Source organism: Epinephelus lanceolatus, chromosome 5 (genome assembly GCF_041903045.1).
Source record: "Epinephelus lanceolatus isolate andai-2023 chromosome 5, ASM4190304v1, whole genome shotgun sequence".
NCBI classification, from domain to species: Eukaryota; Metazoa; Chordata; class Actinopteri; order Perciformes; family Serranidae; genus Epinephelus; species Epinephelus lanceolatus.
Genome location: NC_135738.1, coordinates 30,744,779 through 30,991,219, shown reverse-complemented (window position 1 = coordinate 30,991,219; position 246,441 = coordinate 30,744,779). Strand labels below are relative to the sequence as shown.

At 42.1% G+C, this 246,441-nt stretch overlaps 12 protein-coding genes across 30 annotated transcripts; 8 read left to right on the top strand and 4 right to left on the bottom strand.

Annotated features, from left to right (window-relative positions):
* The first annotated feature begins 3,185 nt into the window (after positions 1–3,185).
* LOC117262494 (tripartite motif-containing protein 16-like) lies at positions 3,186–9,847 on the top strand. Its single transcript, XM_078168048.1, has 5 exons — positions 3,186–4,019; positions 4,106–4,201; positions 8,376–8,529; positions 8,620–8,685; positions 8,779–9,847. Exons 1-5 carry the CDS (start codon positions 3,750–3,752, stop codon positions 9,300–9,302), a joined length of 1,110 nt encoding a protein of 369 aa, XP_078024174.1. The 5' UTR covers positions 3,186–3,749; the 3' UTR covers positions 9,303–9,847.
* A 580-nt stretch (positions 9,848–10,427) lies between these two features.
* LOC117262681 (E3 ubiquitin/ISG15 ligase TRIM25-like) lies at positions 10,428–16,317 on the top strand. Its single transcript, XM_033635752.2, has 7 exons — positions 10,428–10,772; positions 10,984–11,590; positions 11,730–11,825; positions 11,920–12,153; positions 13,710–13,866; positions 13,961–14,005; positions 14,089–16,317. Exons 1-7 carry the CDS (start codon positions 10,726–10,728, stop codon positions 14,607–14,609), a joined length of 1,707 nt encoding a protein of 568 aa, XP_033491643.1. The 5' UTR covers positions 10,428–10,725; the 3' UTR covers positions 14,610–16,317.
* A 134-nt stretch (positions 16,318–16,451) lies between these two features.
* Positions 16,452–25,225, top strand: LOC117262076 (E3 ubiquitin/ISG15 ligase TRIM25-like). The gene is made up of 6 exons (XM_033634743.2): positions 16,452–17,455; positions 17,550–17,645; positions 21,941–22,186; positions 22,279–22,432; positions 22,539–22,604; positions 22,687–25,225. The coding sequence occupies exons 1-6, from the start codon at positions 16,856–16,858 to the stop codon at positions 23,208–23,210; spliced, it is 1,686 nt and encodes a 561-aa protein (XP_033490634.1). The 5' UTR covers positions 16,452–16,855; the 3' UTR covers positions 23,211–25,225.
* On the bottom strand, positions 24,281–30,109 carry slc15a5 (solute carrier family 15 member 5). Its single transcript, XM_033635721.2, has 9 exons — positions 29,733–30,109; positions 29,196–29,418; positions 27,386–27,555; positions 27,016–27,236; positions 26,732–26,918; positions 26,383–26,571; positions 25,958–26,089; positions 25,716–25,824; positions 24,281–25,624 (listed from the first exon to the last, which is right to left on the bottom strand). The coding sequence occupies exons 1-9, from the start codon at positions 30,082–30,084 to the stop codon at positions 25,483–25,485; spliced, it is 1,725 nt and encodes a 574-aa protein (XP_033491612.1). The 5' UTR covers positions 30,085–30,109; the 3' UTR covers positions 24,281–25,482.
* A 2,189-nt stretch (positions 30,110–32,298) lies between these two features.
* Positions 32,299–36,349, top strand: ccdc34 (coiled-coil domain containing 34). The gene is made up of 7 exons (XM_033635311.2): positions 32,299–32,391; positions 32,722–33,000; positions 33,122–33,266; positions 33,470–33,577; positions 33,709–33,867; positions 33,984–34,113; positions 35,779–36,349. The coding sequence occupies exons 2-7, from the start codon at positions 32,735–32,737 to the stop codon at positions 35,979–35,981; spliced, it is 1,011 nt and encodes a 336-aa protein (XP_033491202.2). The 5' UTR covers positions 32,299–32,391; positions 32,722–32,734; the 3' UTR covers positions 35,982–36,349.
* Positions 36,350–36,494: 145 nt separating this feature from the next.
* Positions 36,495–41,900, top strand: rab19 (RAB19, member RAS oncogene family). Of its 3 annotated transcripts, none has more exons than XM_033635314.2 (5): positions 36,495–36,689; positions 37,210–37,304; positions 37,908–38,096; positions 39,158–39,341; positions 41,376–41,900. In XM_033635314.2, the coding sequence occupies exons 2-5, from the start codon at positions 37,254–37,256 to the stop codon at positions 41,648–41,650; spliced, it is 699 nt and encodes a 232-aa protein (XP_033491205.1). In that variant the 5' UTR covers positions 36,495–36,689; positions 37,210–37,253; the 3' UTR covers positions 41,651–41,900. The 3 variants fall into 3 exon arrangements, with proteins under 3 accessions (XP_033491205.1, XP_033491206.1, XP_033491204.1); XM_033635315.2 differs by lacking the exon at positions 36,495–36,689 and adding an exon at positions 36,710–37,084; XM_033635313.2 differs by lacking the exon at positions 36,495–36,689 and having other exon boundaries at positions 37,120–37,304.
* On the bottom strand, positions 40,430–47,578 carry hdhd5 (haloacid dehalogenase like hydrolase domain containing 5). The gene is made up of 8 exons (XM_033635310.2): positions 47,220–47,578; positions 46,568–46,783; positions 46,369–46,481; positions 45,753–45,846; positions 45,634–45,667; positions 45,346–45,520; positions 45,075–45,263; positions 40,430–43,497 (listed from the first exon to the last, which is right to left on the bottom strand). Exons 1-8 carry the CDS (start codon positions 47,328–47,330, stop codon positions 43,077–43,079), a joined length of 1,353 nt encoding a protein of 450 aa, XP_033491201.2. The 5' UTR covers positions 47,331–47,578; the 3' UTR covers positions 40,430–43,076.
* Positions 47,579–48,538: 960 nt separating this feature from the next.
* ccdc77 (coiled-coil domain containing 77) lies at positions 48,539–54,816 on the bottom strand. Of its 4 annotated transcripts, none has more exons than XM_033634777.2 (12): positions 54,725–54,816; positions 52,651–52,699; positions 52,150–52,336; positions 51,889–52,031; positions 51,329–51,425; positions 50,497–50,587; positions 50,295–50,386; positions 49,953–50,101; positions 49,470–49,728; positions 49,249–49,374; positions 48,979–49,131; positions 48,539–48,845 (listed from the first exon to the last, which is right to left on the bottom strand). In XM_033634777.2, exons 2-12 carry the CDS (start codon positions 52,683–52,685, stop codon positions 48,699–48,701), a joined length of 1,479 nt encoding a protein of 492 aa, XP_033490668.1. In that variant the 5' UTR covers positions 52,686–52,699; positions 54,725–54,816; the 3' UTR covers positions 48,539–48,698. The 4 variants fall into 4 exon arrangements, with proteins under 4 accessions (XP_033490668.1, XP_033490667.1, XP_033490670.1 ...); XM_033634776.2 differs by having other exon boundaries at positions 54,702–54,796; XM_033634779.2 differs by having other exon boundaries at positions 50,295–50,383; positions 54,702–54,796.
* A 699-nt stretch (positions 54,817–55,515) lies between these two features.
* On the top strand, positions 55,516–81,974 carry ush1c (Usher syndrome 1C). 3 transcript variants are annotated; one of them, XM_078168046.1, is made up of 26 exons: positions 55,516–55,640; positions 57,653–57,720; positions 60,470–60,613; positions 60,827–60,965; positions 63,414–63,522; positions 63,645–63,669; positions 64,370–64,427; positions 64,525–64,713; positions 64,810–64,869; positions 65,333–65,389; positions 67,179–67,321; positions 69,284–69,349; positions 69,443–69,585; positions 70,263–70,312; positions 70,589–70,753; positions 70,965–71,081; positions 72,464–73,147; positions 73,802–73,855; positions 73,996–74,124; positions 76,618–76,683; positions 77,617–77,658; positions 78,557–78,610; positions 79,297–79,396; positions 79,705–79,814; positions 80,050–80,105; positions 81,592–81,974. In XM_078168046.1, the coding sequence occupies exons 1-26, from the start codon at positions 55,605–55,607 to the stop codon at positions 81,602–81,604; spliced, it is 2,877 nt and encodes a 958-aa protein (XP_078024172.1). In that variant the 5' UTR covers positions 55,516–55,604; the 3' UTR covers positions 81,605–81,974. The 3 variants fall into 3 exon arrangements, 2 of the variants coding, with proteins under 2 accessions (XP_078024172.1, XP_033491663.1); XR_013491630.1 differs by lacking the exons at positions 70,263–70,312; positions 70,589–70,753; positions 70,965–71,081; ... (2 more) ...; positions 73,996–74,124; positions 76,618–76,683 and adding an exon at positions 69,764–69,819 and having other exon boundaries at positions 69,443–69,591; positions 81,592–81,668; positions 81,721–81,974; XM_033635772.2 differs by lacking the exons at positions 70,263–70,312; positions 70,589–70,753; positions 70,965–71,081; ... (2 more) ...; positions 73,996–74,124; positions 76,618–76,683 and adding an exon at positions 69,764–69,819 and having other exon boundaries at positions 69,443–69,591.
* A 2,265-nt stretch (positions 81,975–84,239) lies between these two features.
* Positions 84,240–170,085, top strand: abcc8 (ATP-binding cassette, sub-family C (CFTR/MRP), member 8). Of its 9 annotated transcripts, none has more exons than XM_078168042.1 (40): positions 84,242–84,710; positions 87,936–88,098; positions 94,579–94,720; positions 98,805–98,926; positions 101,121–101,287; positions 103,443–103,685; positions 109,236–109,424; positions 111,658–111,822; positions 111,908–112,063; positions 117,810–117,944; positions 120,254–120,416; positions 122,089–122,129; positions 122,655–122,800; positions 126,817–126,931; positions 127,297–127,467; positions 128,815–128,887; positions 129,027–129,132; positions 135,666–135,698; positions 140,779–140,817; positions 141,587–141,685; positions 146,303–146,387; positions 146,719–146,799; positions 147,842–147,979; positions 148,268–148,393; positions 149,167–149,266; positions 149,815–149,880; positions 151,279–151,526; positions 156,550–156,716; positions 157,233–157,460; positions 160,466–160,558; positions 160,703–160,805; positions 161,239–161,352; positions 163,277–163,397; positions 163,800–163,930; positions 164,044–164,122; positions 164,323–164,431; positions 165,082–165,185; positions 168,484–168,617; positions 169,082–169,144; positions 169,796–170,085. In XM_078168042.1, exons 1-40 carry the CDS (start codon positions 84,690–84,692, stop codon positions 169,931–169,933), a joined length of 4,917 nt encoding a protein of 1,638 aa, XP_078024168.1. In that variant the 5' UTR covers positions 84,242–84,689; the 3' UTR covers positions 169,934–170,085. The 9 variants fall into 9 exon arrangements, 8 of the variants coding, with proteins under 8 accessions (XP_078024168.1, XP_078024167.1, XP_078024169.1 ...); XM_078168041.1 differs by having other exon boundaries at positions 149,164–149,266; XM_078168043.1 differs by having other exon boundaries at positions 84,243–84,710; positions 127,348–127,467; positions 149,164–149,266.
* Positions 170,086–170,424: 339 nt separating this feature from the next.
* kcnj11 (potassium inwardly rectifying channel subfamily J member 11) lies at positions 170,425–172,943 on the top strand. Its single transcript, XM_033634142.2, has one exon. It carries the CDS (start codon positions 171,195–171,197, stop codon positions 172,350–172,352), a length of 1,158 nt encoding a protein of 385 aa, XP_033490033.1. The 5' UTR covers positions 170,425–171,194; the 3' UTR covers positions 172,353–172,943.
* A 1,699-nt stretch (positions 172,944–174,642) lies between these two features.
* Positions 174,643–244,724, bottom strand: mob2a (MOB kinase activator 2a). 4 transcript variants are annotated; one of them, XM_033634918.2, is made up of 5 exons: positions 244,171–244,724; positions 185,065–185,225; positions 182,706–182,799; positions 177,911–178,035; positions 174,643–175,868 (listed from the first exon to the last, which is right to left on the bottom strand). In XM_033634918.2, the coding sequence occupies exons 1-5, from the start codon at positions 244,185–244,187 to the stop codon at positions 175,549–175,551; spliced, it is 717 nt and encodes a 238-aa protein (XP_033490809.1). In that variant the 5' UTR covers positions 244,188–244,724; the 3' UTR covers positions 174,643–175,548. The 4 variants fall into 4 exon arrangements, with proteins under 4 accessions (XP_033490809.1, XP_033490807.1, XP_033490808.1 ...); XM_033634916.2 differs by lacking the exon at positions 244,171–244,724 and adding an exon at positions 215,827–216,116; XM_033634917.2 differs by lacking the exon at positions 244,171–244,724 and adding an exon at positions 212,653–213,144.
* Positions 244,725–246,441: the final 1,717 nt, after the last annotated feature.

The window sequence follows — 246,441 nt, the reverse complement described above, 5'->3', positions numbered from 1 at the left end:
AGTAGACCTCAGAGAGGCAGAAAGCTCTTAAGGCCCAATTCCACCAATGTCTGGCCTCAGCTCCTCCACAAAGAGGAACAGAGAAAAGAACTGTGAGCAACTTACTGCTGAGTCTTATCACCTTTTTAATAATTCAATGATTTTCTTATTCATACTTTAATTGTTCATTTTTATACGAACCACAGAGGTAATGCAACAATAAATTAACAATTTTCTCCTACAGTTATTTTAATTTAATGATTTGATTCTCTGTTGTTTGATGTTGTGCTTTAATTATTTTACTTACTAAGAAGATCACTGTATCTGATAGAGATATAGTAATACTTACACCAATACACCATCAAATGTTTTAACAGGTCTTATGCATGTCTTTTTATCTTTTTAATATCAGTCATTATTTATTCCACTTAATATGATCGTTGAGTTGTTTTTTTTTCCCAAACTACAGATAGTTGAACCAAACAGAGGTAAGGCAATGATTGGTAACAAAAATCTTTTTCATTGTTTATTATTTTAATGGTATTTATCGTACTCATGGTGTTGTTCTTTTTTTTTTTAAATTAAAGTACCGTAAAACTTGGTGTATAAGTCGCACTTTTTTCCCCTTTTTTCATCTAAGAAGTTGGGTGCGGGTTATAGACCGGTGTGACCTAAAGACCAAGGTAAATGCTGACATAGGTAATTTGACCCACAAGATGGCGCTACGTAGTAATTTAAACTCATTCGTTTTTGGGATTTGAGTAAGCATGTATAGTTACAGCCCACACTGTAATAAGGTACTGTAATGCTGTCTTCTTAAAAAAGAAAAAAGAAGTTTAACGTTAATTTAAACTAATTTTTATGGCTCAGATGTTATTTAAATTAATTTTATTTCCTGAAGAGGTTGTTTGGAAAATTGCAATCTGAAAAGTAACCAAAGCTGCTAAGAGGTTATTGTGTTTTGAATGTGTTTCAAATTAAAAATAAAGGGAAACAGTGTAGGAATAACTTGTATAATGTTTTTATTAACAAATAGTAATATAAAACCTTGTTTTCCCTGTTTGAGACCTTAAAAAATAGACTGCGACTTATATGCCAGTGCGACTTATATTCAGAGTTTTATGGTAGATGTCTTTATCTGACAGAGGTAAGGTAATAATTACCATTCACGTAAGCATCCTGCAAGTCTCATCAGTTCTTTGAAAGTTGATTTCTTGAGCTTATTCACTTTGTTGTATTTTTATTTTATTTCATACATTTTTTTCTGCAGTACATCCATCCCTTAGGAGAGATGAAATTTGTCCTTCTGACCAGATGAGTAGGATGACTGACCACAAGACGAGCTGGAGAGAGATGGTCACATGTTCCAGTCATCCAGGTATGTAAGGTTTTACCAAGACTACAAGAGTAGAAAATGTGACATCAGCTGAAGTTAAGACAACTTTACAACCCATAGCTTTTTTTATGTAGGTCTGCACAGTAGTGATTAACGTTGGTTTATTTAGAGATGATCGTGTCTACAGGAAAAATGTGTTAGAACATCATTAAGTCTGTCAACCTAGAGAAGGAAGTGCAGTGTCTGAAAGAGTTGATGAGTTGTTTTTAACTTGACTCTTGACTGTGTTTGGCTTTCCTGCGTCATCTTGAGAGTGGATGTGGACCAGCTGATCAGCCAGGACACCTGAGTACCACAGCAGTCCACACAGGAAACCCTCTCAGCACCTGCCAGACCCCAAACATTACCGGAAGAGCAGGTGTGTCATTAATTATCAGAATATGACAGCCTCCTAGATTGGTCCAGACTGAGCCTTTACACAATACACATAGCCTACTGTTCATGACTTTTTACCACTTGTCTGCGGCAGTCTGCATGACGCCCGCTGCTACTGTTATCATTAGTCATATTTCTATTATCATTATTGCCATCATTGCTACTATTAATATTAGTGTATTATAGCCACAACTATAGTTATTATTAGTCATTTCTCTATTATTATTACTATTACTACAGTTGTTAATGTTGTTGCTGCTGTCCCTCCCTGCAGGGACAGCACAGTCAAACAGTTTTTGACCGTGTTGTGGAAGCATGTTAAAAAGCACAAAGTACTGGCGTGTAAAACTGAATTGCTGAATGGAGTAATGATTACATTTAGACAATGCTGTCACCCTTCTGTGTTTTGGTTAGTATGTAAATATTGTTTTTAGAATAAATGGATCGCCAAATCCAAAGAGATGAAGCGCACTGGACATTGGTTTGTTAGCCCAGTACATGCATCTGGAACAAGTTCCCCCATTCGCACCTCAGCTTACCTTAGCTACTTTATAATTTTGTTGCAATAACATTTCATGGTGTTTGCTTAATAAGAATAAAATACCTGTTCTGTCATTTCAAATAAATGTTAGTGGCTAAATTAGTATCAGCCCTTTTGTGAAGCGCACTAGTTGTGCTACAAGCAAACGAGTACATTCATCAGGAAATTATACAGATTTAAAGCAGATATGTAATTTTTGTATAAAGTATCATTTTTCAAGTTATTAGTATTGCGACCAGGTGATACTCAATACACAAGACCCAGAATAAACTGGAGCCAGAGACTGCTCTGCCAATGATGTAGATTTTATTAACAATGCATGAAATAAGACTTGTCTCAGTTCAACTTGGTGGCAGCAAGTTAGTTTCAGTAGAAATCCGAAATGCAAGCCATAATCAAGGAGGGATTGGATAAATCGTGTGATGATAAAGTGTTCCCTTAATTTGTGAGCAGTGTACAAAAAGAAACTTTCCAATAAATACATTAGAAAACATGTACAATATAAAGTTGTAGCCTGTTTATAAGGAACCATTCTGCTTTGGCAAAACTTGTTTCTTGGCTGATGTGCCTAAGCACAAAACATGAAGAATCTAACAAACCACACGTTTTTAACAATTAGTTCACAAAGTTTTAATTAATTTATCCACAGTTTTACATTTGAAATCATGCTTTTAAATATATTTCTGAAAAGGAGCCTACCAAATCTAACACCAAACAGAGGCTGGCCTAAGCTGCTTTTTTCAGGAAGAAAGGCCCGGGCTTGCTTCCCGCCCATTTTTAGAGACCTGCCCCTTGTTTGGGTCCTAGTGCCACACAGCCTGTTGGCATCCTTCCACATCAGTTTGTAAAAAAACCAGACATACAGAAAACAATCCTAGTGAGATACTGGTGTACTGTATTCTTTGTATTTGCCCATTCATCTCAGTGTCCCAGGAGCCATTGCGTACTGCATTAACACATTTTCATTCTCACCAGCTAACTGCTAACTTTGCCTGTCTCCTGTTTGGTGCTGGTCAGGAAGCACACCGCTTATCAGACCTTTTTTCAATGAAAACAGCAACCTGCTGCAGCTGGAAATAAAGTTCATGAAAGCAGTGAAGGTGAACCAAGGCAGCGAAGGTTTGACCACAACAATCAGCTAAAAAGATGCTCAAATGCTCTGTGGAGATAAAAGGTGACTGCAGAGTAAGATCATTTTCTGTGGGTTCATCACTTCGAGCAACCCCATGCAGTACATAGTCATTTAATTCATATGAAAATAATGATTGACAAAGATTTAAGTATTTCTACTCCAATGTGTAATACAAAATGCTTAACTAATCTTGATTACTTTGACTCAAGTAGAGTTTGAAACCTATCAGAGACAAGTCATTGTCAAATCAGAGTCAACGGGGGTGATGTAGTTTCTCCTAAACTGACACTCACACAGACCGGTCCGCACAGTCAGTATCAGTGCCAATGAGAACAAGCTGCCAACAAGCCACACCTCTCTCAGAGAATATAAAAATAAATGAGCGGGATACCTTTGTCAGTTTGAGCAGGAGAAAAATGGCATACAGTAAGCCAGTACTTGATCGACTGGGATTGTCCATTTGTGGCCATCATGACAAACTTCTGGAGATCTACTGCCACACTGATCAGCAGTTCATATGCCAGCTGTGTGTGATGGATGAACACAGAGGCCATGATACGGTGGCAGTGGCAGCAGAAATGTGTGCAGAAATGAAGGTATGTAAGTTCAGCCCCATGCTGAAGTCATTTGTTGCCCGTCCTTTTAATGTCACCGAGGTTCTGAAAATAATTTTTTTCGACAGAAAAAACTGGAGCGGACTAAACAGGAAATAGCAGACAGAAGGCTGACTTTAAAAAGGAAAATGTTGGAGGTGACAAAGGCTGCAGACGCTATAAGTGTGAGTGTAATCCATTAATGACTGTCCTGTTTCTATTATAGACCAATAAATGTATTTATTCTTAAAAAGCTAACACATGATAATCAAAGTGCCCAGTCTGCTGACACCAAAGATGTGCTGGAAAAGAGGAAAGGGTGTGAACAGTGTGAGGCAACAGTTGTTTCCTACTGGGGAGACTACTGGGGAGACTAAAAAAAGTTTTGAGAGAAAGTATTTTGGCATAGAATGTAAAAAAATAATTTGAGATTTAAAAAATGATTTCCAAGAAAAAAAAAAACCTTTAAAAAAACCTTTTTTTTTTAACTCTCAAATATTATTTTTTGCTATTAGTGTGAAAACATTTTCTCTCAAAAAAAAAAATTGTTTCTCTCAAAACATTTTTCTTCTCTCTCTCAAAACCTAAGTCTTTGCTCTCGTGTCAGGATTTTGCTCTCACTGTGAAAATAATGTCATGGGCGGGGCCACATTCCTATTGGCCAGTCTCAATCGAATTGACAGCTAGGTGAGGATCGTGTTGCGAGTCGAATTCAACTGAATCATTCATCCACCATGGTGGATTCACCAGCATAGATGCGCTGCGTTATTTGGGAGCGGATATGCATATACACTGCTCAAAAAAATAAAGGGAACACTTAAACAACACAATGTAACTCCAAGTCAATCACACTTCTGTGAAATCAAACTGTCCACTTAAGAAGCAACACTGATTGACAATCAATTTCACATGCTGTTGTGCAAATGGAATAGACAACAGGTGGAAATTATAGGCAATTAGCAAGACACCCCCAATAAAGGAGTGGTTCTGCAGGTGGTGACCACAGACCACTTCTCAGTTCCTATGCTTTCTGGCTGATGTTTTGGTCACTTTTGAATGCTGGCGGTGCTTTCACTCTAGCGGTAGCATGAGACGGAGTCTACAACCCACACAAGTGGCTCAGGTAGTGCAGCTCATCCAGGATGGCACATCAATGCGAGCTGTGGCAAGAAGGTTTGCTGTGTCTGTCAGCGTAGTGTCCAGAGCATGGAGGCGCTACCAGGAGACAGGCCAGTACATCAGGAGACGTGGAGGAGGCCGTAGGAGGGCAACAACCCAGCAGCAGGACCGCTACCCCCGCCTTTGTGCAAGGAGGAACAGGAGGAGCACTGCCAGAGCCGTGCAAAATGACCTCCAGCAGGCCACAAATATGCATGTGTCTGCTCAAACGGTCAGAAACAGACTCCATGAGGGTGGTATGAGGGCCCGACGTCCACAGGTGGGGGTTGTGCTTACAGCCCAACACCGTGCAGGACGTTTGGCATTTGCCAGAGAACACCAAGATTGGCAAATTCGCCACTGGCGTCCTGTGCTCTTCACAGATGAAAGCAGGTTCACACTGAGCACATGTGACAGAGTCTGGAGACGCCGCGGAGAACGTTCTGCTGCCTGCAACATCCTCCAGCATGACCGGTTTGGCAGTGGGTCAGTAATGGTGTGGAGTGGCATTTCTTTGGGGGGCCGCACAGCCCTCCATGTGCTCGCCAGAGGTAGCCTGACTGCCATTAGGTACTGAGATGAGATCCTCAGACCCATTGTGAGACCATATGCTGGCGCGGTTGGCCCTGGGTTCCTCCTAATGCAAGACAATGCTAGACCTCATGTGGCTGGAGTGTGTCAGCAGTTCCTGCAAGACGAAGGCATTGATGCTATGGACTGGCCCGCCCGTTCCCCAGACCTGAATCCAATTGAGCACATCTGGGACATCATGTCTTGCTCCATCCACCAACGCCACGTTGCACCACAAACTGTCCAGGAGTTGGCGGATGCTTTAGTCCAGGTCTGGGAGGAGATCCCTCAGGAGACCATCCGCCACCTCATCAGGAGCATGCCCAGGCGTTGTAGGGAGGTCATACAGGCACGTGGAGGCCACACACACTACTGAGCCTCATTTTGACTTGTTTTAAGGACATTACATCAAAGTTGGATCAGCCTGTAGTGTGTTTTTCCACTTTAATTTTGAGTGTGACTCCAAATCCAGACCTCCATGGGTTAATAAATTTGATTTCCATTGATAATTTTTGTGTGATTTTGTTGTCAGCACATTCAACTATGTAAAGAACAAAGTATTTAATAAGAATTTTTCATTCATTCAGATCTGGGATGTGTTATTTTAGTGTTCCCTTTATTTTTTTGAGCAGTGTATAACGTTATGCATGTGTGGCCAAATGGAGAGGAGAGGGAAATGAACCGACAACACCACCTGTGGAATTGCACCCCAGGGAACACACTCAAATCTGTAGACTACTCTTAACAACAGAAGGTCACACAGATTCGTACACTGGTAAATATGGGGACAGGACACGGACTTCCAAATATAACACAGAGGTCCAAAGCCGCATTAATGCGCAGCCGCGTTACAGTGTGCTTTAATCCGTCTGTGGAAAACCGGCAGAACAGCAGTGGAAAGCGGAGCGGCCGCACCGGGGCTGGAGGCCGTGGATAGCCGTCCTTCAGGATGTCCAGCTGACCCAGCTCAAACCCAGTCACCGTCTCGCAGTGAGGAAGAGCAGACACCACGCTTTTCAAAGTCCCCCCCCGAAGCTGCACACAACAGGAATGGCCAATGCTGCTGTAAAGCGAAGAGTCACGGCAGCTGTGACACCACAATACGCTTTAACAGTACACAAACATTGCAGCACCCATGCCTACCTTATGAGTCCCAAGTTTGGGTACAGAAACCGGAGCACGACACACACAAAGCACGCCAACCGGAGCACGCCACACACAGCCCGCGCCAGGTAAACGCCAGGTAGAAGTGAGCGCACCCGTGAGGGGAAGACCAAATAACGCAGGTGCCACCACTGCGCAATTACGCTCCGACAACTGGAAATTAGACCCAGCTGATGCTAATTAAGGGCGGAGGTGTAGCAGCGCTCACCCTGCCACACATGGAATGTTGGAAGAGAAAAGCACCGTAGTAAAGTAACGTTAATGGGATAACCTAGCTAGATGTAAAGTTAACACTAGCTGACTAGTGCAGTTAATAACACAATCTCGGTAAAATAACGTTAGGTGAGAAAAGGGATTCATTATAGGAATGGTTTTGATAACCAACTTGCTCAGCTAGCTACCCATCAATTGTGTGTGTCATCATCTTACCCAAACATTGGAGTCTCCGCTCCCAAATAACGCAGCGCATCTATGCTGGTGAATCCACCATGGTGGATGAATGATTCAGTTGAATTCGACTCCCAAGACGATCCTCACCTAGCTGTCAATTGAGACTGGCCAATAGGAACGTGGCCCTGCCCATGACACTATTTTCACAGTGAGAGCAAAATCCTGACATGAGAGCAAAGACTTAGGTTTTGAGAGAGAGAGAAGAAAAATGTTTTGAGAGAAACAATGTTTTTTTTTTGAGAGAGAGAGAAAATGTTTTCACACTGATAGCAAAAAAATAATATTTGAGAGTAAAAAAAAAGGTTTTTGAGAGTTTTTTTTTTCTTGGAAATCATTTTTTAAATCTCATTTTTTTTATATTCTATGACAAAATACTTTCTCTCAAAACTTTTTTTAGTCTCATATATTATTATTTTTTGCTATCAGTGTGAAAACTTTTTCTCTCAAACATTTTTTTCCCCTCTCATATCATTTATTTTCTCGCATGTAATAAAGACACAAATATATCTCCATAGTTTTATAGGGGTCATGTACTCTTTCTTAAATTGGCTGTAGGGGGCAGCAGCAAAACATATTTAAGTCACCTAAAAAGACCCGCCTAAAGAAATCAATATCAGCAGACACCAGGCTTCAAGCAAATCACACCGTCTCCTGGCTGTATCTTTGTACCGTACAAAAATAAGACTGATATGGATCTTGTCATTTAACTCCAGGTTTGAACCATTCTGTTAAAACTGAGCTATTGTAGATTTGCATCATTCAGTTGTGTGTCCATGGGTTGAGAGTAGTTCAATAACTGTCTTATCAGATTGTTTTACATAATTCAATGTCAATGTTTCAAAAAAAGTGTTGAAAAATGAACAAAATTTCCTCAATCAGACATGTTTATATTTCCCGATTGCCTAGCCTGTTGCAACACCTAAGGTGTATCTTGCGACCCCTTGGAAGTTTATAGAATTTTTATCTCATGTCTCTTAATTTTTTTAGTAACAGAATGTATTTGTTTGCCTTGTGCAGAGTTTCCAGGCCCTGGGTGACCTCCCTGTGTTCACAGACTCATATGATGGACTTGACATGCTGTCAGAGTTTGTCACTGCAAGGAAAGATGAATTGAAAAATATGTGTGACGAAGAAAGGAGAGAATTGTTCGGTCATTGGGAAGAAAATCGGTGTAAGTTTGACCACTTTGGATCTCTTAACCTCTTCATGAGTCCTGTCATTTATTTGTCAGAATGATCAGAGGTTTTTTTCTTTTTATCAGTGTCAAAAATGCCAAGGATGCGTGAGATAATACCATTAAGGAAATACTTTTTGACCAAATACAAGAGTAAGCATGATGGTAATTCACTTTGCATAAATATCAGCACCAACATACATTAAAGCTTCAGAGAGTTAACAAGTGTCTCATCTTTCCCTGCAGACTCCACGGTGGAGGTGGATCCCAACACAGTAGCTGCATGTCTCTGCTTGTCTGACAAAAACAGAGTGATATCATGGGGCAAAAGGGACCAGGCTCATCATGATCACCCCGACAGATTCACCTTCCTTCACCAGGCTCTGTGCAAAAAGGGCCTTAGGGGCATCCACTACTGGGAGGTGGAGTGGGATGGTGGCGATGTCGATTTGGCAGTGTCGTACAAAGGCATTGCAAGAAAGGGCTCATGGAAAGAATGCGGTTTTGGCCACAATAATCTTTCCTGGAAATTAAACTGCACTTCGTCCGGCTGCACGTTTTGGCACAACAATCTCTACAGAGGCCGAATTCCCCCGGTTCTCTCCCGCAGAGTGGGCATACATCTGGATTACAAGGCAGGAACACTGGCCTTCTACAGTGTGTCTGACACGCTGACACAACTGCACCAGGTCAGGACCACCTTCACTGAACGGCTCTATCCTGGGTTCTCTGTTGATTTGGGAGCAACACTGAAAATATGCAAGATGTAAACCAGTCTACACATGTAAACCTGTCTCAATACATGAGTTAGAGATACGTATGCATAGATTAATACAGCAATTAACAGGCAACATATTGAGTCACTTTGTACTGAGAATCTTGATTACGACTCAAAAAGTGGAAAAAGGAAAATTCTGTTGTATTTTCTGATGAATTTAACATAGTTTCATTTGAATGATTGAAGATGATTGGAACATATTTCTTTTTCTGTTCTTTATGCTGTTTGGTGGAATAATCTTCCTTCAAGCCTAAAATGTATCTTCAAAATGGCTTTGAAAAAATGGTTTCTAAGTAACTTGTGGTTTGATTTATGTTGTGAAGAGAGCTTGAAACATGCAACCTGCATTTGTTTAGTCTTGTGCCAGGGTTTCATTTTTTTGTCTCACATCTTGTCGTATGTTCGGATCAGAATGTGTTTTCCTTGATGATTATAACCATTGCTGTGCTTTCTCTATATTTTCAATCATCAAACACATTAATCAAGAGTGTCTTTGCTTCAGCTTTATAACTCAAATAAAGGAGCATGCTTTGCTTATGATGTGTCCATCATTTATTTGATTTATTGGGATATTACTTATTGCATATTCTACATTTGATTTGCAAATTATTCTCAGAATAATTCACTCATATACATCCTATGCTCACAAAAAACAAATTATGGCCTTTTCTGTCTTACAACGCCACCTGATGGTGAACATCAGTACTGCAAGAAGTGCTAAATTATGAACACTGCAGCTTCGAAATTGTCTGAAAAAAAAACGAGTTGTTTTTTGAAATCACAGGACAGGACTCTTTACTGTGTCTTTGGCTTTCCTGCATCTGTGCTTTAGTCAACTAAGTCAGTAAGCCTTTACAAAGACTACAAAATGTGCCATAAACCAAAGTAACTCAGCCTACAGCCTTCAGTTTTTAATTATTGTTTTTAGATGTTTATGGGGCGGGTGAATATCTGCTGGGCTGTTTCATATTACCAAGAGTAAATCACGTTCATTCTGTCTATTTATAAGTATGCTCCATCGATTTTACACTGCATTAGTTCTTCTTGTTTTATGGTGGCATCTTTGCAGACCATTTGCACACGGCACTAAACCTGCCCTGAGTGCAGGGGGGGCGCGCGCCTCTAATTTGTGGTCATTATTCAACACAACTATGAAACATTCTCGTATTTTTTTCTCTTAACAGAAACTATAAGAGATATTCAGGAGAAATGAGGCCCAGTGTGTTTATTTAAACATTTAAACTCGGAAACGAAACTCACCAACAGAGGAAACAAGACAGTCTTCAAGCGAGATTTGAGCAGTTCGCGAGATTTTTAGTTATCAGAGGAGACGACGGCAGTGAGTGTACATCAATACTGTCTGTGCATTGAGGAAGAGTGTCATTCCTCTGCAGGTGGAGGGAGCTTCTTCCACGATGGACCCGTCAGAGACGACCAGAAAACGTTTAGAAGACTTTTCTAGGTATGTGTTTCACCACACTGATGAATAATGAACTTTTTTTTTTCTTAAAGTAGTTAAGACATATTTAAAAGTTCACTCTTCAGTCACATATATTTGTGGAGCATGTTCACATTCACCTTAGATTTTTGGAGAGTTTTCTAGTTCTAAAAGAAAGCATAGTAAGAGATGAAGTCACTCCCATATAGCCTGACAGCCACTTTTGGTTTCACAGAAAACGAAAGGGTGCTGTGAAGAAGATGGCAGAGAGCTGGAAAGAAGCAGAGACTTTATCCTGCTCCATATGCTTGGACATACTGAGAAGCCCTGTGACTCTGCATTGTGGCCACAGCTACTGTAAGGACTGTATAAATGGTTACTGGAACCAGGAGGACCACCGTGGTGTTTACAGCTGTCCCCAGTGTAGACACACTTTCATCCCCAGACCTGTGTTGAACAAGAACACAGTGCTGGCTGATTTGGCAGGGAAAATGTCAGAGGCAGAAGCACCCACCCCTCCTGAGAAGGAAGTAGTGGGCCCGGGGGATGTGGAGTGTGATTTCTGCACTGTGAAGAAGCTGAAAGCTGTCAAGTCTTGCCTGGTGTGTTTGGCTTCTTACTGTGCCACTCACTTGCAGCCACATTACGAGTCTGCTGCTTTCAAAAGGCACAAGTTAGTGGAGGTGTCTGCCTCCATCCGAGAGAAGATCTGCTCCAAGCATGACAAGCTGCTGGAAGTCTACTGTCGCAGTGATGGCCAGTGTATTTGTCTGCTCTGTGTGATGGATGAACACAAAGGTCATGACACTGTTTCAGCCGCAGCAGAGAGGAAAGAGAAACAAGTAAGAATAATTGTTTTAGGCCACACTGGTGCTGCTGCAGTTGTCAGGGTTATATAGCTGGGAAAATGTATGTTAATGTACGTGGCTGTTAAGTGGAACACTGTTGCTTTACACCGCACGATATAATTTTGATTTTCAGAAACAATTTGGAAAGAAAAAACAAAGATACCAGCAGGGAATACAGGAAAAAGAGAAGCAGCTGCGACAGCTGAGACAGAACATGAAAGCACTGCAGGTGGGTTGTCTTGTACTAAATGCATGCAGTGTGTCCTGTATCCTTCTCATTTAAGGTCACTGACATTATTCATATTTTTTGTCTGTACCATCAGTGTTCTGGAGATGCAGCGGTTGATCAAAATGAGAAAGCCTTCGCTGAAATTGTCCAGATGGCGGAAAAAAGACGATGTGCCATGAAAGAGCTGATCGGAGTTCAGGTGAAGGCTGCAATGAGCCGAGCTGAGGCATTTGTGGACCGGCTGGAGAAGGACATCTCTGAACTGAGGAAGGGAGAGGATGAAGTGAAGCAGCTGTCAATCACTGAGGACCACATCCATTTCCTGCAGGTACACAGACAGTCAAACTGCAGTTTTTGGCACTTCTGCACTGGCTTCATTTTTCAGCCCCGGAGTTTGCTGCTTGGACAAACTGTGCAATACATAGTTAGAGTTTCGCGCACATCCTCTTAAACCCTTTATCCATTGTCACACTGAGTAAAGCCATGCCGTGCCGCTTTGCATTTCCATTGTCAGTTTAGACACGCCATGCCACGGCAAGCCACGCTGTAGATGGACCTTCTCTGGAGTAGGTCCAAAAGCTGGCCGGCTGCCCTCAAGCGGGTAGTGGTGACTGCATGCAACCCCTGATGACCGCCCCCCGCCCAAACAAGCGTGTGTTACGAGACTCTCCTCACCTCTGTCTGCAGGAAACCAGAGAGAAAGGCGCTTCTAACTGAATTTCTGTGGTTTGGGATTTAGTTTCTCTCCTGCATCCTGTTTTTACTTTCAATATCTGCTTTATTTAAGTTTATACATACCAAAATAACATGGGCCTTTCATTGTGCAGAATCTATAGGAAATGAAAAGTGTTATTACTGACTTAGCAGAACTTTGTTGGAGGATTTTCTTCAATAAGGACAAGTCTAATAATACAGCAGGGAGGAAAGTGAAAGCAGAAACAGCCACAGTGAAATGTTGATGAAGAGCTGCAGACAACAGGCTCTTACTGCATCTCTGCAAACACCTCCAACAGGTAAATTTCTTTTACCTGCCCTGCTGTGGAAAAACACACATCACATAAACTTCATCACTTAAGACAAGACTTCATTAGTTAAAGACACACCTTCAAAAAGGTAGTTCTGTTGTAATGGAAATGCAAATCCCTGCTGTGCTGGGCTGACGGCCCAAACCAGGCCAGCCCGTGACTGTCGAAAAGGGGCATAAGGCTGCCAAGCAAAACCCCTGTTTCCAGGATAATTGAAATGCTCAGTTGGGCTTCAGCTCATAAACTTTATCTTTACCTGCTCCAATTTTCATGCGAGTGCCCGATCAGTAGAGCATTTATGCATCTTTCAACAAAAATGAGAGGGAAGCAAGATGGCCCACTCCTCCGCTACTTCCATCATCAGCTCCGGCAGTAGCTCAGTCCATAGGGACTTGGGTTGGGAACCGGAGGGTCGCCTGTTCGATATGGAGCGTGGACTGGTGGCTGGAGAGGTGCCAGTTCACCTCCTGGGCACTGCCGAGGTGCCCTTGAGCAAGGCACTGAGTCCCCCAACCGCTCGGGGCGCCTCACCAAGGGCAGCCCCCTCACTCTGACATCTCTCCACTTTGTGCATGTATAGGTCCTGTTTGTGCATGTGTGTGTCTTTCGGACCTGTGTGTAATTGACAAGCAAGAGTGAAAACATTGAATTTCCCCTCAGGGGGATTAATAAAGTAAATAAACTTAAACTTAAACGTAAAAAAGGGTTTCATTCTTTTTTACCACCTGCCTGATGTGGCAAATGAGTAGCTAGATTTACTAGTCCACTGTGGCATTTTACTTGCCCCAGGTAATTGGGCAATCCTTATTTTTTAGCCTTTTTTAAACTTACATTGTGTTTCTCTTTTACGTGTTTCTAGCACTGCCAGTCCATCTTCGACGGTCCAGAACCTGACATGTCCTCTGATTTGAACATCCATCTACACACACCTTTTGACTTTGTGACAAAGGCTATTTCTAATGCGAGAGACGAAATGGAAAACATGTCCAAAGCGATTGCCGAGATATCTGAGACAAGTAAGAAAACACCAAATAATTTATGTTTCCTGACTGGAGTTATGCAACATTGACAACATTGACCAAAATGTTCTCATCATGTTTTCTGTTTTAGTTCAAGCTGATTCTGATCCTAAGACAAGACAGGAGTTCTCCCTTTGTGAGTCATTTATATTTTCCAAGTGCTTTCCTTTCAATGTATGTCACGCCTGCCACTGAATTATTATAACTTCTACATTTCAGATTCCTGCCACCTCAGTTTGGATCCCAACACAGCATTTGAAAACCTTTTGCTCTCTGAGGGAAACAGCAAAGTAACCTGGATAAAGAAAGCCCAGAAGTATCCATACCACCCAGAGAGATTCACCAAATATGACCAAGTGTTGTGCTCCGAAGGTTTATCTGGAGTTTGCTACTGGGAGGTTGAGTGGCGGGGGTCCAGGGTTGAGGTCGCTGTGTGCTACAAAGGGGCAGAGCTGGATGAAAGTGGCTTTGGATACACAGTTCAGTCCTGGTGCATTTCCCTTTCAAATACCGGTTGCACCTTTTGGCACGGTGGAAGCCCAACCAAAATATCCAACCATTGCTCCTCTACCGTAGGAGTGTATCTGAACCATAAGGTAGGGAGCCTGTCCTTCTACAGCGTGTCTGAATCTGGTCAAATGATGCTCCTTCACAGAGTTCACACCACATTTTCCCAGCCTCTGTACCCTGGGTTCATGGTCTCCAAAGGGGCCTCAGTCAGGATAATGTCACCAAAGTAAAAGGCATCCACTGTCAAGGTTGCCCAAGTGACACGTCAGTATTACAGTTTGGTCATTCTTTAAATACCAGTAGTGTTAAAGGGGCGTTCAGTCCAGTCAAGTGTTGCCTTGTGATCGTTGCTTATTGTTTGATTATAATCTGTAAAATGTTTTATTTGCAAGCAAAATGCTGAAGGTAAAAAGGTGAGGTTTCTGTGTGTATCTTACATGTTTCTCATCCTGTAATTACTCAATTTAAACTGTAAATTCAGCATTTTATTACTCGTGATTGTTAGTAAATAGATATACAAATGTTCATAACAGAAGCCTTGCTATGTGTTTATTATGTTAATACAATCTTTAAACATTCAGTGTTACGTAAATAGTTTTACCCAGTTACCAGAAAAAAAGGTTGGCATTGTATGTTTCTGCAAACCATGGATTACATTTGCACATGATTCCAATCCTTGCTGGAAAGGCAATACTGTACCTGTAAAAAAACAACTGGTTTTCATGCCACTATTCTACAAACACCCATATCTGGCGCCTAAAAAGCTGCTGAAAACACAGCCCAGGACTTGCAAAATCACAACTGGTTTTGTTTGTTGGTCTTGAACACTGGTCTGCAGCTTGACAGGCGTCTTGAAGAGGTTAATTGGGACTTATAGTACTTGTGTGTCAGCTCTGTGTAGAGCGTATGGGATTTATACTTCTGCGTTGAATCAAGATTGTATCTACGGCATAGGCTCTGTGTCGACGTAGAGCCTACGCCGTACACTACACCTCCCCAGATATGTAACCACACGTGTAACCACACCATTTCCCTCAGTGGAAACAAAGCTTTTGTTTAATTTAATTTCACAGATAAGAACCAATTAGTTGTGAAGACAGAAAGGCCTCCACAAAATAGCATTTTAAATCTTGTGTGTGATTTATCCTGGCTTCATATGAGTAGAGGAAATCTCCGCTACTTGCTAGGCTAATTTATACAGTGTTAAATGCTACAGGCTTATGCTAATAATATTAGCATGTTGTATTTGTTTGAAAAACATGTTTAACATAAGACAGTTTTGTCGGGGGACCTTGTGAGCTGTAATGGAACCAAATTTTGATACGTTACATTTGTTAAATGTTGCTGTCGTTCCTGACTTCATATGAGTAGAGGTCTGCTAGCCACGAGGCTAATTTATACGATGTAAAATGCCATCAACTGCCATCCGCCATCTCCTCAGCCTCCTGATGACAAAGTCAGCTGATTTAATACACCACTTTAGAAATGTTGATATGATACATATGAAACCTGCAAATGTAACATAATCATGGTTTGCAGAAATGTACAATGTCAACATAATCTTCTGGCAGCTGGCCTGTTCATTCTAAGTAACTGAATAATGCAAATAATGGTATGAACATGGAGGTATTGCACAGTAAATCAGCATGCAAAAATAAGCAGTGATTGCTTGTTTGCTTCATAATTTTATACCCTGGAAATGTCCTGGTGTATAGTTTAATAAGGATAAATTATATGTTTTGTCAATCCAAATACTTATGGCAGCATTAGTATGGGCCCATGTGAGGCACACTAGTTGTGCTTCTAGCAAATAAGTACATTTATTAGGAATCCATATCTGTTGGTTAGTCAGGGTGCATCAGCGTGCTGTGTTGTCTACCACATTTTCTGTGTTACTGCTATGACCTGATGGTACCAAATAAATACATTTTCATATCCTACACACTGGGGGTTAACTAAGTTTTGTAAATGTAATCCTTTAATCAGGTCATGTGCTGACATGACATGAAATGTGCCTAAAGTTGCAGTAACACATTTACACACTCAGTGTGTTAGCTACTGTAACAGTTAGCTCTTTACACATCCAGCAGACAAGGACCAACATTAGCATTTATTTATCATGTTTCCAGCCACCTTATGAGTTTAAGTCCAATATTCACTTTACTTTTAGCACTATCTTGTTTCCACCAACTGCTGAAACTGAACTTTCTTCAGAACTTTATGATAAACTCTCTTTTTTAATGTGTGTTTAAAAATAACTACAGATTACAAGGCTACTTTGACACAAGCAGAATTTGAAACCACATGCAGCTAATGTTTGACTTTCTGATAATGCGGTCATGCACTTTGCTCTGCACTAACACACACACAGACCAGTCAGCACAGGCAACATTTGTGTCACTGAGAGCAAGCTGCCAACAAGCCACTCCTCCGTCAGGGAAAATGAAACTAACTCCGTCAGTCTGAGCAGAGGAAAATGGCCTATAGTCAGGAATTGTTCGACTGCTCCATTTGTTTACAGCTACTGGAGGATCCAGTGACGACGGCCTGTGGACACAGTTACTGTATGAACTGCATCTATGGCTTCTGGGATGTACATAATAACAAAGGAAGGAGTTACAGCTGCCCTCAGTGCAGGCAGACCTTCAAGGCGAGGCCTGTTCTGAAGAGGAACACACTTCTGGCTGAGCTGTTGGAGGCACACAAAGGGACAAAAAATCAAAATGCTGCTGCTGCTGCTGCTGCTGCTGAGGATGATGACACCTTTGCTGCACCTGGTGATGTGCAATGTGATGCTTGCACAGAAAGAAAAAGAAAAGCTTCCATGTTCTGTCTCGTGTGTTTGGCTTCGTACTGTGAGATCCATCTGAAGCCTCACTTTGAGGTGCCACCGCTAAAAAAACACAGTCTGATTAAAGCCTCTGCAAGAGTCAAAGAAAGCATCTGTGTTAGTCATGACAAACTTCTGGAGATCTACTGCCGCACGGATCAGCAGTTCATATGCCTGCTGTGTGTGATGGATGAACACAGAGGCCATGATACGGTGGCAGTGGCAGCAGAAAAGTGTGATATGCAGGTTTGTAAGTTCAGCCCCATGCTGAAGTTATTTGTTGACTGTCCTTTTAATGTCACTGAGGCTCTGTAAAGCAGCTGGATTTGTGTTTTAACAGAAACAACTGGAGCGGACTAAACAGGAAATTGCAGACAGAGTGCTGAATTCAGAGAGGAAAATGGCACAGCTGAGGGGGGCTGCAAACTTTTTAAGAGTGAGTGCACACATAAGTACTTCTTCTATTATTTCTCCATTATTCATCAATACATTTCTATATTTTCAAAATGTTGATAATCATAGTTCCTCGATTGCTGTCAACAGACGGAGAAAAGAGGAAAGGGTGTGGTTTGAACTGTGTTGGGCAACAGTTTTTCCTGCAGGGGAATCGTCTCTCTTTGCATATGTGTTCAACAGAGTGTAAAACAATACCAAAAACGTTGAGCCTCAAACACTGGAAAGAATGCTGAAGATGAAATGCTGAAGAAAACCAGGATTGATGCAGACTGTCGCCTATCTATAGGGACAACAGCAGGAGGAACGTTAATGGGTGGAGTGGCCAGTGATTCCAAACGTTTTTGGCTTGTGACCTCTTAAAGCATGAGTTCTTGCCAAGAGTTGGGTCAGGTGACATAACAACATGTCTTTCTGGTAAATGTGAAGATAGGCCTACAACCAGTGGCTGGATAGCAATAGTGTAAAACTGGGAACAGAGCGAAGCATCTAGCCTGGCTCTCTCCAAAGGTAAACAAATCTGTAAAAGTTAGCCACTAAATGTAACTGTGAGGTTACTAGGCAACCAGTGTAGGCACTAGGCTAATGCTGTGTTCACACTACGAGCAACACATCAACAGACTACCCGTCATTTGTAATGGAAGCTGATGACATGGAGCCACAAACTGACACCTGACACTTGTTGCTGCGACAGGTGTGACACGCTACAAATCAAAATGTAGCTGACCTCAACTTTTTTAAAGTGTCAACCAATAATGTTTTTGTGTCTAGCTGTGGTACTGTGTTATTCACATATAGCCTACCTAGATACTGGCTGCCAAGAGGGCACCTATTCATTCCAGTGGAGCTGCATACGCCAAAAAAAGTTTGTAGCTTCCAGGCTTACTTCTGTGGCATGCGGCCCACTGAATTTGTGCCGTGGTGTTGCTCCTGCTGGACTTGCCCGTGAGTTTCCACTCAGCTCGACTTAAAGGGCCAGTGTGTAATATTTGGCATGGTTTATTGTCAATCTGAATCTGAATCTGAATATTCTACCCATTAATATGTTTATACAAGTGTATAATCGCTATAAAATAAAATTCGTTTGGTTTTCGTAGCCTTATAATTATGCTTTTATATATATATGTATATATATATATATAGCAAGGGCCTTGCTTTAGAGAGGTCGCCATCTTGCGCCGCCATGTATGTAAGGCAGCCCGAGTGGACAATCCAGCCAGCCAGAGAACGCGTTTCGCGTGTATAAATGAACCAAAGAAGACAGCGGAAGGAAGGAAGAAGGAGGAGGAAACAGCAGAGAGTGTTAGTAGTTCGTCGATAGAGAGTAGTGAAAAGTTTTTTTAGTTAGAAAGTTTGCGAATGGACCACACTTTCCACGCAACAGGAGAGAATGAACCCGAACCGTCATCTGCGAGGAAAAGAAGACGCAACTTCACTCCTTGTGATGCACTCTCTGCGGCGCTTTTCCTCCTGATGATATATCTCCCCAACGATGGTAGCAGTAGCACCGAATCCCATTCTGTGCATTCAGCCTCTCTTCTCGCCCACTCAGCATCAAACACATGGAGTTCCTCGTCTGTATGCTCCGGCTCAAACAGGTATGGCTCTGGGTCTGTGTCCGCTACAAGAAACTCTTCAAAATCGCGTTCAAAGTCGTCCATTGCAGCTACTATAGTCCGGAGATATCGCTAGGCTAAATAAACAGCTGAGCTCTGTTTACCGGCTACGCTGTCAGTCAGTGTGCGGGCTGGAGATTGGTGGAGCAGAGAGGGGAGGGGGGTCCCCACTCTGAATGGTAAACAAGTATGTGTGTAAAGTTATGAAGTGTGTGTGTTACGCTAGAAGAGTCAGAGTTTGGGACGGAGTCTTTTACCCCCTGGAGTGTTACCAGAGTTTCTGGAGTGCTCAAATAAACGGGCCTTTTTCCCGAATGCTCCTCTGGTCTCCTGCTCATGAGGGATTCATTACAATATCGTAACATGGCTTAGATTTCTAAATAAACATTCACCTTGTCGCTAGATAGACCTACTCCTGAAAAACTCGTGCGCAAGGCTTTTTGTCCCTACGAGGCCACCGTCATTTACCCGACGGGAGGGGTGAGCGAGTGAGACCTGCAATCTAGAATTTGACCACTGATGTCACTGTTTTCAACCCATTTTACACACTGGCCCTTTAATTGTGATGACAACCCAGATTTTTATAATGATTTTCCCCAACTCGAGGAACGTTTTACAAATATAAAACCTCCAGTGATCAAAAATTGATAATAGAGACATAATTGGCCCTGTTGGCATTTCAGGGTTCCTGTCAACAGTTTACATAGGGTGACCATATTTTGATTTCCAAAAACATTCGGCACATTTGGCCGGCCATGACATAGCCTACTTAAATGATACTCGCAGTTTACTCAAAGATGCCTTATAATTTTAATATATTTAAAATTTATATGTATGGATAGAAAATTAAGTTACATTACAAAATAATATCTCTCAAAGACAGAAATTCAGATAGGCCCCAATAGGGACACATACACACACTAGAGTGTGGCGATCCGAGCCCGACAGTACCCGACAGGTCGGGCCGGGTTTGGTCAAAAACGTAGCTATAAATTGTATTCGGGCTCGGGTCGGATTCTGTCAGTTTTCAGTGAAAATGTAGTGTAAAAATAAATAAAATCCTATTGTCTGTCCTGTTTATTGCTTGGGCACTGTTATTTACGTGACAACACCTGAACATAACACACACAGACACACATTGGCTGTTTGTTTCTACCTCTCCCCTCGCTGGAAGTCTCGGACCTCCAGCCGCCCGCCTCCACCTTGATTAAACGCTGAAAATAAAATAAAAGAGGGAGACAGGTTTTTCCTATTTTATCTTCTTTTGTTTTATTTCTCCCTCTCCCTTCCCTGGAAGCGTCGGACCTCCCGCCTCCCGCTCCCGTCTCAAACACGGAGGTCTCCCTCTCCGCTGAGCACGCCCGGCCTGTTAGATAGCCTGTAACCGTAACAACTGTGTGACACAAACTCAGTGCTTTGGTCATTAAATAATGTCGGGCTCGGTTCGGGTTCGGACAGAAATATGCGGCCCGTGCCGTACTCTAACACACACACACACAAACACACGGAAAACCGGACATTATCATCAGTTTATAAAAACCGCCCGGACGCCCCGGACGGGACATGAAAAGTGGACATGTCCGGGCAAAAGAGGACGTTTGGTCAGCCTAGTTTACAGACGTCTCTTTTACAATGGTGGCCTATGGGAAAAATGCTTTTTGGGCTGCAGGGGATTTTTTCGTTGCAATACTGCAAGTGGCCACTTGGGAAAATCGGCTGCAAGACTGAGTTGCTTTCCTCGAGGCCTGAGTCCGATACTTGTCGCTGCACAAGAAAGTGACACGCTCCAAATAAAAGTTGAGCTGGCCTCAACTTTTTCAGCATCCAATGATGCGTTAACAAATTGTGTTCTTATTTCTACCTGTGTTGTTTAGCAAAGTCAGCTGATGCTTTGCTAGCTTTCTGTGCATTGTGGTGCACATGGGGTGCTATGGGACGGCAAAATGTGATGTTAAACTGGGGCTCAGACCTTGATCAAAACCATAGATATTTCTTTGACCAGATACAACCTTAAGATGACATTTAGTCATGGTGCTTAATGGCTAGTAGGAGACACACATGCCGATGTAACTTTGTTATTGGGTGTTTCAGCATTTGAGTTGAACAGTGTGACCAGCTACACTATTGGTGACACGTCGATGATGTAGCTGGTAACGCTGTAGTGTTGTGTGAACACAGCATGCTAAGCTAAGCTAAGTGTCTCTTGCATCTTCATATTTATTATTCAGACATGGAAGTAGTATCAATCTGCTCACCCAACTCCAGGAAAGAAAACAACTGAGCTATTTGCTTCTTCCAGTTACATGTGTGTTAATTTGTCTTCATGTTTATAGGTCCAAGGAAAATTAGCTCTGTTTAAAAAGTGTTTAAAAATCAATATAGTGAACAATACATTTATTTCCCCTGATTTCCTAGCCTGTTTATCAACTTGCAACACTTAAGATGTATCTTGTGACCCCTTGAAAGGGTCCAGAACCCCAGGTTGAGAACCACTGACCTACACAACTATCACAGACCCCCTAACCCCCCAAAACATCCAGTTACTTTTCATATGTTGCAGGGTAATTGAAGGAAGTGTAAAGTAGCCACAGGACTATGGTTTTATGCTGTAACACAGAGTGTCATCAGTCATAACAGGAAACTGATGCATGTTTCCTACAAGGATGCTGCATGGGAGGCGTGTGATGAAGCTGAGCGACTGTGTGTGGAACGCATCCTTCTTTTCGTCCGCTCTGTGGAGAGGAAGCGTTCTGAGATGAGAGAGAAGGTCGGAGAGGCAGAGAAAGCTGGAGTGGACTGGACCAACAATCATCTCAGGCAGCTGGAGCGTGAAGTGTTAGCGCTGAGGAGGAGAGAGGAGAAGCTCAACCAGCTTGCTCTAACAGAGGACCCCGTTCAGTTTCTGCAGGTGATGACATGTTTAGAGTCTTTGGACGTATATACCGTTTTGTATCTAATTTAAAGAAAATGATCATAAGTCATAAAATGTGTCTTGTGCAGGGTTTCCAGGCCCTGGGTGACCTCCCTGTGTTCACAGACTCACAGGATGGACTTGACATGCTGTCAGACTTTGTCACTGCACAGACAGATAACCTGAAGAAAATGTGTGACAAAGAAAAGAAAGAATTGTTCAGTCATTGTGAAGATAATCTGTGTAAGTGTGACCACTTTGGATCTCTAAAACGTATAATAAGTTTTGTCTGAGTATTTCCTGTTTTTGTATCAACACAGTGATCGGGGTTTTTTTCTTTTCAACACAGTGTCAAAAATGCCACAGTTGCGTGAGGAAATACCATCGAGGAGTTACCTTTTGACCAGATCTAAGAGTAAGCATGATGGTAATTCATTTCAGCACCAACATACATTAAAGCTTCAGAGAGTTAACAAGTGTCTCATCTTTCCCTGCAGACTCCACAGTGGAGGTGGATCCCAACACAGTAGCTGCATGTCTCTGCTTGTCTGACAAAAACAGAGAGATATCGTGGGGTGAGAGGGACCAGGCTCATCCTGATCACCCCGACAGATTCACCTTCCTTCACCAGGCTCTGTGCAAAAATAGCCTCATGGGCATCCACTACTGGGAGGTGGAGTGGGATGGTGGCATTGTCGATTTGGCAGTGTCGTACAAAGGCATTGCAAGAAAGGGCTCAGGGAAAGAATGCTGTTTTGGCCACAATGATCTTTCCTGGAAATTAACCTGCACTTCGTCCGGCTGCACGTTTTGGCACAATAATCTCCACAAAGGCCGAATTCCCCCGGTTCTCTCCCGCAGAGTGGGCATACATCTGGATTACGAAGCAGGAACACTGGCCTTCTACAGTGTGTCTGACAGGCTGACACAGCTGCACCAGATCACGACCACCTTCACTGAATCGCTCTATCCTGGGTTCTCTGTTGATTTGGGAGCAACACTGAAAATATGCAACATGTAAACCAGTCGTAATACATGTTTGTGCAGGGCCACCTGCACATTTATTCAGGGATAGAAAAAAGCACAAGCGTAGAGATGATATTAACACATGCAAAACTTTACATAGTTGTGTGTGTCTGCGTTAGAGTGCGTAGAACTGTAGTTTTGTAGTGCACAGGATGCACCACCAGAGGTCAGTCTCTACTGGTGGAACAAGCAGCTGAGATGAGGAAGATGGCAACTCAAGAGTGGCGGGGATAACGCTACAGGACTGGGAAAAATGAAAAAAGACTCTGCCCCGTTTTGCCGCATGTAACTTTATCTTGACATGACTTCCTCCGACTACAAAAGCAGTTTATTAGCCACATGATTTTACTCAACACATCGACTCTGTTCAGCTCACTGAGCGCGTTTACATGCACACTAATAAACCGATCATTATCTGATTTCTGGAGTTACCTGATTATTCAAGTGGTCATGTAAACAGCATAATCCGATAGGCTTTATCAGATAAAAGCCATTATCTGATTATGAGAAATCAGATAAACACACCTAGCTTTTTCCCCAATAGTCAGATTATTCGGTGCATGTATACCCTTTAATCTGGTTTCTTTCAGGTTTTGCTATTTTATACTCCCACTCCACTACATTTTAGAGGGAAATATTGTACTTTCTACTCCACTACGTTAATCTGACAGCTTTTGTTTCCTTTCCGATAAAGATTTTACATAAAATAATATATTTTTATATTCTCAGTGTTTAAATTGTCACTTTTATTTTATCTTACTTCTATGTTATGCACTTTGTGTGACAAGTTTATATACAATACACTTGTATATTGCACTTTGCAGTACTTTTACTCCAAATCTACCCAAAGTATGTAAAATTGGCTCCACATTGATAAACTACACATTAGAATGCTCTCACATGTATTTGTTAATGATAAAAACAAACAGTACTGTAAGAATATAAGCTGTCAGCATGATGAGTGCTTTATTTTGCAAATATATGACTTGCGTACTTTTCGAGGTTTTTCAAGGATAGGAGTACCTACTGTAACAGGAAGTTTAAGTTTTATGTCATGTACTTGGGGAGAAATCCAACTGAAGGACTGAATCATGTAAACCAGGTTTTTCTGATTATCAGATTATTGAAGTGCATGTAAATGCGTTAAATCGGATTATTACCATTACCTGATTATTCCCAGTTATCTGATTATTGTGCGCATGTAACCGTGCTCACTGATGTGTCTGTATCCACCGTAGCAGCAGGTGTCATCTGGTCCATCTATTCATTATTCTGTGGGCCATAAGCATTTAAACATAGCAAGACTTGGCCAAGAACACCTACTGCATACTAGAAACACAGCATTGTAGGCTAGACGATGACATACACGATACTGATTTTTAACCCAAACACTGTCATATACTGTATACCCCAGTGAAATGTCAGGAAGGTATGAAGTCTTGAAGAAAATAGACACTGCCCAAACCTGGTAAGGTACCATATTTGAGTCATTTTAATCTTGATTATAAAGCAAACTACTGAAAACTGGAAATTTCTTCTGTTATATTTTGTCTTTTTTTTCTTGAATGTTGCCAAAAACTGTATCAAAAGTATGTTTTTCTTCAGTAATAAAAGGCAACTTTTTTTTACATGAGGTAGTTCACTAAACTTTGCATTGTTTCTTTTACAGACCTTTATAGTTAAAATATATTTCTTTATTTGGTTCTATACATTGTACAATGAAATGATTTTCCTTCAAGCCTATAACTGATCTATAAAGTGGCCTTGAATAGATGATTTCTCAGTAACATGTAAGAGCTTGGAAAATGAAGGCTGTATTTTGTCTCCTGTCAGGGTTTGTTATGTTGCTATGTTGGGGGACCACAATGGAAATAAGTGATTTAGGGTTGTGTTGTAATCCTTGATGATTGTAACTAGTGCTGTACTCATTCTGTATTTTAAGTGATCAAACAAAGCAGACTGATCTTGCTTTAGTTTAATGGTTTTAAATAAAAGACCATGCTTTCCAAATGATTTGCAAATGTATCTCACTCATTCATTCACTCATACACAACCCATGCTCACAGGAATCAAATAACACTTCACAGTTACAATAAGGAGCATATATGCACAATTTCTGTCATTACATTGATCGTAGATACAACAAACATTATGTACATTCCATTTAATTTATTTGTACAGTCAAGCCCACAGTTTCCCAGGTTACAGGTTTTAACATTAAAATGCAGCGCCAGCGCCACCAACAGAACATATAATAATGAAAACAGTCATAAAATAGATTCAATGGAGGTGTTTGTGTAGGAGCGATCCACGGTGTCGTAAAACCTCAGACAGGCCTTGTAATGCAGCAGCTTCTCAGTCAGAGGGCTGATGGTCAGCGCTTTGCCCCGCACACTCAGGTCTATGTATCTGAATAACAGCAGTGAGAGTGACAGTGTTCATTATGCAAAAATAATAATGTCATTGTAGCCTATATTTTACCACATAGATAATACTGTACCTGTAAGATACACTCCAAAACACGAGGGTATTTATAGCCATCAGTGTTGCCAGGAGAAAGAAGAATCTCTCCAGATTCCCATCATGCAATATGTTTGGGTAGAAGTTACCTGTAAAAGAGTGTCAGTGTAGTCACATTAGCATCTTATGCTAAAGATCATTTTGTATTTCAATCCAAGTCCACTGTCAGTATTATTTGTTATTGGAAGAAATCATGCAGTACAGTATGTGTACTCATTTTACCTCCAGAGATAAAGTACACCAGCTGAATGATGAAGGCTCCCAGAAAGCAGCCCCCTCCATAGGACAGAGTGAGGAAGTGCAGGGAGATGCCTCTGATGTGGCTCGGGGTCAGCTGGAAAGATATAAGGGAGCCTGCCAGACAGGAAGTGACAGCAGAAATACCTGATCATTTTCAAGTGGCTTCATTGTCTGAGACATTGCTGTTGAGTTTTCCACTGTATGTCTTTGGTGCTTTGAACACCACAAGCCGGGTGCCATGTAGTTTCATTATATTTGAGAAAAGGCAGACATCTCTACGGCCGATATCTCCAACACTCTGCCACTCACACCAAAACAATCTAGACTAATAAACAGCACTACAGGTAAGAGGAATAATATGTGTTTTTGATATCGGGGTGAACTGTCCCTTTAACACTGTCACTCACATGCGGGCGTGACGAGAGCCTCTGCGAGACCAAGTAGGATGTACTGAGGAGCCAGCTGGAAACACGGCATGGACGACACTTGCAGAACTTTTCCAGACAGTGTCTGCTCCACCAGGGGATACGCCTTCCTCTGCAGCTCAGACAAACCTGCGACCAGGACCGACAGAGTGGCACATGCATGGCCCAGAGCTGGAAGGGGAGGATGGACAGGGAGGGGTGATGTGAGAGGGGGCTGCAGAATAATTACGGGAGGAAAGAGGGAGGATAGGAGAGGCAGGGGAGCAAGAGAGACATTAGAGTTATGTGGGCATTAGTGAAGATGTGCATGTGGGCACATAGAGATACTCACTTATGACTTTTGCAGGTGCCAGAGGAGTTTTTTCCATGGAGAGGTAACAGGTGGTCACACACTCGATCAGCGGGGCTAAGAGCAGCAGAGGGAGGATACTGATCACATTCATGGTGCCGATGGGCAACAGGAGGGTGTTCAGGTGGAGGTTTGAGTTCATCGTCTGTATGTAGTAACCTGACGGAATCTGTTGGAAACATATTCTTAGCTGCATGTGATAAAACATGGACATGATCCTTTTTCATACTTCATGATGACGACCCTTTATATTCCCAGTGACCTGCCTGTGTGATGCAGGCTCTGTAAAGCAGCTGGAGGCCATACAGAGGAAAGAGCTTGGCCAGGACTTTGACGTTCTCTACGTGTGTTTCACTGTAACAACCACCGTTGTTCTCCTTGGCCCGGTCCAGCCAAGATCCCACATCTCCGCTCAGGTGACGATAGTGGAGGCAGCACATCTTGATAGAGTTCAAGAAAACTCCCAGTGTGGTCAGTAATGATCCACCTGTGGGATGACAGACACATGAAGGAACAGAAGACTTATTGGTGCGATTCGTTACAAGTCAACATGCTGTGTCTACAGTATATTTACAAGTACTGTATACTGTAATAACTGAATAATTTCATGTCTTTTTTTGATGTACAGTATGTTACCTTTCTTGGGTTTATAGGTGAGTTTGTTCCGCATCATGTGTATGGCGATCAGAGCCAGCAGCACGGAGGTGAAGGGGATAAGGAAGCCCAGATTTTTGGCCACAGACTGCTGGATGTAGGCAATACCCAGAAACACGATAGTGGAATTCAGGTTGACCAACCAGTAGAACCTAAACATAAATAACACACAGATCACACTCAAGTTCATCCTGAGCATAATGATTGCAGATCCCACCAAATTACATATGAGTAGACACGTTAATTTTTAGCTGTGGGATATAAAGGGATATAGGGATAGAAATTTGGTCTGAGGTGGTAGTGGGCTGAGCCTTGAAGCTAGTGTGGGAAACCAGTCTATTGGTAGGCTACCAACTCTGTTGCACTAGCTTGTCGGGAAGGGAGTTAGATAATGCTGAAAAGTTAGGCTAAATTTTGGCGAGGGAAAAACTGCCAAGGGCATTTTCACAGGGGTCCCTTGACCTCTCACCTCCAGATATCTGAATGAAAATGGGCTGTATGGGTACCCACGAGACCCATGCAGTTTTGTGCAAAAAAAAAAAGCCACGTCTCTGAGTACAAATATGTTATTTTTGCCTATTATAAAAATGGTGTATTTACATTCTGCGTACTGGGGTTCCTTAACAGTATTGGAATTGCATAAATTGGGTATGACCGGGATGCTGAGATTCATGTAACTTCAATGAGCCCAGTTTAATTCTTGTATGATAATGCTAGTCACCCTAGCAGCCAATGCATTGTACCTTGGTCATTCAGAGGATGTATGGCTTTCATAAGTATATTGACAATAAATGGGTTTCTCAGCAGTTTCCAGAACAGACATGCCCACCATCAAATCGCCAAAAATGTAGTTCAAACGTTTTTGATACCTAATCACAGCATCATTTTTTATGGTGGTCCTCTAAGTCTAAGTGTCTTAATGTGATATTTTGGAGATGTTTTCCATTTTTATCAACTCTCAAGTGGTCAAAAATGCCTTGATTTAGCATAAAAATCTGTGAAACAAATGGTATTATCGCAAAAATTGCTGCAACAACTTAAAACTTATGAATGAGCATGTGAATGGCCATCACATATTTCTGTCATAATATTCTAAGCCCCTGAATAGTTACCTAAGCAAAACACAATGTGTATTACATATCTGTGACTAGAAGAACTTGACACACAGTGCTCAGACACATCTGAAATGAATCTTTAGGTTTCCAGCTTTCAGATCATGTACACCACGTCTATGTGGCGCATATACTTTTGGCATGCTAATGATCTCCTGTTCCTCATTTAAAAAAAAAAAAAAAACAAGAAAAATCTGTCAGTGGTGGGTCTCAGAGGTTTAAGTCTAGACTAAAATATCTCAACAACTACTGTATGAATTGCCATTACATTTTGTACAGGTGTTCATGGTCCCCAGAAGATAAACCACACCAACATTGGTGATCCTCTGACTTTACCTCTAGTGACACCATGAATGTTTGTTTTTTAGTAAAATATCTTTACAACTATGAACTGGATTCCAGTGAGGTTTGGTACAAACATGTTTCCCTAACGATGAGCTGTAATAAAATGGGTAATTGTTAAGTTTTCATCTCACACCATCATTAGGTAACTTTAATTTCTGACATTACTGACAAATTAACTCCACCATCACCCAAGGCCCACTTGTGAAGCATTAGAGTTCTTGTTTGTTCTTACATGATGATGAAACTGATCATAGTAATAATTTCAATAGGTTGTTTGGAGTCTGATCATTGACTAACCAAGTAAATGACTGTACTGAGATGGCAACACCACCCACCAGTTGAAGAAGGACAGGAGCTGGTGCTGATTGTAGCACTGCAGGCTGTAGGCTCCCATTGGACAGAGGATGGCCCGGATGCCTCCGATGCCCAGCGCAGCAGCCAGGAGGCCGGTGTAGAACAAGATCTGCTGATCCCGAGGCTCCAGCTGGTGCGTCATGTGATGAGTGTCAATGTAGAAATCTTCAAATGGAAATGCCACCACGGGCAGCATGGCTGTGCCTAGAAAGCACGATTACAGGTGATCTCAAACAAGAGTGTGACTTCACAGAAGCAGAACCGTGACTCAGCAATTTACAGTAATAGAGTTACTAATACTCCTAAAATGAGCTCACAGTGAAGGTTAAGATTCAACGTGTTAGATATATTTATGCATCTTTCTTGTTTATTTGACATATTAAGATGAATATTGTCTTTTAAATTGGCAGATTTGACTTTGCTCACATTACATTACATCTTATCTCACATTATAACAGAGATATGCTGTCCATTCCCTCACATCAGACGAGATGTACAACCCTTTAACTGTGTCTTACCAAAGAAGTGAAGGAAAGCACACAGATAGAGCACCTTGGTCCTTCCCAAGCAGGTCTCTGCAAACCACCCAACCAGAACAGGGGTCAGGGTGCTGGCTCCTATAAAGCACAGGTTGACTGTCGCAGCCAGGTAGTTATCATAGCCCAGCTTCACGGTGCAGAACAGAATCATGTTGCAAACAATCCCAAAGAAAGTGAATCTCTCACACAGCTCCACCAGCAGCACACAGATGATAACTTGGAGCTTCTTGCGGGACTTCCTTGGGGTTCCAGTGTCTGGACGAGGGGTATGTGACAGTCGACGCAGTTGGCCTCTGCCCTCTGGCAGTCTCTGCAGGTCTCCTTCCACCATGCCACCTGGCCAGCTAGCTGGCTGCTGGTCTGCTAGGCTGGCTGGATACAGTCAGTACTGAACCACACAGAGCTCTGAATGAGATCTCCTTCCCTTCAAGGACAGGACCAGCAGAGGCCAAAGCTGGAATCCCTCACCCTGCTGTGACTCTGGAGACACGTAGGACTAGACACACCTACCTGCATCAGCCTGTGTCATGATCTTACTCAGAACTGTGGATACCTCACAGGGATCTGACACAGTATGTAAAATAACATCCAGGATTGATGGATGGGAGCGACGTGGAGAGCATCCCAGAAATATATATATAATTACCAACAAGACGTGGCTGTTGTGTTTCTCATCAATGACTAAGAGCAATGGTGGAAAGTCACAAAGTACAATTATTCAAATACTACTTAATTACAGTTTTGAGGTACTTCTCAGCTTTTACTTTCATTTGTAACTAAGTATTTTCACGCTGTTGTGTTGCTACTTTTACTTTTATGTAGAAGATCTGAGTACTTCTTCTATTGTAAACTAATTGTAGGCCGTTGGCACGTAATTAACAAAATCATGTTTATCTGAAATTTAATTGTTTGCAATGAATAGAATAATCAATTAAATAATCATCTTCGACTCAAGGATCACATAACATTGCCTGAGCAAGGGGCTTTAGCTTTAAGAGACGTAAAACAAGTCAACAAATTAATTTAGTGCTGCAGCTGCAGTGTTTGTAATTACAAACACTCACAAAATGCCTCATCTCTCTGTGAAAGCAGCCCCTCAGTGTACGAGCTCATTTTGGAGCGCCTGCTGGTAATTAGACTGCCAATGTTAAGTGGGAGTGAGACAGCGTGCATGGGCAGGTTAACTGCCACTGCTGAACAGTAACTGCCTGTTATCACAGTGGGGAATAAACTCATTGTCTGGAGTGTAATCAAAAAGGACAGCAAACAGATTTATTTTTGGTGTGACCAAAATATGTATCACCACAATAACACCAAACAAATACCTTTAAAGAATCTGCAAATTTAGGCCTATTGTAACACCCACATCTCCTAAATAAGTAATGCTCAACTTCTACATTTTCTCCTTCCTTTCTTTCATGAGGAGACAGGAACTACAGCTTATAGAGCATCTTATAAGGTCAGATGAAAGGAACAGCTGTGGCCTTGCCAATGATTTTATCAAGATTGTTTTCTGTAGGCCTAAATATTGTTTTCAGATATTCAAAAAATGTATATTTGAATAGAAATCTAATAGAGCCATTCTTATTTAAAAGTGAAGTGTTGATCAGGCTGACAATTAAGAGATTCAATATTCAACAGAGCTTTATTGTAAGTCACCTACAACAAAAATGTGGCTGCATCATCATTCAGGTGCTAAGTCTTTCAGAGATATTAAAATACAGCATGAAAAAGCGAAAGTACCAAATATACCACCACAACTATTACTACAACTACTACTAGTGCTACTACTACTACTACTACTGCTACTATATATATTTATATAGCAATGTTCATACAAGAAATGCAGCACCAAGTGCTTTACATGCACTGGGTACTTTGCATGAAAATAGACAGAATGAACATAAAACAAGCCAACAAGCTGATTCAATATACAAGGACATTTTAAAACAGTTTAAAACAAAAAAATAAGATGAAAATAGAAGACACGAGGCATCATAGTTCAATATTAGCAAATATAATTAGCAAAACCATAAATCTTAATTTATAAAAGAATTAAATCATAAAATCGGAAAACCATAATCATAAAATCAAGTAAGATACAATGCGAAATGTTGTGTGAAATGTTAAAAGAAAGAGTTTCAGACCTGTATCAATAAAGTCATGGCTAAAGGCTAAATAGTTTTAGGGTTTAGTTACTCTGCTTTCTTTTGGAAAATGCAATTTGCAAGATATTGCAGGACTATGGTCATTATAGTATAATAGATGTTAAAGTGTGGGATAATATAATATAAAATTGCATATGCCAACTAGGTTTGTTCTACATAACTAATTTCATTTACAAAAAAATGTTATTTTCTGACAACCCAGACTGCCTTGAAAAAATAATTAAAAACTAGTCGATAAAGCAGACAGTAAAACTCTTTTAATGTATTAAAGCTTTCACTTTATAACAGGAAAAAAGAAAAACTGACTGTTGAAGAGACAAACGTGTGGCGTCAAGCTTCACCATGGTTACGGAAACAGCCTCAAGTTGCGCGTGGGGGGCGTGGTGTATCATGGGAAAAAAGTTGGTTGTAAATCAGTTCCAGCGTCGGTGAAAAAGACAACAGACTTTCCTTCAAATAAACACATAAAGGTGGGTAACGAAACGTTTGCAGTTCTTTCAGAATTAGCAAGAGACACTGAATATAAATTATACACTGTGGAGTTAGCTGGTGTACTTGGCGTTAAACGTTCGTAGCACGATAAGCTAAGTTAGCTAGCTAACTAACGCTAGCTGTTAGTTTTGAGTACTAACGTTAGCCTCACTTTACCAACAGTTTTAACGAGCTGTTGACACCAGCACCGGCTAGTTAGATATGTCTGTGTATTATACATCAAAGGTCTGTAGATTAGTCAACAAGCAGATTTCAAACCAAACTTAAGGAAAACATACTCATGTGTCGACCTTTTGTTTTCGAAGCAGATATCGGCTAGCTATGTCTGCAGGGAGGATGCCCAACTGTCCTGCCTCTGCGACCAAGGGCTTTAGCTCGACCCCTGTCAAAAGTACTCAGGGGAAAGAAACCCACACATCAAAGGGGTTGGACGACGACGTCCTATCCGACGACGAAGACACATTCTCTCTGCTGTCTCCCATCTATCATGACAGTTATGATAGTGAGGAGGAGCTGCAGCACAGCCCAGCTCAGCAGACTTCACCCAGGCACAGCAACAGCTCCAGACTCAGCGTTTCACCAGTGAGGTACTGGCATTTCTCAAGCTTTGAGATACATTCTGAACTGAGTCATAGACTGCATAATTCAGACGGACAAGATGTTAGTATGTAGTAGAGTATTTATGATGTACATCTGTTTTTGTTTCAGATGTGAGCTACCAAGAACACCTTCAATGCAGATGATGAATGCAGCTGTGGAGCCTGCAGGCTCACCGACTCTCAGTGCATGGGAAATGTGGCTGGTGAACAAAGCTAAAGCAGACCGTTTCAAATTGGAAAAACAAGCAGAGGAGGCAAGTCACACTTAATTATAATGTATATCAATGTATAACTACGGCACTGGTCACTTTCCTTATGTTCCTTTGCTTTTTGTGTTAACTATAAGCCTAGTCATAGTTTTCACCCTTACTTTAAAAATGTTCTTACCCCCAAACACACTTTATTATTGCATCAAGTCTGAATCTTATAGTAGAACATTTTATATCCCTTGTATTAGGAGCGGTTACGGAAGGAAAAACAAGAACAAGAAGAAAAGGAGCGGGAACAGAAAAAGATTGTCATGGAAGAGAAAATCCAAGAATGGCTAAAGATGAAAAGACAACAGGTACAACTGTTACTTTAAATTCAGTAAAACCACACACAGCAGATTGACTGTAATTTGTCAGAATTTTAATCATGCAATAATGCTACACTACCCAGTGCTCACATGTGAGGTATTTGTTCTTGCAATCTCAGGAGAAGCACGAGCAACTACTAAAACTGAGCAAAAAGGAAGAGGAGACACAGAGGCAGCGGGAGAAACAAAGAGAGATTGAACAGAAAGCTCAACAGAAGTACAAAGACTGGCTGCAGAAGAAGAACCAGGAAAAAATAGAAATGGAAAAGAAGGCAAAAGTAATGTGGATTGTTCTATTAGTTGTCCTGCTTTTAGTGAAAATATTTCAAAGCTCAATGTTTTGTGATTATTGATGAGCAGAAATTACAAGATTGTTATACTTTTGTCTTGACAGGAGGAAGCTGCTCTGAAGGAGGAGCAGGAGAAAGAGCGCCGCAGGAGGGCGGAGGAGAAGTTTAAGGAATGGGTGGCAAAAGCAAATGAAAAAAGCAAAGCAAGTCCAAAATTACCCTCCTACCCCAAAAGTAAGGTCATTTCAGACATCTGGGAATAATGACTAGGCTTTATCAATTTTGGACTAACTGTATCTGAATAAGTGGAAAAATCTTAAACAATAGTAATACTAAGAAGGGCCCCTAAAAGGGTACAAATCTCTGCCATGTGTGTCTGGGTGCATGTGGGTGGGGATCGGGGAGTGCCGTGCAGGGCAGGCTGTCTGTCCAGCTTGTCATGTGTTACAGTAGTAGAACAAAGAAGAGATGTGTCCCTCCTGGCTCCCTTACAGTCAAGTTGGGAGGGATTTATGAATCTCGTACCCTGCCTATCTTTGGTGGATCATAACATATTGGGTATGTAATAAATGTGCAGATTCCTCCGTTCCAAAATGAGACCAAACTTTGCTTTTGATGTCAGTTTTGAGCCATGACAAAGGCCAAAGGGTGGTAGACATTAATACAGATACAAGTGCTGTGTGGGGTGACCCACAAACCGCGGGTGTTCAGGTTGACCTATGGGTCACCTGTTTCAGGTGGGCGTATCATTAAGTGACAAAGCAGCATTCTGAGCAGGTTATTAATAACCTAAAGAAACATTGTGCAGTAGTTTTTGATCAGGAATATCTGTTCAAGTCTGACATATTTAAATCTCTCTGTTAATAATTCCTGCTAAAAATATTTCCCTTTGAGAATATGTAGGCCAAATACTGTGTTCCACCAGCAAGCAAGAGTGTCTCTTTCCACACTGAATCTGTTAAATATGCAATCCTGTAACATCATATAAACAAACCTCATAGGATATCAGCTGTGTGCGCATGATCATACCCTAAGACATAAGCACTTGAAAGATGGGTGTGTACTTGCTGTCTTCTTATGTTTGTATTTTTTTTGTAAGATTATTTTCGTGGGCTTTTTTGCCTTTTAATGACAGGACAGAGAGTGAAATGGGGAGACAGAGAGAGAGTGGGCACTGACATACAGCGCCTCTGTACATGGGGCGCCGGCACTATCCACTACGCTACCGATGCCCCATGTTTGTTCTTTTTTAACAGAAAACATGTTGTATATATTATAGTAAATATTGTGATATTTACTGAAAATGACATACAATATAGTCAACAGCAGGTTGGTTGTTATAAGCAATGCTATTTAGCTTTCAGCTCTGGTTTGCGGGTTGGGTTTGGGTAATTTTTTAACGCATATGTTTGCTGGTTGGGCACAGCGGATTGGCTCTCAGAATGGGCTGGGTTGGTGCAGGTTTTAAAATACCTTGCACTGCTCATCACTTCTTGGTAATGTTTGTTAGCTTCACCAATTCACGGAAGTGGCTTTAGGATTTTTATTTTGTTGATCACCTGCGGCCCATATCAGCTGGGTAAGAGGAGTGAGGAGTCAGTCAATAAAACAGACTTTTCATCACCACAACCATGAGAGATCCATGAACATACAGTCATAAATGTACACAAAAACGTTAGGCTGATGGGTTCTATAGTATGTGAGATTAGCTGCCGATAGACAGACAGATACACACACACACAAGCTCTAACGCATGATCCCCTCCAGGCTTACACCTGGTGGAGATAATTGTTTTATGTTGTTTTTTAGACTGCATCAAATGTGTTTGAATCTTTTTGCTTCATTCTCCTAGCTGATATTTGTTATGTATCAGTTTTGTATTGCTTTAATTTCTTCCAGGTCCCTACGACAAATCCTACCCATCACCCAGCTTCTACAATCCAGTCCCCTGGAAACCGATTCACGTCCCTCCTCCAGAAACATCACAGAACAAGGCATCTGTCAAGAAACCTCAAAAACAAAGAAAAAGCCAACAAAGCCCCGGCACCGTTTTTAGACTGCGAAACTCTGCCAGTGCAGCACAGTTCCTGCAGAGGAGATGACACAGCAGACCAACGTCTTTTACTGATATGGTAGCTTAGCTACGGCTCAGATATGATTTCATCACCGCTCATCCACTCCACCACAGCTTGTGAGCCAAGGCTTGGCTGAATCACAGAAGTATTTCTGTTCTCCAATGTGGATGCAGTAATTAAGCTACCATGTCAAGATTTTGGTTTGTCATATTGTACACTGTGATTTTTTAAGGATGTCTGATTTTTTTGGGAATGATCAAGATTTTTATATGATTATATAAAGATGTTTATGATTTGTTCTGATGCTTAAATGAGCTTTCACACCATAATAATGTCATTGCTAGACATTTAAATCCTGTAGTTTATTTTGTTTTAATACAGGCATTATCTAAGTTCTTTTTCCCTGTTGTTTTTGTCTTATTTGTGCCATCACAACACGTCATACCACACCGCATTTCATTGCATTTAATAAGGCATCAACCACACACAACCACACAACAGAAAGAAGGCGGCTTGTGGTCACAGCCAAAGATAGACCCGGCCTGGTCAAGTGCCCCTCACACTCACACATTGTTCTGTGTCCAGCTGTGCCTTGTTCTTCTGTGGGCTGAGATGACGACAGAACAAGTGAGGGGGTGGACGGAGAGAGGCAGAGAGAGAGACTGATTCAGATTGAGAGCCGTATGCTCATTCTGTGTGAACATCTCACTGTGATCTCAATGTGTGCAGCCTGAGGTAAAATGATTTCAATTACATGTTTTGTTAAGAGCATCCTGTCTTAAACCACATCTTTTCAATGTGTGTTGGTGTTTTGTTCATGCTTACTCTGTGCTTAACACCCCCTTTCTGTTGTTGAGTGCTGTGGAATGTGTTAGTTGACAGTAGTCAGCAAGGGGGCTAATGGTGTGAGGCGTTTTTTACGTGTTCAGAAAACACTGGGGTTCAAAGGACAGCTGTTAAGACAAATGTCAAGTGTTTACATTCTGTCAATTGGAGGTTTAAGCTGTTTGCTCAGGGATATTTGCTCACTGAGTCTTGTAAGCAAAACCTGTATTCATAAAGATAAACAGCTCTGTTCAAAGTCAGCCTCCGGCACGTTGGCTCTCTGTGTACCTCTCGCTTGGTAAAGGGTAAGTCTTACCAGTTAGTTATAAAATCAACTAGAGCTCAAAATGTCTAAATCTATTTATGCATAAGTCAGTACTTTTTGCAATGAACATCTCAGGTCATCAAGTTTTATTTCTGCTTTTCCCAGGTATTGTGATCTGTTACAGAGCCGGAGTAGAAAACTATCCCAAGATGCAGTGGTGCAGGTGGGCTGGCAGTTGGAGATCACACCTACCAGGACAGGTAGGAGGCGTGTCTGTAATTGTATGAGAATGAAAGTGTGGAGGGCACAAGGAGTGACAGTCTAAAGGGCAGCGGTGTGGACTACACTTGTTTAAGACTTAAACAATGCATGCGACAGTGTAGCGTAGACATGGAAACAAGCACAGGATGAAGAAGAAACAAATTTCTGATTCTGATTTTTACTTCCAGGATAGAAAGATGGATTTGAATCCTCTGCTATGGGATCATGTAGTTGATTTTTGAGTTGTTTTCTGAGTATTTGAATGACAGAAGAAGCAAGCTGTTGGAATATAACCTGGATATATCAGAGTATTTCATAATTTGTAGTGTTTTTTTTAAATCTTACTGTGCCAGCTTTACCTGTGGATCACATATATTCAGCTTGAGCCACATGAACTGTCACACTACAGCTGGTATAAATCTGCTTTACCCTTTTTTTTTACTGACAAGGATGTGACTGCTGTTTCTGTAAATAGTCTCAGTTTTTATTGACACAACTTGGAAAGAACCAGTTCTGTTGCATAGAGGCACAGAGGCCTCGGATCTAGTGTTTCAGCCTCAGTGTGTGTTTTCTGTGTATATATTCCTCCCTTCACCATGCAGTCTGCCGGGCCGGAGATTGAGGACTCTTTCGACTTTCTTTTTAAAATCATCCTGGTTGGGGACTCAGATGTGGGGAAGACGTGCGTGGTGCAGAGCTTCAAGTCTGGGATATTCATCGAGAAGCAGCAAAACACCATCGGGGTGGACTTTACTGTTCGCACCCTGGACATCGACGGGAAGAGGGTGAAGGTAAGTGACATGCACCTGCTCTCTTCTCTCTCATTTCAAAGTTCAGTTTTTATCAGACATACACATAAATCACACCTGTTAATGCATAATCATTTCCACATACATTAGGGATCATTTAATTTGATTATTGGTATATTTTATATATCAACAAAAACATTAATGCGTGATCTGTGTTCTTAAAGTTGATCAGTATTTTTTTCCTGATGAGAAAGAGGAGTGGCTAACTGCTTCCTTCAGATGTCATCATCCATGTGTTAGCTTTCTGGGTGTGTTAATTTGTTAACTGCATGCATGTCTTGTTATGCTAATTAGTTTGAGATTCTGTACACACAAGCGTTGCTCAAAGGGACTGAAAACGCTCAGTCACAGCATGTCTGAATGACTTATGAAGTATGTTATGGAGATATTTAACACACATTTTGTAACGTTTTGCAACCATGTAAGTCAGGGATGTCAAACACACCTTAACACACCTGATATTAATGTACTTTTAAAGGCTAAGGGCTGCAAGGTTTCAGGAGTAAGTCAAACAGTGAGCAGCCTACTTCACTGCCTCCGAGGCTTTTCCACACTGAAAAAACAATGAATACTTACTGTGGTCATATTTAAAGATACTGAACATTGTGCAAAAATATTGTCAGTCAGCAGCTTCAGTACAAAAGAATCTGTATCAGACTTCTGTCTTAAAACAAAATTGCCTTCTGCTAAGGCCCTGCCAAAACTCTTGATCTGTAAATGGTTTGTAAGGCAGGGGATAACTATACCTGCTTCCTCAGTATTTTCCACTTAGTTTGTTGTGGTGATGCCAGCATTATTAAGCAGGAGTGGAAATGTATGGCAAAATATGTAATGACAGGGAGTAGTAGACATCTCAGGCTGTTCATAATCTGTTTTGTAAATGGATGAACGTTTTCAGAATGTACCTCTCAACACTAAAAGAAAGTGGAAAATTTGGAGGTATCATTTATAGTCAAGGTTTTACTGGTCTGGCTCTCTTGAAATCAAGTTGACACTCCTGATTTGAGTCACATTGGATTGCTCTGTGTTTTGTGTTTATGCAGATGCAGGTGTGGGACACGGCAGGACAGGAGCGTTTCCGCACAATTACTCAGAGCTACTACCGCAGTGCCCACGGGGCCATGGTGGCCTACGACATCACACGCCGCGCCACGTTTGAATCTGTTCCCCACTGGATCAGGGAGGTGGAGCAGTTTGGAGCTGCCAGCGTGGTGCTGATCCTCATTGGTAAGAGGAGTGAAAATAAGTTGGTCAGTAAACCCTAAATATATATTCCTGGACTCATGGACACAATACACCTGTGATTCTTAACCTTTTTTGTCTGACAGACAATCAGTCTCTCAACCAGTAACTCCAATCATACTCTGGTTTCAGCTTTTATTAGGATCATTCATCAGCTATGGTCCATTTTGGTCTGCAAACTTTTAGAAAATCTAACACAAATTTAGAGAAATGTATTGCTGCAACGTTTTCAGTAAATAACACTGGCATTGTCTTTTCAATTGCCATATGTTTTTTCATCAAAGTAAAATAAACAAAGTGATGGAAATGACTGTTTTGGAAATAATATTTTGTCACATTTTAAAAAAAAAATCCCAAGTTAGCTTGCTAATGTTGTAGCCTTAGCACTAAATATACACAAAATGCACAACATAAAGTGTTGTTTTTCTTAATATTTGCACATTCAAAGGAAATATGAGTTGTTTGGAAATAGCAGTTAATATACATATTATTGATGTAACAGAAATATTACCTTGATTTCCTCTTATTTCAGTTCCCTTTGTGGAGCTAACTGTCCTACTGCCATATGTATATATGTGACATAGCTATTGCTGTGGTTACCAATTATACACACTCTAAAAAAAAAAAACTAAATAAATTTACGTCTTATACAGTGTTGTGGAAATGACCCAGAGGAACAGGTGTTCTTTTTTTTATATATATATAAAATAAAATAATATAAAATAAAATACTAATATATGTTGGTTGGTATTTGTTTTTGTTTTTTTGAACAAAAAATAAAATAAAATAAAATAAACCTAATATATGAACACGATTTTCATATAAGTGAGTATATTTATGTGTCATTTGTATTTTAAGTTAATATGAGATCAATATTAAAATCAAAATTAAGCAGGGTTGAATGTCCAAAATCTGACTCAGGGACAAAGGAAATGTTGCAAAAACCACACACAGAAAGCCACTTTTTATAAAACAAAAATAATGACAGCTCTATAATTTAATTTTTATATTTTCTGACAGGGACTCAATTGTTCAGATAGTTGAAGAGTCAATGTAAACTGAAAATCTTTATCTTTGGGTTTTGGACTGTCGGTCTGTTCAGATGAAACAATCAGTCAATTAAACAATACATCAACTAACAGGAAATTACACGACTATTTTGATAATCAATTTAATGTTTAGGATATTTTTTAAGCAAATCTGCTGAATATTATCTGGTTCCAGCTTCCTAAGTGTAAGGATTTGATGCTTTTGCTTGTCACGTCTATCTGAATGAGTACTAAATATTTTGGGGATTGTACTGTTAGTCAGAGAAAACAAGTGATATAAATACAGTCAGGTCCATAATTATTTGGACAATGATACAGTTGTCATCATTTTGGCTCTGTACACCACCACAATGGGTTTTAAATGAAACAATGAATACCTGCTTAAAGTGCAGACTCTCAGCTTTCATTTAAGGCTTTTTTCAAAAATGTAGTATGAACCGTGTAGGAATGACAACCATTTCTTCACACAGTCCCCCAACTTTAAGGGCTCATAAGTATTTGGACAAACTAACATAATCATCAATTAAACAGTCAGTTTTAATACTTGGTTGCAAATCCTTTACAGTCAATGACTGTCTGAAGTGTTGGACACATAGGCATCATCAGATGCTGGGTTTCTTCCCTGGTGATGCTCTGCCAGCCCTTTACTGCAGCTGTCTGCACTTCCTGCTTGTGTTTTGGGTGTTTTGCCCTCAGTTTTGGCTTCAGCAAGAGAAACGCATGCTCAATTGGATTCAGGTCAGATGATATGACTTGACCATTGCAGAACATTCCACTTCTTTGCCTTAAAAATGTCTTTGGTTGCTTTTGCAATATGCTTCATGTCAATGTCCAACTGCACTGTGAAGCATCGTCCAATGATGATGACCAAAGACATTTTGTCGTCAGAACATTCAGCTCTAAATAACATCATAGTTGCACAGATACCTGCTCCACTTTTGTTTTCAACACTTCCTGTTTGTCGTTGCAGGTAACAAGTCAGACCTTCAGGCTCAGAGGCAGGTGTTGTTCGAGGACGCGTGCACTCTGGCAGAAAACAACAGTGTGCTGGCTGCTCTGGAAACCTCAGCCAAGGAGGCTCAGAACGTCGAGGCGGCCTTCATCCTCATGGCCAGGGAGCTGCTGGCGCGCAACGGCATGACCATGATAGATGAGATTTCCCAAGACTCGTCTCAGTTTATGTTAAGTAACAGCTCCCACCCTGTTCACGGTGCTGCGTCTTCAGATAAAAAGTGTGGATGCTGAACGGACTGAAGTGGGGATGTATTGTTGTAGTTTAGGAGAGACTACTTATGTTGCATTGTGTGAGTGTGTGAAAGTTTTGTACACATTGACTTTTAATATTTATAGTTAGTAGATTCAGTAACGTTTAAATCACAGTTGCGTATTTTGTAATTTTCTCCTGAGGATAACTGCTGCTGAGTGTGACAGTGACTGGTGCAAGTCTGTACTAAGACTGTACTACAGTATACACAATTTTTCAGTGGACAAGCAACTCTGTGTCTTTTTCATCCTTTTTAATCGTTCCTTTGCACAGTATGGCTTTTTCAAGTACATTACCACAGTTTTAACGTACATTTTAAGTCGTTTGCAAATCACACTTAGTGAGACCTGTCAGTTACAAATATAACAAACCAGCAATTTGTGTAATTTTCGATGGTGCTGCAACTGCAAATACAGTCTTTCCTCCCACAAAAGTCCTCTTTTACAGACGCATATAAAACATTCATTATTTAACCATTTAACAGACAAATAGCACCTTTTTTCCATTCCTGTTGAAACTGTGATATCATTCTGTATCGTTCTAACAGTTTTTACAAATTAATACTAAAATAAAATTACCCTACTCTTGATTGAGGTTAAAATCAAAACCAATGAGGTACTAAAATTAAACCTGGAAACTTAATCTCATTGGCATTAGTGGTTACGCATTCACCCTACCTTAAAAACAAATCAAGCTGAAATATGATAGCAGTAAAAACAAACACCAGGACTGGACTAGTTAAGACCTGCTGGGGTGGGGGTGCATTTTAAAAAGGCAAGATGATCCAGTTAGGTAGAAAGTTGTGCGAAGAATAAAATCCATCTTTATCTGGACAATATGTCACAGGTGAACCGGCAGATGTGTTTTTATAGAGCTCTCTCTAAATCGATCTGAACATTATCCAGTTTAAGGTGTAACTCTCTTTTAACTCTCACCCATGAACTTACAGATTCTCCATAAAAGTCAGAGTGTAGTAAAAATACATGTAACTCAACACCCAGACACTTCTTAATCCATGAGCGTTAAAAAAAGAGAAAGCTGATACGGACTGTCGTACAAAGGCAAGAAAAGACACACGAAGCAGTAGATAAACTTGACATATACAGGTAGTACGTAGTGCCATTGGAAACAATGATGTGTGTGTGTGCATGACTGATTTAAAATGGGTGTAACTTTCCTACATCTAGTGTTAAAACTGCATTTTTATTGCTTTTTGTAGCTTATTCTGTGGCACTTTATAAAAATCTCTAAGAACAACAAGCCACTGAAACAGCCACACCTCCCCTGTGATGATCAGGGGCATAAACAAACAAAACACTCTAGTTTTTTTATACTACCAGTTAAGGGTCATTAGAGCTGTTCACTGGACGGCTGTGAGATGAAGCCACAGTTTGAGAGCCACTCATCCTACTCCAGAGGCCAGCCTTCCTGCTGAAACACCAGCTCCACTGCCTCCTTCACATCCTGCACCACAAAGGATGGCTGCAAGAGGACGGGGTCGAAGCGGAAGTCCCTGTGACCGTGGAAGATTTGCTGCTCTGTAACAGTGTGCGTTGTGTCCGAGGGCAGCTCCTGCTGGTCTCTGCTGTATACTCCCGTGCACACCAACATGGAGCTGCACCCCTCGGGGAGGTCCTCCTCTGCCCCGAACACACTTGACGCTCCACCTAGTTCTGATGATGTCATTTTTTGGGCATCTACGGTTTCTGCCAAGGGATCTACACCTCCTCCGCCACTCGTTGCCTGCATTTGGGCCTTGGTGCGCCGAGAAGCCTGAAGGTAGCGGTTGTAGAGGTTGGCGCCGTATATATCAGCCATGGGGTTATCACTATAAAAAGAGATGGAGTGACAACACATTAAAAGGAGCTTTTACTTCAAATCAAAGTTTTTGTGTCAGACAAAAGGACAAACAGCAAAATTCTTAAAGATGAAGTTGGTAACCTTTATAAATAGTTAAAGTGTTTATAACTTTGTCATAACTTTTAAAGCTGTCAGAGACAGATAGTCTCTACCGCAGCTCATGGAAAACAACCAATCAGAGTCGGGGAGTTTGTAACGCAGCTGTCAATCATGTCAACCACAGCTCGTGAACTGCAGTCAAACTAGGCAGCTCTGATCAAATATTAATCCAGATTCTGTTCTGCAGAATCTGCAGTTGCCTATTTCTGTCCTAAAATGTTTTCAGAAACGTACGTTTGTGTACTGTTAAGCTGTAAAATGAGAAGGTTTTGCTCCAGGCTGTGTGTTCGGCTGCACTGTTTCCAAAATGGTGTCTGGGTCAAAAGCTTTCTCATTTTACAGCTAAACAGTACACTAAAATGTTTATATATCTGAGGCCACGAATAGGCAATGTAGTAATAAAATTCATATTTGATCAGCGCTGCCTAGTTTCACAGTTTGACCGCAGTTCCCCAGCTGGCACCGGACATCAGTATGATGTCAGAAAGATGCTGGACTCTTATGTCAGACAGAATTTAAATTTTGGTTGCAATGAAAATGGGGTTGGCAATATTTTAAATGTCTAATGACATCAGAAGTTCATGTGTGGACGTTTACATTATGACGTTTTGCAGACGTTGGGTTTTGTTCTCTATACCTTACGACTAACTGTTGTTATTCTACATTATGATGAAGTTTGCATAAGACGTATGGATGTTGGATTTCGATTCCTTAAGAACGCACAAACTAACAAAATATCAACCTCATATGTGGTCAGTGGGCAGCACGGTGGTGCAATGGTTAGCATTGTCACCCGAGTTTGTCAGTGTGGGTTTACGCCGGCTTCCTCCCACAGTCCAAAGACATGCACGTCAGGTTAACTGGTGATTCTATATTTGCCATAGGAGTCAGTGTGTGTGTGTGAGCATGAATGTATGCCTGTCTCTATGTGTTAGCCCTGTGATAGTCTGGCAACCTGGATAGGCTCCAGACCCTCCGCAACCCCCAACAGGATACGTGGTTATGGAAAATTAAGAAATTAATGTATGTGGTCAGTATTCTACGTCAAATTTATGTCGGCATTAGACACTGTCCTGACGTTAGGTTTTGGTCATCCGATGTCACAACTTAAATTCAACCAGCTATCAACTTCTAATGACATTGGTGTCCAGCTGGGTCACAAGTTGTGACTGATATATGATTATATATGACTGACAGCTGCATTAGAGACTCCTCAGCTCCGATTGGTTGTTTTCATTCATGTGCGGTAATACCATTACAAGCACTACAAGGCAGAAGAATCATAAACAGAGGGACATGATTTTCTTCACGTATTATCTGTCTTGTACCGCTGTGTCAATGTCATGTCAGTAGATCTAACAAAAAGTTATTTTTCTTAAAATGACCAACTACAGCTTTAAGTGTCAAATGTGGGATTAAAAATCCAGAGTTGACTGAGTCGCTCACCCTATAGCATACAGCCTCTTCACAGGTGTGTTCCAGCCAAGTGTCTCAGCTTGCTGTCTAATCAGCAGCTCAGCGTAGTTATAAGTCACCACGCTGGGTTTCCCGATCAGAGCCTTGTACTTCAGCTCATTGCCTGTGATCTTCTTATACAAGCTCTCCAAGCACACCAGGAACATACCGTGACCAAACCTACGAAACAGGGACGTTCAGTATAATAACACTTTTAATAATGTTTAAGGGTGTGTGTTTTTGACACCCACACATACTGTACCTTGGATTCTTCGCCTCGGCCATCCACAGCAGGTCCATGTTACAGGCCAGGACGGGGATGTGAGGGTACTGCTGCGAACTCCAGGTATTTTCTGGGTTTCCATTTGTCAGGAGCACATCAACAATAAGCTGGAGGTTGGTCTCCCATCTGATTGGCTCACCAAATAAGATGACAGCTATAGCAACAAACAGGTGACGGAAATAATAAAAAAGCCAGCCATACTGTACCTGATTTCATAATTATGAAGCGTTACACTTATAGCTACAATGAATGCGTGTGTACACATACCGTCTATTGGCCGTAAGCCTTTGGTGGGGGGAATCTGTAAGACATCATACACGAATTGATAAGATGTTTCACTCATCTGTAACTGAACATAAACTGGCTCCAACATTAATAGTACTTACACTGCCTTTGGGCCTTCTGTCGTGATCGACGACATCTAGAAGAGGATATGCCTCCCTGAGCATATCTATAGTAATAACATCCTGAAAACCCAGGCTGAAGTTTGGTGGATTTAAGTCAAACAAAGGTGATGAAAATGATGAGACACAAAACACACACATGAAGGAAATACTTCTGTCTAACAAAAGAATCACAGATAGCACCTACTTGCAATGGGAACGTTTCATTCTGTAATTTGTTTCCTGAGGTATAAACTAATATATTTCTTTATACATTGGGAAGTTATTGGTGGGTTATTCTGAGATTTGTTCAGAAAAGAAAGCAAGAATGGAAATCCAAGGCTTCAAACATCCACATGTCTTAAATGAATGACAAACCCTACGTGGGAAAAACAGAAAATCCCTCATGACAGATAAAAACAGCGTTAGAAATCTATGAAAGGGCCTCACTGAGACAGTCGGACAGCAAAACGAACAAAGGGCACACAGATTAAAAACTGATAACAAAGTGGAATGTGAACAAAAATAAACTGAATCAACAGAACATGCAACCTTCTAAGGTCAACATCCAAAGAGAGTCCAGAAACCCCTGCTGAGTCCCTGATTTAAGACAGGATACTTGTGAGCGACCTCCTCCACAGGACCCTGTCCCGACACCAGCACGCGCATTTTGTGGAACTGGGTAAACATTCGCAGAGGACTGTGGGACAGCATCACCTGGTCTGGAGACACCTGAGGGGAAAAAAGATCAATATCAGAGATCAAAACACAAAACAAATCAAGCTGAGGTGCAAGTTGATGTTAAATGTCCACTTTACCTCCACATCAAGCATTTCTGACAGATGCTCTGCTTTGGTCTGCCTCATGCAATTCCCAGCATTGGTGACAAACACCACAGGCACCTTGTATTTCCCATTGCGGTCCACCAGGTTCCTGAAGACCTGCTTGGCTCCAAGGATTGGCGTCCTGCCCCGCACCAGCACCCCATCTATGTCAAAGAGGAGCCCGAAGGAGCCGGAGCCCTGAGGAGGGAGCTGGGCCAGAGAGAGGTGGCATGTACAAGATAAAAAACATAGGGTGTTCATTAACTTGCTGTGATACTACAGGCAGAGCACTTGTTATAATCTCTTCACTTCAGACACAGTGAACTGAATTGAGACTTTGTTCCCAGAGTATATAAATTATACACCACAGTTTTATAGGAGAAGATAATTCACTGATAAGTGAACAGTGTGAATAAGATAGTAATAACTGAGGTTGTAAATGTGTGGTGAGCCAAACGCAACAGTGAGGTAATCAACAGTGTGTGCTGTGATTAGCTTCAGCGTGTTTCTTTCCTGCAGTCACATTTCTTCTCATTCAAAGTGGACACACATAAAGTGAAACAGCCAGCTGTGATAAAGACAAACAGTACATGTCTCCATTCATCTCCATCTTAATTTAAACAGTTTGAATAAGGTATCCACTTACATGGCTATAATTTCGTGAGGTCGAAGGCGAGGTGACAACCAGTTTTGCAGCTCCTTCGCAGCTTGTTTTCAGCAGCTGCCAACCGGTTTTTAAGGACCTCACTCTCTGCATTTCTCCACAGTCCAGGCACTTGCGCACAGAAGCCGGGTAAACAACACACAAAACTGAGCTAGCTTTAGCTTTAGCTAAGCTATCGGTAACTGTCTACTTAGCAAATGTGGCGGCTGAAGAAATGGGTCATGGTATGTCAAACAATACGAGCCGGTCAATACTTAACTATGTACTATCTCCTCATGCTGCTGGTGAAGCTGCCTCCATTCAGTACACAGAAACAGCAACCTCTGACTACACAGTATGAGCATGCGCAGTTCCGTTTACATACCGGAAACACTTGGGCTTGTTCATGATTGCAGTTTTTGTAAAATTGAAACTGAATCAATTACTAAATTATTCTTAATTGAAACTTAACTGCAACATTTCAAACATGAACGCTTTTGATTTCAATATTATAAACATAACTTAAACTTAAACGTAAGATGTCATAATACATTATGTTTGAGTGTATTGTAGTAATATTCATAAATGAAAATAAAGTCAGGTGAAACTGATTGTAATTGTGGTTTACTGGGGCTATTTCACACATGCTGGTTTTCCTGTTAACTCTTATAACCTACATAGTTTATATATTAGTAGTTTTTAGTATTTATAAAGCACCTCTTATAAAAGAAATGCTGCACAAAGTGCTTTACAATAAGGGCATTATAAGCAGTGAGACTTAACTTGAAAATAGACATCATAAGTAAAAATAAAAAGTAAAAATCATAAAATCAAGTAAAATACAATATTTTAAAAGAGTTAAAATATTAAAAGAGTAGCGTGAAGTGTAAAAAGAAAGAGTGTTAGACCTATACTTGGAAAGTCAGAGCTAGTTAAAGGCTTAAGTGAAGGAACAGAAACAAGTTCAGACAAAACTTTTTCCCTGATGAAAATTGTGCCATTTTTTTGACAGGTAACAGGTTATTATTTGTAGTTAACACCATGATATAATGTTATAACTGGAGCAGTGATCACTAAGTATTTCCAGACATATGTTAGAAAAAGCACAGATGTAAATAATAAAATGAGTGATGGCTGAATTTAACATGTAGATGCTTCAGTTTGAGGGTCCTCATACTGTACATGCCAACTCACATCACACTGTCACTGCTTAGTTGGACACTTGAATAAAACAGATCCATCATTCATGTCTCCTGTGAAAAAGCCTGTCGCTGTGTGTAGAATTAATTCAAGTAAACAACCGGGTGGTCAGTCATTTAAAATCACTGTAGCAAAACATCTTTATTAGGCCAAAGTACAAATCATACATAACATTAACTATACATTTCAGTGATACACACAGTAGCACAGACATTTGTAACTGGGACAAACCTCACATAGATTGTCCTCTATATGCAGAATGTAAACAGCACAGTCCAGTCCTCAGCTGAATCTCAGCTCATTTTCCAGTCCATAGATCTTAGCCTTCAGCGCCATCAGCTCACCCTGAACCTTCTTCGTCCTGCTGTTGGTCTGACGTACCTCATGCAGAATGGCTAAGTCCTGATTGGGCCCAATATTCAGAGTAACCTGAAACAGTGGATACATATACATCAGGTTAAACGGGTTAAATATTAACCACAATATCAGCAGCAAGCAAGGCTGAATGCCGCAATCGTCAAACTATTTCTCTCTGTATTTTTCTTTAGGAAGGAATAATGACCTTGAGGAGTTGTTTTTCTACGTCCTTGAATTTCTGCCTGAGGTTCTTCAGGTCTGTCTTGAAGCCCTCCACCTCCATGGCTCTCCTCTTCTCCAGCGCCTCATAACGCTGAGTCATCAGCTGAAGACGCTTGGCCATTTTGTCTGAACGCTCCTGCACACATAAAGATATCAGTGACGAGAAACTTGAGGCTCGCCATAAAATATAAACAATCAATCAGAGATATGTATGAAGATTTTACAGACATAAGCACTGGTCCAACTGTGGTACCTTAAATATTTCCCTGCCCACATCACCCTCCTCTCTGATTTGGCACAGTTCTGTTTCCATTGCAGTACACTGCTCCCTGTACATCTCTGCCAGACGGTGGGCTTGCTTCAGATCCTCCTGCATTGCCTGATGACATAGATTAATTTATAAAGTACATAAAAAACATAAATAAAATAAAAAACAGGAAAGATTGTCTTCAGAAAAAAATAAACAAATATTACTTTTAGCTCCTCCTTGTGTGTCTTCTGTATCTCTGGCTGAAGCCGGAGAAGCGGGGCTGTGCTGCTGCTGGGCTGCCACGTTCGGCCCGGCTCTGCACCAGCAGACCCAGTCTTCCTCAGACGGTTGTGGCAGGTGTCCAGCTCCCTCAGCAGCCGGTCCTTCTCCACCATCCAGCTCTTCTCATGAGTCCGTGTGTCAAACTTTAGCTGTAAGAAATCTTTGGTGCTCTCATACAACAGGTTCTGGGTTCGCTGGAGCCTGAGGGGTCACATGTGAGAAGAATGGCGAGTTACACATTGAAGTGAGGCTAATGAATGGATTTCTTATCATTAAAAGTGATGAGTATAACCACAGAGAAATGTAAAATAAGTCATGATCCATCTTTCATAACATGAAAGAGGGTGTTGAAAGAACACCATTCCTAAAATACACTCAGCTGTAGGTAGTACAGTAGTGGTGAACAACAAAAAACACAGACTCACTTGTCAGTCAGAGCTGTGATTCGCTCCTCATCTCTCTGCCGTTGTGCCTGTGCCTCCTCTGTTTTAATCCGTCGATCCTCCAGCAGAGACTCTACCTGCTCTTTAGCCAGACGGGTCTGTTCCTCCATCTGAGCCTGCAGAGCCTCCACCTGAAACATCACCCACAAAAATAATAGCTTGAAGCACTCATCACCAAAACCATGGAGACAGGAGAAACATCCATTTGTTAGACATTTCGGTCATAAAAAGGACTACTGACTTGTGATGTGTAAGTATATTTGTGAGAAATTCCAACGCATAAATCCCATTACCTGCATTCAGGAAGTGGACACCTGGACCTACCTGTAGCAACAACGTCTGGTTATCATTCTTGTATTGTTCCAGGCTCTCTCCATTTACCCTGTCTGCTGATTTTGTTCTCCTGCTACTCTCTGCTGAAACAGACATGAACAGACATCAACACTGAAATATTTCTTTAATCATTAGACAAAATGTAAATAATAATAAATGTAGAAAAGGCATTTGCAAAAAAATGTTTTCAAACCTTTCCTGGTTGAAGCAGGTCTTAACTTTGTTGGCCTAAGATTGAGATGTTCCTCCAAGCTGGACTCAACGTTCCTCTGTGTGACAGTGACCTGAAATACAGTGATGATATACAGTCATCTTCAAAACATTGATTTTATCTTGTCTTGTCTTTTTTTCCTGGCACACACCACTGATTTCACATTTGAATAAACTCATTTTTTGTTAACCCACAAAGAAAGAGAAAACTTTCATATTTGTTCTAGTTTTATTGTAATTGATAAATGTGACGGAGTGGAAGCAATTTATAGGCTCTATACAGCACAGGTAAATGGCAGAAATAAGCAATGAGTATTCCCTCATCAGTTTGCTTATATGTGGAACAAAATACAGTAATGACACTCAATGAAAAATCAGTTTCAAAATGTAGGAAAATGACATTGTTGTGACGTAATGGGTTAGTCAACTTTTTTCCACTGCAGATATTTGGAAAAATACAGGTATAACTAATCACATAAACACGGTCTCTGTTCCATGTAGGTGTACATGCATTTATAGGGTGGTTAATTGCACCTGTGTGTTACAAGTCAGGATGTTATTTCTATAACCAGATATCTGCATATGTATGCACAATCTGAAGGCAACAGGACAAGATCTTGATATCAGAAGCTTTCTGGTTTCTGTTTATACTCTGAGTAGTACTTATAAAACACATGCCGATAAAAGGTCCATGTGGAGAGCAAGAGGGGTTGAATACATTGGTTGAAATACTCGCTGTTGCCCCCCAGAGGCTTATCGTTGTAGGACTGATAGCTGATGGGTTCAGAAATTGATGATGGGGTTAACATCTGTACCTTGTGAGGAGGTTCCCGGTGGAAATATGTGATCTCTCCTGCGTCAGGACCCACAAGGGCAAGAAGGTGCTGGATCTTCTTCCTGTCCTCTAGCTCCCTGTACAACAGTGACTTAGGTTAGATAATTCCATGTACAGAGGTGCTAAGGAAAAAATCTGATAACACAATACTGCAGAGACATATTAAAGGCTCTGCACACCTATACAAGCTGATTAGACCTCTGTCAGTCAAGAACAGTGTGCATGTCTGTACAGCCTTTTGAAGAGGTCTGATCAGCGAGTAAAACACCTGTATGGATACACCATGGGTATGTAAGGACTTAAAATAATCATAAGTAATATAGGTATAACTACAAACATTAATGATGCTTCCAATCCATTAAAGTGTCACAGTGCACCCTGTCAGTGATTAAACATGCATTATAGCAGAGTTATTACAGAGTCATGGATCTGGAACACCTAAATGGAAAGAAGCCCCCATTAATGTTGTTAATTACACCTGCGCTTCACCTCCTAACAAGTTAAAATATCTGCTGGTTTCATCATTAACCATGCACCCACCTGATCTTAAGTCGGTCATTTTCTGCATAAAGCCGAAGAGACTGTTCTCTCTCTTGGAAAAGGTAGACCTGCATGTCACTCAGTGCGTTTTGCAGCTCTGCAATCTCTCCCTCGCGCTGTCGTACCTCCCACTGTAGTTTATGCTGAGAGGATATTAAAGATGGAGACGAGATCAATAAAAACCAGCAAATATACCCTCCCATACCTGAAAAGCAACGTTACATACAAAGCAATCACATACGACTCCTAGCTGCATCTCACCTGGTCCTCTGTGATGCCTTTGTACTTCTCCAGCATCTGCAGCAGCTCCTCGTGTTCTCCGTCAAACTGGGCGATCTTCTGTCTGTAGAACTCCAGTAGCTCCCTGGAAGGACGCAGGTGAGCCAGCCGCTCATTGATGGGGGGAAGTGGGGAGTCAGGCTCTCGACCAGGGGTACGCCTGTTGGCTCTGAAGTATAAAAAAAAAGTCCTGTGCATAAGCAGTATATATTTTCAGCAAATTTTAGAAACAGCGGTACTGAATGATTACCCAGGCAGTTAAACCCACTTACTGAGTGAGACTAAATCCATGCGGGATAATCAGACTTAGGACTGTAACAGTGGGGAACCAGACTATAAGTCTAAGCTTCATTCGGGGAGATTACAGTTAAAAGCATTACGTCCTCTTCACAATGGACACTCTCAGTGCTACAACAAATTTTCTCTTGCAGACAGACCACAAAAAACTGTGTGTCCTCCTGTGTGTTGACTGTATAATCTCACCTGTGTGGTGTTGCATCTTTTGTTGGAGATCCCATCTCAGCACAAAACACTGAAAACAAAAGTGAAAAGATAAGTGGCTGTCACTAATACCAAAAAAAGTTTTGATATTGGAAGTTGAAGAATTCTGTAGCCAACTCAATAACAACAAGCCACACAGACAAAGATGTGCATATCAAGTAAGGTGAGCAGGAGCCAGCTATATATAGAATACACATGTTAACACAGAGATGTCATCTAGGGGGTGCCCCTGTGAGAAACTGTTATTAGCTAAATATATTATATATTAGGGTTTGTTATTTATGAGAGGAAACGGTGTGGTGCAAAGAAGGGGGAGGCATGTCAAATATTTTTTTAGCACCCCCTCCTCTTTAGTTTGGCTTTGGGGAGGGGCCCACTGGCAGGTTTGGAAAGTATGTTTTCTTTAAAAATCACCAAAATTACAGCATTTACAACAGAAAAACAGAAATGATAGTTAGATTTTAAAATTTGTGACATTTTTGGACACATCATGAACAACCAACGCTTCCCTCTGAAAAAAAAAAAAGATAAAAAAAAAAAACATAACCAAATCTCTTTATTGTCCCAAACAGGAAATGTGTTTTGGGCACATAGTGCGACATAGCTGCATGGCAGATACAACGATTATATACAAACAAGACACAGAGTAGACAACGCTGTAGTACAGCAAGACGCAGATTTGAATAACATAATTGTGCAATCAGGACTACTGGATGAAATGAATACATCATCTTCATCATAACAGGTAGGGCTAAAAGAATAAAAGCTCCTCAAGGTTGCACTAGCCCAGGAGATAATCATAAAAAGTGCAATAAAAACTGTAATATAAGTAGTGCAAATAAAATACAGTAGTGCAAATTAAACTGTTGCAAATAAAAACTGAAGTGCGAGTACGAACATATCAAAGTGTGCAACAGGTCAATAGCCACAATAGCAGCACTGCAGGGCCAACAATGAAGAGAGTGGCATAACCAAAAGAACATTACAGGAAGAAGAAAAACAATATATATGAGAGAGGTGTGAGGTACACCTTGTTAAAATTTGGCAAAAAAAAAGAGTTTGCACTGACTAACAGGTATGCACAACAAGAGTGGGAAACTGAGGGTTTTTAAACTCCAGAATTTGTTCTTCAACTTTTAGTTTTAAAAATCTGACAACTAATTTAAGATGGTGGGAGGGTCGTGGATTTTCTGCAAGTCACTCTGGGAACCTCAAGGAAAATATCTGTAGCTTTGAGGAGGAGGAGGGTTAAAAAATAAATAAAAAACAAAACAATATAAAGCCATCCCCCAGCCATCCCTTCTTCTGACAAGTAAAGAACAGTCCCTTACAAGACGGTTGCCATATTTTACACTCATTAAGATTGTTATAGGTTCTTGTTTTATGCATTTTCTTTGTTTCATCTTGCTAAATCAGTGATGTGTAGTCTCAGCTGTAACAAATATCACTTGAGTTCCAAGGAAATCCATAATATTTTTAATTCGAAACTATTTTTGATCAGTGTTTTATGTTATAAAACACTGAATAAACGAATATAATTACTAAACAATTCTTGGTGGGATTTGCCAATAATCCCGAAGAGGTGTCTGGATATAGCTGTTAGGTTATGGTCTGTGCAGGACAAGTAACAGGTAAGTTAGTAAAATGTGTAACACACACAGTACAAAACAACCTGATGTTCACCCTGCATTTCAGTTGCCATTAATTGGGCGCCAGGGGGAGCGGGACGTTTAAAAACTAAGTCTACTAAGCTTTGAAGTTGCACTTTTTAAAGCTTTAAACACATGTTCAGTCAAAAGACAACTCGACTCAGTTGTGTACACAGAAGTTATAGCGTCACTAACGTTATATGAGAAACACAAAATAAACACTTCCATTCCCTTTGCAAATATAACATTTGTCTCTGTCATGATATGCTGATAGTTAAACTACAGATTTAGCGAACATGAAGTCACCAAATAACAGTGTAACAATATAGTTATAATAATTCTATCTCTGGTGTTTTTACTTACATACTAGTACATTTTACATACCCACAGTTTCCCAAAACACACACCTCTTCGGTCAGGGCAGCAGAGTTGTTCGTTGCTATCAAGCTTTTGAAACCCGGAAGTCTACGCCTCTTTTTCTTCTTCGTGGGAAATTGGAGCGAAGTTGGAGTTATGTTGCCCTCCAGTGACGGACTAAGCTACTGTGTGAATTGATGAAACAAGAAAATAACCACATAACTTGTAATGTCACTCATGAGGCAGTCAGGGTAAGCTGAAGTTTTTTGCGATTAAAGTAAGAGTCAACCATGACCAAGGTACCTTTTAACCGTTTGTTTTCTGGGAATAACTGACACAATCAGAAACCAGAAACAAGTAAAAGGTACCTTGGTCGTCAACCATGATAATGATGTTAGGGAGGCCATTAAAGGGTTTTTTCAGAGTAAAACGTTCTTTCAAGTTGGTGCAGCGATTTTTATCGGTTTAAAATGTTTTTATGTAATACAAACATTTTCTAGTTAAACTAATGGCCTAAATAACTAGCGTTAATTATCTTAAGGACGGGCAACAAATTATATGCCGAGACATAGCCTTTAAATAGGAATATGTCTATCACCGGTTCTGTGTTAGTTCGCTGAAAAGCGGAAGGGAAGACGTATATCCCTTCAAAATAAAAGCCCGAGTTAGGAATGTTTGGAGAACAAAAATGAAACAAAAATAACATTGTTACTTGAGAGTACGATAAACTATGCCCTTTTAAAAGTTTACCTTGGCTGTATTCATTACGCCAGCTATTTTATCCGCATTAATGATTACCTTGTCATAAAAATCCAACCGGAAGTTGTTATTTTATTGCCAGTAGCTTGATTTGCTGACCCCGGTCCAGTCCTGCCAAACTTCACCGACACTGGGAACACACGGCGGTCTATTTGCTACTGTCTGTCAGCGATGGAGCGGAAAGTAGCTCGGGAATTTAGGCACAAGGTAAGATACAAACATTGTCCTATTCAGATATTGATCTTAATGTTATTTAAATGGTCCTTATTAAGCTTTTCTTCTAAGTTACCTGGTTGTCGCCTCACTGGCTCAGGTGTCTCTGTCAGTGGGATGTTACGCAGACACAGGCCTGACCGACAGCCTTACGATAAAGAAACTACACTTAAAATCATCCAAAATATGTTTTTAAAGGGATACTTTTCTACAAGCAAATTATAGTGTTCTTTTTAATTAATTGGAATGAATTCAATCGGGAATTGTATGCCAGCAATTTCAGGGTAAAATATAATGAATCACTAGTGTATCACTACCTAATAAACCCACAGGAAGAATAGCGACAAAACTATTAGAATTGTTAATAGATTAATGGGCTTTCATTCAACTGAAATAACATGTTTCTTGGATTGTCTATGATTCAGTCAATTTCATAGGGTTTTGTTCTTACAGTTTCCACAACTGTCCTGTTAGATGTTATTTACAGGCATATCTGTAGTTACTTCAGAGCATAATGTTGGCTACAGTGGATCTATTTTCCTTTAAAGTTCAAAGTAAGTCTATTTTAAACTGCTACATTAGTGGGTATCCTTTCTGTATCTGTCCCATGATTGTTTTGGCTCAGGTAAACATCATACAGAGGTCCAGAATATAATTTGAATCCACAATATGTGGCTACATAAATTAAGCACAAATCATAATATGTGTTGGTGTTGGCACATATAACAGCCTGAAAAGGTAACTATGAGCAGAAAATAACAGAGGAAGGGAACATGATATGTTCAGGGTGTTTTCAAACCCAGACCATGTAGGGATCATCACACAGCCATCTGTTCTGCAGGGCAGGCAGGCAGGCAGGCAGTGTCGCATATTACAGCCTCCTCACAAAGGGCATCTTAGCATTAGATAAAGTCGACCGTGACAGAGACAAGCAGCTGAGCGGAAGAGATGGGACAATTTATGAGTTTAATTAGAGGCTGAGGGGCCAACGCAGCACAATCAGGCTTTGTTTCTATTCGGGACATTGTCATCGTCACTGTGTCTCTGTTTTGGCTGATAGTTTGCATCACTATGCTTTTGCAGAAGAATTGCATTATTGTCTGTTTCGTTAAGTTAGAATGGCAAAGTCAAAGGTGTTTTGTTCTGCAGTGCAGTGCACGTTTAGTATGAGTACCTGACCAGTGATCTCATACCCTACTGGTTAATGGTGCTAAAGTCTGCATGCAGTTCAAACTACAGGTGTGGCTGACTGTGTCTCACTGCCTGGTGCAAGAGAAATTTATAACGGTCATAAAAATCATGTCACACACCCTCACAGCGACCTCACAGCTGGATCCACGTAGTGCAGTCCAACATTTATGATTACAATAGTGAATCTACCATTACTGTAAACCCTATCTAAAATGATACGGAAGTGTCTAAATGTGCATGTGTACATGAGTTTTGCTCTCTGTAAGACTTATCAGTGAGTACGTACTGCCTAAGATGAGGCGTGTGTGTGAATGTTGGGTGTTAATCTTCACCTCTGTTTGTGTCTGAGATGTAAGCCGACACTGCTGACCTTCCTACTGCAGCCTCTCCTCAGCTGTACAGCCATTATTCCCTCCCAGTGGTTTGATCTTTAGGGAAGGGCTGTCCATTACACCTGCTTCAGTCCAAGGAGCCTCACCATCCCCAAAGCCTGCCAGTCAGGTGAAAAAGCAATTTAGATTGGGACTGAAGCGTGCAGCTTGTAGTGTAGGACACATTTAGTCAGACAGAAAGCGAGATGTGTTATATCAGTGATTGGCCGAAGCGTTTCCTCAAAACCATTCTGCTGCAGCTGAGCCGCCATCAGGTTTGTATGACTCTTACACACAGGCACACAGATACACACTGATGGCTCATCCCGCTGTGGTGTTGACAGGACCACAGGAGAGGGGTACAGTGTGTGTCAGTGGGCTGACGTTTCCTCTGATTCAGCAGTGAGAAGAAGGATGGCACTAGATGTTTGTCCTTTCTTGCAGGTGGAGTTGCTGATTGAAAATGAAGCAGAGAAGGATTACCTGTATGATGTCCTCCGCATGTATCACCAGTGAGTACCATCTGTCACTGTGCAGTGTGATTTTACAGTGTGTGTCCACAAGAAAGTTGCATTTGTCTTTTTTGTTTTGTCACACACACTTCTGTATATTCACCTCCCCTATATTCCCATGTGAATAAAATGTTGATGGTTATTGAATAGATTGTGTCCTTAAATGATCACCACTTTAAACCAGAACTGATAAAAGTGTTATTTGTGAAGACCAAATATAAAAAAGATGGTATAATCTAGGATAAAATGGCACAAATGTTGTTTGCTGTAAGTGTTGCTGTAATTCCTTCTTGTTCGATATGGCTACAGGTGAAATTATGTCCAATTGCCCCTTTAACTTCTTTTAACATCTCACCAACCTTTAATACGTTCATGTGTAATTTTCTTTTAATATGGTTGCACTCATTTCTGATGCACACAGACCTCCGGTTTAAACTCCTCCAGGGTTTCTGATAACAGCCTGGTCTCAGAGGGCTGGGGAGGGGGTGCACTGGGGGGACTACAGGTCTAGGTTTCAATTAATCTTTGTACAGAGCCAGAGCTCTGTGGCTCTAACGGTTAAGCCTCTGATCAGTTTCCACTGTACTCCGACAAGCCTGGCCAGTTATCCACAAAAGCCCTTTTTATGTGCATCCTCCAAACAGGGCTGAAATGGCGCTTATTAATAATTTAAAGAGGAGGCCAGGTGGACAGATTTTACACAGTAGCTTACTTTGCAGCTTTAATTGCTGTTCTAGTTGCCCTTTTGTCTCCCTTTGAATTGGAGGAAGACAGATGATTGGATTGTTTTTTTCCATCAGCATCAGTATAGATATTACAGTTATATAATTTTATTGTTGTTTAAAAGCAAAATGGAAGATTAAAGGGGAATTCCAGGTCTCTGGGAGCACTACTGCTGCATATGTGAAAAAAGTTGTATTAAGCCTTTTGTATCTCCAAAGGGAGCAGTGTGAAGTCTGATAAATTGCCTCTAGTGATGTCACTTGAGTCAGCGTTGGTTGGGTCTGAAGACTACAAGTATGAGGAAGAAAATAATCTGGGGGCGTGGAAAAACAAAGAAGTAAGCTGACGTCTGTAGCTCTCTCCGTATCTCATCTCTGCTTGAGGCTAGCGGCTTGACGCTACATTAGCCGCTATTAGCCTAACATACCTGTCCAATGTGTCAGCAGTCAAGTTGCATTGTGGGTAATGTAAGCATCAGGTTTTGACAAGGAAGAGGAAAGTTTGGCATAAGAAGACAATTGGTGTTTCTCAAAGTCAAGGATCCATCCTTGGTAGGACGAGTACATCCAAGGACGGATCCTACAGAGGCAAGGCAAGAGTTGTTCATAGCATTTGGTGAACACACATTGGAACAGGCTAACGCATGTCCCCAGGTGTGCGCCGTTAACTCTCAGCGGACTGAGGGGGTTTCTGGTCACTGTGATAACTTTGGCACTCTCTAATGTTGTTGTACAATTTTAACAAATTTAAGCAGTATTTTCAGAGTCGTGATTTTTGGGGAGAATATATTTCTGGATGATACTTAAAAAAACAAACGGGTAGGCTAAATGAAACTTTGGTGGCACTTAGCGCCCCATCACTGCTATAAATGATTAATTTAGAAACTTTTATGTCTTTAAAAAAACTCATTATTTGGCAGTGGACACATTGAGGAGTGTAAATTATGAGGTTTCTGTCAGTGTTTTTATGCTTGTATGATAAAAACTCTTGGAGATATTAATCCAAATAAATGACATATTTATCTAAATCCTGCCCAGCTCCGCTGGCGCAGGTTTCATTGAAGAGGCCCTGCCTTCACTTCCAGCATATATTGTGGGTCCTTTATACTTGCTGAGGATACACACGTGCATGGTTGGAAATTCTCTGAATGAAGGAATCAGTAGAATTTGAAGGATCCTCGACATTTTAACAGCCCTCAGGTGGGATTTGATGACGTAGCATCCTTGAAATTCAGCCATTTAAGGATCCTTTTTCTGCTGCATCACTTTTGATACTGTCCATCATAACTGACAATGTTATTGGAGTGCAATGCTAAACCTTTTAATGGAGGCCTTATATAATCTTGTAGCTAATAAGTTCCCTTCAAGGCCATTATTATTACTTGTACTTTAGATTAGAGTCAGTATCACATTTATTATCTCTAAATCTGACCATTCATTATAATAAAGCCTTACCATACATGATAAAATCCTCCATAATTATATTCTTATCAGGGTAAAAAAAAAATCCCTGAAACAGCACCTCTGGGAACTTTAAACTCTACAGTGCGGTGCTCTTGGGTGGAGGAATCCTTGGGCTACAGTAATCCCTTCAATATATAATTCATTCACAGAAAATAATTACCAGATAGTATTTAACATATAAATAAAACAAGCAATGACTTTTGCTGAGTCTATGGTAAGGTGCCATTTCCAGTGGTGTTGTATTTGATTTGATTATATATTGTTTTTGTCTGTTAAGCTAATTCCCCACTGTGTTTTAATGTAATTGATGTTACATAGAAATGTTTATCGTGTTCGCAGATACCAAAACATTTTCATTTCCTTGTTCTTGTTTTATTGCAACTTCAGTACGTACTGTATTTCTACTACAACCCCTCTTCTTGTAAGGAGTAACACAGTTGCTCATGTTGTAGAAATTCACTTGGTCTTGACCTGGGGACCTTACATTTTCCCTGCTGAAGGTAGAAGTCATTGTATATGAAATGGTCTATAAAAATCATAGTCATGCCCCTCTCCTCTTGCAGGTCGATGGATTTGACAGTGCTGGTTGGAGACCTTAAGCTGGTCATCAATGAACCAAAGCGCCTGCCCTTGTTTGACGCCATCCGACCTCTCATCCCACTCAAACACCAGGTGGAGTACGACCTGCTCACGCCCAAGAGGTCACGGTGAGTACAGCAAAGGCTCATGTATATGTGGTCTCTATCCCATATGTGCCTGCACAATTAAAAATCCCCACAAAGGTGATGTAACTGTAACATAATATCCCTGAGCATCCCCATGCTCTTCCCCTTGTTTCCATACTGAAACCATCCCTTTTCTCTTTCTCTAAATTTTACCTGACCCGGTTTTATATCTTTCTCTCTTACCTGTTTGTGCAGGAAGCTGAAAGAGGTGCGTTTGGATCGGACACATCGTGATGGACTGGGTCTGAGTGTCAGAGGTGGGCTGGAGTTTGGCTGTGGTCTCTATATATCACAGATTGTCAAAGACGGTCAGGCTGGGAATGTTGGCCTTCAGGTATGTAGCATTGTGTGTGTTAACTGTGGTGTTTTTTTGAATTCCTTTGATGATATCACATACCTTGTTATTCTCCTGAAACACTAAATGCAGATTTTAGTTTAAGTACCATATAAAGAGCTATCTGTGGGTAGAATTATTATTTTGTCATTACAGTAGCAGTGGGTCTGAGCCCCTAAGGTCCTGAAAGGTGGTATGTCTTTAATGTTGTGCACACAAGACCATCTTATATTGAAATCACGTCCGCCGCAATACCGTGTGTGCCAGGGGACGTTGACAAAATCTGTCCACAGACAGACAGAGACACAGACACAGACACAGACACAGACACACACACACACACACACACACACACACACACACACTGAACACAATACCAGCCCTGCTGCTGCAGCTGGTAATCATCTTGTGCATACGAGGTAATTAACCCATTCACACAAGATGATAAGTTGCATGCACAGGTAAGGATAAAAAAAATATCACCTTATGGGTCTTAAGGGGGTCATCCCTATGTTCCCAGGGTCCCATGTCTCTTGATATAAACTAACATTGGTAAGGGTTAGCTTTGTAAAAGATGTTTCAAATGCAGGTTGAATGTTAAAAATCTGTTGAGCCACTGTGGAGAATACAAAGTCTGAAGTCCAGAAAACTGTCTTACCCACAAATTTCAGGGCGTAGGTTTCAAGGAGTGTAACATCAGTAGACTATAAGCTGTAGGTGGGTGGTTCCAACACAGTGACAAAGGGAAACATACATTGAACACTTGACCCTCGGGAAAAATGCTGAGAATACAAAACCCTTTAAAAGGTCTCCTTAATGTATCATATTAAGAGGATACTGAGCTGGAAAACATAGGACTCACTTTAGGCTGCCTTAGAAGATGAAGTTGATTAGCTGCATCTGAATTCATTAAAGATGCTCATGAATTTATATTTAATATGTTGTGTGCACAAGATAATTAACCTGTTTGCACAAGATAAAAAAATTATCACCTTCTGGGACTTTAGGGCTCGTAGTACTAGTTTAAGAATACCATCTAGTATGCTAACACTAGTTTCATATAGTTACATGCATGTGCATACATACAGTATGTTAGAAAATTGTACTTAATTAGTGCATTTTTTTGTACATAACATGCCCCTTAATGAGTATATTCTTTAGTGTGAAGATTAAACAGGTTACCTATAGTTGTGTCTTTGAAATCAGTCAAAGCGTAATGATTTTCATGTGTCCTGCAGCGGTACATCACACTGCATGTCAGTCATAATACCAGAATCCACTAGGTGGGGCAAAGGACCATGTTTTTAAACTGTCAGAGCGCTTGCATATCAGTCAATAATAAATCAGTGTCACCCAGATGGACATTAAATAAAAGAAATAACTGTTGTCATTAAAGAAAAAGGTACTTACCTTGTTAGATGGATGCTTTAATACATAGTTTATTATGACAGACATCCATTACACTTTGAAACTATCCCAGGTGAGGGTCATCTCCTGTCTAACATCTGGATAAAACCCAGAGAGACACAGTCAAAACAAAACACAATAATTCAGTGCTTCCCACGTGATTAGAGTGTAGTCCTTTTTTCCTCAGCAGCAGTTTGTGAAGTTTAAATTGCAAGGTGGATATTTGATTAGTTGATCTGATGAGAGCAAATCAGATTGATGGATGAGAGGAGCAGCTGTTGGTGAGTGAAAGCAAACTTGTAAGGATAAGGTTCAACTTAAACTTGCAATAAATAACTGAACTGTTAATATATATTCCAACAGCACTCCTAATGAACAGCCCAGTTCCAAAAATGTAATATCAAAACATGGCAGAAGATGTTTTGATGGCAGCGGGCCGCCTTGAATACATGAATCTGTGGGAAACCCTGCTATTACTTATAAATAATTACTTCTATAGAAAGAATTCTACATTCAAATGAATATTGTTGTATGCTTAATTACCTTCAAAATGGATGGTTGTGCAGGTTAACTTAAGATATGTTTTATTAGTCATTATGTATTTGTTTATTTAGCAGCGGTCATACAGATAAATATTGTGGCATGAAGATAAGCAGCAGATGGGCTGTATATAGGATGTCTAGCTGAGGCTAATATGCAGTCCCCTTCCCTGATAAGGCTTTAAACTGATTCTGAAACAACAGATAGAACAGATAATAAACGACTGTGTACATGTGTATATGCACGTTGGATACATCTGTATATATTGTACATGACTGTGTAGACATTAACATGCAGATGTGAAAGCTAAACTCAATTATGTAAATGACTAAAGCATCAAAATGTCAATAAATAGACTCAGATCATTAAATCATATTGTGGCTGGTATACTCAGACAGGGATTTAAATTGTTGTTGTAGCAATAACTCCATCTCTGATTTGGTTTGATATATTGAAAGTGAAGATGTCATCCATAATATCCCATCCTGTGTTGATTTATAGGTTGGAGATGAGATTGTGCGCATCAATGGTTACTCCATCTCCTCCTGCATCCACGAGGAGGTCATCAGTCTCATCAAGACAAAGAAGATTGTATCACTCAAAGTCAGGCGTACGTCAAACACAAACTCATCTCCAACAACAGTAAAATCATTCATATGCATCAAAATGAATACTGTTTAACATCTGTGCCAACATTCATTTGATTTTATTTGTTTCATTCTATCTGTGCAGATGTGGGGATGATCCCAGTGAAAAGGTAAAATAATTGATATGGTAATAAACAGCCTGTACATACCTGATATTTAGGTACGTCTCGGTGATCCAAACACAAATGGACAGCCGAGACACATCGCTGTTGACGTCTGTGTCTATTGTGCGTCTCCAGCTGACCACTTGTGTTCAGATTTCAGTAATTGCCTATGCTACTTATGCAAGAAGGGCACCGCACACACACTCAGTAGCATGCTTGCAAGTCACATTAACAGTTATGATGGGACAGCTGGAGATATCAATGTTAACAGAATCACAATGCGTCTCCTTCCAAAGGGCAAAATGTTGGACGGTTACGCAACATTCTTCCAGCTTGTCGTAAAATGGGCACGTTACAGAGTGATAGTGTGCAGTCGCCAAAACAATCACCACTTCCTGCATTGATGAGGTAGCCATTGTTGGGGACGCATCAATATGCGTTAGCGTTTACACCACAAAAGATACCTGGTCAGATTTGTCCCAGATCACCTCGGCAAGTGGTTTGAGTGATTGGTGTCTTGGTGGTCCTTAACACTTGTATTTAGCGCTGTTCACTTGTGATCAGATCACCCAAGACATGTTATTACCAGGTATAAACAGGACCATCATTTCTACTTGCTGATTGAATGGTAAAATGAGGATTTAATGTGCTGAGATGACATCAGAGATCTCTATGTTCTCATTTGCTTTTTTTTCTATCACTCCAGCTCATCAGACGAACCCCTCAAGTGGCAGTTTGTCGACCAGTTTGTGTCTGAGTCAGGGGTAGGAGACAAATTTAGTTTTTGCTGCCTGTCATGTTTCAGTTTTAAAAGTTGTATCGCATCAGCTGACAGCTTATTGTCTTTCTTTACTGCTCCAGGAGAAAAAAAGCAGTGTTGCAGGCCTGGCGTCCATTGGAGGCAAAGAAATCAAGGAGAAGAAGGTTTTCCTCAGCCTGGTGGGCACCAAGGGTATGGGCATCAGCATCTCCAGTGGTCCAACCCAGAAGCCTGGTATCTACATCAGTAACGTCAAGCCAGGCTCCCTCTCTGCAGAAGTTGGACTTGAGGTGAATGCTCAAAATGATCGAAACACTTCTGTGAAACTGTGAGACTCATATACCTGCCTGCCGTTAACTGCATCATTGTCTTCTCCTCAAATGTAGGTTGGAGACCAGATTGTGGAGGTGAACGGCGTGGATTTCACCAATGCGGACCACAAAGAGGTGAATTTTGCTTAACTTAATTATTTGTCCACTCACAATAACGACAGCTGGAGTCTAAAGTCTTTTTTTTTTTAAACATTAATTCACAATTTTGTACATTTTGTCCTTTTCATCCAGAGCACCCACAGCACCATGAAGGCATCTGTTTAAATTATGCCTGCGTTGGCAGCAGTGTTTGTTCTACGCTCAGCTTCCTGAGCCGCCGAACCACAGCCAAATTAATGTTTATCCAGCCAAAATGGTTTGGCAACGGAAAAAAATCCTTCATGGACTATTAGTTATTTGCTGAAGTGGCTGAATGAGAAAACAAAGCCTGCAGTATTTACCAGGAGTTGGTGATAATCTCACACCTTGATAGCACATACTCCTCACAGGCCACAGAGAACTGTCTCTCTAAGAGACCCTTAATTTTATTCAATAAATATGTCCTAAAAATTGAAGTTTTCTGTTATTATGTGCCCAGGCGGTGAGAGTCCTGAAGAGCAGCAGGAGTCTGACTATTACTGTTCTCACAGGAGCTGTAAGTACACTATAACTGCATTACGTTTAATAAAAAATAAGACTGATTTATGAGGCATTTAATATGATCTCTTTTTCTGATTTTTCTCATCTAACTCATGGTTGAATTCACTCAAAGTTAGAACACATAATGCCACTTCATAGGCTAACTTTGTTAATTTTCAACCTAGAGCCTATTTCCCCATGTTTTTGTGTGACTAATGGAGACAACAAATCTGAAATTGGTCCAGTATTGAGTGAAAACACTGCAGGTGGCAGCAGCCAAACAGGCTGTGAAGTAACCACATGGGGCGTTTGTTCACCGCCAGTTTACATCTACTAAAAGCTTTTGCCACTGACATGTTCAGATTATTATTCTAAGTGTCTGACAATGTTGTGGAGAGGACCCCTACTGTGAAAAACCTTTTTTTGTGAAAGAGTAAGATCCATTTTGTTTCACTACAAACAACCCTGAAATTGCCGTTAACAAAGCCACCAGACTCTATTTAAATAAACTGTAACTTTAAAACCATAAAACACACTTCATTCAAAGTTGACAGAGACAAAATAAAACTCACACAAACCATCTTGGTTCATCTTTGTGCTTGTTCAACAATCTCCAACTCTGGTTTGTGTGGAATAAACCTCAATTCACCAGTAAGGTGTCAAAAAATGTAAAATGGCGTGTGGTGGGTTTGGCAATAGTGATTTCAGGGCTGCTTCTGGTTAAACAAAAAGGATCTTACTCTTGAACAAAAAGGTCGACCTCTGGATCCTTTCCATCATCAGACACTTGAAATAACAATCTGAGCCTGTCAGTGGCAAAAACAAGCCTTTTCAGTGACTGTATATTGGCAGCGTGCAAATGCCCTGAGTGGTTACATTTGAGCCTGTTTCTCCGCAGCCTGCAGCCCTCTTGCCTATTACTGGACCAGTTTCAGATAGTGCTGATCCCATTAGTCACCTAGACATGAAAATAAGGGGAAAAAGTTACCCTTTAAGATACATATGATTACATCTGCACACACAGCCCTTTAAAAATAATAATCCTAGATAAAGTGTGTATATGTGTGTTGCTGTATATAAACTGGTTAGAACTGTTGTCTGTATTGTGATTGGGATCCTAGAATAATATGTTGATAAGGGAAAACCTGGAATGCAGGTGAGATCTGACGACACCTTTGAAATTGATTTATCTCGGCAAAACAGGTAATGTCATCTGTTATGGATGTGGGGGCATAAACTCCTGCCATCTCCCCTTTGCATTCCTGCACTGCACACACTATTGTGCCGTTTTGTTCTGGATACATCACATTACCTAGCCTGTGCCTCCGCTCTGCTGTCTGCAGGGGCGACGTTTATCATCAGTCAAGTCCCTCGACAGGTTGTTTGCCTCGGGACTCAGTCACAGTGACTGTGTGACTGAGACAAGCTGTCCCCTCTTATTTACTGTTTTCCTTGGTGCCTGTCTAATGCGTTTATTTAGGGAACCCTGCAATAGTAGATATTTGGGACTGCATACAGTACAGGATTTCTAGTATGTATTCTGTACGTTTTTGTGCCTGCTTATGTATAATGATTATATGCTAATTATAGAAATTGCTCATGCGCCATAGAGCAATGATTCTTAGGTTGTGAGTGAGGCTTCAAAGATGTCAAGTGACAAAAACAGATATCTCCCCTCTGTCTCTTTGGTCGGGGAGACAGTTTTGAGTTTGCCTGCCGGTCTCCAGGGCCAAAAAGTTTGAGGACCCCTGTTGTACACGTTGTCTTTCCCTGATTGCCATGTCTGGCTGTTGTCACCCTCTCAGGGCAGCGAGCTGTTCATGACAGATGAGGAGCGTCTGGCAGTGGAGGCCCGCAGGGAGCTGGAGAGGCAGGAGCTGATGCACCAGAAGAGGGTGGCACTAGAGACCAACAAAATCATTAAAGAGCAGCAGGAGAAGGAGAAGCAGTGAGTGACTCACATAACTCTCCTGTTCTTGAAATGTACCCTGTGTTTGTTGTATGGCAGAAGACTGACAGTTTTTATACCTGTAGACAAGACTGATGTTTCAATTCACTTCAATTAACAAAAACCTTATTTAACCCTGAGGGGCAGTTCCTTGGGCAGGTATAGTAAAAGAAACATAAAACAGGACATGAGGACAAAAAATAACAATACCAGACAAGCACTGAAAGTACACAACCACCATCATACTTTATAGTATAGTATACAATACAAAGATAAACCATGTCTATGTCAATGACAAATACATTTCACTTTTAATTTCACTTTAAATTTAGCAGATCACTTGATGTATTCATACAGGGTTTAACCCAATATGAAGTCACATTAATATGATAATGAAAACAGAATTTCAGTTTTAAACCGAGTGAGACACACACAGAGTACATGCTCTGGGTCTGCAAAGAAGCTCTACAAGTTCACTAGTGTTAATTCCAGCTGCCCAGTAAATTACTAAACTAAAAAGTGGCCCTATAAAAATGCTTTACTGACCAGAAGCAGGTGATTATTTTCAGAAACTGCCTGACATTTTGATACAGCTCAACACAAATAGTGCCCAGTACCTTTTTAACCACTGTCAGCTGGAAGGCTTAGTTTGTCTTACTATTCTGGGGAATCACTCAATAGTAAAGGTATTGACTGACATTACTTTGACATTTTCCAGAAATCCCTCTGTGCATTTTAAAAGGCACCCCCCACCATCTGTAGCCAAATTATTGATTTACAATAGCCTGGTTCTTTCCGACCTTTCCTGTCACCCCAAATTCGAATACCTCAGATGCATTCAGGTTATTGCATTACTTCCTTTCACCACAACACAAACTAAATACTCTACATGTGTGATTGAAAATAAAATCCCTATCAGCCAGGCATATATGGAGGACCACAAGAGTCAATGAAATAATAAAATACTATTAAAGCATTTCATTAATGAATAACTAACTATACAATAAAAAAAGCATAATAAAGTTGGTCACAAAAAAATGTATTTATCTGTATAAGTGCTTGACTGGAATTTGCATTCTTAATTCAGTTTATAACCGAGTTATTTATTTCTCTTTTTGTATAAGCATTTTTAATTCCATGATTTATTTATTAATGTATTTTTAAATGATGTACTAATTGACTTTTATGTGTTGTTTTTGTAGATCTTTTTTAATTTGAAATATTTGTTAATGGATTAATATTTTATTTGTAAATTCTTTTTTTTTTTTTAAAAAAAAAAAAAGTTCATTCCTCTTTTTATTTTCCATTAAAATATCAAATTAATACATACATTTGTTAACACAGTAATTGTTGAAGAGAGAGGAGGAGCACACACCAGGTTTGGAGAGGCGCTGACCATTGACGAAAAAATACAAATTTGAAAAAAGATGTCAGGCGCACACTCTAAGACTCGATGCAAAAATATTTTCTTTTATTCAAGTACCAACGTTTCGACTAGACCGTCTTCATCAGGGTTTTACCTATTTTTGTTGTACAATTAGTCATTAATTAATAAAATGCTTTATTACTGTTTGACACTTGTGGTCTTCCATAGCCATATATTTTACAATCATGTATCTACATATATCAGGTGCAAAGAAAGTAAACAGGACCTACATTGATTTTCCGTTTAACCGAGGACCATATATTGCTCTGTTGTTACATCACTATATAGATTTATGTTCACTTTAATATATCACATTCCTCCCAGGTGTTTGTAAATTCAGGACACACTCGGATTTCTCGGTGCTTTGATGCCTACGATATCTGGGGATGAATAATGGGGCTGCATATCACATTTTGCAGGGCTGACACACTCACCAGCACTAGAATTAAAGTCATATATTCTGTATTTATGGCCTTGTGCTGTAGCATGTTGTGCGTACAGAGTTTTATTTTGTATATTTATCATGTGTTTAACAGGAGGAAGATGGAGATCTCTCAGAAGGCTGCGGAGGAAGAGGAGCGCTATAAAAAAGAGATGGAGAGGTATATAATTTTTTTTTAATGTCCTCGAAATACAATATTGCTGTGGCATGTATAAAATATCACATCTCTTATGTGTGTTGTTGCTCTCCGTAGAATTGAGACGATGGAGAGGAAACACAACAGAGAGTGGGAGGAGGACTGGGGAGCCAAAGACAGGCCCAAGAGCCCTAAGAGCCCCCGCACTCCAAAGAGCCTATCACCCGCCCCACCTGAGACAAAACCCCACAAGGCCAAGAGTTCTCGTAAGGACACCTGAAAGAGTCTTTGTCCTGAAATGCATGAATCCTGAGTTTTAGAAGTAAACTCTTGCCTGGGTTTCACCTTATTTCCCCTCTTTCTCTCCTTTGCACGCTCTCTCTGTCTCTTTCTGTCACTTCTGTGTGCCGTGCTGCTTTTTATGGCCTCTCCTCTAAGCTGATGAAGCCAGCTCCTTTACAGAGGAAGACAAGGAGGAAGAGCATGACAGACAAGTGAGTCTGGAGCCTCAGCTGCCATTGTCACAGCTGTTCGTGCAAAACAGCGTACACACAGACAAGTGCTAAATTTCCTTTGACAACCAAAATGCAGCCATTGGAGATGGTGTTTTCAATATCATTTTAATTAGCTGCTTTTTTCTAGATGCTGCTGAAAATTAATGGAATACAACCACAATCCAGCTGTTGAAAGCTGTGGGGGTTTTATTGCATCACTGAAATGCAGTTTGCATCTTTGGTATTTGTAATTCTGAGAGCCTGAATGGAGCAGGCTTAATCTGTTTCTCTCGTTTTTCTCTTTGACTGCTGTGTTGTGGTTCTGTAGTGTAATGGTTGTTTTAAAATAGATGCACTGCTTGGAGTTCGCTGACACTGTGTTGTAACCTTGGATCTGATTTAACAAACTTGTGAGCGTGACCTGTGTTCATCTCCATCCTTAGCATTTGGCTGGTTTTACCGATATGAGGGGAAACTGCCATCAATTCGCAAGGTACTGTCAGCTGCCTGAGTTCAGTGTGGTGTAAGAGTGGCTTCAAAGCAAAGATAACCGGCACTTATGTCATCAGCCCAAAGTGGCTGTTACATATTCAAAGCCAGAGCTTTTGTCTTTGGAAATATTTATAAAACTGTTGTTGTTGGCTGGGCTTTTATCCATCACACACAGTGTGGTGTCACCAGCTATTTATGCATGTCTTGCTGTGTGGTTTGGAGTGGCAGATCTGTCTGTCCCCTGCGTTTTTATTTTGACTAACTGATGACACTTCAGAAAGGAGAAAAGAAGAAGAAAAAGAAGAAAGTGTCCAACACGGACACACTGCAGGAGCAGAGAAAGAGCAAAAAGGAGATGGAGTTTGAGCTGAAACTCGCCAAAGAGAAGGAAGAGATGTATGAGCGGGAGAAGCAGCTAAAGATCAATCGGCTGGTTCAGGAGGTACGAAAAAAGAAGGGCTTACCAAAGCATGTGGAGTGGACTTCAACCATTTGACATATATGATGTAATTTATGGCAACGTAGTTGTGGTTTTAACCAAATGCAGCCTTGTTGTTTATCTTGTGATGCAAAGTTTAAAGATGAGCGTGAAAACATGCGTGTGTGTGGCTCATTCTTATTGTCTGATACTGCCCGGTTTTGCATCATGCCAGGTCTCAGAGACGGAGAGAGAAGACCTCGAGGAGTCTGAGAAAGTGCAACACTGGGTGGAGCGTCTTTGTCAGACTCGGTTGGAGCAGATATCCTGTGTGGAGAATGAATCCCCAGAGGTACAGAGAGAGACCTCCTCTGTCAGAATCTCTCTGCACTTAGAGCTCTTCAACAATGTTTTGTTTTAGCATAAAATGTTATATAATGGTTACGGTTATATAATGAATTTTTGTGCGAACAACATAACTTCACAAGAAAATGAACTTAACTTTACCTATATCACCTTTAGGGGCTCCATGTTTTACCATGTCATAAGCTAATTTCTTTTTCTGTTGCAAGGAGATAGATATAGAGCTCTAATACAATTACATAGCATTAATGATAACAGCACTGAGGCCCCTTTTTCCACCATGTTAAGTTGGTGACTGAGTATAATGACCTGGAGAAGGTCAGATCAGAAAGCTTTTATGGTACATTTTATTAATAAGCGCCTTTCAAATCACCCAAGGACACTTTACAAAACCAGATAACAGCGAACAATAATGATAATAACAGGAGCAATAACAGCAATAATGACATACATATACAGATAAAAGAATACATTCACAAAAGCACATTATGAAGCACTAAGAAAGGCTAGTCTGAAAAGATGAGTTTTTAGTTGCCACTTGAATGAAGCACTGGCACAGACCCTGAGGGAGAGCATTTCACAGATTAGGGCCAGCCGCACCAAAAGCTCTGTCATCCATAGTGCGTAGCCTGGAGGGAGGAGTGGAGAGTAAATGGGCAAAAGAGGAATGGAGCAAGTGAGGTGTGTAAGCACTGAGGAGATTGGAAAGCTGGTGAACTGCCAAGCCATGGAGGGATTTATGAACAAGGAGAAGTACTTAAGAACAGTGTTTAACTGGGAGCCAGTGAAGTTGCTGAAGGGCAGGTGCAGGTGTGATGTGTTTCCATCTGTTAGAATTCAGAAAAAGAGGAAAGGTGGAGTTTGCAGTACTTTGTGTGCCCTTTTGTCACTTATTTAATTTTGAATGTTGAATTACATGATAAATATGATGCATTAGGTGAGGCAATAAAGTGTGTAGTTGAAAATTTTATTTATTTTCACCTGCTTATACCACTAAAAATAAATGATCTTCCAGCATTTTTATCAGTAGGACAGTACAAGCATGAAATCAGAGTAGCAAAACATGTCACTTTTTGAGTCTGAAATACCACGAAATGAGAAAAAAAGATCATAAATATATATAAAGATAAATATCCACACTCTATTATCTCATTCCTATTTTTTAATTCTTCATGGACATGGTACTATTTTGGCATAAATGGTCTTCCTCAGGTGACCGCAGACCATTTGTCCTAAAACAAGATTCCTGTGTACAATAAAAGAAAACAGGGAATGCAACAGTAGTCTGCAGGAGAGAGTTTATGGATGCACGTTTGCCTCTTTATAATTGCTGAAGATGATTAATAGGTCTCATGTCGTTGTAACTTTAAGCTCTCCCCACCACGCTCTCCTGCCTCGGAGCCCAAGGTGAAGCGTTTCCCTGGCGGCCTCCACCTAGCCACCACTGATCTGGACGACATTAACCTGGATGAGGTGGATCAGAGCCTGAGGGGCCCTCTGAAGAAACTGGCCCCCACCCAGCCCACCACTAGCCAGCCTCCCCCTCCCTTGCCTCTACCTCCACCCTCCCCTAAGCTGAACCCCACAATACCCAACTACTCCCCCCCCACCTCTAGAGCATCCCCACAGCGGCGGCCTCCGTCTCCACCCAGCGCCAGAAAACCTCCCTCTGCCCCGTCTACCTTGACCAACAAGGGGCGCAGGCCTCATCCTCAGCCTCATCCTCAGCCTCCCCAGCCCCCACCTTCCTCCCACTATCCTCCTCCATCTCAGTCGTCATGGCCCCCATCTTCCCCTCAGCCTGTTCCACAGCCTCCTCCGCCGCCACCCCCTCCTCCGCCACCTCCTCCGCCTCCCCCTCCGCCGCCACCCCCACAACACTCGGAAGAAAGAGTAGGAACCCTCAGCGGGTACCGCCAGCATCATCACCATCACCTCCAGCACCCTCCCAGTCCTCCAGAGCGCAGGAGTGAGTGGGAGGCAGGTGGCTATCTCCCAAGAGGAGGAATTTACTCCTCCAACACCAGTGAAATGTCGTATCCCTCCAGTCCAAAGGTTAGAGATTCTCATCTGAGATCGTTGATGTGACGGATTGGTTTTTCCTCTTTGTGTTACTGACTTGCATTGTTCAACTGATGGAAAGGATTTTGTTTTCCATCTATGAGTAAAAGCTGCATCAGCAGTTCAAGAAATATGTAGAACACTCAGAGAGTTGATGCATTTTCAAGGCTGCAAGACTCTCAGGCTTATACATGTTCTATTTTATGTATTGGGATGTTTTATGCATGAAGAGAGAGCGATACATCGTATTAGCATGATTGAATTGTCTAGTCATTGATTTACAATTGACTCCAGCTGAGGCAAAGCCACTCAGAAATGGACTGAGGTGTTATTGATGTTTGCTTGTAGCTGTGTGGATTGTTTTACTGAAGTGTTGCATGGTGTGTGGTGGTGATGGAAGCAGTTTGGTATTGCTCTTGAGAGTAGCAGATTTAAAAAAAAAAATATGCATGTGTGCTCGTGTTGGTTTGCATTTCATCATTTGCATTTCATCCAATGGATTATGCATTGAATGCTTCAGAATCCTCAGCCATGCTGTGATATCTGAGGGAATGGGAGTGAGCCTGGGTGTGTGTTGCATTGATATTCCTACAGTGCTCTGTGTGTGCCTTGGGGCTGGAAGATTGATTTTATTTTACTGCGGCTCAGGTAATGAGAAATACCTCCCATGCCAGTCGAATTTCTACTTCAAGCACCCCCTTGGTAAGTGTCTCTCCATAGAAATTAAACACCCACTCCATTTTTCATAAAAATTAGGAGCTTCATAAATTAGTATCTGACTAAAAAGAAATGCTTTTGTTTTAAAATGTTTTTTAAAATGATTTGTTTAATTTACATAATAGCAACTAGCTCCTAGTCCCCCCAACCAGAGGCGTCAGATGGCCCCTGTCATGTCCAAACCTGTCATGCTGCCGCAGTCCCAGACCCACCGACCAGATCCACTCAGACCTGCGCTCCGTTCTGATGGCCTGGTATGAAACGCACCACACTGCAGTCATCTCCTCCCTTCGTAAATCCTCCCCGATTAAGCGTAATAGGGTCATAAATCATTTCAGACATCTGACACAGCGTGCCATCATCTGGGTGAGGGATTCATCTTTGCCTTTTTGTTCCATTCCCGGTGAGTCCTCCAGACTCTCCAGCTGTTTCACAGAGAGCCAATCTGTGATTATTAGGTCACACACGGAGCCAGTTCTCCTTCCTCTCAACAAGCTCTAATGAAACTGGGCAGATTGTTTATTTTTAAAACTGCATTTACTTTGTAGTAACCATTTCCAGTAAATCGAAGCCTCACAGTAATAGAGTCACACACTCAGAGCTGAGAGCACAGTCGCACATGTCATTAGTTCGGCAGCACCTCTGGAGCTGGAGGTGAAATTGCTCACCTAGTAGCACCTTGACTGTTGGAGCTGAAGGAGGTGACACCATAAATCATTCATTTTCCCAAGACACGTTGTACCCCAGTTGACAGAATAGTCTACAGTGCTGCAGCCCTCAACAATACTATCAATTTTGTTAAAAGACAGTTTTATGTGTTGTATTTTATAAGTTGATTTGTAAATACTGACATCAAGAGAACTGCTGCTGAACGTTTTGTGCAGCTGTGGTGAGCCATATGTGTAGTATTTGCATCGGATCCCATGACGTAGCTGTTTTATAAAATACTGAATTTTATTTTCTGTGCCCCTCAATTTAGATTCGAGTGAGCATCAAAAGATGCTCTGCGCTGAGTTGTAGTGGAGCTTCACATCACCACATTTAATAATTGCTATGGCCTCGAAACATATGATGAGAGACATACTGTTTTTTTAACTGCACTCAAGATTAAATACATGTACTCTGTTCTCTCTGTCTACTTTTCTCTCTTCAGAACATGCCATGTGAAATTCCTTTTCTCTGACTCACTTATTTCTCCAACTGTCGTCTCTCGTCTCTCCTGTGTCCATGTGTGTATCTCACTCACTTGAGTCACAGTGCTTATCGGGATGTGCAGATTTTCTGGATAGGACAGCGTCTGGGTCCAGACCCAGGAGATAGAGAGGGATGGCAGTTTAATAAATGGGACACATTTAGGTCATTTTGCTAAAAAGTGGGATGTCGTCACTCCCTGCCCCCCCTCGGATCGCCTACTGCTTGTCCCCCATTAGACCTCCATTGTTCCAAATCAATTAAATACATCAGTCAGCACACTGTTGCTTTGGCGGACATGTTCCTCCAAGTCAATCACACATACATCATCCTGTTTCTGTTAATACTTACTTCAAGTGTGTATTAAGTCATCGATTCCCAAGTGATGCAGCCCCGGGGTCCAGATTTCTCCTTAGTTATTAGTTCAAGGTCCACACAGTTTAGTACATTGGGCATCATACTTGTGTTCGGCCATATTGTCGAGCTAGTTTGCTGTCTCTGTTAAGTAGCTGTCCATAAGTCACTCACTCTACAGCAGGAAATGGCACTTCAAAATAAAAGCTCTGTGTCAGAATGAACTGTACTTAAAAATAAAGTGTGTTTTTTACAAACCTGACACATTTGCGAGTCACTTGTGGTCGGTCCACATGGACCCGCGACCCACTTTTGAACTGCAATCCACCAGTTGGGAACCGCTGTATTAACTCACGAAGGGAAATAGTGCCCAACGAATGTGCTTGTTTTCCTGTTTGAGATGCATTTGCTGAAAACGACAGTGGCCAGCTTGTTTTAGGATTTCTTTAGTTTAAAAAATGTAAACTATTCTATTATTAGTGACCTGTTTTTTATAAAATAACATCTTGGACAGGAACCAATGGGCTTCTAGTGCAAGAGACAGGGAAGGGAAGTCTCAAAGTATTACAGGCAAATACATTTAATTCACTTAATTCACGTAAAATCAGTTTTATCCACGTAGTCCAATATCACAAATCACAATATGCCTCAAGGGGCTTTATAATCTGTACAACATACGATACGACATTGTTGGTTTTGGTCTTTTAATGGTATTTCTTGACAGTTATAAAAATGAAGACAATTGCCAGTCTCAATTTTTGACCACAATAATGATTGAGAATTGGACCAAAACACTTCACATTTTTATGATATTGGCAGTATTAAACACTCTATTTATTGTTATAAAGAATTCTCTTTGCTTACCCCAAGAGTAGTCAATGGTCACAGAACCCAGCACATCACACTGCACACTCACCCTCAAGTGGTTTAACCTCTCACCTCACTGCAGTGATGTAGGAATGTACACCAAGGTGTTTCACTACACTGTGACATCACCGTTGGGTGTGGTTACACATGCAACAGAGCACACTTCTGACTGCACCTAACCACAGCCATCAGGGCTGAAGGCAGTAAAACACTTCAAGTTACACTTTAAAATGTATTTAATATGTATATGCATTAGTTACAGCACAGAAGTGAGGGTTGTGTTTGTCCTGTTTTTATGTGTTTGCTAAAAGCTGCTACCTGATCTTGTGTTTCAGCCTCCGGAAATGCTGAAACGGATGGTTCCTTTCAACTCATCTTTTAAATCAAACAACAAACGACAAGTAATCCATACCTATCATCACCTTTATTGATTAATTATTGTCTCCTGAGTGCTTTTACTACTGTTCTGTCTGTACTGTTTGTGTCAGGTTACCTCATGGTTGACTGGCTGTCCTGTTTTGGCTGCATCACGGCCTTTAGGTCCAGTTGTGTAGCTTTGCATGAGTGGGCTTTTATTGATTTGGTGCACACAGTAGAGTGTGGGAATGCATGTCACAGTCTTACTGGTGTAATTGGTTTTTATCCTTATTGGCATCAGGTGGTTTGTACGTCAAGGACTGTCTCTCTACATTGGTTGGTCCGGTGTGTATTACTATAATAAAGAAAGGTGGTTGTTAAGCTTATATTGTACCTCCACTTTGCATAGAGACAGAAAACACCAGTCTTATTACATTCACTGTTAGTCCAAAGATCACATCAGTTAGATTGTTTGGGCTTCTTTCAACTGCTGTCTCCAGCCAAAACTAATACATATGTTACAAAATTTGTCCTTTAAGTCCAATGTAGAGTTCTGCACCACAACAGCAAATGAAGAGTTTGACTAATGTGTGTTTATTCTGCGGGGGAGAAAAATGGATCTCTGAGTCATCGTCGCTGGATAAATGTGACGTCCGTTGTTCTGTTTCCTTCCCCTTAAATTAAATAGCTGTCTTCTTTCAAAGGAATGATTAGGAATAATGTTCTCTGTGAGTGCGTGTGTCCCTGTTCCGAATTAAGGTTTGAGGCTTTAAAAGCCACTGTACCTTTTGAATTCATCACCCTTTCAGTCTCCATGGTTTCTTTTTATTCAAAATGTTTTAACGTAGAACTGGTTGTCAAAGGAAATCTGACCAGCACACTTTTTAATGACAGTCACTGAGATTCTTTTGGTTCATTGTGTCCTGTTTGGTACATGTTGAATCATTTTAATAAACTGCTTGTTGATTCTCTTGCAGGGATTTCAGAAATACGAGGAAGATTTTGATCCATACTCCATGGTATTGTATGCCTCAGCAGAAAATGAAACAGACACTTGATGGTCTGGATATACTCAACACCTTTTGATACAGATCACAATACCCCTACTTGTGGCCCTAACTATCGCCAAGAAAACAATTAACTTAAAAAGTACACAATGGTTGGATTTACTCACACGCCAGATATCAATGAAATAACAATCAGCACTGCAAAAAAAACAACAACTTGAACTGTTCAATAAAGTATATTCACCAGTTCTCAAATCAGTCCTGCTGTCGGTGAGCTAATGCCACCTCCCAAGTACAAACATACCGGTACATGTAAGAAAGTAACTGGGGAAACATTTGTGTGTGTGGGAGCAGGAATGTGTGTATACATGAATAGAAAGAATTTATAATACTAAACTAAACCCATCCTTCAGAACTCAGTTAACTGCAGTTATTTACTCCCCTCTGTTTCATTCTTCTTGTGTCTTTTCCTCACACACTGTCCTATGTTGCTCATCTAAGCCCCTTCTAAGCCCCAACATGTGTATGCACTAATTAGTGAATAAAGGGACTGAAAAACCAAACATCCACACAACAACAACAAAAGAAGCCATATGAGCAACTTTCGGTGGCTAGCTAGTGAGCTAAGTATAATAAATTAGGCTAATTCAAATGGCCTCTGTGTGAATAAGAGATATTAATAATTTGCTGAGCTTCTGTAGATCAGTCCTCTCTTTATGGTTATGCTTATGGTTAGTAACTCACGAAGGGTCTATAAGTCTCTTGGTTTTTGCTTAGCATTGCCACACACATACTCAGAGAGTACAAAGCCATTCTTAATGTTGGCACCTCTTTTTATTTACTTCTTCCTTTGCAATTGCAGAGTTGTTTTGTGCTTCTCCCCTCTTCACTCCTTTTTATATGTTGATAGTTCTCCGCGGACCAGATAGGTGGCCGAGATGTGAGACTGCTGAGAATCAAAAAGGTAAAGACTGCGTCTCCTCCCTTCACTTCAGATAACTCACTTTATGGATGGGATGAATCTCACTTACCACTTTTAAAGTTAAAGTTGCTAACTTTTATGAAAACAACTTTTTGCCATATTTGCGCAAACTTTCACTACATCCACTCCGTAGTATATGAGAAAAAATCATGTCCATCCTCCTCCGGGTAGTGCTTCTAATGGCATATGCTAGAATGGCTTTTGTAAAACAACCAGTCAGAGCGGAGGAGTCTCTAACACAGCTGTCAATCATGTCAATCACAGCTCGTGAACCGCGGTCTAACTGATTTTGTTACAGCATTGCCTATTTCTCGTCTCAGATGTTTTCAGAAACATATTTTAGTGTACTGTTTAGCTGTAAAATGAGAAACTTTCCTCCAGCTGGTGGGGGCACTGTTTGTGCTTGTCTGTGATCAACATGGCAACCAGGTCACAAACACTCTCATGTTACAGCTCAACAGTACACTAAACTATGTTTCTGAGGAGGCTCATGATCTGTTTCGGAGGCACAGATTATCCGTCTCATGTACAACTGTGGATGTAGTGACACTTTTAGCAAATATGTGAAAACATTTTATAGTACAGTGGCTTTTAAAGTTACCAACTGCAGATTTAAAGTGCAATATTCTCAAACATGACTAATGGTGTTTTTGTTCATTGTTCTTCAGACTGGACAGCTTGACCTCGCTCTGGAGGGAGGTGCAGATTCTCCATTGGGAAAGCTGGTGATATCCTCTGTGTATGAAGGTGGCGCTGCAGATAAGCACGGTCAGTTCATTTTTTATTTTCAACTAGTAACTTCAAGACAGCTCAAAATTAAATCCACAAACACTTCATTGAATGACATTCTTGCAGCCTTTTGGAGGTATTTCCCCACTACAGCACTTCACTGTGAAGAACAACATGATTATCGTTTACTCGTTGACGTGAGGTGACGTCGAGATTCGAGTGTTTGAGTGCCTCTTCATGGAGACTATATTTATCTCTGCAGCTGGCTCAGCACTTACTCTGTGTGTGTCACCGTTGTGAATGAATATGTTCGGGCAGTGAACCGAATGTGATGTGCCTGTTTGTAGGTGGCATCGTGCCCGGGGATGAACTTATGGCCGTGAATGGGAAGATCCTGATCGATGCCACGTTGACTGAGGGACAAAACTCTCTGGCTCGGGCCTGGCATAGTGGAGGGGTAGGACTCAGAAGAAAATGCAATGTCATATTTCATTTTTCAAAGGAACGATGGTGTTTACCTGAGTAGCCACAGCAGCAGGGCGTTTTATTGATTGTACTTCAACTCTGTCAGCCTTGATTCATTGTTTGTGTTTGTTGTTGTCACACTCTAACTTGCAGATTCAGTCAGACTTAATATTTTCTATTGATTCAGTCAAACGCAGAATGAAAATAAATGTTGTTTTTACCTTTAGGACTGGATCGATGTTGTGATCGCTATTTCCCCTCCGAAAGAATATGAAGATGAAGTGTAAGCATTCCTGATAATTATTTATCTTCTATTACAAACATGTATAATACATTGTTTTGCATCATATCTGAGGCATTTTTATGATCATTTAAGCCATTATCTAATGAAACTGGCACCGTAGTTTCAGTATGTGACAGTGTGGCTTGTGTGTCTGTGTGTGCACGTGTATGCAGCCCTAAGTCAGCATCAGTCAGTCCCACTGTGAACAGAAAGGTGTTTGAAGGCAGTGCAACACTGTACAGACACGGCTACCTACTTCAGCACTAGCCCTCCCTCTCCTCCCACCTCACCCTCGTCCTGGTAATCAACTTAGTCTTCAAACCTCCTCCTCTTCACTGCACGTCTCAGAGGGGATGTTTGGTGTGGCATTTGTTTTTGTTTGGGCCCCGGTCTTTGTTCTTGAGCACATGTGACAGTCTCCCTGTCAGTCAGACGAAACGAACAGACTCGTTTGGTATTTGTTTCCCCTCATCTTTGTCAAACTGTCAGATTTACGTATTCCCGTCACAACTGGGCTATTTCCAAGAAACACTAATGTGACAGTGAATGTATACAGCGTGAACAATGTGCAGTGTGTCTATATGAAGCCTGGAGGCGATGTTTTCTTATCTCTGAAGCATGTGCTCCACAACGATATAGCCATGCTATTCAAGTAAACACATTTCCAACGAATGTGATCATATATCTGCCAAATCCCCACCCAGTGAGCCATATATAGGCACGTATGTACATGTGTGGCCTCTGTGGTATTGTCCTGTGTCGTGAAGTCACAGCCACTCATAAAAGCAGCCTGAGACTCCTGCCAGCCTTCAGCAGTTGTTCTGATGGATGTTGTTCCCCGGGACTGTTACATGTTCTGACATACATAGACACTAAGTGACACCAGCTGGTACTGTAGAGAGGATTCCTCCTCTGCTACAGTAAAAGATTAATATGCTCCTCAGGGTTATTTGTGAGGTTGATGAAGTTTAAAGGTCCAGTGTGTAGGATTTAGTGACATCTGGCAGGGAGGTTGCAGAACTTCTCACATGTGTCAAGCATGTAGGAGAACTTCGGTGGCTGATGTAAAAATGCAAATGGCCCTATCTAGAGCTCTGGGCTATTGCAGAAACAACATGTTGGACACTGTGAGAGAGGTTTTCAGGTGATAATGAAAACATAGTTATGAATAGTATACCACCTCTGCCAGTAGATGCCCCTAAATCCTACACATCGGACCCTTAAAATGCCAAAGAAGTTTTGCAGTTTCAACTCCTCAGTCAAAAAAGGGGAGTACAAGAAGCCTTGGGTTAAATTTCACATCATTTTGTGTTTCTTAACTCACCTGCATGTGTGTTGGTCTGTTGTGTTTTGAAGCAAGCACGATATCAAAACAGCTTTCATAGCAGCCCAGTGAATACAATAAAGCAGGTTTAACAGCTTTTATTTAGTGCAACTGTCTCTTATCTTACATGTTGTTGAATAATTCTTCTCTCTTATCCTGCAGAACGTTCTTCTAGTCTCATCAACAGCCTGCCAAGAAAACCACACTCATTAAAAAGAAGATTTTCATTGCTGATGATGCCTTCAAGATTCACACTGAAGCTGGTCTTTTGTTTTTACTCAAGGCTCTTTGACAATTAAGCCTTGTCTCATGTATCAAGATATTGACGCCATCCATACAGCCAGTGCACATCCTTGTTGTCTTGTCTTGTTAAAGGATGATCCAATCAATGTTGGGTTGTCCTCAGTAATCTTCTTCACCTCTATCAAGCCTGTACATGGTTAAACTCATTTAGCTTCGCACCACTAGATTCACCATGCTAATTGTACCCTTCAGACGTGTCTCATCTGTCAGTGTAACAATAAAGGGTGAGGTGAAACAGGCAAGCTGTAATCACAGCATCTCTCTAATCTGCCTTTTGTCAAAGCCCAATAACGGACTGCTCACACCCACAGAATTGACTTTTTGTTGTGCATACAGATTTCCTACACCCTCGTGCTTTGCTTTTTTCCAGCATTACATTACCAGGCTGGTGTTACGGTGGCAAATATAAAGTCTGGTTAATGATTTTCATTGGGCAAACAGCGAACACTGTCAGCACTAAGTGGTATTTTCAGGAAGAAGAGAGAGAAGAAGTTTTTTTTCTATAGCAGTTTACAAAGCAAAACATGAATTATACATTATGGTAAAGTAATTTCTCCTGCTGTTTAACTTTTTTCCACAATTTATGACCTCTGTAGAACATTTTGGGAGAGATTAACTGTACATATAAGCACCATACTGTATGTCGGGGAGACTTGAGGAGGGATTGAAATAAATAGAATAGCAGTCAATGAGTGTTGCTTGACTAAACATTATAGGGTCTTTTGTACGATACCTCCACAAAATTAGGTCGTAAAAGTATTACATATTCCACCCACTTCGCCCAGAATTTAATGAACACATTTTTCTGAAGATGAAGAGAAAAAGTAATCTTTTCCATAACATAAATATCATATACAATGTCTGTCCACTCCCCTATTGTGGGGGTTCAGGATGCAACCAGCACCTTGTGAGGGCTTCCTTGCAAGCAGATATCAAAATATCAAATATACACCGATCAGCCAAAACTTTAAAACCACTGACAGGTGAAGTGAATCCTCACACCCCGAGGAAAGCTTTTGTGCCGAAACGTGTGAGCTGTAACCCACTTTCATCATGTTTTAACTTCTTCTAAATGAAATAGCCATTCTTTGAATTAAGGCTTTCTATAAATTTAAAGAAGAGTGCCTTGGATTTCCCTTTTTTTGTGAAGTGAATAACTTTGATTATTTTGTTCCAATGCATTGTTCTGCTGGGAAACCTTTGGTTCTGGCATTCATGTGGATACCACCTGACATGTTCCACCTACTCAAACACTGTTGCAGACTAAGTACCCCCCCCCCCCCCCCATGGCAACAGTACTCCCCAGTGGCAGTGGCCCCCCAGCAGAGAAAAGCAGCATGCCACGCTACAAAAACTGTTTAGAAATGGCCTGTGGAGTGTGACAAAAAGCTCAAGGTGTCTACCTGGCTTCTAAATTTCCCAGGTCCCAATCTACTCAAGGATTCTTGTGATGTGCCAGTACCCCAAATGTACTCCTAATCCAAGGTGGGGCCTCCTTGGATCAGACTTGGCTCTGACCTGCTGAGGCATTGACACTGGATCTCTGGGAGTGTCCTGCGGTGTCTGGCACCAGTCTGTTGGCAGCAGATCCATTTAGTCCAGTGGGTTGTGAGGTGGGTTAATGGCATGTGCTACAGATGCTCATTCAGATTGGGATCTGGGGAATTTGGAGGCCAGATTGACACTTTGAGGTCTTTGTCACATTGTTTGGGTCATTCCTGAGTGATGTTTGCAATGTAGCATGGTGCATTATCCTGCTGGGGGGCCACTACCATTGGGGAGTACTGTTGCCAAGAGGGGGGGTACTTAGTCTGCAACAGTGTTTGAGTGGGTGGGACATATCAGGTGGTATCCACATGAATACCAGAACCAAAGAGATCTCAGCAGAACAATGCATTGGAGCAAAAATAATCCAAGTTAGTCACTTCACCTGTCAGTGGTTTTAATGTTTTGGCTGATCTTAAAATCCATACATCCTAAAAAATGTAGAAAATGCCATAAGATTTTAATTACGTTTTTTTTTTTTTTTTTTTACCATGTAGACAAATACATTTAAGACAATTCATGACATTTTCATAAAAGTTATATGGATTTTCCTTTCTTTGTGTTATTGTTTTAAAGGTGGATAACCAATACTCTACTAATTTACAAGGTGCTGTAGGTAAGATACTCTTCCCTGCATCACCTCCTGCATTGCGTTGTTTTCACCAGCTCTGCATCGATTTACTTCGAGTCTGGGGAGCCATACAGTTTTGTAATTAAATGTCCACAGGGGGCAGACGTGCTCCTTCTTGAATACTAAGCCTCTCACAGGAAAATTCTGCTTTTAAGGAACCTGACTGTCATTAAATCTACTTCAATCAAGTTTATATTCACATCTTAGGAGTTAATTGTCATTAATGTGAATTTTAGGCCATAAAAAATTTCAGAAAAACCGAAAAAACCCATCGTACATTGTTACATGTGTGCAGCCTCGCTGTGCAGCATCCCATTTCATTGTTATATAACCCGTGCAGTCATCCGCTCCCACTACATGATGGCATACGTGACTGCTATGAGCGCTGTATCGACCGCTGTGGTTGTGGTATGTCTGGTTGAGCGACCCCCCCACCCTCCTGCTGCTGTAACCCGCCGGTGGTCGGTTCATGACTGAGCCCAAAGGTGGCCTCGGGTGGAAGATCTGACCTCCTCTTCTTCCTCTTCCTCCTCCTCGGTACCCGGGTTCAGGACCGTGGACAGCTCCCTGCCTCCACCCTTAAACCGCCGCCCGCGTGTGTTTCAGATGGTCAAACAAGAAGTGGGACAGCAAGAAGTCGGCTGCACTCCGAGCACATGAGAGACTGCAGTTTGGGAGATTTTACCTCTTTGGTTTTTTTTTACACCCAAGCGACGGATGTGACAGTGTTGAAGAGGGTTGGAGAGTGTTTCTGGAGTCGGGGAAACGCCGCTGAAACACAATGATCTCTCGATATAAACCGGTAAGAGCTGCTGGTTGTCACCTGGTCACACACACTGATCGATACTCTCACTTTGTTAACATTGCATACACACAGCATGGTATTACTTGTGGGGCATTTCTCAATTACACCGACATGTCATAGGCCTATATGAATATCCACTAGGGACATAAATGTTTTCATTTGCATACATAATTGTGCAGACCTGAGTTGGCTGCAGATGAAAGGCCTGTGTAATGATGTTACAAGTCATTTTGGATCACAGTTATTAAGGAACCCTTGTGTGTGTGTGTGTGTGTGTGTGTGTGTGTGTGTGCCAGTGTGCTACATCCCTGGGATTCATTTCTAGGGGCGAGTTATGGGTGAGTGTGAAATACTGGATGTGTTGGATTCACGGCTGTGCTGTTGCATCGTGGTCACACATTCACACAGCCAGATGGAGCACATTTTGTAAATGCTGAGTTGCAGCACTGGTACCTCCTTTCTTTACATAGATCGATGCATGATTTAACATCCACCTCTTGTCCTCACTTGTACTGCCACAGACAAAATTATAACCACACTGACACACTCTCTCACAGAGAGAGAGAGAGAGAGAGAGAGAGAGAGAGTCAGCCCTGTTATATTGGCATCTGTCTGTATCTGTGCTTCTATAACCTATATATGATGTCACCACCTAACAATGGCAGAGCCTCTATTTGTAGCTGACTTTTAATGATTTTAGGAATGCATTTCTCTTGATCGTAGCTGTAAGCCCTCCAGCTCTTCTAACCCTTTTCCTCTCTGAGTGCCTCTGAGAGTGGCTGCAGCTCCTCTACCTCTTCTCTTTCTTTCTCCACACACTGAAGCTTCCACTCCCCCCCTCAGGCAATCCAGTGATGGACAGTGCTCATCTCATATGTAGGGCACCACAGAACCAATGCATCGGCCAGTTTTCCCAGCTGAAAAAAAAGAGATAATAATACAGACACAGGGCATTGCAATCGAGTCTGATAATCTCTAATTGAGGAATTGGTGTTGGCAGTATATTGCAAGCTGAAATCTATTCCCACTGAATTGGTGAAACCCCTGCTGACGTGACATCTGGTTAGTCTGTGCTTTGCTATGCCACATATTTCAATTGTCTGTGGACATACCCCTCTCCTTGGCTTGATTTGTTTAAAACCCCTATGTTTTGCCAAGTTATTTACTGTCAGCTGGTATGAGTACGGTCCTCCGAGTAAGATGATAATTAATGTGGGACAGGAAGTGAGAGGATGTGGCTGCAGTTGGGTGTTAAAATGAAACTACTCAACTAGAATTTCTTCACTTTCAGCTACGCCTGGTGCCTCTTTTCTATACATTTTATTGCTTCAAGCCTTACAACAGCCTCCTGAAAGATAACAAATTGGTGTTTGTTTGTTTTTTAATACTCCTTTAAGCCTACATGAGAAATCTGGACACAGCTATGTGCTTGCAGTGAGAAGCCTGTTGTTGCCGCAGGTTTGCAAACTCCACTGAGGATAGAGTTTGCAAAGACATATGGCAGCATTTACACAAACAATCCAACATTTTAATTTTCCTTGCTTTCCTGACACAGAGATAATTTTAGACTGCCACCGCTGCTGCAAGTCAATTAAAACTTTTAATTCTGCCTGGATTAAATACAAAGCGATCACCACGTGCATTTATGTTTTGATTTATCTCTTTATTGCTACTAGAATAACACTGTAATGTAATTATAAAAGCACCTCCAGACATTTTAAGGAAATAATGCATTACACATACTACATAACATTATAATATAACAATATGCCAATAGCTATGACAGCACTTTGTCTCTCAGGGATGTCGTTTAATGGACAACAATGTCTAATGCAGATTGCAGTCAGTCAGACATTTAAATGGGGATAAAACTGAATGTCATTGGATCTCAGTTTAGTTTATGCTATTTCCAGCACAGCACCACATTTTGACAACAACTTAAGCACGGTTGAGTGCATTATCTGTTACTTGAATGCACCCCGGCTCACATATTTGTGTGTAAGCACCCATGTAAACTGCTCATTACATTTACAGTAAGCTTATCTCCTTGTTGTTGTTATGTGAAGGTCACAGTAGAGTGGATTATATTAACCATACATCATTTTAACCAGGAGGAAAAGGCCATGAGTCTGTCCCTGTTGATACATGGATTATCAGAAATCTGCTCCCATGTGCCTCTTCGCTGATCCCTCTGAGCAAGTCAGCTGCCATTGGCTGCAGCGGGACCTTTCCCATAGGACCTGAACGCACAATGAATCCATCCCAGGAATTCATTAATATTTTACGTCCCTTTTTCTTTCTTATCGGGGCAGCCTACTTATTCAGTCACTGCTGCGCTCTTTCTTGTTTAGAAGTCTTGTAGTTATAATATGAGCTGAAGTGGTAAATGACTGAGGGGAAGAGTTATGTAATTCCTGCATACGTGGTGTTGGGATTAAGATTAGCATGCTTGCTCATGCTTCACACGTACCTTTGTAGCCTCCAACATTTGCACACTTCTCTCAGCAGCTGTACCCCCCCTCTCTCTCTCTCCTCTCTCTCTCCCCTCTCTCTCTCTCTCCATCATTCATTCATTGCTCCCTCCTGTCCTCACCCCTCTACCTTCAGTAGCTCTGTAGCTCCAGCTCGCCTGCACACTCTTCCCTCTCTGCTCTTGCCTTCCAAGGTCAACTTTGAGCTCTTGTTTGCAAAGAGACAGGAATAGCAGTGTGTGCTGCAGAATGCCACCGCTGCTCTAGCTGTATGTGTCTGCTTGTGTGCGTGTGTATGTGTGTCTGAGTGCATTCCAGTGGAGCTGTGCAGCGGCAAGTGAAGCTTCAGTTTTAGAGGATGTCTGAGGACTGCAGGCGGACGGGATGCAGATGTTTCTCACCAGCATGGCAGAGAAAGCAGCTTAGACTGCGGGAGAGGAGAGAGACCTGCTGCTGCTGCTGCTGCTGCTGCTGCACCGGACTGTGACTGCCTCTGACCCCGTTCTGCCTCCTTCCCTCTCTCCCTCTGACTCCTCTCTTTTATTGGATCTAAAATTTTGGAGCTTGATTCGAGAGGGAGCAGGAAGGAGGTCACTGTGGGATTTATCTACTGAAGACGCCATCAGTGTTCCCTTTGAAAAGACGACATGCTTTGAGAGCTTCTATTTAAAATCTCTCTTTCTCTCCTCCTCCTCCTCCTCCTCCTCCTCCTCCTCCTCCTCCTCCTTTTCCTCCGACTGGTTCCCTGCAGAGTCCCGGTTCCACCATGTCCTTGGCATTCTGTGGGAACGAGAATAACTCGGTGGCCTACAACGTGGACGGAGGGGTTCTGAACAACGGCTGTTTCCTGGATGCGCTCAATGTGGTGCCACATGTCTTCCTCCTCTTTATCACCTTCCCCATCCTCTTCATCGGTGAGTGTCGCTGAGAGGTGAGATCCTCAGCGTCTTCGCACCACACATCCCTGCACAGACCACACACCCAGCACATACACTTGTGCTTTGATGATGTGTCAGCACAACTCCCGGGGGATATAAAAAAGATTGATGGGCTTTAACATGTTCTCTGGCTGCCCTTCTCAGTTATCTCTCTATCAGATTACTTTAACATATGATATATAGGCAAGTGTATATTGTATAAAGACGAAATAAAGCATAACTTTAAATACCTTATTTCCATTACAGTGCCCATACACATTAATACACTTTGACTGTGCATGAGTTAAGACGCCCTCTCTGTACTGTAGGTGTTTGCTGTCCCATAGCCAGTGATAGAAATGTGAGTCTCCTGAGTATGGTATGGATGTAAGGACATATTAAATGTGACTCCTCTGATGAATGTGGTGTACAGAGGCATCATGTTGGCATTAGGTTACCTCTCTTTTGCCTCCCTTCCTGGCTGCTGGCCATTCCATTAGTGTCATCATCGTCGTGTAACGGACCAGCTCTGCGTCGCTGCGCACGCTCTGCTGCTACCGTCACACATGCTCTGGCTTCATCATCTGCCCTCACATGTCTGTGTGTGTGCACACCATGTGGAGCTTTTTTTAAAGTAGGAAAACACTTTGTCACTTCATACAACAGTTTGACAGTGTCTCTGTGAGCCTGTTGTCGACAGAATGTGCAGCCTATATGATCATATTTAACACACAGAGATATTGTTTGCCTTTATTGTTTGTTTGTGTGTGTGGATGTTTTGTAGTGAGGCTATTCTTCCATACCTCAACTTTCAGTGTAATTTCTGTCACTCTACTTTGTTATGTACTATTAGATGACAGCTCTTTTTGGCCATGCTAACTGTTAAAGGAGCTAAGTCTTACACTAGCTACTGAGATGCTTGACCCAGAGTAACCTGGTTGACGCACCTCGCTAACTTACTGGTTTTTCACCCTAACGTTACCGTTCTTGATGCTCAGTAAAAGAGTCCGGACGCTGGTCTTCTGGTGCGTTATAATTCGGATTTATTAACAACTCAAACAAAGAAAACGCCGGCAGTTAGCGCCACAGCGGTCAAAAACCTTTTGCCCTTCCGGGTCAAACACCTGATGATCATAGTGAGGTCACATCCTAAAATACCTAAACTCACCAGGTGACAGCACAGCGCCCCCCAATACCCACACAGTGAATTACAGTCAGAAGCAAACCTCCCAATAACATATTTGGCTCCAGTACTAACAGTATGCTGGCTCTGTGGATGGTAATGTCAGTCGGTCTGTCCGCTTCTCTGGTCCACATTGGGATATCTCAAAAACTATTAGATGGATTGCCATGAAATTTGATTCACATGTTCATGTTCTCAGTATGAACTGTAACCGCTTAAGCAATTCATTAACTTTTCATCTAGCGCCAACATCAGGGCAAAATTTCTGTTTGCAGAATACTTCGGTTTATAACCAAACACCTACTAAACTGAGGGCTTTCCCATCAGCCTCAGGCGTACTCAGTGTTTAGTCCTAATTACCAGCTGTGATAAAGCCCCGATGTCTTATATTGTTTTTTAACTTGTGAGTCTGTGTGTGTGTCATCATGGCAAGATATGCTCTTGGTGGCACCTACTGAAGCAGGAGCCACTACAGAAGGCATTTTGAGTTTTTTGCCAGGTGTTTATATGTCTGTCTGTCTGTCTGTTTGTCTGTCTGTGGACATATTTTGTCAATGCATTAGTGTCGCAACAGTGCAAGATGCAGTCACGAAACTTTATGTGTAGGTGAGATCAAAATAAAGGCGGAGTTTAAAGATGGGTGCAGTTTGAGGCACTACAAGTAGGGGGTAAGAGGTAGGGGTGTAAATCACCAGTTTCATCATGATACGATATTATATCAATTCTTCAGACAACGATACGATATTTGCAGATATTGTAAACCCTGCCGCAATATGATGCAGATTTTATGTGATTCAGGGCCTGCGATCAATATGAGACAATATTAAATGCTGATATAACACAATCAGTTACAGAAGAAGCTGCCACCCCTTTCTTTTTTGCTTTTGGCCATAAAAGATAAAATAAGCACATAAACAGTAAGTGCAGTGACGTTTACTTTAAACTGACTCCACTAACACACATAAAACAGTATATGGGTTAAGTTAACCTTCAGGGCTTTCTGCCAGAAAGTCCTTCCTGAAAGAAATCTTTTCATTTTAACCCAAACTATCATCTTTTTTTGGCTTTTCTGGCTTAAAGCTGTGAACGCAACCTTCTCCCAACAGCTATAAAGTATGAATTGACAACACATGAACACAAGGTTCATGGACAAAACAATTGTTTTTTGCTAGTGACCCGAAATTAACTTTAGCATGTTATTCACTGCATAAATTAACCTAACGGCTTGCAGACTTTTCTTTCTCTACTTATAGCTTAACAAATTACATGTAGCGTTATTATTATTTATGCTGCAGCATGGTTGAATATAAGCCTGCATTCACATTTTTTCAGCCCAACATTGTTCAAACAGAGCAGCTAATGTTGCTGTTGTGAGAAGTTAGCGGAGTGAGATGCTCATCCAGGTGGGTAATGTTTGTGTGGTTTATCTCGTAACAGCATTGTTTACGTATGGCATGTGTTTTGTCTGTTGGCCCCTTTTTTCTCCGAAATCCAAATTATTTCCACACTGCTGATTTATTCCAGAGTAAATAATGTTATCTTTTGTAATGGTAAATGGACCTGCATTTGTATTGCGCCTTTCTAGTCATCGGACCACTCAAAGCGCTTTTTACACTATGAGGCACATTCACCCATTCACACACACATTCATACACTGGTGGCCCAGGCATACAAGGTGTCACCGGCCACTCAGTTTTTAACAAACTCACACACCGATGGAAGCATCATCGGGAGCAATTCGGGGTTCAGTATCTTGCTCAAGAATACTTCGACATGCACACTGGAGAAGCGCTGCAGCGATCGAACCGCTGATCTTCTGATTGGTGGATGACCCGCTCTACGTCTGAGCCACAGTCCCTGTGCCTTGCCATCTGCCTGTTGCTGTTTGATGGTGACACAGACTTTCAAAATTAAAAGCGTATCCCAAAGATGACGATATGGATCAATGTTTTCACTTTGCATCGATGATATTGGATCATTGATCATTGAATTGATATATCGATCCGGATCGATGGATCGTTACACCCTTCATAAGAGGTAGGGAAGGGATTATTGCCCCCCACTTTATGCCCCTGGCCCACATTTGCTTGTTGCTGTTGTGTGGCTGGAGTGATCCCAACGCAAGATGGTCTCTACTTAATGTTAGCAAGCTAACACACTGAACTAAGATGGTGAACACAGTAAACATTACAACTGTTAACTGTCAACATGTTAGCATTGTCTTTGTGAGCATGTTCATATATCTCACAAAGCTGCTGCCATGGTTGTAGACTATTAGTCTTAATTTTCTCCCTCACAAGGTGGCATTTTCTAGAAACATTGTTTAAGTTTCCTCCATAAACATTTTGTTTCTCATTTTTAACATTTTCCCTCTTAATCTAGTGATGAGGTTGCAGATTGCAACCTGCTGTAACTTCTCCTGTCTGCCAAGCATATAGAACTATGGTGGGTAATGCTGAAATGCTGAAATGGGAATGGTCCTATCGAGAGCCAGTGTTTGGTTTGTCTGTTCTGTGCTACTGTAGAACAACATGGCGGACTCTGTGGAAGAGGATACACTCCATATGTGAATGTCAACAGCTTATTCTAAGCTAACAAAAACACAACAATTCTTATTTTCAGGTTATAATAAACCAACAAAAACATAGTTATTAATATTTTTATCTATTTCTGCCAATATATCCCTGTAAATGCTACACACTGGAATTTTAGCTGCAGAGAAGAAGTCCAACTAAATAATGCAAATTAGCAGACTGAAAGTAAAAGCTAAAAGCAGGTGAGTAGGGCAGTGTGAGTCTGTTAACATTAGAGGATAACCCAGCTGAACCTGGCTGTAAGCTGCAGTGATTCCTCTCTCTGCCCTGTCACCTTGAGCTGTAGTGCTTTCACTAATAACTTTGCCACTAAAGACAAACCTCTGGGCTGTGAAAGCTTCTCTGTCCACCTTGCAACTGCAACTCTGTAATGTGCTGCTCTTCAGAGTGCTGGCTCACAAGTTCAGCTAGTCGTCAAGGCCACCAATGTAAGAGGATACTGCAGAGGATAATTGCACCACAACACTTTTATGAGACAGTTTGCTTTGCACCAGCGGTCAGAGAGGAGGATTATTGTACCCCTGTTAGGGCTGCAACTATTGATTATTTTTATTACCAATTCAGTTAGTTTTTTATTAATCAATTAAAGGTCCAGTGTGTAAAATGGGTTGAAAACAGTGACATCAGTGGTCAAATTCTAGATTCCAGGGCTCACTCGCTCACCCCTCCCGTCGGGTAAATGATGGTGGCCTCGTAGGGACAAAAAGCCTTGCGCACAAGTTTTTCAGGAGTAGGTCTATCTAGCGACGAGGTGAATGTTTATTTAAACCATGTTACGATATTGTAATGAATCCCTCACGAGCAGGAGACCAGAGTAGCGTTCGGGGAAAAGGCCAGTTTATTTGAGCACTCCAAAAACTCCGGTAACACTCTTCTAGCGTAACACACACACTTCATACACACATACTCGTTTACCATTCAGAGTGAGGACCCCCTCCCCTCTCTGCTCCACCAACCTCCAGCCCGCACACTGGCTGATAGCATAGCCGGTAAACAGAGCTCAGCTGTTTATTTAGCCTAGCAATATCTCCGGACTATAGTAGCTGCAATGGACGACTTTGAACGCGATTTTGAAGATTTTCTTGTAGCGGACACAGACCCAGAGCCATACCTGTTTGAGCCGGAGCATACAGATGAGGAACTCCATGTGTTTGATGCTGAGCGGGCGAGAAGAGAGGCTGAATGCACAGAATGGGATTCGGTGCTACCATCATTGGGGAGATACATCATCAGGAGGAAAAGCGCCACAGAGAGTGCATCACAAGGAGTGAAGTTGCGTCTTCTTTTCCTCGCAGATGACGGTTCAGGTTCATTCTCTCCTGTTGCGTGGTAAGTGTGGTCCATTCGCAAACTTTATAACTAAAAAAACTTTTCACTGCTCTCTGTCGACGAACTACTAACACTCTCTGCTGTTTCCTCCTCCTCCTTCCTTCCTTCCGCTGTCTTCATTGGTTTATTTATACACGCGAAACGCGTTCTCTGGCTGGCTGGATTGTCTGCTCGGTCTGCTGTACATACATGGTGGCGCAAGATGGCGACCTTTCTAAAGCAAGGCCCTTGCTATATATATATATAAAAGCATAATTATAAGGCTACAAAAACCAAATGAATTTTATTTTATAGCGATTATACACTTATATAAACATATTAATGGGTAGAATATTCAGATTCAGATTCAGATTGACAATAAACCATGCCAAATATTACACACTGGCCCTTTAATTATTTAGCCTATAAAATATCCAAAAGTCCGGAACAGTGTCCTTCACAGTTTCCTAGACCTCAAACTGACATATTCAGATGTCTTGTTTTGTCTGACCAGCAGTCCAAAGCCCAAATATGCTTCATTCAGTATTACACAAGACAAATAAAACCATCAAGTCTTTACATTTGAGACAATGGAACCAGCAAATATTTAGCATTTTTGCTAAAAAAAAAAAGAAGAAGAAACAATCTGCTGATTATCAACGCAGTTGTTTACATATGTGAGAAATTTTGCCTGTTTCAAGGCTGTGTGTTTGTGTAAGACTGCCAGCCTGTGCCAACACGGCTCAGAGAAATAAACTGTCCAGCAGCTAAGGTGCCAACAACAGAGGAGTGATTAACATAATTCAATGATCCCAGATTTGTTTTGTGACAGCAGTAGCAGTAATGAGCCATTAATGAATTACATTGCACTTTGATGACTGAATCATTGTGATATTATAGTTGACACAAACATCTAGTGAAGTGAAGGAAGAGAGGATAAAGGACAAAGAAGTCACAAAGTTGTTGCAATTAGAGCTAAATTAATTAACGGTCACAGGCCAGCAGCTGTCTGGCTACTCCTACTGGCTTGCCTGCCAAGCATCGGGTGATGTAACTGATAACAACAGAAGTTTCCTGAACTCTGAAAAGTTAACAGATCCTCTTTCAGCCTTGCTTTAAGTGTGAGAGAGCTTTGATATGCAGCTCATAATGCTGAAGGCTGCATTGGGAGTAGGTAGCACGAAGTCAAAAGTGTTTGCAAGGTTGTTTTTTCAAGTGTTAATTTACAGTAGCTCACAGTGAATTGTGTCAAAAAAACAGAAGCGTTTGCCATTTTTGATCTAATTTTACATTTTCTGACTCTCTGCAGACACTCCTTTATCTTACTGTCTGACTGTATGGATAAAATGATGCTTTTTAAAATAAACTTTTATTTCCTGTCTCCTATTTGAGGCTGGGGCAGCCAGAGTTCAAAGGTTCACATCCACCACAGCACCTGGCTTCACTTCCCTGGTCACAACCTGCGCTGGCTCCTCACCTTTGTCCTGCTCTTCATCCTCGTCTGTGAGATCGCAGAGGGCATCGTCTCTGATGGGTATGTTGACACACTTATCGTATTAAAATGGTTCCAGAAATTTAAAGCTGTGTGTATGGCATTTGACAATGATTATGGCAGTTTTGAGACAGCTGTATATTTATGATTAACAGACAAAACCAACTATGAGTTGATGAGCCATACTGCATTTTATGTGATGTTAGTTGAAGTGTGCTTCATTGTCTAACAATAGTTCCTCGGAGTATTGCTGGGATGGCAGGTGCACGTCACCATTTAAAACTTAATTTCCATACAACAAATGCTCAGTAATGACTCACTGGAGAACAGGTTTTAGTACCATGCAGCCTGCCTCTTTAGATAAACACAATTTTAAGTTAAAAATGCAACTTGAAAAGCTTTTTTTAAAAAATATATATCCCTGTAGTTTATATTTACGGTAAGTTTTTGCTTGACTGAGTATTAGCTAAAAGCTAAAAAAGCAGAAAATAGGCAAAGCTAGCATGCTAAAAAAAATGCTAGCATGCTAAAACTGTTAGCATGCTAAGTCAGCAGACATCAGACAGAAGCTGTTTTTGTGATGTAGGCCTCTGTTATAATTGTTACAGCAGTTTTTCAACCATATTCTCTACTAAATGGATATCTGTACTGGTTTGTTATGATTGAGCACCTTGTGTTTTCTTTTTACTTTACAATTTTAAGCTAGACCAAATGTTGATAGCCCTCCTTAGTTAGCTTTCAACGTTAGCTAGCTACTGCCTAACAGCTAACATGAGCTAGCTGCTAACACTGTGGCTAGGACTTGGTGATTTAGTTGTTAATTGCTCATAAATCTTTCTTTCCTGCTTACAGTGGAAGTGTGGGATTTTTACATATGAGTATGCAACACATTAAAGCTTGAGCCAAATGTGTTCACACAATGGTGAGTCAGCTAATCGCTGCCAGGGGAAGCTTCTGTACTTTACAGAGCAAAGCTGAGGAACTGATGAAGCTTGTGGCTGGATATGTGGTGGATTGATGGTGCGTTCCAGGCAACCCGTAACTCATGTTTTCACAACCTGTAACCCGTGAAAGTGCACTGGAACGGCAGTCAAACCCGTAACTTCCCACCCGTGAACTCGTACCAGATCGATGTACTCCCAGTTACGGTTTCTGACGTCACACAGCCCTCTAAACCAATCACCTTACTCCCCTAAACAACAATGGCAGCCCTATGGATGCAGTGTTGATGCAGGTGATACATGGTGAGAAATAGACATAAAATAACCCTAATGTTAACGCATTATTGGCAGCCGCTCTAACAGCTGGTTTCTAGTGCAAGAATAAATCAATACAAAATATGTTTCCAAACACACAGATAACGTAAAAAATAGCCTATAATAGCATCTGTGACCCTATCCTCCTCTGTTTCACTCAAATAAGCAAGGAGCAGGTACCTTTGGCGATAGCAATAATGGGGAAGCACAAACAAACGGTTCGCCATGTTCGGAACGCTACAAAGTCGTAACTCGTGACTTGAAGTCGTGACTTACGAGTTCAAAAGCCTGCCTGCACCATAAATGTTGCTTATTCCACAACTGACTTTCTGTCTTTAAAGAAGATACTTAGGAAAATGCAGGTCACAGGAAACACAGGACCCCTTCACGGGAGCGTAGCTATGTTCCCAGGGTTCTATGTTTCCCGGGTTCTATGTTCCCCACTTAACCCTGCAAAAAAGGTTCTATGTTCCTGCTTACACAAAAAAGGTTCTATGTTTCCCGGGTTCTATGTTGCCCACTCAACCAAGCGGGAAACATAGAATCCTTTTTGTGTAAGCGGGGAACATAGAAGCTTTTTTGCAGGGTTAAGTGGGGAACATAGAACCCTGGGAACATAGGGATGACCCCCCCCACGTGTGAGAGACGCACGTGTGAAGTCTGAATTTTAGGAGAAAAGACATAATTACCAATTTTGTGGGTTGTAAACGGAAAAGTAATATTAGGAGTAGTGCAATGAATTACGTTATTGTTGTCAGGGAGTAAAAAATAAAGTAATAATAATAATAATACTTTTCAAATAGTGTAGCAAGTAATGGGTTTTAGCTAACGAGCCCAACACTGGTGTCGTAGGTGCTAATTTTAGCCAGTTAGCAGTGCAAATTGTTAAGTGTTTTTCCTGGGCCTTTCCAACAACACAAAATACACAGAGTATCTGCTCATCCAGTGGTTCCCAACTGGTCCAGCCACAGGGTCCATATTTCTCCTTAGTCATTAGTTCAAGGTCCACACAGTGTAATATGTTCAGTGTCATATTTGTGGTTAATGTCATCAAGCTAGTATGCTATCTCTGTCAAGTAAGTAACGTTAGCTGTCCCTCAGTCACCCTACAGCAGGAAATGGCTCTTCAAAATAAATCCTCTGTGCTGGAAAGCCACTGTACTTGAAAATAATGTGTGTTTTTTACAAACTTGACACATTTGCGAGTCACTTGTGGTCAATTCAGAATGGGAGTTAACAAAGTCTTCAAAAGTCTTAAATGTAGGCTAATTTAACAAATATTAGCCTCGCCTAGTCTTACATTTAAATTTGTGAGGACTTAATTGCCACAAACTTTTATCTGACTTCATTAATCCATCTGTTAAAATGTCATGAAAGTCCACATGTCTGAACCTACCAATGAACCTTATACTGCCACTCATACTTACCTGTTGTTGGCAAAATGTACAGTAGATTAACCTGTCTCCCTCTATTAACCATATTCTACATTAAACCTGCCTCTTCACACGAGTACATAATGAGAGCCCCAGGAATGAGACCCGAATGAGTTAGCATTTTAGCATTTTGGTTCCCTCATCTCAAAGTCAGTGTTTTTTAATGGGTTTTTAGTGAGATGCCTAAAATAAGGTCTGTGGTTAAGACAAGCTTAACATACTTTCATGTTTTGTTCTATGACATAAAATATGTCAGGAAATACCCCACTGTGAATTTTAAAGCTTTTTTGTGTCTTTAAAAAAAGGTGTTTGCTAACAAGTGGCTAAATGAGACTACAGGACATCATCATGCCAAACATGGTTTTACAGCCTTTTTTTTGGTAGAAACATTAAGTCATGTGACTGTTAGTTTATGTCCTAACATTAGCTTTGTACTGCATTTGCAGTCAGGCTTCAAAACTTTTATTGTGAAGATTATCTTACGGAACAAAATGTATAAGTATCATAAGTCTTTGTTTGCCAGTGGGCTTTTTTCTGCAATAATCCAAAATTCAAAGGTAAATCCAATAGGCTTTTTGACGGGGGAACCAGGTTGACGCCAGTTTCCATCTCAGCCTACAGAAAAACGTCATCCCTGGAGTACTCTGTGTATTTACTTTTATATCTACCCACTAAGAAAGATGTTTTATCCAGAAGTCAGTCTTAAATTTGGTTAAAAATTATGTTGAAGGGGTGTCTGTAGCTTAATGGGTAGAGCAGGCGTCCCAGGTACAAGGCTGTTGCCGCAGCGGCCCAGGTTCGAGTCCAGCCTGTGGCCCTTTGGTACATGTCATCCCCCCCCACTCTCTCCCCCCTTCAAACTTACCTGTCCTGTCCATTAAAGGCAAAATGCCCTAAAAAATATAAATTAAAAAAAACCTGATACCTGGTATGGCCACTGAACATGTCTTCCAATCAAAAGTTGTGTCTGTGTTTCCAATTTGTTTAATCCTCCTCTACCTTCAAACTCAGCAGCTGTCTCTTAACCTGAGTTTGTCACTTAGGTAATAAGTGACAGTTAGAGTTGATGTGCCAATTACAGGTTTTACGCATGAAGAGACAAAGCTGGACAGAAAATCCATCTCTGCCTTTTCTCTTATTAAATCCTCCTTGTTATCGGTTGCCCTCCCCTTCTCTCTGCCTGACCCTTATACATCATGTTGTGGTCCGATGTAGTGAGTCCATGCGTAACAGGCTCCAGTAAACACTCAGGATTGCTGTTTATCAGCCATTTCTGCAGACTGGAGGTGGGTAACTACATGTGAATGATTATAACTGAAGTGCATTTCACTGTGCTTTTCAGACTTCAGTGCTTAGCTGAAGGGCCGTTCACAGTTGAATCAGTCATTATGGGCTTACTCTAAGCTTGTTCCTCTTCTGTCTGATGATTGTTTGCAGGTTCAGCCAATCCCACCATCTTCACCTGTACATGCCTGCAGCTCTGGCCTTCATGGCTGGCATCACCTCTATTGTCTACTATCATAACATCGAGACCTCCAACTTCCCCAAACTACTACTGGGTACAGTATATTTATATTCAGCTATCCTTTGATTATTCATCATTCATGCTCCTTCTCATTTACCATCATGTATTGAGTTAAGCGTCACGTAACACAATTAAGTCTTTATAGCAATGCTCCCCTTATACTCTTCACTGCTGGTCTCTGGGTGGCTCTGCTGAACACCCAGTCAGGGTTTCAGACAAGAGCCCAGAGCTTTTTGTAGCGTCAAAATTTGATTAAGGTTTGTGAAAACATTACTGAAAAGGGATCAGGGAATCAGGGCTTGTAAAGCAGGGATAAATCAAATTATTTCATATAAAACTGACCCTTGCCACCTCTTCTGCCTCTGAGTGTCAGAACAACAGCACATTCAAATTGCATGAGCTCTTCAGGATGATATAATTATAAACCGAATCAGGTCCACCATTCACAGATGAATGGTTCATTACATACAGATAGGATTGGAAAATGACTGAGGGCAATATCATACAGTGTAATTGCACTGCTCGGGGTAGATATTAATTATCTCTTTTCATTAGGACAATGGGTTTATGATGAAAGAACTGCACAGTTTACTGTGTTTTCAACAGGAATAGATTTCGTTGTTATTATTTTTATCACAACCCCTCATCACCTGTGAGAATTAATACATTAAAATATAATATTTCCATAGCAACCATATATTATACATTTTACTCCCATGCTTGCTCCTGTAATGCAGAGGTGTGTCTCAGTGTGAGCTTTAGCGCCACATAAAGTGCTATCCATTTAGACGAGGAAAAACTTTAATGTTTTGTGATGTAAATGTCTCACCTTTTATTTAATTTTATGTTGGCTTTGCCAACTGACAGCTGGCTAGCCACGTCAACACTGCCCACCCCAGTGCAAATGCCCACTGCCTGCCCTTCAGCAGTAATTGCCAAATGAGCAGTGCCGCTTGCTCGCTCCCACCAGACCCAGTTGTTGCGCAGCTCAGTAAACTGAAAATTAGCAAAGCTATCCGATAAACCGGCACGTATAACCGGTCAAAAATATTCTCAACAGTTAATTGATTAAACTATTAAACAGTTAACTGTTGACATCTCTGCAAAATAGCAGTACAAAACGATTGTCGGGCTCTTGAGCTGCTCCCCTTCTCATGTAATACAACCTGAACTAGGGCACAGGGTGCTGCACAACAGCCTGAAAATTGTGCCTAATGTTTTCAAAGCCATTTTTCAACAGAAAGAGACTGGTTATTGGTCCCACCTCATATAAAGATTCTGGAATTGCCCTGCTGTGATTATAACCCCTCTGTGCTTCTCTTCAACTGTTCCCCTCCTCCTTATGCATCATTAACTCATTTGTGTTCAGCTCTCAGGTTTTTACTCGCAATCACGTCAGCGAGCCGCCTTGAGCCTTTATTAAGTCTTTATATCACAGCCAGTCTCTCGAGGGAAGTCATAGAGCGGCGCTGGGTTCATCATCGCATGAAAAGAAATGAATCTCCTGCCGTGAGACTCTGCCATTGACCCGCACACTGCGACTATTGTCATAGTATAGATTATCTTCATAATGAAAAAGTAAACTTTATATTAGAGTCTGAATGGATGATATTGTTTCTCTATTACCCTTGATTGTTATCTTTCACAGACAGCTTTCTAATCTATTATGAGTGTTTTCACAGTCTCAGTCTCTCAGTGTTTACCTCAGTAAACCTGACAAGATGTGACTATCAAAAGATCTTCATGTACTGAAGACAATTGATTTACCTCCTATTTACTGGATTAAAGGTGTTCACCTTGGAAGCTGTTAGACACACACTGCTGAGGTGTTGCTGTTGACGTCTGAGGGGAGGAGCAAAGGGACAAGAGGATGGTGAATGAAGGAAAGAAAAAAATAACTAAAAGAGGAAGACCTCACACAACAGTTTATAGTTGAAGGACTAAAACAAAAAAAATAAATAACACCTGCACTGAAAACATTACTCATCACAAAACAATAAACCAATTGTAACATCAGCTGAGCCGTGGCTATTCTTGTGTTCACTGAAATGTGACTCAGACTTTGACAAAATGCACCCACATATCTCACAAATCCAGTTTAAGCCTAAGTGACAAACATTAAATTTAAACTCCTGCTTTAATATGATCTGTCTGCAGTGGGGTTATTTATCTTTTTGGCTCATCCCGTGATTTGCTGTCTTTCTCTGATCCCTGCTGAATCTCCTCAGCCCTGCTGATCTACTGGGTGCTGGCCTTTATTATGAAGACCATCAAGTTCGCCAAGTATACCGAGCATGGCATCGGCCCCAGGCAGTTACGCTATTGCATCACTGGACTGCTGGTGCTGCTGTATGGACTCCTGCTAGCTGTGGAAATCAATGTCATACTGGGAAGGGTGAGTGTGTGTTGTCTCCAGTGTGTAGTTGTGTGGAGTCATTTGATTGTTGTCTGTTTTTAGCTTCAGTCACCTCTTCTTTTAGTCTGAAATCCAAGTCACTCCAGTGTTCAGTTATGCTGCCCAGCGGGAGTTAAAAATAGGTTGGATCCAGTGATGCTATGTTGTTTTTTCCTTTGCCACACATGTTGAGCTGAAAGTAAAGTAATGTTTATGTTGGTGGGTGCAGAGGTTTGGACTGGAGTTACATGACTTTTAATCACGGCAGGCTTGAGTCACAAATTCGATGACTTTAGACTCGACTTGACACAATCAAAGAACACTTGTAACTCAACTTGTGATTTTAACACCATTGACTCATGACTTCACTTTGACTTGAGCCTGTTGACTTGAAAATAATTGATACCTTCCTCCAAGCTCAAAGACCAGAAAAGTATGCTATTTTGAAATGTGCCACAAATCAGTTTATTTTCCTCAATTTGCTGATTCAGCTAATACTGACACTACTCATTTCCAGCATGTTCATAACTAATTCTGGGGGCTGGAGCCTATCCCAGCTGACAGTGGGCGACAGGCGGGATACACCCTGGACAGGTCGCCAGACTAACACAGGGCTGACACATAGAGACAGACAATCATTCACACTCACATTCACACCTACAGACAATTTAGCATTGCTAATTAACCTACATGTCTTTGGACTGTGGGAGGAAGCCGGAGTATCCCGAGAAAACCCACACTGACACGGGGAGAACGTGCAAACTCCACACAGGAGGGCTCCCTCCTGGATACGAACCAGGACCCTCTTGCTGTGAGGCGACAGTGCTAACCACTACACCACCGTGCCGCCTAGCTTATTGCATTATGACTTGTTTGGGACTCGAAACTTAAAGTTGGGACTTGACTTTGGACTTGCCTGTTTTGACTTGGGACTTGAGTGCAAGGACTTGAGCCTTACTTGCAAAACAATGACTTTGTCCCACCTCTGGGTGCGTGTCACAGCCTTGATGGTAGTAAAGGAGACATGAATGTCTGTACCAAAATTTCACAGTAATGCATCCAATAATTGTTGGGATATTTCAGTCTGGAGCAAAGCGGTGACCCGACTGTCTGACCAGCATCGCCATTCCTAAAGAAATTCCTATTCATAAAGAAACAAAAAACAAACTTCTCATGAAAAATGTAGCAAGAATAAGGCAATAAAATATAAACACACCTAGAATCATAAAAGGAAGGTTAAAAAAAAGAATTACAGATCATAGCATGAAGGTGAAGGCCAGTTCCTCTCAGCTTTATGACACCGACAATAATACCCTCAGGCTGCCATCTGGCTCATACGTGGGTCAAAGCTGTGCCAGCATGGTGCTCTTGCTGATTTTGAGAGCAGAGGGAGCTTTCTGTGTCTCTTCTATATTCTATATATTCTCTATCGATTGCACAACAAGCCAATCACAGTCGTATTTTTTGATTATTCAGTTCCTGACATTTTCAGTCACCCTTTTTGAACCCAGCTGAAAAAATGTCAGACCAGTGTGCACTTATTTCCTACCTATTTTCAAAATAAAGCCATGAAAACAGAATATTATGAGACCTATTGCATCATGAAAATAATATAATTTGTTAAGTGTTTATAAATAGCACCCAGTGTTTGGATGTATTCGGTGGTGACTCATCTGCCAGTCAATAACCTAGTTTCCATAAAGCTTTAAAAACATGCACAGACTCTGTTTCACTGTCTTCATAAAATATTCTCAAGATAAATTTCACTGTAGTGCATCTATCATTTTCTGTTTCTTTTCAGTGAAATGGTTGTGAAAGAAGAACATACATGGGAAATGTTACGCTTTGCCAAGATTCAGCCATCGTGACATCAGACAGCCTGCAATTAATACACAATAGAGAGAGCTTTTATCTTTCAGCTGCTATAATTTATCCCGCTGACAAGAGTGTGTCACATTTTCTTGTTGTTCTTGGATGCAGTATAAAGAAGATTATAATTGTTATCTCCATTGTTGTGTTGTTTGAATAAATGAATCACTGTTTACACAGCTGTTGCACATTTTTATATTCACCTTCGATTTTCAGGCTGCTGCAGATGACACAGTACCTCGAATAATAGATCAAACCTGTGTTTCTGTCCGTTCTTTTCTCACAGCGCTACATGTGTTTTGCCAACCCGACAGAGGTGAAGCCCCCCGAGGACCTCCAGGACCTGGGTGTTCGTTTTCTGCAGCCCTTTGTCAACCTGTTGTCCAAAGCCACCTACTGGTGGATGAACACCTTCATCACCAACGCTCACAGAAGACCCATCGACCTCAAGGTCATCGGCAAACTGCCCATTGCCATGAGAGCCCTCACCAACTACATAAAGCTACGCAAGGCCTTCGAAGACCAGAAGGTGAGTGCACCGCTGGTTTAGTTTTCTTTAGAGTGGTTATTGTCTTCTTTATGGAAAACATGGGATTACAGCCTAGTGCTGAAATCAAGTCAGCCCACAGACCAGTGTGAAAAGGCATCAAAACACACACAGCTGACATGAGAGTAATTCAACCATACAATGTACAGTAGGAGTATCATATAAGTACGCGAGTATGGTGAGCAATTTTCTACCATTTACCTAGAAACTGGAGGACTCCTTTTCAGTCTGTAGTAACACTTAATGTAACATTTTCTTCAGATCTTTTCAAATGTGGGAACACCATTGGATTTCAGATCTGAGATCTTGTAGTTCATTGCGTCATTGGTGCTGAATAAATAATCATGGATGTGTCAGGCGCTGGTGCAGATGGCAACAGAAAGTAACAGAAGATGATTTGTATGTTGGAAAGAAAATCTGCAGAAAGGGAATAATACTTTTGGGCTGTTTCTCCCACGACTCCTAGTTTTTGTCAGAAGTAAAATGTTGAAGCATTTTGTGCAGAAATAACAAAGAGAATGTCTTCATGTGGAGTGGCCTTAACATACTCAGGCAAACCAGATTTCAAAGTGGGAGAAAAATGCCATCTCATTCTGAATGTGGATTATCATCAGGGGATCAACTTGGAGCTCCCACTCACAGACACAAACAAAGATTTAAGTATTTATGTAAGAGCTTAGCGTGCAGCTTGTTTGGCTTCTTATGACCCCACTTCACTTTATTTAGAGCCCATTTGTTAGTTCAACTGTCATCATAATGTTTGCAATGTTGAATTGCTGTGGGTCTGACATGTGCATGAAGTGATCTGGGAATCTTACAATGTTTGTTTTTTTTTTTTTAAATGCTGCTGTTCTCATAAAATACGATGATCTCTGTCCTGTGATGACTCATCTCTGGCTGAACTGGGACCATTAAAATGTATTCAGACGTCACACAGATCATTAGTCAATAATGTAAACAAACAATGTGTCTTAAACATGGACACATGCTCAAGCTTATTCTTTCTATTTTAGCCCTATCGAAGCCAGAACATGTGAGTGGAGCGGAGCGGGTGAAAATTTCCGCTCCTTGCTCGCAGACCTGTCACTTTGCGCCGCTCGTCCGCTCCGCTTGGTTCTGCGCATTCTTCGCTCCGCTCCATCATAAATTTTATCCCGCTCCACTTGCTCACCACTCCGCTCAAAAAAACTGTGTCGTACTACCCTAACCTGTAATCTTCTATTCACAAATAAAATGGGGTCTTCCATATTTCCGACATCTCATTGGTCCGACCATATTAAACCCATTGTTCCGAAGTCCCGTTGTTCCGAAATGATCATGATGCCCTGTGGTTAAGGTCTGGTTAGGATTAGGCACAAAAACCACTTGGTTAGTGTTAGGAAAAGATCATGGTGTGGGTTAAGATGAAAAAGAAAGTGGCAAACACATAAGCCGTGAGCCTGCTTCGCCTCAAGCCTTTCCCAGCTAACCCAGAGCCGGTCACGGAGCCGCCACCGGGAGCCGTTCAGCACCGCGGAGAGCTCCCCACACAACCCAGACCCCAGAGTTAATAACAGGAGGTTATGGTGTTTCACTCTCTCCTCTCCTCTCTATGACACTTGTATCTCGACCAGTAGCCCACTTTTGTTGCGTTGCTGATCCTCTATGGTACACAAATACAGTAATAATCACGTATCGGAACAACGGGACGTCGGACTAATGAGAGGTCGGAACAATGAGAGGTCGGAACAATGAGAGATCGGAACAATGCTACGGCACCAATAAAACATGAGCTTGGTAGATTCTCCGGGGGAGCCCTCTCCCCGCAGTTAGGGACCGTTCTACACGGTACCGCTGGCAGGGTGGAAATAAGTCAAAGTGTAGAGGAGACAGACCAGGTTAAGCGGCCGACCTCCGAAGCCCTCTTGCCTCTCCCCGCAGTTAGGGACCGTTCTCCGAGGTACTGCTGCTTCTCTTCTCAGTTTCTTTTCTGAAGTACACAGTAAACTCCATAGTTTTTAAAGAAAATAGTGTGGGTGTGCGCAGGTGCAAAGATGCATTCTGGGTGGGGCATGAGCGACCGGAGCGAAATTGGAGTGAGAGATAAGGCTCCGCTCCACCTTTTAAAAAAAATAGCTGCTCCTCACTCAACACAAAATCCTCCCGCTCCCCGCTCTGCTCCGCTCACATACTCTGATTGAAGCTGCAGTTGGCGACTTTTATAACATGACTTTTGTTTTATATATTTGCTGAAACTGTCACTATATCCTTACAGTGGCTGATGGGACAGATAATCTGTGAAACAAATCTTCTTCCTCCTCTTAGTGCTTCTGATGGTAGTTGCAAGAATCCACCACATGAAAACAACCTATTAGAGACGAGGAGTCTTTAATGCAGCTGCTCATTAACTCTGGTAAATTGTCAACTAGGCAGCACTGATTAAACATGAATCAATTTTCTGTTACTTCGGTGTCTTTTTCTCACCTCAAATGTTTTCAGAAACATAATTTTGTGGACTGTTCTGGTGTAAAATGAAAAAGCTTGTGACCCAGCTGCAACTTTTACAACAGCCGAGCAAAAACCAAACACCACCCATTGGCCGGAGCAGTGATTCACATGACTGACAGCTGCATTAGAGAGTCCTCGGTTCTGATGCAGTGGTGGATTCAAGTGATTGCCATCAGAGGCAGTAGAAAGAGGAGGAGGAAGATTATTTTTTCACTGACTATCTGTCTGTACTTCTTTTAGAATATAGTCTATAAAGACAAAAAGTTCTTTTCATAAAAGTTAACAACTGTAGCTTTAAGTTATATTTTGTTCCCTGTCACAAAGTTTAATACAGTCTCTCCACTTTATATCTTTAACACTTCTTTTGTGAAACACTGTTGGTGCTGTCAGAGAGGTGTTAATTAAACCCAGTGCTTCTTTAAGGCTCCTGTTTATGGTGTTGTTTTGATTTGCATTACTGTTTACTGTGAGGTGTTTCTAATAATGTTTCTCCGCCGTGTATGTGATGGAGGTGGACAAAGTGTTAGACACCTTTCATGATAAGGGTCACACAGTGGCTCAGTGGTTAGCACTGCTGTCATTTTAAACCTGATGTCCAGCTCGGGTGTTTCTCTGCGGAGTTTACATGTTGTCCCTCTGTCTTTATGGGTTTCCTCTTATAGTCAGAAGACATGCAGATTTAGTGAACTGGAAACTCTAAATTGTTTAATACTTGCTGTCTTGGGAGTTCTCCTGGCTCCTGTCCAACAAATGCTGAGCCCTCTAAGACTCTAAGTTGGTGAAGAAAGTGGGTGGATGGATGCTGCTCAATACAACAGCAGCCAGGATTCGGTGGTTTGATGAAGTGAAGTGAAATGTAGTTTGGACAAAAGCAATGCAATCAAAATGTAATAGCTGCCATTTGAAAAATCAAACAACGCTACCTCCTAAAAAATGAAATATTGACATATTTTCACATCCTCTTTTGCAATATTGACACATGGGCTAGTTTGCAATACAGCTCCTCTAAATTTGTAGATAATGTAGAATAGGTTTGGTACAAAATTGAGGAGGCAGATGAAACTGCTTTTGTTTGTGCTGTGTCAGAGAGGTGTACATAATATTTTTGGTTCTCTCTTTTTGCACGCTGATCTCCTCCCAAAGCGGTGTTCTTCCAGTCTTATTAATTTAATCCAAACTGGAGATGCTCCTGCGTCACATATTATTTCTCCTCCTCCCTCCTTCTTTTTTTCCCTCTCCCTCCATCTCACTTTCGGAGCACGTGTCAGGGGTCGGAGGTGAAGGGCCTCCTGCACAGGGTCATTGTTTTCCAGTGTTTGGAAGGTTACGGACATTCGTCACTGCTGCATGTGCGTCCGGTGTGAACGCAACCCCACTTCCTTCCGGCAGGAGCGAAGGATGAGAGAGATTGAGAGATCCCAGTGGAGAGGTGGGGGGGTGGGGCATTTAGAGGAGAGCCCGGAGGCAGCGGGTCATTCCCATTCGACTGTGAACGAAGCGACATCCCGACCCCTGCGGGGGTGAAAGCACTGCACTTCATGGGAAGCTAGTTTCACTCTGAGTGTGTGAGAAGAAACGTCCTCCTTCCGTCTCGTTTGAACCCTAGGTAGAAAGAAATAGTGTGTGTGTGTTTGTTTGAGTGAGTGACGTTCACAGTGACTCTATGTTTTATATGAAGGCCGAGGTTCAGCGTGAGCTCAGATGGAAAGATAGGAACATTCACGTCTGTTCTCACAGTTCTGAGTGGTTCAGTCTTGTTCACAGTGATGCACGTGTACACACACTCACTGTGAAAATGTCCTGGGAGTGTTTGCTGCACCATGACGGCCCAGATGTTTTCTCTGATCATTGCTAACTCACTGAACCAAGCTGCTGTGTTGTTTGTGAAGGTAATATATTTCGGATGTCATGCTATAAATTAATATAAGGAAGCTCTTCCAGTCCGCCTCGGAAAAATCTTTTTATCTCTCAAAATTATTTCTTATGACTTGGCATTTTCTTTTGTCATTTGAAGTCATTTGAAAACCCTCAGCTTTTTTTCACTTGCTGTTTAATCCCTGTCCTCTGCACCACCGCCATGGTTTTCCTGCATCATGAGTTACAGAGCAGTTAAACATGACTGACTGAGCTCCACTGTGAAATTCACCATTAATCACCACATCCCATGATGCAGCAGCAGCAGCAGCAGCAGTGGGGAGGATGGAAGTCCTTAACCTGACCTCATTTTGCAGGTTTCTTATGCAGTGATGTAGCGACTTGAGTTAATGATGTGTCAATTCAGCTGTTATGTACAAGCAATTACTTCCTCTTGCCCTGTTAGCAGGCTGTATTGTCTAACCCAGTTTTTGTTCTTTCTCTTGTTGTGCTGCCAGTTGAGCTCCTCAGAGAAATGGCTGTGCATAATGTTTGGTGCAAAGAAGAAACAAACACATTTACTCCTACCTTCAACATGAGTTTGAGCCTCATGTAAAAATGTAAATGTTTCCCAAATAGATAATTTATATTTGGGATTTAAAATTTAAGAATCCAAATCCTTTAACCTCTTCTACTCCACCATTCCCTACCATTTTTGCCTTTTTTAGGGAAGACAGTGGATCTTTAGGGGAAGATAGTGGGTCAGCAGTATTTGCCATCTGAACATCCAAGAACCTGAAGATAAATTTGAGATGCAGCTCAGCACCATGTGTCAAGTTTCTAGTTATAAATCTATAATGAACATTGTGATTTGTTAAGCGTCTATTCAAATTTTAAAGGTTAAGAGTGACTAAGGGCTTAGAACATTATGATGAAACTATATGATGTCTTTTATCTTGCCCATCTGTGTCTCATAAGTACTTGCAGATTCAGAGTCTAATATAATGCCAGTATTTTCACTCTAGCTTTAAAACTTAGCCTGCTCCAGTCTCTGAAAGACAGTAATGTCGGCAGAGGATGGCTGTGTCCACGCAGAGCAGAAGAGGTTAAAGTAGACAAAATTGCTAATGAGTCACTACTGATTAGCTGAATTCAGCCTCTGTACCCTCTTTCTTTTTTACCATCCCTCAGAGGCCTCAGGGCACAGCACCCCAGGGCCCGAAGTTGATCTGGGAAGCCTTGAGGAAAGCGTTCGGCAGACCCCTCATCCTCAGCATCACATTCCGTTTCCTGGCCGACCTGCTTGGCTTCGCCGGCCCACTGTGCATCTCCGGCATCGTCCATCACATCAGCAAGGACAACCGCACCATTCAGCAGCCGGTGAGGGGTCAACCACACTGCCATACACCTACTAGGGTAGCGTAGCCTGACATCATGTAAGGAATTAAACTCTGTCCTTAGAAAGCAAATGTAGCTGCTGAATTTGTTTCTCATTTTCACTGGATAATTCAAAGGATCCAATGTTATCTTCTTTATTGCTAGTGATTTGTGATTCCCTGAAAAACAGCTATGGTATACGGTCATAAGCTCCAGAACTAGTGAGTAAACCTCGAGTCTGCCATGTCACACCATTTTTTAAAGTTCTTACTCTGAGGCTATTTAATGTGATTACAGCCTTCTTAAAATTATTTAGTGAAAAATGGAACAACCCTGTCTAATTTTGGTTTTGTAAATTTTGTAAATTTCTCCAAAATCTAGCTGTCAAATTTTGTATTATTATTAATACAATATTAATTATTATTATTATTCTGTGCAAAACTAACCAGGCTTAACCTGCTTGTCTAGACGTCCTCTCTCCTCAGCTGCAGTTTTCTTACATCTCCTCCTTCAACAGCTTCAGTTTTACTCTCTTTTTGCCTGATTAGTATATCCCTACATTATTTCATAAAGGCCTTGGAAACCTGATTTCACATCTAAGCAGCACTAACAGTAAAGTTTGGAGAAAAAGCAATGCATAGTTATCATATATGAAGAGCTTCATCAGGACTGTGTGTGTGTGTGTGTGTGTGTGTGTGTGCTTTGATCAAATTTGACTGAGAGTGTTGACAGCATAAGCAAACACCCACTTCAAACCAGTGAGAGGAGCACAGACTGAAATCTCTCATGTGAAATAAACAAAAACTGCACAACACTGCAGAAAACTGTGTTCATGTAAGAGCCCAAAGCTTGACATAAAAATGAATTCTGAAAACTAATTGTTTTCAAGGCCTTTGATATTCCTTTGCAAATGGTAATCATAATTTATTCATCTAGCTTTACAAATGAAGGAATAGTGACAGTGACACCTCCTGACAGAATGTATCTTGGCTCTGATGCTGTTGTCTGTTTTCACACGGATATCACATCAGAGAGTCTCACCTATCAGTACAGCTGGCAGAGACACCAGTTACCTGCAGTAACCCATTTTTATCTGCATTTATTTGTGAGCCTTTACACTTGTGTGCTGCAGTGAGAACGTGCAGAGATAACCAGTGAAGACACTGGTTGCCACGGGAGTTCTGAGTAAAAGCGAATTCTTTCCGAGAAAGCACAGAGATGTTGTTGGAAATAAACAGAGAGCTGAGATGATGATTCAGAAACAGACAGGTTCAGCAGACGTGACGGAGACGTCACATGGCTTCTTCCTGCCTCTCAAAGGTCACGGTTACAGTTTGATGGGACATTTATGATGCCCTCTCTCCCCGGTGCACCTGCCTCCAATGGTGTACTAATTTAGTCCTCGTCAAATATTTATGAGACTTATTGCTGGCGGAGCTATCTCGGTTTCTTAGATTCCACACAGGGCAGAATGACACTCAGGCATCCTTCCGCATGAACAACTCTGCAGTTATTTTTTTGAAAGTCACATCCATACAAGCTGGTGGAGCATCCAGATTTAATTGGAAAATGGTTAAAAGATTCGCCAGGCACTCAGTAAATGCTCTCGAAAGCGCATCAGTTTGGAGAGAGAAGTGAAAATAGGTTTGTGAAATCGTGACTGTTTGAGTCAGTGATGTTTCTGGGTCTTATGGAGAGAGTGAGAAATGTGTTTTTGGCAGCATGATGAGAAAGAGAGACCAGATAAATTTTACGGATGAGTGGATTCAGAGTTGAGACACATCAATAAATGTTAATTCTTCCTGAGCGAATGATGCCTGATTGAGTAATTAATTAATCACTGAAGGAGAATCTGTATCTGCTCCTATAGCTGAGTCACATTCATCTTTGGTTTCTGGCTCACACTCCACATATCAGCTGTGTGATACACTATTATCTCTGCTCTCTGATGAGGACTCCACTGCACTTTAGTGTAATTGGGGTTTCATGTGCAAAGCTGCAGCCCTACTGTGAAATGTAAAGGATACATTTGAAATGGATCGGTCACCCTCCACTTTTGAGAAAGTAAACAGGAACCGTTTTAGCTCAAAGTCATCACTGACACTACCTCGAGTTGAATCAAATTCTGCAGAGTTCAGCCTGTGTGATTGACCTTGCTGACGTCCCTGCCTGTCTAACAATGATAAACCGGTCGATAGCTCTATCTCCTCCTCTTATAACCTTTCCATTCTTCCAGATGAGGTTGCTGGGGATCTATTTCATTTCCTCCAAGGAGTTTCTGGAGAATGCATATGTGCTGGCTGTGCTGCTCTTCTTTGCCCTGCTCCTGCAAAGGACCTTCCTCCAGGCCTCCTACTATGTGGCTATTGAAACAGGCATTAACCTGCGTGGCGCCATACAGGTACATGAAATTCTCCATGAAACACGTGACTAAGAGGTTTTACTGTTTGTGGACATGGGTCTGAATGTGACTGTTCTTTCTCCAGACAAAAATCTACAACAAGATCATGCGTCTGTGCACTTCCAACATGTCCATGGGGGAGTTAACTGTCGCTCAGATTTGTAACCTGGTTGCCATAGATACCAACCAGCTCATGTGGTTCTTCTTTCTCTGTCCTAACTTGTGGGCAATGCCAGTACAGGTAAGAAACATGTTTGATCTACTCTATTAGAGGTATAGTTAGGATATTTTAAAGTGGGATTATATGAGGTACTTATCCACAGTCAGTGTATCACATACAGTAGCTGTTGGTCGACATGCCCCCAGTTTGGAGAAGCAGGCAGGAATACTAACATGGAAGCAAAGCAATGTACTTCTGTGGAGGGGAGGCAGCAGCAAAATGTTTTTAGCCATTTAAAAAACAGACATCAATATCAGTTCAAGTGTATGCTATATTTAGAATATTTTCACCGCTTTACCTTGTCTCAGACAGCTCATGTTGACAGGGAAGCCATCCCTCCAGTCCCTCCAGGATTTTGTGAGCTGTTTTTGGGATTGTTGTGGCCTGAATTGTCTTATTTCATGCAGCTTTTCAAAAAAAATTGAAATGCATGTTCCAATGGTCATAGCCTTTTATGTCTCTTCTCTGTGAGCTGCTCTCCTTCAGCTCTTTCTGCCTGGTTAGCACAAGCTAACACAACACAACTTGATCTCATCCCTACTCGTCATATTTTGTTGCTTGGGCAAAAGGGCCTCTCCAGTGGTCAGCATCCGACACAGAAACGGCGTGACTCTGTCCTTAAACCTGTTCGTAACTATTAGGTAATGTTAGCCATGTGAGGCTAACAGTTAGCCCTGCCACTGTGTGTGTGTGTGTGTGTGTGTGTGTGTGTGTGAACCTTGTCTTAGGCACAGAGCTCAAGTCTCATGATAAACAGAGAAGAGAGGGCTGAGCGAATCCATATGCTGCACATAGCTCTACAATGAAATGAGATTTTAACCGTTTTGAATAGTAAAATTCGTGGTAAGGTTGCGGTCATTGGAAAAAATTCCAAGTTTGTGCAGAATTCACGAGGACTGGCTGAATTTGTATTAATTGTTGCAAACTCAACATCGCAACATCCTGGAGGGACTGCTCTTTGCTCCCGTCAAAGCCACCAGACTCCATTGAGAAAATTAGTCATTTTAGTTCACTGAACACGGGGGCTACTGGTCTAGTGCTGCCTTGATCAGTCAGTTTGTCTGTGCTATATTGTGACTTTGGTGAATCCAAGCTGACCCTTTTAAATGTGGAAGTCACACAGTAACACAAACGATCTAACTGATCGAGGCAGCAGACCAGCAGCTCCTGTTTTCAGTGATATTAAATTATTGTTTTCCTCAATGAAGTCTGGCTTTGAAGAGAGCGATATAACAGCTATAGTTACAAACTGTTGTCTGGCCGCAAGATAAAGCAGTGAAAATATTCTAAATGGAGCAGACACTTACACGGATCATGCTTTTTTTTTGGTTGGACTTTTATTAGGTGGCTAAAATAAGTTTTGTTGCTGCCCCTGTCCGTAGCAGTACATTACCTAGTTTCCGTGTCGCTACTCCTGTCTCATTCTCCAAACTGTGAGTGTGCTGACTGACATCTTCTGTATGTGACACACTGATTATGGAAACGTACAACCCCACCTCTAAGGATCTGAACTATCCCTTTAAGTAGTGAGTTCTTGCAGTGCTCATGTGTTATCTTTGTAAGTGCCTTAACCTGGACTTGTAGTAACCTTTTTGAGTAGGTGCATGTCATCTACGTGCAAAGGCTTCGTAGCTAAAGCGTAATCCCTTAGGACAAAACAACTATGACTACCTACCTACTACCTACCTGGACTTGTAGTTATCTTTTTGAGTAGGCGCATGTCATCTACGTGCAAAGGCTTCGTAGCTAAAGCGTAATCCCTTAGGACAAAACAACTATGAATTAAGTTTTACACTGTAATGCAAAGTATTACGTAGTATAATTTTGTTGTTTGTGCTATTTTGTTGCGTTGCTCTACTTTGTTTTGTGTATTGTTGCACTTTTTTCTTTGTGTGAAACTTTTCAAAGGTGTCTGCTACACTGCTCTTTTTTTAGACTGTACTGTTGTGTGCTGAGTTCTGCTATATGTTGTCTTTTTCATTGTATGCGGTGCATTGTCTTTTCTCATCAGGCTTGTGGTCAAAGGCAAAGCTCGCTTTATGATCATGTGGGAAATACTGGATTGTATACAGAGGTGTGAAGGCCGAGAAAGGAAGGTCAGGTGTAGCCCCTGAGGGAGTTAGAAAAGATTCACAGTGAACGTGCGCTGTCGATTGCAAGTGTGCGACCTTCATGCTTTGTAATGCTGTCCTTTGAGAGGATTGTGTAATTCATCACACACAATACAGTACAATCAATGTTGTTAGGCGTATGCTATTAATTCCTCAGGAGAAATTAGAGTTGAAACCAACTATCCTGGCAAATCATAAGAATACTATTTCAACAAACCCTAGAGGTCAATTAGTTTCTCAAGAAAATCCAGTGCCCAAGGAAACCTGCTGGATGTACTTCTGTGTTTTTGAGACTGGAGTTTATTGTGTGTTTTCATTATTTCTCACTATTTCTTTCGCTCTGTTCAAGATATTGTCATATTCACCTGCTTCTTCTTTCTTTCTTCTTCCCTCCAGCCCTTCATCGTTTCATCCATATCAAATGTAAAATCCGTTTTGCCTGGAATAGAAAAGTTACACACATTGCCACATTTACATTTACATGCTGCTGCTGCATATTGTTCATTTATGTACACTCCATGCCAGTGGAGGTGCACGGAAATCAAAGCTTTGGGGAACCAGAAAAAGCTGTTGCAACTCAGAGGAACAACAATAGCTGTGGTGAAAGAGCGACAAAGATGTGTTTGGAATACTGATTAACCAGAAGACTTTACAGAATAGAGTCATCAGAGAGGAAAGTGAGTTGATCTGGACACAAAAACACAATAAGCCACAAGATATTGTCGACTCAGACAGTTGTACAGCGGTTTTCATTTTGTATGAATGTGTTTTTTGCAGCTGGTATTATAATTATCAATTCAATTCAATTTTATTTATAAAGCCCAATATCACAAATCACAGTTTGCCTCACAGTTCTCTAATGCTTTATTGAGGCACTATTACATTGATTCTCTCCTGTGCCTGATATTTCTTCTGGCTTATTATGGCCTTTGTTGGCACCATGTGCTGTGCCTGAAGGAAAGTATCCTCTTATCTTTTTATGGCAGGAGGCACTGTCCATGAAAAATTCTCTCTTGCATGAAAAAGCTTAAGAAGGACTTATTATTCTGAAACACCAAAAAAGATGACAGAGACAAAAATACAAGGATGAATCTAACACAGTTTGCATACGATTTGTTAACAAAGAATCGTACATCCAGGATTCAGCATTCACAGATGTTTTTCAACTGACACCATTACCTATTATATCAGTAATAGTTCTTTAATATGCATTTTAGTTTCCCTTAACCTATTCCTTATTGTATTTTCAGTGATAACATTTTTGAAGACAGCTTAAAGGCATAAACCATAGACTGTATGTAGATAGAAAGATGGTCAACGTGTCACCTTTTCTGCTTCATGTGTCTGCAAAAATATGAAAATGTTATTCTTATGAACAAAAAGACAGTCACAGCAGGTCGTAAACAGGCTGTGTTACGCTATTCAGCAGCAGTATAAACATGCTGATGGTTCCTCTGAGGTCTGAGCTGCATTAGTATTCTCCATCTGTGCCTACCTGTCTGCCCCAGACTGTGAATCAATCCATTGTGCTCGATTTTTACAGCCTCCCGCCCTGATGGGCTTTTGAAGTTTTCCGGTGATCTCAGATATGTCAGCTGATTTTTAATGGCTTTTTAATAGCAGGACCCTGGAACAGACGCAGCTAAATGAAATTCAGCTGTCATTCATTTTTATTATTTACAGCTTTTCCCACTGTAACATGCCCAAATCTTTGCTGTGAAAAAGGATTATCGCATGACCTGCTGATTAATAACATATTGAAGCATATCTTCTTCATCAGTGAAGTAAATAGATCTCTTTTTTTGTTTGTTTGTAAAAGCAGGCATTTTGACTTGTCATAGCAGAGAAAGCACAGGTGAAATGACTTAATTCAAGTTCCCCAGTAAGCCATGCCAGTGAGCCAGCATGCACAACACCAGGATCCTGAAACTAGCTCACTTAAATGTAGAGCAGTTTTTATAATGCTATGTTTCACTTGTTTTTATCCTGCTATGACGTGCCAAAATGTCTCCTGTGGAAAAGTTTTTTCTAACGCTCAGCAGACTGGAACTGACTCATGCACTGTGTAAACAAATACACACAACTCTTTTGCTCAAAGTTTTAAAGTGATATTTAAATGTTCATTTTATTTAAAGCTGCTGCAGTTAAAGGTGTGGTATGTAATTCTGGAGAAATACAGTCCATTGTTGAGTCTCATTTCCAGGTTGTCAGAAACCTACACTTTGGGTAGCCGGTTCAGTCTGACAACAACCCAAGGTCGTCGATATTTGACCCATAAGGCTCAAATATCAACTATCTTTCCCCAAATTGAACCTTTAATCAGGAAATATAGGGTTCACAGTTGCTTATTGATTTGCTTTTATACAAGATAATGACCTATTACATAAACTTGAATAAGGGTATCTAGAGAAGATTGTTGTGCCTGTCCTGTTTTAGCCATGCTAGTGGTGTGACTAATGATGACAATTTTGGCCCTGTCTGTCCACCACTTTGGCCCACATTACAATATCTCACCAGCTATTGGATGGATTACCACAAAATGTTGGCACAGATAATCGTATTCCCCTCAGCATGAACTGAAATGGTTGTGGTGATCCTTAAAGTTTTCATATAGTGCCACCAACAGGTCAAAGTATTGACTTATCCTGTAAAATGTCTCAAAATCTACAAGATAGATTTGTATAAACACTCATGATTCCTAAAGAATGAATCCCAATGAGTTTAGTGATTTGCTTTTACTAGGGCCATTATCAGGACCATTTTAGAAGGGACATTGAGCTAAATATAGCCACTTCCATGGCTTTAGACACTTAGTCCTGGTAGATATTGCATAAAGTGACCATGGAGTATGTTATTGTATGTAGTGTGAAGCTTTTTACAACACACTAACATATGATAAGACTCACGCTAGAGGTTGGCAGCTCCACAGCTATACAATGCCATGGTAAATGCCATGGTTACATGGCTCATACCCGGGAGGCAGCCACTGTAAAAAAAAAAAAGTGTTACTTTTTTTTTTTAGAGTTATCACAAAGGAACTCGAATCATATCCTGCTTTTTCCTCACCCGCCTCGTCCCCAGTGGGACACATTATCCTGCGACAGATAAAGGAGAGAGTAATGTGACACATTTCCATCTGGCTTCGTGTATCCTGGGGATTCTTGAATCCAGCAGAAGCTCAGTGTGACGCCAAAGACGGTGGGTGGCTGGAGGGAGCCAAGGACAGGGAGAAACATGACTCATCTCTATTGTAAACCTAGAGAGAGACAGTTACTGTATGTGGAGGATGGAAATTCATAAATATTAGTGTTTGATCATTCTTAATTCTTCAGTGTGAACATCCAAATAAATAATCATGTCTCTTCAAAGGCCGCTGTCATTCTCCCAGCATTTGCTTTGCAGGTATCAGAAATCACAGTTTTAAGATGCATGTCATGTGCATGATATATTATTGCATCCATAGTGATGTCCTTATTATGCTCAAGGTCAATGTTCCTCACGACATGGTGCACTATGGTACGGTCAGTGGGGAGCACTGTGTCTTTAGAAATCTTTTATTCCTCATTTTTTCTCCACAAGGTTAACGCAGTACTTTCTTTCTTTCTTTCTTTCTTTCTTTCTTTCTTTCTTTCTCTCTCTATACCCTCCACTCTCAGATTATTGTGGGAGTGATCCTGCTCTACTACCTCTTGGGAATCAGTGCCTTGATTGGAGCGACCGTCATTGCTGTGTTAGCTCCTGTACAATACTTTGTGGCCACTAAGCTGTCCCAAACTCAAAAGAGCACCCTGGTGAGTTTTTTTTTGGCTCTTCTACAAAGATGCAGTACTGCTTGTGACTATTTTGATCTATTTATAACCATTCCAGTGGCTATGGAAGGCAAAGTCTAATGGTGAGGCAGGTGGTGGATTGGTCTGTCCACCACTTTGGTCCAGACTGAAATATCTAAACAAGTATTGGATGTCTTGCCATGACATTTTGTACAGACATTCATAGTCCCCCAAGGCCACCATTAGTTCTTGTAAGAAATGTCTTGACAACTGCTGGAAGGATTTGTATGAACCTTTGTGCAGACACTCATGGTGACCAAAGGAAGTATCCCAGTGACTCTGATGATCCCCTGACTTTTCATCTACTACTGACAGGTCAAGGTTTTCACTTTTCCTGTGAAATATCTCAACATTGGTTACAAAGATTGGCACACATTTTTTGGTGAAGACATTCATGAGCCTTTGAGGATAAAATTACCTTGGTGATCCCTTGACTTTTCCTCTAATAACATCATGAGGTTGACATTTGTGGTTCAGGCTGAAATTTCTATTGGATAGACTACCATGCAATTTCTGCAGACATTCAAGGTTTCTGTGACTTTTCATTTAGCACCGTTATCAGGTCAAAACCTCACTTTGTGTAATACTTTTTGATCAGGGTTGGAAATAAGCACCAGCCTCCAGCCAAATGCTGGTAAAACATGTAAGTGCTAGATTTGCTTTATTTACCAGCCAAAAAAACAATGGTAACCTAGAAAGTGGCTGGTGGATTTTGGAATTCACCAGCCACAGTGAGATGTGGACAAAAAGTTAATTTTCAACCCTGCTTTGGATTGCTTTGCAATGAGCATTGCAGCATCACAGAGCTGCTAGCATCGCTTCCAAACTATTGTGTTATAATCATGCTGGAAACAAAGAATTTTAGAAACCTATTATTCCTTTGCATCACAGTCACATAAGCATAGCGTTAGTTCAGGCAGGACACAATGTTAAGCTCAGCTCACATCCCAGGTACATCAGCTGATCTCAAACAGCCCAATCAACTGAAGGAGCAGCTGACTGATGGAAGGGAGTCAGCTGATAGATCACATGATTCATTTCAATACAACCAGTTGGCAAATCTCATTCAGGGCGCCCTATTTAAACTGCTCTGACCTGCCTTCTGTTGCTGTTTCCTCTGCAAGTCGCTTTGCAACCCACCTCCACCCCAGCTCCTCCTTTTCTTGTTGTGTCTTATCATTGTCATTTCTGTTTGTTATTGATGCTGCTCTGCTCTCCCTGACTCAGGCATTTTATGTAGGCACATGAAAGGGCAGGGAGGTTAGCGCGCTCAGACTCAGGCTTTCCTCGTATGCCCATGGAAGGGCAGAGAAGAGTGCTCTCTCTGCCTTAAGGCTTTCCATGTAGGCGTGTGGAAGGGTGGAGAGGTGCACTGTCTTCGCCTTAGGTTTTCTGGGTAGGCGGCTGGAAGGGCAAAGAGGTATGCTCTCTCCGCCTCAGGCTTTCTTTGTAGGCGTGTGGAAGGGCAGAGAGGTGTGCTCTCTCCGCCTTAGGCTTTCTGCATAGGCCTTGGAAAGGCAGAGAGGCCCCAGAACAGAGCCATATCACCAAATATAATACTGAAATGAAAATAAAGTTGTCTTTGACTAAAGTGGTCCTGAGTAAACTAACAGTAGTGCTTAGTTTTGCCAGAGTGTCTGGTTACCAACAATTCTCTTCAAATTTTGAAATTAAATGCAATCAGTGTCTTCAGTGTGTGTGGCCTCTGAGCTCTGAGAGATCATGAAGAACTTTGCAAACAGAGTTGGTCAATATTGGCTTGTCCACATCATACCAGGTAATGAGGTGGATGTAATGATGGTGTTGAATCATGACATCACAGGCTTCTCTTGCTCTCAGATACACACACACACACACACACACACACACACCTAACTGGACACCTCAAAACATAATTATCCCCTCGGTGGAATAAAACATTTGTTTTATGGGATAGAAATAAACAATAAAATGTTTTCAGTCACACAAGCTATTCTCATCTTGCCTTAAGCCTTTGTGCTGCTTCCAACTGCTCTAAGAGCTGCTATAAAATAAGTCTTATTGATTGTAATGATGCTGTTTCCTGCAGTCCCTGATATTGTGGAACATGATTTTTATATAAGAGAAAAACACTATTCTTTTATGGCTCAGATGCTTGTATCGGCAATTGAATCCAGGGAGTCCAGGTGATTACTCCCATGTCGCCCTCTGGCTGCACCTCTTACAGTTGATCTGCCCCTGATGTGTTGGATTACGGTTCTTTAATCAAAGTCTCCCCTTCTTACTTGCAGGAATATTCCAGCAAACGTCTAAAGAAGACCAACGAGCTGCTGCGAGGCATCAAGCTGCTGAAGCTATATGCTTGGGAACATATCTTCTGTGACAGTGTGGAGGAGACCAGAGACAAAGAGCTCACCAGCCTGCAGGCCTTCGCTCTTTACACATCTATATCCAGTAAGGCTTTCTGTTCCCTCTGCACACATTGAACTTTGCTCTCTGAATTTCATGAAATGCTGCAAAAAATTAATGTTTCTTCCTCAGAAAAAAACATTCACAGAAAGGCACAAGGCTTTTATCTACATCACTATTCACATGACTCATGTGTTTCTATTGTAAATCAAACTATGTTGAACCCCACAATACCCAGGCAACATCTATTATTCAGCACACAAGTATAAAAATAACTGGATGTAAAGCTAACTAATGTTCTAGGCACAACCCACTACCTAAGGCCTCACTGAAGTCATGCTTATTTGTTTTCTACGGATTGTCCTCCTTATCTTGTTCCAGGTGACCAGTGACTGCAGTCTGCCTGGCTCCAGTCCTGTAATAGACTGTGTCCGATCCAAAATCAATAACTGCAGATTTAAGAGGAGTGAGCAATCATAATTTCTTTCTTTACAAGAGAGAGTAATGAAACACAACAGTTTTATGACAGTAATAGAAAAGATTTATTCACCCTTAAGGGAGTAATTTCAAATATTTTCTTTTAAATAAATGTCTGTTCAGTTACTATTTCTCATTGAATGAGATATTACAGTGATGATTGAGTCTTGCAGTTATAGAAACTGGGTGCCTGTGGTGACATTCTTAGGAAAATCACAAACAGTGCAGTTGGCGATGCATTTTCCATCACCCAGCAGTGGGTGCCCTGCCAAAGATGGTAGGCGGAGCTAATGAAACAGACATTACACAATACTCTTCAACTCACTTGTGTGTAAAGCAGCATACTGTTTACTGTTGCTCTGTGGCACATGAAGCAAAGAAAGTAAAAAATGATGCAGATTTTCAGCATCACTGGGCCCATAGAGCAAATGCACTAGAGACTTTCACCTGCTGAGCGGCTATCTTCTGGTTTTGCTCAAAAAATGTATCCACTGATCTACAGATGTCTCTTTGACAATGTAAGTCTGTGGGGATAAAGTTTTATTGGGCCCCATGGCATCACACGACGGACTCGTAAACTGTAATTCCATGGTTTGGCATTATGTCAAATTGGCTTCAAGGCCTGGCTCTGCTCCTTGGGGCTTGGTTTTTTCTTGTCTCTACCAGCATTGTGAGTGAACAGTAACTATTGCTGAACAAGGATTTGAGAGCAAACATCTGCATTCATCACTCGTCTTTCGAAGTTGTGTCTTTAGTGCAAAGCTGAGACTACGCTGTCACTGCAGCAACAAACTTGTTCTTGTCTCGGCATCCATTCATTTTCTAGGTAATATTTCATGACATTTTGAATTTACTGCATAGATGAAAATGGCAGGTCACAGAAAATATTGGTCAGGGAAAAGATGACGAAGAGTAACAAATGTCCTCACACAGGATGTTGTGATTCTCTGGTATGCACTTGCAGACAGACATGTATTTTTGAGTCTGTTTTGTTAGTTGTGAAGAGGTTTTTTGAAACCAAAAGGTAAGGGAGCCAAGTTATCATTCAATTCAAATGAAACAGAATATCTGCGTTGAAATAATAAACTTGTGATTTTTTTTGTGAGAATGTACAGCAACAATAGAAAAAAGTCCCATAATAGCTGTCCTGCTTTTACTTTTCTCAACACTGTTTATTTTCACTGGTAAAGTCCTGGAAAATACCTTCACATCCTCCTGTCTGTGTCTTTTCTGCTTTCAGTTTTCATGAATGCAGCTATTCCCATTGCAGCTGTATTGACGGTGAGTTTGAATTCTAGCTCTTTAATTCACCTAAATATAAAGGATCCAATATGCTTCGCTCAAGATGCTTACAGTTGAGTCTAGTTACGACTGAGCAGAGAGCATCCCGTTGACTTTCCCTCTGTATGGAGGACAGAGCGGAGACAGTGTCTAGTGACATTTCACAGTGACACAGTGTAGGGCTCTTTGACAGCACCACCCTAAATCCTGTCTGTATTTATAGAAGTCCTTCATGGTTGTGGACTTGAGCGGTGACAAATTGGAAAATGCAGACAGATACCAAGGAGAGGGACGATTATAAACGACAAAGATAGACAAGTGATTCATCTTTGATTCGATTTTATCGTGCTCCTCAAACTTAAAAGGACAACTCAGGTTCAACTTGATGCTGACAGCCAGAGGATGACTCCTGTTTCCCTTTGAAAAGGCCATGAGTGACTATAAGCCAGTGCAGGGTTAAGGATGTAAATCCACCCCGTTGAGACCTCAAACCTCAGTCGTTCTGTCCTCCCTCTCACCCTGCAGACGTTTGTGGTTCATGTTCACATCTCCGAAGATGCTGATCTGTCCCCAGCTGTGGCCTTTGCCTCTCTGTCCCTCTTTCACATCCTGGTCACGCCCCTCTTCCTGCTCTCCAGTGTGGTGCGCTCCACTGTCAAGGCTCTTGTTAGGTGAGAAACTAAAATGTGTTTTTACAGCAGAGTGCAATGTCAAAATGTATCGTCTTCTGTTTATACTTTCTTTTCATTGTTTTTGACAAGAACAGACAAAACAAGGGACACAAGACAGAGTCGTCGTAGGTGAGGTGAAATGACATTGTGTAAAACAGAAATGAAAAGAAGCTGGGTTACAGTGCAGTATCAGGAACTGTGCTCGGTCCTTAATGTCCATGATTGCCCTTTAAAATCACGAAGGTCCTGATTTTCCATCACTGTAAGTCACAAAAAACCAGGGTATCTTCCATCTTTTTAGAAGCTACAGTCCACTTTGTTGGTACAGAGGGGAATAAAACAAAGTTATGCAAACAAACTAGATATATATGACAAAAATATAACTTCAAATTCAACAGGAATTTTTCACATTTTTATGGCACGTGGATTATTTTTATCCATTCAGAGGTTCAGGTTTCTGGTTATTGCTTTTTTAATACCTGCTAATAGCACTAAGTAATAAATATCTCAGTAATAAATATCTGTCCTGCTGCTTAAGCCCGGGTGGCACATTTCCCAAATACGTAACACTGAAGTTAAAAACAAGCTCTGAGCCAATTATGAATCTGATCTCTGTAACCACATCTACCCAGTATGAAGACATTTTTGGACACTCCTATAAAATATGAACAGAATTATCATCTTTTTATATAAATGACAATATAGTTGCATAATCTAAAGATAAACTATGAAAGACTGGTTTGTTTTTGACTGTTTATAGTTCAGGAAAGAAGAAGAAGATAGCTGCAGCAACAGAAACACTACTGGCAGTGATCAGAGTAGTGAAAGCAACACGATTAGATGAAACGCTCAACCTTTTCCTGCAGTAGATGGATCAGCTCAATTATCAGATCGGCCTTTGTTCATGTAACAAAGTGCCTCAGATCTCTTTTGTTTTAGTGCACTGGGATGTTGTGCTTATTTACCGCAGTAATTAGCTTCACGATTAGTTTGGCAGTCAAGACATCTGTTGTGATTAGTCCGCTGCAGATTGAGAGATCTGTCTTCCCCCACTACTGATGCTGCACAAGTCAGCAACTCCTCATGTGTATGCCGCTTTGCTTATTATGTTGAGTGACAAAGCTGATGGGTACACTTCTTATATTTTTACAGATCTATGTAGGGCAAGTATGATACAAATGATGAAACCTTATTTTTTTTAAGCTTACATGCTGCAGGGAGGGAGTGTTCTACTGCTCAAGATGTCTTAATAAACATGAGTAAATAAACAAGTACAAAAGGTTCACCCCGAGTTCAAAATGCATATTTTTCCTGTCACCTGTAGCACTATTCATCAGTCTAGATTGTTTTGGTGTGAGTTGCAGAGTGTTGGAGATATGGACTATAAAGATGTCTGCCTTCTCTCGATTATAATGGAACTAGGTGGCCATCTGTATCACTGCGCAGAAGGAGGCATGAATTTACTAATGGATGAGAGGCTTGTGGTTGTGACAGCAACATGTAAATATGAATGGCGTTCTCCTCGGCTGAGCTGTAACATTAGCTAGATCAGTGGTGCTAGGCGAGCTAGCAGTTGATAAACGCTTCCCTCTACAAGGTGATATGGTTAGCGGATGTAGTTTGGTAAAAAGAAAGTAGTTCCTACATGAAACTGCTCACAACAAAGTCTGTGGATTATCTTGAATAACCAGGTCATGATTTCTGTTGAGTTTTTGAAATGTATTCTTTTGCTACTTTGGGGTGAACTGCCCAGTTAAGCAAACATCCAAGTAATCACTGGCAGCACTGGCTTGTGCGGCAGCTCTTCTAAGTATAAAAACTGTTAAATTAAAAGAAAGCAAAGATTCTGAGTCATTAAGGATTCATTAGCACTTTGAATGTCCACTCATCACCATCTTAAACTCCTGGTCCTGTCAGTGCATCAGGGTTTTCCACTGCTCAGAGAGTTCTGGATGTCTTCTAGAGCCCCTTCAGTCTGTATTGTACCGTCTTTCATGGTGATGATCTAATAAAAAACACATACACAAACAAGTAGAGATGAGAAGATGAGATGCGGTCTTTAGTATCATTAGGTGCCACTGGAACTCAATCTCTGGGCACTCTGGGATCTTTCTGAGATAAACAGTCTGCATCGCAAATGAACAATGAAATATTTACATCATAAATAATGTAAGAGCATCGCAAATGGACCATCTCATCAATTACTGTGACTATCACAGAGTAGAAGGATCTTTAAATCTGCCAGTTATCCAGCTGTTTAAGATAATTACTGCAAATATTTCTGTTTCAAACACACACACACACACACACACACACACACACACACACACTGGTCCTACCCAGCCTGTGTGGTATATACTGAAGTTTGTGTGTGCTTTAACGTTAGCTAGCTCAGTGGTGCTAGATGAGCTACGCTAGCAGTAGATACATGCTTCCTTCTGTACAGTTGATGGGTGTAGACCAGTAGAGAGAAAATAGTTCCTATGAAACTGCTCACAGCAAGGTCTGTGGACCATCTTGAGTAACTGGGTCATGATTTCTGGAAAGAGACATTGCTGTCGAGTTTTTCAAATATATTTTTTGGGCACTTTGAGCACCACAAGCTGAGTGCCATCTGGTTGCATTATATACCATGAAGGCATATATTTCTACGGCTGATATCTCCAACACAATCTAGACTGACAAATAGCACTGCAGGTAAGAGGAAAAATAAGCATTTCATTTCTCATTGTCTCTTTAAAAGTGTTGACTTGAGCTATAAAAGTAATCATGTGCAAGAGAATTGAAGTGTTTACTTTCCATATATAATTAGATGAGAGTAAAATTAAGCTTCAACATTTGGCTGTTCTGTGAATAGCAAACTCACTGCTTTACCTGAGGTGGTTATTTACACCTTCTTGATGCATAATCTCTTCACGCGGATAATTAACAACATCTATTATGAATAAATTTACTGCTTAAAAGATCAAAACGGTTTTCTCAGGGTGTGTCATTAAGTCAGTGAGGCAGAACTCTTTTCCTTCAGACTGTTCAGGCAATGAGAGCGTGTCACTTTTAATCCCATCATCTCGATCTTTACGTCTTGAAAATGATCACAGGGCAGGACTGTAATGGGAGGAAATGATGAAACCAACATCAAGCATTTTCCATATGGGCCTTTAGGAGACTAGCTATTACAACAGTGCTGGTGTAAGCACCTTATTAGAGTGGCTTTGGTCTCTCTGAATGTGGAGGCTGCCTGTGATCCTTTGAGGTGTCTATTTTAGGACTGTGTGATCTGACACAATTTGTCAGACACCGGATAGAAAAAAAAAACCCTCACAGATTTGGTTTATCTTCCCACATCATGAGAAAATGTCTCTTTGTAGAGGAAAGAAGCTAATTAGGTGATACTGTAAATGCAGAGTCATTGTGCAGCCTTTAATATATTTCATTTAATTTTCAGAGTTGTCCTGTGGTGAATAAGCATCAGTTCTTCTCCCTGTGGACTGACACTTTTCATGTTTCAAGAGTCATTCTCATCGTATCATGCTAATCATAACATACGTTAATGTCATACTGCAGTGTTTGCACAGGGTTCACTGAGGCATGTTACCTGTGCTTCTCTACTGTAGGCTACACATGACACACATGGATGCATAGATGAGTAGATAGAAGAAAATTAGTGTCAGATCTGACATTTAGCACAGGTTTAGTAATTAGATTTAGGTGGCCTGTAGCACGGAAGCATTTGTTCTCGTTTAGGCAGTGAGGTAAAAGATAAGTGATTTAATTCAGAGATGTAGAGATATGTGAGCGCTCATTGTCAGTGAACTGTGCTCCATAGATTTTCCAATTTGTTTCACTGAATGAATGATGTCACAGCAAATAGGAGGGATGCTGTTACTGTATCTTTACATGAATGAAAGTGACCTTATTTAAGGTCTGTGATGCTTGAGTGCATCTGCTGTAGTAGTTAAATATGGCATAGGTATGTTTTGAATGGTATGTTTGTTTCTCCTCTGTTTAATCTGCAGCGTTCAGAAGCTCAGTGAGTTTTTCTCAAGCGATGAGATCGGAGACGAACAGGAGCCCAGAACGATGGTAACCTCTGGCTCCAGCAATCACAACCAAAACAAATACCAAGCTGTGGTAAGTGCACGTTAACACACAGCTTTGGGTTGGATTGATTTAGACAAGGTCGACGTATGTTTACATGCTATCTCTGAGTGGGATGAGGAAGAGTTGTACTGGAAAGTCACATTTGTGGACATTGTAGTCCTGCAATATGAGAGCAATTTATTTACTTTAATATCTGCTTACTGTCGGCTTAGTACCTGTCTCGTTGGTTGGAATATGTGTGCATACTCCAATTTTTTCTCTCACTATCCCCCCTGCTGCAGGCTGTCTCACTTTGCTGTGAATGTTGTTTTCTTCCTCCACCTTATCGCCCTCCTATTAATAACACCTTTCACCCATTTGTCCTTTGTGCCTGATGTTACACAACACTCCTTTAGTCATCCTCTAAACCTTCATCCTCCTCCTCGTCTTTGTTCCGACACCTCAAGCCCCTTAAGGTGGTGAACCGGAAGCGCCCCCCGAGGGACGACTGGAACAACTACAGCTCACAAGGGGACCATGAGGGTGATGGACCCTATAAGGACGTGGACCAAGACATCTGTATAAAGGTGAGGGAGAGAAAAGGACAGGGTGCATCATCCTCCGCCAGATGCCACCCGGTCAGAAACAACATATGATATTCCTTCAGGTTTTATCGAAATGTCTGAGGTGATGTAGCAGTGGCGTTCACAATTCTTAATATTTTAGCTTTTGGTAAAGGTCAGTCATTTCCAAATACACTGACTGAGTAAAACGGGCAAACACATGTAGCAGTTATGAGCTTTGAGAGACTTCTTTCCATGAGGGATAAAAATCTATAAATTATGTTTTGGCAGTGTTCCTGTTATGGTGTCCTCTCTCCTGATTTGAATAAATACTGTAAATAGTCTGAGGTGTATGGCTGTAGAAAGGCTTCAGTTAAACTGGGTAATTAAAATTAATTTCTGAATCATAAAGCAGGCGACACTGTGGTGCAGTAGTTAGCACTGTCACCTTACAGCTAAAGAGATCCAGGTTTAAATCCACCAGCCGGCCGGGCTCTCTGTGTTGAGTTTGCATGTCCCCGTGTCAGCGTGGGTTTTCTCCAGCTTCCTCCCACAATCCAGACATGCAGTTACTCAGTTACTAAACTGCCCATAGGTGTGAATGTGAGTGTAATGGTTGTCTGTCTCTATGCGTCAGCCTTGTGTTAGTATGGCAACCTGTCCAGGTTGTACCCTGCGTCTCATCCAATGACAGCTGGGATAGGTTCCAGCACACCCACAACCCTGTATCAGGATACGTGGTTACAGAAAATTAATGAATCAAAAAGCAAATTAAAACCATTTATCATATCATGGGTATGACACAGACTTTTCAAATTAAATCTACATAAACTATTGTAGTAAATAATCCAACTAATTTAGAGATTGAAGATGGGACTTAGAGCTATTATGATACACAATATCAACATAATGCCACACAATATGAGCATAGTCCAAAAAAGGGCGTCACAATTGGGTGACAAGTTAAAAGAAGAATGATTGGACTTAAAAAGACTGCCCAGACCTTGGTGTACATCTACATAGGCTACGTAGTGCATATAAGGCTATGATAGTCTTATATACAATATATACTCAGCCTATTTTATGTGTCACTTCCTTCCACAGTAGCTTAAATGCTTCTGATTGCAGTGCTGATTCAAATTACCTGGCCTGGTGTTTCATCATCACAACCTGACAAATCCTGGAAAGATGCTCCTAATTTTTGGGCACTGCAGAATTCAGAATAGCACAAATTTGCATAATTGACATTCACTTCTTATTGCCTCACTGCCACTCTGCATCATTGTTGCTAGATGACATGTTTGTTGTTTCCTTGTTAAAGAGTTCATCTCTGTTTGATATCTGGATGAGTCTGTGCTATGTTCTCCTCAGATAACTAATGGTTATTTCACCTGGACCGATGGACCACCAACACTTTGCAATGTGGACATCAAGATTCCTTTTGGTGAGCGTCAGGCAGTGTGATGTACAATCTGCCTCCTCAGTTCCTCTCCTTATTTGTTTCCCTACCCAATTTCCTCCGGTACCTGTACCTGTACCTGTACCTGTTTAATTACCGTGTTATTGCCTCTCTAACCTCTCAGGGAAGCTGACTATGATTGTGGGCCAGGTGGGTTGTGGGAAATCATCTCTTTTGCTCGCAGCGCTGGGAGAGATGCAGAGGGTATCAGGAACAGTCACCTGGAACAGGTCAGTTCAAGTTCCCTGTAAGCAAGGATGTCTGTGAAAATAATTGAGATCATCCTTTAAACATCAAGTTGCTGAGTCAGTGCTGGAGGATGATGCTAGTCAGTGTTCGTCCTAAATGTCTGGTAGTTACTGTGATTAAGCATCTCCTGTGCCTCAATGAAATGACTCCATGGGCTTTGAGGGTTTTCCTCAGTTTCCTCAACAGGGAGGTGCTGGTCTCATTAACATAACAGTATCTATATAACACTCACCCAGTGTATCAACCTCCTCCCCATCCATTCAATTAAAAAGCAGTAAGATAGTTGTGCAGTCAGGGAAATCTATGTACAATATGTTATACAGTTCATCTTGTAATAGAATGCAGTTCAGAGGTGAAAGGTTAATTTACTCCTCATGGAGACTCCACTCCACTACTCTGGTCAATATTATGGCAAATTCTTCTTCTTCATCCTCAGCCTGTGTGACTTGTGCTTTTTAAATCTCTCTAGTAATTGGTCTGTCAGGGAGCGTTCATTAATGTTTTCCTGCAGCAATAAATTCTACGTCCTTGACAGGACAAGGCACTTAGCATCAAAATCAGACCTCTTACTATGACATGGCAGTATAACATGAATGGATTTGTAGGTCAGTGAAATTGTGCTGATATTGCAGCTCCTATTTTTATGGTTGATAGAGTGTAGAGGAATGTCAGGATCATTTCATGCACTACTGACCCAAAATGAGTCAAATGCAGATGGGGAAGCATTCTAACAAACTCGCTGTAGCTGCAGGCTAGAAACACCCCTTCTTTCAGATGACACCCATGCATGCCATGATAGCACTTAGTAATGACTCATTTCCTTTATGAAGAGATCAGAGTTTTGATCAAATGTAGCTCATATTTCTATGGGGATTGATATTGTAAGTCACTTTGACAAAATTGTTTGCTGAATGAGAAATTCCAGACCTTTTTAGGCAGTGACTCATCAAAGCAGGCTACCTCTGTCTGCGACCTTTTGTAAAAAGTGGCACATGTCTCAACTGTATGCAGTTTTCTATTTTATATTCTAATCTTAAAGGTCACCTACTAGCTTTTTTTTATTGAGCTTTTCCCCATATCCAGCAGCTTCTTTAGCTCAGTTGTTTTTGTGATCCAGGTATGCAACTTTAGTCACGTTATAAGACGTGGTTGCTGAAGAAGGCCATGGGACTAGGCCGTAAGATCCAGAAGAACTAAGATATTTGTTCCCAAGGTCAAGAATTTTTTTTTTACAATATTTTACAACTGTCAAAAAGTAGGTGATCATGTGACCCCTCAGGTGTGTGTTATAGCTTTTAACCCACAGGTTGGAAACCACTGTACTAAATGAATGAAATGTCACTCACTGGAATATTATCACCTGCATCTCAGTTCATTTGAGTTTCTGAGATTTAGGTTAATAGTTCTGCTTTATTGGATGCAGATGGTTCAGTGCATTTTGTAACTGTAATGATTAATTAAGTAGACTGGACTCACTGCACTAAATAATTTCTCGACTCTGATGGCTTTGTGTGTAGTTTTAAAAATGGCAAAAAAAAAAGGGAAGCCCAGTCCACTCATGAGTTTAGACAGCACTAATAGAGCAGGAGCACATTGCTTGGACTTGGCATCTGTTTTTATTGCTCTTTGTGACCCCTGGAGTCATTCTAATAACGTCCTGGGGCCACATTTATAACCTTTGCGTGCGCACAAGAGAGGGCTTGAAGTGGACGTACACCCCTGTCTAAGCATATAACAGGATTAATTTTTAAAAAACACATTTTGGAGACAGGGAAAATTGGCGATGTAGATAATGAGGTGGTAAATTGAAGCCAGACTGTAGAAATTAGATGTGAAAGGCATCACTAAACATATAATGATTCTTTCACACATTAAATTTCACTCAATATTACACATTACTTATAAATCCACTTTATTATAAACACTCAAACCAGCAGTGTTATTTTTTGCTTGTGAGCCATAACTATTCCATGAACAACTTTCAATGTAAAAGATAAAACCTAACTCAAATGTCAAATCAAATTCTGCTCAATATTTCATCAGCAGTGTCTCACCACCACATTCCCCACCCCCTAACACAGAGGAGGGGGTCGGACTGTAGGCTGCTGACACTCATGGTCAGCTGTCTAAATGCTGCATGATGCCAGGGTGTGGCAGGTGGCAGGATTCAGGCTGGCTTCCCTCTCCCTGATATTAAGCATGAATAGAGATCCAAAATAACATCAAATCAGCGCTTTTAAAAACTGCAGAAAAGGGCATCAGTAATTTTTCGGTAATATCTTCTAATACTATGCATGTATGATCAAGTACAGTATAGTTTTCATATAGTTTTGGTGTCTTAAATCACTGCAGTGACCACGACTGAGAGGCATCGCAGTGGCTGCCACACTAACTCTGCCTTTTGCAGTCACCTCACAAGGCACCTCTTCACCACCTGCACATATACAGTAGATTGTGTAAATTACTGAAGATAGTGGGGTGCAATTCTCCTTTTATGTTTGTTTATCTTTGCACCCACCTTTAAATGTGACTGTCCTGTTTCTTGGACTCACCCCATTAACCGCAGCAGCAAGATGTTTCCACTGGCTGTACTTTCTTTTATTTATGACCCTGATGCTGTGGCCACCAAACAGTATGTGCTCTCTGTCCTCCACCCACAAGCCCCTTGATTTCTGTGTGGGAAAAATGTTCCCATTCCTTTTGGTTGTTGCCATAGTACAGCATATAAAGAACCTCTGATCAGCAGACTCATTTTTATGCATTAACATTCATGAGGTGCTTTGCATTCACTGTTTATGTTTGAATGTGGGCGTGTAGAGGGTGGAATAAGAGATGGCTCTACGTGGGGACAGTTCTAAGTGGATGTGGGATTTATAAAAGGAAAGTTTGCACTGGCAGGCGTATGCACGGTTTTATGAATCAGAATATTTTTGGTTTTCCTCATTTGTATGCGCAGGCCTGCCGTAGAATGTGGATGGTCAGTTTCAACAAAAGTAAACCCAGTGCCTCTAGAAAAGCAGAACACGTGAAATAGCTCAGCTGAAACTGAATCCTCATCCCCCGCCTGATGCATTCTGGGAGTCATTAGCTTCTATCTCCTCCATCGGAGTATCTCGTCACCTCCCCAGGATAGTGCTGCTATCAGTCTCCATTTGTCAACAAAGTTTAGTTCCCGCTACTTGATCGCCATGGTGTCCCTGGCAGCCACACACACATTCACACGGTGGAGCTGGCACTGCCTCTGATATTAGGTTGGATTGCACACCCCGCCGGGCGCCGAACCCTCTCACTTATCATCAGTGTCCCAGGGAGAGACTAAGGAGCTGTCATTTAGACTCTGCCTTACTGAAGCATTCAGACACATTCAGAGGAGTTTGTCTGTATGTTTCCACTATGTCTGTCGCTGTTATTGTTGTGCTGTGTTTCAGTCGGTCATATTTGGAGCTGCACACGCATGAAACGCTATATCTAAGGGTAAGCTGCGAGGATTTGACAGATTCAGCACATAATAAAACCCAGTAGATACAAATCACTGAGATAAGAAATATAAAAAAAGCAAAGGGGGGATTAATGAGAGCATCATGTGCCTGGCAGGAGTAAACAACATGACTAATGAAAACAGCCCACATTTAAGCTTGTCAGATTTATGAGGAGGGCCTCATGACTTGTGTGAGGATGATTTGTGGCTGACAGTCAGCTGTTACTGATCAGGTGATGGTATTCATGTCCTCAGCACTCCACCTGAGCTCACCATGCTACATGTGTTCATGTATTCAGCTCATAAAAACTAGTTTGCAGGATGTTACAGTGATAGCGCAGTTGTATAACAACAGTCGTGCTTTATGCTGCTAGTGTCTCTATTGTGTTGGTCACTTGCTTTTGATCGTCTGATCAGTTTTTGATGGGTCAAATAACAGGTCATGTAAGACGACATATTTCCTTGAGGGTGTAATATGTTTGCTGATATCGTATTTTACAAACCTGTCAATCCCATCCCTCCCTCCTTCCGCACCCACCTGCTCCCTCTCGCTCCTGTTGCCCCTCTGCTGTCCCACTCCAAATATGGCACAGAGCAGGGAGCGTCTGGGATTTCTCTTTCCTTAAAGTAGGTGACTATTTGTATCTCGACTTCTGTATCCAGTCAAAGCAGTGCAGGTTGGATATCTTGTGTTCAGTAGCATAGCCAGTTGGATAGCGAGGTTTTGACACCAAACCGTACCTGTTGAAGTAATTAACTGCAACACTTCAACTGACTGACACCATGTCCCGAACCAGAGGGTGAAATTAGCACTTTATTGTAAAATATATTGTTTTTAGCTGGGTTTCAGTTATTGAATTAGAAAAGTCAGTGATAATGACCTTTAAGAGATTAAAATGGATGTTTGTTGACAAAAAGGGCAGCATTATCAGTCATTATCAGGCGTGGTCATCCCAATGAGCATGCACCATTACTCCCTGTCATCATCAGTGGACCTCAAGCACATTTAATTTAATTAAAGACCATTAGAAACTGTGGGAAGTTCCTCAGCCTGGCTTTGATGATTAGAAATTCAGGCTTCAGTGTCTTGTAAGTGTCATTATGTGACGAGGTCTGATGAGGCTATTTTCTGAAGTGCTTTCATTATGTGTTTTTAGAAATTGCTCAATTTAGCTCTCAGAATTAAGTACATCCCCATCCCCTTACAAGAAAGCTAATTTGAGATTTGACATAATAATTATTATCTTGTAATCTCACCACATTTTTCACTTCAGAACATCTGCTTTAAAAGAATTTATTTTCCACATTTTCCATATGTGTTTTTTGTTTTACATGCAACTGAAATGGGAAAAATATCATCATAAAGATTTTTGTAGTATGTAGATTATTTGTATTTATACTCTTGCCACTTTCCATCCCACCGTCTTTGTAACTTCTAACTCTTTCAACCTCTTTAATTAATTCCTGTAATACTTGACACCGATTCCGTTCTTTTTGGAGAGCAGCCAGTATAGCTTGAGATATCTTTGTGCACAGATATAGAAAGCCAACCATATTATTAAGAGCTCACTATAATTTAAAAATATTTTCAAAAGTAATATTTGCCTTTGCAGTAATATTTAGTGTTGTTAATGTGTATTTTTTTAATGAGTCTTTTTTCTTTTTCTTCTTTTTTTTTTTGCAATTGATGTGAACATTATGGCATTGCTCCTTTTTATGTTAATTTCTTGTTTTTCCCTTTTTTTTCTGAAAAGGAGTTTTATTTTACAACTCAATGTTGTAAATGTTTTTTTTAAACCTAAATTTAGGAGGTCCACTGCATGAGCTTAAAAGACTTATTTGCATCTTTTGTAGGGCTGAACAATTAAGTGGGCTTTTGTCGAAAATGCAATATGAACTAGCGCAATATCCAAATCGCAGGGGGCTTGATATTTGTTCAAAACAAAGTATGTGTCAAAGTATCATTCTAAATTAAGTACTGTGACACTGCAGAGATGTCACAGCCTTCAAATCGTGTTCTACAGGCTTAAGAAAAAATCTGTGGTACAGATCCTTGCAAATCATACCATGATCACTGTAATAAAAATAATAATACCACAATGATCAATTCATCAAATCGTTCAGCTCTGATCTCCCATCCATCTTTAATTTCTTTTCTTCTTGGTTTGTTTGTTTATTTGTTAGAAGTAGTATTATTGAATCACTACGAAACTAATTTAACTGGAGCCAACAAACTCAACATGTATGTTCTGCGGGAAAAATAAAAAACAAGATGATTTATTAAAGAAATGTCAGCTTTCGAATTTTTAAAATCATGATAATCATGTAATCAACTAAGTGTCATTATTTTAATATATAGCATTTTTAAAATATATATTAAACAATAAATAAAATAAATGTAACACATTATATTCATTTCTGTTTTCTCTCAAGCTCTGTTATTTATAGGTCTTAAGTTCAGTTTAACACCTCCTGCCTAGAGTTACCGACACCTTCATGTCAACGTCTTTCCCTTATATTACAGTCAGCACATACAGGGGTGTTTACATGTATGTTTGTGACACGTCAGAGCTTCTTAAATATCAGTCACCACTTCACTTCCTAACAGCTGTGATCCTACAACTGCTGCAATAAATTGGTGTAAATCAGCCCCTCGCTCTGTGCATGCACTCAGACGTGATCAGAGTAACCTTCTCAGGATGAGAGAGGTGTCAACTTGTCAAAACTAAAAATACACCGCAGCTTCTACTGAGCATGTGCAAAGCTCCGAAGAGCCAATCAGATGTTAATGACTTTAGAAGTCAGAATGTGAATGGTTATGTGCATGCATGCGAATGTACTGCATGTGTGTGTGCACTTTGAGCTGTTTAATTATTCTAAAAATAAGAGTTTATGCAAGTTTTGAGCCTTTTCAAATCACATCACCACACTTCTTAAGTGTCCCCTGGCATCTGGGAATTTTGCTGTATTTTTATAACAGTTGCAGAATTGTTAGATACACTTCCATTTATATGTATTTTCCTCTATTTTCTGCAGCCTGCCAAACTTGGAGTCTGAAGGAGATGAAAGGTAAGTCAGAGTAAACTGGAAAAATGCCCAAGCACCCAAACATAAACAAGAGCCATTATGTAACTTTATCTCTTCTTTATCTCTTACTCCTGAGGACAAAAGTCAGTGTGAGTCAAGTACATTCAAAATATTTACAGCTGGCAGTGCACTATTCCCGATGAGAGGAAAGACATGTGATCTAGCTGTTGTACGTAACTAATAGTGGACGCTATACATATTTAAATGAAGCTCTGCTGACAGGTCAGAATTGTCACAGGTTTAGCTAACACAAATAGTGGAGTTATTTTAGCATACTGTGGATTATTGTTTCTATTTGTAACTTGACAGGCCATGCCACACACACACACACACACACACACGCACACACACACACGCACACAATAAGGCATCCATGTCGCATATCTGGCAACAGCATAACAACCGAGCATTTGACAGCTGGTGTCTTGTCAGTGGGTGTTTCTGTCTAACCAGACACTGACAGAACGTGGAACTTTTAGCTCAGTGTATCTATTGATAGCATTGTGTTGTGTCCACAGAAACAAGAATAACAGTACAGCACAGCACGTACCTTTGTTTTTATAGTTGGTCCACAGTGAATAAAAACAGTGTGCAGTATAAACAAAATACTGTGGTACAAAAAAATAGTAAATCCCTGTGCACAGCGGCGCAGTGCTTCTTCTAGGTGCCAGCTGGTGCAGGATAAATCACAGTCAAGAGTTCAAAAACTTCCAGCGCACACTAGAATATCAGGATTGACACAAAGTTTATTCAAAAATGTTTAACAACAAAAGGAGCGAACAACGCGTTTCGCTTGTTGCGTCATCAGATTCACTCTTGATTGTCATCAGGTGTGTGCTTAAATAGTCGGGGCAAGTAACAACCAGACAATCAATCAATCAATGAGAAACAAATACAAAGTACATAACCTAGCTGTAATATTAAAGGGAGAGTGCATACAATATAAATAGAAATAGATATCAAAACAGTGATACAAGAAAATACTTTACAATTGCACAGTTCATCATCCGACAAGATTCAACTCTAATTTTGAAGTAGAGTGTGAACCATATAAATAGTATAGATCAAAAAAGAGAAAAAAATAAAAAAATAAAAAATTGTTTTTACATACTTGTAATGATGAGATATAAAAATGCAAAATACATAATCTGGCTGTACCAACTCATATAAACAGGGGAGAGTGAGTACAGTATAAATAGTCAAATAGTCAAAATTTTTTTAGAAATACATATCAAAAACAAGTGGGCCAATATAAGAGATATAAACAAAAGAGGAGATACTCCAGAAGTTACAAAGGTTATTCCACAATCTACAATATCTACTCTAGCATTCCTGTCTACACAGGGGAGGAGGGGAGGGGGATGTGGTGTCGCTTTAAGATTCTTTTAATCTCACCCCGTGACCAATATCATGTTACTTGGAATGATCACTTCCATTTTTACACCGAAGTCATTCAGTGTTTCCCACAGAATTAGATTCTATGGGCCTTTTCCAAACTGGACCCAACCTACCACTGCTCCTTTGCAGAGTGTAACTCCATTTGTAGTCACCTTCACATTTGAAGTGCCCTTCATCAAGGTGTAGGATATAAATACAGTGGCCAGCTTGAAGACAAACTGCCTTCTCTGTCTCTCTCTCTCGTTACTTTTTGTAACCATGGTTAAAAATAAAACTTCATTGCGCTTATATTTGATCTGTATGTGCTGCTGTTTCCCTGAATGTCCATGTATTGTCCTTTTGTCATTCAAATTCAAAAGAAACAAATAACTCAAATGAATAAGTAAATTAAGAATTAAAAAAAGGAATGAATAGAAACGTACTTCTTATCTTTGCTTGTGGCTTTTCTTTACTTTTTTCTGTCAACTTTTTTGTGTTTATTTGGGTTTATTTGCTTGTTTTTTGCAATTGTTGTAAATATAGGCTGACAATATACAATCACATGAATGGGACTGTTTATCTAGAGAGTAGAGAAGGGTATATTTTATCCAAAATACAATGTATGATATTAATGTCTGTATGAAAGTATTAAATGTCTATCTTAGATTTAGCAGTTTACGTTTGAAAGGGAAGTTACTTGGAACTTTATCTGTATGCGGTCTTCCATGACAAACACAATATGGTGTTACACATGGTCAGTAAGCATTACTTAAGGCTCGTTTTGGATGGTTTTATAGCCCGCTTCCACCCCTGGCTAGTTGGTCTGGGGCGACAGTGAATGTGGCGAGCCTCATTATGAGTGCAGAAACGCAGTGAAAGTGGGTAGGAAGAGGGTGTAGGGAGTGGTTTAGGAAAGGCCCCAGGGGCGAAAATCCCATTTCATAGTTGGGGGTGACAATAAAAAGTAAAATTTTAGAGAATAATTCCAGGGGGGGGGACAAGGAAAAAAAGTTGTAGCCTGTTTTTTATAGACCATCTTTTACTGCAATTTGACGCTTTAATCTTCTCTCTATCTCTCCAACAGGCAGAGTGAATGTCTATACTAACTAAACTAAACTAAAACTAAAACTAAACATTTCCTGCAATTAAACTGATAAACTGGTTTATAAACAGTGTGCTGTGATATCTGCCACTGCGCACCTCATAACCATGCGTAATAGTCGCGCATAATGACCGCTCCTCGTCTGCACGTCTTTCATGTTTGTCTCACTGAGAGGAGGAGAGCCTACAGACAGGTACCCATTAGCGACGCTCCGTCACAACCGTGCGTAATAGTCGCGTGTAATGACAGCTCCTCGTCTGCACGTCTTTCATATTTATCTCACTGACAGGTGGAGAGCCTACAGACAGGTACCCATACGAGCCGCTCCGCCACAACCGTGCGTAATAGTCGCGCGTAATGACCGCTCCTTGTCAGTTACACTGCACGTCATTCATGTTTGTCTCACTGACAGGTGAAGAGCCTACAGACAGGTACCCATTGCTCCGCCACTGACTGCTCTTGTCCTGTCCTCTCCCTCTTCTTTCTCTCCTGTCCTCTCTATCACTAAACTCTGAGCTTAATCATTAGCTTTTAGCTTAGCAGCACTCGTGATGAGTAGGCTTTTGAACAATGCAGGAGAAATGTTGCAGACAGTTTATATTATCAGCCTGGGCCTGGGGCTTGTTGTAACAGTAAATGGGATGTGTTGTAACATGTGTAAGTTAAACTGTGTCTGTGTGAGTGAACATCTTACCCTGCAATGCGCAATGTGGGCAGCCGGGTCCAGCCACACGCTGCTACTGCTGCCAAGCAGTCCCGCCCGTTGGAAAGAGTGTGGGATATACCACTACTATGAATGGGGGGGGGGACTAAATCTTTTAAGATTTAAATAGCACATTATTGCGCGATTATAATGAGCACCGCTTACATTGTGCTTTCAATAAATACTACTGCATTGTTCAAAAATTATTAATTGTGTCACAAATGATTCTAGGGGGGGACAACTTTACTGAAGGGGGAGTCATGTCCCCCCTGTCCACCCCGGGATTTCTGCCCCTGAAAGGCCCTATTTGCGGCGCTGGAGGAGGTGTTTCTGTATGAATTTATGAATGGTTAAATTAAGCACATTCACTGCACTTGGCGCTCTACTGCTTTGTCTCCTCAGACGGAGCGCCCAGAGTAGGCTACACTCTGCTGCTCTGAAAGTGTGGTGCTCTGAATAACCAAATGTTATACTCCAACAGTGCTGCGAATTTACCAATGGTCAGTTTGTGCAAGAGTGTGCTCTGGTACTCACAGTGACTATTTATGCATAACCCAATGTGCTTGTGAGAAAGAGAGAGAGAGCGAGATTGGGGCGTGCAGCTAAAAAAAAACAGAAAGTCAGTATGTGGTGGGCCACCACAAATAAATAAATGTGTGGGGAAACTCTGGGAGCTCAGATTTTATATACACTAGCACTGTTCATATATTAAAACTGTCAAGGTTGGTTTTATTTTGTCATACATACAAAAGATTCTTCCAAATGTATACCCAGCACACAAAACAGTAAATAGCATAAAACACAATCAAGATGAAGTACATAAAACTGAGGCATTCAAAATAAATCTTCTCCCTGAATAATCTCCAACAACTAACTACTTGACTGTAATCTACAAAACAAATCAGTTCAGTGGAACTGTTTCTGGCGACTTGGGTATTTTTAGCTTACCCTGTCTCTTTGCTTTGCAATTGTTGTCGTTTGTTGAGAAAAGCTGGCGGACAAGATCAGGGATAGACACTGCTGTCTAGTCAGGAAGGAAGAAGGCACATAGTGTGTGTGTGTCACCCCCAGTCCATCTTAGTAAGTCTTTCTCTCCTCTCAGGATGAAGTGCTCAGAAACATGCCACCCAGTAAAACTGGTGAGGAAAGAAATCAAATCATTTCACTGAACGTCCCTGTATTTCCCTGGACCGATCAAATGAAAAACGAGGTGTTAGATTGCCTCAGCAGTTCCTCTAATGGTTATGGCATGGTTCAAGCACCAGCACTTCACTGTAAAACAGAAAGTTAGATCAATCTTTCTGTTTATTTGATGAGTCTTCAAGTTTCCAACACATTCTCTGGCCAGAAATACATTTACACATTTCTGGAAGTTTAGTGTTTGAACACGTACACGAGTCATTCCTTTCTCACTTCAAACACCCTGCCTTTACAGTTATAGCGTAGCTCACACAGAGAGAGACATACATACACCAGATGAACAGGATACCAGCAAACAGCAACAAACATCCCGACAGCCACAGACCCCGTGTTGACGTACTAATCTCAGCCCAAGGAATCAGATCCCCTGAGAACTGAATGCGTCAGAGTCCAAACGGGTTGATGCTGATTTCCATATCAGCAAATTACAGGAAGAAAAATTGGGATGGGGTGGGGGGTGAGGGGTTATTTTTAGGGAGGATAAGATCACAGCTAATGATAGATGTGTTCATGTAGGGCAGTGGTTGGCCTGCTCAGACATGATTGCCATAGTGAGGGAAGACTATATGTGTTAGTGTGTGTTAGTTTGTTTTCTGTTAATCATTACAGCGTGAAAGTGGAGTCAATACTCAGTATTGCTTATCTAATGTATTTATGTGTCTTTGATATTGTCTCCACAGTCCCACAGACAGAGATGTAGCTGGTGATGGAGAAATCAGGTGAGCTCAGACAGCAACATGCTACACCAACATGGGCTCACTCATTAAATACAACAGCTTGGTGGGTGGCCCCTTGCTTCAAACTATGACGCACCTCCAGAGACAGTTTTGGACACTCAGGGATGGCGGGTCAATTTCCGCTTGTTACTCTTAGGACTGACTGAGGCTCATTTCGGCCTTCAAAGTTCTCATTTAAGTATTTGCTACTATCACCAAATCTGCACCTATGGCTGCGCCATCCAGGCCCGCACACTAAGCTTCCATGCCTGTGGCGGCATAGCCCTCGTGGCTCCTTTTTTTATGTCTGAAATAGACACTAAAGGGTGCCTTGTGCGTCAGAATCACACATTGACGACCACTGACCAAGCTGCCATATTTGATGCCCCGGGAATGAGAGTGGGCTACCTACACACCAGGCGGTCTCCATGGAGATGCATCACCATTATCAGCGGAGCGGAACAGCAATTCTCATGCTTATCTAGAAATCCACCCAAGATAATCGAGAACAAGATATTCCCTCTGCTCTCATATTTACCCCCGACCCTCAGCCGCATATTGACTTCACAAATACACCGCAGTCCCTAATGATTTCTGGTCTTTATGGACTGGAGTTATTATTCTGCATCGCCAGTTTCTGAGTCCCTGTGATCCAGAGGTTAATCAGTTTCCTAACCTGTGTGGGAAACCTCATTAAGAAGCAGAAATTGAACATGGAGAGCATATTATTGTTTGGTTGACACTTCTGCTTGTGTTTTAAAACCTCTGGTAGGAAGAGAGGCGCTGTGGCCTACGCTTCCCAGAAGCCCTGGCTGTTGAATGCAACAGTGGTGGAGAACATCACCTTTGAGATGCCCATGATAAAACCGAGGTAAGAAATCATACCTGAACCAAACCAATGGTTTTAAAAAATGATCGTGTGATGGTTGTATTGGTTCAAACCATGCTGAGCTCCTCCACGGGAGCCATGGGAGTTTTATGGGGGCATTTTATTATTATATAACAGTCAAGAGATGACAAAAAGAATAGAGGAAAAAGATGGAAAAGAGCCCTGGCCGACTCAAACAGGAAAGGATGCTGCTGTAAACCCAGAGGACACCAGGGCACAAAAACCATAAATGCATTTAATTTATTATGCACACACAGAAATGAGCAAAGTGCTGAAGAAGGAAAGTGCAGAGAGAGGAGCAGACAGACATTTCAGCTGAGTTCTTTCCTTAATGCTGACAGCTCGCTGCAGTGATGAGAGAGCCAACTGGGGAGAAGTGGCAGACCTAACCCCATGGTGCCGTGGTAACAACCTCTCTCTAAATGTCAGTAAGACTAAAGAAATCATTGTTGTTTAAAGAGCCGGTGAAATCGCACTTCTATTTCCATCAGTTGTTGATAGTTTTCAATATCTTTGTGTGCACATCTTAGACACCGTCAGGTGGTCAGTGAGAACCAACTGTACCCTAAAGAAAGCACAACAGTGTCTCAAGAGTTTTGGCATGAACACCAATCTCTGTACATTTAGAGTGTCCTAACAGTGTTACTGTGTGGTTTGGAAACCTGACTGCTCAGGACTGCAGACGGCGACAAAGGACTGAAAAGTCAGCAAGAAAAGTCAGAGTCACATAACGCTCACACCACCCACTGCAAAAGGAAAGCCCAAAATATCATTAAGGACTCCTGCCATGCCACCTCGTGCTCTGTTCTTGCACTCGCCATCAAAGAAACATCAAAGCACACACCACTCGACTCAGTAATAGCTTCTTTCTTCAGGCAGTTGCTGCAGACAGTGCCACTAAACACAGGCATTTCATTGTAAGTTATACACAGAACTTGAATTTGAGCTTGGGCTGTACAGTATAGCGTTGTTTTTCTTTTCTTTTATCATCACGGTGTCAATATGCATGGTAATCACAGGGATTTTTTCAAGTTTCAAGTCAGTGTTTAGTTTATTTAACTGAAGAATGCTGGAAATAATTTAGCAGGAATTTAGCAGTATACTGAAAGCAGGAGAAAGGCAAAACATAGTACACTTTAATATCTGTTTATTGATCTTCAAGTAATATTGTTATCATGATATCATGTCCCATGTTTTCCTCATATCATGCAGCTCCATTGACAACTCTTTTGAATGTTTCTAGATGAGGGGATAACAAACAGTGAGTCATGCATTCAGTCTCCTCTCTACTTTCACTGGGCCTCATTCACACAGTGCATACACACAAATTTGTTCTTAAACCTTGCACACGAACAAACCTGGGATTCATCAATATTTTATTACCTGACTTTGGTCATACTCTGTGAACAAATTTAGAACTGCCTCAGACCATACATACGTACAAATGATGAAGGACCAGCTGTCTTCAAAAAAAGTAAACACACAGACTAAAACTAAATGCTTAACTAAAGACTTAACTAAATGCATAGCATATTAAAACCATATTTATTTTAAAAAGGCTTCAATAGATAATATTGAAAACCATTAATTTACTAATGCATGCTCATATTTCATTCCCAGCCTTTCATCCACATCAATTACATTATTATTGTCATTATTAAAATATTAAACTATGAAAACAAACTAGTGTCCCAGTCCTAGCTTACAGTCAAGTTTATGAGAATGTCTATATTGAAATATATAAACAGTTTAGGTTTTTATTGTTTTCACTGAATCTGTCTGTCGACTAATGATGGCTTCTCCCACCAATTTTTATTGCCATGAAATCATTGTAGGCCTATTCTTCTACTTCTTCTTCTTCTAAGAGGGTATATAAAAGATTCTGATCTACCTCCAAGCGGGTATTACAATAACATATCTAACCTTGGTGGAGGATCTTGCGGTCTGTGCCTTCAGGAAAGAGCGCACAAGAGGCCGACACGTTTAATCATGCTGTGACAGTAACTATTCCGTCTGTCGTTACAGTAACAGACGCTCAATAACAGTTTAACACCGGCGTGTCAGGGCCTTATTATGTGTGTAAAAACAACTCACTTACAACTTACAACAACTCATTCACGTAGGCAAATGTATTTCCTTATTTAGAGAAATGGGGGTGTGGCAGTATGCTGATTGCAATTAACGACATGCACTTGCCAATTTAGAATGTTTCTGGTTCACTAATACACACAGTGGTGAGAACAAAATCAGCAATGCTAATGTTGTCATGAATCCAACAGTAATTTTGCATGCGCGCTTATGTGCAGAGTAAGAACATTTCTTAGCACGTATTCATGAGTGACGCCCAATGATACAGTGTCACTTGTATCCAGCCCAACAGCACCACAAACTGCAGCCTCCAAAATGGCCATAATGTCAAATCAGCTCTTTTCTAAAACTGTTTCTACAAAACTGAACATTACAACCTTCATGATGGATGGATTTATTGGCCGACTGTTGTGTTAGACTGCATTAGTTTGAGCAAGCTGTACCTGATAAACTGGTAACTGAGTGTATTAGTTAATGGATTTGTCAGTGTTGCATTCCAACATCCTCTTTTCAGTGCAAACGTGATTTGTGTGTTTGTGGATTTGCTCTAGATTGAACAAAGCTGAACAGACTGTACTCTCACATCAGCAACAACGATGTGTAAGCTTTAATGTTGTTGCTTTTGCTTTACTAATAACTTGAACCCATGATCATAAAAACTAGCTGTCTGAGGATGTTCTCCTGTCAAATGGCATTTAGAGTTGTCAACGCAGTAATCAATGTGTTGTCAGGCCAAGCTGTTAAGCCAAATAGAGCCAATAACCTTTCTGCTCCCTGAGGCCACTGTGGTAATTGGATGTGTTGAATCCTAATTAAGTCAACAGTTTTAGTCCAGTAAATAACAAAAAAAACAACAAAAAAAGCCAGTTGGTGGCTTCCAAAATAACCTGTTTTGACAGTGAGATACCTGGGGCCAGGATTTGCCTTGGCCTTCAATGTGCACAGTGTGGACAGTTTCACTCACTCCTGGCTCACCAACATATGCTGTTTCACCTGCATTGGCACACAAAAACACACACACACACACTCTCTCTCTTGTACTGACATACACTGTTGCACACGCTCACAATTTTTATCCTCACAACAAATGGTCTGTCTCAAAGGTCAGTTGCTTGGATTTATGGTTGTGTCCAGCCTCTCTCTGGGTCTAATGGACTGCCTTTATAAAATGCATCTAATGGGCCGCAGCAGTTTGTTGCTGTGGAGATGTTTGTGTACCCTGCGCTGCCTCTCCTTGCTGTCTCCGCTTTATTTCTCTTCATGCATCCACCTACCTTTCTCTCTCTCCCCCCATCCTGTCCTGCTGTCAGGTTATTTTCTGATAAGATCCAGAGCGGCTAACTCACTCTCGGACTGCAGCACCAGGTGTTCCCAAAAAAAGACGCTGTGGGCATGTGTTTTTTTGCTGTGTCACTCGTAAGCATTTGTGCTCTTCATGTGCACAGCAGTCGGCTTAAGCACAAATTTTACAGATTTGATTAGTCATTTCTGGCTTGGTAGTTGCAGCTCTGCCTTTATGTGTGGATTTGTCTACAGCTTGGCTTTTCTACAGGCTTTTAGCTTGTCTTTTGTAGCATGCTAACACGCTAAAATAAGATGCTGAACATGGAAAACATTATTCCTGCTAAACATCAGCATGTTAGCATTGTCATTTTGAGTGGGTTTGCATGCTAATGTTCAGATCAAACCACTGCTGTGGCTAAGTACAACCTCACAGAGCTGTAAGCATGGCTGTAGACTCTTATTTTCATTTTTCATGAACTCATCCTTTTCTGGTGCAGGCGTTTGGCTTAAGGTGCATATCACAGTATCTTGCTTGTGAGTATTTTTAACTAGTCATGCATCTGGGAGAGTGCTTGCTCGGGCACTGTGCTAAGACACACTATGATTTGTTAGATTCAGACTAAGAATATTCAACTGTGATTCGTTAATATTAATCAGTCTGTTTTTGGCCCGTCACCCCATATTTTTAGGTCACAATGTTCTCAATACTCCAGTAATTACAGAAGTGTCAAACTGTTGTGTACAGCTGAATGTGGCTTCACTTCTGTGGTCTCAATGACCATACATTTTAATGACCGACATGCAATTCATTTGAATCAGAACACAAGTGAATGATTGATGCAGCAGTGAACCCCGTCCCCCGTGTGGCTCTGTGCTCTCTGAATCTTCCTCTTATCTCTTTATTCTGTGTCTGTCTGTTGAAGCAAGTCTGACTAAACGCTCAGAGCTAAATCTTTCAAGTTGACCCACAGAGGCTGCTGAGTTATTTATTTCATTGACAGTGTTTGTGGCACTGTTGAGACCTCCATGGATTGTGTTATGCATACATAACAGCACGTTATACATAGATAGACAAATATATTTGTAACATATAAAATGTGTATCATTCAAATTAATTAACTGTCTAGATAATCAGCCAAGAGGTTAATAAGGAGCAGACCTAGTTTCCTTCTGGTTGGTAGCAGCTGCTGTCCGTCCTCATCTGTATTCTGTCTCTTTGCCTGCCAGGTACAAAGCTGTCATCGAGGCATGCTCTCTTCAACCTGACATCGACATCCTTCCACAGGGGGACCAGACAGAGATCGGGGAGCGGGTCAGTATCACCGTAAAATTTCTCATTTTCTTTATATTCCTCTGAGTTCTTTTTATCTTCCAGACCTGGCCGAAGCTCCCACTGTGGCTCACTGTGCTGCAGAATCATTTGATTCATTGCAGCCAGGATGTGATACTGGGAGCTGGACTGACCTTGTTCAGCTAAAGCACTGTCATGTTGCATTTCTTCCCACACCAGCAATGCAGGGAATAAACCGTGATCTCCTTTGTTACTCTGGGGGCGAGTGCCACATACATTTATGGATGTAATCATGTTGTTCATTCCTCTTTGTAGTAAAACCTTCTAGTAACGTTTCTGTCCTCTGGTGCAGGGTATCATCCTGTCAGGTGGACAGAAACAGCGGATCAGTGTAGCCAGAGCCTTGTACCAACAGACCCATGTGGTCTTTCTGGTGAGTCTGCACACACACGCACACACCTTTGATCAAAAGAATGATTACAGTTGCTGAGTTGCACCTGTATGTGGCCATGTCAGCAGGCAGTCTGTAAGTATTTACAGTGAAACATTTGTTCTGAAGCTTCATCTGGAGACTCAGATGTGTTTCTATTTCTGAAGCCTTCCTACGTGACAAAAATAGCAACACGCTCTCTGGCGCTCAGCTGCAGGGCTGAGGAAGTTCACTGCCTCTCAGTTATTGATCACTTTGTGTTACATGTTTGCAACTAGGGCTTCGTTGTCGATCAATCTGCAGATAATTTTCTTGATTGTGTCAAACAAAAGTAAAACAAAATGGCATTCACAATTCCTCAGAGGCTACAGTAATATTGTCAGATATATTGTTGTGTTTGACTAAAGTTGTAAGATATTCAAGTTACTTTCATTTATGACAAAGAAAAACAGCACATCCTCACATTAAAACAGCTGCGACCAGACATTTTTGGGCATTTTTGCTTGAAAAATAACTGAAACAATCAATCACAGTCAGGTGTTTCTGTGCACCAATCACACCAGTCTCAGTCAAATCTAATCAAACCACACTCACGCAGTCCTAATGAAGCAAATAAGCTGAGCTCTTGAGTACCAGACTCTTAAAGTTCCTCTCGAGGCACTGATTAAACCTCTATTAACTCATCTCTGTTCATCAAAATTACACATTATTGCATCAAAATTACTTTCTTTCTCACGAAAAAAATCCCTTCATGCCTTAAAATGGCTTAGCTGTAACTCTACATCTTTGCCTCATTTATTATGCGCGGTCTATGTAATGATCCACGATTATGCAAGTTATCCCCGCCGCTTAGTCACTCGCCTACAGCTGGAGTGTAGCGGCTCACCTTCGACTTTGCTCATCGAACACACAAACTTGTTCTAAAGTGTAACAGCCTACATAACAACTTTGATTGTTTGATTATTAGGTCATGAATAGTTAAAACTGTAGAGAAATACTTCAACCTGCTACATACTTATACTGTGTGTTCATGTATTGTTTTTAGGATGACCCATTCTCTGCTTTAGACATCCATCTGAGTGACCATCTGATGCAGGATGGCATCCTCAAGCTCCTGAGAGAGGAGAAGAGGACGGTGGTGTTGGTCACACACAAACTTCAGTATTTACCACACGCAGATTGGGTAAGGCCAGGCTGTGTGTGTGTGTCTGTGTGTGCGTGTGTGTAAAACAGATATTTGCAGCTATGATCTTAACCAGCCTGATAAATGATCCTTTTACTCTGTCACAATAATTGATGAGACTGACCATCTGTGATGCTCTTATATTATTCATGATTTGTGATGCAGACAGTTTATCTCACAAAGATCCCACTGCATCCTGATTGATTTATTTCCAATGGCAGCTAATGATACTAAATATTGCATTGCTTCTTCTCATTTTACCTTTGTGCGTATGTGTGTTTTTATTAGATCATCGCCATGAAAGACGGCACAATCCAGACTGAGGGGACTCTAAAAGACATCCAGAAATCTGACTCTGAACTCTTTGAGCAGTGGAAAACCCTGATGCACAGACAGGACCATGAGTTTGAGACGGTGATTAAAGAGTGATATTTAAGTGCTAATGAATCCTTGATGACTTTGAATCTTTGCTTTTTATTAATTTAACAGTTTTTAGATTTGACAGAGGTGCAAACAAGCCACTTTTGCTCAGAATGAAAGTTTCATTTCCTGGATGTTTGCTTAACTCACCCCCTAAATGACCAATTGTATATCAATTACTAATCTCATGTTACGGTTGAATGCATGCCTTTCTAGTATCTCTCTGGTGAATGAAAATCCCCCTAAACCCTCACTCAAATTGTGCAGTATAATCCAAGTCTTATTTAGCCAGTCGTATACTCAGTATGTCCAAGAACAGATAGCCCTTTCTGCCTGGGAACTGACCAGAAACAGTTAAATATACTGCCTTTAAAGCCAGACTCCAGCGCCTGTGTTCAACAAAGTAAAATTACTGTTTTTTTGTGTCTGTCTGGCTTTGAGTTTCACCTTTGTTTCAGTTTCCCGTCGGAAAGGGCTGTCTGCTTGGAAAGTACTGAGCATTGCTATAATTTTGCTGTCGTTAAATGTGGAACACTTCTACTTCAGTTTATCAAGAATTTTCTCCATTATTGGATTTTTTTTGTTCGGTGTTCGCGGAGGCATGTTAGAAATGCTTTGCTACACAAATTTCACTATGACATGAAATGACTAATTGATACACAAATGATCATTTGAGGGGGTGAAATGCTCCTTTAATGTCTCAGATTATAGATGTTTGTATTCTGGAGAAAATCACATGTTTACCGTTATGTCTCCTCCTCCAGCAGACGGAGGCAGCCAGTATGACAGATATGGAGAGGAAGAACCTGCGGAGGGCCATGTACTCCAGAGAGGCTGCCCGTACTGAAGAAGAAGACGAGGAAGGTGAGAGGTCACAGTGAACAACAGCTTTACTACAAGTGTGTGACTACAGTCTGTCCTTTAATGCTTTCAGCCTGATTATAATGGATATGTGTGTGTGTGTAATGACAATAACAGAGGCTGTGTCTATTTGCTGAGAACCTCTTACATTACATTACATTAAAGCTTAAGCTCGGCAGCTTGTTTTTATGTTAACACCTGCTTCAATGTTTGCAATGATTTGAATAGCAACAAATTCCCCGTGTATCCTTCTCCTCCTTTGTTCTTTATTTATTCTAACCTGTCTGTGTAGAAGCAAACATTACATGGGTGTTAAATGCTCCGGACCTTCTTCTGGGTCTGGTGTCTCATGCCTTGGCTTCTCTTTAAGCTTTCTCAGCAACCAGATATGATGCAGGCTTCTCTGTTGCAGCCTCTTGCCGTGGCTAAACACTGGATCTGATCCTTTATCTGTGTGTGTCTCTGCTATTGAATGTGCAGCTGTGGTGGGAGGTGCTAAGGTGCAGTGGCTGTACTTTTTATCTGTGTTCTGTGTTGTCTCCCGTGTACTGGTGGCACCCCTGAGTGGACTTGTGAGATGGCTCCAGCACCTGGTGCTGCCTTCGTGTTCGATCGAGCAGGTGTGGCAAGAAAGCATGGACTAAACAAAAGAAAAAACAAAAACACGTCTGTGGCATCGTGACGCTGCAAGCAACTCGCAGCTACTCCCGTCATCTTAGAATCATTCATCATTGTTCTCACTTTTTTCCCAGACATTTGTCACTCCTGCTTCTTAAAAGCTCCTTAATACCAGCATGATTGCACAGTAGATGATGGTAGCAGAAGTCTGTTTAGCCCTGCCAGTCATCCTCCCCCTTTTCTTCCTTCTCTACTCTCCTGCTTCCTCTCTGCCACCGGCTCGTAGACTCCCACATGCAGCCTCATGCTCCAAAGCTTCTTGCATGATGTGATGTGATGTGATACATTTACATCAGAGGCGTGTAGGAGGCGGCAGGTTGTTAACATTAGCTCCTCAATCTCAGTCAGTGTGTCATGGCTGCTCTGTTGCCCCTGAAAAACACGCCACTCATGGGAATGAGCTTCTGCTTGGTGTCTGAAGAACATGAATAAAGATGGTGTGGCCTGTAGCGTAATTTCTCTGTGGTTGCTCCTCTCCTTTGGCCCTCTTTCTCTGTTATTTTTTCTCTTCTCTTCCTGTCCTGTGCTAGTTGTGGTGCTTCAGACAGACACAGGAGGACAAAATCGGAGAAATGTGTCAGAAAAGGTGACAGATAAAGACGGACAGAGAGACAGAATGAAGATAATGGAATTTCTAGGAAGGAGGGTAGAAGGAGGACCATCTGAAATGTCAGAGAGCATATGAGCTGTGAGTCACAGCAGAGGAGATCACAGTTAAATATAGAAATGATCTTTTATGTCCAGTATGAAAATCTGTAAGGGCACAGTCATATAATAATATAATATAATATAATATAATAATTTCCTACTAAAATAAATCTAAAACTCATCCTGATCAAGTCTCACACTTAAAGGGACAGTTCACTCCAAAATCAAAAAGTGGTAGAGATGTCTGCCTTCTCTTCAGAATAATAGAACTAGGTGGCACTCAGCTTGTGGCCAAAAAAAACATTTTGAAAATTCAACAGCAATGTCTATTTTCAGAAATCATGACCTGGTTACTCAAGATAATCCACAGACCGTGTTGTGAGCAATTTCATGTAGGAACTATTTTCTTTCTGCCAAACTACACCCACCAACTGCATCACCGAGCAAAGGGAAGCATGCATCTACTGCTAGCTCACTTAGCACCACTAAGCTAATGTTACAGCTCAGCTGAGGAGGACGCCATTAATGTTTAAATCTCCCACTGCCACGCCTCACCAAATCAATCTGGACTTATAAACAGCGCTACAGGTGGGAAGGAAAATCTGAATTTTGGATTTTGGAGTGAACTGTCCCTTTAAAAACAAACTTAAAGCAAACTGTTTAACATATCGAGTCATCTGTTTTGATCCCAGAGGAATCCGTGGAGAGTGATGATGACGACAACCTGTCGCAGGTAATGCGTCAGCGTGCCACCATCCCCTGGCGCTCCTGCGGCACCTACCTGTCCTCCGCTGGGCTCCTCCTGCTCTCCCTGCTCCTCCTGTCACAGCTCCTCAAACACTCCCTCATGGTTGCCATCGACTACTGGCTGGCACACTGGACGTCACACGTCATCATGGCCAAGATCGAGGCTACAGCTCGTAACTGTACTATCGTTCAGGTGAGCAGCTGAATGGCATGACTTGTTTGACCAAAATGCTCCTTGTTTTTGTGTTGGTCAGCCGTTTTAAGAGTCAAAGTCTTTTCATGTGTGATTGCTATCACCTTTATGGGAGCACAAATCATTCATTTAAGTACATTTTAATGCCTCACATTCTGCAGTTGCATCTTCTTGATGACGATTGAATGCTTTTCCTTTCTGTGCCTCATGTCAGTGATCTCTAACCTGGGGGTCAAGACCCCTTCATTGGGTCAAGGGATACATCTGAGGGTTTCACAAGATGGTATTTGCAATATCATAAAAGAAAAAAATGAAGTTTTACAAGGCAAATTTGCATTCATATCTCTTCTCTGTGCTTTCCATCAATTAGAAAACAATGTGTGGTTTTAGATCTTTGAGCCTTGAAAGTGAATTAAGATAGAGACAAGCTGTTTTTACAACCTGACATCTATACAAGTCAACCTCTTATTTAAGTAAATGTATAAACCTCATCGTCAATCACACAATATGTGGCAAAGTTAAAAACCATGGGGTTGAACTAATCAGTCACGTCAGTCAACTCCTATGCAATAAAATCTAGTTCACTGCCACAGCAAGTAGGCTGACTCATAGTAACAACCTTGCAATAGAGGTGATTCTAGTCCCTGCTGAGTCAGTAAGTCATATAAAAGTCATGTTCACATGTGGGAGGTTGGGTGATGACTCTATACATTGAACAAATACTGACATCCAAACGCATACTTAAATATTCATGCCCATCCCTACTACGCACATTTAGAAAACACAAAAAAGTTAGTGGTTCACTGGACAATCAGAAGAGTAAAGGGGGTAATGGGTCAACAGCTGGTGTGATTTGGTACTGAGTGTAGAAAACCATTTTGCTTTGCAGGCATCAGTACCTTGCCACGTACATAGTGTGTCAGCAATAACAGAGTGGACATAAAAGGGGATTACACCTTGAACTAAATTAAAAGATTAATTATTTTCTCACAACAGCCTCCCTGTGTTTAACACCTACACAGACAGAAAGTACAACACAATTACAGAGTGACACTCTTATTTGGATCTGATGCAGAAATGGCAGCAGCAAACATGATGTTCTTGAATGAAATTATATGTAAATATAGCACTGATGCGTAACATCAGCAATTTTTAAGCAGTTTTAAATTGGCCATAATGACATCTGTGGCACGTTGCGTTCATTTAATACAATCATGTTTACTGTCTTCTAAGCATCATGAAAATAAATACTAGGAGACAATAACAGCTGACTGCTACTAAAACTAAAGGTGTGAAAATTAAACAAAACTTCTTAATGTTACTTTATGCTTTTCCTATGGTTGAACTAATGGTTGCACACAAACCAACAATGCAATAATAATAATCAATCATGTTTACAACGAGAGTGGTAGAGACATAGTCAGATGTCAGACCTGGTCTACATGAAGGCTCTCATATGTAAGATAGAGTCAAACAGGTTAAATGTACATATAAATTTATGTTCTGACTCGGTTTAACAAGATCATCTTTCACCACTGAGCCCCTCTAATTTTCACAGAGTGTCCACAGCTGTTAAAGGGATCAATTTAAAAACCAGGTCTAGAGATGCAACTAATTATTTTCATTACTGGTTAATCTGCCAGTTATTTTCTTGATTGACTGTAATCATTTGGTCTATAAATGTTCATCAGAACTTCCCATAGCTTAAGATGATACCTTCAAATGTCTTGTTGTGCTTGACCATCAGTCCAAAATCTAAGGTAACCAGATTACTGCTAGAGAGCATTGTTACAGGCTGTTAACTATGAACATTGTTGTGGACATCTGTGGCATCTCTCACTTTCACTGACATGAGTGCCAGGAAGTCTGTGAAGAGGGAGTGAATTTGAGAAGTTTGGAGGTCAAAACGTATGACCTATAGACCTTTGACACTTTTATTTTGAAGGGTCACTAACCAAAAAGGTGGTGAAACAGTCTCATGTGACAGTAAACTGCATATATTTAGGTTTCTGACTGCTAGTCGCACAAAACAGGAAACGGTCACGGGCATTTTCATTATTTCCTGACATTTTATAAACCTAGCAATTAATCAATGAATTTAATCGATAATGAAAGTAATGGTTGCAGCCCTTTTTTAAAACAAACTCATGCGTGGAGAAGTAGTTAACAGTGCATCACCTATTTTTTTAAACCATGCTGGAGTGAGATTACGTAACACTTCTCTCACTTATTCTCCTGTGAATCTCAGTTGAGCGGAGCTGACCTAAAACACAGAGGCACTGCCAGCTCCAGATGGAGCGTTCACTAACACACCCCAAAGACAACTGCAGCTTGGACTCATCTGCATGTTAGAGACACAAGGATGCATTGATAGAGAAAGTGCTACTGGCTAATGTAAAGACGCACAGGTTTGATTCATGTAGTTAGGTCAAACCACCTGCAGAAATCATGTGAATAAATGAGGCTTTAGCTCACGAGTGACAAACATCACAGCTCACCTGACCTGAACTAAACCGTTATCCTGATTTAGACACGGCAGATAGAGGTGTTTGTGTGAGGGAGTGACATAAAGTTTAAAGCTCATCTTACATAAGTGACCTCTTCCCCAATATAGTCTCTTGCTCTCACACAGAAAACACACATACACACATTCAGAGAAAGCACAGAGGTGCACACACACATGCTCTGAAACAAAATACCAATACAAGTGAAGGTTAAGCTGCGTCGTTCACACGTCGGGGACACACCGGCTGTTTCAGTTCATCATGTTCCATGACCAGTGAAGCTGGTCGAGCCACTCTAATATTAACAGTTTTATATGTGTGTGTGTGTGTGTGTGTGTGTGTGTGTGTGTGTGTGTGTGTGTGTGTTTTGCTTGTTTGCGTGTGTGTGTCCGTCATGTGAGCAAGTCACATTTCACACAGTCACAGAGAGTCATCCGAGTTTGGAGACAGGTGCACTGTGTCCTCCTCCCTCTCTCTCTCTCTCTCTCTCTCTCACACTCACACACACACACACACACACACACACGTACACACAGAGACACACACTGAATGTTCAGTCAAGTGCAGATTGTTGCCTGAATGCCAAGGACGTGTTTTCTGGCCGAGCGTCGGTGTGTATCTGCCAGCTTTATCTAATCTACACTGTGCTGTAGACTAATGCATGTGGCAACACTCAGAGGTCCTGTTCTACTATCAGACACAAACTCTGGCAAGTTACTGACACTTGATGTAACTGTCAGGCCCGACAGTACAGATGAGAGTTAACAGCCAAGTCCCCAGAAGAAAGTGTTGGCATTGTCCGATTCTGCAAACTACAGATACATTACAGCAGTATGTTTCACACATATCGTATCAACGTTTCTAAAGCCACATAGTTCAGATGACATGTCTATGAGTTGACCGTGTCCTCAGGGGGTGGAGGGGGTGGTGGATAGCATGACACCTTGGTGAGAAGGCTGCCAAGCTGCAGATAACTGTTTAAGATCAACAAACAATAACACTGGTTGTTGTTTAGTGAGACATCACTGTGTTTCCAGCGGAGATTGTGCAGCCAAAACCAGATATTTTAAGCAAAAACATGATCTTTTTCTAACCATAACCAAGTGTTTTTTGTTCCTTGACATAACCACATGTTAATCATAGTGTTGTTGAAATGTAAAGATAAAGAAATGAAAGATTCAATATTTCTGCTATATGATGACTTACAAATGTTATATATCCATGGTAGCAGAAAAGTACAATGTCAGCATTTATCCTGGGGATTGGGTTGGTTTTAAATCAGAATTCTCACATTACAGGTGACAGATAATCTGCCTTGTCTTTTTTGTCTGGAATTAAAGGAACAAAAAGAGGATTACACACAAGTGGAAACTGATGTTTCTAGTGGGGATTAGTTTGCATAAGTTTTTCTTTATTACTGATGGGCCTAATCTGTCATTTCTGACCATATGAGATATATTTACATAATGGAGGCATAAGAGCTGTGAATGGAGAGCAGTAATTGTGTTCATCAGCTGAATACAATACAAGATTATTTTCTAGGCGTTTCTGCTTTATTGTGATAGAGACAGAGAGAGCCAGGAAAGGCAGGGGAAAGAGAGGCAATGACATGCAGCAAAGGGCCCAGGCCAGGCTCGAATCTGGGCCACTGCAGTGAGGACTCAGCCTTATTGGTATGCGCTGTACCCAGTGAGCCACTGGGGCAGCCACAGTAAAAGAAACTAGCCTAAGGCCCCAGGCATTACCGATGTAAACAAACTACTAATACTGTAACTGTCTAGTGTATCATATGTAGTCTGTGTATTTAAAGCCCTGTCAGTCATTTTGTGAACGATATCAGGTTTTAGTGTTGGTTGGGACGTCAAGATGACTGATTGTGTCCTTTTCATATGACAAATTACAATTTTCATGTCAGAAATAGCAATTTTTTTGAGAATTTTAACTGTTCCTCATTTCATTTCTATTTTGAATGAGTTAAAATGCTAATTTATGCTTTGAGAACATTCATTCTTGTGGTTATTGTCAAAAATAATCATTTGATTATATGGATTCCATGGAAGTCTGAAGGGTAAAAGGTACATTGTACTGAGGCTTTGGGGTGAATGATTTTACATAATTTCATAGTGTAAATCAGAAATGCAGTGCTTAATATTAAAAAAATAGTAATTGGTTTTCAAATTTGATTTTGACTGGTTGTGTTTTAATGTCTGATATCTGATAGAGACATGTGAATATGTAGAAAAAAGACGTAGGCGGTAAACTGAGGGGGAAATATAGAAAGCTCAGGAGAGAACAACATCTCTGAGCTTCTTTTTTTTTTTTTTTGTTTAAGTGTTACCAAATCAGCTGTTAAAGCTTCACCAGCTCTTGTCACATTAGACAGATTGTTATTAACCGGCCTCAGAGTTTAATTATGCTTCTAATTACAGTGCAAGCAAACCCCCGCTCTCTCTCACTTTCTCAAACACACACAGGGTTGCTGTCATGTCTTAAATAACCCCTACTCTCTCGCTCTGTAGGAGTGTGGCTTCAGTCACTCGTGGTATCTGTCGGTGTTCAGTGTGCTGTGTTGCCTGGGCATCGTCCTGTGTCTGGCCACCTCTGTGGCTGTGGAGTGGACCGGCCTCAAAGTGGCCAAGGAGCTCCACCACGATCTGCTCAACAAGATCATCCTGGCCCCCATGAGGTGCGGCGCTCAGTGTGTGTGTGTGCTGCAACTCTGCCTCATGATGTGTTAAACAGACAAAGAGATGCGTGTGCTCGCTGATACTGCGTGTTTGCTGAAACAGATCATTTAAATGAGGAAACACGGTTAAAAGCACCTTTGTTCGCCCCATTACTCAGAGCACCATCTGCTTTCCTTACACAAAACCCGGGAGACATCACTTACATAAAGACGCTCACGTTCACATCACAAATCTACATGTACTGTATACACACACTCATATGCATGGCTAAATAAACAGATGTATTTCATATGAAATAATTTAGATTCAACCAGCTGACAGCACTGCACGTCTGAGCAGATTCATCTCTTATTGGCAGCATGTGGAAGTCTGTAAAATATAATTATATATAATTATAGTCTCTAAGGATTTACTATATTTTACGAAAAAAATAATCTTTGAAAATAAAGCACTTTTGAAATTGAATCATAAATTAGATGATTCCTGAGGGTAATGAAACATTCTCGTGCCTGCAGGCTGTTTGAGACGACCCCGCTCGGCAGCATCCTCAACAGGTTCTCCACAGACACAAACACAATCGACCAGCACATCCCCACCACCCTGGAGTGCCTCTCCCGCTCCACACTGCTGTGCGTGTCCGCCCTGGGCGTCATCTCCTACGTGACCCCCGTTTTCCTCATTGCCCTCCTGCCGCTGGCTGTCGCCTGCTATTTCATCCAGAAGTACTTTCGGATGGCCTCCAGGTGAGTCAGACGGGACGAGGGATATCACAGACATCTGGATATTTTCATCGTTAGATGTCTGCAGGACACCAAGGTCATATCATCAGTGTTATATAAGAGTGTAGTTTTAATCTGTCTTTAATGTGATACAAGTTTAAAGAGGAGCTGTTATGCTCTCCCTATTTTCTGTCATATAATGTTAAACTAAAGTAAACAACAGGACAGCAATACTTTGACTTTTTAATTTTGCCTCAAGGACGTTTCGGGCGAGACGGCCTTCTTAAGCTTGTAATGTGTCAATGTCACAAACAATATGCAGGTGGGTTAATTATAGTTGACCTCAACCAGCACAGCATGTACATCCCAACAGGCAGCGCCAAAATGTCTCACAGCACAGATTCTCCGGGTTTAGAGCGCTAAAACACGTCACAACATAAATATATTCACCTCCATCCCAGTGTGGAAAAAGATATCCGGGAAATGTATCCAATATGCCTCCCCTTGGAGATCAATCAATCAATCAATCAAACTTTATTTATATAGCGCCTTTCATACATCAATGCAACCCCAAAGCGCTTTAGATTACTATAACCACCTCTCTATGGCCACAGAGAGGCGGTTGAGGTCTGGTACTGGTTGAGGTTACTTGTCATTAACCCCATCCATTTATTGTTTGTGACATCGCCAGAATACACACTGAGGAAGGGGATCTAGCCCGAAACGTCCGTGTGGCAACATTTAAAAGTCAAATTGGAGTGCTTTCCTGATCTTTACTTGATTATTACTTTCGTAAAGGATCCAACACCCAGTCTTCAAACTTTAAATGTGAGTTGAGCACGTTGTGACTTATATATATGTACAATGTTAAAATGTCAGACGTTCATATTAAATGTGGACAGTTTCAAGCAAAGTATCGCCCTGATCACACTAAAAGCATATAAGCAGCAGGAGGCAAATTTTTGCAATTGTTTTTAATGACAATTAGGCTTTTTGCTTGCTGCTTTTGTGTTGCTGTGTGCCTCGAGTTTCTGCACTCTAGGTGTCCCGCATTTTTGCAAGAGCACTCTGAATTTCTCAAGTTGAAAAAACTTCAACTCAGAGCAGAAAACTGCTCCGCTTCTTCTCCACTTTTCTCCCATCGTCCAGTTGGCTGATCTGAGAAGTGGGCCTTCTGTGGTGGTCACAACAAGAAGTTTACAGTTGATAAACAATGGAGGAGAAACTGGTGGTAGTAGTTGCTGGATACCCAGAGCTATACGGCATTACAAACTGCAGTTACCACGATCAATAGAAAACAGCAGGCATGGAAGCATTTCAGTGCAATACTTGAAATTTGTCAGTATTTTTTATACATTTAAACTTTATTAACAATTTATATTAACTGTAGGTTTGCATACAGTTGATAGCTATGTGCTAAGCTGAGGTGAGGAGGTGATGGGGTGGTTGCCTGGTGCAGCAAGCGTTTTTTTTACTAGTGGCTTCAATTAATTTAAAGGGGGAAAAAACCTGCAAAACCCTTTCTGTGTGATCGCGGCCTAATCCCTGTGAACAACTTTCCAACTTTTTTTTTCTCTACCTCTCTTCCTCGACAAGATGAAGTCAGATTGTGATGGATTTCTGTATATGCCCATGTGCCCCAGGCACATCACTGCAAATTACAACATTACATACACTGCTACATGTAGCCACATGCTAATGTCAGGGAAACACATAATCTTGGTTGCTAATGTTTTCCTCTCAGATTTCAGATCATATTCCAGCTGGAACATGTCTGGTTGTGTTTAAAAGCCTTTAATGGTGATTTTTAACAGTAAAAAGTGCCGATGTTCTCTGTTACAGTCATTCCCCTGACTGTGATGATGGTGCACAAACACTAATGCTGTGTACCCTCCAAACGCGAATTTCGCGCGTCGAGATTACATATAAAAGACGTGATTAGACGCGAATTCGCGCCGGGTGGCGCGATGGACATGTCTAATGCGACGCGATACACACGTAGGTGCGGCGCGATAGATGCGAAATTCGCGTCTATTGCCTCATTGCTTGAGTTGAAAATATTGAACTTTTGAGGCAAATTCGTGTGACGCTGTGCCAATCAGCGTTGAGATTCTCCCAACGTCACGTCTTGACGCCCTGACGTCCAGTTGTTGACACAACAATAAACTTCTACTCACCGGAGACAGATGGACAGGCGCTCCGCAGCTGAAATGGAGCGCCTGTCGTTGGTGTCCTGCCGGGAGATCCTGGCACAAACCCTAGCTAGCAGGTCTTCAAACTGGGCAGCAGTCAGCCTGAAGTACTGCTGGAACCGACCGTCATCCAGGCGGAGCTCCTGTAGGAGACGGTGGAACTCGCCGAGCTCAGTGTGCCTCCACAGGGTATCATGCACCCAGAACCGACGGCGGCGTTTGGCCCTCAGACGAGTCTGGGACCTCCAGAGCAGGTACAGTGCAGTGATCATGGTGATCTCAGCCATGGTCGATGAGAGAAAGAAATGGTGGAAGTAATGTTGTTGTTATCTAGTGAAAATGGGCGGGCTCGTACGCGCGCGTCTGACGCGATAACACGAATTTTATGTAAATGGCCCAGCGTCCAAACTTGAGCGAGTAGCGCGATAAATTTTCATTTACTTGCGCGAGTAAATCGCGTTCATCGCGTTTGGTGGGAGCACAGCTTTAGACACAAAGACTCAGAAATGCTGACCAATCAGAGCAGACTGGGCTTTTTCAGGAGGGGGTCTTAAAGAGACAGGTGCTAAAACAGAGCGTTTCAGACAGAGGGTGATACAGGTGCAGTCAGACAGACAGTATGAGAAAAATTAAGTGTTTTATTATGATTAAAGCATATAAACATGTTCCAGTAGAAACCTAAAATACAAGTATGAACCTGAAAATGAGCCTAATAGGTCCTCTTTAATTAAAGCCCTCATTGTTAGACCCTTATCACGCGGTGTTTTTTGTATGCTGCTGTCCTCTATTCTTTTGTTGATGTTACCTTGTCCATTGTGTTCTCTGTCTTCTGGTCAGGGACCTGCAGCAGTTGGAGGACAGCACCCAGCTCCCTTTGCTCTGCCACTTCTCTGAGACAGTGGAAGGCCTCACCACTATCAGAGCCCTCAGGTAGTTATTACTAATATATTCCGAACCCTGACTTACAGTAGTTTGCTTCAGATGCAGTGTTGGAAAGCTGCATCACTGTTTTTGTCAAACTCTCAGGACATAAGAGAACAAATAGAAACAGGCCGTGTCTTTTACCATCAACAGGTACGAGCCCAGGTTCAGACAGAGGTTACTGCAGTTCACAGATGCCAACAACATTGCCTCTCTCTTCCTCACGGCAGCCAACCGTTGGCTGGAGGTCCGCATGGTAATGATACGTCCTCTGCTCAGCGCTTTCACATTCAGATCAGTCCTGTTTACTGTTTGTCAGACAGCAGCTGGTCCACAGTGTTGTTGATGTTGCTGGCTCCCTCTGTTGGGATTCTGACACACTGAATTTTTCATCATCACATTCAGTGTTCATGTGATGTTTTATGTATCGACTGCATGCGGCTCGCAGCTCATTTGACTTCTCCTGTTTCACAGCAGCAGAGGAGTTAACCTTCTGCTGTTTATCGATTCATGGGCACAGACGCAAAAGAAAACACACAAAGCTTTCTGTCAACATGTCCCTGTCTCACCTGTGTGTTGATTATAAACTGATCCACATTAATGGACCCGCTTTTATTTATTTACCTTTCTGAATGATTCAGCGATGCATCGTCGTCCTGCTGTAAAGTTGACATTGTCTCTCCTTGCAGGAGTACATTGGAGCCTGTGTGGTGTTAGTGGCAGCTGTAGCCTCCATCACTAACTCTCTCTACAACCAGCTGTCCACTGGTCTGGTGGGACTGGGACTGACGTATGCACTCATGGTGAGAGTGTGTCTGTGTGTGCGCACGCACGTGTGTGTCTTTTATTGCTTGTTTTATTGTTTTATTGCTTGTTTAACAGTCTCTTTAAAGGCAATACAGGCAGTTTTACATGTTTAGACGCAACTAGTGCAAAATCTACATGATTACCAAACTGATATTATATAACTTATATTTATTTTCCAGGTTAAAGTGTTCTGTTCTGTCCTAAGTATACTTAACCTGTTTTTACATTGAACATATATATATATCTCTATATCTATATATATCTATATATCTATATATATATATATATATATATATATTTTTTTTTAAATAAATAAAATATGGACAAAATTCATACTTTTTAAAAATGCTACGCTGTAGTTTAAACATTTCTTTTTTTAACATACTTGGGAGGGACATATGGAGAGATCAGCAGCTAATTTGCATTGTTTAATAAAAATAACTTTAAAATATGATGTTGGAAAAAATTCAGCTAAAAATCTGTGTAAACACAGGGTGTCTGCTGGTTCTTTAAAAGTCTTAAAATGTCTTAAATTCAATTTTATGAATATTAATCCTTAACATTCCTAGTAGTTTTAAATTTGAATTTGTGAGCTCTTAATTGCCACAAGCGTTTTATCTAATTCAATTTATCCATCTTTTGTTTTATTTTTGTCAAAATGTGTCCAGCTCGTCTGTGTGACAGTGTGACAGTCCACATTTTTGATGTTACAAATCTTTAAAGCTACCACTGAACCCTATATTGAATTTTTATTTTATACTTGCACTTACCTGTTAGCAAACTGTATAGATTAACCTAACTCACTACACTCCTACATAAACCTATCGCTGCACTGGACCACATATAATGACGGGTGTCAGACTCATTTTAGTTCAGGGGCCACAACAGCTTGATTTGGTCTCAACTGGGCTGGACTAATAAAACCACTGCATAATAACTTATAAATAACAACACCCTCAAATTTTTCCCTTTTTTAGTGTAAAGAGGTTCATTGTGAAAACATTCATCCATTTACAAAGCAAATGATCAACGGCATGCAATATCCTCCGAAATATTATGTCCAAATTTACCAGTATGTCTCAGTTTTTCCACATTCAGTCAGTCTACTACTCACTTTCATGACATGCATTTTTTCATGATTTTCCCCTAATGTGGAAACTATTGAAGAAGCAGGTTAAGTCATCCCTTGCCTTACAAACCATTTATAGTCTGAAGTTTATCAGTGCCTCAGCAGCAGGGTTCCATGAATACTGTTTAAAGATGGAAGTCTGACACAGATTCTTTTGTACTGAAGCTGCTGGTTGACAATATTTTGCACAATGTTCAGTGTCTTTAAATATGATCACAGTAAGTATTCATTGTTATTTCAGAGATCTGTATTTTGGTCAGAGTGGAAAAGCCTCTGTGCATCAACATCAGGTGTGCAAAGTCATCTAGCAGGCTGAATTGGACTGGTTCTGGTCCCCGGGCTGTATGTTTGACACCCCTGACAGATATACTACTTACATTTATAGTTACCAGTAACGCTTGAACAGGAGAGAGATAATTTGTCCACACATCAGTCTTAAATTTGATTTAAAAAGTTTCTTAAAAAGACATTAAAAAGCATTAAATGTAAGTGTCTGATACAAACAAACAAATCTGGTATTAAAACTTGCCTCTTTCTCAACATATATCATTTCTGTCCAGTGAAATGTTTCCAAATTTAGTGATTTTAAAATTTTCATCTAAACTGAACAATCAGAAGTTGAGAAAATCCCTCTTATAGTACAAAAACCATTTAAAAACACATTACACTATCAGACAAATGCTTCACAAAGCTAATGAAGTGTGTGCTTACAGTGACATTTACCCAACTCAACTCTATTCACCCTCTTCCTTCTCCTCCTCCTCCTCCTCCTTCCTTCCTCCATGTATCAGGTATCCAACTACATGAACTGGATGGTGCGTAACCTGGCAGACATGGAAGTACAGCTTGGCTCAGTCAAGAGGATTAACGGCCTGCTCAAAACTGAACCAGAGAATTACGAAGGACTGCTCAGTGAGTGCAGCAACACAGTCACAGTTCCTTCTTTAATTAAACCCTCTTTCACTGAGTCAGCAGCTGCACAAACAATTTATATCTGGTCTCTGGTGATCTGGTGATTTTTTTCCCCATTCAGGATAAAGTTTAAAGTTACACTACGTTTACTCCACATTGATCATTGTCAGCCCAGATGGTATCATAATGCTCGTGAGAAATGTAGCTTTCTCCCACTTTTATAAAGTACTGTTGTACATACATGTTTCCTGTCTGGTGAGGATTTTAATGATTTTAAACATAGTAGAAAAATCGTAATCTGGCTCCAGTCATCGCACATTAGAGTTAACAATAAACCATTATACTAAGTAATTAAATAATGTTGAAATCTAAAATCTACTGATGTTTCTGCGTCTGTCCCAGGTGTGTCTCAGGTCCCTGAGGGCTGGCCCCGAGAGGGAGAGATCAAAATCCAGAATCTGAGTGTCCGATACGACGCCACACTGAAACCTGTGCTGAAAAATGTCAACGCCCACATCAGCCCTGGGCAGAAGGTATCCAACCTGAGGAAACCTGTGTGTTAAAACTGGAAACAAATGCCAGAAAATATGATGAATAAACAATTGAATATTGTTGATAATGATGACACAGACCTGTTTGTTTGCAGGTGGGAATCTGTGGCAGGACAGGCAGCGGCAAATCCTCTTTCTCCTTGGCCTTCTTTCGCATGGTGGACATGTTTGAGGGTACAGTAAAACATCACACTTGTTAATTAAAAGGACTATTTTAAATACTGTTAGAGGGTTAAAAATGCAACACTATATATGAATAGTTTTGTTATTAATGTATTTAATTCCTAAAATGCTGAGATTTTTCTCTTTATTGCTGCTCTCTGTAATGTAACTTACGTGTGATGTGTTTGTGTGTGATTTTTCATCTTTCACAGGGAGGATTGTGATCGATGACATCGACATCGCCAAGCTGCCTCTGCAGACCCTCAGGTCTCGCTTGTCCATCATCCTTCAAGACCCCATCCTGTTCAGCGGCGCCATCCGGTATGATCAACTTCACAACATTATCAGTTTTACCAGCAGGACGACTCGTCACTGAGGTTAAGATTTGGTGATAATCGAGTCTTACTAGAAGGGACAAAACACCAGACATTTCCAGTAATAGAGCCAGTTGGCAGACCTTATCTGAAGCATAAGTGTAGCCGAGGGTGTAAAGATAAGAGGACATTCCTCTGAATACTCCACCAGAGAGGTTTATTTTTAGACTTCAGCAGCAGTGACCATAAAAGTGTTGTCATGTTGGAGAAGAACAGATGATGATATGTTTAGGAAAGCTGTGTGTTGCTGTCAGACTGCAGTTTGGGGTATTTCAGTCAGTCAGATCATGTTAATGTATATTTTAGTGTCAAGTTTATTTACATGTTAGGTGTCCCGGCGGAGCAGAGGAGAGCTTGAAATTGACAGGGACATGCTGGATAGGTGATGAGAGACAGCGAGGCAGAGCAGGTGTGAATGAAGCAGTCCAGCTCGAGCTGACTGACTGAACTGACTCAGAGGCTTTGCTCCATGTACTGAAATACTCATTACATAATCCTAAGTGATATTACTTCAAATAGATAGACACCATAATGAGATTTGATCGTTGAATGAATACGTGTGCATGTGCGTGTGTGTGTGTGTGTGTCTGTGCGCAGGTTCAACCTTGACCCAGAGATGAAGGCGACAGACGAGATGCTCTGGGAAGCTCTGGAGATCGCTCAGCTGAAGCCTGTTGTTAAATCCCTTCCAGGAGGCCTGGGTGAGGAGATATGTGTTTTTGTGTGTATGTGTGAGTGTGCATGTGACAGTTAATCGGTTATTTTCTCCATTAATCGATCAGTTGTTTGGTCCAAAAAGAGTTAAAAAAAAAGGTAAAAAAAAAGGTGAAAAATGTCCATCAGTGTTTCCATAAGCTCAAGTTGACGTCGTTGAGTGTCTTGTTTTATCTACAACCCAAAGGTACTCAGTTTCCTGTCACAGAGGAGGAATGAAACCAGAAAATATTCACATTTAAGAAACTGGAATTGGAGAATTTTGACACCTCTCTCTCTCTTAAAAAAATTACTCCAATCGATTAATTGATTTTCAGATTGGTTGACAATTAATTTAATAGTTGAGAACTAATCGACTCCCACCTTATTTCATATCGACGTTTGGTCATGGACCTTCTACGTCCAGATACGACGTGAAAGGTCTTTTGCCGCCATTACTTTAGTTTTGTCCCGCCGTGTTTCCCCCTGACACCACCGAGCGATGTTAAACTATGACTATGATGTTAACAGACAGCTTTGGTCATCAGTGTCTGACGCCGCAAGTCGCTGCCCAAGCACCAGATTACGATGACTTCAGAGTGTGACTGGATTGTCTAGCCAAGCCAGCGACCTGACTCTGTGGACGACAGTGTCAATCTGTCTGTTGGCTCCTCGGTCAGTCCACCACTTTGTCCAAACTTAAATATATCAAAAACTAGTAGATAGGTCAGGACGAGGTTTTGTAAAGACATTCACGATCCCTCGGGGCCTCAAGTTTAAGACCAAATACCTACAAAGCAAGAGACATTCCCATCAGTCTTAACTGTTCAGGTCTAATTAGCACCTGCTGAACTAAGATGGTAAACATTCCTTCTTAACATTGTTTGCATGTCTGCGTGTAACCAAACCCCATCAGAGGGTAAAGGTTAGAGTTGTAAGGCTGTACAGATTTCAAAGCCCTTTGACGTAAAATTGTGGCTGCGTCCAAAATTCCATACTAACATGCTATTTAATACGCTAAAACGGTATGTGAGATTTTTTAGTATGTGTGAAACTTCCATATGAAACCAGTGGTTCATGAATTGCTACTATTTCTGGTGAAATATTACAGTATGCAAACACTGGACACTATGCTGGCATAAATATCTCACAATGCCGTAGACGACAACGTTCACAACATACAGAGGCAGACAGCGACCAAGACAGGTCTGTGACATCTGTAACGCTTCAATTCAAGTGTAAGTGTAAGGTGTCATTTTGCTAGGAGTAATGTTTTTACAACTCGACACCCCATACGTCCCATTTTTGTTACTGCAATATCTTGAGAACGCCTTGAGGGAATTTCTTCAAACTTGGCACAAGCATCCACTTGGCTCAAGGATTTATTGATTAGATTTTGTTGTACGAAGGTCACTGACCTATCAAAACATGTTTTAAACCATAACTCAAGAATTGATGCGCAAAATTTCACACCAACGTCTAAAAATATAAAATGGAACAGAAGGGGAGACATTTGATCACATGGTCTGACTTGGTGACACTAATCTTGGGTGTCCACCTTGAAACTGTGCTGACTGTATAGATCTTCTGTGCTGCCGAGTTGAAGATGTGTGTGAAGCATCCGTGTTTTAGCATATGTAGCTTCTTTGCAGCAACATCCATATTTGGAGCATTGTCCACTGTCATGGCTACATGTGAGTCTGGACAGACATGGATGTAAACTGTAAGTGTACTTTGACTGGTTTGCGGAGGCATACAACAGCGAGGCAGCAATTCCAGTTTCAAAAGTATTTTTAAATTGCCGGTAGAGCGGAGGTTGGCAGAAGGTAACCATGGTTATGTGTCTCTAACTGACAAGGAGGCTCTCAGGAAGTGACACAAAGTATGCTGAACGATGGTACACATATTAGGAATATAGTGCATAGTGTGTAAGTTCAGATGCAGATCCTGAATTTAAGTTAACTGGCGATGATGTGCACAATGAATAAAATCAGTCCTTCTCTGCGGTCATCACGTCTGTCACGGCTGCTCCAGTGTCTCAATCAGGTATCAAAGCACATGGTCATGAATCTTTTACCTCCCTGTCGGAGCTGTATTCTGTGTGAAGCTGCTCCGTCCTGCAGAGTTTCACACGTACATTATTCTTAGCTCACGTAGGTCATGGTTCTGTTGCAGGAGGAGACCCAACAGTTGCAGACTGCAGCAGTCTCACCATCAGATCAGATATTAGAGAGACGTGCGCCTCCTCACCAGACTTAACCTACATACATGACGAATGCTTGGCATGCTCATGAGAGGGGCGTCTGCTCTGCTCCGTGTCTTACTTTAGCTGCTGCTGGTTTGCAGTTTATCACTCTGTTTTTACGTCTCTGGCATCCTCTACACTTCCTTATAGAGATAAGAAATACTCACTACTCTGCTGGAACTGCTGCTCATCTCATCTGATGTATTTCTGCTACAAAGGCACACAAACCTGCTTTTTTCTGTCCTGTGTGACACTGACAAATGTGTGTGTGTGTGTGTTGGCGTGTGGCATGTTGAAACTGAGCTTCTGGCTGCTGTAGTTTATGTTCACTGGAGCCAAATCTTCAATAAGATATTGATCTGTAGCCCAGGGTTTCAAGGGTAATTAATTTGCTCTTTAATTTAGTTAAAGTAACAGCGCAGTGTTGATGTAGAGTTTTATGTTGTTTATAAAACAGATCACAGTTGACTGCAGTGATGGGGTTTTGATGGGAATTTTTTGCACAGTCAATTTGTAAAATTAGAAATGAATGTTTTACTTCATTATAGGTGCTAAACACCAGAAAATATACATCTTTATTTTCTCATATCTTTATATCGAATTCAGGGAAATAATTTAATTGTGTTTGGAAATATCCACCACCCCATGTATCATATAAAACCCATATTTTCAGTGGTTATACGTGTCTTTCGCCTTGGTTCCTGTCTATCTCCTTATTATTTAGCTGCCCAGTGTAGATGAAAATGCCAAAATAATGAGACAGAAACTACAAACTGCTACATCACATCTAAAGCACTTTAGTTTTTCAAGCATGGCTTCATGACTGGGCCTCATTTGTAACACAGAGCTTTGGACAGAAAATCAGTATCAATCTGGAAGCCAAGGGTTAACGGCCAATTAACTTAGCCATCTCATTTAGTTAAAGTAACAGTGGTGTCAGTGTTATGTCATGCGTTATATGTAGTTTAAAATCTGTGCATCTGTAGATTATACACTGATGTACATAAATATGAAACCAATTAATATTTATGTATTCTTTTTGTATTTTTCTCCCCCTGCAGATGCCATGGTGACGGAGGGAGGAGAAAACTTCAGTCAGGGTCAGAGACAGCTGTTCTGTTTGGCCAGAGCCTTTGTCAGGAAGAGCAGCATCCTCATCATGGACGAAGCCACTGCGTCCATAGACATGGCAACGGTCAGTGTGTTTTGGGTACCAGAGCGCTGTGGGGTGGTAGGAATATGCACAGAGGGAACCAGCAGTAAAAGGAAAGATGAAGGGAGGTGGGGGGTTATAGAGAAACTGAAAGAAAGAAAGAAAGAAAGAAAGAAAGAAGGGAAAAAAATACCCAGCACAGCAAGAGCCTGAGGGGAGTCAGTATTCTTACTTAGGAGCCTCCACTGAATGATCGCTCAACAAAGAGCGACATTTCTAGTTTACAATAACGCAGCTGCTCTGCCCTTGAGGAAGCACAGTTGAGCGTTTTATCAGAGAGGTGAAAATAAGCTTTATCCGGGCTGAAAAGTATGACAGAGCATATTAACTGTTAAAATGTCTCTTTAATTCACTTTGTCTCCCACATGTACTTTTGTTTTTGTCGTTAAACCTCAGTCAGCATTAAAGTGAGTTGACCTCCTGTCCCCTCGCCTCTGTCCTCACAGGAGAGCATCCTGCAGAAAGTGGTGATGACTGCTTTTGCTGACCGAACTGTGGTTACTATAGCAGTGAGTATCTCTCCCCCGACACTGTGCCAGGCATTTACAGTTATGCATCGAGCTCTCATATTTCCCCCCAGAGAGCGCTGACCTCCGTCTCACACTGCTGATGTAGTTGTCGTAAAGTAATGCAATGCAGACAGATGCAGCGTGGGCTATTTCTAACTGTCTCTGCAGGACTGTGGTGAAAATTTAAAAAAAAAGGTGAGACAAGAGTAAGACGGGGGAATCAGGGTCAGGCGTCCAGGTCAAATTTGAATGTGGGATTTTTAAGGTTATTTCATGATAAGGTAATTAAAACGAACATACAACATCCACGAATGTTAAAATGTCGTAACTCTTCACTTAAGATATTTCACATGAACTATTCTAAAAAGCAGAAGGGCGACCTTTGATGAGCTGAAAGGCCACTGTAACCTTTGATATTTTACTGTGGAGGGACATTTTATTGAAACAGGAACCTCTTATTTCATCTCCTGTTTTAACTTAACAGTGACTGAGTGGGACATTAAAGCAATAAAGCATTGATTTATGTTTCAAAAGACTCATTTAGGACGTGTCAGTCTGAATTAGTGACAGCTGTACAATGGAGCAGTTCTCTCTGATGTCTCTCTGCGCTGTCCAACATAACTACTGTTTTCCTTCCCCTCTGCCGCACAGCATCGCGTCCACACCATCCTGAATGCCGACCTGGTGATTGTGATGAAGCGGGGGATCATCCTGGAGTACGACAGGCCCCAGGCCCTGCTGGAGAAGAAGGACAGTGCATTCACCTCCTTCGTGCGAGCAGACAAGTAGCTCAGGAGGAGAGAGGAGAAGCAGGCATTAGAGGAAGACATTCAAAGTGCAATTGTCTCATGGAATATATTCATTTTATTTTTTAATCATGTATAATATTTGTACATAAAAAAGTTAATTCTTTGTTAATAAAACATAAATTATCAGTCATATGTGGGTTTGTGTGTGTCGGGGTTATTTGGGGATAAGTGTGCTTGTGTGAGACTTAATGAGCTGTACACAACAAATAAATCATCAGTGGTGTGCAGGTTTAAAATGAGCGGAGGAATACATGGAGCTGCTGCAAGATGAGGCAAGGAGCCAGAGACAGAGCATAGTGATCATCTTCATAGACTCAGGGGTGTCACAGTGGGATGAGTGGCTGCAGCTAGAACTGACATGTGACATGAGAAAGTTGCGGATGTCACAGCAGCACGCTGTAAATCAAAGTCTCTGTGAGTGGTGTGGAAACCAGGGGAAACCCAGCTGATTCTGAAACCCAGGACTGGATGTATATGAAAAGACTAACTCATATTTTATAGCAAACAGCCTCAGGATGATTTACAGTAGAGTGCCCTATATTTAACCTATTATGTATTCACAGCACGAGCTGCCTTTGGCGTTCAGGCTGCACAGCTGAGATGTTTTTTTATAATGCGTAATGGGTCCACTCCTGCATTCTCATTGAACACCACAGGAAGGACACCACACCACACCACACCACAGAGACGGTGGAGGGAGGGAGTACCTCTCCACCTCACAACGTCTCCACCTCACGTTACCCAGCTATAGTTAAGTGGCGGAGTCAGCGCAGAGCCAACTGCGCCACTGAAGCCTGCTTTGTTATCCAAAGGTAATAAAACTCAGCTCTGAGGCCCATTATGCTGCTGCATCAACATTTTACATCTCACTGAATGTCCGCGGTGAGCGCACGCCACCGGTGTGGTGGCTTCACAATGGGACAGGGCGGTGTGGCACATCTATGCCCTGGTCGGTGGGTGTCGTGAGTGACGGCGGCAGCTGGCAGAGCTGGAAGGAGAACCTTCTCCTGGGACCTCGCGTCTGAGGAGCGCCTGATCTGGAGGCAACGTGAGGAGCGCACATACCTCCAGAAAACGGGCGACAACTAGACTTTCCCTGCTGCGCCCGGCAGCTGCTGAGGGGCTGACTGATCGGTGATAAAAGCACCGGGAAAGAGGAAAATAAAGCTTCTCTCAGCGAGGCAGAGACAAACCAGTGCCTTCAGAGCCAAAAGGCTGCGGGTCCATAGTATGGGAGCGATATGTTGTCCAGGAAAGGAATCATTCCTGAGGATTACTTACTGACACGTTTGGCTGAGAATGTCCTTCAGCCAAAGTTCAAAGCCAAGCCGAGGAAAGCTCGGTTCGTCGCCAAGAACGGCACCTGCAATGTAGCGCACACTAACATCCGAGAGCAGGGTCGCTTCTTGCAGGACGTCTTCACCACTCTGGTTGATTTAAAATGGCTCCACACGCTCGTCATTTTCACCATGTCCTTCCTGTGCAGCTGGCTCCTCTTCGGGATGATCTGGTGGCTCATCGCCTTTGCGCATGGCGACCTGGACGAGAGAGGAGACGATTTTGTCCCGTGCGTAACGGACATTCACTCCTTCTCATCCGCCTTCCTCTTCTCCATAGAGGTCCAGGTGACCATCGGCTTCGGGGGCCGGATGATCACGGAGGAGTGCGTCTCCGCCATCATCATCCTGATCGTGCAGAACATCGTCGGCCTGGTCATCAACGCGATCATGCTCGGCTGCATCTTCATGAAAACTGCGCAGGCCAATCGGCGCGCGGAGACGCTCATTTTCAGCAAGCACGCCGTCATCTCCGTCCGAAACAACAAGCTGTGCTTCATGATCCGCATCGGGGACCTGAGGAAAAGCATGATCATCAGCGCCACCGTGCGGCTGCAGGTGGTCAGGAGAACCACCACGGAGGAGGGCGAGTTCGTGCCTCTGGACCAGATCGACATCCACATGGATAACCCGGTGGGCACCAACGGTGTCTTCCTGGTGTCCCCCCTCATCATCTGTCACGTCATCGACAAGGACAGCCCTCTGTATGAGATGTCAGCTTTTGACTTGCAGCATCAGGACATCGAGGTGATCGCGGTGCTGGAGGGGGTGGTGGAGACCACGGGCATCACCACGCAGGCCAGGACCTCCTACGTGTCGGATGAGATTCTGTGGGGGCAGCGCTTCGTGCCTACGGTCTCAGAGGAGGACGGCATGTACGCGGTGGACTACTCCAAGTTCGGTAACACCATGAAGGTGCCGACACCGTGCTGCAGCGCCAAGACGCTGGATGAGGCGGGAGGCATCGCTCGGTTTAAGCTGAACGAGGGCCTCACCTTGCGGCCGATTGTGAGAAGGCGGCGGGGCTCTACGTTGGTCCACAGGACCAGGATGGAGGACTAGTGAACTGATCTATGTCAACCAGCATTTTATATAATGATTTATTATTTAAGTTTGAAGATAGTGAAATGACAAAATCATATTTATTTTATAATTAATACATGTTACGGAGCAGCTGTAATCAAGGGGGCAGGTTTGGTTTCAACACTGGGGGTCCTCCGCCAGAATATGTGGAGCACCAAACACTTAATTAAGTTTATGCACCAAATTGTACAATTTCTGCATCAATTTATGGTGTAAATGTCTCTAGTTCTGTTTAAACTCCACTGCTATCTTCATGTTTTTATTAAGGGGGACAAATGCACATGTTCTACATATTGAAGGGGGTGTGTTCCCTGCTTTCCCCCTGATATCTATGCCTATGCCTGCAATCAGTAATCCACATTACATCTCTCTACAGCCAGATGTATGCACGCATCATCAAGCTTTTTACTCAGGGTCAGTGAGAAGAATGCACAAAGACAGAATGCACTGAGAACTGTGAGGAGTCCTGGTACCCAGAATGAACAGGAAGTCCACTTTGGATATGCTTGATTTTTTATTATTATTATTATTATTAATAAAGAGTGACTGCATGTATTTAAAAGAAATAAAGGAGAATGCTTTACGGAAACTGTGTTGTGGATGGAGAGGCCACATTATATGCTCCTGAGTCCCTAACTTTTGTTTGGTATGCATTTTTAATTTCTCCTAGCTATTTGGGGTCAGTAGGACCTGAAAAGTATAAAAAAACTAAACATTATCAATGGTAATTAAGTCCTAATGTCCTCAAACGAGTACTTCCTAACAGTCTTAGTCTGTTGCTGTTGCCAAACTTGGTAAAATTTGTTGCCACATCAAACTCCACCTCTGTGTCTGGATCGGCTGCAGACTGAATTGGCAGAGATGGCTGCCATCTTGTTTTTACATGGATTAGTATTTTGTGATCTCACTAGATGGCACAAAAAAAAGTGTCCACGAACGAGAACAACAGGTCTAAGTTAAGAATGAAGTATGAGGTCACGTAAACCCAAAATGTGATGTCCTCATGAGGACACAGGGTCTCAGGAGGATATGTTTCAAGAGGGAAACCCTAATGATTTAGTATCACACGTCTTTACAGTTTGGGGCTCCAAAAGCAGAGCTGGAATGTTCCTGGAGGTTTGAGGTCAAAAATCCAGGAACGATAAGGCAATATTTTTGGCAAGAAACACTTCAATTTGGTATTAAAACAGTAAGACTATTATGTATTGTGCAAGGCATTTAACAGATCACTTGTCATTGCTCTCCAGTGGACAAGTTGCACTAAACTGTTGCTAAATGACACAAATGATACAAACATATCTAATCACTCCACTATCTGTCATAACCAGCTTCAACCAATAGCCTGATATATCATTTATCATTAAGAGACAAATGAGTCAAAATGTAAGAATGATGATTATTTAGTATGATTCAGTCATTACACAGCAGTTTTTCCAGGCTCAGTCCTCGTGATGAGTAAACTGTGTGCACAAATGAATCCAGTTCCCCTTTAAAAATAGCATTGTTTTTATGCAGCCGCGCACCAGACGCTCATGTTTCTGTCCTCCTGCATTATTCACACAAACACATTGACACAAAAGACACTGAGGCCAGGTGGCATTTCTCTCTTTTATTAGATTATAATCCGCAGAGCTTAAAATATTAAATTGCTTTTAACTTAGTTAATAATTAAAATACATAAAAACGAGAGCCAGAACTGAAGAACCCTGCAAAAAAAAAAAAAAAAAAAAAATTAAAATAAATAAAAAAGGAGAATTATAAACCCAATCCTCCTCCATACAGAGGCTATGTCTGACAGAACCCGCTTGCGATTCTTTGTACAGTAAAGTCCAAGCAGACTGTGCATTTTCTATACATGTGTAATGATACCATTATTGTTATTATTTCTGAACTAATTTTCCTCTGATAATCTTTTCTTTTTAAAAAGAAGCAAATTTTAGGGGACAGGTTGAAACAATAAACCAGAAGTGGAGATTTTTTGTTTTTAGTTTTGAACTGGGAGCACTGGTGACCGTTCAACAGCAGAGCAGCTCCACACCCTCGACTCCCACCCCTCTTTCTATCTCCACCTCAGCCTCTCTGGGCCTGCAGACATTACCTCATGTCTTTGTCCTTCTGTGCAGCTGGAGTGGGTGTCGGAGGCGGTGTTGGTGGATGAAGGGGCTGCTGCTGCTGTGCTGAACACCAGCAAACAACTCTGACTCATACGGGCACCAGTCTGTCTCAAACTCTCTGATCAGATTAAATATCCAACATACAATCTTTTACATTTTCTTCTCTGTCTCCCTGTTTCTGTGGCGTTCTCTTCATGTTTGCTGCCCTCTACAGGTCTGCTCAGGGACATGTTTGTTAGGGGTACACCAGGTGAATATGTGACTATACTGTAGTTAAACACGATCCACATCTGTCATATGAAGGACTGGTGAACAAGGGACAGAGAATGAAAAAAAAGAGAGACTTCTCTCTGGCAGCAGTGACGTATTCTCTCAGGTCCTGAGTAGGAAGCGCTTTAATCATCCCCCACATAAACAACCCAAACAGTGATTGGCTAGTATCGCCCCGTCAGGCAGTAACGTGGCTCCCTACTGGCCAGCGTAGTGGCCGTGCCCCTGCCGGGCTGCCTCCCGTCGCTGCAGGCGGAGGGAAGGACGAGCCCGCAGGTGAGCAGAGACGCCTCTTCTCCACACATCAACAACACTGTACAATAGTAGGTTGAAGCAAAGCAGAGCCCCCTTCCTGTACTGTATGTTAGGTAGAGGATAGAGGGAGGTGAAGGGTCGACGGACACGCTGCACCCCCCTCCACAACAAAAAATAAAAACTGAATAAAACTTCAACAAAAATAAAAGTGAAATAAAACCAAAAAATAAAACATACACATACTTTTTTTGTTCCTAGTTTAAATTGCAGAGAAGATGGGAGGGATTTGCCCCTGGGAGGAACGCTCACGCCAATTCCTGCTGGCGTGACAAACCCCTCCCCGCCACCCCAAACCCCCCGAAAACCCTCCCCCCCTTCCTTCCGGCTGGTTGGTTGGTGTCGTAGCGAAATATAAGGGTAGTGGAAGGTCTCTAAGTCCTGCTGGCACCGAGGAAGGGGGCCAGGCTGTCTTTCCTTCTCTCCTCTATCTTATCTTCTATCACCCCCGGGGCTGCTGTCTGACCGCCGCCCCCCGCTCATCTCTCCGTCACGTGGTTTTGTGAAGAGGGGGAGGGCGCTGAGGCGGGGGCAGAAGGGGCCGGAGTGGGCGCGGGTGGTGGGGCGGGGGTGCAGAGGATTTCGGACAGGTCGTCCATGATACAGGTCTCCTTGGGGTCGACCAGGTTGAATTCCCTTACGAAAACGATGAAATGTGCATACAGAGTGTTCAAGTGGCCCTGCAGGTCCAGAGCCACCGTCTCTTTAAAGTGCGCCCAGTAGAGGTGAGCCAGCACGTGGAACAGGTACCGGCAGATCTTCTTTACCAAGGACTCAAAGGAGTTGGGGAACTCTTTGCCTGAAGGGAGAAAAGAAACACACAGGAGAGACGGGATTAGACAGGAGTCACCACGAGGGAGTTTAAATGACAAGGCTGGTGTTGTGTGGATTTTTATATCATCAACAAGTCCTGTGAAACACCAAAATCAACAATGTGTTTGTCTGTCTCCAAATACTCTCTGTTCACTACTACACTCATCCACAAGTCTATTTGTTCATACTAAAGATGCAAACCTTTAAAACCTGGTCATAAATATAAAGTTTCATATAAAAAAGGGCTAAATAATTTCCTTTGTACTGTAGTCAGTTGAAAAATTACTCAAACTTGAAATAGCTCATTCATTGGAGACTATTTTCAGCCACGGATAACAACACCACTGGTGCTCTAACATCTCTATTTACCGCAGCAGGACGGAGTTTATTAAATCAACTCAACATAAACTATAGTAACCATGTTCGTTGTAATAACCAATGTCACCTAGTGGTGCCCATTTATGTGTTTTTAATCGTTTTTGAACGACACTGGAGCTCTGTGACAGAGAGGAATACAAATCAGTAGGAACACTTCATTATTTTGGTCTTTCAATGAGATTTATGGCAAAAAAAAAAAAAGAAAAACAGACTATCACCAATGTTATTTTTTAATGACTATCAGTATAACCTCTGGCCTTTTGAATTATATTTGAGCAGAAATACTAGTTAATTAATTGATGAGTTGCTCAAATAATGAAGTGCTACAGGAATGAGTCCTAACATGCGGCAATGAGTTAGCATTTTTGCACTCCTGGTTCCCTCGCCTCAAAGTCAACGTTTTTATGAATGTGGTTTTGGTGAGATGCCTGAAATAAAGTCTGTGGTTAACACAAGCTTAAGAGACTTTTGTGTTTTGTTGTACGGCATAAAATACTTTAGTTAATACCCCACTCATGAATTTGGAAGCCTTATGTATCTTTAAAAAGATGGTTGCTAACAAGCTGCTCAATGAGACTACGGACAGATTTACACCCTGGTTGAGGTGCTGACTTTTAAGTCATGCGACTTGGTGTAGTTTGTTTACAGCCTAAAGTTAGCTTTTTATTTCTGCCAATTGCGTTTCCACTTAAAGAATCATAAAAGTGGTGTTGATTTGTAAAGATTATTTTGCTTAACAAAATGTGTAATGTTGCATTCACATGGAATCAGGCAGACGGACAGCACGGGAAAAATAAAAAGCGGAATGGCAGGATGGTGTGTTGATGATATGTTGCGATCATCATGCCAGATTGTTTACAAAGAATGGAATAAAACATAAATCAAATTATTCTGTGTTTATTATTCGATGTAATTTTTCCTAGTAAAGTCCAAACATTGTCCAGATTGCCCGTGTTTTCACCATGCATAAAGCTACGTAACACTTGGTTGTAAATTCAATCTGGGAGGACAGCAGAAGTTTAAAATATTTTAACTGTGACAACAAGGGGAAACTGAATTTCTCCTTGAAGGACTGATGAAGAAATGCTTGCTTCTTCCTTCTTCAATGTTGTCTATAGTTACTACTGCTGTCCTCACCTAATTTTACCATCCTACACTCATCCACTAAAATGATATCAGGTCTGCCATCTATCATCTGATGAATTTCATGTGAACACTGCGTAAGTATCATAAACTTTTGTTTGGCACGGAGCTTATTTTCTGCATTAATCCAAAGTCAAATGGGAAAATCCCACTGGCTATTTGACGAGGGAACCAGGGTGACACTAAATTCTGGGTCAGCCAACAAAAAAAGTCATCCCTGCAGGACTCAGTCACAATATCTCAACTTGTACTATTGTTTTTCACTATTTTTTTTTATCTTACAAAGCAAAGGGTTAATCAATTAATCAAGAAATGAACCAGCTAATTATTCTATACTGAATATAACTGTAAAATGCAGCCCCAAGTAACATCACTATAACTTCTTTCAAATACTTGGTGTATGGGACCACCACTCTGTCACTGACTCTATCCATGTGAAGCAGCAGGGGGCAGCACTATAACATGACTTACTCCCAGGAGTCATCAAACCTTCAGAGGGACACTCACCGTATTTCGTTGGAAAGATTTCCTCATCTGTGACCAGTTTCTGACAAAGACTCATTACGAAGTCGACATATTGTGGAGCAGTGCACTTCGTCTTCTTCCCCCTCTCGTCATACCAGTAGTATATTCTATAGAGAAAGACAAAGAAGACATGCCAATTCATGTTGTCATGTACGCCTTGCAAAACAGCAGGAAAGACACATCATCGAAACAGGATACTGTGACACAACTGAGTGTTAATTAATCATAATGAATATTTTCTAAAGAATGCTTGTGGTTGAAGCAAGAGCTGCTCAGACAGTAAAAGAACATTTCCTGGTGCATAAAACGGTCAGTGTCACTCAAGCGGGAAGAGAAACAACACACACGTGAGCTGTGAGACATAATTAGCCTGTGAGACATCACCGTCCTATTTCCTCATTCGGGGAAAACCAACACACCCAGTGACGATTCACTTTCTGGATGACGTGGTTCAGAATTACAATACGGTCATGTGTCATATTACCCCGTTATCATGTTTGCATGTTTTCATACCACTGGACCTTCTGAACTCTGTGCCCCTGAGCTTTAATTTCCTGATTGGGCCAAAGTCCCTGCTGTTCTGGGAGTTAACGGGACACTGACGACCCCCCAGTCCTGCTGCTGATCAAACATTTCCAGAGGGGGGTGACCCACATAGCTTATTTGTAGGCAGGGGATCTGAGTTATGGTTAACAAAAGTCAGACAGCAGGTCAGCAGCACAGAACGAGTCACGCTAGCGGGTCGGTAGACACCTTAGGGATAAATGAATGAGCTAACAAGGGGAGAGGCAGTGAAACAGGACTGGTAACCACCGAGACAAAGGGCCGGCTGACTGATCGGCGAGCTGGAAAGGTCAATTAATAACCTGATGAAAGAGTGAAAAGAAATGTGCATGCAGGTGTGAGTCTGGGAGGCAGTGGGGCAGACATTACAAATCCTGAGGAATGTAAAGCGTCCACATAACTGACCCTGCAGGAGGGGACCTACTGACCGCAGCACCAGCACCAGACTCTTACAATGCACTTACTCACTCAGGATTAGACTGTGTGTTTGTGTGTGGGAGAGACACAGAATAAACTACAAACATGCCTTCTTCACTCAGACACACTGACCCAGACATGATGAAGCTGTGGCCACATTCAGTATGAAGCTCTGCTGCAGAGGAGGGTTTACGTTAGGGAGGGAATCAGCTGAGGCCCCATGACACGATATCACCATGATACTTGAGTCACAAACTACTATTATTGTGATTTTTAATGGTATGCTGTGTATTGTGATATCATCCTGTGGTATATTGTAATCTATTACCCTTCTCCAACTGCAAATTATGTCCTTTAAGGGACACTTAATCAACATCTGTTTTTATCTAAAAAGCTGAAGTCTAAAGTCTAAAGACAAAGTTCAGTCTGTGCGTCTCACTTCAATCATTTTAATTGCAGCAAAATGTACTCGGTGGACTGAAAAGCAATTCATTGTAAAATTCTAGTAGGCTACCAAAATTTAATTTAGTATTTGTAATATTAAGAATTTATAAAATAAAAGAATCGATACTTGTGTGATACGTGTCCTTGTATCAATACAACATTGTCACACAAAGTACTGCACTACTATGCTGTATCGATTCTTCCGCCCACCCCAGTTTACCTTCTGTTTACTAACACATGGGTTGGGGCTTGATAGGATTTCTTTGAATATACATTTTTACAAGTTTCTTACCAAAGGTATGCAACCTTTGTGTACTTTATATTAAAAAATAAATCTTATTTTGTACCTCGAGTTTGTCACTTTCGTTTGTCACAGTTGTCTTGTAGTGGGATGAATTGGATTCATAGCTGCCTTAAGGCACTTTCTTAAATATATAAACAGTGTATTTTATGTTTTTGGTGTATTTATTATCTATTATATAATCTTTGTTTTCCTCTGTAATCTCAAGATATTGTTTTTATATTAGTTAAGTGGTTACAAGGTGGGTTAAATGATCATAATGGAGGGAATGGTGGCACACTGTACAGTGTGGGGACAAACAAAATATATGCTGATATGTGGCTGAGTGATATCTGGCTGCACCTGCACAAAGCCTGCACTATATGTAATTAAAAAAAGTCATATTACCATTATTTGGACAGATATTGCCATCAATCTGATTTTGGTGGTAATGGTACTTTTGCAGTTCATTTTTACTGGGGAAAAAAAACCTAAAAATGATTATGTGATGCTGTACCAAACAAGTATGTCGCTCTGACATCTCTCCATTAATGCATGTATAGGTTCTGTTTGTGCATGAGATTGTATTTTGGGTCTGTGTGTACATATATGACAGCAGAGTGAAAGAAAACTGAATTTCCCCTCGAGGATTAATAAAGTATATCTTCCTCTTCTTCTGTAGAGTATGACTTGTAGGCTGGGGCATCTCTGTAGCACCATGATGCCTCATTAATAACGGCATGCTGTGACACATTGTACCTTTATCAAAAAACTGCAGCTCCTGCGGTTTGGATATTGCACTTGGCCACACTGTGATTTCGATAATATTGTGATTAACTGTTCAGTCCTAGCCTGCACAGTGTGTGCTTGATTAAAGGATGCAATAAAAGTAATGAAACAACAGCTGTAACTTTAAGACTGATAGTCAAAGAGTGAAGTTTATGCGACAGATTAAAAGCTTGTAATTAAGCTAAATGACAACCTGAATGTTCTGTTCGCTCTGTGTAAACAGGATATTAAATATTTGATAAGAGGCGCTTAGTGCGTATGTGTATTTTACCAACTGAATCCAAAATGGAACCGGCTTTAAGAACCACTACTTAACAGTGTGAGCACATTACCACACATCTCTGTCTCTCCCACACACACACACACACACACACACACACACACACACACACACACACACACACACCCATCCATCCATCCACCCACCCATACAAAATGGGTCTAAATAGCTACCAAATGGTTCCGTTCCCTCATAGCTCATGGAAACATTTTCTTCCAAAAATAGTGCTGAGCTCTGCCTTCGGGCAGGGGCACTGACGCTGCTGCGACTGTGGCTCAGTCAGTTTTCACCACAGAGGGGGCACGGGTGCCAGGTCCTGCACCGCCAGGAAAGGGTGGGGTGCTGGGCAATGGGCAGAGGCGAAGGTACAATCATAAATGGTCGGCCTCGTCTTAGAAGCGCAGTTTTAATAGTGAGAACGCGAGTCAAACCAAAATCCATTAAACATTTTAGTTGAATCCCGAGTGGAGCTGTGGGAAAAACATGTTTTTAAGACGTTGCTTCTGTTTTCCACAGGTCAATAGACAGTGCAAACACAAACATGTTAATCTGCACGGCTCTCTCCACTCTTCACATACTGCAGGCGAAGCTCATTGGCTTCTTCCATTTCTCAGGGTGTGTGCTAGTAGCGGCAGCTTAAGGTGACAGCAGTGGAAAAATCCACTGTTGACAAAGAGGTTAACTCGTGACGAGTTTATCTCTCGCAGCAGATCTGTCATATATGTGTCATTTCTCAATGTTTGTGTTGTTTGTCGTATTTTTAATCCAGGGTGAGTGCGTGGGTGAGCGCCATTGCTGCATGTAATACGTCAGGAGCTGTGTAGTGAGTGTTGCGGTTTCTCAAAGTGTCGGTAATCAGGTTTTTCCAGCCTCCAGTATACACAGGGGAAATGACAGCCTCTCTCGAAAAACAAGGGCTCACACATAAAGACGGCACCCCGCCCCGACAGGGCAAACTAGTTAGATAAATGCTTACAGTTCCGTCACCTCCCTTGTGTTAACATGGCTTGAGTAAGCCTCCGTGTTATGAATATCCTTTAACATCAACTACTGCGGAGATATGCCACTTTTACTGCACACAAAAGCCATTAACCACCTTTAATTACTAATCAATTAGCCAGCAATTAAACATAACTAACATTTGGTTACAGTTTGATCTCAGCTCTCCTTCTAGGCACTGTGTAATGTGAATATGATGACGGTAGCAGACTTCAGATAGCAACAAGAAACTCCTGGCTGGTCCGCAGGGGATTAAAGGTGAAGCTACACCAGGTCTGCCTGCTGTATTTGATACACAGCTAACCTGATGCAGCAGCTGCACTGGGTGTGTTTGAGTTGTAGGGATCAAAAAACAGTAAAATAATCCTGATGTGTCCTGTTTCTGACCTCTGGGCTGCTGCCTTTTATCTGACTCAAAATCTGTGCTATTATAATAATGGCGTTATAAATGAGTAGGGACAGTGGCAATTAGCAGTTTCCTGACTGGTAAACAGGATATATTTTCATGGGGTTTTATAGCACAAATGACCTAAAAACACAATAAATAATAAGAAGAATGTGGGTCAATTGTTACTGTCTTGGCTCACACGAGTTTGTAGCTAGCGATGGTGGGAAAAGAGGTCCTAAAGAGACTGCTGAAGCCACATATTGAATCATAGCTTAGAGACGTGAAAAAATGCTAAATATCCTTGAAGCATGCCGTGCTGAAAAACAGACACTGCAAACGTGGAGACACAACGGTGCCATTTTCAACGTGCAACAGCCCTTAGGTAAAAATACAGCTGCTGCAGTGCATTAAAGCTGCATACTGCACATTCCAAGATGGACTGAGTGGGGTAGTTAAAAGACCCAAATTAACCTGAGTGCACCCTCCACGTTGTGAGTCGTCCCTTGTCGACCGGGGGAAGTATCCCCTTGATGAATTAACCAATTTCTGATAAATAAACCAAATGGGCCTCTGCAGGTGAGCGATGAATAAACCAACAGCGGTGGAGGTAACTTACGTGTTGCAGGCCGTCATGGCTTGACAGGTATCCCCAGTGCAGAACTCTGAGATGGTGCTGTACTGCAGGTTGATAAGATTGAAGAATGTTGTTGCTGTGGCAAAGACAAGAGAGAGATTTCAGAGCGTGTTAGTCAGCATGTGCCATCTGCTCCATAAATAAATCATAGTATCTAAATATTTTTCTGTGCCAGACTGATGTGAATGATTAAAATACCAACAGATCATAAAATAGGACCATCAGTGTCATGTCACATTCTCCTATAGATGAGGATGACACACCCACAGTATTGTATGGCGCAGTGCATCTGTCACGGTGATCGATGAAACAGTCACAGTCAAATGCACACACTAATCTGTCACAAACTTCAACAACGCGTGAGCCCCAGAAAAAAGAAATGGAAAACATGGGAGGTGGCCGCAGCTTTCGCAACCATTTAAGTTGTTGCTCCAGTAAGTTAAAACTAAAACAGGTATTTCTGCCACAAGGGAACTCCTATGCAGCCTGTTCAGGCGCAAAACAAAGAAAATCTGGGGTGTATTCTGTGACAAGAGACTATCTCTTGATCAAAATATTTGCTCTGTATGTTAGACTCATGAGAACTTTGTGGTGTGGTGACACTCCAACTAGAAACAATTCATTTAGCTGACATGTCAGGGGAAAAAAACATTCATCATGTACGTAAAGTAAACATTCAGTGTTGAAGAGAGTTTTTAGAGCAGAGCAATGCCACCAAAATCATCCATAACTAGCTTAAAGATTTCAATAAAGAGTCCAGCAGTTAAAGAAGCTAAAATAAGGCGGGAAAAAGTTGAGTAGAAGCAATGGCTGACTTTGTGTGATACTACCTTTATTTTTTTTACTTATTCTAGTTTCTTTTGTTGTTGCTAAATCTGTCCAAAAGTTATTTTATCATGTTGAGTGGCTACAATGCAGTTTCTACCTGCAGAATGTTGAGGTCATTTCTAATATCAGATTCCACAGATGAATTCAGACAGGACAAGGTTTTGTTATCTGAGGCGTTCTGGTTTCTATCTTTAGTCCAAGTAGCACTGACGAATCATGTTTGAGTGGCAGGTAAACAGTACATACGAAGAGGTGGAATGTATTGGAGGAACTGCAATCTCAGGATTCTTTGGCGAGTGTCTGACGCCACGTTAGCTTCGTATTAGCTTTTTTCAGATTTATCTGCATTCCTATGCAGTATCTGCTGACAGAGATTAGCAAAATTGACCAGCACGCACTGCAGAGAGGAGGAAGTCTCCTCGGATATCTGCTGGCTACACCGGATAAGCCCAAAATATTGTCTCTCGCTCCCAGAGGTTGCTGATGGGTTCTCTGGCACTGTACGCAAGTAGTAATAATTTCGGCTTCTGAATAGAACGGAGCAGTTGCTCTACTGAGCCGAGTCCAATTTATGAAAACAGATCCGTTGTATCATCCTGCAGGAACCCAACAGCACAGGACCCATCACTGCTTCTCCTGCTCAACAAAGTAGCCACCAAGTGAGAAAACATCCAAGTGCTGGTTTCTACTTGTGGGCTGAATTAAATGACTCCAATCATCATCATTGATTGCTTAAACAAACTGTTTAATCAAAACATTGCTCGTCCCTTTTGTTTGTGCTGAAGCTAAAGAGCAATTAGTGGGGGGATACAAGCTGATACAAGCCAGCTTACATAACCTCCAATTTCAACACATTAACATGTGAAAACACGTCCCATCTGTCCTACATAACTGAGTGTTTTCAGTCTAAAACAGAAAGGAAAAGAATGCTTGTTTTTTCCTTTACCCTTGCGAGCACCTGGTGAGGATACGTAACCAAAACAAAGACAGAGAGACGGACAAAATAAAGAGTCTCGTAAGATCGATCAAGCAGCCAGGCCGTTTACAAAACTCCAGAAATGATGCTCATAATGACAACTATAAATTTCAGCGCAAGCTAAAACACTGCACTGGAGCTGGCAGTAAAGGATGGTGTTTAAAGAAGCGGTGTGGTGTTACTGGGAACAGACTCAACGCTGTGCCAGGCCTGGATCATGTTAAGGGCTTGGCTTCAGCGCCGCAGGAACATCTCGTCATCTCCAGACAAGTGCATACCAATTTGGAAAAACAATTCCAAACCCTTGAGGAAGACTTTTCTAAATAAATCGGAGCAAACACTGAGCTGGACCAAAGAATTTTTATGTCATAAATAAGATTAATAGGCCCATTTCACATTTTAACAATGACTGTTAAATTGCTCACAGGCTTAGTATTTACAGCACTGGTTTCTGTTGTCTGTTCAGGAACACGTCCAACTGTTTGAGCAACTTCATGCATCCTATGTATATTCTCTCATTGCACCGCAGTCACTCACTGTTGCTGGCTAGCCATTCGTTGAGGTCTATCTCTCTGGGCAGCACCACCAGCTCCTTGAGGTCAAAGTCCACCACGCGTATTTTTGTGTACTCTAGCTCCAAGTACTGCTTCTTCTCTTCTGCCGGAGGCTTCTTTCCATTTGGCTTCGTCTTCGACTTCCTGCAAGGCAGAGGGAAAGAGGACAGGTTAAGCAGCTGCAAAGGACTTTATATGGGCAATAAAAAATTAAGGAAATTACAGAGCGAGATTTTTACTGTTTAATTGGACACTGTAAAAGAATGGGAAGAAATGTAAAGACACTTTTCTGGACTTTTTCTCAGACACTTCTATATGATAAAACTGTAAAACATATGTGTGTCCAACCAGATTTTCAGGTCGCCAACTGCTGAGCCAACCAGGACAATTCAGCACAAGTTGGTTTTGCAATAAAACTCCACTTGATAAACTGGAAAGTCAGCCCAGGTTACTTGTCATGCGCTAAATGCACTGGAAATGAAAAACAGCTACTAGCAGACAAAACGTTATGTAGATACAACAGCCTGAGCTCAGGCAAAGAGATCTATAAAACATGGACGACATAATGACTTTTCCAAAACTGAATTCACGGCAACCTAAACAGACCAAACAAAGAGTCCTCTATTGCCGTACATGACCCCCAAATCTAACCTCTGACCCTATGTTAGGTCTATAGCATCCACACAGACGGCCGTCCTCAGCGCCTTGTACTTCCACTGCTAGTTTTAGCACGGGAATGCCATATCACACCCTTCCTGCACTTCCAGGGCTGTAACCTCTCCTCCCTCAGCTCCCTGTCTGTATCAGTAACCGCAGTGTAATCTGAGGTCAAAGGTTGAAAGACTTGATACATGAGTGAGAGGAATGAACAGAGGCACTGTTGTCTGGGACAATCTGGGACTAATGCAATCGACTGCCCATGCTCTTCAATGTTTTCCTCAGTGTAGTGACCCCCGCTCCCAAATTTTCCCTACATCTTTATTTCGCTCCATCTTGGCTCTGCTACTGTTGTTTGGGATTGTTTAAGGACAGGGGAGCTTCAATTTGCTCCCAGGATTTATTGAGCTTTTGTTGACCGTCATTTCCGCTTGTCTTTCGCTCACCGCCTCAATCTCCAGTTCTCATCCCTCCTCTCTCCACACCCTCTGTCTAAACACAATGATCCAGCCATGTGTTCTTGGCTCGCCCGTTCCCGTTTTCCCAGTCGCACTCCCAGAAGACAGCAGCTCCGGCTCCTGGACCAGCTAGAGCTGTTCTAACAGCACTAATGACGAGGGATCATAAACACTTTTTTCCGGCAGCAGCCAAAACCCTTCTCACTTTCACTCAGGCTCTGCTGCGACTAATGCTGGACTTTACAGGAAAGAAGCCTTGACTAGTGGGGTTTCTGCAGGAAATTCGCCGTCCACATGCAGCCAGAGATATAAGAAATAGATTTAGGATAGCGGATAAAGGATAGAGAACAGAAGCGGGGAGTGGGAGCAGAGGGGGAGAAAGGAATGAGGAGAGGAGGTGGATCGACACAGGACCAGCTGATATCCATGGGAACTAATAAACACTTACAAAACATGACAAGACTGCGGAGCACGAGGCCTCTTGGCCAGAGCACAGTGTTCAAAAGCCCTTTGCAGTTTAATTCCCCTCTCCAGGAAGCGTCGCCCTGCTTTCCAACTCAGCAAACAAGGGCAAGCATGTCAACATGTGGATGCATACAGAACTAGCAGCCGTTGGCTTTGTAAATGTTTAAGTTCCCCCCTTTACATGTCTAATTTAGCTGTCAGGAGACATACTTAGCTCTAAACTGCCTTTAGGCCTTCTGCGAAAAGATCTGAAGGACCAACACTTGCACAATCACACACATGGACACACACAACACCGCTCAGGTTCTCATTTGTTAGGTAATGATTCATCAAGGTATTGGGCTCTTCCTATCAGGCAGCTCCTGAGCGTGTTTTGGCCTCATTTAAAAACCAAAGACACTGCAGAATACACCGCTGGCTAATAATTAATGAGTGGTCACTTTCTGTTTCACCTCTTTTCTCCTGTTGCTCTGCTCTCGTTCTGTCCATCCTCTTTGTTTCTTTACAATATCTTGTCTGTCTTTAGGCTTGTAGGCATTTCTTTTCTACCCGCTCCTCTTCATGGCTGCGAGCTCACCTGTCCAAACAGCCTATTGTTCAGGGTCAAAAGCCTCAGGCCACACAGTTCCATCCTTGCCCTCTCTTCTCATCTCTTTCTGCCCTTTGTCCTTCATCTTTGTGTCCCCGACTATTATCCCTCCAATTTACCTCACTCCACGACCTCTACTCTGACTCACATTTTAATTACTGTTCCTTTTTTAAAACTTGTGCCTCCTCCCACACCTGTTTTTATCATTTGTCATATTTCTCCTTATCTCTGTCTGCTTCCTTCTCCTCCTCACAAGACAAAAAATGCTTATGAGAGCACAGACACATTCATGTGGTCTGTGTGGTTTTGCTCTGTGAGCTACATGTTCCGTCATGTGAAAGAGCTTTACCCGAGGATGGAGCTTCATCCACAGATACCGTCAGCTCGCACAATTTTTCAAAGGCTCTGCTAAGCCCCTCTGAAAAAAAAAAAAAAAGTTAGACTCCTGTAAAAGGTTCAAGTCAGTTCGTTCGCCCCCCTCCCCTTCCTTTCCTTTTGAAAACATTCTGTTTCACTGAGCTATTTCCTGCCTCTTTCCCTCTGTAATTTCATCATTTTCCATACAAACGCCTCCTCCACCTCTTGCGAACATTTGTGTGGTAAGGGGAGGTGAAATTCTGGAGCCATTAGTTTATTTTAGGATAAAGAAAACTTCCTCTCTGCCAGCACTCCTCCCCTCATACGTACATAGTCCGTCTTCGCTGCAACACACACACAGCTTTGTCTGTTCTTGGTGAAGTTCTCCCAGGCAAGTCTTTGCCATAAAAGGCAGCAGATGCCTCTTTCTCCCTCACCAGATCAGCGACAGATCAAGGCAGGCCAGAAGGCAGAAGTGGAGGGGAAGTGAGGCCAGGGCCAGACACATGTCTCCGGGCTGGGGGGACAGCCATAGCCTGCATGGCACCAACAGGAACCATACAGACTCACAATCCAGAAAACCGAGTCAATCTCGCTGGAATAAGTCTACAAAGATCTGTGAGAAAATCACGTGTACAAAACTGATGTCTTTTGAACCTTGCATGTAGAGGTGGAGGGCGTGAAGCAGGAAGACCAACATGTTGGCATTTCTCTGCAATAAAACATAATAAGGAAATAGGGTTGTATAGTCGGGTGACACAGGGGTCAGCGCTGCAGAGCTGAGGAGTGACAGCTGTTCGACTGTGTCTGTTAGCCACTCTCTTATCCCTTTCACTTTTCCCAACAACACCACCTCCCCCACCACTCTGCTGTATTCACTCACTACCTTTGCCCCTGTACCACCACCAGTACCCAACTACCCATCTTTGTATCCTGCTCTGGATGTTGAATGGCGGTCTCCATCTTGTTGTACAGCGAAAAGACTGACAGTACATAGGGAACGACGATGGAATTAAGTCCTGGACTTTGTTGTGTTATCCCTGACAATAACTTGAAACTTATTTTTTAACTATTGCATGTGATTTTTGTCAAATAAAGTAATTCAAACTAAAACTATCACACTATGTTGCATACATACACACCAGTGACTTCACACTGCAACACAAACATGGACATGCGTCTCTGGCTGCAGACCCCTCTCCCTTTTCATGGCCGACCCAGCTGGTCACAACAGCTGCGTCACGGGCCTGATCCCACCAGAGTCCTCGAGAAAATCCAGAAGAAGCGACTCCTGTCTGGTCTGAGAGAGTGCGTTTGTGCGAGCACGTGTGTGTCCGACACGCCCCTATGTGAGCACGCAGTCTTGGTTTAAGTGATTCAAACATACATCTCTTTGGCCTCACACTGGTGCATATATCAGCTGCTGAAAATTGGGCAACTGCTGCTGAATGCTGAATAAACTCGGTTCAAAAATAAACTTTGTGTAAAGAGGAGCAGCCCTCTGGCAGGTACACAAGCATGTCTCATTAACAGAACCTGGTTTCAATTAATCCTGGAATCACTCGAGGCCACATTACAGAGCTATGCTGGAGAATTACTTTAAGTGCTTTCTCTTAAATACTACAATTTGCTACTAAAGAGCTCCACCTTCTCTCGATGCATCCACATGCACCGATGCTTCAAACAGGACAAAAGCTCATACCATGCTGACTGCTTTCTTCATACTTCATTATCTCAACACCAAAACATGCATCCATCAACACTGATGCTGATGCTATGACTTAAAAACCAGAGGCATTGGAGTTTGTGTTTTGATATGGACTCCTTAAGATTAACTGAACTCAACCTGCTCAACAAAGCCCATGTAATGACTTTTCCCTGAAGTCTGCGGCTCACATGCCAAACCCTATATTGCACAACTGTCTTTGAATTGGCCCTCTAAATCGCAGAGGAATCCAACTATTGGCATATGGATGCAGTTAATCCGATGTGCGAGGGTAAACAGCACGTGCAGCCATCCAACGCTGACAACAAAGAAGTCTACCGTCTTTTCTAAGACAGCTAGCAACCTGAGGGATTTGCTTTGATGGCAACTGCGAAAGTTAACCATTTAAATGATCCTACATCTGAAATCTGTTTGTTTTTTTTTAATCTGAGAAGAACTTTATTTCAGCAGAGTTAAGATACTGAAAACATCTCTTAACTATAGGACATTTTTGTTATCTCTCTGGCACAGGACAAGGTGCTCCAAGGTGCAAAGATATTCTTTTTTCCCCTGTCATCACCTGGCCCTATTACAGTACTGTATTACTAGAAACAGCCCCTGTGTCTATGATAAAAGATATGAGAGATAACATACACCACAGAATGATCAGAGGTCTTCTACCCAGGAACATCAGAGAAACACTCCTGACTGACCTTCAAACAAACACCTAATAGGTGAGAGACAGACTCAGGAAGTTACTTCCTCCTATCAACTGATTGTGGAGTTCAGTGTTCAGGTTTTAAGAAACTGCAATACAACATCAATAGCAACAGGACATCTCTCCAATATCAGCCGATAAGGCTTGAACTGAGTGAATGAACTCTGTCATTTTGTAAAAAGAGCAGCTTCAGTGAGGAGGATCGGTTTTCTGCAAGCCTGGCCTCCCGATCTATTTCAGGCTTCAAATTGAATAGACTCAATGGCTCTTTTCCCTGAAAAACCACAGACGGAGGAGCGCAGGCAGTCTGAGCACACCAAAGCTAAACCACAGCAGCCATTATGGGGCTAAAAAGAGACAGCGTTAAGGATGGACTCAACCAGAGGCTCTGCCTTGCTGTGCTCAAGTCTACAGAGTTAACTGCTCCGTCAAAGTTATTACTGAAGTTTTTGTGTAGTTTTTAAAAAGGGTACTGACGCACAAACACTTGTCAGTTTTAGTTCTGGGGTGAAGAGATAAGAGGGCGACAAAAACAAAGAAGGCACAGCTGCCACCACTTAATCAGTAGCATCACCGGGGGCGTCAGTGGCACTGTAAATCAGTAAATGAGAATTGCAGCCTGCCAGGATGCAGGCCTAAACGTGCACACACACTCAGAGCTAATTCAACTCCTGACCGTGGTTCTGGCTACCTCTTCTCCCCCTTGTCATCCTGTGCTTAATCCCATTCAGTGGCTCTCAGGCTTGCAGAGCAAGTGAGGACCCCCTGCCAGCACAATAATGGAGCCTCATCAACATCACAACGCACATGTAGGACAGAAAAGGGGGTTTTAGGGTGGAGATAAGACTGAGCCGCTGTTTAAGCACTTGGCAAATCTAACCTTATTGGAAGGAGGTTAGCTCCGACATTGATTTGGCACGATAGGAAGCAATTGAAGTGGATGATATGACTGAGGAGCTGACTGAGATTTCTCTATACTCTGATCAATCCAATCAGTCCATCTGAATGGTTACTGAATCAACAGTAAAACAAAGACGGGCTGTGTGTGTGTGTGCGTATTTCTTACCCCACACTATTCAAGCAGCCAATATGAGCAAGAAATAAACAATTCTGAAAAAGGGGTCAAGATTAGACAAGGCTACATTCACTCTCCGGGGAACTGGATTGTAAAAAGCAATCTTTTCCAGTCTAGTATTCATACCTGCATCCAAGCCAAGGGCATTCAACTGTTCACAGGAGGGGGAAACTGGTTAAACGTGGAGCTATAAACAGGTCTACGGCGCCCCCAACCCCCTCATAAAACCCCAAACTATGCATCCTTGTTAACTTTGATGAAGTGTTTTTGTTCGGTTTTTCCTCAAGACGTCAAATTCACGAAAACCCCCATTTGTTCCCCCAAGGCATATAACTTGAAGACATACTTCCTTATTAACCAGCTGATTTCTTGAGTAAGGCGGTTCCCAGTAAAAAAGGAGCAGCAGAACATGTCTCTACCTGCCACAGCTCTTACAACAGACAAAACAACACACTATACAATAACACTCTCTGCTGCGTCCATTACATCCTGCTTACAATCTGTTAAGAGATCATAAGATGGTGGATATTCTCCTCGCTATCACTCTCCACATCTTCACAGACGACAATAGGTTTTGAGGCATGTGCCCTTTGGGCTGCTCCTTAAAAACACACCTGTCGCCTGACTTGAAAGGTAAGAGGAAACTTCACCAAAGCATTAGCAGGTCAGTGTGTCCCCTGGAGGAACACACTCATATTTTCTTCACATGACACACACAGGGTAAACACACATATGAACTGGGGTAAATATTTGCCATGATCACACTGTTGTGACATGGGTATTTCTTCTTAAATTGCATTGATTCTCCACAGGGTTTAATCATGACTGCCGTTGTTGTTTCTGTCACTTTGTGTGACACACACACGCACTGTTAACACTCCTATTTGGGTCATGCATTCTTTAAGTCTTATGCGTGGCCATATTGTGGCCTTTAGATGGCGGCTGAAATAATTCATTTACACAGCACTTTTTATGCATTAGAATATAGGTCAAAGTTGTTTCCACGAAGAAGAAACAACATTCAACAAACAGCATGTCCATAGTAAAATCACACAGGGGCTATTACGTTTCAGCTCTAGTCCTAAATGATGTGTTCAGCCTATTTCCTCCAATTTCCAGGTTATAATGTAGCCTATAGTGTAATAGGTTTGCTCTGAGATAGGATTCAATCAGGATTAACACCCAACCCTGACTATAATGGGCTCATTTATCTATTTCTATTACATTTAAAAATAAAAAAAAGCACTGATTTAAAATAATTTCCTCTTTAAGGTTGTGTCTGCTAAAACGTTAACAGCCGTCTTTAATAATTTATCAGACTAGATGAGGAGACAGGGTCACATTTCTCCTGCTCGTGTTGGGTCTTGTTAATGAGAGCTGCAGGAGGAGGAATGATGCGTTCAGGGTACACGTCGCCTTCCACCACCGGCTGGTAAATTGCTGTGACCCCGGAACCAGAGGGTCCCTGTACCTCAGTAATTACTGCTGAGAGGAGACAACTACTTATCTCTCAGGCTGAGTTGTAGAGGCGTAGTAAAACAGACTTTTACATAAGCCATTGACTTCTTCCGTTTGGTTTTAGGCAGACAACTCTGTCGTAACACTATAATAACATTGTACCGTAACTTAGTAATAAACCTGCTGAAGATGAAACACGACGTCGTAAAAAATACAGTCAAACTGGTTTCTGGCAACTGCGGAGATATTTACGACATATTGGCAATGTTAAACGTAGTTAAGTCGGATAAAACGGTTTATCTCGACCTGTCAAAGCTTCATAAAAATATAAAATTATCATATTTACAGAAAAAGCGCGACTGTGAGTTTTACCTTAGTACTTTTCCGACCGCCTGAAGCACCATTTTGCAACTTAGTCCGTTTTTGGAGTTTCTCTGAGAGTGCATGTCCGTCTTATCTCCAGAAAAGGAGCAATAATCTCCGACCATAGTTTAAAACATGAAGATTTATGTCTTAATATCGCCAATTCAGCTTATTCAAGCGTCCCAAACACACCAGGTTTGTTCTAACTGAAGGTCTGAGTCACTACACAGCAGAGGAGAAAAACTTTGTCAAGACTTTACAGAAGACCCGCCCCCTCTGTCTCCTGTCGGCCAATCAGAGACGAGGAGAGGGCTATGTGGGCGGGCTGTTGTGACGTCAAAGTCTGCCCATGTGGACGTGGTTCATGCATTTCCCTTAGGTGTAGTTACAATGCAGCAACAGGTGGTCAGCCAGTAACTGGGAACTACAATGGAATAAAAAGGTGTTGCTACTTTTTATGTGGCTGCTATGGAGCAGGTTTACATAAGCACGACTTTACAATGACAATAAAGAAAAAAAAAAGTTAATATTCTTAACAGCACAGGGAGAATACAGTAATAGGCTACATTATTCCTAATTTATCAGCCCTTACATGAATGCCCCAGAAATAAAGCTCTGAATAACCCATCAAGTTGAACTGCAAATATTTTTTTCACTGTACATGCACAGTATGAAAATGAGTACTGAGGATGGTGACTGTATGTTTAAAAGCTCCAGTGGTAGTTAAGATTATATTTTTATCAGTATTTTTACAGGGGCAATATTGGCTAAAAGCTCATTTTCAACTTTTATTTCCATTTTTTTAAAAAACAGATAAGTCATTAAAAACAACAGACATTTGAAACCATAACAGGAAAAAGCAGTTAAAAAATAATTAAATAAAAGAACTCACAGAAATCTTATGTCAAGCTCGAAAGTTTCAGCAGCAGCAATGCAGCTTACACAACCTGTTGTCAAAAGTGTTTATGAACTGTCACAGTGTGTCACTCACTTCGGTGCCAGAACTGTGCTACACACTGCGTTCACGTAATGACTGTGGGGCGACATTCCTCGTGATGATTTTGAACTTTACCTGGTCCAACTATGACAGGCTGGCAGCAGTCATGTCGTGTTCAAACACGCCAAAGTTGAGGAATGGAATCAAACGTAGCCTGTCTTAGAGCCATGGGCCGGTTCATAGAAATATCTAGAGGTTTGTGTGCGTGTGTGTGTGTGGGGCGAGGGAATTATTAGTAACAGTAATTTTATAAGTTTAAAATTTTATGGACATTATTTGAATAGTACGACATGAATTCTAATTAAACTGTCAGCAGAGAGCAGTGCCAACAACACCTACGTACAAAATAAACACCATGAAAGGAGTCGAGCGACTCATGAGAAGATTACAACTAGTGTTATGGCACCATCATTCCCTCGCCTTTCTTCCCTCTAATTACTGCCTCCCAACAACTGTCCTCTCTTATTCTCTCCTCTGTTGCTCTTTTCACACATTTCTCCTCCCTCTCTTGGTTTGTTTTACTTGCCTCTCCCTCTCATTGTCTCCACTTCTTCTTCAACAAGTCTGTTTTTCCTCTCTGTCTCCTCAGACCAAACTTGTGCGGCCGTGTCGGAGCTGCAGATGTGAGAAATGCTGGACCAGCTGGCTGCTGCAGCATGGACACACACACACACACACACACACACAAAGACGCACTAATCTATGGGATCTGTGGAGCTATGTGCACTCCTTGAACGTGGGTGGCTGCAAGAAGCCGAGGGAGGACGATAAAAGAGATTGTGAGGGTGTTGTATGTGAGGACTGCGCTTAAGCACGTGTACTTATGGGCGTGTGTAATTTGTGTATGCAAAAGTGTGTGTCTGCAGAAATGCTGGTGGAGCATGTTTACTGTGGACTGTTGGACCCTCTGAGGCACCGCTTGTTTATGTTTAAAAGCCCCCCCATGTGATCCAAAGAAATTATCTGGAAGAATCAAAGGGACAGAGGGTCCGACAGACACCTCCGCACACTGGACTGGGGTTTGGTGGGTGGAGCCGCGTGATCCGGGGGCCCAGTGAGTGAGTCCTGCTGTGGTAGCTGTGGTGAGGGAGAGAGACCAGAACAGGGCACTGACTTTTTCCCTGGTGCTAAAAATAGCATCAGCCTGCCTGGCCCATAAAGAATACAGAGAACAGTGTAAAGAGAGGGAGGGAAAGAGGGGGACATGCCATATGTGTGTGTGTGTGTGTGTGTGTGTGTGTTTGAGTGTGTGTAAGCATAAATAAGTGAGCAGCTTTATCAGTGACTGTGTAAGCAGGTGATTGACTGCACTGATGAGGGGATACAAGGGACCTGTGACCAGGTGTGAGTATAAATAGTCAATACTTTATTTTATAGCAACTTAAAGGACCAGTGTGTAGGGTTTAGGGGGATATATTGGCAGACACGGAATATAATGTAATGAGTATGTTTCCTTTAGTGTATAATCACCTGAAAATAACTAGTGTTTTTGTTACTTTAGAATGAGCTGTTTATATCTACATAGGGAGTGGGTCCTCATCCACGGGGGCTGCCATGTTTCTACAGTGGGCCTGAACGGACAAATCAAACACTGACTCATGGCCATTTGTGTTTTCATGTCAGCTACCTTATTAGTTGGCAGCACCTCTGCAATGAACAGTTTTGGAAACACACTGATTTTTTTAAATGTGAAACTGCTTTAGTCAGTGTTTTTACCGATTTAAATCACCAGGTCTGTTTGTTCTGGAGAGGAGGAGACCTCTGCAGAGAATTTAGCTCTGGGTAAAAACCTCCTGAACAATTAACACTGAAGGAAATCTAACCGGAAGGCATTTTAACTTCTCTACAATCCTCACCAAAAGGTACAACTAAATCCCCTAAATTTTACAAACGCAACCTTTAAATGTGTCGGCAATACTGGGTATTGACAACTGCAAATTGTCATTAAATGTCTGGTCAGCTTTGTAATCTTGGAAACTTATATTTAATATCAGCAAGCTTCTGATTTGAATCAAAATTTTGTCAGTTTTCTATTATTTTATTTAACAAAGTTCACATCTGGCTGCTTGTGTTTAGACAGTATTTAATATTTGAGAACTCTGGCCTCTCAAAAAAGGTTTTGTAAAAAAAAAAACAACAACAAACAAACAAAAAAAAAACATGCTCATAATTCTTAAAGTTAGGTTTTTAAGAAACTAATTTTGGTGTCTATATTCGGGTATCATACCACCACCTTGAGCTCCTACGATTAGACGATTAATCAATAAGTTGACTGAAAGAAAATTAGTCACCCACTATTTTGATAATTGATTAACTGTTCCAGTCATTTTTCAAGCAAAATGTCAAACATTCACTGATTTCAGCTTCTTAAATGTACGAATTTGCTGCTTTTCTTTCTTATTTACTAAAGTAAATGAACTTTTCTTTGTCATTTATGACAGTAAATGAGGATTTTTGGGGTTTTCGACTGTTGGTTGAACAAAAGAAACAATATGAAGATGTCACTTTGAGCTCTGTGAAATTGTGATGAGCTTTTTTTTTTTTTTAGTTGCAGCCCTACTGGCACCAGTACCAAACTTAATATATACTTAGATCAACATATTGTGTATGAAGTGTTATGTGTTTAATTACAGGGTAAAACTGTTGTTATAGTTGATATATGAAGTGCTCGTGTGCTACGTGTGACCACCCAAGAGGAAGCAGTGTGTTGCTGTAATGGAAATCCCATGCTCAGGGAACTTTCCATTAATTTGCTCCTAACTATTGGATCCGTGCGGTCACTGAAAATAGAAGACATCCATTCAAGATCACTGGGGCTTGGCCTGAGCTTTAATGTGCTTAACAAATCAGGCATGAAGGCTAAAAAGGCAGGCGGCTTTTAACTTAAAGTGACATTTTTCTGTTGTTAAACAGGTAATATGTACACCTGTAGTTTGTGCTGTTATGTGAGCTGCAGGCTAGCTGTAATGCTGCTGGACCCTCTTACACAACGTCTGACGTGGATGGAAACCACCGGCCACATACCATCGTCTGGGGGACGGAGGTTTACTCTTTATGCTCTGCTAACATCACCGTTTCATTCCCTTCCAGTGAGCAGACAAGACATGGCATCACTCATCTGCCACCTGCCCTCACCAAACCAGATGTTTACTGGCAGTACGTATACCCGAGCCACTCTGATTACATACTCATCCGTTTGTGGGGGAGGCATACCTTGAAGTTACAATAAAAACCTTAAGGGTTACATAAGACCTTCAGGGACATTTAAAGATCTTTTTAACTACAAAGAACAATTTTCAGATTAAACAAATGCTATGTATGCCTAGAGACTGAACCCTTGTAGCCTACACACTTTTATCACTAATAACAAGCTGCTTCAAGTAGGCAAACCTCATCAAAAGACAACCACCCTGGAGATACAGACAGACAGTAAAGGCCCAGATTTAATTAGAAAACACATCCCTCGTTAAAAAGAGGGGATGAGAAGAAATAAAGGCGGTTTATGGAAACACTCTGATGTCACTGATCTTGTGACTGATAGATGTGTTAGCGTTAATCTGATGAGTGACGTCTACAGCAATAACTGATAAGACCCACAGATAACACCAGGAAAACAAAGACCGTGTCGGTGAAAAATTCAAGATATTCAAATTATTACAGTGGTGACGTTATAGCACACTGGTTAGGAGGTGGTGCTGCTGTAACTTGAAAGAAATATATTACACTGGTATATTAAAATCTCAAGAACAAAACTCCTGTATGTTCTAACAATCTACTGATATAGGAGAGAGACACTGGACTGTTATGTCTACCACAAAACCCACTTAAAAACATTAAACACTGCCCAAGTAAGTAGGGCATTTTAGACAAGCGTGTTGGCCCGCAGCGCTCTCTTCACTGCCGAGAGAGATGGATGGCTGGCCCAACAGGTTGGGTCTGAAAGTCGGCGGACATTCCACCTATTTGAGACAAAGAAAACACTGATTCCAGGCCAGCAGCAGATGAGTCACCACCGCAGCAGATGCGCCTTGGGGCCTGGCAACAGCTCAGTCCCTGCTGAAGCAGCCAATCATCGCCCGGGACCAAAATGACAGACGGGTCGGGTGGCCAACCGTGTTAAAACCAAAATGAATAAATAAAAATCAGAGCAGATCCAAGTTGCTCTGTAAGACCTTCGGTTGGCGTTGCGTTCTGGGTGTGTGGGAGTGGTGTAGCATGTTTAGGTAAGGTCTTAGCCAGTGAAAACAGTGCAGAATGAAGGTCTTTAGTGCCTGGGGGTTTTCTATAGGCCCGAATAGAGGTCAGCAGGGCCAGAAGATACTCTGCACACTGAACCCGGCGACCTAACCAGCAAAACCAACCTCCTCAATTAGACAAAAGAGCTGTTTCTGCTGCCACAGCTAAAATACCAAAAATATCTGCTACCTTCTCTTTCAAAAAAAATCAAAGAACTGATCCTAGGAAAGCAAATCAGTCAATCTAGGTCCCACAACCAACCTCGCCTCTTTGTGAGTGCTGCATGAAATGCTGAGTATGTGTGGTCTTGCACTCTACTGTATGTCTGTGCATGTGCGGACAAAACCTGGGCCAAAATATGCAGCACCAAACTTGGCAAGCATGAGCCTAACTCTTTACTTAATGACTTAGTGAACCTTTTGACTTTGTCATCATGCCTCTATAAGGTGCTCTTGTCTCCTCTCTGCAAGGTGCTCCTGTCATTAACACTGTGCATTAAGAAACAGTGCTATTATCACTGCTGTCATATCAGTGCTAATAGACAATATGCAGCATTTTTGACATCATATCAATCTATCACGTGCTTTGAAGGTGAACTGCATATCAACAGTCCTTGCACATCAGTTTTTCTTTGACCTCTTCTCTCATATACACCTTTAAGGCCTTGAAGTCCTCTTTCTCCTGTTGCATGTGCGCCCCTTTTCTCCCTGGCTTCATTGTGCCTTTGCTCTGCATTCCTGCAGGGGAAGGGCTGCATGCAAAGACATGTCATCGCTCTCTGCAAACACAGCCTGGCTAAACAAAGAAGGGAAGAGGAGAGCTGAGGTCGAAGAGTAACATGGATTGTGAACTATAGGAGGTCAAGAGCAGGGGATCTGAGAAGTTTGGTTTGACTTGGCTTTTCTTGTTTGGGAGGTATATGTGTGCACTTCATGAGCAAACATATTAGGGTTTAACTTTGCACTCCATTTAACAGCAGCAATGGCACAAAAGGGAAAATACTCGACTGCCTAATCGCCACTGCACTCATAATCCAATTAGAAGTCTGGTTAGGTTGGTCTTTGAAATGTTAAACTGTTTCTGCATATTTTCTGGCACTGGAGCGATTTCAAAGAGGAAGAGAGAGTAGCCAAGTATGTTTGAAAGACAGGAGGCCATGTTCTGACTGGTTTATGACTGAAGGAAGAGAGGGCTTTAGCAAGATGGAAGACAGGAGATGAGAAATACCAGACTTGTGTCCAGACGTTTATAAATCACCATCTCCATGGATACTGCTTAGATTAACCACTATCGTATCAGCGGGAATGGGCCAGAATGGGATATGAAGAGGAGAGAAAGATGAAATGGGAGAAGGTAACGGACAAGGAACAAGGAAGTAAGAAAAGGGAGCAGTTATCATTAATTAAGTGACGGGGTGAAGAGAGGGCAGCGAAGGAGCGGGAACTGAAAAACAGAACAGAAAAAGGAGAGCGAAAGCGGATAATAACAGAAGTTAGGATGTAGAAGAGAGGAGTGCAAAAGTTTAGCTCAGTGTAGGAGGTTGTCACAGCATGCCCTGGCCGCTCGCTGCACTCCTCCTCCCTACATTCCTAAACAGGGGAGAGTCTCTATCTATCCCATAATTCGCCACCTGGGCATCCAAACACCTGTCTGTCAAGTGTAAGAATGCACACACACACACACACACACTAGGCGCGTACATGTGAGCCCAGAGGCTCAGGTGCAAGGTCAGCTGCGATATAATGGCGAAGGAGCTGACGGGAGCTGCAAGGGTACAGATTGGCGGTCAACGTGGAAGAAAGACAGGTGAGGTTGCTGACCTGTGGAATGACATGTGACATGCTGCTGCATCACAGGTGTTCATAACACAGCTAGAGAGTGACTTTGTCCTCAGGCCGGCAGGTATAAGGGGAATGGTAATTAGGCTCTCTGTCCTGCGCGGGTCACTCCATCAAAGTCATGAGATTAATCACATGACAAAGTGGACTGAGGCACAAAGACAGTGGGGAGGTAGGTGTGCTGTGCACTTATATAATGATTTCTACCTTATAACAGAAGAGTGAAGGAACACATGACTGCCAGGTTGTGAGAGGATTCAAGATAATGTTAGAACCGGTTGTAAACTGTCCTTATAGTCAGAGTTCATTCCTGAGTTTGGAAACAGGATTGAGAAAACACCCTCAGCACACAGTCCATTTAGTAGCTGCTCTGGAGCTTTTGATCATATCACATTATCTTTATCAGCAGACGGGGTTTACCCACTTGTCATGGAATTGATGACGTTTGTATTTCCGTTTTTCAAGGCACTTCACAGACATCTCATCAATGCTGGCTAAAAAAAGCTAACTGATGGTTCTCATGATACGAGTAGGGCTGGGTATCGGTACTCAACACCTTTAAAGTATCAATCAACCACAATAACCCGGTACCAAGTAGTGTTGAAACGTCTCCAGCCAAACAATACCTGCATTTGATCCTTTTTGTGTCAGGGGTCTGATCTGTCCCAGAACATCTCGACTATGTCGTTAAATCTGTTAATAACCGTTACGTAGCAAAACTGTGTGATGTCAACAGTTCGCCTTGTCACTGTGTGTTTGGTCAGGGGACTCTCACAGGGCGAAGAGTCCCACAGCAGCAGCTACAACCCATACAGTCTGATGTGTGGTAAAATCATGCACGGTATTTGAGAAATGTGAGCAGTTCACTATGCTGAGATGCCACCAAAATATGATTTGATACCCATGATTATGGGTATCAAATGAAGTACTCTATTAGTGTCTGTATTAGTAAGGGGTACTGGTATTGGCACTGGTGTCGTCATATTTTTGAAGAATACCCAGCCCTATATATGAGATATTTAACTCATACATACTGTAAGTGGAGGTGTTTGCATGTGCTACGCCTCGTGCTTTGCTGCAGGAAATAGAAAAGGTTATTGAAGGCTGCACGTCTTCCCAGAACTGTAATAAACCTCAAAAAAGGAAAAGAATGTGGCTTTTCCCTGGAAGAATACGATAACCTTGGCACTGAAGTCAGGACACACACACACACACACACACACACACACACACACACACACACACACACACACATAAGCTAAACCTGCTGATCTCTCAAGTGCAGATAAAATTCTGAACATTTCTCAACCAAACCAAAACATTACTAACAGATTACAGTGTAACACAACAGTGCGCAGGATGGTTTGGCTGTAGTGCCGGGGCTGTGAGAAAGGAACATTCCTTGTTTTATGTGCAAACACACACACACACACACACACACACACACACACACACACATCCAGAGACAATGCAGGTGTGAGCAACAACACTGCCACCTGCTGGCACAAGGTGTAGGTGTGCACTCTTTTACATCAGGTAAGGGAAGTCAGACACATTTTGAAACTCAAAGAGCAGCAGCCTGACTTTGGAGAGAAGCTAAAAGGGAAATTGAAATTCTATTTTTGCATTTGAATAAGAAGAAAGCTGAGAGTGGACTACATCACCATGAACAGTACCCACCCTTGGAAAAGGCCTTTCACTGCAGACATTGTCTGAAACTTACACAACCTTACAGCAAGCTGGCCCAGCTAGCGAGTTTTCCACTCCACTTTTCCATTCCAGGTTTTATAATAAGGGTGTGGATGCTGTGTGTGTGTGTGTGTGTGTGTGTCTTGCTGTGACATTTGAAACCGACCTGGCTCTTTGCTGACGCTGTAGACTCCAGCATCCTTTGAAGACTGTAAAACTTAATGAGTTACTTTCCACTACTGGTGTCGCTGAGTAACACAAAGAACATAAGAGAAAGCAAAGTGTGAAACATTAAAATATACAGGTGAAGTTCGGGGGCCAAGAAGTTGAGAGTCTTTGACGTAAAGAAGAGGTGCAAAGGGAGCTGTGGCCAAACATATGCTACTGTTTGCTCAGGAGCACAAGGGGCAGTCTGTGTGTGAATGTATGAGTCTGAGAGCAAGTAGAGAATAAGGTGGAGGGGGCTGGATGAAGGAGAAAGACCGTCATGGAATACAGGGAAAGATGGAGGGAGTGAAGAGTAGGTGGCAGGAAAAGTATTAGGGTAGCGTCCATGTTTGCACAGGATGTGTGGTAGAGTATGGTGGGGTAGGCTATGGGGCTTCAAGGTGAACAGAGCTCTCTTTTCATGGTCCTAAGAAGAAAAAATAAAAAACAACAAAACCAGAGAGCAATGCCAGCGTGGATTTCCAACTCTGTCTGAAGGGAAGAAGCTCTCAGTTAAAGCAGCAGAGAGGAAATCAGAACTGAACAACAGCTCCGACAGGCCAGAAGGTGAAACACAAAACCCAAACTCCCTAAGTCTGCAACAAAATGGTCAAGCTGCAAAGTCTACGAGGGGCTCATGTGGGGATGGGACAGAACTAGAACACACAAAGACAGCATGGTAGAGACTGTTGGGCAATGTTATAGGCAAATGATGCAAAGATAAAGAGGAGGGTGTGGGGTTCATGCCCACAGTTTGGGTGGCTTTCTGCTCCAAGGCTGTGCATGCCCGCCCTGATCCAGCTCATTAACTCCTAAGTGAGGACATTTAGTCACAGCTTTGCTACCAAGGGGAATGTGAATGTAACCTATAGCGCTTCCTAGAACAAACTCATTCCAGCACACACACACACACAGAGGTTTTAATGTACAGAATGTCCCTTTATCATGGACGCTTAAGTTGGTTTGTTGGGCCATCAGCACAAATTACTCAAACTGCACCACTGTGGGGAATGAGTGACTGATTGATGTTGAGCAGATGTAGCTCATCTCTGCTTGAGTGACATATGTCGTGTCGACATATATCACTCTCCGACTCAAACAGAGCGTGACCGATCAAATGGGGCAACTATGTGAGAAATGTTGAAAATCTTTATTACATAAAGGCAGGTACGGCACAGCAGCACCCTGAGGTCAACCTGAATCTAAATCAAAGAAGCCTCAGCGTCAGCAGAAATGGTAATGATTTAAAAAGCAGCTGATAAGATCAACACGCTGCCTAAAGAGCACAAGTCAAATCGCATTAGCCCGCGCCTTAACTCACAGCAATCTGTTTCTAGGTATATTACATAACCTGCGCAGTGAGTCTGCATTCTCTGAGCCTGTGAGATGAAAACAATAACTAACAGAGGTGAGGGATGAAAGGAGAGGTTTAGGGGACCCCTTTCCCAGGAGAGAGGTCTCCATTTCCTGCATCAGCAGTCAGCACAACTCTATCAGACTGTCTGGCATGTGAGCGAACAGCAACATAGGTGTTCTAGTTGTTATTTCGGCCCAGCTGATGGCCTGATTGCTCTTTGACCTGGTCACTGGAACTAAGTGACCAGGTCTAAACTGTGCTGAAGATACTGGCGAATAACTAACAAGTTGTACAGATCTACAAAGTTGAGAAGTTCAGTTCATGCAAAGTGTTACTTGTTTTTTTGTTGTGAGATTTGGAGGAAAATTTTACACTGTTAAAATGAAACTTTTACAAAAAAAAAAAAAAAAGACAGCAATAATAGGCCAGGGTGACTTGCAAAAAAATTTTAATTTGTAGATTTGTAAGTGGTGTTTTGTCTTAATTTTATTTCTGGGTTTAGTCCTGGGTGAAACAAAGAACATGCGGGTAGGATCGCAGTTGTTGGATGGTAAAGATGTTATAATAAAAATTAAAATAACGTTACGCTATCTTCAGAATAAGCAAAAAAAAAAGAAAATCTTGTGTTTCAAATATATTATCTCAGTTTCTTGTGTGTGAAATGGCCAAAAATGATTCCTTGAATAGTCCATGGTTATTATAGGTTATTATTAGGATTGGGTCGGGCCACAGATCTTGTGTCAACAGGTCGGGTCATTGAACTAATTGGTCAAATGTGCGGGTGCCGACTGTTTCGAGACCGGGTCTTGAAAATCGGACCTGTGCAGGACTCTGTGGATGGCTAAACAACAGACACACATCTCTGTCTAAGCAATGCTGTTTAACAAAACCACAGACTACATCCTCCGCAATGACCACACAGTTAAATTAACACCTCTCTGAAACATAACATTCAGTAAGATTGGATTTATTGTACTGTATAACTGTTGTATCAGACTGCATGCAGGGGAAACCTAGCAGAATAACTGTTTTTCTTGAGTAAATAAATTTCTAACAATGTTGTTCCCTAAAGGATGAAACCTAATTTATTCCCCATCTCCTGTGTTGGCCTTCCTCCACTGTCAGATTTCCTTTGATCTCTCATCTCAGCGAATGACGTGGGCTTCTGAGAAAACATTCATGTCCATGTGCTGACTCACTGACACTGTTCCCCACAGATGTGAGCGTGCGAACACGATGTGTCCATCAGATCGAGAGCTTTTTGTACAGTAGTTATCTCGGGAGAGCATCACTGGAGTCGTCACGGCGGCAGAGGCTCTCTGAGAGTCTGGTTGGCTTTCAAAACAGCCAACTCACATCTGCTGCTCTGCTTATCACAACAACCGTGCGGTCACACAGAAAGAACAAGGACAGTTTCACAGAAGAGAACAGCCAGTGCCTCCCTGCCTACACAGAAACACACAGACGAGCGGTGCAGAAATTAATTAGTGCTGCTTACACATTCTCCCCGAGTATCACGGTTCACAAGGTGCTTGATTAAAAACGATAATGAAATACACTCACATATATTATCTTTGGCCCAATTTAAAATCACCGGTCCAGAGTGCATTCTGTTGTCTTCAAACAGTGATGACTCAGGAGTGTGAGTACGACAAGCAAAAACAGAGAAAAACATCTTATAAAGTTAAGAAAATAAAAACTTTTTCAGCATTAAATAGTAATTTGGCCTGAATCCTATGAGGACACACATAAACAGAAGGAAAACAATGATCACTGCCTGATGACTAGACGAGATCTCGCCACCATCTGATAACAGAGGAAACTCTGGTCCATTGTGTGAATTTGATTAACAGAGTGGATGAAGGCGTAGGAAGCGGTCACACCCAGGATTGGGCAAAGAGGTGAAGAGAAGCATGTGACTGAAGGAGGCCGACAGATTAACGAACCAAAACCCAAGCTGGTGGAATATATGAGCGAGTCAGCGTTCCCTATAGAAACGTCCGATTGGTTCCTGTCTGTGTGCATTTTAACCTCTTATCAGCTTAGAGGTGTACAGAGCACCTACGTTAATGTGTGTGTGGCAGGAAACAACAAGTCTGATCTCTCCAAGGAAGATACTTAGAAGGCAGGCGGACATGTGATTTAACCACCAGCGCCGCCTCTCATGGACATCCACCCATAACAACAACAACACTGCCACCAAACAACAGCAGCTCAAAAACAAGAGGTAGCGTTGGTTAACCCACAGCAAGTCCCATCACACAGAGCGCTGACGACACACACGGGCTGCGGGCTGAGATTAACTTTTTTTTTTTTCAAAGAAGATGCCTTCCACTCAAGGACTTGTTTTCCAGTAATTAGCTGTGACAGCAGATCATGTCAGTAAATATCAGTCTCCAGGGTCTAATCAGGGGGGGAAAACACAGTGTGTACGTGTTCGGCGGAGGGCGAAGGCAGAGCGGTGCTGTTAGGTAAGATGCACCAATGGCGTCATGTGTTTCTGTGTCGAGGCCACAACAGAGGAGAGGAAGGGGCGTACTAGGGAGCAGGGGGAAGCTTGGAGACAAAGAGAAGAGGCAGCAAATGTTATGGAAATTCCTGGACAAAGCCACGCATGTTTTGCTCCTTGAGGGCATGGCTGAGATGACAGTGAAACCACAGCGAGGCCCTGCCCTTTGTCACCGCCTGGTGTGGAGGAAACATCACAGCATGTCCTCTCTTAGTCTGCTGAGAGGGGGAAAAAAGCGCACAAACACGTGATCCTATCACACACAAGGGAAAGAATACTATTATGTGTAAACAGCCTTGACTTTTTCCACATCCTCACCAACAATATGCTACCGAACAAAAAGTGTGCCTGTCGCCTACAGATGGTGCATCAATGAGCGAGGGAAGGAAGTGGGCGTAGGCAGCTGCTGACGGTGTCAGAATGGGAAAATAAGAGAGACAGAATGGAGACACAGGAGAGGTCAAATCAATAGATGTCCTTGGAGCAGCCTCTTCCACTGCGGCTGCCGCATGTCAGCTCATCAATGACCGCGGGTGTTCACATTTTCCTCCGCCCTCCACAGATGTATCACATCCTTAACAGATGAGCTGAGGTGGGAACAATATAATCTGACAGTTTTAAGAGCAGATGACATCAGTGGCTAACACTGTGAAGTTGAGCATGTGCGTTAGTGTGTGTCTCCTCGCCAGGGGATTCAGGTGTAAACACGCCTCTGATTGGCTTAGAGGGGTAACTGGCTCCCACCTGGGAAGATGAGCTTATGCAGTGACATCATCCCCCCTAGAGGGAGGATGGGAGAGTTGCTTAGAGCAGTGTGCACATCTGTCTGCAACACAAAAGACTTAAATAACAGTTAAAAATGCTGCAACTGAAGCCCCTAACACACAGGCAGAGATCAGAGGAGCTTCACTGATACAAAAGGGTATTTAAGGTTAGTCATTGTTTGGCCAGCAGCCTTGGAGTTCAGTAAGAGAACATAATAAATGTTTTGGACGTCACCTCAGAACATGCTGGAGGCAGCACTTTCCTGCTCACTCCGGAGCAACCTCTTCGCCACCTCTACTCTCTGATTAAACATAGTCTCACTAGGAGGGAGTTCAATGTGCGTGACTCACGACTCTTCACATGACATAGGTGGGATCCAGCTGTGCTTTAAAAGGTGTGAAATATGGCAATCTGCACATAATAAAGTTTCATTTCTGGAGGCTCCTTAAAACTTTCCTTGCCTGTTTTTGTTCTTGTCTTCCTCTCCGGTCTATCCTTGGAAACAGCGCCATGTCAGATGGTAGATAATTGAAACAAATGAGGGGGCACAGCTGCCAAAGGCACTGCAGCACAGAGGCAATTACATAGCTATGCAGGCAAGTGTGTGTGTGTGTGTGTGTGTGTGTGTATTTTAGTTTGAGATGGAGAGCGAAAAAGGAAGGCGTACCTACTCAACACCACCTTCTCCGTTCAATTAGGCTGCACCAGACCACCCCTCCCTCTCACTCTCGCCTGGGATAAACTCGACAAACAGGAAGTGAGGCGCCCAGTCACTTCCTGTCTCCCTTTAAAATGGGCCTCTTGTTCCCAGAGGCAGTGCAGAGAAGTCGAGGGCTGTTGCTGCCACAACCAATCTTCATGCCACCTTTACAGCACATAAAAAACCCCTCCAGACCCGTTGTTTTGATACTAAATTCTGTCTAACCCTTTTCCTGCCACCTGACCAACCTACAAACCGAGCCAAACACAATGAAGCCATTCTCTACTTGCCAATTGGGCCACCGAGCAGCTGTGAGTTTTTCCATGCGTACAGGGCACCTGCTGCCTCACACAGACAACTTTTACTTTGCTACACACCACCTAACATTTATCCGATCAGTACTGATTATGTGTCCTAAACATGCAGTCTGTTTCCCTTTTCTGAGTGTGTTTATCTGAATTAAGCGGTTTCAGAAACAAAGGAACCGCAGAGACGCACGGTGCTTTTTAATTTAAGCGTGTGCATGACTGCGTGTGCGTGCGTGCTGACTGTGTGGATCTAAATGCGGAGGTGAGGTTAGTGCAAGGCCATCTCTTCCTCCATCTCCTGAGCCAGCAGGACTAGGCTCCTCCTGAAAACACACACACACACACACACACAATCTGTGTTATGTAACTGGCCCCGTGTGTGAGGTCTGCCCTCCGCAGTGACTTTAGGGCAGGTGAAAGTAGAGAAGGACAATCAGTCAAGATTGACAAACCTCCAATACTGTATGTCACTGACCAGCCGGTGTCCCTCCATAGGAGTGTGATGTGACACATGTCCTGACAGGATCGAGTGAATAAGACACCTTTGGGAGGGGTTTATCTGCTCTCCGTTATGATTTGTAAAAAGTAATTTAGGGAATTTTCATATTGGATAAGACTGATTCGTACCATGTCTGAGTATGATCGCCCTGCCCTCCCCACTCCCTCCCTGCTTAGCTATCACATTAGTAATGTTATTCCATACCCGAGTACACCTGCGTCATCATCTACGTGGCATTTTTGTTGTGCTACAGTGTAGAAAAGGGCGCTGCATATGGATACTGATGACCCCGGGGACCATCATCAGCAGGAAGCGGCGGAGCAGTGAGAATGTGCTTTGCTCCTGGCTGGAGGAGGAGCTGCTGCTGTCTGCATGGAGCTCTCTACGTCTTGCTGGAGCTCTGACTGCAGGTTAAAGCGGCAGCTAAGTCAGATTTGTGCTGTCCATGGCGAGCTGTGTTACCATGATATAGAGGCATCCATTTTAAATCAAGACTGTTTCATAACTGGTGAAAAATTCCTTCAGGTTGTGTTAAACAGCAGTCCACTTCCATGTTTTGGTATTCAGGACCACCTTTGTAAGTGGACTTCACTTGGGCACAGTATGCTGACTGATAAGACAAACTGGACTTTGAGGTCAAGTGTACCGTGATCTAGGCCTGCATCCCTGATGTGAAAGCCCCCTTTAAGCTCAGAAAGTTCAGGGAAGTAGGGCAAGAAATCCAAAGACAAGGATCCACACCAGACAGGTTATGTACAAATCCAAGCCATACTGATGCAAGTTCCAGCCTGTGCACATGCCATCAGCTCAATGATGAGTAATAGAGAGTGTCTATTACATGAGTGCAGCAAGCTCCACTGAATCCTGCTGGATGATTTTTGGACTGCACGCCCCATTTGTTCAGGTGTAGTTTGGGTGGAGTAGTGTTTGATTATCATACCAGTAAGGTCTGTTACAAGAGAAACTAACACAGAATCAAAATTTAGCAGATCGATCCTTTTCCTAGAGCTCTTTTCTAGAAATTGATTTTCAACAGACCATCAAACTTTCTTTTAAAAATGAAAGGCTTAATGTTGCTGTGTAGTTAAAACGTCGAGCCAGAATAACAAAGCAGCTTGATTATACAGTGCAACAGCCACAGGAAATAATGGCATCCAATTCCTCCGGGCAAAGCTTTTAACAGATAATGATTTAGCTAGCTAAAGCAGCCCGACTTTCCTCAAAGACTCAAAGTATTTCAGCTTCATTTCACCCCAATCTGAGTGACGGGCAGCCACGCGAGGAGGGAGTCTGCTGGGCTGAGGGGAACGGGTGCGGGGTTTGTCGGTGGAGAATGGCGTCCTTGTTGAGCTGCACGCCTCAGCTCTGTGGAGGCAGCCAGGCCTGCCAAAGATAGCCTAACGAGAGACACATGGAAAACAGTATGGCCTGCTCTGCTAATAAAACACACAGCCTGATGATACACTCACAACTATTGTTCCACAGCACCACACATTATGAAATTTACCAACCGATCCGCTGAGAGCAAACGCACACACAAGCTTTTGTCATATGGTGGAGCCTCCAGGTCTGAATGTGCCTGCTTTCCAACAACACGTCAACAGCAATACATACGGGTACAGAAATATTAAACCTCACGGCAGAGAGGAAAATTGGATTTTCTGTTTCATGCTGCAATTGTGTATGGAGAAATTATGGCCAATGTCTGTGTGTATGTGTGTGTGTGTGTGTGTGTGTGTGTGTGTCCCAGGACCTTGACCCAGGATTCAACTCTAACTGTGGTAGTTGCTTCTGGACTGTTGTGTTGGATGACACCCTGGAAAACTGATTGACTAGGCTGTGTGTGAGAGAGAGAGAATGAGTTCACATGTGACAATGTATGTACATAAGTAGAGATTATAGTGAGGGAGGTCTAAGGCAACTTTCAATTGTGTCAAAAAGCTGCAAGCCCAAACCAAACCTCAAAATACAAACCTTGGCTACCTTGCTTCTGCTGAAAGCTTTAAGGCCACTTCTATGTTTTCGTAATTATGAAATAGTTACTGTTAAACACCTTTTTGGGACTATTGACACTTAAATCCAAATCAGACTAGTTAATCTGTCAACAGACAGCAAACACATGGGGTGCATGAGATTAAAATAGTGTCACAACCCTGAACACATGTTAGACAATACCATCGCCACTTCCACTGCCAAAGAGTCTCTTCAAGTAAACACAGTAAATACATATAATAAGCAAGATATAACATGTCACTTATATGTTAGCCGTTCTTCCTATATCCTCCTTATGCTAGCATAAGCTAAACTAACTGACTGCGGACTCCACCTTCAAAAAGACAGAGTGTAATGGATTAGCAAATGCAACAGTTTATCCACCGGACATCAGTATGAAATTACAACGTTATCATGATGTGTTCAAATGTAATCTTGTAAAATTTAGTGTTTGAAACTTGAATAAATACAGTTGTTTGAAGGAGAAATTTGTTGATGTTTTCACAGCAATATAAAATAGATATTAGAGAATTATGATATACTGGAGTGATATATAGTGAAAAGGCTTTTAAGCATTTATTTTTTCTTTTTTACAAAAGTTTTTCATGTGGTAGAAGGTTTAAAGATTATAATTATTAAAGGTTATTTCTTAATTTTATGTCATTGAATTTGTGCTCATTCAAAGATAGTGTAATGATGAATGGCTGAATGATGAAGATTGTCTTTGTTTCCTTTGCACAAAAGGGGGAATAGCAACAACAACAACAAAAAAAACAACAGCAGCAAAATGGTATTGGCCCAGAATTTCACAGTCAATGAATCCCATCCAAAAATGTCAAACATTTCCTTTTTAATCTTCATTTGTTTATGATAATAAACACAATTCAAAATTAAATAAAACTAACATATCATTGTCTTATGTTTATGCAATTTCAGACTGAATCTGTTGACTGTCTTCAGTACTTCAAAGCATATCCTGCTTAAATTTCCCCTAACATATAACACTTTGCTCCTCACTGTACCAAAACATACATTAACATGCAAGAGCTGAGAAATGAAGGCCACTTCCAAAACATTTTACTTTGCGTCATATGATGACAGACTCTTCAATCGCTCCATTCTACACAGGACGATCAACATCACAGCTGACGCCGCTTGAGTGCTGGCAGCCAGTTTCTACTCCACACAATGCTACTGTTGAAAGCTGAAACACCGGAGCCCAGGGGACAGAGGGCTGGCCCGGCTCGAGGTCAACGAGGACCTGTTTGGATGGGTGTGCCTCCAAAAACACACATCAATCAAGCCATACAGCATCACTGCCAGGCCGCCTGATTGGCTGACGGAGGCGCCAAGGGAGAGGAAATGCTAAAAATAGACGTGACGGCCCATTTTGGCTTAATGAGCCCATGAGACATCAGTGTGCTGTCCAGGTCCCACCCCTGCCTCGATCATGACTGGGAGAGAAAAGAGTATAAGTACTCCTGGCACAAGAGCCGGCCTTCACAAGGCTTCTGTGTGTATTTCACTGAGACCTTACAGTATATAGCACATGTGCAGCCTTCACAGATACATGACAAACATACACACATTAACGACAGGCCGTTATTCATGTTAAGAGTAGCACTGAAGTGTAAACAAAGTTCCGAATCACAGCGAGGCCTAATCTAATCCAGCTGTGTTGTGTGTGTCTGCGTTAAAGCTACAATTTTGCCCTCACCATCAAAATGCTCCTTAGAGAAGTTATATTTAGACTTTATACAGCAGTTGAGGCAGGCTCGGGCTGGCTAAACCCCACAACCACAAGAGAGGGGAACCAGATCCTTTCTGCTCCGACTGCCAGAGAGCCGAACCTAAATCATATAGCCTTTCTCTCAGGCATAATGTCCAGTTATACGAGTGCTAACATGTGAGTTGTCACAGGTACGGTGCAAAATCGAAGGTAAACTCAGATGGCAATGACCGGAAAAAAGAGCAAAGTCTGTTAAGGCTATGCTCTGCAAACAACAAAACAGACAAAAAAGCAAAAAGCACCTCCCTGCCCCCTTGCAAGGGAACACTGTGTCCAAATAAACAGTGCGGCACAGCCAAAGGGGCACACAGGAGGATGAGAGGAAAAGTTGGGCAAGCCTGACTGACTAGACAACTTCTGGCTGCATGCCATTTCACTCCAACTAGCCTTAACCTTGCCTCCTCGTAAACCCTGTATCCAACAACGTCTTACAAGCCTCTCCTTCAGACAGCTATAGGAGGATGGCTGTGTGCCATCACTGTCCCTCTGTCCTCAACTCCCTCCCTCCTCCTCCTCCTCCTCCTCCTCCCCTCCCACAAGTCAAGCTACCCCTTGTGTCTGACTACAGCAGAATCGCTGCCTGCTACAGCAGCACTGTCCTCAAATGTCTCCTACAAAACCGCAGCAGCATAACAGAGAGAGTGAATGTGAAGGAGACAAAAGGGGGAGGAGTGTGTGTGTGGGGGTCAGACAGAGACGTTAATCAAGGTCTGACAATGTAAGCAGAAGAATGCTGAAAAGTCAAGTATGATGTAAACAACAACAATCGACGACAACAACAGTAAAGGGGAAGGAAAGGTCAAGAGAGGAGAAAAGAAGAACAGTGACTTGGTTAACTACCGATAGAAGAAGCAGTCGCAGCACACCAGAACCCCCATCCAGTCGGCGGTGAAGCAGCAGAGCCGGGGTTGACGAGGCTCCGACCCACAGCACCCTTCCTCCCTTTCACCTCCCCCGTCTCCACTCCTCTCTGGGAAACTCGGCTACAGGTGCAGCAGCTCCGGCATAGCACCTTGTGTAATCGCACAGCTACTGGAATGGCCTCTGACTTTAACGCAGGACACGCGAGACGGACGGACGGACGGATGCACGCGGTCAGATCAGGAAGTCAGTCGAGCAGAGGCGCAGATAGACACTTTTCAAAACAAGAACATAATTCGCAAAACCGGACACACTTCTCCGAGCATGTTTCTCTTTCTCTCTCCCTTCCAACTACTGCAACTGCCTGACTCACTTTCACACTCTTGCACTCTCTCTCCCTCTCTCCCTCCCTCTCTCTCTCTCTCTCTTCTCGTTCGCTTGCTGGCTCCCACTTGAAAGGCGGGAAGATTAGCTTGGCAAACAGAGTCCCATAAACAAACTGCTGACTGCTGGGCAGCACAGGGTGGACTGCAGGGAAGAGAGAGAGCGATGGACAGAGAGACAGAGGGGGGTGGGTGACAATCCCTGAGAGGCTGCAATCTCAGCCATCTGTATACATCCTAAATAAGGGCTAAACATCCTATCTCCACCCATCGCTCACGCAAACCAAACACACTCTGTTTGCTAAATCTGAGTTGCAGTCAAATCCTGTCAAACCTCTCTGGGAAGTTAATCAGTGCAGCCAGTTGACAGCCTTTGTGCTTTTCCGCATGAAGTGATACATAACCAAATTCTGAGAGCAAATGGCTAATTGTCAACTCTTGAGTCAACACCGAGGTGCGACTGCACACGTGAACACCCATGCAGCACACCGTGTGCACATATACAATAACCGTGACTCTTCATTCACACAAATGATGCAGAGGTACGGGACGGGAGGGGCTAGCACTGAGACAAGCCCCCAGGAAGCGAGCCAATCGCTGCAGAGCACTTGTGTTATGGTGTGGGCAAATAAGGTGAAGGACACAGGGTGAATCGTGGGCCTCGATACGTCTTTTCTTTCCTGCATCATTCATTAAGAGCAATCGCTTTCTTTTTGCCCTCTGTTGTTCACTTGCTTCTTAACACATCAGACAGAAACACACACACACAAACGCTCACAAAGCACTGTAGCGGTCAGGTGTGTGTGGTGCTGTAATCGAAGGCTGCAGTCAGACGCCAGCACAGGATTAGCCGACCATGACGAAGGCAGACGACACAGCTGAACACTGACGTTCAATGTCAAACAGGCCGACTCTGCTCTGTTCAGAGGAAACAAATCACTGCAGCTTGCCGAGGAGAAGGCTGAGACAACAGATGCAGAGATGGCAGTCACCTTCAGAAGATGGGAGTTATGTAGCAACCACAGGGGGACAGTTCTGCTCTTATTCTATCATCAAAAGACCTCCTAAACAGTGAGATGGATTCAACAGTAGCCAGAGGTAGTGGATATTTCACCTAACACCGCTGCACACAACTTCAGACGACACCACAGGACAACACTGCCCGTCCTCCCTCTGCTTCTCCTGTTCTCTTTGAGATAAAAGATGACAAAGACGGACCGCAGCAGCCCAGCAAAGCACTTTTACATCCCATGACGTCATCCCTCCTCCACCTCCTCCTTCTCTCTGGAGGGCTGTCACCAGGAGCTGCAGCTAACAGGCCTCCTTTTTCACTGTTTAATTACCTCATCCCTCTCACCTGCACACACACATGTGAATGCACACTTGCAACACACCATCGCTCACACAACAATCGCAAGGGGAGTGGGGGGGTGGCAACACACACTTCTCTTGCACACACTTCCTAAGTGAAAACAGAAAGAGGGATAAAGGGAGGAGGGGTATGAAGCGATAACATCGTTCTCGCATTTTGGGCTGTGTGATGAAGTGGGTGTTTGGCACTCATTAGTTCCCTTTGTGTTTCAGTACCTAAAAGTCAGGATGTGGGTTTTTGTGTGTGTCAAGTACAGCGGAAGGCTATATGCCCTGTGACAAGGCAAAGGGGAAAAGGAGTGCCAGAGGAAAAGTGGAAGAAGTGAAACTGCCACTGGATTAACTGTCACTTTCAACAATATGAGCGAGTTCACAAGGGTCGCCTGGCGTGTTTGTGTGTGTGTACTTCCTCTAACTTTTGGCCCTTATCATGAAATCCAGACAAACAACAAAAGCAAGACATCCGCTGGATTCAAGACGGCTGTGTGACTCGGTTCAGCGGACAGACAAAGAAAGAATTTTTCTTATAAAACTTGTGACTTGGAGAGATAACACAATGAAGACAGAGAGAGAGAGAGAGAGAGAGAGAGAGAGTTAGAGAGAGTGGGACCAAATCACTGGGCAGGGGAAAGACCCAACTCGTGACCGGGTTTAGAAACGCCAGGATACGAATAGAGGCCGTCGCAATTATGTCAAGAGAAAGTGGGTTAGGGGGAAAAAGAGGCAGAGACACACACAGTGAACATCGTTCTCACAGCATACACAAACACATGCAAAGTTGCTAGGTGATGGGGCGGCGAGAGGGGGGCATTTCTGTGAGGGCAAGGAGAGGGAAAGAGAGATCACTTTGCTCTTTTCCATAATGGAAGAAGGGAAACAAAAGAGTGAGCCCAACCCCTTAAAGCAAGACGGACAGGTTTCTCCCGATCCAGCCTAACTGACAAAACTACACGTGGGCGCCACATTGAAATCAGGGGACCCTTGAGAGAAATTGACATATTATCAATGCCTGATCAGCCATGATTGTGCCAACAACTGTATATTTGCAAATATAAAGAGCGGAAAGTTCAAGTGTCACAGTGATTTATCATCAGATGCCTCAAAACACCTTAATATATTTCACAATAAAGAAGGTGCCATGCAGCTTGTGTGCGTTGCAATAAAAAAGTCTGCTATAGCATTACTTCAGTCTTATCTTTAATATAAGATATTATAGAAATACTATGAAGTGCAATAAAGACACTATAAAGTCACCACTGTGAGCCTCTATGGAAATATCACAGAGAAACTGATTTATAAGCTAAACACATAACAAACCATGCTGTCCCCCTCCCTCCTCCTCCTCCTCCTCCTCTTCCTCTCCATATGGATAACACATTAAGTTACCCCAGTGTCTTACCTATTTAGCGTATAGGACCCGTTCCGTTTAAACCTCATCCTGGACGACAGGAAGCGGATAAAGAAATCCAGAATTGACGGTGTTTCAGCTTTTAGTCGCGCCCTGAAAGAAACAAACCCCACCGTGTGTGTGTGTGCGCGCGCGCGCGTGTGTCTCTCTCTTCTCTGGACAGACTGCAGAACAAACAAACGCGGAACAACACGGATAGTTGCTCTGTGCAGTCCTCCCTCACTCCTCCAGCACCTTTCTCTCTGTCTTCCCAAACCTCCTCCTCCTTCTCCACCTCCTCCTCCTCTGGTTCCCCCCCTCGGTGTAGTTTCCGTGGGGCAGGGTTGATGACTCTTCACACTGCAGGCTTTTTCGGTTACAACAATAAGAGCTGGTATCTGTGGCGTGCGCGAGGTCCGCAGCTTAAATCTCGTGATATTAACACGGAGTCTGGTTGAGGCTGGGTCGGCTTTGTGCTCGCTGCCGCGCTGACGCAAGCCACCTCGTTTTTACACATGAAAAAAACACCACGCGCAACTTGAATCTTGTCTTTCAGTATCTCCACACTAACATCCACTCCTCCGACTCAATTCGGCTACATAAACCCGAACTAAAGCGACAGCTAAATACACACAAACATTAAAAACACATTTACAAGCCGGCGAGCCCTTTATGGAAAATTGTTATCGGTGCGAGCCAGCTTCCTTCTTCTTCTTTTCCCCATTCACGGTCCTGAGGAGGCTCTCATGTTTCAGCAGCGTTTCCTATCTCAGGAGCTAAATATACACACGTTTATGTTCCTCCATATGCTCAACACAAACCAGACTCCACCACCCCAACGCGGCTCTTATCAACGCCTGAAGGGTGAGACAGACTTATGGCTAAGAATAGGGCTGAGGATCCATTAATGCCATTTAAATCCAAAGTAGCCCTTCCTATTTGTGTCTTTCTAATGGACACACACACACTCTTGAGTCAGTTTGCATTTCATGACACAGGAAGCTGGTAAACATGCTCCAGATGAGCAGAAGTACAGCCTTTTATTTGATATATTATTAGCACATGTCACTGGATCAAATTAGAGGATGAAAGTAATAGTGACTTTCTGGATGTGATACTTTTCATGATCACAGATGTTTATTTGAAGCGAACTCTTGACCTCCTCACACCAGGTGCTTCTGTGAGCACAATGAACCAAGTGACCATTAACAATGAACCCTAATCACTTCTGGCTGGTGAGTAATTTCCGTGCTTTGCAGCATTTTCAGCATCCTCTGAGACAAACACGGCAAGCACTGACAATGATACGAGCTGCAGGAATGTTTCGGTGCGGAGGAAACGACAGGCAGGGTAAAGCTCAAAGTGACTTTGAGCAGACACGGAGGTGACACTGGAGTGATTTTACAATGAGAGAGTGTGATCTTTAACACTGCCCGCCCAAAGTGTGTATGCATGCCCTCGGGGAAGCGAGCTCACTGCCCCCACTGGATGATCTTTACACCACTGGGTGTGTGTGTGTACAGTAGATACAGCTCAGGTGAGTCAAAGCTCTTGTTTTGTCAAGCTTGGATTTGTATGGTGGTGGATTAATAAAAAAAAAAAGCTGGTACAGAAAGGTTGGAGAAGAGAGAAGATGGATGGATGGGGAGAAGGGGGGAGTGGGAATATGTTGAGCAGAGAGCCAGACCACAAAGACTGAAAAATGGAAGGACCAGATGTGCTTTTCTTACAGCCAACTGAGGAAGCGTCGGGGAGGGGAGGAAGACGTGCAACGAGGGTCTCAAACTGGATTAAAATGCAGGATGTTTACCATATCATGCAATATGCTTTAGCACTTGTCAAGCGACTCCAAAAATGACATTGTTGGAACTTTTACGAAGCTATCAGAAGACACAAAAACAAAGACTAAAGGAGCTATTTTCAGCCGAAAGCTTCAAAACTGTAAGACGACAGAGATTAATTAAAAGAAAAGTCAACGAAACAGTTCCAAGAATCCTCAGCAGCATGTCCACAAAAAAATCTGATAATAAAATTAAATGTCTCATTAATTTTTGTGTGCGTGTGTATAGGTCTGGAGGGATTACTGTACAAAAATGATGAATCCAGGCAAGCGGTAAGTTTAAGAGCATGTGGGGTTATTCAGCATTACATCATGGGAGTGCGGTGCAGAGTCTGTGTGTGTGTGTGTGTGTACGTGTGTGTGTGATTCCTCCACTCCCCACAAAAGCACTCAGGGTCGGTTTCAACGGCTCCAAGCTCGTTTATTACAATAAGAGCAGCCTGGCACCAGAACTGCTGATCAATCGCATCACTGCTGCTGCCGCTGCTCAGTCAGTCACTGCAGAGTTACACAACAGCCACTGGAGGGAGGAGAGGAGGAGGAGGATGGGAGGAAGACAGTTAACGGAAGAGGAGAAGACTCTGTAGGGTATGGGACAGAGCAGGCTTGAAAAGGGAGCATGGTGGAAGGAACAGAGGGGTGAACACTGCAGACAGCAGAGGCACAATTAGCCTGAGCTTTATTGATGCAGTTCAAAACAACACCCCCTCCTCTTTCCTCCCTCTATTCAGTCTCAATCCATTCCTCCTTCCTGCACTTATTCATCGCCTGCACCTTAACTTCCCTTGATTTTATTGCTCCCTTGGCAGCCCCTTCATTAGGCTAATTTGAGCTTTCTTGCTTCTTTGGCAATCCTTTTTTCTTTTCAAGTCTCTTCTCCACACATCCCCCCTCTTTCTCTCTCTTCTCCCCTTCTGTCCATCCAGCTCAGGCCCTCCCCACATTCCTCCTCCTGGTGCATGTTGTGTAATAATGATGTGAACTTTAACAGCATGTCCATGCATACAAATGGCGTCAAAGATGCCAGTTGACGCCTTCTCTTTTTCGTCTAAAGAGTGAGCTGCACATTTTCCCTGAAGGTGTTGATATCGAGGAAAAAATAAAACGCTAATAAACTCTTTTCTCTGCCTCGCTCCAAGTGACAGAGAAGCTTCCAGAAAACAGTCCTCACTGGCTACGGTGCGACTGTGGAATAGCCCTGGCCTCCCTACACTCCTACACAGGCTTTCCAGGAATACATTGCACAGTGTCAAACTCTGGACCACAGTGCACAAACACACACAAATGGACACACACACACTCCACTGTGGCTCCAGCAACTTGAGTGCATGTGTGCGCGGAGAGCATTAGAGAGACCATGTCACTGCATTCGCCAAGTTCCCCAGCACAGAGGTGATACTGACAGAAAGCACACACACATACACACACGAACACACACACATTTCCCGCTATCACGCCAAAAAAAGATGAATCTTATGAAACCACTGACATGTGTGCATTACGCAATTTAATGTACACGGCGTCTTGTTGCCAAATACTAAGAACGTACTGTTTCTGTCACCCACACACCCGAAATATATTTCAGCACACACAAACAAACACACACACACACACACACACACACACACACTGAGTTCAGTTAGCGGTATATGTGAGCTGGGACTGTGCCAAGGGGTGCAGTATGAAAGGGCCTATATATACGGCCAGGCTGGCCGACGCCAGCAGTCCGTCAGTCTGTCTGTGTGACCGTCCTTCACATACAGCCTGGTCTATAGTGAGAGGAGTCCACTAATAACTCACCTTAGTCTGTCTGTCCCTTCAGTCACCCCATAGTAGGGGTGTAACGGTAGACAAAAGTCACGGTTCAATTTATGCCCCGGATTAGGAGTCACGGGCCAGCGCAAGTTTGATACAGCAGACAAAAAAACTTACATGCATAAGGATTGGTTTTTCCCCCCATTCAGTTTGAACAGGAATGGGGAATGAGAGCATTTCGCCCACTGGCAGCTTTGCTAAACTTTTTTTCATTACACTGTACCAACACTGACACTTTCCTAAAAAGCAGCAGATCACAACAGGCTATGATATAAATCTAAAAAGCATCTCTTGCACTACAAAGCTTTAAAATACCTAAATGCATATAATAAAATAAAATAAAAACATTTTAGTTCCACCGTGGCTTGAGTTAAACATTCAAAGCATTTATCATCCCTGTGATCAGCCCATCTGGGTGATTCCAATTGGTAGAAGACCCCCTGAGACCGTTCTCCCTCCTGGGCCACAGCAGCTACGAAAGGGCCAATCAAAGTTATGCTAACCCCAGCATATAGTGTATGGCTAAAAGTTTCCAGGTGTAATTTGCTTATGAAATTTGGATCTATATTACATGCAATAATTTCGAATACTATGCGCTGTGGTGTGCATCATACTGTTACAGTTCGATTCAAATGCACAAACCATCACATCCCTTATCTATAGGCTTTTACTGCTTGTTGCCGGCTGACCCTCTATTACCACACAGCTGGGTTAGCTTCCAATAATACAGTGTGACACAAGTCTCTCAGTATATAGAAACTCATGAGAGTTCAGTATGAACTAACAAGCAAAATGACAGTTGTGTTGACATTTTCTCAAATGTCTCCTTGATGCCTCCGAAGGCAAATGTTATGTCTGGGTGTTTCTGGGCTCTGCACCCAATCAGTATTATCTTTCTATATCTAGGCAGCTTTGGTTTCAATTCAAATTCCAGGAAATGAAATGCAACCTTACCCATGCTCCGATCACTGCTCAGGCATGTTGAGAATGTAAAGCTCAGCGCCAGCTTTGGATAACCATCGAGCCCAATTTGTAGAAGAAAATATATATGTATATATATATATATATATTTTCCATAGTTATTTTTGTAGCTACAAGAATATTAAGAGGACGATATACTGGTGGCCATAAGTGGAGAAATAAAGATCATGTCCTTTAGAGATAAAGCACTTAGTCGCTTACTGGATCAGCTGATGAACAGAAAATAAAGCTGCAATAATTCTGATTATAAATGAATCATTTAAGTCATATTTTTAAGCAAAAATGCCTAAATTCATGTTTGTTACTTGTTGGTTTTCTCAGCATCCTAAGACAGTAAACTGAGTATCTGTAGGTTTTAGACTTTTTGTCAGACAGTCCAGGGTGACACTCATGATGAATCGAAAAATAATAATTGCAATAATAATGAAAGTAATCCGTTTTGTTTTTCTCACAATTTGCATTCAAGGAGACTGGAGGAAGTTAACATTCTGCTTTCAGAAACTAAAACAAAGTAGGCATTTTAAAGGCTAATTAGAGTGTTTTTAACCTCAATTCATTTAGACTTGACTACTTGTAAGGCAGCAAAATATTTGAATAAATGGTTCATAATTTAGCTTCTGGCAGCATGGAGAAGACTTTTCAACACTACTTTAGACCTCTAAATTTGTCTTTTTGTGTGTGTGTGTGTGTGTGTGTGTGTAATCTGCATTAAGTATCAAATATAACAATCTAAAAATAGAAAATCATTCACTGTATGAACATTTTATGAGTCTGCACATCCAACCTGTGACTGGAAAGTCATGATGGACACTGCTTACTGAAGCCCTGATATGGAGAACCTCTGAGGATGGTGGGACTATGATGCCACCTACTGTTATCCAGAAATAATGCACTGCTCATGTGGCTAGAACAGCCCAGCACCTCTGCTTTCTCATTCTCTGTCTGAGGCTGCTGTGCTAAGTGAGTCGAGCTGGGCCTCAGGGGCACTGATGAAAGAAAGGCAGCAGGCAGAGGTGTGGGCCGCCACTGATGTCCTGTTGACTGGTATGCAGTCTGGTATTGCTGGCATGTGAATAAAGGCTCTGCACCAGTGATGGAGGGGAGGGAGGAGGTGAGGAGAGAAGATTAAAAAAAAAAAGAAAATGAAAAAGACAAGTGAAGGAAAGCAGAGCTGATGCCTCAGTGACGTCTGGTATTGCTGGTATGTGAAAGACGCTGAGGGCATGTAATGAATGGAGGGAGACAAGGAGAAGCAAGGCCTACCAGGGCAAGCTATTGAGCACCGATACAGGATCCTTTGTGGAGAACTGCATTTAAAAGCTTTTGGAGTTTTTACTTAAAGCATACCTTCAGTGAAGACAAACAGAATCCCGGAGAGAACCTCAAAAGCTCAAAGGAATACTTCGCCTGCAAAAATGACCATTTGTATATCAATTACTCACCACATGTTACCTTTAATTCCTGTTTTTCTTCCATGCCTCCATGGTGAACGGAGAATCCAAAAAGGGGAACATTTTTTCATGAATTCAAGTTAACAGGGTCTGCATTTAACAACTGCAGGAACTGTATCAAAGCATCCGTTTACAAACTTTCACCCAAGTCCTGCAGTATAATCCAACTCTCAAGCCAAACACGGACCCTGATTACTTCAATTCATTATGAGTGTTTGCCTTTTTGGATTTTCTGTTCACCACGGAGGCATGTGAGAAAAACAAAGCTTTCCTCATGAATTCAAGGTAACACAAGGTGAATAACTGATACACAAATGTTCATTTTGTCAGTGAAGTGTCTCTTTAAAATGAGAGGACAGGAATGAGCATCAGTGTTTCTTCGGCACTGAATGACTCCAGCGTGCAACCACCAGTAAATCATTATTTGACTATCCAAATGGCCCTCAAGCTTCACTTGAAAAAACACTCAAAGAAACATAACAATAATAAATAATAACATAATAGTGTGCTTCAGCACTGAGAAGAAAAGGGCTATTGATCCCTGTGTCTGCCTCTGGCTGGTGGCGGACTGGTATCGTTGGTTTGATACTGCAGCCGCGCTTGATACAGTCATGTGATACTGGACTGAACTGGAAAGAGTCGACAGAGACCCGGTGCACACTGGGAAGGCCTGCAAGCCATGATTATGCAACAAGAAGATCTGATTTCATGCTCACTGCATCTCTCTCGTTCTTCCTCTTTCTCTTCTTCCACACTCTCTCCGCTTTTATCTACATTTCTGTTCATGTCACCCCCAACTGTCTGCTACGTCTCTTTTCCTTTTGAACTGCTTCCTGTTGTCTCGTCTCGTCTCACACACACACACACACACACACAGGGCTGAGTATGCACCACTTTATTATGTAAAACAGTGAACTCATATAGCCTGTTAAAGTCAATATCGTTGACCTAACAAAGTTACTTAACTGCTGACAGGTAAGCATTTTTTTTGCCCCGCAGCACGTCACTGCCCACTGGACAGCTGTGAACTGGACATGTGCTGCCCTCTTGTGGTAAAACAGGCATTACATCCAATTTCTGTTGACAGCAACCCAGCAATTCAAGCTACAGTTGCAACACACAGATAACTAAATCAGACAAAGAGGACTGAAAGGTCCTGAGCTGTGGCTTACTTACTGTAAGGTGGTAATATAACCAGCCCAGAGACAGATGAAAGACTAAACAAAAGAGCCTTGAAAGGTGGTCAAACCAGAATAGCTACAGTATGTAGGGCTGATATGACATTAGAGCAGCCACACGTTAAATAACCACAGAGACTGAAGAGATTAGGAACCGAAACACTAGTCCTTGTTATAATGCTTTCCTCTTTCGCTTTCTATCACATGGTTCCAACCTACATCAGGATATAAGGTTCAGTGACATTTCAATAACTTTCAAGGTCATTTTTATTTCGTTTCCTTTATTAGGATCTGCGTTAGTTCCGTCAGAACAGATGGTTTCCTCCTTGTGTAACAATCACACACCATTACTTTCAAGGTCGAGGTTGTTTTATTCATTGTTAAATTGTGGCCAAATCAATGAAGCTCTCTGTCAGAGGTTCACAGAGTTGAGGTGTATTAATAGACCTGGTGTCATTAAAGTGGTTTTATTATTTTTCTAAAGAAGTAGGTTTTTCAGAAGTCTTTTGACAAATACACAGACATTGAAGGATTCTGGGGCCTGTAGGAACTCTGGGATCAGTAGTGATACATGTGCTTTTTAAGAAAAATGACAGTCAACGAATGTCGCGGGAGGTGCCGCAGACAGTTTGCAATTAAGTCACAAGGTAGAGCGGGTCTTCCACTGATTGGAAGGTCAGCGATTCGATCCCTAGCTCTTCCAGTCCGCATGTCGAAGTATCCTTGGGTAAGATACTGAACTGCAAATTGCTCCCGATGGCTGTGCAGTGTGTGATTGTGTTTGAATGTTTAAAAACGGAGTAGCAGGTAGTATCTTGTGTGGTAACCTCGGCTACCAGTGTGGGCGAATGTGACAAGTAGTGTGAAGGTGCTTTGAGTGGTCAAAAGACTAGAAAAAAAAACTATATGCAAGTGCATTTACCATTTCATTGACTCAACTGTAACAATAACTTAACTCAACATACTACTGCCTCTGATGATAATTACACCTTTTAATGCAGGTAAAAAGAAAGAAAACTGAGTCAAGAAACAAAATCAACTGTAACTTGATACCTACAACAATGAACACCAAGGTCACTGTGACTAAAATGGATCTTTCTGCAGTTAAATCCTCAAATGACAGATGCAGAAAAGACACACACCCTAACCTTGATGAGATTCTCAACTATTTGTAGAGCACTGACAATGTGACCCATCCTGATCCGCATTACTAAACACTGAGCTGCGGCCTGACAGCGGCAGGCTGCGACAGACTCCAAATCCAAACGATAGAAAAATGTGAACTGTCATTCCTTATAATTTATTCAAATCTCAAGACTCATTGTTGTCACTGAAAGCTGTACTGAACACACTGAGCATGTCCCAGCAGCTCTGAGCTGATGCTAGGAAAGGCTGCGCCCAGGTGACTGTTAATGCCCACACTGGAAACAGTTCCTCACCTCCACCGATACACACACACAAACACACACCTACTGCTGAAGCACAGCTGACGGCGGTTATGTAACAGCTGGTATGTGCAGTGGGGTGTGTGTGAGAGAGTGTACATTATCCAGTCTCTGCACAGTCTTTGAGGAGACCAGTGACCCCTGACCACCTATGACCACAGCTGCTCACCTTTCAGCTGTTAGAGATCCACTTCAGATAACTCTAATATACCAGCTTCAGTGAAGGTCTCACTGTAATATAAGGCAAGAGGAAGTAATATGGCGTGGTCGGCTGCTCGGAGCAAAACAGAGCAGAGGCACGATGAAGAATTTATGTGCGTTATTAAAGTTTCTGGGATAGATAGGATAAGGAGCTATTGCAATAAAAGTATTAAAAGGAAAAATCCACCGCAAATTTCGATCGCTGTTAACAGCTCTGGAGACGTATTGCACATTTTCAGGCCTCCTTCTTATTTGTTAGAGTATTTTTATCCTTCCTGCTGATATCTGTACAAACTACACAGTGCATGATATGACATCATATCAATTTCCCAGAGACCACTTCACCACACTGTCGAATTAACAAATAAACTATGGCACAAAGGCTAATTACCAGTTTTGAGGCATGCAGTGCAGCTGCACAGAGTGGTTATCACTGAAAGTTAAGGGGACGCGTCGACTGAACGAGACGGAGGAGACCAAAAGACAGAAAAAGACACGTGTGGTTAGAGACCGAGCTCACGTTGCCACTTTCTGATAAACCACGCAGAGTGACAAACGCCCAGCTGGAACCCGCATGAGGAAGGCAGCACTTCCTGTGTTTGTGCATCACACTGTTTGCTTTCCCTTCAGAGCAACGAGTGATGAAGACTTCCTGCGAGCTCCAGCTCCAGACTCCCTGGCCAGGCGGAGAGGCAGAACAATGAGAAAGGAAAGAGAGCGCGTTACAGTACAGGGTGGGGCAGAGAGGGAGATAAAGGAATAACAGACACACACACACGAGCCAAACACGAGGCCATATGCAAACAGAGGCACGGATACAGGTGTATGTGATGACACACACCCAAGCCAAACAGGCAAACACGCAGTCAGAGTGCAAGTACGATATGAAAAAGGGGAAAGACAGAAACCAAAAAAAAAGAGAGAGATCTTATGACTTCAAAAATGTTAGCTTCCTTCATTCAGACTGCACCAAACCTTGCTTTAAAAATAACAGACACAGAGCAGCAACTCTCAGGCTTCCTAAACATGAAAGAGTCACCGCCACCTCACTGAGGTTACATGCAATCCCCAGTGATCATGAGAAGTGTCCCATCTGTGTGCACTGTATTTCTGCCCCCTCCCCTCCTCTCTTGGCCCTGAGCAACACATGAACTCAACAGAGCGGACCAAAACCCCTGACCTACTGTTCCTCCATGAGAGGAAACGGATGTGGGGAATGTCTCGCGCTCGCTCTCATTCTCTCTCTCACTAGCACATGAAACAAACGTGCAAAGTGACACATCAACCAAACGTTGAGGACAGAAACAGCTTACTGAGCGGATATCCAGCACGCCACTTTGTACACATATAGCCGCATCCAGAGCCATACATAGACCTTCACTATTTCTATCTGTCGCTCCTGTCAGATCCTGGCGTTTGAAGTAGGGAAGTCGTCATGAAGGCCAAAGAGACTCCATCTAAATGTGAATGTGTGACTAAAGGGGCATTCCACCTATCTTGGCTTGGCTTTGACCATTCTGTTTCATTAACAAGTTTAAAGATAGCAAGTTGGCAGAGAACACAGTTTCCCTATATTTTTTTGCAGGTTTTCATCTTCTTTTTGAACTTTGGTCCATTTTTTTCATTTACACATCTAACTCTAGGACATGTGAAAAAAAAGCCAACACATCAATAGCTTCATCCATACCTAATGCTGCTGGTGCTAATGAAATATCAGTCAGAGGTAGGGCTGTAGTAGACTCCAAATTGTGTCAGTCAAGTCAGATTTGGCTGGTCAATATGAATATTTGACTATTTGTTCCTTTTGTGCCATATGGAGTTTGAAAGGGATTCAGCCGGATGTAATGTAGTAAACAAGCTAACTATGCTAATGATAGATCAGAACTGTGCAACAACATTTTCTGTCGACACTAGAAAGCAACTAAATATGAAACAGGCTCTGGCTTTTGTTTAATGTGAGCTGTCAATTCACCTCTTCTAAGCAGAAGGTGGGCAGCTGACTCTGTGTCTGCAGCTTCCTTCAGAAGAACAGAGTGAAAGCAAGGAGCGCTCACTCTGCGGCTAAATCTGGGGAGTACAATGCACAAAAAAATGAAATAAAACAAATAAATAAATCCAACTGCAGAACTTGAAAGAATCTCATTTGATTGAGCGCCCACTGACTGATTATTCGAATCACCGACTTTCATGGGGCAGCCCTACTCAGAGGTATGTCTTTGTGCAACAATGTCTGTGCCGATTATTTTTTTGATTAACAAATTAATTTTTTTTTGTCAACAAAATGTCAAACCATAAAAAATGTCCATTATAGTTTCCCACCGCCCAAGGTGACATATTCAAATAGACTGCTCTATTAGATAATTAGTCCAAAACCCAAAGATATTCAGTATGCTATCACATATAGTGTTTTTGTACCTAGATTACAATTTTGACAACCCAGGTTTGATAACATGGATGCGCAGCCATTATGGAGATACCTGAGAATGGATTACCTCAGACAAATTTTTTGCAGTCTACCACCTGTTTTGTAATAACTTTTGGCAATCTGTAGTACTACATCTGCTTTTACCAGTCCCACAGATTAGTACGGCCAAAAACAGAGCAATAATTAACCACTTAGCAACAATAATCAGGAACAGTTGCATGTTCAGTTGCTTTTTCTACATTCAGTATCTCCAAAATGGCCGACTTCCATGTTGATGACTTGCCATGAGGACCCACTACTGCAAAACAGTGCAGCAAATCCTCATATTTGAGAAGCTAAAAGGCGACTAAAACAATTTATCCATTACCAAAATAGTTGCCAGTTATTAGTTCCAGATAGAGGTGCAACTTATTAATACATTTCTGATTCCTTGTTGTGGCTCAACTAAGAATCTGAACTTTTGTTAACACTCAAATATTTCCTCCTAGCATTTAGTCCCTCCTAGACAGACAGGTATATTAGTTATGTGAATGTGTCAAGCTCAGCGCTGCAATGCTGCACACAGAGCAAACACCACTGCCAGTGACAATGACAGGCACTAACTTGTTGCATAATAATTAGACAGCATGGAGAATGTTGTTGGCCGCTTCTCAAAAAGCCTAACATAACCAGCACTGTGCTGCAGAGGCAACATGAGATGCTTGTAGGGAGGAACTGAGGACAAAGAGAAGAGCAGAGTAGAAACAGTATGCAGAAGATGGGAGGTCAGGAGTCATTGTTCGCTTCACAGATCTTCTCCCTCCATCACTCTTCATGTAGGCTAATCTCTTCCATCTCACCTCCCTGAGCTGGCCAGCTCACTTAGCCTCATTTAACCAGCTAACGGCCAGTAATAAATCAGCAGCACACTCCTCTCACCTCTAATCTGTAGTAGACTGCTCTGCTCTGCGCACTCCCCCTGATAAATGACTCAGTCCTCGTTGGCTTCCAGCGCGAGGCAGCTACTGTAGGTAGAAAACCTCTGTAGGGAGTACGGGTCAGACAGCAAGCAGAAAACAAGACTGGGAGGATAAAATTAGAGGTACAGAATGAAACAGGAAACAAAGGGACAGACTTAGATCCCCCGTTTTCTTTGTTTCCTGGCTGGAGTTCATATGACGTTTCATCAACATCTTTGTCCAAATGTCTCGGCCATTGCCACATATATTGGACTTCTTAAATCCAGTAATATAAAAACCAAAAATTAGGGCAGAGTATCATTCATCAAGCTTTAATACAAGTAAAGATACAGCTTCAGAATTTCCATGCCAATACCAACATGTCTTTTCAAACCTTTGTTTGGGAAGCATGAACCCATTTTTTGCCCAATGCATTGGTGTTGAATAAAGAACTCTGGTATGGTCTGATATGGTTTAAGGTTATTAAAAAAACAGTTTCCCTTTTTAGATTAGAAAATATCTAATTAAATAATAAATAAACGAGACAATATGTTGATAGTTTAAGATAACGAATGCTCCTATTACAACACAGTCTGTACTTGAAACTACGGCGGTTCCATACCCAACCTTTCAACAATAAGGACGTCTTCATATTAGGTAAGATTGTTTCTTCTGTACCTGAGTATGATTTTCCAATTCCTCTCCACTCCCCCTCTGCACAGCTTTTACATTAGTAATGTTCTGGGACCTCATTTATAGAGCTTGCTTACGCACAAAACGGGGCTTGAAAGTGGCGTACGCCACTTCCCATGCAAAGGTTGTGATTTATAAAAATAAAAATAAATATAAAATAAACTTGAGAATGTGCGCACCTGTAAGCAAACTCTGAGTCATGCGTGCGCACATTTTGGAGACACTGGGAAGTGGCAACGCAGACGGCGAGGTGGAGAAGTGGAGTCAGATTTTTATTGTCTCACACAAATTTAATGTCACGCTATATCCACCTTAGATCCACGTTATCATTGAAATTAAATCCAGCAGCCTTATTTTGCGCTTGGAGTGAGTGATAGTTTCATAAAAACATTGTAAAATCCAACTCAAATCCTGAATTGAAATTCTTTCTAAATACATATTTAATCTGCACTGCCTCTAACGTCTCATTGTCCACTCTGTGAGCGCAGGAGGGGAAGAGGACGGCGCGACAGCATGGAATATATTTATTTATTTAGCTAAATATTTCCAGTGCATTTATCATGTCTCGAAATACAGCCATTAAGCACAACCGTTACACTCATTTCATCAGCGCTACTTAGACATGTGCTGTTAATGACAAAACCAGCATGAAGAAACGTGTTCGCCTATTACACTTTCATCTTTGAATTGTATTTCAAATTACACGTTGTATTTTGGGACAGGGATACCACTGGTTCATGCTGTAATTCAGGCCGGGAGTCTGATCAGACTAATTGCCATAAACATATAAATACTGCGGTGACCCTCGTGCGTAATTGCGCAAGGTGGCACATACTCCTTTTTGCCTCCACCTTTAATAAATGTGATTCTTTATGTCGCACATCAATGTCAAACATCCTCAAATTTAAAAGTAACACATTAACTACATGTTGGTAAAGGAGTAGAAATATTTGGTCTACCTTTAGATCAGACCACTTTTTTTTTTTCTCTGTCACTGTCCGTGCAGTCCCACAGACACAGCTGACAGCATCAGCAGCGTTGATGTGTTGCCACTTTTCTCGCTTTTTTTTATTAGTGATCCCGCTGCTGTGGCCACCAAATAAAATCTTTCTTCAGTCCTCCACCTCCCGTTAAAGGGTCTCGAGCTCAGTCTCAGAGAAATTCCGTTTTTTGGTTCGTTTCTCACACCTGTCGCCGTGACTCACAACGAGAGAACACTCGCATGCCGGCTTATTTATATGCAGATCGCATTCATGAGGTGATTTGCGTGACCATTTATGGTTGAACTAGGGCGTGTAGAGGGCGGAATATGAGGCGGATCTGGGTGCGCACAACTCCAGGAGGTCTGTGATTTATAAAGAGAACACTGCGTGCAAGTGTGCGTGTACATGGTTTTATAAATCAGATTATTTTTTGGCGCACGTCAACTTTTAGTATGAATCCTAAGCACTCTTTTATAAATGAGGCCCCTGTTCCCTAAAACATCATTATTAACACGACAATTTTTTATGTCAGACAACGTCAAGACCGAACTTATTGCCTGCCTCCCAACTTTATCACCCATAGCCGTGCAGTTCAGGGGACGAGCTTGGTGCATGCTGCACACATATGCACGTCTCAGAGGCCAAGGGTGGCACCGAGAACTGCCTTTGCAACTCTACTTGCCCACTGCTACTCACATTAATAATAGTCCACTTTCGTGTTTTGATGCAGTTAGTTTTCATACCTGATGGGTACCATATCCAAGTACACATGAACAATACTCAACACCACCTTTTCAAGTGGACCCAGGAACGAACCATGCCTGAATAAGGTATGCAGTGTTCAAATTGTACTCTAGTCCCAGATGTGAAAGTTTCCGTAGTTAGCATGCTAACTTTTTTCAGTCCGTTTACCACCAATTACCTAATAACTTTCTATGGTGACACCGTTATCTTCAGATATTGTACGAACAGAAAGACACAGTATGCCTCTCACATTATAACTTGTAGTATGTTTATTTAAGTTCAGTGAAGCTCTCATGTTGACGGACTGAGCTGGATGTGATGGTGAGAAGTCCTTCCTTCCTTCCCCTGACTTCCTGGATTAAACTGTGGCAATGTGAGCTGCTGGCCTTGCTCCCACGCCTGGGCTCCTTGTAATACCCTGTGGTCACAGCCAGTCTTAAGCGTAGCTAGCTTTTAAACTAGCTGCTAATGCTACCAGGCTGTTGGCTCAGCGTTAGCATTTGTCACGAGCCACCCAGCTCAGCGACCACCGGCGATTAAAAAGGCTTTCACAAAGGTCACGTTTAGCAGGTCTACGACTGGGAGCACTCAACAAAGAAGAAAAGGCCAGTGTTGTGATACCATGCCAGACAGCCGCGTATGAAAGACCTTGACTGTGTTATAATGAAGTACAGTGTACTGTGGACTGGACGGAGCATGTTCTCCAGCGTGGCCCTCTGTAAACCCTTCGTCAGTCAGACTTATCCGTGTTTACACATGCACACTTCCTCAAGGGGACATCAGAGGCCTTATAGGGGTCAAATCATCTGTTGTGTGTCCTGTGTTTCTGTGTTGTGTCCAGCCTTGAGCTGTTCTGCCTCACTCCTGGGAGGCCCAGTCAGCAGCTCCCATACAGTGACCCTAACCCAGCAGCGGAAATCAGACGACCCTGAACGCCAGCTCCCTTTCTGTTCTCCCTTTGCCTTCATTCCAAGTCAAAAAACAACACCGCCCTCCTCCTCTGCATCCTTTTTTTTTTAGATGTGAAGCACCTCATGGTGATGGCTTGTGACAGGCTCACAAACTTGCACATTTGTGTTTATGTTTGTGTGTGTTTCACAAGGTAGCTAGTCCTAAACCTGATGTAGAGATGATGTAGCATCCTACAAGCAGAGACAGTAATAGCTACTGCAGTTTTAAGGGGTTATGATAGCAGATTTTGCACATGAATACCAAAGACAAATTTCTGCCTGTACCATGCAAATAGTGTACAAAGTATTTTCTATTCTAGTCTGAACTGCTGCTGCTGTTATTTTCCTTGCCGATAGATGGCGCAGGTTTGAAACCTTCGCATTGAATGATATCTGCTGGGTGTGGATTTGAGTGTGCATCAATTACAGTGTGCGTCCTTCCTTAAAAGATCATCCCACACCAGAGCTACGCCCTCCTCCTCTCCCTCCATCTCTGTCTACATGTTCCCTTTCGCGCCTGGCTGTCATGGTGGCGGGAAGTTGAGTAGATGTACAGGCCATATGGGCAGATCAGAGCCATACGGCAGGGTTGTTAGCGGACACATATGAAACATATGGCTGCTGGTGCAGGCCTGTCAGCCATTAAGCCTTTTTCTACTGCTGTGTTTCTCTAATCTTACAGACTGCTTCGCCGCTGTTTAATTTCTCGCCTCGACCGCATCCACATGTGCTACGCAAGTGTTAACACACATACGCATGTAAAGACACACACAGGAAATCCTTTTGCTTGCTGAATATTGGCTTCCCCCTCTTCCTGCCTTCTCTTCAGCGTTCTCTTGTTTGAACATGTCCAACAAACCTCGAAAACAACACACCTTGCCACACCCTGCTTGTGTATTACAGTCATCAGTAACACCTGACACCTTTTAGTGCGCGGTTTCTCCCTTGGCAGGTCAGGCAGGAAAATAAAGCCCATTTTGTTTTGTGTTGGCACAAGTTGAACTGCACCCTTCTCACTGACAGCAAGGAGCATGATTACTGTAATGATGTAATGTTGCGCATTTACCGGTGGTAACGTTGATCACCTGGGAATTTACCTTTCCCCTACTAATTTATTTGTTCCTGGCCTCTTTAAGATTACTGGAATCCGACAAGGAAACACCTGCATGTCGTTTAAAATCACATGAATGTGCCACAAAGTGAGACGGACAATAAATGGACAGACTAAGAGACACACTGTACGCTAAAAGAAATTAGCTGTCATGAGCTCTACTCCAGTTCCTCCCAGTTGCTCGAGTCAACTCCTCCCAGATTAAGTCTGTGCACACCAGAAGGTTAAGAGGAGTCAATGCAGCACACAGGATGCACACCACCCATAACATCATCTTTTACTTCCTGTCAAAAGCTGCTAAACAGGAAGTCCACAATTGAAAAAAGGTCAAGAGCAGCTCCCTCACTCCTTTCTCCAAGTACAGTAGGATGTCTTCACACTCATATCTATCATGTTCAGTATGAGGGTTCACATCAGTGTCTACACTTCTATTTTTTCCTCCTGCGCTTTATTCTCCAGGCTGTTCTCAGCATGGGTTTCGTCGCAACTCCTGTAATCCCATTTAGAGAGGGTATCTGTGGCACGAGCTGATTCACATACATGCACACAAACACTAACATGCTTATACACAAAAATGCGACATTTCACAATCCTACACATATACGTAACAGCCAGAGGGTAAGGGGGTGTTGTTTAAAGGGGGATAAGGAAAATAGCTGGATGCTGAGGAAAGAAAAGTTTGAGATGAAAAACTAAGGCAGAGGAGGAGTACAGCCTCAAGTACTCAGATGAACTTGGCTCCCTGAGGCGTGTGTGCTTTTAAAGTATGTGTGTGTGTATACTCGGCTTGCCTTGCCTGATGCAACGCAGAGATCTCTAATCCAATTACAGCTCAGACCAGCCTAGCGGCCTAGCCTCAGCCACCAAGGACAAACCAAGCTAGCTTACACCGACGCTAGCAGCCCACCGGCTCTGCACAGATTTAGCAGCTCACCGCTCAGCCGAAGCCTTGCCCGAGGGTGCTGACCACATCCTTGTGAAAAATAAATTTAAAAAATCACCCAGAATTAAAGGCTTCCTCCTCCAAGACAAATTAGGTCTCTTATCTTACAGGCTGAACGAGGACCTACTGTTCTGCTGGGCAAACATTCCAGATTTTAGTTTTAAGGTTTTGGGAATCAAACCAATAAATGTAAGATCCAAAGAGGGTCTCCAGTGAAGCTTTATTTCTCTCTCTGTCTGTTGGCTTCCCCCTCCCTTTCTATCCTGCACACAGCTCCAAACTCCATTTCTTTCTCTGTCACCGGTGGCCTGGGCCCCCGCTGTTAAATCTCCCTCTCTGTCCTCTATTGCAGACCTCTGCTGTTTCTAATCTAGCTCTCTGACCCACGTCGCCTCTTCCCATTTATCTCCATATCTCACCTATCGCCTCTGCGCTGCTATCGTTTCCCTCCTTCCCTCGCTCTTTACCCGCACTTTCTATATTCTCCTCCTTATCAGCTGCCCTCTCTTCCTCCGTCTGCTCTTTCTTCTTCTGGTGTTTTCAATTTGCACTGTACCCCATCTACCCATTTTCCTCTCTACATTTCACATCCCAGCTCTCCATCTTATTGCCTAAGTCAAGGAGGTTACGCTGTCGGTCCTGTTTGTCTGTTAGTTAGCCGGACGACTGAGAAACTTCTAATCAGATTTTAATGACCTTTGGTGGAAAATTACATTTGATGCAATTAGGTTAGAGTATTGTAATGGAAGGAGGTGCCTCACCTCATCTAAAATAAAGAGTACCTCCACTTAAAAGACTCTCAGAAGAAATGATTAAGCTTTTATGAGGTGTATTAAGCTTTGGGAACAACAAGCAGAGAAGCTAATTCCCAAAACTGTGAGGCTGATCGATATGTTAGACACCACGTTGTGGCTCTGTGGGATAATGAGGCTTGTTTACTGACAAGGATTATACGTGTGCCACTTTATTTGGCATTACCACCCCATTTACATCGAAACACATAGAGGCTGCCCCCTTATGATAAAATATAACGACACAGAAATTGCGTACCTGTGTGATTGCTTGAAAAAAAGCAAGCGTAAATCAATAGATTTGCTTCTATTCAAAGTAGAAAGGTATAATTTAAAGCCAGAACTGAATCCGAAAGACTGCAACCAGTCCTGAAATAAATGCATCCAACTGTTCTGCAGAGTGTCCCTTGTGGGTGTATGGCAACAACAACCCTAAATCCTGCTGCAGGGGGTTCAACTTATTTTAGCTGATCTTAAGACAGTTCTGGCTGGCAGCGGTCCATGACTATGATACTCTCTGACAGAACAGCAGCGCTGCACCTAGGCCTGTGGCAGTCAGTCCTGCTACTAGAGGAGCCATCAAAGTCCAGTTTGGACCGATAATGAGAGATAGAAAGGGAGCGGGAGCAGCTGATTAGTCGTGACTGTTCCCGTCCTCTGTCAATCTTTTCTTTTCCCCGTCTCTCCATCTGATGGCCATGCCAGTTGTGTGTGCTGGGCAGGGCTGCCCAGAGCGTTACGAAAGAGTAAACACAGTCGCAGCATGGTGCCACTCTCCTGCCAAGTGAAATAGAGGCAACGCACACATACACGCACACACTCCGGGTCATGCCAGGAGCGACACAACAGTGAGGCTCAAATGAGCAGAACATCCTCAAAGTGATCACAAAATGGATCTGAAGATCAATTTGTCTCCAAATATACTGACACATTAGGAGGTCTAATGTTTGCCTGAGTGGTTACAGTGCCATATGCATCAGAGACTGCTGGTTAAATGTCAGCAAACTGTGCGGTTGACATTGTGAAACGCAGCCCGTTCAAGCTTTTGAACAGGTCAGGACTCATTTGAGTGGGCGGAGAAGCTTCACAAGCACAGCCAGCTCAGGTATTGAACTGGGGTTGCATTCTCAGCCTCTTGATCCATCACAGTATTAAGTTGCACCATACTCACACAGCGTGTACTGTCCTCAGGCTTTTGAAACCTCATCTTTGCTCAAACATTCTGGCAAAAAAAAAAAAAAAGGGGGCAAAAACACCACACCTAGCAAGAGTTTCCATCTCGAGTGCTCGCAAAAGTGCTTAATACAGCCGTGCGTGCATTCGGATTCTCCAATTATCCACTTATGCATATTCAGTGCAAGGCAAACTGCCGAGTCACTCTGGTATCACGTTCATTTCTGGGCCTCTCTCCGTCTCCCTGCCTTCGGGGAAAGGGAAGAGAAGACAGGGAAGTAGAGAGGCGTCTCAAGAGACAAACCAGAGAGCACAGCAGTATTTACTCAGGAGTGTGTGTTTGTATATGTGTGTGCTCTTGTACCCAGGCTATTTGCCTCCTCAAAAGGCATTCAATAGAGCCTTTATATCTCCCTCAATGATGCACACTGATGTCCTAAAAACTCTCCATGATACAGCATTGTGTCTTCCAGCCTGGGGAGGGCTCATTGAAAATTCACTTGGACCTTTTCTAGAGACACCAGCTAGTTGGAAACTGCGCTGCAACACAGTGGCACAATATTTGAACGACTTAAACTTAAATAGGTTGAGTTAGATTTATAGTTTAACGTCATTTAAGGGAAGACAAACAGTACTTCTCCTCGCTGGTGTGCAGGAGCTGCTAGTCGTGGTTGTTACAAGATCAACTACTTTGCTCTAGGTGTCACCTTCCTGTGAAACCCGAAGTCATCGACACCTCTGAACTATGACAGCTGAGCTTTTACGGCGTGGCGATGACCCCGCTGCTCTCTTTTTGCTCTGTTGTGCTGCTGGGGAACAGGAGGAATCTGCTACCATTGCTCCAAAAAAAACAACAAAAAAAAAAAAAACACATGCACCTCTAAAAGTAAAAAAAAAAAAAAAGGAGGCTGATGTCAGCGAGGGGAGCTGAGGACTAGTTTGTTTAGACTCTGCCCCTTCAGCTTTGCTCTGCTTTCCACTGTTTTCCTTCCTTCCCAAAGACACATGAGGCCGGCACACAAAAACAGCACGGTACAGCTTGTACAATATTACCCTGCATATAGGCTATCCTCCTACATGCTCGGCTCCAAACACAGATAACACCCTGCTAGCTTTTGTTGTTAAACATTTCTCCGAGAGGGCTGAGGCTGCCCTGGGCCTGTTCAACGCTGCCTTGCTCTCTGCAGCTGAACAGTCCAGCTCAGGCAGCAGTCAAGCACGCAACCGTCTCTGCACATCAGTGTCCCGAGAGAGAGAGAGAGAGAGAGAGAGAGAGATGGGGGAAGAGAATTAAAGGGAGGACGAGACAGATAGAAACAAACTGATCCGGGGAGTGAAAGACAGAGTGAGTTGGAGGGTTTAAAGTGACTAAGATGCCCTTTCTGAGGAGTAAACAAACCAACTAGCCTTCTTGTTATCCAGCCAATCCCTCAACACAGCAGCACATCATGGTAGAATAGCCCGAAGCATGCGGCGGAGCCCAAGGCCGGGGACGGCTCCATTAAAGCAGGGCACAGTTGAACATAGCTTCAACTGGAAAAGGAGGCACATGAACCAAGGATGAGAGAAATATTCACCACAGCACAATTGATTTCAATTCAATACTGAATGAAAGGTTTCATTTTTGTTGCTGAGCCAATTGTATGGCAACCTTTGAGGTGCAATATTAAGTGATTTTTCTAATATTTTCTTCCACTTGTAAGTAGATGGAGGTCAAACTATTATTTCAGTGTTTGCAATTCTCACCTGATGACCTTCACATTTTCTGAGACAGCATGAGGACATTAGAAGGCTCACAAAGAGTTACAGTATTATTTATTACAAGACTACAGAGTTTCATATCTTTCCGATCCTTGAGAGATACAACCACAGTGAAAAGCACTTTTATAGAAACTTAGGTTCTAATGAAGACAGAAAAGCTCAGGCTTCCACAGAAACTTGGGGACAGTTTGATGAACAGCTCAACTCCAGAACTGAAACTTTAAACCGTTTATGAATAAGTTATGCATCTTACACCGTTGGTCAAAGGAGTCACTTCTGAGAAACAGCTGAGGTGAACCATGGGTGTAATTTTTCTCAGGGTCGGGTGCTGTGGACAGCCGATGTGTGTTGAGATACTGGGCTAACTGCCACACACAACACAAGGTGTATTTGTAAAACTACATTGTCACTAAAAGTCTGGCCGGCCTGTGTGGTCTTAAAAAGTCTTGGCCTGGGCTGCTGGGTGTGTAGCTGTAAAGCAACTTTAGTGCCAGACACAATAAATTGATTCTTAATAGAGAGGGATTCTTACTGCGGGCTCTGACATGCAAAGACCCAACAGAAGCTGCCGTCACTGTAACAGTGACAAGCTAGTTAGGAGCTCTTTCCCAGGCTGACGCTGAGACTGACTACTGCCCTGCCCTCAGGTCAGCACTGGTACCAGAGAAACACTGACTACAGTAAAGGTAGAAATAAAGACAGCAAAGTCAGGTACCATCCCAGTCTAGCACGGTGACAGCGTTGGTTAGTTTCTATTCTCAAGCAGGTGACTGCTTTGAGATGATGTCTGCTCATCTGTCACAACCTATTATCAGCACTGCATCTGCGGAGCGAGCAGCGGAAACAGCCACCTGGGCTGAGACTATGTGTGCAATAGTGTGAACAGGCGTGCACGTGTCTCAGCGCGTGCACGTGGTGGAGATGGAAATAAGGCGGCGGGGTTGCATAAGGACAGGGTTGCAGTGTGCAAAATCCCCATTGGGAACATCTACATACACATGCAGAGCAAGTCAGAAGCATGAAAGGGATATTACTCAAACTCACAGACTCAGAGTGACACTACAACCACCACCACCACCCAAAATGCTATCACAGAGTTTCTCACGCTTAGATTCAGCACCGCATGTGGAGATCAGTTGATATGAAAATAGAGACGTTTATGAGAGTGATATATTGAGATTGTTTAGAGAGAGTTTGAAGGATGTCCATTTGGAATATAGTTGCTAGGAATCTGTGCGGATGGAGGCACTGTACTTCATGTCAGATTAGAGTAGCAAAGTGTTTTCCCCACTGCAAATTCACATTTGAAAGGTTATGACAACCTCAACATGGAAACACAGGAGACTGCTGCATAATTTAAATCATACTATAGGAGTATGCTATGACCATGGTTACTTAAAATGTTTCATTTTTGTACCTGGAGTTTGACATGTTGAGTGTCACTGTATACTACGACATCCTTAAGCCTTATCAGCTGTTGTAACGATGAAGATGCCATCAAAGTTCCTATAGCTTTTCAGAACTTTTTGCTACTGACAGGAACAACATCCTGCACTGCAACTGCTCAATAGAAATAACTAATCTGCACTGATCCAAATGTGCAAAATGATATGCAGTCGTTTGCCTTTGAACCAACCTTTTAATGTTTTGATGATTCAACAGAAACGTTTCATGTTTCTATGTGTAAGAGATGCACCAACGGCCAATCAGCTAAAATGGAAAAATTAATGGGACTGTTATTGCAGGAACCCTGGGTGCCAGATGTGATCCCACCCACTTCGCTGCTCTATAAATATGATCAAACGCTGTAACAGAAAATTATCTCTGACCATTTAGATGTTTTGGTTTGAAACTGAGGAATAGTTTCTAGAATCCATGTGGTGCTCTTTTCATATTTTTAAAATTAAAATACAGAATCACGCTATGCTTATATTTACATGTTTTGTTTAACTACTGGGGTCATGAGAGTTTTGATGCTTTCATGATAAGCCACAAAATAGTGTGAGAACAATCACACCACTCAATTGCTTCTGTGAGACACCAAAACACACTTCTTTTTCTGGTGTGGGCCACAGAAACAGAACAATGCAAATAGACGAACGTCTTGCACTGAGGAGGAAGTTCAGCCTATAAGTGGTTCTTGTAAATTCCCCTTCTCTATCTGCCATCAGACCAATCACCTGACGCTGGTCAAACTCTCGTTAACCCTTGTTGTCAGCTGCAGCGGTGCTTGGTTCAGAGGCATTTTGATGTTATCCAGACCATATAGTTTCCCAAATGCCATCTGATCGAGATTGTATTTGATGCCATTTGAAATGTTTCGATTAGGGTGGCCCCCTGAAAGTTGACAATTCGAATCATCAGTCAGAGACCCCTCATTCGACTGAGATTCCATCAAGTCGAGCAGCGGTTTTGTGGTTTGTTTGGTTGTATGTTTTGGTCACTCATTGGTTTGCAGTGTAATTAAGCTGCAGTGTGGGGGCTCTTCACTTGCTCTCCAGTACAGGTAGCTGCAGACACAGACCCAGAGTGAGTCTGAGGCAGCTGCTCAGATGAAGAGATGCTTTGCCCGGTTAGGCTCTGAGATATCGTTATCTTCTGCCTGCTACTTAGAAGTGTTGAATTTACAGCTCACAGCAACTTAATACCGTATAGTCTCTAGCTTTTGTTTGATATCTGGTATCGGCAAAAAATGATGCACATTTCTGACCTGCTGTTAATGTAGTCAGCACGCAAGGAAGGCTTGTTTAATATAGACCATTTCAACTTTGACAATATAAACGTTCTAAATGGGTTCTTTATGTTTCCTCTTGGACTGTTTGTTTATACAGTATAGTAACAGTACTGTGACAGGAAGTAAACAAAGCTGTTGCCCTAACAACAGAACAGCAACGAAACAGTCTATATTACATCACCTTGAACGTTCAGCCAAACCCTGGTCAAACTGTCAAACTCTATATGGAAAAAAGTAACAAACAGTCAAATATTCATATCGAACAGCCAAATCTGATTCAAATGAGATGATTCAGAGTCAGGTACGGCCCTAGTTATGATACCTATATTTCATCACTAATACAAACAAATGCTATTTCAATCATTTATTCTGGAGGAAAATTAACACTTTTTCCTCTACAAACCAAACCAAACTTCTCTTATAGTGTTTAATGTTGACGAGAACTTTGACAAAATTGCAAAAAATAGTCTTTATAAAATGAACAAAATGGGGTTTTTTTAAATCAGAAAATATCTGATCAAAGAAATATACAAAACTTGACTGACGAAACTAAAAACACAGCCAGAGCCATACTTTTTTTCCTCCTAGAAAAACAACCTGTTGAAAAGATTGTCTTCTCAGATAAAAGCGATAAACATCATGCCTAAAATTTGTTACCCACAAAATGAGAGGATACACCAAGATAGCCCTTTATTACTGGAATCTTTCATACTATTACTTGCATTACCCGGATGATGCAGGATAATGATACGCCGCCTGTGTACCATTAAGTCACAGGTGATGCAGAGCAAGCTAAGTGTACATTAAATCTGACTCTTGCTCAGGTCAGGCAGCCTAAAGCGGTGCTCCACTTAGCTGCTGTAGTTTCAGTTCTCTCGCTCTTCGTTCAGCATTACCAACCCATCACTCAAAAGCGAGGGGATTAAACATCTGTCAAAGCCTGCCCATTTCGCCCAGCAGGAAAAGACACATTTAGGCGTCACGCATCTCTCCAGTGATTTAACGTCCTGTCTGACTCTGAATCCGGACGGATGAGGTCATCAGCTCTGAAATAATGCTCACTGAGTGTAGTTTGCAAACACATTTTTGCTTACATTTTAAGGCAAGTGATGATACTAGGAGGTGTTATTTGTAGCCTCCTGCTGAAACTGCAGAAAAAAATTCTGTTCTTGTGAATTTGTCACCCACTGTAAGCCCTCATATCATCGTCTCTATATCTCCTTTCCTCAATCTATGCACCATTAGTAGGCCGTCATCTGCTACAGACCTCCATTTGATTCCCTGTGGAGCTTCATCCCTCCTATCAACTACTCCACCCCTTCCCCCCCACCTGCTAATTTCCTCTATTTTTCTCCCTAATCAACCATTCCATCGAACGCATTCATATCCCCTTTCCTCCATCGGTCAAAAACCTGCCGTCTCCCATTTCTTCATCCCTCTAGATCACCCTGCCTTTCCCTCATCAGTCTCGCCTCTTTCATTCATCACGCCTTCCTTTCTCTCATTTCATCTGCACATTTCCCCCCAAATCAGCTGCTTTCACCACGCCATCTCTCGCTCTCTCCCTCTCTCTCTCTTCACTTCCTCCCTCCATTGGTCCTGGCTGTGGCGTCCTTCACCCTGGGTCTGAATTCAGAATGATTACACGCTTGGTTAACTCATTCATGGACTCCACTCTGTCAGTGACGCACACTGGACGCATGCCCACTCGCTTCCGATGCATTCAGCTCACATACACACCTTACCCGCATATATAAACAGGAGAAAGCATGCAGCTTTAATATGAAGGTAAACACATATTCGACACACAGAAACGCCACCAGTCGCAGTCAGCGGACAGCCGCGTGATAATACACATTGTAGATACCCTACTTAACTTGTCATGAATAATTTTTGTTCATATATAACCATGACTCATTTTATAGCATACAGAACATGACACAATGACTTATTTAAAGGGTGTCACTCCTCAAAAAACAGATTCAGCATCTTTCCTTAGATGGAGAGGGTGAATTAATACGAACCACATTTAGTAACATCCATGATAATCCTGACAGTTAACACACGCAGGCAGGCAGCGGCCTTCTCTTTCACTCTTCGCTTTCCTCACCTCGTCTTCCACCAAGACGTAACTGGGTGTTGCTTCTGAATTCCTAACAGATCACTAAGCAAACCAGTTTAGGTCTGACACCACCAACCATTTGGGTGAAAAGTACTCATTATTTTATGTGAGTGACTGAGGGGAAAGAGAAGAGGAGGGTTAAGGCCTATAAATCACATTCACAGCTGATGCAACTTGAGACAAGTCAATGCAAGAACCAGTTACCAAAACCAGGAAAACCAGTGTCAGTAGAGGGCGGAAACTTGAGGATTATAAAAACTAGAAGAAAGCTCTCTGAGAGTGTGTTCAGGAATTATGGTGGGTTGTGTGAGGGCACACACAGAAAAACTACTTGAAAAACAAGAAAGACGTGATTACTTTTCTCAGGTCATCTAAATTGACCCTTTACTGAGGCTGGATGAAATTTAGGACTGTTTTGTACAATACTGTGAAAAATCTGTCTGCAAATACAAGCAAGACCAAGATACATAAGTATATGTGTTATTTTGGCTCATATGCCTCACAGTTAAGGAGCCATGACTGAGAATAACAGTTTAATAAGTGGCAATGAGTTGGCGTCTTCTGCACCCAAAACTCATCTTTGCCAATTACCTCACTACCTGACAAATTTCAATGAAGTCTTTTAAGTATTTTTTCTGAAATCCTCCTTAATAACTAACAGACAGGCCACTTGGACCAGAGGTAAGGCCAAATAGTTACTGTAGCAAACACCAGTACTCTGGTTGGGGGTATAGAGGGGCTGTATCGTTATCTCTCAGCAAAACTGTTATGATGTGAAGACACACCCCTGATAACATGCCTCCACCCTTCCTCGGCCTGGACCTGCTCGCAAAGTGCTGCGGCCATGCAGTCGGCCAACCTGATAACCAGTCAGCAAAAATAAAAATCTCTCAGCGACACACCTTGGTTTGCAAATCTTTTGTGCTATGCCAAAGACCTGATGTTGTCCTGTTTGGGAAGATATCTGATCCCACTGTGCTTCAGTATAAAGCATCACAGGGTGAAATTTGAAATGTGGAGTCCCTCCTTTACTTACAGGCAAATCTGGCTTGAGTTCTGACCAGACAATTGTGTGCCTTTGAGTTTGCATAGCAAATACGTAAGTAAATACTAGATAACGCATTTGATTTCTACGATAGAAGACTGGGCAGGCCACTTATACTCATGTCAAAGGTTAATCGTGAATACAGTCAGCATGGCTGTGAAGTGTGGCTGTATAGCAGGTGTCAGATGGGTGCATCACATCAGGTGCTGACCACCAGCTCTCACCAAAGAAAAGAGGCAAATCAGCATCACCATCCTCTGTCAGGTGTTACATGCACCACCAAGGCAGCATCTTAAACTGTGCAGCTGCCTTAATGATAAATATATATTATGTTTCAGCTACATTTCTAACTGCAATCAACCACCATCTGCATATGTTTATTCATCTTTCTCCATGGTGCCTATCTCACAACCCTAAGAGTTATATTCTCCATCAGTGAGCTCTTTGACACCGGACCCTCTGTTGTGTCCCAAAGGTAGCACCTTAAGTTAGCATGAGTGCTAACATTGGGTCCAGCGCACCTTGCACAGGAAATAAACTGAACCCGGGCATAGCCGCGTTAGCAAGACTGACAGGCTGCTAGCGTTAGCCCATTTGCTGTGTTAATCATTCCTATAAATAGGCTCCCCGTACAGCAAACTGGCGTCTACAGAGATACTCTCACGACCTAATCTGGGCGCTGCCACCGTCGGCTAGATAGCTGCAGGCCATAGAGATGCCCCAAAAATACCGCCTGGCCCGGGGTAACAGGAGGCTGGCTCACCGCTGCAGGATGAGACCGCTGCCAGCTTTGCTACCAAGCTAGCATCGCACAGCTAAGCTAAGCTAGGCAACATGCTACCCGCTTGTGGCTGTATTAATGCGTTAAAGTGGAAATGTGAGAGCGTCCAACACGACAGTGCACCTGTCTGCTGCTGACTGTGATGGTGTCAGCTACCGTGCGGTGAATTTGCAGCCAGCATCGGAAAGACTGCGCAGTTGACCTGACAGAGGAGAGTAAGCTGGCTAGGCACGTTAGCTGTCTGTACTCACCCCATTAACCAATCCATGGCGCTGTTTGTAGCTAGCTTAGCTAACGTTAGCTGGCAGGGGATGAATCCACCGGGAGCTGGAGGCGACCCCCCGAGTTTATCCAGCCACCACCCTCGCTGCCCTGGCTGCCTGGCCCCCGAGTCCCGTCGCTCTCCCCGGGGCCCGTGTCTGTCCCAGCTGCTGGATCCCGGCCGGTCAAACGCAAACGCCGCTTAAACTTTGAGCGATTGTCCTTGTTTTGATCCTCAGCTGGCTCGGATCATGAAGTGGCAGTAACACAGTCAGATCAGTCTGTTAGCTGGTAGCGGGAGTGCAGCATTGAGTGACTTTGAGCAACGAAGGCGAGCGGAGGAGGGGAACAGGGCAGCGGTGAGGCTGTGCCTGGAGTCGCGGTGTCCGGTGCGCAGTAGCGCCGAGTAAGGCTCGTCTGTTGGGATGCCGCTGGTCAACTCGGTAACCTCTGTCATGAAGCCTTGTATGGCTACCGTGCTAGCTGACAGCCTGAACCTCCACTGGAGCTGCTGCTTTCTGAGCGAAGTCTAAATCGGAGTCCGGAAGTAAACACAGACCCGACCCACTCTGTCTCTCCTGTGCGTAAAATGCGTGTCACGCAGGGCTGTATGAACATGGATGCAATGGGATATGTAGTGAGAAAGTTAGAGAAAGATAATGCCAGTTTGTTTAGAGTTTAAACACATTTATACACCCACAACTTAAGACTTTAACACTTAAATGGATGGATGATCACATCTGCTGCTGACATACTAATGAGTCCAAGTGTTACAGCACATTAGTTACCATCCTATTTTAGGACAGTGGTGCCCAGCCTTGACGTGAGGGGTCACCAGACGATTGCAGGGGTAAAGAAAAACATATGTTGCAGAAAATTAAATCCCACAACCTATAGCCACATGAAATCCATAACCTGTGATGAGGGGGTCACAAGCTAAAAAGGTTGGGACCCAAAGTTTTAATAAATCCTGCTCTCATCCTTTTCCATCTCATCATAACTCTTATATGAGGGTGCATCATGGGTTTAAAGGTTACTGTATAACAGGACAAACCCTGCTAGTGTAATGAATCATCTATGGACATAGATATTAAGATTTTGGTTCAACAAATCTCTTTGACCAACTGCTGTGTGTGTGTCAAATGTGTGTCAAATGTCAGTTTGATTAATGTATGAATGAATGGATGCCTATATTGTCATTGCATGTTCACATACAATGAAATTTGCTGTCTATCATCAAAGAAAAACTGTTGCATACACTCGACACACACTCACATACCCACACGTTAAAACAGGATAAGGCTAATATATGCTAAATATGATAAATAAGGTGCTATAAAAATGACAAGATGAAGTGCATATGCAGTTGTTGTACATCACTGGATCAGGTTTGATGCACCCAGGTGGAATTCCCACAGTACATAACTGCCATAACGCTGCCATAACTGCCAGTTCGTTAGGGACTTTGCACCACATAAAAGCAATATCAACAAAAGCAGGTCCTGTAGTATAAGCTATAATAATGAGCTTTAATTTTTTTTGTTTTAATTGTGCTCATGTGATGCACATTCCTTAAAAAGGTTATAGTCAGTCCACTCATTACTACAAACTAAATGACACATAGGAAGCTTGGGGCCAGGTAGTATTACGCCAGGCTCTCTGGGCATATAGTTGCCCTGTACAGTCTGCTGTGTGTCACCGTACTCAATGGGAGTCTGAGTCAAACAATGCACAGCACATGCATGGATAGATTAGAGGTCACAGGGGCCCAATAGCAAATTTTTGCACCAAGACCCGCTATGAAATCTGTCCGTGCCTTTGCCTTTAGTCAGCCTCCTGCTGTTTTAATCATTATAACACAATAGAAAGAACCACCAAACACAAAAGATAAGAGAAATGTCATTGGAGGCCATAAATCTCAACAGGAAGGCATTCATGTGCACTGACCCCTCACTGTGAACCTGTGCAGGCAGGGCAGTTACAGCAATGGATGATGTATCACTGGCTAAATTATTATATACTATCAGCTGTACGGCTCTGCTTGAACTTAGACACCAAGTGAGTAAAAGCAGAAGACACTGTTTTGTCCACTTGGCAACCTGCATGCCATTCAACACTTAAAGACAGGCAAGATGACGAGTGCGGAGACTGGTCCTGCTGTTAGAAATAGGGCTGAAACAGTCGGTTAGTTGATTTAACCATCAAGATAAATTTGATTTCCAACTACTTGGATAACTGATTCATCTTTTAAATCATGTACC

Bases quoted from the DNA above. Each gene is read 5' to 3' on its own strand.
- LOC117262494 (XM_078168048.1), top strand. From the start codon at position 3,750: ATGAGAACAAGCTGCCAACAAGCCACACCTCTCTCAGAGAATATAAAA. The intron at 4,202-8,375 runs GTGAGTGTAATC...TGCCTTGTGCAG, and splicing joins AGGCTGCAGACGCTATAAGT to AGTTTCCAGGCCCTGGGTGA. The intron at 8,686-8,778 runs GTAAGCATGATG...CTTTCCCTGCAG, and splicing joins CTTTTTGACCAAATACAAGA to ACTCCACGGTGGAGGTGGAT.
- LOC117262681 (XM_033635752.2), top strand. From the start codon at position 10,726: ATGGACCCGTCAGAGACGACCAGAAAACGTTTAGAAGACTTTTCTAG. The intron at 11,826-11,919 runs GTGGGTTGTCTT...CTGTACCATCAG, and splicing joins AGAACATGAAAGCACTGCAG to TGTTCTGGAGATGCAGCGGT. The intron at 12,154-13,709 runs GTACACAGACAG...ACGTGTTTCTAG, and splicing joins ACCACATCCATTTCCTGCAG to CACTGCCAGTCCATCTTCGA.
- LOC117262076 (XM_033634743.2), top strand. From the start codon at position 16,856: ATGGCCTATAGTCAGGAATTGTTCGACTGCTCCATTTGTTTACAGCTA. The intron at 17,646-21,940 runs GTGAGTGCACAC...GTTTCCTACAAG, and splicing joins GGGCTGCAAACTTTTTAAGA to GATGCTGCATGGGAGGCGTG. The intron at 22,605-22,686 runs GTAAGCATGATG...CTTTCCCTGCAG, and splicing joins CCTTTTGACCAGATCTAAGA to ACTCCACAGTGGAGGTGGAT.
- slc15a5 (XM_033635721.2), bottom strand. From the start codon at position 30,084: ATGGTGGAAGGAGACCTGCAGAGACTGCCAGAGGGCAGAGGCCAACTG. The intron at 29,419-29,732 runs GTAAGACACAGT...CGTGCTTTCTAG, and splicing joins TGCTTTCCTTCACTTCTTTG to GCACAGCCATGCTGCCCGTG. The intron at 27,237-27,385 runs GTAACATACTGT...GTCATCCCACAG, and splicing joins CACCTATAAACCCAAGAAAG to GTGGATCATTACTGACCACA.
- ccdc34 (XM_033635311.2), top strand. From the start codon at position 32,735: ATGTCTGCAGGGAGGATGCCCAACTGTCCTGCCTCTGCGACCAAGGGC. The intron at 33,267-33,469 runs GCAAGTCACACT...CCCTTGTATTAG, and splicing joins TGGAAAAACAAGCAGAGGAG to GAGCGGTTACGGAAGGAAAA. The intron at 34,114-35,778 runs GTAAGGTCATTT...AATTTCTTCCAG, and splicing joins ATTACCCTCCTACCCCAAAA to GTCCCTACGACAAATCCTAC.
- rab19 (XM_033635313.2), top strand. From the start codon at position 37,143: ATGCATAAGTCAGTACTTTTTGCAATGAACATCTCAGGTCATCAAGTT. The intron at 37,305-37,907 runs GTAGGAGGCGTG...TTCACCATGCAG, and splicing joins GATCACACCTACCAGGACAG to TCTGCCGGGCCGGAGATTGA. The intron at 39,342-41,375 runs GTAAGAGGAGTG...TTGTCGTTGCAG, and splicing joins CGTGGTGCTGATCCTCATTG to GTAACAAGTCAGACCTTCAG.
- hdhd5 (XM_033635310.2), bottom strand. From the start codon at position 47,330: ATGCAGAGAGTGAGGTCCTTAAAAACCGGTTGGCAGCTGCTGAAAACA. The intron at 46,482-46,567 runs GTAAAGTGGACA...TTTTCCCCTCAG, and splicing joins CAGAAATGCTTGATGTGGAG to GTGTCTCCAGACCAGGTGAT. The intron at 43,498-45,074 runs GTGAGCGACTCA...CTCTTTTTATAG, and splicing joins AAGAGGCTGTATGCTATAGG to TGATAACCCCATGGCTGATA.
- ccdc77 (XM_033634777.2), bottom strand. From the start codon at position 52,685: ATGGGATCTCCAACAAAAGATGCAACACCACACAG. The intron at 52,032-52,149 runs GTGAGATGCAGC...ATATCCTCTCAG, and splicing joins AAGGCATCACAGAGGACCAG to CATAAACTACAGTGGGAGGT. The intron at 50,588-51,328 runs GTACAGATGTTA...ACTGTATTTCAG, and splicing joins ACCGGGAACCTCCTCACAAG to GTCACTGTCACACAGAGGAA.
- ush1c (XM_078168046.1), top strand. From the start codon at position 55,605: ATGGAGCGGAAAGTAGCTCGGGAATTTAGGCACAAG. The intron at 63,670-64,369 runs GTAAAATAATTG...CTATCACTCCAG, and splicing joins GGGATGATCCCAGTGAAAAG to CTCATCAGACGAACCCCTCA. The intron at 69,350-69,442 runs GTATATAATTTT...TGCTCTCCGTAG, and splicing joins TATAAAAAAGAGATGGAGAG to AATTGAGACGATGGAGAGGA.
- abcc8 (XM_078168041.1), top strand. From the start codon at position 84,690: ATGATCTCTCGATATAAACCG. The intron at 112,064-117,809 runs GTAAGAAACATG...CTCCACTCTCAG, and splicing joins TGTGGGCAATGCCAGTACAG to ATTATTGTGGGAGTGATCCT. The intron at 149,881-151,278 runs GTGTGGCAAGAA...TTTTGATCCCAG, and splicing joins CTTCGTGTTCGATCGAGCAG to AGGAATCCGTGGAGAGTGAT.
- kcnj11 (XM_033634142.2), top strand. From the start codon at position 171,195: ATGTTGTCCAGGAAAGGAATCATTCCTGAGGATTACTTACTGACACGT.
- mob2a (XM_033634915.2), bottom strand. From the start codon at position 193,051: ATGGTCGGAGATTATTGCTCCTTTTCTGGAGATAAGACGGACATGCAC. The intron at 185,226-192,935 runs GTAAAACTCACA...TCTGCCTTGCAG, and splicing joins GCGGTCGGAAAAGTACTAAG to GAAGTCGAAGACGAAGCCAA. The intron at 178,036-182,705 runs GTAAGTTACCTC...CTTTCTCTATAG, and splicing joins GCCATGACGGCCTGCAACAC to AATATACTACTGGTATGACG.